This window comes from Diorhabda sublineata, chromosome 3 (assembly GCF_026230105.1).
Source record: "Diorhabda sublineata isolate icDioSubl1.1 chromosome 3, icDioSubl1.1, whole genome shotgun sequence".
Taxonomy (NCBI): Eukaryota; Metazoa; Arthropoda; class Insecta; order Coleoptera; family Chrysomelidae; genus Diorhabda; species Diorhabda sublineata.
In genome coordinates this window covers 36,524,217-36,734,487 of record NC_079476.1, presented here as the reverse complement: position 1 = coordinate 36,734,487, position 210,271 = coordinate 36,524,217, and the positions used below count along the sequence as shown (strand labels likewise).

Genomic DNA, 210,271 nt, shown 5'->3' with positions numbered 1-210,271 from the left:
TGTTATTTAATGGAAAAGCAACAACTGTGTACTGAAGTTTAGTATTTCATACGTATTGGGCTCTTTTGGAGAATTTTTCGATTCTCTGAAGCCTCAAAGAGCTAGAGCGAGTGTAACCAAAGCAATTAGGACCGGCGCAGCTTCCTCAGTTTTAATAATAGAACTAATATATCAGAAAAAAAATATTAATATTCTGTTAGGTTAAATAGTCAACATCGATTTGGGTTAGAACAATTGACAGACCTAGTTTGATGTCTGATGAAGTTGTTGATGTCAACGTTTGCTTCATTGAATAAAGCAAAGCATTTAACAAAGTCAAGCAGATACAATATTGGAGCGGGAAAGAAATATCAACGTGGGGTAATAAAAAGCTGCATATTGTCCACTTTAATCTTCAAACCTTACACAGAACAAGCCATAAAAAGAGCTTTAGAAAACAGTATCATTAGAATTGGCGAAAGATCGATGTGCAGATGACATAATCACATTTGCAGATAGTCTAGAAGATCTACAGATTATGTGCGCGGCAGGGTGTAGCCATCAATGTGATCTTAACTTGAGCTTAAGTAAGACAAAGTACATGATAATTAGTAAAACATATACAAATGATCAATAGAATCACTCCAAGGATATAAAAATCGATAGCAACAGATACCGCTTTAGTCAAATCATGGATGTTGACTAAAGCATAGATTAAGAAACGACAAGTATTTGAGATGTGCAGTTATAGGAAGATTTGAAGGATATAATGGATGGTTTGCCAAGTCCAAAAGACTACTAAAACAAGTGTGGAATATTTGGGGATTTGGGGTCTGGAAGTAAATTTGAGTAAAACGGAGTATATGTGTATTGGAGGAGAACAACAAAATTTAATACTTGAAGAAACACCTAAGCATGATAATTACAAAAGATGGAAGATTAGATGAAGTAGTCGCACAAATAAATAACCAAGGAAGACAAGCAATGTGTACATTTTAATAAAATTTGATAGATTCTGTGGATTAATTACGACGTCTAAAACAAATTTATTGATTTACATCAGAAACATGCTTTTGCTTGATATTTATGAGACGAACGTTTTTGGTTACCATCACCAACTATTCTCCTTCACTACTATTCCTCTCGGATTCAAATAGAACAAGTACAACAAGGTATCGGCAAGTTATTTCGCTAAAATACTGGTACAAACTCAACTTTATGTCTCGTATGTTTCAACTCTAGATTTACAAAAACATTTCAAATTCTAAATGTGTTTTAGAAATGATTGTTTGTCAAACACACTCTATAAATTTCTTCCACTTTGTTTAAATAAAATATTCTGAATATGAAACATATACCAGAGTATAAATTAGAATTATTAGAGAAAAATTGCTGGTGGATAAACAAAAATATCATCGGTCAAAATATTTATCAAAACAAACGTATAATAATGGAAAAAATATAAAATTACGTAAACATTGTAAATATGATAGTGAATTTTTATTTCGAAGTTTGTTAGGTTGAGTAGTCGCTCCGTTAATTTAATATACCTGCTCTCTTAGAATAAAATAATAATTGGGAGGTAATAACAGTGCCCTGAAGAAGATATAAATGTAGCAATACATCAAAGAGTATCTGGTTCATCAGCCGGAGCATCTTTCGTTGTTATTTATTTGGCGTTTACAAAGAAACGCTTGTTGAAATTTCGTCTTTTGATGTCTACAAATATCTAGTGGAAATAACTAGATTGTATGTACTTCAATTGTTATAAATAATGTTCGGTTGAGAGAATATCATAAACTATGATTTGATAGGTATTGAACCAGTATTTCGTAGATAGGAAACCTAAGGTAATTAAGATAATGAACTTTCTGATTTCATAAAAATTAATTGTTTATCTCTATTCCAACAAATTTTGGCATTTTCCAAATAAATGAAGTTCATTTGTAATATCTGCATTGACGCATTATCAATGTTATCACTAAATGTGACAAAATTTGGAACAGAATAATCATTTTTACATATTAAATGTTACAAGGCACCCAGTAAGTTGGCTGCACTAGATTATCGGACTAACTGCGTTGAGAATCCTCTACATTCGGATGAAGGAATATTTAAAGGTGTGCGGAGAGAAAAAATACAACAAGGCATGGCTCTAGTTATATGGCTGTAGACAGGACAAAACCTTAATAGATGAAACAAAATCCTCAGTCTGAGAGTCACAAATACTGCAGCTAGGTAAACAGGAGGTAGATTATGATAGGCTTAGTTACAGAGCTCGCGGGAGTCGCTTATCACAGACACAATTCAGAGAAGGCCACTGTTCTGTAATTGACAGGCTCTTAAGAACATACGGAGGAAAATCTTTTGACTTAATGGTAAAGCGTTGCTGGGGAGTCTCTATGATTTAAAGCTAGAGTGACTACGGCTAGCTTGCCCTTCTAATTCTTAGTATTGGTATATTAAATATTCTTTAAAATTATATTGTAGTGCTTTTTTAGTTTTTGAAGTGAATTTGGTTAAACAATGCTTTGTTTAAGTATGAATCCCTTTTATTTAGATGTTACATTTATGAAATTTAGCTGTATTCCGCCACGAAGCTTGAATTTTTAGAAAGAGGGGGCAAAAACTGAAAATTGTTAGAAAAATGGTTAACAAATTATTACTGACTCTTACTATAATCATAATTTGTTTCTTTATTGAATTGCTCCACTTATTATAAACATTTTTATCACTATAATAACTAGAAAGTGTATATAGAAATATTTTTGTTATTAGAATTGCCTCAAGGTTTTCGCCACTCTCCATATTTAGAAACCCAATTAACAAAATGATAGTAGGAGTGAGAGCAATTCGCTAAGAGACTGAAAAAGACAAAGAAACTAGTGATTTTATATTAATTACATATAGTTTGTCGTGACTAAATACATCGCTTTCAAGAAGAATCCATATTCTTGGTATAATGAAAACAAAATAGAAAAAAAATTACGTTATGTAATACAATTATTGTTAATAAATTTTTAAAATACCTGATCATTATCTGGCAGTACAAAGGGGCCGCTATTTACAGGGTCAGACTCAGACAATTTAAGAACATTCAAAAAGAAATAAAAATAAAACAATGACTCCTTTGACAGTTAAAACTGATGCAAAATGGAAAGATAATAGGAGAAATAATAACAAATTATTTTGTATCAATGATGTAAAAATGCATCTTTTTATCGACTGACAGATTCTTTAATTATTTCCATATTTAAAAAGTATCCATAATTGTTTCTGTTTAGTTTCCATTACAATTTATTTGATGTTCTCATAAATAGGATGAAAAACCTCACAGTGGATGTAGTTAAGCAATATTAGAAGGGAAAACAAATCTCTCCACAACCCTATTCATTGATCTATAAATATATCTAACAGCTGTAGTATTTTTCTCAGTATCTCCTAACTTCATTCCTTGAGTTTGCTATTCGCTGATAAATCAATTATTATTTATATTTTTTAATCAGTTAGCTCTTCATTCTACCATCGTTTTTTGGTAATTTTAAGCTAGTTAAGCTGTTATACATCAAGAAGTCGTGTGACTTCTGACACACAGATGGCGCTGCCATTGTCAAATCCAAATGACGTTTACGAAGTACCAACTATGTGTAAAATTTCATGACATTCCCATTAGTCAGAAAAAAGTGACAGTCATTTAAGTAAAGCTATTGGTGTTATTTTCCAAACAATATTAACAAAACAATTTGTGTTATTTATCATTGCTTTTTGATGAAAAAAAATAATGTACAAGCTCAGGAATGGCTTCAAAAATGTTATCCGGATTCTGCTCCATCGAAAAGAACCATTTGTTATTGGTTTGCTGAATTTAAACGTGGTCGTACAGACACCGACGATGTGTAAACGTTCTGATCGTCCAATTGAGTTGGTTACTCCAGAAAACATCAAAAGGTCAACTTGAGTAGACAGACAACCGTAATAGGTCCAGACAACATTCTAAAAACCAAAATTGCATCATGATTTGTTAATTAATTGTTGATTTTGACTGGCCTAATCTGACGTAGAAGTTATCTGATTGGATGGAACAATTGGTGTGACTTATATCTATTTTTATCCTTGATGTAAAAATGAAAGTCCACAAACTGGTTATATCTAATCGTAAATTGAAATTTCGTTAGATAGCAGAGACCGTAAAGATATCAGAAGTCAGTGTGTTTACAATTATCCATGAAAATTTGACGATGAGAAAGTGAGTGCTGCGTTTACTAACAGTCGATCAAAACCAACAACGTGTTGATGATTCAGAGCAGTGTTTGGATCGATATGTGACAATGGATGAAACATGGAATCATCACATTACTCCGGAATCAAAACGATCATAATCTGAGTGGACTACATTCGGTGAACCAAATCAGATGTTTCCAAAGGCAAAACAGTCAGCTGGAAAGGTTATGACTTCAATATTTTGCGCATGGAATATTGTTCATCGACTGTCTCCAAAGGAGAAAGATAATTAATAGCGAATACTACATAGAGTTTAAATGCAAAAAACAATGAACGGCCTCATATGTCGAAGAAGGAACTACTGTTTCACCAAGACAATGCATTAAGTCGATGGCAACGATTGTTTCGAATTCTTTCCTCATCCACCCTATAGTCCAGATCTTGCCCCCAGAGACTACTACTGGCTATTCGTTGATATCAAAAAAATTCTCGCCAGTAATAAATTCAGCTCAAATGTAGTAGCAAAGCATTTATCGATACTAATGCAGCAATTTTTAAAAAAAAATTAAATTGAACAACTTTCATACACTCCTGACGTAGCTTCCTGCGAATTTTGGCTTTCCTTCTTTCCCAATTTACAAAAATTAATATTCAATCACCAACATGTTTTCCAACAGTATTTACATTCATTGGATTTGTTTCTCGAAATTGAAAATATTTAATTTGAAAGTATTTTTTTATCATTTCCGCTTGTTCTATCGTATCGTATTAACAGCCAAAACTATGTAAAAAACACGAGAAAGTAGAATACAATATCCCGTTTATGAAACTAGAAAATTATATCAAATAACTGAAATATAAAATGAATAATTTAATTTAAAAACAGTGTAGTATCTCGCTCGGCGAGATCAAAGAATCACAGAACCTCCTATTATCTTGCTACTGTCCGGTTGACGAGCTTTCTGTACCTAAACATAGTCGCAACTTTATATTTTTATAAGGTGAATAAACAGAAAGTATTGCCAATGAAAAGATAATATTGAACGAATTAAATAAGGAGAAATTACACAACAAATTATAAAGTTTGTTCGAATACAGCAGGTGTGTTATGTATTCGTCATTTTAAATACGTATGCGTTGATGAAAACATGGAAAATTTAAGTGCATCGTCTTTTGAGAAATTACTAATATTCATCCCTTTGTGTTTAATTTATACTTAAAACCTAGTATAACATATAACGATGATTTAGACATTGATATTCTGTATTCTTGCACGCTTCTTTTATAGTTTCCCACCCAAAAACCAATAACATATCCACCCGCTTAAATTTAATACCCACTTAGTGAGTGAGGTATTAAACTTTAGTTCTGAACTTTTTTATTTCATCCGTAGAAACAAAAATAAATTAAAAACAAATTTTTTCTGGTAACCTAAAAATGCAAATGAAGAAAATACCGAGCCTGTCGAATTGTTGATCCGTTTTATTAAGTAAAATATAGGGAAGAATGATATTTCTACCCTGACGATAACGCCTTACTTAAAAGTAAAGGTAAATACGAGGGTGGTTCAAATATAAACCGGTAGTTTTGAATAAACGTGCCAAATGTCGTGAAAATGGCTGCACTGGATGCTAGACTGGTTTGTTACGAAGCGTAGAGAACAACTGGATCCGCCTAACCTCACTTTTTAGTGTATTTATACCCATGAGCAAGAAGGTTATATCATTATCTATGGTGCAACGCATCATTTATCCTTTTTTTTTGATGAAATATAATGTAAAATCCGCAGAAATAATTCGAAGTATTACCGCTTTGTAGGAAAACTCATTTTGGACAACTGTCGCAGTACTGTACGTGATATGGCTGTAAATTAGGCATCAGCCAAGGTAGTATTGAGCAATTAATTCATGAACGGTAAAATTTGAGCCAGGCTAGTTCCAAGATTTCTGAATTTTGAGTAGAAATTCACATTCACACAACTTGGGTTTGGACATACTGCAAAACCCTCCTTATAGTCCCGATTTATCGCCATGCGACTATTATTTGTTTGGTCAATTTAAATAAGCATTTGGCTGACTGGAATTCAATAAAATAGCGGAGGTTTAATCCTTCGTGCGCGAATAGTAACATAACAAGCCGAGAGAGATTTTCACGAAAGAAGCATCCGGAAATTTCTGGAGATAGACGATACAATGCACTTTAATCTAAGAATCGTTGTCGGCCAAGTGGTACTATATAAGTTTATCCAAAAGCAAACAGCCAAGATAAATGACGGTATAATTAACTATAACTCTTATAACCGCGAATATTTACTGTTTTTTATTTATACAGCCAATATAGTAGACTTCTTGGGCCTCGTCATCAGAAGGAATCGTTAAACCTGATGATCTGGCTGAAGACTATGAGTAAAAATTATCAAATTATTGTATTGCCATCTGTCCTTAACAATTATGCAACATTTTAATACATCTAATCATACAAGATGGGTAAAAAACGAGGCCATGTTATATGCTACCCAGGTAACACTAATAATAATCATCATGGTAAGATTTTATGAATATATTGAATTGTCATTGGTCTTTAATACCATAAGTATGCGATTAAATCAATTCGATGTTTTGAAATGGGGTAAAATCAAGTGCAAACATTCCGTTACACACACACATACAAACTCACATACAAGCAGCGGTAAAGAAATGGAAATGACTCGAAAGCAAAAATTAATGTTTCTATTTTTGTTCATTGCCTGAGAAGTTAAATTTTTGTAATTACCAAATCATTGAAAATACGATAGTGAATACAAGATGTCCATCTTTACCGAACAAGAAGAATTGACTAACAATTCCGTGGTAGTAAGGATACAGAAGTAAAATTGTCAGATAACGAAACTTTTTTATGATGATATATAACCAAATATTATTTATCAAACATAATTTTGTATTATTAAAATTATTATATTTAAAAATTTAAAACTGACGATAGTGTATAAATATAATTTGCGAATTGCCCCCGTAATATGAAATAATCAAGAGTTCTCTTGGCCAAAACAGGAGGAAAGAGCAAAGCAAATCCAAAGATCAAATCACCAGCAGCCTTCGTTAACCTGTAATTGAGAAGTTTTACGGTCCGACAAGGGGCGCTGTACGCGGCAGGAGGAGCATGTCGTTACTTGCGCTCTCATTACGATTGTGGCGCGCCGTTTGATCTTGCAATTAGTGCGACACGGTCGTGGCAGAGGCCCTTATTACACCAAGATACAAAGTAGTGCCGCTGACGACGATATAAAGGCATATACGCAACAGAAAGCGGCCTCTCTCTACCGGTTCACCGCAGGTACTTCCGTTCTACCTTCTACCTCTTCTTCTGCTTATTATTATCCGCGATGTTGACAAACTTACTTAGACGATTAAGCGTATTAGAAGTAGAATCATAACTTGGGACTGTTATTTCCATTATATGTATAAATAATTAATTAATGTGTATTTTTCAACTCAGTTTTCAGGTCAAAGTGTTTGGTTTGGTTTGTTTTGTTTTACGCAGGTTCAGTTGATTGTATTTTATATCAATGGTGAAAAGGAACTCTGTTCTTTAGTAATTATCCTATTCTAAATGCAGTCCGTTTCGAAAACAGATGACATTCTGGCTTCCCAGTTCCTCAACCTTTTAGTCTGTTTATTTTTTTAATTCACTCGTTGCAGAAAATATCCATGTAAAAAAATCTTAAATCAAGATATATGCTAAAGAATAAATAGATTTGTGTTTATGACCTACAAAGAAAAAATTGAACGACTGTTGATTTAAAAGCCAGAAAAAATTCTTGTTGTATAATAAAATGTACATAGTGCTAACGACAATTCGTCGTCAGAGGAACTAATCCAAAAAGACATTGAGGAGAGCTCGCAATCATCGCTTGACACGTAATTGACGCTTCATCCGCCCTACGGCTCCGAATTGGCACTCAATGATTACAAAGATAAGTTGCGTGGACTCCAATTTTTATTGCCCGAAGAAGCTAATGAGATGTTCATATTTTAGAACTATAATCATCTAAGTGGACAAAGTTCTTTGAAGGGTAGGTCGATCACCTGTTAACCCGTTAAAGTATAGATATAGAAAGAAGACTCGTATTGTGGAAAACAATGAAAATATCAACCTCTTTATATTAGCTTGATCTGTGTTTGTCTTTGTATCTATCTATGTAATATAATTTTTGTGCACGGTGAGTTTCACCAACTTAAAAACATTGAAGTAACCAGAAACTTTATATACCAATGATATTAGTATAATTTTATAAATGTTTCGTGGGTTCCTGATTAGGATCAAGATCAAGAAAGGGATTATGAATCATTAAAAGATGAACAGAATTTTTGAACAGGAGACATTTTAAGGTCAATCAAACAAAAAATTGAAAGTACACTGCAATAATTTTGTAGTGGAAACAAACTATAAAATAGAAGTATCCACCATATTGCAGCCCATAGTGACCAAACGGTACTATATTCATAAATGCGATGCCTGCGAAATCAATGTAGGATGCTGAAATATGATCTTGAACATAAATTGTTCAATATATGTGTCTTACCGTAGCTTCATCCTGTATCAGGAAGATTTTAGGATCATTTCTATAGACAATAGATTGAAAATTAAGTTATAGTTCTTCGGGTCCTCATCTCAATTATTCATAGGTTAATGTTTGTTATAGTTGATTCAGATTTTGCTTCTGCGTCGTAAATCTGAACAGTTTTTTATACCTATTGTATATTCTCGGCTTGCACGCCGTATTTAGGATGTTTTTTCAATATAAGATAACTTAGATGTCCTGATTTGTTGACATGTTTCCTAACTTCATCTCCTTGGAGCCTAGTACTTGTCATATTACGCATGTTGGGAATGAAATGACTTAGTCAATGGTATTGTTTCCTACTACTAGTTTGCATGGCTAGGGTTTCTTCACTATTGTCATCAATTTAGTCGTTTTGGTGTAAATAAACTTGTTCAGTTTTGAAACCTGTTTGTTAAAAGCTTGTAATATTCATTGGAGGTTGTTTTCTTATTCTGGAATAAGTACTGCTTCATCGACAAAGCTTAGCATACTCATCAATTGACGCTGTGTCTGGGTGAACTTATGTATATTTGGTGGTCTTAATAGTTCTTATATTTTTTTTTATTTTTCTCACCTGTGTTACCGATCTGCAAGATCGATAAGATTTCTGTTGTTACTGTTTTATGGATATTATTGACTTCATTTCGTCTATGTTCTATCCTCCATCTTGGTTAAGAATTTTCTTGGCCCACAGCTCTTTTGTTGCCTCTTTTACAGGTTACTTTGAACATTTGTATATGTTTTTTGGGGGGTTCACTTTGTCATGTTCTTTAAATGAGATTTCTTTTTATATTTACAAATATCTGGAATTGTTCATTGTTAGTTTTGTTTCGTTCTTGCCACCTATAATATCTTTTAACAACATCCAAATACAATTTTGTGATTCGTACATATTAACCTGCATGCCATGTCCAAACTTTTGTCACAATTATTTTCATTTTCTCTCTCAAAAATACGATACGGTTCTCTATTGTTAAAGTTTGCGGATGTGGATATTGGGGTGTGTTCTGTCTGTTGTTTTAGATCTGTCCGTTTACGATTTAATGGTATCTCTGTTTATTTCTTGTATGGTGTTATGATCCCACTTCTACAGCTTAGTATTAGGGTAATTTTTTTCTCAAAGCTTGTCTTTTTCAATGCGTTATATTGAGACATGTCCCAGGTTTGGTAATTATTAAGGCACAGTTTTTCTTTGGTGATTCCGTCTCTGAACAGTCTAAGTGATTTTTTCCAGTACTATGTATAGAGGTGGGAGATTTAGAATCGCTTCTAGCGCAGCAAGCAAGCCAGTCTTTGTATTTTTGAGAGATTGGTATTCAGATTAGATCTAGTGCCCCAAACCACTGCCCCAAATTATGTGATGATTGGTGTCACAATAGCCGCAGTAGGATCTTTGGGCTACAACCCCCATTACTCCCTACGAAATATCTGCATCTCTGCATTCTCGAATCTCCTTGCCTATTCCTATTATTTTAGAATTTCAGCGACTTTTTAATACAAAGGTGTGCATTATCCCATGTTTTATTAATAAAATTTATAATCAAAAATTATATTAACAAATTTTGTATGTAGAATCAATAATTTGATTGTGTTAGTTTCAAGTTTCATTTCGATATTTCTATCCAATTATATTGGTAGTTATGTAACGTATAAAAACTTTGTTCTTCTTCAATCGAGTCCAATCCTGCTTGTCAATGATAAAATAAGAAGAAGAAAGAGAGAGAAGTAGAGTTTAGCTTGTTGTTGCTTTTTCACCTCATTAATAACGGCGTGTCGGAACAAAGTGACCATCATAATCTGGCACAAAATTTTACGCCTGGCAAAAATGCGCGTAGCATGCGCCTATGTCCACCGACCGAGTAGTCGAGCCTTTGTCGGCTTTCAATAATAATTATTTAACGGAAGAGTAGTATATAGTATGTTATAGTAAAATACGGAACGGATACTAGTGAGAGAGAGGCCAACAAGATTTGTGGTACTACAGAAACGTTGCCAAGTTTTACGCCGAATAAAACATTTTAAATTCAATAACGCGTTTACTTTTTTGAAAAATCGAATTAACAGGTTAAAATTGAAATAATACAGAAGAGGAAGAAACTTATAGATATAAGTAAACAATTTATTTTACGCACAATTAGCTAAAGTAAAGTAATTAGTCCTAGAAGACTTCCTGAACTACGGTTGTCAATTAATAGCCTTAGTCTTTGAGAGTGTATTGGCCATTTTGGAGCCACGGCAATCAACAGACCCTTGAAGGATGTAGGACAGTTGGGCGCCTCCCGAAGATTAGCGGGGCATACCTATCTACCTTCTTTCTTTTTCCACTTTGCACATTATATTGAAGACATTGTTAATGTCATTATGTACAGATGAACAGAGAAGTCCGTCGATTGGTGAGGATAAATTGTTGTTTTGAAGTTTAAAAGTGAATATAATTTTTTTAAATTTAATTCATTTTATCCTTTTCGTTATTATGGAAAATTCAAAATGGATTAAAACGTGAGGTAATGGACGACTTAGTAGAACGACGTACGAAAATTATTAATCGCTGACTTATGAAAAGTGTCCTATGGGATTAAGGCCATTTAAAGTTAGAAGTAACTGTCACGCTGACATGTCCATTTGATAATAGTTATTAATGAATTTCCTAATTTGAACAGCGCTTGAATGTTGAAATAAGAAGGAAAAAAAGCTGGAGCTAAATAATAAAATTGTGAACTGCTTGCAAATAAACAAACATATGAATTTCAAGTAGATAAGTCAAAAAAAAGTCAAGAAAAGAAGAAGTATACAATGTTTGGAAGCTAGAAGTGTGAACATTAATGATAATAAATGTGGAAGAGAACATAATGAAGAAATAAATACTATAGAAAATATTTGCTTATTACTTTTAATACTAATAATATAACCTTCGATTCATTGGTGAAGATTCATAGACTTTTTTATTGCTATTGGTTGGCAATTTTGATAGAGGCCCTCTTCCATAAGTTGAGAATTGCTAGTTATTGTAAATAAGTATAATAAACGACAAGTTTTTTTCCCAGAAGTGTCTCTATTCCTGTTTCATAATTTTTAAGTTCGCATTCACTCAAAAATTGAACCCATATTCTCAATAGTTTACGTTTTCTCTTTAATTTAGATTTCATATCTTCATATTCTCGAGTCGAAACTCTTGAAATAATAAAACTGTTTAAAAATCAAAAATTTCAAAGGACAAACGTTTGTTTTTGTAAGACTGCGTTCATAATTGGAATTTGTATTATTTCCCAAATTTTTTTTCATTCTAACTATTAATGTTAAATGGAAAACATTTTTGGAGGTCAAATATTTGAATGGAGGAAATTTCTGATAGCGATATCTAAGTAGAAATGATTTATAGTTTAATTAAAATTTGTGTAATTTTGCTTGATGAAAAATATACCAAATAAATGTAATTTTAAATGATATCTACTTTGGTTTGTGAACTAGCAATAGAAAAATGATCCGTAAGAGAAATGTTTAGGTGAAAATTATTCTATTTTTGGACTTAGTGTACATTTTCGTATTAATAAAAATAGTGATAGTTGGAAATGCGGCGAGTACGACAACACCGCATATAAATCAAGGTAGGTGCGTGCCAATGCTCCTTTTTGAACGTAGCCGACCGACGGCGGTAAGATCAAAGCGAAATGAACTTTTCCCACACGCACCACCCCCTAAACAAATCGGCGACCGAAAATCATGTAAAGAAACAAGCGTATAACCATAAGCGTAGCTCGAGGATATCAACAATAAGTTCAATGGTTTACAAAGAAAATGGAAATTAGTTAAAGCGTTCCGTTTTTTAAAAGTGTGATCAAAGGATAAGGAACACAAGTGTCCAATGGCGTACCTTACAGTATGAAACATTTTTTTGATTCAAAATAAAAGCTGAATATTTTCAAGTTTTGTCTACAGTAGTAGACTGAATGACTGAATTGTATAGAACAATTGAGAAAAATAACAGAAAAGAAAATGAAGAATCAAAGCGGAGATGTATTTAAATTGAAATAAAATTGGATACAATAAACTATGAGCATATAATTGTCAGATCCGAAGAATAAAACTTTACTTACAGAAAAGAAAACATTCCCTTTTCCTTACATGTTTTCTTGTCTTTCTTGTCTTCAATTGCCTTCACCTTTATGCCTTTTTCCTAAATTATTTAATAGTTTTTCTCTTTTCCACTAAGTCCATTTCCGCCTTTTCCCCGGTGTCCTTTTAAATTGAGTCTTATTATTGCTTCCTCATGTATTACTCTCTTACTCAGTCATTTTCCTCTCACTTCTATTTTCTTCTTCATCTTCAGCTGCTTGGTACTGATACCGCATTATATTTTACCATTCTCACATTCACATCGCTATTCTTGTGTTCAATTATTATTTTATTCACTATATGAACAATTTCTGGAATCCTTACATGTTTAATCGTTAAGACCACGTTATAGTCTCCATATTTATATGTCCAATGGTTATATTGAGGTATCCAAATTATCTTTTCATGATTTTATCCGTGTTGTCTATGACAAGCCTAAACAGCAATAATTTGTTTTCTTCTTTATACCTCCGTCCATTCTGCATTCCTCTGGTGATTCCTTATACTATTTTATTTTTGCTTCGTTTTCTTCTAATAACGACGAAATCAAATGTTAATGTGAAAGAAGCTGGATAAAGTTAGAATAAGGATAAATTGGCCAAAATACAATAAAAGTTACTTCCATTGAAGTAATTTATGATAGAAAAGTAATTTAAGATAGAAAAAAAATATAAGTAAGAAGATATGGTTGAATAAAAAGGATGGAGAATTCCATAGAATCAATGAAAATGCTAATAGTTGAAGCTGGGAGCTAGAAGAATGAAGAAAAAACCGTTTCCAACGAACTAGTTGCGGAAAATTCAGTTCAACGACAGAAGTCACTTAATAATTGGAAATGACACTTTAATATAATTGACCTACGCCCCTGAAAACGCGATTTCATAGCGGCTTTTTCAACAGATCTCGCATGAATAGAATTTTATGTTCTATGGATGTGTTGTAAATAACAAGAAAAGAATATGCAATATTCCCTAACAGGTGAGAATATCGTGCAGGTAGTCCATAAACAGGTGGATGCGTAGTACTCCTAAGAAAGACGACGTATAAGGAAAGGAAAAGGGACAACGAGGTTCGATAGTAACGAACAGATGATATTAGAAGTATATTCATATTTTCAAATTTAATAAAAAGACAAAACATGTAAGTTGAATTAAATTCTTTAAAATTACTGTTTTTGTAGTTATTTCAAAGTTCAAATCATAATTGGAAGCAAAATCGAAGCTTTCTCAATGTCAGAAATGACGGGGTAAAACTGTTTCCCTTTTAGTACATTTCTCTATTTTCGGGAAAAGTCAGAAGTCACACGGTGGTGAATCAGGTGAGAAAAGGTGATTGGAGTCCTCGTATATGATAAAAAAGATCTTTCAAACTGAAGTAATACCATTTTATGAATGTTTCGTTTAAAATAATAGATTTATTTCCATGTATTCAATGGAATAAAAAAATAGTTTTGTGAAAATCATATTTCAAAATCAATTTTGTGTCTCGTTTAAAAGTTAAAACCTATTCAGAAAGTTGACATTGCTTACTTTAAACTTTTCTTCCAAATACTCGAGAAAATATTTCTAAAAGTTCACCCCATCAGATTCCGTGAGCTATGGCAAGCCGAATAAAATTTATTGTAACAGAGTTGAAATTTCATCAACCAACTTTTGGTAACTCACTTCGCTGTTACTGGAAATATCTTTGTTGATTTTCATTATCATAAAATGGTACTTTAAAGACTTTTTTGTGTTAATCGACGATATTACATGACACAACTCCGGGAGCTGGCACATTTTTTGTGCCAAGTTTAGAAGATGATTGTTGAATGTTTACATACGGATACGGTCTGGATCGATATGTTTACTGTTGAAGTCAGCGTTTCATATATCCAACTGTACGATGATCCAACTTCTTTGGATGAAATTTTTGCCGCCTATATTGATTCTAAAAATTTTTAATTTTTTAATCTAACTTTATATACTGAGCACACTGTTTACTATTACCACCACACTGCACGTTTTCATAACCATATCATCATCTTCTGAGACAGAACTGTTCACCTGGTTGTGTGGTAGTTATAGTAAACAGTGTGTTCAGTTGGAATTTACCAATGTTCAGTCAGTCAGGAATTTTAGTTTAGTACTAATTTTATTTTTATAGAAGCATCAATCATATATAGTATGATAGAATACCATGAAAACATTGGAAACATAAATTTCATAGGATTGGGCTTATGATTCAATTAGTCGTCTGCATACAACAAACCGCAAGGGGCTGCAGGTTAAGTGACGCAACATTTGTCGTTGGATTTTGACTAAATACTGTTTATTGATGGAAAAGGAGGATACTAAATAAGAAAAGATATGGTTATTGTTATGCAGATTGCTTCAAACGAGACCAAAAAACCAGCGATAGTGCTGAGCGGTCTGATAGCTGGAGCAGCAGAGTTAATATTTTGGATGTGTCATTGAGAAATGGATGCTGCGCTTATTTATAGCTGACAACAACGACGCATCGACGATTCAAAGCGCTATTTTAAGATGAGTAAACAGAATTTTTGCACCTGTGTGTGATAATAGATGAAACATCACTTCATTACTGCAGTCCTGAATCAAAAAGATTGTTAGCTGAATGGAGAAACGGCAATATCAGGAAAAATCAACTTGCAAGGTTATATATCTGTACTTTAGGAAGTGGCGTGTTGTTTTATACATGGACTATCTTCATAAAAGTAAAACTATAAACAGTGGATTTAATATAGCGTTGGGTACAGAAATAATGAAGAAACTTTCCAAATGCAGAAAGAAGCAAATCCTTTTATATAAAAATAATTGATACTAGTTATATTGCACGTTCAGTTACTTAACTATGTAGCCTATTCTCCAGATCTCCAGAAGAGTTTAAAGAAATATGTGATTACCGAGGCTAGAATCTATTTTGGAAACAAATAAAAAATCTAAATTTTCAGTAAAAGGCGTTTTCATTGGATAGGTAAGGTACTTTAGTGATGTTATTATTTTCGAATTAATTTTTAGCAAAAATACTGACGTTATAACCTTCTACTCAACTTTACCGACAAAACTACAAAAAGCTTCGTTTTCAGAAATATTTTTAACAAAAATTTTATTTACATATTTATCTATCAAACATAGTTGGTTTGTCTAAGGGGTTAACATTATTTTCCGCTAAATAGGGTAAAAATAACCCTCTTCAAGTTCTGAGAATTGTCGGCGAATGGAAGAACTCAAACAGTTTTGTACAAATAAAAGAACCTGTTGACATTAAGGTGATTATTTACCGCAAGAGCTGTCATAAATCGCTTAAGAAGGTACTACGTTTGTGACTAAGAGGTTGACGTATTATTTTATTTCGAATAATCTTTTACTAGATGCGGATTTTGAATTAGCTATCTGACCTCAATAATAATAATACATTGAAAAATTAATGACCAGAGCAACCTCATATCAATTTTTAATCGGTTAATACGTATTTTTTAATCAGAATTTCATAACAAACTTCGTTAATTGGTACTTGATAAATTTACGAAGAACAAAATCGATTCGTGTTTGAAATATAAGTTATTGTCTCTAGATTAATTCTAAGAGTCTTTTCTAATATTTTGGATGAGATAGGAATCAAACTCGAACGCCTATAAAATATTATATCTTTAATTGGTTTACTAGGTTTGTGGATTAAGATGATCTGGTTCATTTTCCATGGGATTGAAAAATAACACAACCTCAAAAATATACTCTAAATGCCAACGGCACGTTGGGGTAGTTCGAGGAAACTTTTGGTATTTGTTAAGTCATCCTTTGGTAATTTATCAACTTTTGATTGTTTCCAGGTCTTGCTTTCTAGATATTTTTGTTTCACTTCTTCTTCGTGACCATCTATTGTTGAAGATTCTGACTGAAAGATCTTTTCCAGGTAGTCAGCGAAATTATTCCCGTTTTATTAAGTCTTTTCTAATCCAGACATCTAAAGAGTAGATATGGGTGATTTATTAATTGCCGACGGTTGACATTTTTCGTTGCTTTTCAACTATTGCAATCATGTTCATTGATCATATCCTATAGTCACCTCAATATATTATTCGGTAGAGTTATTACAAAGTTAGAATCAAAGATACTTTATGATGTATAAAGGAAGGCACATGAGAGCTATTCAACATTTCTCGGAGAAACTCAAGAAGGATTCATATGATGTAGATAAACTAAATATCTGACAAGAATGGATCTAATATAAGCCTTTGTACAAAATCCTGATAAATAAATATCTTCAACCACCACTTGCTCGACCTTAATAATACCCATTAAGTACGGCAGTGATCAATATTCACTGCTATCAGATGCTTCCTTGATTTGAATCGGTTCATGAGCTTATCAAGTAAAACACTACTAAATATTTATAATTTAATACTGTGCAAATAAAAAAAAATTAAAAAAGTTAATCTCCTTAGACCAGATTCGAACCCAGGACCTCCAGTTTGAACGCACGGAGCTGTTAGCTGTTTCTAAATCTACAATGATTTTTGGAATGATTTATTAAATGAAATAGCTTTTGAAACAAAATAAATGTGGCTCAAAACTGTCAACATTATTGGGTATTTAGATTTTTCTTTAAAACATAGAAATTAAAGAAGCTGCTGAAGTTGTTCCATCAAATTTATTGCTGGAAAAGTCAAGGAAAGTATATAATATGGCGTATAAATTTTTGAGCTGGTAACGGAGATTATCAATAATAATAACTATTATTATAATTTTCGATAACTATGTACTATGATATATTGTATGAAATATTTGTTGAAATAAAATAATACTGTTTCTAAAAATGTAATAAAATTTTCCAACAAAAAAAATATTTAGTAGTCGTGGATAAAGTATATTATTTTACTCGCGTATAATGATTTATTATTCCCTCGGTGAGTTTACCTCGGGAATAATAACCTCCATTATACACTAGTGAATAATATTAATTAATATTAATTGTTAATACTATTAACAATCGTGGGAGCTGCTTCCTCTAATATAAAGAAAGTCACAAGTAAAAATGCATAAATACATCGATACCCTTGATTTCTAATAAGTATAATTCTGTTTTATATACGCATGTTTGACTTAAAATTTAGGAAACATCCCTTGAAATTTTGAAAATCATAAAGACGAGCATGATTTCGATTTCTGTGGCCTTTGAATTCGACTGTGGATTCTGATAAAGTCCATTTCTTGGAGTAGAGAAAAAATAATAAAATATTTTATCATTCATACGAAATATCGAAAGTCGAAACTCGAAAAATGAGTTGTATTTGAATGAGTTTAATGTCGTTTCTTATGTTTTTGCATATGAGAACCGCGAAAAAAATAATTAAAAAATTCTATAACGTTGAAATTTGAAAGATTAAATGATCAAAAATTTAAATATTAACCTAACCTAACGTAACTAACTAGACCACACCGTCCCTAGAAGGTTAATCGTCGCATAGTTGTCCAACACAACCCATGATTTAGGACTTGCAAGTTTACCTCCTCGTGGTGCATCGGGGTAGCTCTACAAAACTACCAAAATTCGAATTCAACAACTAAAAAGTCTAAAAGCACTTTAATAATAAAAAAAAATGAATAAAAATCAATTTTTTTTACTTTCAAACGACTTCCAAATCATTACAATTTTTGACCTTTCGTCCTCTCATATATTAAGTTGTGAGCGTTATAAAATGTCTTTATTATTTTTCCATAATCTGAGGTATGGGCCATGGAAATCGTAATCTCCTCTAAAGACTGAAGGATCGGTATGTTGATATACAAAAAATTAGAATAGTACCAGACTATATACCTCCCACCATTGCGATTTCAAAACACACACACTCTACTATAACGTTCTTACCAAAAAAAAATTTGCAAACTTTCCAAAAAGACATTTTACATTTCCCCCGTATTCAAAATAAACCTCAGAAAGTGTCTCTTACTACTTTATTGTTATCAGTCGTCGGGTCGGTAGTCCACAGTAGCAATGAGTTACTTGTTCATATGCGTTATGGTATTTACCAAACGCTTATATGTCCGATAAACGATTTACAAGTAGCAGTGTAAACTTGTCAGAGCACCACTACTTTATGCTTGTGAATTGTATAGGGTGATTTCCAGCATATATTCATCGTGAATATAATGAAATTATGAGTACATTTTAATAAATAAAATGTATAATTTAAAAACAATGATTTCTGCTGCCATTATCATAACATAACTTTATTATACGAAGTTTGTTTTTCATTCAACCTCTGATCGCTCCGTGCAAACACTACGCGGGTAGGTAAAAGCGGGCATACTCTGTAGCCGACTGCGAAGCTCTCGCACTACACACTCCGCCATTGTTAGCATTCAGGCGTCAGTAGGCGTTGTGCTACAGCCACGTAAACATATCCGCCGATATTGACGCTCCTGCCAAGTGTGAATTGTGAAGTTTGATTCGATGTCTACAGGCCGAAGGCACTAGAGCTGCAGAAATCCATCGGAGAATGAAGAAGAACGCAAATATGTCCTTTTAGATGATCTGGTTCAACGAGTTGACAGAATGGTTAAAGAAAATCGCAGATACGGAATTTCCAGAAGTTTCCAGATCTGTTCATTGGCGGCAACTTATTTTGTAGAGGGTATTGAAAAGCTTGTCCACAGATATGACAAATGTCTCAATCTCTTCGATGTTCCTATCAAAAAGTAACCGTGGTAACAATCTTTTGGTAATAAAATTATTGTTTTGTAAGATTTGTAGCCTATCGGAGGTTGAAAAGAAAACATATTTATCCAAATTTGGTTCATGAGAAATATTTTCTCCTTCTGATTCTCTGATTTATATGAGTAAACTTGTATTAATTACAAAAATAACAGATTTATCAGGATATTTTCATTCTGGTTATATATGATATTCGTAATAAAATGATAAATGTTTTTTTTTATATTCATGAATTTAATGTTGGCAAATTTCCTGAACGTCATCTTACAAAAAGTAACTGACGCGTGCGGAGATAAAAAAATATTATTGTTAGATTCAGTGACTTTCCATTTTATCTTGAGATTATTTCAAATTATGATTGCTATAAATATTCTTCTGAAGAAGACAGTCGAAATACAACCGATTCAATCTAATTCCTGTGGTGAATCAATCCATATTTCCCTTCCTCCCACTCTTTTGATGTGTCTTTACCTCGTTAACTATTGCTCTCAATTTTTTTTTCTCCCAACTTCCTATCGTCTTCCGCTAAATATCATTTTCCACTTGTTATTTCTAATCAGATTTTATCATATTTTAGCTGTGCTATATGTGGTTTCCACTATCTCATCTTATTCACTCATGCACTGTTATTCTTTATAAGTTTATGCCCATACTAACTAATTATTTGGAATTTTAAACAATTCTAATAACATACTTAGTGGTATAAGTCATTAATAGTTAATTTTATAAACATTTTTTCCATTCTTTTCTAATCTAGTTGCTCTTTTAGTATTACAGCTACAACCTCATTCCAAGGATCTCTTCTGTGCGTTCCTTATCAATTTTCTTAAGATGTTATTCGTCGTCATACTGCATTCTGATTGATTTCATCAATATTTTGTATGGTTCTTGTAATTTTCCCGTTCACTCCTCTTTCGGCCAATATTTTCCATACCTTCTTTTTAGGTATTCCTTTCTTATATTGCATTTTTGTCATCTATTTTATAGTACATACGTCCTATATGTTTCTCCCCATTCGAAATGTCTTTTCACGATTCTATTCCCTGATATTTTTTCCATAATTTCCATTGCTGTGTTAATAAACAATATTCCTCATCAGTAATTGCAGCCTGCAAGAAACATTTCATCTTTTGGTCATATTTGTATGTTCCTTTAGTTTTACCTATTCTTCACTAATTTTGTTTGTGCTAATTTGCACTTTTACTCCTGTTGGTTCTGTGTCATTATTGATTACAATAAATGATAACTGAAAATAAGTTGCCACTAGACCAAAACTGTGTCTCAATTGAAGTACGCCGGGTAGTATGACCCTGTAATTTGTTGCCACATGCATCTTTATTCTTTGTGATTTAAGAGCTCTCAAAAGTGCCGCTGCTTATTTATCAAACAAATTGTTCAGATTATCATAAAGGGATTAAACGTTGATGGTGTGTAATAAAGATACGTGAGCGTATTGAAAGAGTACACGGTAATTCAAATATAACAACAGTTGAATCATAAAAAGATGCCGTGTACGAAATTAATAAAGGAAAATCAAATAATATTTAACTAATCAAACAAAGCTTTCAAGAAATTCAGTGAAACTTAAATAAAGAGCTTGTTTACATTTATGCAAACGATAAATTATGCAAATATTAATGGTAAAATAACGTCAAGTGACACTAAGAAATTAGTGAAGCGAAGATACATTTTAACATCAACATCTTTGGAAAAAAATAGTTTCGAAGACGGAGACAAGTTCTGATATGAGTTCCAGTGGAAGACAATCACCTGGACCTAACTTCAGAGGGTAATACCTTTAAGTATGTATTGGTAGGCCCATACTGGGTACGTCGAAACAGGGTAGGACAGGAGCACCAGTCATACAGTGAAGCACCGCGTGCCGTTCGCTTCGTTCAGAAACAAATAGACATCAGGCTTATTGCTAGCTATTCATTTCAAGTTTTATCCACGTATAAGAATCCAGTTGTAGATTAGTACCCGAACACCAACGAAAGGACAAAAATTTTAGAACTAAAAACTGCGTTTTTTAAAGCTTCCGATGCTCGGTGAATATCCTTTCACCATAGAACGTATGGAGGAAAGTATCTATAGACGATGCCATTTTATTATTTATTTATATTTAAAATTCACAAAGTCCTCCAAAAAACATCCAAAACACGTAAGGAATTATTCCAAACGAAGATATAATGCAAAAATCATCTCTAATGAAGTTAGTTATCGACACAGAGACGACATTCACCCTAAGCGCGCGCCCAGCGATCAGGTGGTGCGTGGTACTTGCAGATATGTCAACCTCTATTTATAAATCATTTCGTTGACCGAAACTGTTTTCAGAATCAAAAATTGTGCAATAGACAGCACGAGATCATATAGTTGGGTTAGTTGGTGATTAAGAACCGTTCCATGTTCTTTAAAAAGCTAATACTAAGTGTTTAAACCTCGTACGTGTGAGTGTTGGGCATTCACCGATGATGGACTGCAGTTTCTTCTTCCGAATCGTACGTGATACCTATAGAAAGGAGATGGCATCCTAGATGACCTTTTCCAGTTAAAAGATCAGTCAGTAATCGAATTTCGCGTCTGTTTAAGTTCAATTAATCAATTGATTAATAAGATCGGAAGAAGGATCATCTATGTGTACTTTAGTTTGTCTCAAGCCAGGTGTTTCCATCCATCTCCTGTCTTGTGTGACATGTAATAGCTACACTTTTGGATATCCGTAAAATGTGTACTGGGCCAGTTGGTGGTTTTGCCGATCCAAATCTGGCGAATGAGTAAAACTAGCTACTAGAAGATCTGTCTCTAATCGAAAATATCTAGGTTATGACTGACCGCATGATATTGTATTTGCAGCATCCTCTACAGATTTAATCATTGCTTTCTCAAGAAGTTGAGTTAGCTTGAAATGGAAGAAATCCTGAGAAGGTATCATGGTTACAAAATATATTATTGGGTTAGGTTGTATAATAAAACTGTCCAGTAGAAGAATTAAAGTTAAATAGATACTTCTTGAACATATCTCGAATATCTGTTCCTCTAAGATGTATCAAATAATTTCAAGTAATAGTAAATAAGTAAAAATAACTGTTTTCATTTAAAACATCCAATTATATTCAACGATGCAAAGTTGTTTTAAAATAATAACGGTTATCTAGTTATCGCATAATTTGATAAATATTTTGTTTTTAGATTTGCATCTTATTATCTATAATAATTACCGAGAAATTAGCGTGTTGTCAATGAAACTAAGGAAAAATTTATAATTATAACTTTTCCTTTCTATTTAATTATACACATTTAGTAATTCTTTTCTAGCTAGAGGGCTGTTTAACTAATATTTTTCATATATACCTACTCTTGAAAATAGTAAGCCTCAATACAAATCAACAATCTTAAATAATGTTATAAAAACAACATATTTTTTGTGTACATTTTTCAATAAGACAATAATAAGATTCTTAAATTAAATAAGAAAAAAATTCTGTCCTACCTGCGCAAATATACGCATGTTTGTCACTAATGCCAAAACACACCTGACGAAGTTTCACAATTTCTTCGATCTCACTGTCGCGTTTCGTCTTGATATCTGTACTCACGTTTCGACTACCTCATGCTCGAAAGCCGGTCTCCAACTAATTCAAAAATACAAAACGGCCTCTGCATCTACTGAAGTTGCGACTCCATCACCGATCTGAAATATACCCATGCCCCACCACCCTTGACGAGGGGGTGCGCCCAGTAGGATTGTGGATTCATACCCCCTGTAGAGGGGCTTTATTGTCGATTATTAGTATTTGTAAATATTGAAAATGAACAATATTTCATAAAAACAACCAAGTACATAAATCATACATTTAATAGATGACATTTCTCATAAAAAATGATTTGTTGTACAATATTATTATTATAATAATTAATTATAGAACAGTGTTTATATAGAAAAAGGTCAAGTGAATTATTTTTAGACGATTTCTGTCAATTTGTTGCAATAAACCTGGATTTTTTCTTTACATTTATATCTAATCAATTCACAAAAGTTTTCTAAATGTTTTAAATCCATCAATAAGCGTGCTTTCCTCAGAGTCCAAAGAAGAATAAGAATTATTTCTAAATAAATACTAAAAACAATCTAATAACCCATAAAAATTTAACTATTTTTGTTATTCTTCTACTTTAAGAAAGTTTGTATAAATGACAAATTCGCTGCTGACAAAAAGATATACATTGAGTAATATATATATACTAGTACCTCTTTACCTGGGCTATGTAATTTATTATGCCATAATCATTATAGGTTTAACCCCCAAAAACTACTAGAAGTAAACATAGTTTTGGTTTATTTCAGTCTCTTGTCATGTATTAAAAGTATTTTTTTTGTTGGCGCCAGTCGCTGTTTGAATTCTGTTTATTGTACATACACACACGCATGTGTCCCGTTAGGCATTCACCCCCAGACGAAGAGGACGGATGGATACTAAAAAGGATATTTCACCTCTCATCACTCACATAGGTCCTCAATGTATTTTACATCACGTCTCCAGCGCATAGTCTTCTTCCTATTCTCCTAGTTATCTTGGAGATTCTAGGAGGTCTGCTTTTGTCACGAACAGTTAGCTACGGTGGTTATAGACCCTTGTCATTTCGGTTGTTCGTAATACTTGTTGCTTTGGTTATAACCATTTTTCACAGAAAATCTCTAATGATTAGAGATTCCCAAAGTGGTCGATATTGACCCCTTGTGGTCAATATCAATTTCCAAGGGATCGACATAAACGAAAACTGTTTTTGGGGGTCGACGACGTCTAAAAATCGGCTCGTATTAACTAACCCGAGTTCTTATTTAAGGAGAAGTTCAACCAAGGCTATCAGACATTCTGGTTGCAACGCAACATTAAAACACAGTATCCTACATTGTGGAACATTGCTGAAAAATACCTTATCCATACCTTTCCACCAACTTACCTCGTCGAAAAAGGTTTTAGTGTGGTTACAAACATTTTGACCCAACAAAATCAACGAACGTGGTGATTTAATGCTGCAACTCACCAATATTGAACCGAATTTAGTTAGATTGATAGAAAGTCACCAGATTCATCCATCGCACTGAATTTTTCATTTTTTTATCTTCACTTTGCGATTTAAATTTCTACTCAAGTATTCTTACGTAACTTGTATTAATAATTATCAATTACACTTGATATTTACTGAGTTTTATTGTATTTAATTTGATAAATTTTAATGACTAAATATTGTCAACTCACTTAACCAACCGCAAAGTTTCTTAATTGGTAATTCTTCTGGGTAAATAATTAAAAAATTCTATATCTATTTTTTTTTCTTGTAAGTAATGTAATTGTAAAGTAATTACGGGGGTCTGAGATATCAGTTCAGTTATGAAAAGGGGTCTGTTGCCTAAAATGGTTTGGCAATCCCTGCTCTAATCGAACGAGATATTTCCTACCCGTGTCGGAGGGTGGGTTGATTCGAATTCATAATCGGTTTTAGGTTTCTTAAATAATTTTTTGTTTCTTACTTTTATTTCACTAACCTAATTTAAGATATCGATCCAACTGTCTCCTCTGTATTTCCTAGTATACTATTTCCTACAATTCCTCGTTTGGATTTGTTTTAAGCTTCTCTAATAGATTTTCTGCCTTGGCGTATTTATAAAGGTCTTGGTAAACGTGTGTTCCAGAAATATATCATATACACTAATGGAAATCTATTTGAGTAATAAAGAATAGTATGTTTCAATATATGAAAGTCGTTTCTAAAATAGTTATTGACTATGGAGTGCATCAGGAAACAGTTTATAAACGCCACATTTTGTGAAGGATACGGATACAGTGATTGAGTGACTTAAAAGAATAAATAGAAAGAAAGAGATTTTACTATAAACATTTTCTGTTGTCTTTCAGTTCCATGTCTGTCTACCAATTCTTCTAGATAAATAAGAGTCCAAAAAAAAATTAGAATATTATTTACAAATAACATCCAAAAATTTTTAAAAAATATAAAGCAGTCGGATAATTGGACGACGTGATATGTAATAAAAACAAACGCATTTTTTTCAAATTCTGAACAGTGTACCAGACATATTCTTTGTATCTCGTTCGATTTTTTCCTAGTAAAACACAAATACCATAAACCCAAATACATTTTTCACAAAAATTAAAATATTCTAGGCATCTACACTAATAAATATTCTTTCTTATATAGTACCATGGTCTACCCAATATTCCCAAATTTCTCATTGGTCTCCCATCAATAGTTTTTTACATTTCAATGAATTCGTTTATTATCCAGTCAGTCAGTTATATTATGCCCTTTTATATAGTATTTAGAAATATTTTGTGTGCAAATATATATTCAATTAAACTTATATATGGTAATATTCTCACCTCCCTATGCAATTCCATCACTATTTTTGTTAGATAGCCAAGAGAAACTTCATTTTCTCAAAAAACAAAATATATTTCATTCGACACTCAGATTCTTCTTTAACTTTAAAAGCTTTCAACGGTAAAATGGTACATCTCCGGCTTTATATGCCGCTCGACCAATAGACTGTGCTTAACCTTAAAATTCACTGTTTTAGTACGCTGATTACTCCAAAGGCTTTGCATGAATCTATACGGACCACTGTTTCCCTATATAATCCCCACATCAAAATATGCTATGGGAAATGGGAAAATTGTGGGAATTCTCTTCGAAACGTGTTTTTCTTATGTTATAAAGCTTTTTTATATTAATTAATGGTTTGTTGCGCTTGGAAGTGATCATTCCAAATCTTCAGATTTCTTCATAAAAATTGTACGAAAAGCACAAACAGATAGGCTATTAAGACCAATAACCAATGCACTAAAAATAGTTTTCCATAGTCTCCTGATCGTATTACCATCTTGTATGAACAGACCTTGAAATTTTTTTTAAATACTTAGTTATAAACTTTTGATTGTATATTATGAAGAAATCTTTATGTATTTCACATGTAATAGTAGGTAGGTTGGTCAATGATCTGCTTCTGCGCCATCTCTGGGCTCATTAGTTGTACAAACTTACATGGAAACAATAGTTTACTCTCTAGTTTTGGCGACATATTTCAAATTGTTTTTTGATAATCTCTTTCGTCCAGTTAGAATTCAAGTTGTCTCAACTAACACAATTGTGGAATGGAAATATATCTTTCTAGGTAAATGGAGGGATGGCGACCTCACTCTTCACTAATCCCATAACTTTACCATCTTGTTTTAAACACAAAGGGCTGAAATGTTTTGGATACGTTCTAAAATTTTCTATTAGGTTGCTCATAAACCGGCCTTGGTTAATCAAACAGTCATAAATAGAAAGAGCAAACCTAAAATAAGTACAATTTTAAATAATTAACCAAATAACCTATATATATAATACAATATATAGATAATGCAGGTTAGTAAATATTTACATCCTTACGATTAGTTGTCTTCTAACTACAATTCGACATTAAACTTTTTCAAATCCATTTTAGATATCAAAATGACTCTCTGTGCCCTAACGTCAAATCTATAAACTGTGTTATTAGGTATTAGTTGTGCTAATGTACCGAGAGAGCGCATCACGTTCCATTTTCTCCTCCAGCACCAGTCAGTTTCCATCCCGCGATGCCATGTTGTCGAAACGTCGAGAAAAGACAACAGACGACACCCGAATAGCCCAAAAATTGTAGGACGCTGAAGCCTTACATAATTCAAAAATTTTTTACATTTCAGTTTGTTTAAGCTGGTTTTTCCGTTTTTTTTTCCAACTATCTTTTTTTTTAATGGACAGTTCTCTATAGGTTAATGAGCCTCAATTATTCAACATACCGAATGGTGTTTCGTTATCGTGCAAGAAAATTGTGGGAATACCATTTTTTGTCGGCTATTTTGAACGAAATTGAAACAAACATCTCTTAACTGACCTTAATGATCGAGTATTTTTTCATATATACCGTTCTAATGATATAATGTCGTCTTTAGTATTTATTAAATCCTCACACTTATATTTTAATCTAGGTACATACTCGTAAAAGTAAAATTTTGATAGAATATCAGTGAATAATAAACCAGCTTTTCTTTATAATGAAATTCAACAGAAATTGATTACATAGAACGTTACATGAAAATCATTTCTATTTTGAAATTCTAGCATTATTTCTCTTATTACAGATGATTCTGTAGATCCATAGATATTTAGTTTTATCAAAAAAGAATAAAGAGGTTTAATAGATGTTGAAAATTCACTTGAATTTATTCTTCGGCCATTCCTGTGCTGTATTAAAACAGCGGGAAAAGTTAAAAAGCTGAGACTCATGTATGTGGTTATTTTATAGACTAAAAAAGCAGTAATTCACCCTTAATGTCTTCTTAATTTTGCCCGTTCCATAGGAATGTTCGTTTGTTTTTTAGCATATGAATTATAATGAGCCTTATATTTATGATTATGTGTGCTTACTGCTATTATCAGATTGGAATTGTTTCATAAATCTGAGAAGTTGCCTTTACGAAGTAATCGAATACTAACTAGATTTTTTTACTCCTTTTATACGAGGGCTCTTCTCTTTTTATTCGGCATTTGCCATAAACGTTAGCATTAAAACTGTTTAGTTATGGAGTTATCTTAATCTTCATGATCATTTGATTATATGACTGCTCAAAACCACCAGAGGATCTTTAAATTACTATCAGATTGAAAAAATATATGGAATTATAGGTTAGAATTACAAATCTGAAAGTAGTGGCACTGGTTTTTACCTGAGCGAACGGTATTGGGAACCTAAGGAAGAATCTGCCGAGAGCAGATCGCTTGTACTGCGAACCCCTGTCACAACCACACGCAGAGACACAAAGAATCATGGAGCGTTTACTGGAACAGCGATATGCGATCATATTTTGTGTGAAGCTTGGTAAAACGGTCAAAGAAACTAGCGACATAATAAACGAGTGATGCTGCATAGCTAGATCGGGTATTTTTGAGTGACACAAAGTAGGTAAATAAAGATTTGAAGACGACGACCGCTCTGGACGCACGATCGAAAATGTGTCGCGAGTGAGAAATGTATTGAATAGTGATCGTACGATTAGTAAAATCAGATATATTGAGCATTCCTCAAACCCATTGATATCGTACCAGAAGACTTAATCATAAGGAAAGTGTGCGCAAAGTTGTTGCCGTTGATAAACGAGAAGGTCGATAAAAATAGCAGGGTTATCTTCAGGCCAAAATAAATCAATAAACATGCATTTCGACTCAATAAAACACACGTACCATTAGAATAAAACAACATAATAATATAATAATCCTTATATCTATATAATATCTATATAGATAGAGATAGACACACACGAGCAGTTACAGTGAACATAATACAGTGTGAGCATTATCAAGAGGGTAAATTGAAAATATACCAGTGATTTGATGATATGGTTTTCCCTGATTAGAGGCGCTCGCCCTTCTACAACACTTGGCGACTATTCAATCACCACAAAGCGATCTGCAAGGATCTTTTTGGTCTCACCAGACTCTTTTCTATCCACGAGATTAAAATCGATGCTCAAGGAGAAGCATGACGCCCCCAGACCGGACGCAGGAGCTGAACAGCACGGTCTAGGCGTTCCGGAAAAATCATTGGCAGCTGCGTGTAGATGCTACTTTGAAAAATTTGAATTGTACTATTTTCTTGACTAAACATTTAAAAAAAATGGGTCAAACTACTCCTCCTCTATAAGGAAACAGATCACTTCACAAACAGTGATAAAATTGCTTGATTCTGATACAATAACCTAGCATGAAATTGTGATGTGCGCTCTAAATAGATATTCATTATTAAGGTCACAGTTATAAAGGCGAATTAAATAATGGACCAGAACCCTCCTGCATCATTGCAAAATCATTTACGATAAAAAATCAACCAAAATTGTTATGAGTCTCTTAACAAGATATTGTAAGATATATAAGCATATAAAATTCAGTGATAAGGAATTATGGAAGTTCAGTTTCTAGGAGTATACTCAACTTGGTCAACGTTAATTGCAGGCGGAGATTCTGGCCCGGTAACTCTTTAAAAAACCATAAATTCTTCCCTGAAATTGTATAAAATTGGTGCGAACAATGTATATCGACTTGAATTTTCTTTGTGTCTGTTTCTCAGAAATAATAAAATTTAAACAGTCCACTAGAAAATGTTAAACAACTTCACATTTTTAAGGCGACTCAACAATTAAAGTTTATATAATCTTTCAACGATTTCTTTGTAATTTTAATTTACCTATTCATTTGTAAAGTCGCGAAGTTTCCCGGTGTGTTATTAAAGTAGAAGCTTTACGGTCACAAATGAGAAAAAATAAAAATTATAGGATAAAAAAACAGATCAATTAACGAGAATACATTGTAGACATTTCTGATATAATAATATTGAGAATGCAATTTTAAATTTTCAATCTGCTTTTCTTGCATATTAATAATTTTCAGAGCTAACACTTCTCAGTAATTTTAGAATCAAATTTAGAAGCATCGTTTCCTTTCCATTATCTAATTCATGCTCCTAGAGAACAAGCAAAACTCGATTAGTTGCTCACGAGTTTCTCTATTTCCCAATAAATTAGACCGATATTGTTCTGTTCTATCAAACTTGCCATTGTGATGTGAAAACAATAATTTCCTTCATCCCTTAGGATAACCTTAGACTAATCCTTGAAATTCGAAATTATAAATCCGCATCTAATATCACATAGATAATTTCTAGTGTTTCTCAAACAAGTAATTTTTTACTTGTTAATGAAATTGGAATATTGATCGATATAAACTCGTATCATATCAATTATATCAATCAAAACACACGTACCAATAGAATATAACAACATAATAATATAATAATCCTTGTATCTATGTAACATTAATATTTGTATAAATATAACATAATATAGTGTAAGCATTATTAAGTTCCAGAATTCGGATTTATAGTTCCATATCAATTACTTGTTAGTGTAATTGGAATATTGATCGACATAAACAACTTGTATCATATCAATTATATCAATAAATAGATAATCTACTCTACACCATCCTTATTAATTTATTATTTTATTTATATTATATTTTTTCTTTCGAAAAATCAATAAATTATTCTGCAGAAAATAAACAAATTTATAATTAATTAACAAACAAAATAGATCCTGAACAAAATGAAGAATACCTTCTCTTACCATATATATTAAGTACAAGGTCCTTCTCTGTCAAATTATTTACATATTAATAAATATGCCATCAATCACGGGCGTATCCAGGATTTAGTATTGGGAAGGGTTCGGTTTCAAGTAAATAAAAAAACAAAAATATACTTACATGAAATTCAATATCTATATATAATCATCGGAAAAATTCGACATGGGCTCAGCAGCCGTCCAGAAACTTCCACAAAGCTCTGCTCATTTCGACCGAGGAGCGTGGCGGATAATCGAGAAACAACGCAAAATAGTTCGGCTACTCGACTAGAGATGGCTTTATTGTGCGAAACGTCCACTAGTTCGGCTGCAACTACATCTGCCTTTCTTCAAAAGATGGCCCTAGACGCTACTATATATATTCAAATGTAATAATTTAACTCTCTTAACTCCTCGTATATTTTCGGTATATTAGGTAATATTTCGCTTATTTCGGGGAAGGAGTGGTTTGAACCACCAAAATCTTCCCCTTGGCTACGCCCGTGCCATAAATATAAGAAAAAATATAAAACTGGACGAACACACCTGAAAATTTTAAAAAGAATAAACATTTAATGATAAAAATTCAAAAATCTATGGGATAGATTTACAAGAAAAAGAGATTTATTAGAAATGGTTTTCATACATAGAAACGATTAAATCTTATTCATTTCAATTGCAAAGTGTGAATAATTTGAATAAGGGTTGCTTCTTTTTCGTCATGTGATGCTGAAACATTTTTTTAAGGTTAGAAAAGATTCTATTTGGATATTCATCCGGTTGATATAACTATTTATTGTCAAATTATATTTTGAACTTAAGGGAAAACATCAAAAATATTGTCTATTGAAAGAAAAACTATTCTTAATTAAATGTTTTCCTATTCAATAGCATTGCAATCATAATCTTATTCTGTACTTCACGAAAAATTTAGTGAAAACTGTAAACAAGCACAGTATTTGCTTTGCTGATTCTATTTCCCTTATGAGCAACCAAAATAGTTTTTATTGGTGGGATGAAAATTCGTTTCTTCTGGAAGATCATACAACGCATTCTTATCCAATTCAAGTTGGAGGTCCACGGCGCTGCTTTCTTCTGATTAAATAGTGGGTAAATGGAAGAGTTCTGGCAAATGGATTGGTAGAAAAGGAGAATTAGAATAGACATCACGACTGCTTTCAGAATTTTCCATTGGGGGGCCTTCTTTAATCGTTTCATAAAACACAGCTTCGAGAATTTCAGAAAAACTAGTTTTGAGATAGAATTATAACAAATTTTTATAATTGGAATTGGGTTTATTGTTTTTCATAATATTGAGCCAATTGTCGAAGCATTTTCCCATTCCGATTGAGGTACCTTTAAAATAAGTGATTTGAACGTATCAATCGCTTCTTCAGGTGTAGAAAAATGTTGATCTCGTAATTAATTTTTGATTTGCTGGAATAAGAAGATATAATTGGGTGCCAAAGAAGGACTTCTACGGTGGATGACCCATCAATATCAATTCGATGCTGTGACTGTTCAAAAACGTTTTTGTTTGAATTAATTGAGGTGTGAGAGGTCGCATTGTCGTGGTAGAGAACGATTCGTCTTCTGCGATTGGTTTCCCTGATTTTTTCGAACACTTTTGGCAAACAAATGCTAGTGTACCATTCAGAATTGAGCGTTCTTTGTTGCCATTGCTGGAATGGTAGCGACATTTGCAGTTATTCCGAAGAAACACGCAACCATTCACTTTGAAGTGCTTCTTGCACGAACAGCTTACGCACAGTATCGATTTTTTTGGCACAACAGTTGATTTTGGACGACGAAAATTCTTGTTCGAAGTGCCAGCACGATTTAATTCTGAAAACCAGCTAAGCACAATGGCTTCAGATGGTGCTCCATCACCAAAAGTCGAAGTGAGTTGATCGGCTCTGTTGCTATAGTCCACGTCGAAATTCATAGAAAATTTTCACGATTTAATCCCATTTTTGACCAAGATGAATGTTCCTATAAACAATTCAAAAATCACTCATATGACGTATCACGTTATGAGTATGTTCACCATTAAAAATCTCAAACTTTATTATGTGAATATGTCAGATTAGACATATTCACATCAGCACTAATATATCTCAAAACTTAAGTAGCAGCCATCGTATAAGAAGAAAAATTGCCAGATTGTGGTACACTGACAAAGTGTAGAAAAAAATTCCAAAAGGTTAGAGCCTATGAGTTACACTATCTTTGTATAACAGCGGCAAAAGAAGAAATTGTGAATACTACCGATAACACTATCAAGTACACAAGCGAAAATAATGATTAGAATGAAGGAGAAAAGGATAAAAAACAAGTACGTAGTCACCTTAAGGGAATCGCAATGTGGCTTAAGAAGTGGAAGTATAATAAACTACTTACTATTAACGATTGAACAATCAAATGAGAAATTAGTGAATAAAGATAAGAAAATGAATTTATGCTTTATTCATTTGGAGAAAGCCTTGATCAAATAAGGATAATTTTAAAATATTTAAAAACCGTGATATAGATTTAACGACAATAGCAATGATAAAAACAATGTAGAAAAATGTGATACAAGCAAATTATGAAGAATCGAGGAAATTTACCACAAATTTAGTGTTAATCAATTATGTGTACCAAGTCCATTCTCACTATTAATAGACAAATCGTTGAAAAAAAGAGAGACAGTCAGCTGAAAAAATTCAATATATGGACTTGGAGGAACTTGGAACTAACATAAATTGATATTTGCTGAGGATTTGGTATCATTATTAAGTAATGTAATATTAAAAAGTATAAAAAATATAGAACAAGAAATAAAACATATCGAAAAAAACTGAAGATGAAACAAGTTAGAGATAAAATATATGAAACACACATAAAATAGAACGCTCAATTTCGAAATAGTAGGTAAAAATTATAGAGAAAGAGCAACACAATAACCTAGACTGATGTGATGTGAGGAAACAACGGAAACAGAGGGAAAAAATAAATTGGGTATACCTAAATAAAAGATCAAACACAAAAAGGCATGGAGAAAGAGGTATACCCCTCAATTAACCAACAATACACTTTACAGTGAGATAAAAAATAATGTATAATTATCTGCATATTATTTACGATCAATTTTTGCACTGTAAATCTTTAATGGATTAACATTCAAATTATTAAATTAGTACTTGGATTTTTTCATTCTCTGTCAAGTGAAATACTTTTTTGTTTGATATTGGCTGCTTATTTTGATATACAAATATTTATAATAGGGTCAAATAGTAGGATAAGTGAGGCATTAAATGTGAGACTATTTTCCAATTGTAGTATGACGAGAATAATAAAAATACTTAAAAAATGTCTATTACACGGCACTGTTCGGGTTATCCAGTAATTTAAAATCATCTAAATTCTCAAGATAGTCAAGTGTTACCGACGATGTTGCCGGCTAGAAGATATTTCAAGTTGATCTATATATTATTTGGAAATAAAATTGAATTATATATATTTTCTGGATAGATATAGAGATAGGGATAGAGAATAAAATAAAACTATCGTTGTAATGTTTCTAAAATTATTTTTTAAAAATATATACTTATCTTTATTTCCGAGATTCGTTAATTATTAAATAAAAAGTTGATTGGAATTGCTAATTCGAATAGATTTTTCAGCATCCTCAAGTGTTTTTAAAACTTATTATATAGAGTATAATTTGCTCTTGGATAGCTTTCTATTTCATTATTTCCTTCGTGACCCTCAGTACATTCGGATCTTCTTATCTTGAGTCAGGATTTTTCTCTATTCTATTTTCTTTTTGTGTTCATTTTATGCTTTTTTCGTTTAACAAAGAAGCGTTATCTTTAATTTCTCTCCAAGACTCCGCGCTTTCACGTACTATGTCTTCTCTATCTACCTGTTTTCTTATTATATATTTTTTGTAATTTTGTTCTAAGACTATTCTCAGTATTTTTCTTTAAATTATTCTCAGTTTTTCTTCGACTTTCTGTGGTAGTATGATTATTTCAACTGCTTGAATTATTTTTGGCCTTGTAAATTTTTATTTTAGTAGTATAGCTGAGATTTTCATCTTTTAATATAGGCTGGTTTTACTAGGATAGTTAAATACCTTCTTTGATCTTCTAATTTATGTCTATACTTCGTTTTTCATGTCTATCATTACTCCCAGATATTTGAGAAGTTCAGAAGTATATTTTCTTGTTTTTAATTTCAGTCTCAATTTCTATGTCTAGTCTTGCACCACTCAACATATATTTTGTTCAATTCTCTGGTTTCTAATTCCTTATTTATCTTTACTAGTGCCTTTTCCAAAGTTTCCTCTTGTATTGCTTCCAGCAGTACGTCGTCCACATATCCTGTTTGTTTGTTAATGTTTGCACCACTGCTTCTAGTACCTGTTTGAATAGTACCGTTATCTGACTCCTCTTTCTAGGCTAACAATTTCCGTATCTCATTCATTTCTTGTAATTTCCAATATTGAATTCGTGTCATTTTTGCATGATTAATTCTGGGATATTCTTTCTCCTCATTTCTCTTAGTAGGCAATTTATTTTATTGCTTTCGAAAGCTTGTCATTGAAAAGTAAATAGTTTATGAATCATATTTGTTTCAAAAGACATTACAAGTGTGTTACTAGTAAATAATTTTTAAACTAAAGATACAGTGGCTGAACACCTATTGCAGGCCTGTGCTAAATACAAACATTCTAAATTCTCATCCAACCTTTTCTCATTTCTTTTTTCTCCGCACATTTTTTCGTTTTCATATAATGATCCTGTTAGTCTCATCATTATTTTTAAGCCACTCAGATCTGGGTCGTTCTTGAATTCTTCTACCTCCTGGCTCCCCCAGAAGTACCGATCCATTTAATGCTTCGTTTTAATTCATTTATTGTGATCAACTTTTATAGACTCTTGAATTTTTCTTACTACAGTTAGTTCCTACTTTTTTCTTTTTGTTTTTATCATCGTCTTTGCCCTATACATTATTACAGATTATATCGTTGTTTTGTGGATATCAAATTTACTTGTCATAGTTTCATTTTAGCTGCCAATACTTCTTCGTCCCTTTCTCCATTCCTGCAGTGATAAAATTTGATAGAACGTCTTCAGAACTGTTCAACGGAACGTTAATTATCAGTTGGAATACTGTCTATAATAAAAAAAGTATCATGCAAAAAATTAAACCCATAACTCTCGTTCAAAAAGTTAATGTTAATTTCTTGTGTCAAGCTGCAAATTAGTAAAATGTTGGTAACCCCTCAAATTTTCCTGTTGCTTCCAATGACCATTATTTTATTTTTAAGAAAATGAATATGGTAAGTAACGAAAAACCAATAATAGTGCGCCTCTGTAGATTAGGGAGGCCCTAAGGCACAGCTGCGGTGACGGCACCCTTTGAAGTCCATCGCGTTGCGCCTGCCTCATATTGTTTCCGGCTGCCACCGCCACAACCAAAGCCGCAGCCACACAGCCGCGAAGGAGGTCCTCGTTTAATGTAAACATCGGAGATCTTTTGATGTCCGCCGATTAGGAGAAACGATCGTAAAATATTTTTCAAATCAGATCTGACATTGGTGTCAAATTGTTTTTACTTATTTTCCTAAAATATTAATTTGATCAATATTAAGTGGGAGGAAAATGCCATCTGTCATTTGCTGTAAGTTATTCAGATCAAAACTGTATTATTTACAATATAACAAAGTAAAATGGAGACTGATATATTTAACTGAACTCAAATTGGAAAGAGCTCATTATAGTTAATTGTATAATGAATAGTAATGTCTATATAACTTTCTACAATTTACATGAACAAAACATAATTAAAAAATTTTCGATTGAATAAACATAAAATTAATTAGAGCTAACCAAATGGTGGGAGAACTGCGCTGTGTCCATGTCTAAAAGAGAAAGTATTCGGAAAAAAAATGCAAATTGTATTAGCAAGTCTTGTGTTTATGAGGACTAAGGAAAGAATTAAGTAAACACGTTCTGCTTACAAAAGTAACAGATATGAACAATGATATCAAAGCTTATTTGGTGGTTTACAATGTTATTTTATTATCTGGATGTGTAGCTATTTGTCATGAATAACATAAATAATATGTACATAAGTTAAATATTGATTCGTATCAATGAATAGTGCAAAAATCGCTTATTCAATGTCACCAACATCAACTTCCTCTTAAAAGTTCAAAGATTGATGCTGTTGTACTAATAACTACTCTAAGACCATGGTTTTATTGTCACCAGTCACATTATTCAAGATCCTTCTGAAATTGCATTTACATCTATAGATATTTGCAGTATACATGCAGGTTATTTCTGCTTTGTATTGGGGAAAGTATTGAGAGGTGGTTCAACTAATTTTTAATCAGTGAATTTCCAAAACGTTACAATCGCTGAGTATTTATAGATTTATCCCGCTTAATACCGTCATGCTCAGAAGATCGATTATTTTCTACTTTAATAATTATACTGATGATGATGATGCACTGATGTTTTTCCATATTGGTCCAGTTTTATCTGAAGATGATGTGGTATCACAGCCTCTTAAAGCATGGAAAAACTTATGTTTTCAAGAATGGACTTTTCGTGTTTGAAAACATTCGTACAATTCAATAATATTCGCCAACAATTTCGAATAAATCACAATTTAACACTTCTTTAATACATGCAGTCAAAATATCAAAATCCGAAACCAAATATTTGATTTTGGCTTTATCACAATAAATCACTTGTTCTATCTCTTCTGTATAGAACTTCGAACTGTTTCCAAAGTTTTTGCTACTACTATACTCTTATCGTTTAGGTAATCGTCTAATATAATTATGACATTCTGTCTTAAATTTGTTGCTGTTAGATATTTACTTGGTCTAAACATTAGGGCTAACTGTAAAGACTTCCATAAAAGATTAAAAATTCTCACTCTTTCTTTTTTATTTATCTTTGATTTCGTTTGCCTAATTCGAAAGCAGGCTTAACCAATTCTAGAAAGGGCTATCCACTTAGTTAAGTGCTCAATATTTTACAATGCCAAAAAGTGAACAATCACTTGCCAATTGGAATCAAATCGATATCATATTTTCTCGAATTCCGAAATAATTTGAGGGCATTTTTTCTGGAGAGTGCCTTCTACTTTGTAAACGACTTCTATTCTAATAATATTTAATTCCGAGCATACTGCATACTGGTTTAATTTTTGCTATGGACTTATATATTGATTAATGCCTATTACTATCATCTATAATTTCGTTACTCTCTATATTGAAATTTTATTTTATTTGTATTTTTATTTTGTTATTTTTATGTTTGTTTTTTACTTTTTACAAGCTTTTATTTACAAATTGTAACAATTTTTTGACAATAAAGCGTTTTTCTCTCTTTCTATAAATGTACCCCACACGAGATAAAAGAAAATGGTAAAAAACGAGGCTGCAGTAGTGTAGAACAAGAAAGTAATGGAAAAGTATTACTATAAATGTTCTTCGGAGGGATCAGAGACGTAGCGAAAAACATACATAATATCAGAAAATGTAATTAGTTATCTAATTTCTATTTGTACCTCGTATATATTCAAGAGAACGATTCCAATACAATTCTGTTAATATTCTTCGCTCTTCCACACGCCTCTGAGTCTTTTCCCATTGCCGCTGATTGTCCATCACAAACACAAAGCGTGAATTGCCCTAGATCTTTTTAGTCGATGCCGAAGAAGAAGCAAAAGGCTGCTGGCCGCTATGATTTTTCACCACGTGGTTAGCGGCTTCTTTGATCTTTACAAGATTAGCTGCATGAGTGCATTTATATCGACGAAGTGCATTTCAAGTACGTTATACAATCGATGCACCGGTGTTTACTAAATAGCCGACGTTAAATAAGTCGCGTTGGGTAGCAATACTGATGATCCGCATATGGCACTTGAAATAGGAAGGGAATAAACTTTCGTTTCATTATTATGAATGAAAAAATGGTGGAAAATTTTATGATAAGCTTAAACAAATATTTGAAAGTCGTTATGATGTAGTGAAACAACTCTAAATGAAATATAACAAGGTGACAAAAAATGTAAACATTGAGCAACACACTTTTAGATCTAGAAAGCGCTATCGTGCAGGATCTTTTTACCTATCCAGGCAAATCCTTCGTTACGGCATTTTTTCTGTTTTTCTGAAACTGCCATAGAAAAAACAACATGTTCTAAATTTGTGGAGTAGAAACGTTGAATGTGGTTTAGATTAGGTTGGTACGGAGAACCACGAACTAAATTATTTATCTGCAGCTCTGAGTTTCATTGTATTACCCTTTATTTTCCACATTTTGAAATCTTAATTAAATGCCTAACCATTCTCCCTATTATATGTTTTCCTACAGTAGGTAAAAGGAATAGAACAAATAAGAAAATTCTTTAGATCTATCAGCCTCAAAGAGTTAATGTTTAAAACAATTGGGAATGTGAAAACTTTATCAGAATAAATTTGTTCATTTACATCAACATTCTTACTGAGCATCACATCATTTCGAATAGAATTAAAAAGATAGTGCACAAATTCTGATGACCTTTTCAGTTAAGTGTTAAGTTTTCTACTTTTTCTATTATTGATTCTGCTCCTTATTAGAGACATCTACAGTTTCTTCATCTATCATTTAGATCGTTTCTTCTTCTCCGTCAAACATGTTGTAATTGTTGACCGTTGAAGCTTCCTATTTCTGGAGTCTTGGGCAAACAATATAATATCCAGTGATCACTACAATGGTCTTCTGGATTGAGCGTTTCAGAAATTTATTCTTTTTTCTTTATTGATTCTTGTCTAAATTTCTCTGGATATCGCGGAATCACTTCTGTTTAATAGCATATCTTGATGTATGGCTCTGATTTCTGTGTCTTGAACATTTCAGCTCTTTTCCTGGCAGTCTTCTCGATTGCGTGGATGAAAAAATTTCAAACAAAATTTTTACTTTCAACTGAATAGAAATGTATATTACGTTTGTTACAAAACTAACCATAATGACCATAACCTTCGATTCTAAAACAATTTTGGTATGTATAATTCTGAAAATCTATTTTATGAAACCTAAAATCGATATAAACAGAAAATTCATTGTAATGCTCCAATTGCAAAAAGCTTTTTCTGTCCCAAAATACGGTCCAGATGAATTTTCGAGGCAACAAGATTTACCTAGGCTTAACTTTCGATGGGGACGAAGTACGCCTTCTTTCAATTGATTGCTGTTTAGTTTCTGGTGTGTCATAAGGTACACAAATCTCATCGTCAGTGACTATTCTAGAAATAAAATTTGTGGAAATTCCATAGCAAGGGCACTCATTCTTAATTTAGGGTTTTGCTAAAGCTTCTCTTCCATTGCGTGAACCGATTCATCAGTAGTTAAAAACGGACGTCCACATCAATCTTAGGTCCTTCATTGAACTATCTGATCCATCTTCTTATTGTTGACTCACTCATAGTATCTTGTTTGTAAGCCTCGCAGACCTGATTTGACAAGCCGCGACATTTGACATCATAAAGAAGCTTTTCAGCAGCAGTGATCTGAAAATGGCATACATGTTTACTGGTTGCGCCAAAGTAACTGCAGCTGACAGAAATAGAAAGAGATCTTACAATGTCGATAAACCTCGTATTAATATTTTAAATTTTTAATACATTAGTGTTGATTTGAAAATGAAATTTTCGTATACATTTATTTATCATATCTTAAACAAGTAAAACTAGAGTGGACGATTGACCTACCTACAAGATTTGTACGTTTCAATTCAAATTTTTTTCACATTATTGTCATTGCCAAAGCAACAGATTTTATAAATTTCTATGTACTTAGTAATTCCCTCAACTCTGTGAGGTCGCTGAGTATAAATAAAAATAAAAAAAGATTAACCTACCCATAATTTAGTCCCATATCGACAATACTCCTTTTATTTTGCACAGGTATAAAAGTGTCCCGCCGAAATTTATATGTCAATCGATCATCGGCCTTACATTTTCCTCGCCAATCAATTATATGGAGTCGGCTTCCTTTCATTTCCACCTGGTGTTATAAACAGAACTATATAACCATAGAAGTAAACCAGTGGGAAAACAAGAGGGATCCAAAAAATAATACGAAAAGAAAATGGAACATAGAAAGGAAATTGTAAATTAAAATTAATTTTTTATGATGAAATAGAATATGAATAATGCAATAGAAGAAGAACTGAGACAGGAACATGAGAAAGAAGCCTACAGAAATGATGAGAAGGATAAAACAATGGACACCTCTATGGCCAAGGGACAGAGTCAGGACAATCAGTATTCCAGAAATAGTAGATTGGAAAGCAAAATGCAGAAACAGACAAAATGGAGAAAGGTGACAAAAGAACCCACGACCTATAAAAAAATGTAACAAAAAGAACAATCCATCCCAAAAAAGGGTTTTGTAGGTGCACAAAGCGCTAGCCATAATCCAAGAGATTGAACTGCATAATAATGAATGAAATAAATATAGGTAATATAAAAATCAGAAAGCCGAAAAGAATTGATTGTAGGTTAAGAAATAAGATGGCAGGATGGACTAAAAACAAAAGGAAGATCAGAATTCTCGTACAGAACACTTTAGAGCGAATAGAAAATTAAAAAGTTCAGGATAATTGAGATGGTATTGAATATAATTAGAATAAACAAATAAAATTAACCCAACCTCAATGAGGCATAGTAAAAAGAATAATTAAAACTGTATATTTTTAATACAAGCAAAAACGTTTTTTTTTTCCAAGAAATTTGATGAAAATTCGTTAATGTAACCTGTCAATTTTTTAAATAACAAACTACGACGAACGAAATCTAGCATCCAGTAGATTATTGGGCCAATCAAGTTAGTGAAGATATAACCTAACCTAGCCTTGTGAACAAACCTTGTATAATACAGTTTTTGTTAAATTTATAAATCACAAGTTGAATGCTAAATGTATTTCTTCCTGAATATCCTTGTAAATGAAACGAAAAGTTTCTATCGGAGTATCCAAAAATTTTATGAAAACTATGATAGTAGAGTTTATTTGAACGCCACTGACAGCTTCAAGCCGAAAAACCAACGACAATGAATGATCGCTTAGGTCCTTTCCACTGAGTTTGATCGGTTTTTTAGATCTGTCAAAGTCAACAAGGAATTCTAGACTGGTGACATCAGGGACTTGGTGACGAGTGCTTTAGATGAATAGCTCGATTAGAAAGATATTCTTATCTACAGGGGGTTATAATTTTGGATATTACGATTTTCTTTGCTGGTTTATATTCATTAGGAATATGAAAAAAAATCAATCATGAATCTTTCTACAAATTTAAAAATTGATAAATTATTATTAAGTAAATAATAGTTATAAAAATGTTGTGCATTGAATTCTGTCGGGAGATAATGAATCTAATTATACAAAGTAATTAGTAGAGTTTTGTATTGTCGCTTTTCATTCATGTTCATTGACCCAAAAAACATAGATAGTGAGAAAATCGAATCACTAATGCAAAACTTTTCTCTGAACCCCAATATGGTCCAGCCCATAGTAGTTGTAGTTGATTCCAGACAAATTTTTGAACTCCACTTTTAAAAATAGGTGAGTACTTACAAGGTGTTTGTAGGCTACACAGAGAGTTTGTGGTAATTTGTAGTGCTGTTTGTACATATTCTATTTTAACAGTGCTCAGCACGTTGGGGTCCAAAGGGCACTAGGGTGATGATTACATCGTGAGCTAGACACGCATCTGCATAATGTGTATTGCACCTATGCTGGATTTTTCTCTTAACTCCTTTTAACAAAACGTGGGCACCAATGATAAATAATTTCCCATACAAATTTTTTGATGAGCGACAGTCACAAGTAAAAACTTGCAGAAACTTTAGGCTATAAAAAATACATTGAAGAAGAATATATTACAAGAAAGCAAATTATATATAAATTGCAATATTAATAATGAATGTTGAAGAAGAAATCAGAGATAGTAAATAAGAACTAGCTGGTAACAAAATTCGATATATCATGTTGTCAATCTTGACATTTAAAAAAATTGAAAATGACTGTTATGTCCTCCAAAAACAGATGTGGAGATTCATCAGAACTCAGAGAAAAGAAGCAAGTGAATATATTAAATCAAACCACATAACAAAGGAAAGTTGGGTCCAATATATTGAAGAATTGAATAAAACAGAAGATACAGGAAGCATATTGGACATTCTAGAAATCACAATTGACGAAATAGCTGAAATAGAAGAAAGAGTTATAGAAACCGCATTAATGAAACTTAAGAACAAAAAAAGTCTAGGCCCAGGCAGGCGGCATTCCAAATCAACTTCTTAAATATGACAGGCAAGCCTGAAACAGCTGGTAACAGCTATAACTCGCAAAATCCTATTACATCAAAAAAGTCCGGATGAATGGCGTCTAAGTACCACAATTTTACTGTTCAAAAAGGAGTCAAAAAGATACCCGCAAAGTATCGAAGCATAAACCTTCTAAATACAACCTTGAAGCTAGTAACAAAGATCATGACAAACAAAATAAATAACTCACCATATTGAGCAATGAACAGCAAGAATTCAGATCAGGAAGATATTGTACAGATGCGATATTTGTCCTGCGACAAATAACTGAAAAATCCATCGAGTATAACAAACCGGCGTTCATGTGTTTTATAGACGTGGAAAAGGCGTTTGACCGAATACAACTGGGGGACGTGGTACACCTTCTATACAACAAGAAAATCCCATATAACATCATAAAAACCATCGAAAACCGAGAAACAAAATACAGGCCAAAATCAATGGCATAACTACCGAAGAAATTCCTGTAAACAATGGTATTCGACAAGGAGATACTCTTAGCCCCATTTTGTTCAACATAGTGAAGGACGAAGTAATAAAACGCACTCGTAACCTGAAAGGGCATAAAATGGGGAACAAAGACGTCAAGATCCTATACCATACCGATGATGCTATTCTGAATGCAAAAAAAGAATGATTACTATTCAAATTTAGCACAACGGCAAAAAGTTTAAAAATGAAGATATCTGCAGGAAAAACAAAATGCATGACCACCTCAAAAACACCTATCAGATGCATACTGGTTGTAGATGATGTAATTATACAACAAGAGATAAATATTAAGATTTAAATATCTAGGCATAGAAATATCAGGATACGGTGATATCGAAGCGGAGGTAAGAAACCAAGCAGCAAAAATAGCACGAACCTCAGCTTACCTGAACGATACAATCTTCCGAAACAAATATATCGAAATTGAGACCAAATCATACACAATCAGAATTGTTATTTTACATAAACACACAATATTTCTCGTATTTAGTCATTTCATTTGCATGGTACAACAAAAATTCCATCTGTGTTTAATCATTTTCAAGTTTCAGCAATTTTTAAATTTGTTAATGTTGTTTATATCCTTGTTATATGCATTGTATTTTTTCTCAAAAATGTTGTTTGGTTAGCAAGAAAACCTAGAATTAGTACAGGTAGCAGCGTCCACTGATATTTTGTGCAATTCAAATTCAAAGTGTAACCAATAAATAGGGAAAGAAAACTAAGAAGAAGACTACAATATTATAATAAAATTGAATCCGGTTTTTATTGTCTAGGTGCTGGAACGCGAGCGTCGAACATAAAAATTGGCCATGTTACAGCACGAACTCGGCGCGAGCTTAAGCGTGAGCGTCGGCGTTTGTAGTTGAAAGCGAAGGACGGCGTCAAAGCAATCGCGATCGTGAAAGGGTATAAAATGACCTTAATAATTTGCACTGCATGGTTAGTTTAAATTTATGTACAAATTATTCGAAATTTCCCCAAATTTTTTTTTCTAAGAAATAATAAAAATAACGTGGCACTTATTTTGTTTGCGGATTAAAAAATTGTTGAATTCTCTTTCCAACTATTCGAATTTTTGAGAATAGTGGAATGCACATGTCCATTTAGAAACACAGTAAGAATGTTGATAATTTCGTTATTCTCCGAAGAATTTTGGAAAAATTATTCAAATGACCTCCTCCATTTTAGATAGTGCACCGTTTGGCGTTGCCGACACAACAAAAAGAAACCGTTCAATTTATTGTTAAGTTGTTTACATTTTGTGAAATATCAAGCAACTTAACAATTTACACATTTACAGAGAAGGATTTAGGTAGAAAGTGATGTGACTGAGACTGTATATAAGGGATTATTTACCTGTTTTGTTGAAATGACAAAAGAACATAAACTGTAATATTATTTGTTTGAGATTTTAAGGTGCCTAGTAGTTGTTATTGTCAAAATCATTGAGGGGTTTTATGAGACGTTCTGATTTTTTGTTTCAGTACCTAAAATAGATATTACTGCTACTCATCAATGACTTATTGCTTTTTAAACTTACAACAATATTATCTAAAATCACCCATCCGTTTGTATGAGAACGGTATATTCATGTAACCTACAATACAGACTCATTTTTAAATTATACTGAAATTTACAAACAACAAAAATAAAAATATATTCAAATGTAATACTTTGTAATACAACTGATAAAAATACTAAATAAAGCTTAAGTAGGTGGTGGTATGAAATAATTAATTCTAACTAAAATATAGGTATATATATTCGTCATTATTTTCTGTTGTTGCAGTTTCTTGATCCTCGCTCGCTTATTGATCGCTTTGCTCCTTCCATCCATGTTGTCCTTGGTCTTCCTCTTTTTCGGTTTTCTGTTGATATCAACCTCATTACTTTCTTTGGTAATATTGCTTGTCATTCTGTGAACATGCCCGTACCATACCAATTTTTTTCTCTGTATACATGTTATAACTGTCTCTATTACTTAATTCTCTTATTAGTCACTATTTCCAATCTTGATGCTCTTCTTACTGCGTCTATTCCTGTAGCTTCTATTTTCTATTTCATTATTTCTCTTAGTCGCTACATCTTTTATCCATATTTTTCTTTGTTTGCATATCTCTCCATAGAATTCCTTCAAGTGTTTTTATTACCCTTTTTGCTTCATTTATTTTCGATTTTATCCCGGTATATAGATTCTGTATGGCTTTTACATGGTTCATAGTTATTTCTTAGAGTACTTCCTCTAGTTTCGTAATAAGTACTACGTTATCATAAGCTTTTTGCAAGTCAATGAACAGTATATGTGTTGCCTTATTCCTTTCTAGTTTCTTGTTTATGACTTGTTTTAGGCAGAACACATTATCTGTGCGAGATCTTCCCCCATGAAAGCCACATTTTTCCTCCACTCCTTGGTGTTCATATTCCGTCGTTTTTATTATTTTTCCATAGATTCTACTTATGATATTAGTTACAGATAAGCCTCTATATTTGTCTATTTTGTGAATTGATGTTATTAAGGCCATTTCCCACTCTTCTGGTTGGCGCATTTTGTACGCAGATGAACTAGAGAAGAATATCGGGCTGGTCCTGCCGATCTGCCCTATTTTTAGATGTTTAATTGCATTTTTACTACATTTTGATCTAAATTTTTTTTTAATCACCCACGATTTGAACTTCCGAGCCCATCCTCTGTTTCTAGGGTATAGTTATACTAAAAAACTGCTGCAAATGGCCACCATTATTTAGTATATGGTGTTCGGAATTTGAATTATTTGAAATACTGTTTCAATCTTGTTTTTAATAATGTTATTATTACCAAAGTGAATTTTTTCTTCTAGAAACAACCAAAAACGTGTCTAACGCTGTTAAATTCCAACCATCTATGTACCATGGAATGAATTTACTATGTCTAGAGATACAATTAAAAAATCCCGAACTTCTAAAAATCTTACAATTTTATTATATTATGCCACAGCAACCGTTAACACACTTTCTTTATTTGAGTTTATTTGAATGCTGCTATCAATGTAATCAAGAAGCTCCTTCAACTATTATAATTACACATCGTCTTCAGTCTTATTTCTAGGTTGGTGTTGTGGAGCTGGATCGCCTCCATGTTAAGAGCTGCTGCTCGTGATTCTTCTTAAATTTAGTAGATTCTTGCCTTAGAGTATCTATCTCCAGATTCCGATGAAGATTATTTCAAAAGTACCAGGATGAATCAACGATGTTACTTAGCACTTTACCTTGAAATTTGGGTATTGCCTTTGCTGGCACATCCCCGTAGTTGAATTCCGTAGGTCCATACCGGTTTCTGGATTTGTCCACATACAAGTAGTTTATTAAAAAATCGACAGAGTCTTACAACCAACCAATACATTCTTTTGAATCTAATACCTAGATCTTCTCGTTTCTTTTATATGTTAGGTTTCCAGAATAACTTCGCACCTAGTGTCAGTTCCATATATTTTGTTTATTAGCATATGGTACCTGTTCATCGTCTATCTTAATTGTTACATGTTGTTCCTTTTTATTTATGAAATTGACTTGTAGCGATTTTTCCTTTAAGCTTATCCTCCATTCTTTTATTCAATAATTAATCTTATTATTGATGTCTGTGTGGGTTGCTTCTTCGTGGAAACCGCCTGTAGTCAAAATGTCTTTCGCAAAAGTAGTTATAGTTTGGTTTTATAATTGAGGAATGTATATAGTGTATAAGAGGTAAAGAACTGGCCCAAGAGCACTACCTTGAGGTACACCCACGTTGATTTCCTTCTGTTCTGTTATATAGAGCTCTAATAGTTTTGCATATTGGTTAGGCATGAGTTTGTTCAGTTTGTATTTGTGCCAAACCTAATTAATATGAAATACCGTGTGATGTGAAAGGTTTTGATTCAATGTCATTTCAAACTTAATTATTGTTTTGACAATGAGATAGCGATATTGCCGAATAATGAGTATTGGTTGTAATAAAACCAAAAGAATTTCATCTGTCGTCGTGTAGAATTTCTCAAACTGTTAGGAAATGTTTGAGATCCACTTATTTTAATTATATTGTTATGATTTCTAATTCAATTATGTAGCATAATTCGTGGAAAAATAATAATTATTCAGTGTAAATATAAAGGATTATTGCTTTATATTGTCCGCCTATGGTTTATGACAGTTCCATAGTTGCTTACCTAGAAATGGGATGCGAATATAATGGAAACGAAAACTAAAACAATTAACACTTCCAAGTTATGAAAATTGCAATAATACCACGAAGATATAAAGTTTTAAAAGGCAAACTTGATTATTTATTTATTTATACGTAATATTTATGACATTTGTAGTAAAACGAAGAAAAAAATTCAAACACTAGTCAATGACGGTTTCAGTGAGACAATAATTAAAATCTAGTGATTAATAATTGGCAATATCATACCAAAATTATGGTTAAAAGAACCGCATTTAACAATAATCAAACTAAAAGGTAGAAAAACAATTCTTGGCGTAAGAAGCGAAGGGTGATTTGTGTGACATTTTTAAACTCCCATGATTTTTTCGATCACTGAAGATTAATCACCGAGTAGGACTTCCCTCTCCATTATTTCTTTTTCCTCCCATTTTCTTATTAAGCTCGAAATGGCTGTCTTTCTACTGTAAAATGGACGGCAGGGCTTCTCGAAGAATCTATTGTCTACGAGGGTGGTCCCAGAAGTACCTGACTTGACCTAGAGATGGTGGTAGTTGCTTGAGTAATACCACTGTATTAGAAAGTACACAATCTATTCATTATATGTTTTCAATGAATTTGTAAACAAACAACTTTCGGCTTCGTAAAAAATGAATCGTAATTCTCTATCTGCCCCACCGACTGTTGTATCGGTGTAAAATTGAAGCATGCTGCAAATTTTTTATTGGTTAGACTTTTTTGTTATGTGCGTTACTTAATTTAGTCATTCGCGGACTATCTGTCGTGTGCGTTCGACCTAAATTGAGAAAACTTCTTTACATCTGTTTTCTTTTATTTGAAAAGTTTCTAACATTTAACAGAAAAACTGTTTTCGTAAAAGGAAGATGTACATAAAGTTTTCTCAGTTGGAATCAACAGCTTCTGTGAACTTCCGAAAATATAACTTATACTGAAGTATAAAAAAAAATAAATTCACAGCTGTAGCAAATGTGTGAACGAATATCTACATCGTATCATATTTTTTTCCTCCATTTTTTTGACCACTTTCTATTGCTCTTCTATCTTTCTCGCCATCTTTTTTTCATTGATTTTCGAAGAATTTTATCTTTTTTTTTAATTCCTAAGCGAAAATACTAGTCTAACCGTTTGTTTGACTAACAATCGTTATAATGATCGTACTTTTCTCTAGAAAAAGAAAATAAAAAGCTTAAACTCACTCGGTATACATGTAGAATTTGAATTTTGAAGCTTTTTTGTGGCTTATTACGTTCCTGCAAATTCCAAAGGCGATTAAATGCCGACACCAAAAAGTTGCTGAAAAATGGTAACGACGACGAAAGTTAATCGTTTTCGGTAGCTACTAATGGACCGCTTATCTCCTTCTATTCTCTTTAAATACTTTTAGAGATAAGATAAGTAATTATTTTTTTGAATCCTGTCCAGCGAGACTTTATACTATGAGTTTTGCAATAATGTTTGACCGCTTTGATCTTACCGCTACCTCGCTCTCTCTTTCTCTGACCTTTTATTATTTCTTGATTAGATGTTTTATACATCATGTAGTTGTTGTTTTTTAAATTGTGTTTCTGATCGTTCAAACGTATTTCTAAACAAGTTTTTCTTTCGATTTATTATAGTTCGTACATTAGCGAACGATGTTAAAATTAACACAAATAACTAGGGACTAAAAAAACTAAAATTTCTACGACAAAATATTATTAGTAGCAATGTTTATTTGCGACAAGTTTGGTGTGGAAGGAAAGACATATTTTGTACATATTAATTATGTGTATAAACTTTTCCGCAGCTTTCCATTTCACGATGTCATGATGTGATATTTCCCTTGAGAATATCCAATCATTTAGTTATTGTGACGGGTTATAAGAAGCCCCAATTTGATTTTATAACATTATTAATTTGAGACCAGGGATTCTTAAGCATAACCAAAGAGCCTTTTAATAACCGTTACATTTTTTAGAAGTAAACGAAAGTTTTTTTCCACATAGAAAATAACCTTGAGTTCAAAGAATTGCTTCGTCTTTGGTTGGAATAATTTAAGATACATTGTTGCCGAATCAGATGTTTTGCTACTAAAAGTGAGATGCTCCAGATTGAGTTTTAGTCTCCTGACCTTGTTAAATTTATAATTTTATTTTTTGAACAAATAATAGACACAGACAAAATAATATTGTAGTCCATTTTCTCTTTATTTCTAGATATTCTCTTATCAATCCATTCCTTTCTTCCAATGAGTCATTTGTTGTTCTTATGAATGTTTATTTTCAATTTATATTTGTTCCTCATGATATATCTAGGTCTATCCTTTCTCATTTGTATCTAGTATATAACTTTTAGTCTTTATTCCCTTTCAAACAATTCGATTAATGTTCATAATCACTTGTTCATTCTTCGTTTTCTAATACGTCTTCAAGAGTTTTTTTGGCTAGAACAGCATCTGACAGGAGTACGGAGAACAGTTCATGAGCTCTTGGACTCATATAGTAAATGCAATAATTAGTAACAAGTCTCAAGAAACTTTATACAAAATTTCAACTTGCTGCTCCGATCCAATTTATACATACAGGTGGAACGACCATTCAATCATATTGCTTTGACAAATGTCTCAAATTGATTTTCGCGCTGTTATAAAATTGTTGACTAAAGAATGATTAACACCAACACAAAATGAACAAATAAAAATTGGTTCAAGCTGATTCACTGGGGATGAGAATCATTAGAAGATGACACACCTGCAGGAGGTAACTACTACATAAAACAATAAATCAATTGAAGAAGTTGTTCTAAGTGACCGGTGCCTAATAACAAAAGAAAATACAGCGCTGACCGTCATTTACAAAACATTTGTTCTAAGAATACTACGTGAGTATTTAAATATGAAAAAAATTGAGCAAGTTGGCGCAGTCCAAAAGCAGCGATGGAGTAGAATGTTGTGAGCCATTTTTAGAGCTTTGTCGCGAGGACCAAGAAACTGTAATCCGATCAATTTTAACGGGTGATGAAACTATGATACGACATTCAAAAGAGATTCCAAGCAGTTCTCAAAAAAAGGTCATGATAAGCACCAGAAAAGTGAAGGAACTGCGAGAGTATCCTTTAGATTGACTTCAAAGAATCAATTACAACCGTGAACGAAGTATATAACGTAGTTGCGTCCAAAAATTATCAAAAAAAAAGTGGCAAAATCAGCCGAGGTGTGTGCAAGCTTCATGACAATGCTCAAGTCCACACTGCTTCGTTTTCCTTGGCTACTGTATAACAATGTGGCTTCAACGACATTGAACAGCCACCATATTGCCCTGATATGGCATCATACTTATGTAGCATGTGGCATATAATCTTCAGTCAAATATTCTGAAAAGTATGTGGTAATGAAGGGAGAATATATTGAAAAACAGTCACAGTTGTTTTTAATTTATGGTCGTTCTTTTTATGCTAGGCTAAGAACTAAGATTTACTTAGTTAGAAGTAAGATTTACTGGGGATTTACCAAAAATTAGTCTATTTTTCGTAAATTAGTGTTCTGAAAATTTGCTTGCATGGGTTTTCCAAAATGCTCGTTTCAGCTAAAATCATATTCGATAACTTCGATATTTTAAACGGAATGCTTTAGTTTTTATAAAATTTTTGGAATCTACGCAGAATTTCAATGTAACTTTATATGAGGCATAGTATGCCTAAAGTCCACCATTTTTTAATTATTTCACATTTTCGAAATTTTTGGACACATACAGCCCTCAACTAAAAAAATTATATTTCTAAGTTTAAGTGAGTCAGCTCTAATATTTTTGGGATTTGGATAAATAACACTTACAGATTTCAGAATCTGTAAAAACCTTGACAAAAATTTATATAGGGTGTTCAAAAAATGGTACCGAATTTCGCTATCTAAAAACTTAATTTTTTCAAATGCAACCCCCATTTTTCTCTTTACCATTGGATTCTACGCTTTAGATTAAGGGGATTTCGTTAGTGAATTCATGTATCTCGAATTAACGGTTTTTGTAGAAACTTAAAAAAACTGAAATCTTCATGGTTTTCAATTGTCGGTTGTCTGGAGCGACCAAAAAAAAAGCTAACGCTTAAACGTTAAGCTGTTGTCATTGTTTGTTTGTTTGTCTTTTTTTTGGAATTTCGGAAAACCCATGTAAGCTAATTTTCAGAACACTAGTCCTAGTACTTTCCCATATACATATCGATTCAGCTCGTCGTGAAGGACCCTTGTATATACTAGTGCTTTCTCATCCTACTGAACTTAAATTTATGAAAAAATAATACCAATAATTCATATTTTGTATTAAATGACATCTACTAAACAGTAAATTCAAAAGAATCCATAGTTCGGGTCACTATAACCTATAAAAACTAAGATTGTGATTTTCTTCTTTTTCCTACATGTGGCAAAGGTAATAAATTAGAGTCTTGCTAGAGCATCAAAGCTCGAAATATGATAGAAACATGGTGCTGGAACGAACCTATAGTGAAAAACTGCTTTCGGCTACTTAAAAACGCGTATATGCCTCAAATACAAAGCAAGTCAAATCGTTCACTAAAGGCTTCATGATCTCTTATGATTTTTCGATACTTATTGACTAGTTGACTATTGAATACAAATAATCTTCACAAAAAGAATAGTCATTCTTATAACAAGTACACATAACAAACTTATACAGTATCTTTTACAGTTTGCGTTAATTAATATGGGTCGAGTTTTAGATCTAGTCGACCCTCAAAATCAGTTTCCGTTTATGCCGACCTTTGGAAAACGGATTTCGAACCCATGGTCGATATCGGCTACTTTGAGGTTTTTGTTAGACGACATATCAAAATTCCTTTAAGAAGTGATTCATTCTAGTTCACAAATACTTCCCACAGCATACCCACTTTTGAACAAACAAAAAACCGCAATATATTCAACCAAAGTGTCACCCTTAATTAATCTCTATCAATTATTTCAGCATAACCAACAATCAATCATTATAAATAGAGGTACTGTAGTAAACGGCTAATAATACTTTTATATTTGCCATGATTCAAAACCAGACCGAGTACTTAGGTCGTAAATATAGAAAATCACGATTTTTAAAAATGGATCTTCAGAATAAATCATTAAAAACATACAAACGTTGTAATAATTCATATTCACGTCAAACTTTGGCCTCCGGATACCGACCTATCTCTGCGGTGTACTCTGCTCACAATATTTATATTGGTACTCTGTTTCGGCATATGAGAAATGGGCTTTTCAGTGAAGTGACATATGTCATGAGAAGGCAAAGAGGTACCGCAGACCGCCAACCGCGGTACCCTCTTACTGGCGACTGCTATCACTTGGAATCATTCGAGTACGGCTGATAATCATCTGGTTTCTATATTGAGGGGATGTCGGTCGTGGTAGTAATGAAAGGTATCATACTATTTTGAATGAGTCAGCTTTTGTGAATGATAAAAACATATTATTCGAGTCATATTCGGAATAACAAAAAACAGGTGATAAGTGAGTATAATTAATAGGTAGATAACCGATTCTTGAAATTTATTTCTTTATATTTAAAGCTAACATTCAAAGTAATGTATTGATTGCAGAAATGTTGTATCATTTAGATAATGAAGAGTTAGTTCCAACATACTTCTATGTTATTTAAACACTAAACACTAAAATTTTGGAAACAATATATTTATTTCTCAATTCCATACACTTTTCTCAGCGATATTCAATAAGTTCGATATCCTTTTTATAACTAGAATCGTCAAGCTCCTCAAAATAGCTATTAACTGCCGACATCACCTCTTCATTGACCACCGAACCATTTTTCCATTTTTTCAAGCCTAGGAACAGAGGAACAGTCCAAAGAGGCTGAATATGGCTTCATTGATTCTGGCCATTGCATAACGGATGTTACATAACACTTTCATCTTAGCTAAATGCTTTATTTCTTCGTTCAAATATTACAATAAGTTTGTATAGTACCCGCCGTTACTAGTTTTTCCTTTTTTCAAGATAGTCAATTGGAATTATACCACGCGCATCTCAAAAAACCGACTGCATGACCTTACCTGCAGAGGGAACGGTCTATGCCTTCTTTGGACCCGATTCTTTCTTTTCAGTCCATTGTTTTGATTGTTTTTTTGTTTCGGGTGTGAAGTGATAAAGCCACGTTCCATCCATAGCTATGAAACATTGCCAAACACTCGATTGATTGATTCATGACGCCGTTTTTGTTCCATTGTGAGTAAACCCGGCACCCATCTTGTACAGAGCTTTCTCATGTCTAAATTTTCAGTTAGTTTGCGATGTACCGCACTTTTGAAATGTCTACAATCTCAGCTAGCTCGTGCACATTCAGAAGACGATCATCCAGTTCTTCTTTGTGGATTTTCTTCAACTTATCTGGAGTCGTCACCTCATTTGGTCGACCACTGCGATGCTGGTCTTCGCAGATCGTACGGCCTCGTTTAACTCTTATATTTTACTGTTGATAATGAATATAGACAATACCATAACTATTGGAAAGTAAAATTAAAAGATAAAATAACTAATAGTGTTGAAAAAATCAAAACTAAAGGCATTAATGAAATATAGATCGTTTATGAGGATGGAATTGTAGCATTTCGAACAATTACTTGAGAATCAGCTCTTAAAATTTTCAATACAGATACTATTTTGAGACCTGCGGTTCTATAAAACAAGGCAGATTAGAAATAAGTGTTAGAGTCAATTTTCACTTTCCACAAGCATATTTATTTAATCTGTGTACGTAAAATAGGAAGACCTGTTATAAAATTGATGTTTTACTGGAATGAAATGACATTGAACTTTAATCAAAATGAAGAAAGAACTTTCTGAGAAGGAACATCTTAACTGAAAAGAATTCAATATAAAATAGTACGAATTATTGTGGCAAGATCTAATAATTGTCTTTAATGGATGACTCTAGAAACGGTGTAATTGATGATGATGAAAAAAGCAATTTTTTCCTGTATTACCTAAACCTGAAGGAGATATGCGTTGAATAGCCTTTTGTGCCTGAAGATCTATCTTTTCGGATAACTTCTATTTACATTACTACTCTAAAATGCTTTGAAGTAGGCCTCATCCTCCTCATTAGCTCTAATAACTTCGTCTAAATTATTTAGATGCTTCACGGAATCATACTGGTTTCATTTTTCCTGATGGCTTGAGGGAATCCACTTCCTCTTCACCCACTTCAGATGCCCACTATCTTCTTCATGAGGCAAGCAAAAACATTTCACCCCACGTAAATCATATATGCCGTTTCATTAAATCACATATCGGTTCAAGCACCTGTTCATTTTGCAAGCAAATTATGGATCTACAAAGGCTTCTACACAATGTATTGCTTTCTTTAATTGATCATTATCAATGTAACCAAGTATGTAATCAAGAAAATTATTCGTACCACATTATTACCAAAGAGAATTATTTATAAGTCGGTCATAATGAAATAGAGAAGCAAATGTCTTAAAATGTCTTAAATATATTATATTTAAATTAATGCATGAAGATCCTGTTCCATCTGCTATAACTATGAAACAATTCTTCGAAATTTCCATCGTGTCGGTTAGATTTACGTTACCTTAAATCTCAAACAAGAGTTGTCGATTAAGAGACTTTGATGTAGGAGCGGGTAAACTGCCCCGGTGTTTGGCAATTAATCAGCAGGTGATTATTGTGTCCAATGGGTGACACCCACGTTGTTGCTTGTTAGTCAAATTACTCGGAAACTTCGAAAAGAAATGAGAATATAACAAATATTCCATAAAAGTTACAGGGTGTTTCAGGCTGGTGAATTATAAGGATATAATTTTTTTTGTTACACAGAGACCAAAGTTTATTAGCAACAAAGACAACCTAGATGAAATAACTGTTGTTTTGGTATAGAGAATAAACATTTTTGATGAAATCTATTCACTATTATAATTTATATACAATACACTCATTTGTTTAAAAATGGAACGTAATAATAATTATTTTGCTCAACGTTGTCCAAGAAGAGCAATTTTTTTTATTTTGTTCAGGCGGAACTGAGTACAAGTATGTATTTTCAAAAATATATTATTTATAGGTTACTTAAGGGTGACTTCAAACTATTCATCATATTCAACAAGTGTTTCAATTGAGAAACAGAAACAATTACATTTCTTACTTTATCCAATTCCTTTGGTTCTAATTACAAATTATCGTTGTTCAGTGAATTCAAATTATAAATCCCCTGCCTGTTTGTGGGCCCAGATAAAATCTGTCATTCTTATTATAATCAGACAATTTCATTTAATAATAGGTCACTAATAACCAAAAAACTTGTATATATCTCACCCTGTAGTACCATTGTGTGAAGTATATTTTATTATAAGTTCTGAGAAGCTTCTTCGAACATTTCGAGTCATCCTTGTGACACATTTAAGTGCTATTGTATCGTGTTTCAATATTTGGTCATTTCTTTTATAAATTTTGATCATAAAAAGTATAAATTATTTCTAGTTTTTTTTATTCAGACACCCAAGTTGAATAATGTAAAATCCCAACAAAAAATATTCACAATATCTTGTGAATATTGGATTATCGAAAAAAGGTACTGTTAATTTGGAATTTATTTAAAAAGGTTCCTTGTCAATGTTAGTTACAATTTTTTCGTTACGCATGCGAAGCAATAATAAGGCGATGATACAGTTCTATGGTATTGTGGCTAATATTTTCATAAAACTGTAACTTTTCGGGTAAATTAAAAACATGAATTACGCTTATATTTTGAAATCTATGTTCAGGAACATTAAACAAGGTGAATGATCATCTTCAATTCATTCATCATCGTTTCTTTACCAATTATATATTCTATAGCTTTCTGCCAATTTACTTACGTAGTTTTTTATTATGATTGCAATTAGAGTTCAAATTTTTCATTGTGACGAACTACATGTACTTTGATTTATGCCTAGGAACCTCGATCCGATTCAATTCGCAGTAATTTCTCTTTAAAACTTACCGTTGATATATGAAGCTTGAAATATAGGTCATCATCCAAAACTATGACGACATTGAAAGGTATCAATCCAGAATTTCATAATTCATCAATAATAAGTCTATTTCTTTTTGGATATCATCGTCGCTCTAGGTTATAACTCCACTTCTTTCATAGTCGACCTCTAGCCTGTGTTCCAATTCGAAATTTACCCCTTGCTAGTTTCACCAGTTTTTCATTAGACTTATTTGTTGGTTCCATAATTTCTTAAGCTGTGAAACCCATTTATTAATATGATCTACGTTCGATATTTTTCTCTGGTTGTTTTTAGCTTTGTTGTCGATGTACAGGTCATTATGATAGTTTCTTTTGTAAATTCGTGCTATGGTTTATTGTCCTAGATATTTGCATCGTCATACTATGTTCTAAACATACCCCGTGTCCATATTTGGTTTGAATTCTTCTTTTTTTACCACGTTATGTCAATTTCAATATATTCATTTATTCGTTTTAATTTTTGATAACTCTGACACAGCAGTTTCAAACAAACCACTATGTACACAACCTTTATCATCCTCAACATTGATTATAAATAATTAAACGACGAACTTTCCCTGTTGAATTTTGTCCTTTATTCTTTCTACCAACTTCCTAATGTAAGTATTCCTTTCAATTATAAAAAATCGTTAGTTGCTGAACCCTATTGCTATTGCTGTCATTTATGTGAATTTGCTAAATGAAAGGACTATACTTTAAGAGAAAGTGCTTTCCCCCACATTTATTTTCTTCATTCTAAATTTATTTATTCAACTTATAGTTATCAGGAAAGACAAATTATACCAAACATTTCTTATATTATCCAACAGACAGTAATATCTTGATATTCATAAAAAGCCATTACAAAATTTGTTAAATGACTTATTGAATTTATTTGCAAATTTGTGAGTTGAATGGACGCACTAGATAAAGTAATAAAAATAGAAAGTAAATCATCATAAAAAATTAAGTTTGCAAGAATTTGAAGGGTATATGGATTTTGTACCCTTAAATAATTGTTGACATTGTAATTTACGGCATACAGACATCGGTATTTTACAAAGATTCGACGTAATTTTCGAATAGACCCGTGTACAATCAATTTTCCATGCAAACTGTAAATAATCCATCTCTGTCAGAGTCGAAACTATCAAAGGACAGAGGACAGATATTTGCCACCCACGCCCTACTCAGCGGGGTACTATACCGGAACCTGTTATCTCACTTAGGGCTCAGTACCGATAAGTATACTAACCAGAAAATCATTGAAAGTCAACTCACCTTTAGTCTGGCGGTTTCTTTTGCCAACGGTTTAACGAGCCTTTTATTGATAAGGTACCGGTCGACGTTATTTAAAATGTTGAAGTGACTAGCGAACCCTACTGACTGATTTTGGGATCACTCTAGAATTTTTTTTACGTTTAGACTAAGCTTTTCTTATTATCTATTCTAAAATCTAAAGACTTTTGTCAAAACAAACATAACAAGCGGCTTTATCTGTGGCAGTAAAATATCACATTATTTCTTTTAATAAATATTTAAGCAGTTTTTAAAACATGAATTTTCCTTCGGGCTTTCCGATTCTTTACACACTTCTTTACTTGTGATATCTTTCTTAGGTATTTCTTATCATTTATTCTTGTTAAAGGAGTGAATCACTTCAATTTTTGTTTTTATAGAGTCTATATTACTGATTTTATTCCCCTTTCTTCTTTTATTATTTCGTTTCTAATTGTGTCTGTTTTATAATTTTTTTATTCCCTTCAGATACTTCATCCCCACATATTATCTAGCTTCCACATTGTATGTGGGTTTAATAGGGTTTGTCTATTGCTTTGCAGAACCAGCTATAAAATCCGCGGCTTTAGATTCATCATTTATTTGTATATTGAAATACTTCTCATCATGCCGTTAAGTATTGCGTTTTGATTTATTTTTTAAGATGAATCAATCCTCCCCCTTTTGCAATCCACTGAGGTTTATGGATATTCTCATTACCTTACGATTTCTCTCTGTTATTTATATCTATGTTCCTTGTACCTTCTTCTATATACTTTTCTCCAATTCATTTTCGATGGTTTTCTCATCATTTCATGTCCTATCTATTATAATTTTCGCGCCTTTACGAATCTTATAATTGTTCTCTAATTCTCTTTTATTTTTACATCTTACTCTTCCATATTTTCATTTTTTTGTTACTTAATTTTGAAAACTTTCTATTTTTTCAAGTGTGAAGTAGGCTGGAGTTGACTTTTGTTCAGCTTGTCTATATGTTTTATTATTTTTTTTTTCACTATTTGTAATATCGTTTTCCCATGCTAAAATTTGTGATTGATTCACTATTATATTTTTGTTGTGGAAAACCAAACTTCTCCTAGTTAACTATGTGAATGCTTTAAACACTTTGGAAATCGTAATAAAGTTAAGATAGCTTGGAAAATGGGGCAAGAGGGTAAAGAAAAAGTAGAGGAACTGTCATCACAAGCTGCGCCAATACAATTCGTTAGATCAAAGAATATGTATCTATAATTGATGAAGCGGTCAAAGAAGTAGGTTTTATCAATCAAAGAAAGAGCACATTCTATTTAATTGAACCAGTAATGGTGCTAGATTTGATATTTATGCTGATATCCTCCATAAATAGAATGAGACTCGAAAACGTAATCTGGATTTAGAGGACCCCAATAGATCAATAAAAGTGCCAGTGAAACAGGAATAGATCAGTCATCATCATTTAAAAATTTAGTCAATTTGTTCTCAGATGCAAGTATGAAAATGTATGACTTATTTGTAAGAAGAAATAATAAAGATCGGACATTTTAGAAACGTTTTATTCTTAAACAGATCTTCAAAATACTCGACCTTTATTGAGAAAATTTTAAAAAAATACAAAGAATTTATTCAAGTTATTGCTTTTTCTGAAACTTTCTGTCATTTTTGAGATTGATTTACAAATCAAAACTCAATAAAGAGCCTCCAATTTGAAACCCATCATGAGGTCTTCTACTATGACAATAAAAACCTGCGGGTGTGTTCAAAGAACTTAGTGACTTTACCGACAAAGTAGCCATTGTCGTATATTATCTTGGAGGACATTTATTTATGAAGAAATGGTTTTATTCGAGCAAATGTCCACTTTAACAAACATATTCTTATTAACTAGGCCCACCTACACTATTATTTTTTGTCCAGGTCCGGCATCTACTGATACGTGCTCAATATTAAATTACTTTTTGTTTTTTATTCATTTTTCAAAATTTATTGAATAATTCAAATTTTTCGAAAGCTTACTTCGAAAAACAGACTCCAAAGATTACAATAGATATTTTTTAAATGTATTAATATATGGTTTCCAATAAAACAATGGAAAATAAAATAAAAAATATGAAACTTCCAACTTCAATATGTTCAAGACACAAAAAAGTCAAAAATATTTCTAAATATCAGAGTCTTGAAAGCCAATTCAAAAAACAAGTATCAGAACAATATAAAATGATTGAAAAATACGAAATTTATCAAATATTATATTTAGACAAACATGCTAATTTTCAAAGCAACTAAATAGGTACATTATATGAAGTTGCCGGAAAAGATTGTAGAACAAGTATAATAGAAACCAGACAGTAAGCAGATCTAAATAACCCAGACCAATAGTCTAACAAGAAGTCTTTCAAACAAGTATTTAAGGGCCTAGTACGCTACCCTTTGGCACCTCTGTTGCTATAGTAAAAAGTTCGGACTTATTTCTCATTAACTTTTATTTGAAAAGCTCTGTTGTATAAGTAGCCGGAATCCTACTAGGTAGAAGTTTGAGGGAAGAGTTCTTTTAATTTTGTATTGCAGTCATTGATGCCACATTCTGTCAAAAGCAGCCTGCTGGATGTCAAGGAGAACTATGAAGGTAGGTATTCAGTTATTCTACGTAGGTGTAATTTCTCAAAGAGTTTGGACATTGTTGGTAGCAGGATTACTGGACGGTAAGATGACACGTTGGTTGGGTTTTTGCCTTGCTTGCCAATCGATATGATTCGTGAAACTTTATCTGATTTTGGCCAGTATCCGTGTCCAATACATCATGACGTCCCGATAAGTTATGCTTTTTAAGCAACAGTTGTCTTGATATCTGCATTCGTAGCAGAAGCATGTATTGAAGATTGTTTGAATAACAGAATTAAGATTTCTATCAAAATGTTAAATTGCCTTAAATTCTTTCAAAAAAATTAAAATATCTGATAAAACTCTGGAATCAACTCTTCAAGAAATATCTAACGTTTCTGATCAGAAGCAGCATGGAACTTTTTCGGAAATTTATTTAATTGTTCAAATTTTATTATCAATTATTATTCTAATAAATGTAATTGCTTCATGATGAATAATTGATTATTAATTGTTAACAATGAAAAAGTAAAATTTCATGTTTATTTTGTGCACTATTTGGCAGTATTAAACAAGTTATTTTCTACAAAATAACTTATTATTTACTAGAAATGAAGTTTTGTTTTATTTTAATTTCATTACAGTAAATTATTATCGGTATATGATGATCATTTTAATAAATTCTGTCCAAATTCAACTGCCCATTTGGTCCAAAAGACTTGACACTTGAATTTAAACATCCTAATAAGTAGAGGAAGTGCGACACCCGCAGCGAGAACCAAGAAGACGCCGCCCACGTTGTCCAGACCCATTTTGGTGGCGGCCGCGTCGGCGGACAGTTTGTCTTTTTGTTGACAAAAGGGTATGTCAAGCTTGTTTATGAACCATATAATTTATCGTGTCGAAGCTGCGGCTACCGCGTTTTGAAATAAATAAGAAAATAAGTTTCTTTGAATAATGGGATTTTTAAAGGTATTATACGAGGTCTGTATATCTTGTTTTTATGAAATGATCGAGAAATTATAGAAATACTATATTTCCTATACGAAAGTAGTGGAAATTTCTAAAATTCTGATTTTATTCAACAGAATATTCATCTCCACCACTCCTCTAATTGCTTTTTTTAGTACGATAAGTCTTTTCTACAATGGCATCATCTATTTCATGGAGCATTCTCTTGAAGTCTGCAAAGAACTAGTAAGCAAATAGAACTACATCTGGAGAATCCACCTGCTGGTCATACAATTGCAGGTGTAACTCGTTCAGTTTGACCATAGTTTTTTGCTGGTTGGTGTTTGGTCACAGAGCAATCGCACTGGACATATCGAATGCTCTTGACAGGTTTTAGCATGACAACCTTCTAAATAAATTAAAATTGTCGTCCTCACTAATCGACTGGTTTAGCAGCTTTCACAGAGACCGATACAACTTGGTCGCCATCGATGGACACAACTCAGAAACGTTGAGGTCAACACTGGTGTTCCTCAAGGATGCATTTTGTCACCTAAGCTCTTTTTCCTGTAAATCAACGATCTACTAGTCATAACTGTAAGTTCACTCTATAGCTTGACCGACGATAGCACATCGTTGTTCAAATCAACCGTTCCAGTAGATTCGGTTAACACCCAAATTTCTAGGTAACAACAGATCACCCCTATCAATTCCGATCTAGAAAATATTCCGGAGTGGGTTGGAAGCAATCTGATGGAGTTTATTGCAGCAAAGACTCAAGCTGCTATTTTTACAAAAAAGGTGGCACCGCAGTTCAGAATTTGGTCCTATCTGGACATGGGTGATGAGGCTGGAAGCAATATGGCCTGGCATAGTCACAGCTTGTAATCATCTACAATGTCCAGATTACCGTGAAAATTCTCGACTTAATACAGAAAAGAGCAGTTCGACTTGTAGGCCATCCAGAGTTGATCAGACTTGGACAACTGAGACCATAGAAAAAACGTCGCAGACCTGACACCGATACTACCACGGCAAATGTTGTTTTTGCAAGATCTACTCGACAGGCAGATGTAGCTCATGAGCACCAAGTTCACCTGCAGACGCCCAGACCTTCAATTTATCGGAACTCATTTCTTTGGAGAAGTGCAAGACTATGGAATCAGCTATCAAGGAACGACTTTCTCGGACACTTCAACCTACAGAACTTCAAGTTCAATATCCACAGGCATTACACACGCCACTAGAACTACTCGAGTGTGCTTTTTACATAAAAAAACATTTCCTCTGATTAATCTAAAATCAACTGCACTTCTTTTAACGATCTGTAGAGATCCATATGTGTCAGTTTTGTTTTTTGGATATACTATTGATATTATTTGTATAACCTTCGAGTCAGATATCGATTTTAAAACCTGGTAGACGAGTAAAACTGTTGGATTGAGATACGTGGACCTGTAGTAATGTATAATTCATGTAAATCCTATGGATTTTTTCTTCCGCGTAATCTAATCGAACCTTTCTAATTGGTGTAAAAAAGTACGTTATATTTTAGATTAACCTCGTATATCCTTAAAACATCCCTGACCTATAATTTTTAGTTAGGAGAAGATAAACATTTTGATTTATATACTCGAAATAAAGTCGGTATTTATATTCTCTCAATCGAGGACTGGTTGATCGGTTGAGCGGCATGGAATAACCGTAGTGTAGGTAAAAGAATATAATACGATGCGGTACTGACGGAATTCAAAAAGTTCCTTTAGATATAAATTATGGCCACCATAAAAAAGTTAATTTAATCTTTTCGGTGTCTGATTATAACATATATGGTCCCTTTCAGTTTTCTAAACGCTTCGCCATAATCGATCCTGAGTATCTATACGACTTTATAATGAAGTAATTATTTTACTGTACGTTGTTCAGAAAAAATACAAACTACCTATTTACAAATTTGTAATAAAAACAATTACTTTGAATGATACTTTTAGTACGAAAATTTGTTGAAAAAACTCATTAGTTAATGGCATTGTTTGGAAACGGTCCCTCATCCGATTTTATCGGCTAATCTAAGCCAAAATCAAAGTCTCACGTGGGGGAAATTAAAAAAAAAAAAAACTTGTTCGAATTTAAAAGAGTGGTAACTATCGTATTATGAAGAACTATGGTTCTTCATTGATGGAATTGAAATAAAAACAAGAGTTATTATAATAATTGTCTTTTGTATCGGAGTCCTCTCTTCATCTTCTTCTCTTTTGTTATTTCCCTCTCGTATTTTCTATTTATTCATGACAAACATTGACTTCTTCTCATTTTCGATCAATCATGGGGACGGTATTGAAGTTTTTAATCGTTCAGAACATCATGACACCTCCAGTTTCCATACAAAAAAAGGTATGTCTCATGTGAAGAACTGGGACTTATCTCTGGAATGCTGGTTGCTGCCCTCAACTAAATTCCAAGTTATTGGAGTTCAATGGGTCATTTGTGGTGGTCAAACTCCAAGCTGACAGCAAAGAAAGAACGAGTAGGTAGAACGGATTTTTATAAAAGGGAGATTATGATCTAAGATATGAAAAACTCAAATTAAATATAATTGGAGTTTTGTGAGGATATTAGAAAAACTTTACCACCGAATAAAGAAAATAGTATCACACCGATTTACTAAATTTACTTTGATTTTACACTTTAGTTGTAGAATGTAGATATATAGAGGACGTTTTAGAATAGATAACGAGATTTGATTAAATGTGGGAGTCGAAAACAAATTAAATTCTTCCAAAAAATTGAACATATGAAGCTTTGTTCGTGGCTCAAATTCCGAATCATTTTAGGACCAATCGTATTTAAAATTGTCGTTCGCGAGTCGATGAGCTCTCTTCCCTAAACTGATTCAAATTTGATCCGCGAGCAAAGCTATTGTTATTGTGTACTGGGCCACAATACGTTAATAAAGGAATATTCTAAATATTTGAAGACAAAACTTAACAAGTCGAATGGTATGTTACGAAGAAAGATGTTTCCGTCCATTGGTTACCTTCTAGATTAAAACTCACTAAAAATACCTCTTGTGGGAAGATTATAGTTTGTTTAGAAAAATTACTTCGACTCAATCTTAAACATAAACAGACTATAGAATCGATTTTCTAATAAAAAAATAATCTGATATATCTCAGGTTGATAATTTTAATTTCGTAATATTTCAAATTTTATCACCATGTATTATTTAAACAGAACCATAAAATTAATCGTCATCTCATCTTTCTTTCTAAATTCATAAACTATGTTCAATACCGAGTTATGGGTCTTAAAACAAAACTTCATTATTAAGTTTTAGAGCAGTTTCTGAATTTCCGAAGATAGGCAATAATACGGGATGTTTATTACTCATAAATTGTTTTTTGTGATGGACTATTTTATCCAAACTGCTGCAGCTTTTAGGAGCAAACAAAGATACAGTGACGTACTTTTCTCTTAGGTATTGCAACAACGCAATATTTATAAATTGTACGAATTTCTATTAATAATTGAAGTAAAATTACTTTTTGCACGATTGACTTGAGTAAGCTGGTGTGTACGTGACGAAAGCTTTACGAAAAGAGTTAATGAAGGAGTATAAGGTTAATTGATTGATCATGCGCAATAAGAAAATTGCGTTTCAACCGTATCAAGTTCAAGTAATAAAGTTTTACGTCCCATCAACAAATTGAACTTGTTTAGTACCAGTTCGAGACGAATAAATTTTGGAACATATATATGATATTTTCGCATCCATAGATGGACAAATGTCGGTAAACTTTCTACAAATGTTCAATAACCTAAATGAATCTACGACAAAACATGGAAGAAGAATCGATGTAGCTTTCTCTACATATATTTGTAACTTTTATTCGAGAACCTAGCACAAATCGTATATTATACATATGTACACATACAGAATTATTATAAAGTAATACTTTGGATTCATGAAACATTAATTTTTGAAAATAACGACGCGACATGAAAAAAACTGAGAGAATTGATTAACTAACTCTAGCAGGCGCAATATGATTCGTCATCTGAATGGACACAATTCATCTAAGTACATTTCTTATTGTGGTTTCCTTAACCAAAAAAGAGAGGATAGAAGTTGTAATCACTGTAGGTTACATTTCATTTAACGAGAACAGGAATAAGCGACGATGCAAATTTTTATACTTTGCTATCAATAGAACACAACGCAACAGAAATTGCCTTGGAATAAAATATTAGTCAGTCGTTTGTAGTAAAGTTTTGAAGAGATAAAAACTGTACCCATACAAAGTTCCACTTGTTCACGAACTCTTTAGAAAGGAATTTTGTGAAATATTCATGAGGCATTGTGATGAAAATCCAAATTATCTTAATAACATAGTATATTAAGACGTTTTGTTCAAGTGGTACAATAAATCTACATAATTCTACCTACTGGCCTTGGAAAAACCCCCACTGGATTCGATCAAAACACACCCAGCGCCCCGAAAAAATGATATTTGGGTAGGGAAATTTATTGGTCCATATTTCTTTTATGGGAAACAGCTGAGCGATATTTGAAACAACTTTGTAAGGCTGTGCTTCTAATTGCGTCATTTCCAGATCCAAATAATAAGGAAAACTTTAACTAATTATTTACAAATGATTGGACTTCCAATTATTCTTGAGTTTTTCTAATGTTAATATTATCAAATCGAGTGCACGTCACGTGTTGCTTTCGGGAACGCAATCTTGGTCTGAACCTTCTGTATCACATTCCTCAAACCATCTTAGTACGGGATGGGTCTCCCCACCATAGGAAGGTATTAAGCAGCGCCTACCGCCTGATCAACAAGTACGAAAGTTATCACAGTATCATACTTTCTTAGAGTCCCAGGGACTCCGCAACGCTTTATACTTATATACTTTCAATTGCTGGAAGCACAGGAAGCAGAATGTTTGCAAAATTTAAACGGGAACCATGAAAAATACTCAAAATTTGGAAGAACAGGAATAGGCGACGATCCAAAGTTAGATGTTGTAATCAGAAGACAACACTCCCGCAATTGCAAAGGAAATTACCTAACAACAAAATGTTAGTCAGTCTTTTGCAGTAAAAAAGAAAAACTTCTCCAGTACAAAGTTCAACGACCTCTAAGGAGATTATCCAAAGATACGTTCGGAATTTTGCGAAATCTTTTTGAAGCATTGTGATGAAAATCCAAAATTTCTTTATAGTGTAGTATTTGCAGTTCAAGTGGTACAATAAATCGACACTATTGTCACTAATGGACTAGAGAAAATTTCCACTGGATTCAGCGTACCCAAGAAATTAATGTGTGGGTAGGAATCGACAGTGGATTCTAAATCTGCTGCCCCACCTTTGTAGGTTTTTTATTGAAATTGATCCTTCAACATCAGGTAGGTTCCCAGAATTTATAGGAACAAAGTTAGAATATTTTTAACTTTTTAAAAACTAATATTCATTCAGAAGAGACTAGAAATGAAGACGATTCATCAATAAAAACAGATTAATTACTATATACGACTATAACAGTTTGTGATAAAGGTTCAACTTTACCTTCTTCTTAATAATTGACGCCAAGAACAAGCTGCATCCTTTGAAAGAGTTTTATCTCATAATATTATTACATTTAGAATCAGAAGGTCGAATGTATACTAAACATAAACTGAATAGCCAATAATTGAAACTTATATTAATAATAATACTAATTTGCAAACTATTAAATTCCTTTTGTGTCATATTCTTAAGCAGCAATAATAAACAATTATAGTGACTATGGACTTGTTGGATATTTATGTTCATTTTCCAACAATTGATGTCCTCAATTATGTATTAAACATTCATCAAATATTAGTAATTATTTTGGAAAAACTCAAGTCGAAAAGGTCTATCAATTTATAATTTATGTCACTTTAATACCGTGTCAAGAAACGCTCATCAATTACAGGTAAAAATCGTTAACAATAAATCTTCGCAGATCATAAAGTTTTTTTCTGGAGTTGACAGCGCCACTGCCGTAGTAGAGGTTGAAGAAACGGTTACTGTGATGTCTACTTGACAACTCATTGTAGTAATTTTATTGTTTATGTTTTAGTAAGTCAGTATAATGAACACCGCGCTATACTATACAGGAGAACCGGAAAGTGATGACACTTTCTGGAATAAATTAATTTTAGCAACTTCTTATTTTTAATCACCTTCGTCATCAACATTTTGCCAACTAATATGCAAATTTTTCAATTCTAGACCGATAGAAATTTATTGGTTTTTGAGTAAAATATCTCGAGATGACATTTTAGACATGATTCACATTTACAAAATTATTTGCTACTGAGGAATGTAGAAATAAATGGACATCTAAGGCAGCGACCTGGGGCTAACGTAAGAATATAAAAAATATTGAAAATCTATATCATAAACTTGATTTTGTTGAGTCAAAAATCACAATTATCTCATGAAAATTCCTATTCTGTCATATATATGCATAGTCTTGTTAGTTAATGACAACAATCGCTGATCTAACATTGTAGATTGAAGTACTTGCATTATTTATTTTCTTTAAAACTCACAACGACATTTCTGCTTCACAATTTGCTATAGATATCGTAACGAGTAATCGGTAGGACATACAGGTGGCCGGAAGATTGACGTCAACAAAAAAACAGGTCCCTCGTTTCATGGGGTATTCGAATCACCCCCATGTATGTTCTCCGATTTTTCACGGTTTTCAATTTTCATCATGAATTTTTACTTTTGAGAATTTTGACCATCTTAAAAATAATCTACAAAAAAAGTATAAGACTTTTCTGTTATTTTTGTGTAACTAAATCGTCATGAATAGTACTATTATACGCAAAATAACCAGCTTCGTAACTTTGATAAAAGTTATGGAAATGTTGGTCTCAAGAAAAAAGCGTTAACTTGTGGTCTGGGATCCTCAATGGTGAACTAATTGGTCCATTTGAATTGCCGTCCAGACTTAATGATTCTGAAAACTGAGAGTTGTTGAGTGCACTTTTTAAGCCTACTAAGAAACCATGAAGTAGCCTGTTTAGATAATTCAATATATGTGAATTTTTCTCTTGAGACCAACATTTCCAAAATTTTTATCAAAGTTACGAATCTGGTTATTTCACGTATAATATTACCAGAAAAGTCTAATACTTATTTTTAAGATGGTCAAGTCGAAAATTCTCAAAACCTTATAAAAAATTCATAGCTTGAAAACCGTGACAAATCGCAGAACATACATTGGGGTGATTTGAATACCCCATGACACGAAATACCTGTTTTTTCTGACGTCAATCTTCCGGCTACCCGTATATACATTCGGAAAAGTTTCGATCATGATCAACGATCTTATTAAGCATTTTTTATAGTATTAATGAATGCGGAGCCATTACCTCCTCGGGGCCTGAGACTTCAGCCTATCTGGACCCTCTCTAAATCCGCAGCTGATCCGAAACCAATTCTTGTATGCTAAAGATTGGATTACTATAACAAATTTTTCACCATAAAGATCTACACCCAGAAACACAAATTGAATAGTAATATTGAACTATTGCCACTTCCGTGCTTGTACGTTATAGAAACCTTAACACGAACTTTCTGTTGATTTTTCTCAGTTTATAATAAAAAACAAATTGTTGATTGATTGATTCGTTGAACAAAAATTTGGTTAGGTTAGGTTAGGATGGATTTACATTTTGTGAATCTAAGTTTGGTTGTAAATGCCCATCTCTATATTTCGAATGTGTAAAAGCATCCGGCGGAATAGCTCTTTGCATACGAAACAATTGGACCCCCACTGATCGACAACTGCGTGTATGGTAAGTTTTCAATAGTACCGACCGACGTTTAATGGGTTCTTTGTTGTATCATAGATAGGCCATGATGCTTTAATGTCTTTCTCATGATTGGTCAATAAATTTTACGCTGCGCAGTTAACTATACAAATAAATAATCGGAAAAATGACAAAACCGAAATTGGAATTTGTGTAAAAAAACAGAAATAAATTTTCGGTTTATTTTCACCAATCTGTCGTCGTTTGTCGATTAAATGATTTATCGTAATAATATAATATAATAATATAAATATTCTTAGTGTGTTCCATGGCCTCATAAAGTAAATGCGTTCGTAAAAATCTTCATGCACGTGTCAGTCAGTGACAAGTCTCAAAAAGCTATTGAGTTTCGCGCTGTGATTTTTGACTAAAGAAGGATTAATACCAACACAAATAAAAAACAGAATGGAAGCTGTTTACGGTAGATTCTTTCCAACATTCCTATTATATTGAAATTGGTTTAGCTGAAGACGAGAATCATCAGAAGATGACTCAAGAGCCTATGGGCGGGAGGTCCTGTGGTGGTGAATACTTCAAAAAAACAATTAAATTAGTGGAAGAAATTGTTCTAAGTAATCGGCGCCTGAAAACTGAAGAAATTGCAGCGCAGACCGGCATTTCCAAAACAAATGTTCTGACATTATGATGACATTATATAAATATGCATTAGAGCATGGTAAATGTCTTGAATTCTCATTGCTATGCAAGAACAGCATCAAGTAGAATGTTGCAAGCAATTTTAGAGCTTTGTTGTGAGGACCAAGATAGTATAAACTGATTAATTATAACGGGTGCTGAAACTATAGTCTTCTACTATGATACGGATATCCATAAGAGATTCCATGTGGCAAAGAAAGAAGAGCCCGTGCAAAAAAAGGAAAGGTCACGAAAAGCACCAAACAAATGATGGCTACAATATTTTGGGGCTGTGACGATATCCTTCCGATTGACTTCAATACATTAAATACAACTTACTAAGGTAATTGCGCCATAAAATGATCGAATAAAGGCGCGTCAAAATCAGCCGAGGTGTACGCTTGCTTATTGACAACATTCCAGTCCACACTGCTTCGTATACCAACGAAATTGAACAGCCGCCATATAGCCCTGATCTGGATCCGTCCGACTAGTTTCTGTTCACAAAACTGTAGACCGAGTTAAGGAGTAAAAGATTTAATAGTTACGATGAAATTATGATGTACGAACATTTTGACTCTAAAAGTGAATCATATTTTCATAGTGGCATAGAAGCTTCAGTCAAACTAACTACGTATTTGCTGAAAATATATATTCAAAAAAAGTTAAATATTTTTTCAATTAAAAATCGGACAATGTCTTGCTTCAAAGTAAAGGATTAAACAAAATGGAGGCTGATTGATACATATTAACATCAATACAGACATATGTAGGTATACTCGATATTTTTGGAAGTAACCTCGTATATGTGTATATTTTTGTGAAGGATTTGATCGTATTTGGTCTCCACATTCACCTAGTAATCACCCAGAAAAAGATTCGAATACTCTCTAACTTCGTCTCACTTATTACCAATTCAAATATCTTTTCCCATTTTTTTAGAGGTACAATAAACAATACAATCTTTTCGGTCTTATTAACTACCATCTCAGTGTATCTGCATCCCGTTTTTTTAGGTAAATACAGCCTTAGAATTGTGGTAATATTTCGGTTTCTATGATGATGCTTACGTGCTAAGAATACGACAAATTACACGTAGATTTCCAGAATACTAAGCGAGTCGCGGCAATAAATTTCACGAATACAGTCTTATCCCATATAAATTCACCGAAAAAAAAAATCGTCTGGGAATAAAAACGTTATATTTAGTGGTAACAAGAGACAGAAACTATTTATAAACGAGATCATTAAATGCTCTTGTCATCGATAAGAAGATTATCGTCTTTATGTCTTTATAGATATTTTAGTATTTAGAAGATTACTTAAACGGATAATCCAAGTTTTCCAACTCATATTTTCATTCCACAATGCAAATTACCCTGTTAAGATGGAATTTTCTCATAAAATTTGTTGTTTTGATTTGTCTATTGATGACGTGATGGAGTATTTCAGTGAACGTGAAAATGTAAGCCCTCCATACTACTGGAAAAATCATTTCGTTATTTATCAGACGCTGTTACTACATTCTCTCCTATAGCCAAGCAGCCTTGAAAGCACTGAAAGCTATTTGATTGCAAACAAACTCTAAAAGTACTAGATAACTGAAGGAAAGTAACCTTAATGTAACCACCAGGTTACCAAGGTATACCAAACAATGAGATAGCAGATAGCGTTGCCAAAAAGGAGACAACGTCTTTATATTTTGGATTAAAGTCCTACTGTGGTCTCATGAGATGCTACATGACAAAGTGAAGAATCAAGTGAAGTCTCAATGGAGAAACACTCAATGCCTACTACAATCCAAGTGACAATATTAGCTAAAAAGTATGAGGAACTTGTCATGTGATGTCCAAAAACCACATTAAACTGGTTGTCCATCCTGTCCTAAATAGCAACTTAAAACGATAAGCATGGAAAACGACAAATGCAAATTCTACTAGCAAGCCATAGAGATTGCAGAAAATCTGCTCTGCAAATATCCTGTACATTCATCAAAAGGCTTAGGTACCTTGGGAAGTGAGATATAGGCTAATACCTTGGGAAATGAGACATGTTAACCACAGAAAAATAGCCGGTTTCGGACAGAATTTATGTATTTGGAAAGCAGAACAATAAGATGCAGAGTCTTGTACAAAATATCTTCTAGGTACTAGTGCAGAGTGACTGGAAAGCAAAACAACTTCCAAACAATCTAAAACGAGTATTTTATTTTTTTTTTTTTTTCGTGGTAGAAAATCAGTTCAAAATAACAGGCGAGGTGAAAGTTTGATGCTTCGATCTGATTTGATTTTATTTTGGTATTCCTGTTGAAGGTGATCTATTGATTGATATAATCAAGCAAATTGTCAATGTCAAGTCATATTTTGATGAATAAAATTCAAATTTTCATTGGTTCCATTCCTATCACCACGAAAAACATATAAAAGGATCTAAGAAGTAAAATGTATGAATAGTTAGGCGTTTGGTTACGTATCAAATGAAAATTGATTGAAACGAATTTTAACAAACAAACAAAATGCAAATAAAAATATTACTTAATAAAATGATAACCATAATTTGTCATTCGGAAGAAAACCACTACAGAAACGATATCAAAAATGAATTAATATACGGTGTGTCCTCCCCTGTTCTTTAATTGTATCCATTGGGAAATTGTTCCGTTCGTTGTGAGCTCCTCGAAACAATACATCAGGCATCAGGAAAGGAGTTTGCTGTTTTATAACTGGTGGGCTGATGCTTAAGCCCCAATTTGTTCCAGTCATATCCACGGCGATCGTATGGCAATGAAAAGCTCATTAGATTAATTGGAAAATCATTACTCATTACTGTAGAATATATGCAGTTCAATTGATTAAAATTCCTTGTAATTTTCAACTTATTATATTCGTCTTGGTTATTTTTATAAATTGTTCAAAAACGTTTTGTTGGTAGGAAAATTGATGCATTTGATTATAAAATTATTTTCCTCTCCGATTTCAAAACAATCTACGTCTATGAAATTTTTATTAAAAAAGTGGACAATCTACGTCTATGGAATTAAAAAAACTGGAATTTAAATAAAACAAAACAATTAAATAGGAACAATTATCATTTATGTGAGTTTTGTTATACGTAGTTTGCGATAAATACAAGTTTCCAAGATAAACAGTGAGTTTACAGTTATTTCACTATTTACTTTATTTTTTGTGAGTGAACCCCGGAATCTCGCAACACAATTTTGTTTTTAATTTTTACTGAACATTCAATTGTAATTAAAAAAATTCATTTTAGCTGCAATATACCATTGAAAAATGCACTAAAACGCATAAACAAATATTTTTTGCACAATACGCCCCAGACTTTATTTTGAGCATTTTAGATTTGATATTCAATATATATATATCATATGCTTAGAATGAATTTTGAAGATGAACTGGTTCGATCATTCCATCAGTAAAATTGTGCAACTTCCACATCCACTTTTCTTTGATTGTATGATTTCCTGTTTTTGCTCAGTTTTCAGGATTTACATTATTTACAGCGTTTTTTTAAACTTGTCACTCTATTTGTGTCTATACCAGCTTATACCCACCATTCCAAAATTTTCTGCAATTTCATATTTTTATCCAATTTTCATTCATTAGAATTCTTATTCAAGAGTGATATAGAACGGACTAGAAATGTACTTTTCAAAGAAATTTTATATAAAATCAAAAACTCTTTTCAGATTATTAGTTAACTGTTGACTTTTCAAATTTGTTCTTATTTTATGGTGATGACTTACTAAATTATTTTGAATTTGTTTACCACTGTAGAATGGCTGCAGAACCAAAATCAGTTCAGGAAAAACCTGAGCCCGTTCCTCCATTAACAGTGAGTCCTTACATGACACTCATCGACGACGACAAGAACACAATTTTACACTACGCGGCAGCACGGGGAAAAGACGAAGAATTTAAGAAATGTATTAAATTTGAAGAGCTCAATATGGAAAATTATCTAGGTTGGACACCATTGATGATGGCGTGCCGAAATAAACAAGTCAAAACTGTCAAACTTCTGTTACAGCTTGGAGGCGATGTGACTAGGATAAATAAATTTGGTTTGTTGACATATTTTATCTTAGATATAAATAATATAAAAAAAAATGTAGAAATTTTCAAATAATGAGAACTATTAATGTTATTAATTTTTCGAATGAAGTCAAAGACGTGTTCTTTGCAGTACTTCTTTATGATGTCAGCTGTAAGTGAAAAAGCTGCTTGTGAATTCCGATTTTTTATTAGTTTTATCAATTTAAAAAAAGTTAAACGAAGTGACATCTATCGGCAACTGTTTGAGGTTTATTGACAAAAATACGCCAGTATTTGATTATTGACCTGCTTCACGCAATCGTAGCAGAAGTTACTGAAAAGCTTAAATTTCGAAAACTTTGTTCACGATGAGTACCTGAAATTGTCGCTCAGCAACACAAAAAACAACAGATGGTCAGTGCACTTAAGTTTTTTTTTACACGCGCTAAATGAAGAAGGAGATAATTTTCTTTCTCGGATAGTCATAGGGGATTAATTTTAGCACAGAAACTAAATGGCAACCAATGGAATTTAGGTACACTTCGTCGCCAAAAAAAGTTAAGCATAAGCAAATCTTGATACCTCGAAAATTCTTGCGCCCAGTTTTTGGTACAAAAAGGGTAAGGCCAAACAATCAATGCGCATGTTTACTGCGAGACCATTAAGAAATTGTGGTGCGAAAAACAGAACAAGTGCCGAGGATTACTTCAAAAGATCTTGTTTTTAAGGATCGTCAAGGGATCTGCTTGAATTGAAAAGGACGAAGAAAATTGAAATTTTGAGTACGAATTTCGGGATTATTCTCAAAATGTTGTCAAGAATGTTATCACCACTATAAAATTCAGTCAATATATTTTTAAAGTTGATTATATTTCAGGTATGTCTGTCCTGCATATAAGTATTTCTGGAGGAAGTTTGGAAATAGTTAAAATGATTATGGAACATCTTTTAACAGGAGGTATTTCAAAAAGATTGATGCAGCTCAATTTCTCGCCGTTATCAATGGCAATTCTATTCCGAAATAATGATATTCTATCATATTTGATACAAGAAAAATTCAACTTGAATGCCAAAACTCTATATACAGGTTAGTGAAATGTGTTAAATTCTATTATTCCAATTGGAGATTTTCTTTTATTAAACGACTCGAATATTTCACATTCCCAATAAATCCTTTGAATATCATCTATATCCAGGCTGCTCAGATCCAGGCTCGCGAAGGAATCTTAAGTGGCCCGCGCAAGTGTGGTTTAAAAATACGCATCAAATTCAAAAATCCCGCGGCGCACGTTATTGATCCAGTAGTACGCTGCATAAATTACATAGTGCAAAAGCTCTTAACAGCCGTCAATTCAGGCTATTATTTGAAGAAGAAATCAGAGAATATGGAGAGTTACAACTGTATTGCTCTGTGCAATAGCTTTCAAGGGGCAGCATGTTGAAACATTTCATCAACTTGCGAGTACAGGTGTCGCAATTTTTAGAGCAGATAGGGGCTTTACCATTCGAAGTTGACTATTGAAGAATACATCCTGGTTTAGTGATCTTGCATTCAAAACAAAATTGATTCTCTTTTCAATTAGCTCTCTTCCCCACACTTAAACATTACAAAGAGGAGCCCAATATTGTTTCTGTTAATTACTCTAAATACCAATCTAAAATTAAATGCTTATCACAGTCATTTGAGAGCAGATTACAAGATTTCGAGAGTAAAAACAAAATGTACAAATTTTTATAAATCCTTTCGTAATAAGTTTGGCTGAAATAGTTACTTATCCTGCCAATATTCAATTAGAACTTGTTGAACTGCAAAATCATGGTACCTTTTTGCTAACAAATTGTCTTAGAAAGCACAAAATTCTTCCGAAGATTTTTGGAAATTGGTACCAAAAGGAGAATTTCCAGCAATAACTGACCCTGCGTTACAGTTTTTAAGTAGTTTTAGATTAACATATGTATACAAAAATATTTTTTCAGATCTTAATTATGTAAAAAATAAATACAGTACATTCTTAACTGAGCAATATATTTGTGACTTGTTGTTGTTATTGTCAAAGTCGGATTTATCGCCAAACATAAATTATAACACAAACAATGGCAGAAATCACATTTTGATTGCATAAACAAATTTTATTTCTTTACTTGCATTTTAGAATAAGATACAAAATTTGTTCCTAATAAACAATAATTCAATTTTATTTTTTTAATAATTAAGTTTTTATTGCGCTTGTCCTGGGAGTAACTGAAACAGGAAATGTAAGTGGCCCGTGCCGAATGCACCGTTTGGCCCCCCGACTCTTCAAAAGGTTGAGCAGCCTTGATCTATATGAAATACTATTTCTTAAGACTTAGTTTTTAGTTGATTTAGATGTAATAAGAATTTCAGTACTAAAAAATATGTATATAACCATAGATAAATAAATATATTTGATTAGGTTTTCCAATTTTCAGGCATTACTCCTTTAATGTTCGCTTCTTCAATGGAAGACAATGAAGCATTTGCGTTGTTGTTAAAAAACAAAGCGGATACTACCATAAAAAATTATCTAAACGAAACGGCCAACGATATCAGAAAAGCAAGACAGCGAAAAAAAGAGCAACCGAAGAAACTTACTCCAGCTGAACTAATCTCGAGAAGTCCCCACATGGCACCTGCGCAATGTTTTATCACGCCACAACCGTCCATGTTGAATCTTGCACCATCTTCCTTTGTTTGCATAAGAAAAGCTTCTCCCAGTCCAACAGTATACGTAGCTACTCCTAATATTTCTCCTGTAACTCCGTTTAATGTTCCCCAGATGTTCTTTCCGCCAAGTTTTACTCCCAATCATTTCGTATCTTACAGTCCTCTACCTATGACGAATATTTTCGCGAATGCTAATGATTTTTTGAATATGAATATTAATCAGGATCAAGCCGAATTGGTGTTATCACCCAATCTCCAATAAAATCTATTCGTATGTTGATAAGTTTTAATTTTAACGTTATTATTTATTATAGCATACCATAAGTACGCGGCGGTTTCGCTACTAAATGGAATCAGGTCTTTAAAAACTGTTCTCAAACATTTGAAATCATATATTGAAATTAAGGTTTGTGATTTAAATATGAACAACATTTAGTAGAGAAATACCCAAGTGGTAATTTTAAGTTTTCACATTAATTTGACTTTATATAATTTGTTGAAGTTTATTTTTTATCAATCCATTTAATTATTTACGAAATTCTAATAAAAATTATATATATTATATTAAATTGGAGAATAGAATGAAAAATGTTATATCTGTGAATCACGAATATGCCCTATATATTATTCAGTGACATGGGAGCCCGAAAACCAAATAAAAACCATATTATTCAGTTTAGATTCATCATAAATTGGATGGAAGTCAAGTAAGAAGATGAGTTTGAGCTTGATGAAATTAGTTTTTCTGTCTAAATACGTGCATTATTTTCCTAATCAGAGTATATCGAGGAAAGGAATCAGATGAGGTTCCAATATCCATATTCTGCATTCCACTGAGCTGTTATTGCCCTTGTTGATGGAAAACGATTTCTTGGAGCTAATAACTTTAAGAAACCATCTTAGTTCTTTATTCTACTCTCTATTTCCCCTTTGATCTTCTTGAGACTATGCCAGTTAAATCTGATAAAACAACATCCACAATAAATAATTATTGTAGCAATTTCTTGGAATGACAGCCCAACAATTCGATTCGTTCAGCACTCACATCAAATGCTTAATTGTATGAGAATAGGAATGTTCAACTGATGAATTCTAATCTCGCATAAAAACTCATGATAATCATTTTACGTGGAATATTTTTAAAATAATGTCTACTTGGTTTTCTGGTTTTTATGTCACTATATGTCTTTAGTTTTTGTTCGTCGTGGACATTAATTAGAGAAAAAATATATTATCATACCAATGTGAATGAAGAATATTACTTTTACTGTCAAAACTAACTATGTAGATTCATGTGAACACGCCAGTCTTGTTCCGTAAAATCACTGAACCATTTATGCTGTCGTTTCTTTTGATAATATCGAAATATTCTAAAATTATTAATCTAAATATTCAATACGAACTTGTCTCAGTGAAGTTGGGTATGTTTTTAAAGGAATTCCCAAAACATAAGGGAAGCCGGAAACTTTTTTTGAGATCATTGTAAAACACTTGATTTCTGGTTTTAATTACACGTCTCCTACTACCACAAACAGATCTAGCTTCATCATCCGAAAAAATGTTGTTCTATAGGTTTGGAGACCATATTGTAGTTTCTTTTGGATCTGCTAAACTATTTTACTTTGACCTTTTTAAAGGAAATTTCGTCAAAAACAGTTTTACAACATACCAAGTCCAATGCAATTGAGTTGAAATTACAAAATTGGTTCTCTAAGCATTATTATTTGTTTTACAAAGTCTATATTTACTTCATCTAAGCCAATAAACGTAAGTTTTCTCCTACATCACTTTGTTAACACGAACTATTTTATAAAGATAACTATTTCAATATAAAAAACATTCAAAGTTAGAAGTTAATTAATTAATAAATAGATGGAGTGGAGCCAAATTGACTAAGACAGAATCCGTATTTTATAATGAAATCGTTACTCAATTTTTATACTGGCGATAAAAAATTAAATTTTATCTGTTTATTTTTATAACGTATTTGATTAGAAAGATTTGTCATATTTTATTTTTACGAAGAATTTTTATTGAAATATATTTTTGAAGTATCTAAGTGTTTTATATACAATATATTGTTTTATAACATCACTGTCCTTGTCTGAATCCTACTCTATACTATACTCAAAAACTGACAATATTTGATGGAAAATTTTTGGTGCCACTTAAACATTTGAAAATGTTTTATAACGTTACCTTCGGTTGTTTAGTAGTTTGAAGATTTAATAGCCATTTTAAGGCTAAATAAGCCATACGACATCCTCCTAATAACTAGTCCAAAAGAAGCGACTGCTACCGCAATTTTAGATCAGGCACGAACGGTGGCCAAAATCAATGGCACGAGAAATTTCTTTCTAGTTCCGTAAGCGACATCCACGAAAAAAACGGCATTTGTTTTTTATTCAAATAGCTTGATATGTTATCAATTTATAATATCTTCATTATTGGCATTATTTTAGGTAATTATACACTTTCACGGTCACCTGGTTTTTTGGCTCTAGAAAATCGAAAAATGGATGGATTTTAATGATCTTGGTCTCAAAATGTTCCATTTTACGCCGGATTTATAAAAAAAATTAGTAGAAATAGCTGGAATGAAAAATTTCTCATAGTTTTACTGTTTTAAATCGTAAAAAAAACGGTTTTGCAAAATAATCCTTTACAAGAAATTATCTCATTATTAGATAAAGTTCTTAATTTATGTAGAATACAAAAAAATATATAACAATTTTAAAAAAATCCAAAAAGGATGATTTTTTCAGTTTTTATAGCTTAAAATGAAATCGATGAAAAACAATCAATTTTCGTGAATAGTTTCGTACTATATTCCTCAATGTTAATAGTTTGCATTTAAAGTCATGAAACTATAAAAAATATTTATTTTTTTTAATTTTCATATTTTTTTTATAAATCCGCCGTAAAATGGAACATTTTGAGACCAAGATCATTAAAATCCATCCAATTTTCGATTTTCTAGAGCCAAAAAACCAGGTGACCGCGAAAGTGTATAATTACCTTTTTTTTAATAGAATACATTTTAGGCTGTAAAATACCGAAAAATTAACTTTTTTGAAATTTTTTTTTCAAAATATTCATTTTTTTATGTAAATTGCGAAAAAAAATATACGAACTTGATTCCACGACGTCAGAAACAGTTACGAAGGATTATATGTAGAAAGTCATTTTTTTGCATTTAAAGTCATGAAACTGTAAAAAATATTTATTTTTTTCAATTTTCGTATTTTTTTTATAAATCCGCCGTAAAATGGAACATTTTGAGACCAAGATCATTAAAATCCATCCATTTTTCGATTTTCTAGAGCCAAAAAACCAGGTGACCGCGAAAGTGTATAATTACCTTTTTTTTAATAGAATACATTTTAGGCTGTAAAATACCGAAAAATTAACTTTTTTGAAATTTTTTTTTCAAAATATTCATTTTTTTATGTAAATTGCGAAAAAAAATATACGAACTTGATTCCACGACGTCAGAAACAGTTACGAAGGATTATATGTAGAAAGTCATTTTTTTGCATTTAAAGTCATGAAACTGTAAAAAATATTTATTTTTTTCAATTTTCGTATTTTTTTTATAAATCCGCCGTAAAATGGAACATTTTGAGACCAAGATCATTAAAATCCATCCATTTTTCGATTTTCTAGAGCCAAAAAACCAGGTGACCGCGAAAGTGTATAATTACCTTTTTTTTAATAGAATACATTTTAGGCTGTAAAATACCGAAAAATTAACTTTTTTGAAATTTTTTTTTCAAAATATTCATTTTTTTATGTAAATTGCGAAAAAAAATATACGAACTTGATTCCACGACGTCAGAAACAGTTACGAAGGATTATATGTAGAAAGTCATTTTTTTGCATTTAAAGTCATGAAACTGTAAAAAATATTTATTTTTTTTAATTTTCGTATTTTTTTTATAAATCCGCCGTAAAATGGAACATTTTGAGACCAAGATCATTAAAATCCATCCAATTTTCGATTTTCTAGAGCCAAAAAACCAGGTGACTGCGAAAGTGTATAATTACCCTTTTTTTAATAGAATACATTTTAGGCTGTAAAATACCGAAAAATTAACTTTTTTGAAATTTTTTTTTTCAAAATATTCATTTTTTTATGTAAATTGCGAAAAAAAATATACGAACTTGATTCCACGACGTCAGAAACAGTTACGAAGGATTATATGTAGAAAGTCATTTTTTTGCATTTAAAGTCATGAAAATGTAAAAAATATTTATTTTTTTTAATTTTCGTATTTTTTTTATAAATCCGCCGTAAAATGGATCATTAAAATCCATCCATTTTTCGATTTTCTAGAGCCAAAAAACCAGGTGACTGCGAAAGTGTATAATTACCTTATTCTATGAATGAAATCTTAAATTCGGTATTATCTGAACCATAAAGGTAATATTCAATATAGAGCGGAAGTTAATATTAAAGATAGAGCGGCATTTAAATGGAATTGTAAAATTGGCAAAGAAAGAAAAAGCATTGGCTTACGAATCTCTATTCCTCTTTACTCGCTCCTGATAGGTATTTTATGTATATTAAGATAGATCGGCAGCTAATATTGAAGATAGGGCGACAATTAATCTCTAAGATAGAGCGAAAAGTAAGTGTTGTAAGTATTGTTGAAAAACAAAGAAATGGCATTCCATTCTCTTTTTGTTAATTATTTAGTTTAGGTTGCATATCCCCGATTTCCTTGAAATTTTAGTATTTAATACAGTTTTTTATGCTGAAAAAGAAGATGTATATATGTTGGGCGCGGAAAACATTTCTTCACGTAGTTTTTATGGTTTGAACATTGGAAAATGTACACTATCTTGAATAATTGATATTTTGCAAATACTTTATGTTGGAGGGGGGCTTTGTTAAAATTTTAGACTATCCTTTAACACACACCTCCCGCCCCAAATCCTCTCCAACATTATTTACATGTAAAAATAATCTTTCTATTGGATACATTCGTGATATTTCTTCAATAAATTCTACAATTCTATTTGATTAATAATGTATTTTAAATAGAAATTCCCCAAAATACTGACGATGATGAGATTTAGTTTTTTCACAACGAGCTATGTTATCACGAATATCGCTCAATATTTTGAGAATGAATCCAACCTAACCTTATCTAACCTATCCTAACCTGACTAAATTTTCAGCCTCGAATTTTCTCCACAACATATTAAATTTTGAAGGAAATCGGGTGTATGCAACCTAAACTAAATAATTACCCTCTTTTTCCGTCTACTCGCCCCTGAGAGGTGTTTTATACATAGAATGAATATTAAAGATCCAATCGAAATAGAGTATATAGAGTGTTAGTCCGATGTTCTCAATTTAATAGCAGTTCGAGCCTACTTGAAAAAACTTCCATAGCATTTTTAATAATATTAATTGTATGATTCGAATAAACTCGACATTGTGTTGAACCAAGTTAAAACATTTTTAAAATCGATAATAGAACAAAATATTGATACATGATTATGAACTGACACATTCATCTCTAATTATAATGATTTTTGAATCTTATAAGTTGTTACGTTGCCCATCTGTTCCCGTTGAAAAATGATCTCTATTCATCTAATCAAATTCTCATTATTTTCTGTTTTCCAGTTTTCAATGAAACTCCCAATAGCGTTTAAATTTGGTTTTGGTTTTGTTTCACCACCAATCTGGATTCTTTAAACAAATCATTATAACGTAGTTAACCTCCGCATCATGCCGCAGCTTTTTTTCTCCATCTTTCCTTTACGTTCGGATATTTAATAGGAAAGATAATATCTCATTAATCATTTAAGCAACGTCACTAGATGAAAAGGACGTGTTTTCTGTTATTAATTACCTACGAGAAAATCATTACTCGTCGCTCATTTATATGAATGTTAATTTTATATACGTTAAGCTCTTTTATTCCCAGGGACAGTAAATATTTTGATATCAGCCAACTGTTAACGGGTTAATTTTCGGGTGCCAAACTCTAAATAGTTCTCGTAATGCATCTATAAGAGATGTTTTTTGAGATACGCTACTGGTGGCATTTTTATTTAGATTTCACGTTATGACTACAAGGATGGTCCCAGAACTAACTAGCCTCACCTAGAGATAGCGGTAGTTTCTTGAAAAATACTACTGTATAAGAAAGTACACAATCTATACAGCATATGTTTCAAGTTTGAAGACTCCACGTTGCTTAATATTTGTTTGGTAGCCATCAATAGTGAACGTCTTAGGTAGTCGACCAAATGTGGTGACGACTCCAAAAATGTTTAAGAAAATCCACAAAGCAGTGCTGGATGATCGTCGACTGAAAGACTTGAGATAGTAGACATAGTACAAATTTCAAAAGGTGTAGTACATCCTATATTATTGAAAATTTGGAGATGAGAAAGCTCTGCACAAGATGGGTGCCGCCAATGGAACAAAAACAGCGTCGTGAAGATGTTTCCATCGACTGTTTGGCAATGTTTTGTAGAAATAAAGCCGAATTTTTACGTTGTTTTGAATCCATGAATGGAATGTGTGTCCATCCCCAAAAAACAATGGACTGTAAAGGGAGAAACGGCTCCAAAGAAAGCAAAGATCGTTGTATATGCGGGCAAAGTTAAGGCGTCGGTTTTTTGGGATGCGTGTAGGATAATTTTCATTTACTAACTTGAAAATGAAAAACTTTCAACGGCAATGCGAACTTATTTGAGAGAAGAAATCGGCAAAAACGGCCGTATTTGAATAAGAAAAAAGTTATAAGAGATAAAAGAAATTTTCTGAGCACTACATATAAAAAGCAATGGTAAAAAGATATCAGAATAAGTTTATAACTATAATTCACTTCATGTTTTACGTTTAAAAGACAATGGGACGTTTTTCAATATGCACTGAGATTCTATTAAACTTTTCAAATTGAGTGATAGGTCGTCACAAATTAATTTCTTTGAAAATCAGAATTTGATAATAAAACAAAAGCGACTACTGAGCCAAAATAAGTAAATAACGGATTATGAAAAATCAGGGCTAAGGAAAAGTCATGGAATATCTCCTAAGCGCGAAATTAATTTGTTAAAAATATTCTTTTAACCACGGACAAGATCTCGATAGATGTTTGATAGGTTACACCATGTTACAGCTGCCCAAAATAGTAAAACTGTGGTTTGAAAAAAAATTGTTGCATTTTGACATATTCTTATCAATTACTGAATCTTCACGCGTTTTTTAAAAATATAACGTATGCCCTCTGAGGATATTTCTGCCCTAACTGTCTCTATTGGAGAAAGAAACACTTTTTTAATGTCTTCATATGTACTTAAACATAGTTCTACAGATAAAACTTTCATTCTCCAGTTATTTATCATGAAAAAGATAAAGTTTCCATCGTATCGTTCTGAATATATTTTTTTATAAGGATTCTGTTTTTGGAGGGTTGAATTCATCCGCCGTGATTCAACAACTAAACTCAAATTTAATATAAATAGCTCCATTCGAGCAAATTTAATATAAACGGGGCAAAGGATCCCATCATGTATAAAGGACTTTATACATTCCCTTTTATTTTCGTTTTTTTTTTTTCATTTCACCCCCCGAACTATTACGTAATAGTAGTTCTTTCATCTTCTTCGGGATTTTGGAGTAATATATGCTGCTTATAAACTGAAAAGGAAGGCGAATTTATGACTCCAGTGACTATATTCAAAATATTGATACTTCTTCATGGAATTTGGTATCTATACAATAATTAAAAAAATATTATAGAATATAATTATTTCCATATCTACGATTTGATAATACAGTAAATTTTCATATTTTTTATGAATAGTTTTCTCTCAGGACGATAATTTGGTTGCCTTCATGAAAACTTTTTCGTAAAATTACTATTTAGTTATCTTTCTTTTCTCGTATATTTTTTTTCTTCTCAATCTAAGTTTATTCAACAGCTAGAGTTCCAAAACTACATCTTTAATTTATTTAATCTACAAAAAAATCTCGGTTCTTGTCCGTGAACGGTATCAGAGCCACAACGGTAATTTAATCATCAACCTGTAGATAAGACTCGCGTAGGTAGGATGATAAGAGCTTGTCGGTGTCTTTGAAACAGCAGCGCAAACGCTATAGAAGGAAGCTAGCATGGCATCGGATGGCACAAGTGGTCAGAAATCATGAAATCATAAACTATGGCCGCTTTGCCGACACAGACATACTATTCCGCCAACGGCATCATGCCATACCTTGTTGGCACGCGCTTCTCGGAATATGTAGTCTTTGATGTGTCGTCTTACCGACTACGGAGATGATATCTCGTTAATGCGACGCATAGGCGTCGATATCGATTACATTGTTTGAATAAATCGAGTAAAATCGAATTACTTTTTATAAAAAAAGTTTATAAGAGTTTTCTTTCAGACGCATAGGTTTATTATTTTCATTACATTCTTATTTTGAGTTTAACATTTTTGATGGGTTTCCTGCTGTTTCATTTTCTTTTGCTATTCTTTTTTCTATTCCCTCTTTTCGTCCTTTATTTCATAAAGTGACTTGAAATGTTCTCTCATTAGGTTAATTGAATTTTTTGTCAGATCTTGTACAAATTGAATTCTGTTGTAATAGAGCTTTTTCTTTCCTTCCTTTTTTTGATCATTCCTCATTTTTTTTTAATTTTCAAAGATGTAATATATTTATACAGCGTTAGAAATAGCATCAGATACTTTTAGGTTTCTTTATACATTGAAAAACACAAAAGAATCGAGCGTTCAATATCATTTTTAACGACTGGAAGCAAAACGAAAAATGTATATAAAAATAACCGACATTATTTTTCAGCACAATCATCATGTCAAACGTCATGTCTCTAAACAACAAAATGCTACATAGTATAAAAACAATTTTTACGGATATAATGGTTTACTAGAAGTACGTTAAAATAGTGACAACACTACAGCTTCATTTGATCTTGGCATATTTTGAACTTAACAATACAATAGGGCACATAATCGTTTCAAAAATTAAGGACTATAATATTTGAAAATGTAGTTTATATGGTAATGGGTTGTATCCATGAAAATTATAAAGCTCATAATATCTCAAAGGTAAAAAATTGAATTACCTAGAATTTAATTGACATTTTCGCAGACTTTTCGATTAGTGGTTGTCAAACATTCGATCGCGAGCCACCGGTGGCTCGCGGCGTAATTTTGGGTAGCTCGCGGTGACTCTCAGTGGATTGGCAACACTGAGTGTCTGGGAGCGCTGCATCCGATTAGTCATTGACGGAGTTATACGTTTTTGTTTCACAGACTGTTGTTGTGTTTAATTCTCGTGAACATGTTGAAGCTCTTTCCTTGTTTGTTTTTACTGTGGCTAGCTCAAGCAAAAAGCCGAAAACCGATCACTATTATGCAAAGTGGGAAACCGATTACTTTTTACGCAAGTTTAAGGTGTGTGTTTACTTTGTAATGTATCACTGTTGGAAAGAAAGAAAATGTTGAGCGTCATTTCAAGACAGTTCACAGTGGAATTAAGGAAGATTATTCGCTGAATTCAGCTCTGAGAAGAGAGAAAGTGATGCAGTTAAAATCTCAGCTAAATGCACAACAGTCAACTTTTTTTAAAACACTAGACAAAAACAAAACAGCTACCGAAGCGTCATTCCGGGTTTCCAAGTTCATCGTTCGTTCAACATAGGAAACCGTAGGAAGATGGTGAGTTGATTAAAACTGAATTTTTAGAAGCTGGAGATACATTATTTGATAACTTCAAAAACAAAGCTGAGATCATGTCTGCTATTTAGTCTGTTCAGCTTTCTGTTAATTTAGTTATGCGAGGAGTTGAAGAAGGTTGTGTCGCTTACTGGGCATACAACTGGAAATGATATATTTTTAGCAGTTGAAAAGCTCATTGAATCTGAAAACATTCGTGTGTAGGAGTTGTAGGTCCTAGCTACGGATGGTAGGCGTGGAGAAAGGATTTATTGCCTTATGTCGTAAAGACAGTGACATATCAAATTTTTTGTCTTACAATGTCATAAAAACAGTTGTCAAAATAGTAAATAAAATAAGAGCTCATGCACTTCAAAGACGACTGTTCAGAGAACTAATTGAAGAGTTAGATTTGTTGCTTCATACAGAATTTCTTTGGCTCAGTAGAGTTATGCAACGTTTCAAAGAGTTGCTACCTGCACTGGTGAAGTTCTTGAAAGATCGGGGTGAGCATCTGACGGAACTGGAAGATCTCACATGGTTACAAGTTTTTTCTTTTCTTACTGATGTAACTGAAAAGTTGAATGGCTTAAGCTTGCAGCTTCAAGGCAAATATGATAACATCGGTGGAATGATTTCAAATATAACATCATTTTTAAAATCCTCCACAACACCCCAATAATAACCAAGAATATTTGGAAATTCTTTCAAACTTAAGAAAACAATTTAATCAACGATTCTAAGATTGTAAAAGCATATTGATTGTGGCACAATTCGTCAACTCTTTCTTTGTATAGATCGATGCCGAAGATTTTTCAGCTTGTGTTGTAAAACATTTTGGTGGAGGTCAGACTGCCGTTGAAATAGAAGTTGTTGATTTTCAGAATGACTTGTATCTAAAATCCCTCTCTACCACTGAAAATGCCTGGCCTCTACTCCCCAAAGAAAAGCATCCAATCGTGGTTCAAGTTGCATTGAGATTGAAAACTATGTTCATTTCTACCTACTTGTGTGAATCATATTTTTCAAGTATGAAATTCATCAAAAACAAATATAGAAACAGACTGAACATTTGGACAACTGCAACAGAATGGCGGCTACAACATACCTTCCAAACTTCAAGAAACTACTTGATGGCCAAAAAGAGTTCCTAATGGCTCAATATTTCTAGATAGCTCACTAAAAGGTTTATAAATGCTCACTAGCTCAACAGTTTGACGACGGTCTAAACAATCGACTTTGCTTGAAAATTGAATTCAGAAAAGTGAACTTTGTAATAACTGTCAAAATCATTAAAAGATATCGTTTGGAAATTAACTTGTTAATAGTATACAGGCGTTCCGATACTTTATGCCCAAAATTCTGATATTAGTAGATGACATGAAAATAATGATTTGACATACAAAAAATTTACTTATTCAACAGCTCTTCTCTAAGTTATAAGCATTTGAAGCTGCGAAATCAGAATTTATATTTAAGTATATAGAAATGTTCTTTGAGTCACTTTTAACTTGTTTCAAAAAATACTTTATTTACAATAAACCACTTATAATATCTACAGATAATAATTTAACAGACAAATCAATACTTCAACAATGAATAACAACCAAAAAATGAATGAATTCGTGTTTATTGCATTGAACTTATATTTATTTGATCCGAGTTTTGGGATCCGTTGACCATGTGAATATTATTTATTGCTCTTTGAAATCCGCTGATCGTGTGACTGTGTCGGGGACCTTTCACATTTCTATATTTTCTAAATTATTCATTCGAACATCATGACTTTTTAATGGGGGATTAACGTATTTCCATACAATGTGTACAGCATAAATAATTATACACTACCATCTGAAGGCCAGGGGCAGCTCATGCCCAAAAGTTAAGATTCCGTAACTTTTACAGGGACAACCTGTACAATCTAAAGATAGCAAAAATGCATTTTTCAATCGATTCTTCAACAAAAAGGTACTCGTTTAACTCGATAAAATTTATTGTTTAGGAGATATGTAGATTTTTAGATCGTACATGCCAAGAAAACCGTTCACCATAAAAAGACATTGTGAAGAAAATTGTCATAAATTGTAATTATTTATTGAAAATACATATTTATTGAAACACAATCACACATTTCTAATTAAACTGCATACTATCGAACATCGTAAACTTATCTAGTCTACGGAGGATATTTCTGTGAACTAGATTCGATTTAATGAGGCACCTAACCTAACCACATTAAACGAATTTTCTCGAATATCAATCCTTTTCCTTTCTGAAACCAGTCATAACTAAAAGAAAAGATTATAATAAAATAACTCTTTACAGTATTTACTTCAAAACTCTACTTTTATTTAACGCTTAGAAACTTTTAAGAAAAACTGAAACTTATGAAGCACAATCTCCGCGAGAAGGTTAAGAGCTTTCAACTTTTTATTTTTCGGGTTTTCTTTGTAGATTCTCGCATTGTCAGATGTGTGTAATAGCCGTCGCGACGCGTTTATCGCCTCTTTCTTACTCCTTTCCTCCAAAATCATGCTATAAAAAAGGATATTTATAAATTGGTTCTGTCAGAAATGATCACGAATATGCAGAGGTGGCATGAGTGGTCTTTCCAAGCATCAAAACGATTCCTACTGTTTTTTTTTATCACTCACTATTGAATAATACATCATATATCATCTATAATGAGCTCAGGAGCTCAGTTTTGGTTTAAAAACCAATCATTTGAAAACTATGTTTTCTTTCACCAAGACAAAAGAATTGTAATGGAAAAACTTTTAGAAAATTGGTACAGTGTGTAAATAAGAGCAATAGAGCTGATATTAACAATAAAATCGTTGAAGTTTATAGTGAAGAAACAATAGTAGATAACATGGGACGAAATTATGTCATTCTTTGAAATCTCGTAAACATACACAAGGTAAATGAATAATTCAAAATGATCTATGGAAAATAAATGTGCGTTAAGGGACTGAACTGTCGTAATGTACAGAAAACGGCAAGAAAACGACTTCATCATTTCATTCCCCCAAAAGCAAAAAAGTAAATTTGGAGTAGAAATACTCTGGATCATCAACGAAGAAATTTGAAGTTACACATTGAACCAAAAAAATTAGGTCAACCATATTTTGGGATTAACGTGATGTTATTCTCGTCGATTATCTGAATAGTTGTTATACCATCAAAACAGTTTGTTATTATTCCACTTTGATGGGGATTATTGAAGCCATCCTACGAAATAAAGGGCTAATTTTCTGGCATGAGGATACTAGAACTAAAGCAACGCAGGAAGTATTGCGACAGTCCAAATTTGGCACCTACAGCCTTCTCATTCGGACATCATTTCGTAAACTTTCTAATATTTTCTTGTAAAATCAAAAAACCATTACTAATTGCCCAAGGTTCGACTTTGATTGATGAGATTTAGTACGGTGAGGATAGTCACTCATTTTCCATTGAAAATTCTGAACTTATGTCTCCAGGTTATAGAATTTTGACATTTTAAGATCTGTTTTGACACCTTTTTCCAATAGAAACCAAACTTAATGTTAATAATTATTCAATATTCATGTTAAACCATCCAGCTTACGAACCTAGGAACCAGGAGAGCTGAAGATTCACCAAGACCAACAATGAAGAACAATAAAGGTCTGTGAAGTAATGATAAATTTTCTTTCGCATTACAATACCGTTGCAAGCAATTAAACTTGTGGACCAATCTAATTATATAAACTGGTACGCCACAAAATGTTTACCTGCAGTTCTTGAAGCAGTGAATACTCGCATCCACCTTATTCGCCTGATTTGGCCGATTATGATTTCTGGTTACTCTTCAACCTAAAGAAACATCGTCCACGTTTCATGACGGAGGATAAGGTAGTCAAAAAATTAATTATTGATTGAATACTGATTTCAAACTTATAAGTTATAGAATATTCGCTTACAAAAGTGCGTTGAAGTAGCTGGTGATTGCCTTGGACGTAAATAAAATAATTTTCTATTCTTCATTGAATCTGCGTTAATTAATAGCGAACAACTTTGTCCCCATTTGTCTCCTTCAAGATTTATTATCGAATTTAATTACATGACTGTAGTTTCCCGTAAAGTTTTACGGCTTAAGGGTGAAGTAATATGTGAACAGAAACTTATAATTGAAAAGCAACAGTCATGTAAACCGTGGCAACCTTTACTCGACTTTCCTCCGTGGTACAAGCTCCTTAAGGAAACACTGACCTTTATACAGCATCTGCTGCCGTATAGTCACGAAAGGCAATTACGTCCGTACGTAAAGACCAAGATAAACACTGCGTTAATTTCATGTCCACTCGAATGCTTCTAGGATATCTCTTAGGACGCCTGCCACCCATCTGGAAAAGAGCGCCGACGCCAACGACGAGATAATATCCAGAATCCAGAATCCAGGCTGCAGTGAGGGTTGCGCACCGTCGGGAGAAACTACTAACAATCGACATTTTCACTTTTATAGTCATATCGGGTTTGTGATTGATGCCTAGGAACATATCTACTCAAAATTGCAGGTGGGTGTGAGTCTTATATCTTCAGTGTATTTCTTACATAATAAAACTATTTAAAACTTTTATCAAATATACGCATTTAATTCGTATAATTATTAATTTTGTCAGAGCAAAATAAATGAAACTAGAAAGAACGGTAATGAACCAATTTTAGCAAAAGTCTTTCATATCTTAACGCTTTTTATTAACAAATGAAAACATTTACAAATTTTGTTGATGGAAATAAGCATGCTACTTACAAATATTCCTTCAACAATCATAAATAATTAACTAAACTCATAAAATGAGAATTATTCAACAATAATTGAAAACTTAACTTTAAATGTAAATAACAATGTAAAAATAAATATTCATAAACATACTGAGTGAGCCAGATAAAAGAAATAAGTTAGATGCAACTATTTTTCGCATAGATACGTGATAGAAAACTCCAGGGACTGTAAAATTTCTCGTAAATTAGAAAATATTTTCAACAGTCTTCTTTTGGTTACTTTAGTAATAAAATTGTTTACGGCTTGTCTCTAGGGTGAATTACACTTTGAATACTAATCTGCCACACTCGGTACAGCTATGGACATTGATTTTCCATCTAATTATAGGGATCCGCGGCTAAAGTTTGAGATAGTTCTTATTATTACTTATTTTTTGCTTCCGTAATTATGAGTTTCTCAATTGAATTTCTAAATGAAGTTCAGACATATGAGAATGATAAATAAGTATGTTATTTATATAGTTTTCACGGGATTTTATAACATTTGTTGCTGTGCTATATCATAGAAATTAATTGATCGACAATATATATTCAAAATACATCCTTATAGTTCAAAACCTGAAACTAGCAATATAAATATCGAGTTGGATACCACGACCTTTATAACGTAACCAAATTTACGTATAAAGAAAAAGGTCGAGACGCTGGAAATACCCTATACTATCCAACTAAATATAATCGCAGGTGTCTAATTTGTTTCCCAGCTTTGACTATACTAATATCCCGAAAATAGACATCTGATTTTAGCCCCTTTCCACAATATTTGTACGTATCTTCATACTCAGGCAGATGAATAGATAGGAAAGGCTACCGAGATCGCAAGATCTCAAATTCTTTGAACGTTTCTAATAGAAAACCGACAACTTGAAGTAATAATAAGGAATAAGTGTCAATCAATTTGTCTGCAAGTCCTTAGAATTAAAAATATACTTGAAAATGTGATTGAGATCAGATTAAAAAACTTATCTACAGAAAGCTGGATTGCTGCAGCACGCGGATATGATATTGCTTATTACCAAATTGTTCACCCTAATATTTTAACTGCTCCGATTCTTCAGCAAAAGGTCTTTTAGCAGTAGAGATATTTGTTTCTATTATTGAGGTATAGTCAGTGAACTGCAGTGGAAAGGGATGATTTTCTATCCATATTATAGACTCAAATAAATTAGGGTTATCTTCTTTGCAACTAATGGTTCCTATGAACAAACATATTGATTATAATGATATGACTTATATCGGTGGTTTTTCATTATGCAACATTTCCAATCCTTGAATTTCAAAACATTTCAAGTTTATGTGAAACTTCTTCTAATTAATTTTCAGTATTTTATTAAACTATTGTGATCATATTGTGATGTTTTCAAATAAACGTCTTACCGTTAAATAATCAAAATATCGATATCGTGATTTCTATTTTCAAAAATTACAATTCTTCCTAGAATTCCAAAACTTTAGAAATAAAATAGATGAATATGTTCATGATCTTCCATACATCAATAACCCAACAACCAAATTTCGAATTGTGTTTCCAGTTTACTCGATTTTTTTTTTAATTTTACTTTCATTTCTTATAACTTTTGTACATTTATAATATTATTTGTATTCTTATTAGTTACAAAAATAATAGTTTTTTTTACTACATACAAAACTTATTCTATTAATCCTTATTGTTTTTTTAACATCTAAAAAGTGTTAAGCCTCTGAACTGGATGTAATATCCTCCAAAATTTACATACTGCCAGACTGTTAAGGCAAAGCGGTGAATCAATCGTAGTAATGATTTATTGCTAGACACTCTCCTGGTAGCTGAACACTGTTGTAGGTAAATCTGAAGCTAATAGGTTTGCAAACAATTGAACTAGAAGAAAAGAGGCTTCTACTAAAGGAATTTCTTGAAAATTCTATTGACATGAGAATCAAAGTCAAATATCGAGATATATGGTCTAACAGAAGTGATTGCACGATATCCAGAGCGACTTGACCAAGGATAAATGAAGAGAAAGCAGAAAAGATAATGTCGAGATTATCCGTAGCAACCTAACCTAAATATTTTATGTTAATATCAAGTTTCTTTCTGGATTTATCATTATGAAAAAATCATCAAACTTTAAGTATAATATGGCGTAGCAAGGTGTGGCTGGCTCTTATCCAGATCCTTGCAATTAAGAGGACTTTGAGAGATCCTGTTGAATGCGAACCAACCCATCACCATACATGTATTTCCAATTAATTTGATTATTTCTACGCTTAAAAAAGAACGACACGAATTTGAAAGCGTTTTAGTTTGAGGTACCTCAATAAAATCTTTTGAACTATATTAAAAAACCGCGATTTAGGAACGAAACAAAAAGGTCCTAGTTGATGGGACTTCGCCCACGTTTGAATTATTCCATGGTACATCGCTGCTCCTAAACTGCTCCGAAATTATTTTTTGTTATATTCTGAACTTATTTTTTTCTGAACTTTATGAACTCATTATGGTTTTTATATATTGGCTGATTTTGATGCCAAAAGAAAACAAAATATTTTATAGAAGACATTCATTCTCAATGACAAGTGCAAATTAGTTTCTATCAATATTCTCTGAGCTACGACTCGAGATGAAAATAAATAGTAGAACTAGAATTGATAAATATACAAGGAAAATATGTTCAAGTCAATGACTTACAATTACGGGTTTTGACCTTATATTAAAAAGATGATAAAACAAAATAAATAAATAAAATTTTTCTCTATAAATACTGTAAAGCAAAATAATTATAAGTTATTTAAAAAATAAAGGGTGTCTAAATTATTTTGGAAGTGCCGTGTTAATATTGAAAAGAAGCGGAAATACCCTTTTCTACAATTGACCAATTACAATAATGTAAGTGATCCCATAATTCACAAAAGCATTGAAATATGTTTCAATAAATCATCCAAATGGAAATCGTGAAATATATACGTCGAAAGATGTCTTGAATTACCAGAAATTCGTCTTATAGAATTGTGAAACAATTGAATGTCTAACCGTCGTCGTATAACCAAATGTGAATATCGGGAATGAGGAAGATCCTTTTCGAGAGCATATACACGAATCTATACCTGTAGGTATCGCTGAAAATTTATAGCCCAATATAGTTTGGAAGGAGTTGCGGTATATGTGTTCTGTTTCAATAAAATTTGATTTAGGACTTTTACGGCTAATAATGTTGAATGTACTGTCCTAATTTAAAGTCAAATGAACTTATAGCATATATAGTCGTACTAGCTTTGATATTGATTGATATTATATTTAGAAAAAAACGTTACCATGTCATCTCTGTCCTCTATCGAAGCTGTCCTCGTTAATGGACCTTCCAGTTATAAAGTTATAAAGTTAATTAGATCCTGTATTCGTCATTTTAAGCAAGTCTTTGATTTCCTCTGAAACGGTAGTATTCTGTGATATAAGCAGTGAAATGCAGCATTCTTTTATTCAAATGCAAATATTTGTTAGAAATTCCAGTATTCAAGTGCAGAGAAGTTTTCCAGCTCTGGAAAATACCCACAACTGTTACTCTTTCATATCCTTCCTACTTCAGAAACTATTTGTGAATGAATTTTCCCATGCCACAAGCTTCGTGACAGTAAGTTTTTTAATCATACCTCTGTTTTCCTCAATTTCCGAATATTGGGAAGCCAAAAGGTATCTTGAAATTCTTTTTTATGTTATTGAATTTCCATTGCAATTTCAGCTCAATTTTGAATTGATGACCTGCTTTGATAGGAGCCTAGCTACGACGTATTTCTAAGATATTCTTTCCAGACTAATTTCCTCATTTTCTCAATGGTATTTCTACCTGAAAGTTACTAGTGATGATAAGCATAGCACCAGCTCCAAATATTTTACCACCATCACGATTCTTGGTGTTTCTCCATCTATATTTCCCTTGAAAGTTGGAGTTAAAGATAACCTATTCCCAATGCTACTACTTTGAAATGTAGCAAAAGTTTTACAACATTCCAGACTCACTTTCATGGACATATAGAGTTGCTTGAAGCTAATTTTTAGGAATTATACAGACTTTTATTTGAAATACAGTTGTAACTTTTGCTTCTAATGGACGATTGTATGTAAAAGAAACAACATTTTTTTTATTAACATACTTTGAGAAAAAACCCACATTATTTTTTATAATTCTGATGGTCAATGATCAACGTGGAGGTACACGTGACGGACAGGATTCTTGAACAAGGTTTTCTAAATCTGCGATGCTGGTAATTGGATAGCACCAGGATGAGTTGCTTTACCTGATTTTGTAGAGCACACCATACTTATTTGATGCCGTAAATACACAGTAAATTTATTCTCTTCAGAAGAAGAGCTGCTATAAAGCCAATAACAGCTGAGCTGTTGTGCTGAGGTCTTTTTGCTGAAATGCAAAAGTCCTACATGAAATGATGAACGATGGCTACAAAGTCAGGTGTTTCATCAATCGGGTACCTACAAGTCTCATTTCTCTGTGAAACTAGGCTCAGCAAAATCACCAGAGCTCATTTTTGGTGTAGCTATTACAGTCCGCTCGCAAGAGAGTATCTAAGGAGTAAATAATCGATTTATTCCATCCTAACATTGACATAAAATATACTAAACTAATAAAAAATATTCTATATGTCTAATTGTCTAATGTCTAACACCGAATTTCAAATTTAATAACGAAAAGCTTGTGTTCCGTATTTTATAAATTTTTTTATTCGATATTCTATAAACATTTGGGGTGCGCCCATGTAGTTTTGCCGATTGATATTCAGAACAAGTTTCTCCTTCAACTTTTTCAGTGTCTCCGACACGTGAAATATCAGAAATTGACCCTATTGTGAATTCTTAGTAGGCAATATTCAAAGTTCACAATTCAATTGAGAGTTTTCAAAAATGTGAATTACCCAAATCTTGAAATAAAAAATTTGGAACAATTTAACCCGAAATTTATTATATGTTTTTGCATGGTTTTTTAAATAACAATGAAAACCAATCAGAATTAAAAACCCATTTTCTTTCACATTATTCTCATTTCTATTTATATTTTATCTATAATTAACTAAAGGCTTTTCCTATTTCCGCCATATATATTGTTTTTAATCTTGTTGATGTTATGCTTATCGGCTCTTTTATCGGAAATATACATGCTCTTCCCTGGAGTAAATACGCAGTTAGTATTTAATTAACAATGCTCGACCTCATTACTTTTTAGTACCTTCGGATATTTTTCAGTATATCATACTGAGTTACATTATTGTTACACTCAGAAGAAATAATTTCTTGATCTCGAAAGTGGAGGATCAGGTCGATAATCCAATTATTCAGCCGAAACGTCCTACAAAACGTCAAGATAGACACTTGAGGCAACTACTCCTGCAAGAATATACCATATTTATATCGAATTGTTTGTAAAGGCACTGATCTCGTTACATAGTGTCTATTGTTAAGATAGTTAAATTTAATCATTCTAAAAATTGTTTTCAAAATACACTTTTCAACGCGAGCGGCTTTGTTTGAACGGGGACTGTTCCATTTTATAGTTACGTATCCCGGTGTGCCCGAAATGAATTCTGGGATGCCAAATTGTCCCTTTTTCTGAAACCGAACGAAAATTTGAGTAATCGACGCGACTATAGCCGAGAGTGGCGAAGACGTCATCGCTCGCGCTTTGTTTACTAAATGTTTGACAGATTTTTCGTTCGTCCACTTCTCAATATTTATTTCGTTGTTGTTTGATGCTTATTTTGCTTATTTTGTTTTGGAACCATAAGTTAAAATGCCAAAACGCAAGTGTACGTTCAATGTTAACTTACAAGCAAAATAACAGCATTTGAAGTCTGAAAAATATAAAAATGCCGATTGCGCCGCTGCTTCGAGTTCTTCGATGTTAACCTTTTTCAAGAAATCGGACACACCACCAACTTTAAATTATCTGGATATCGCCGCGGCAGAAGATGTCTGGTCTTATCACACAAAACAGGAAAACCACAGTTTTCGCTCTAATGATTCTGCGTCGAAATTGATTCAATCATGTTTTGATCCCAACAGCGATGAAAAGATTAAAAGAAGATCTAGATAAGTCCAATACTAAACGATGCTTCAAACCACGGTAACAAAAAAATATACCCTATTCTAGTAAGCCTTTTTCATCCGTGTACAAGTAAAAATTTTAGATCTCCAAGACCAACCAGGTGAGACTCCTGACATCATTGGCAATTATTTAAACCAAGTACTGACAGATAATAATTTGACAGTAAAAGTCATGGCATTTTGCGGAGACATTGCCAACGTTAATGTCGGAGACGCGGCTAACAATGTGTTAACGAAATTACAATCATCTCTGAAAAAACCATTGATAGGTTTTGGATGTGAAGCCCATGTAATTCACAATGCAATAAAATAAACTGCAGACAGGCTACACTTAGATTACGGAAGCATCATTGTGAAGATAAATTCATTTTTTTATATATACACGATTCGAGTTGAACTTCTAAAGGAGTTTTGCGCCGAAACTGAACCGGAATATCAACAAATACTCGACTATAGTAAAACCAGATGACTTGCTCTTATGCCTGCCTTGGAAAGGGTTTTGAAAATTTATTAGCCATTAAAAAACTACTTTTTGAGCATTGAAAAATGTCCCCTGTTACTAAAAAATTTTTTTGAAGATCCCACATCCGAATTGTGGTTTTATTTTTTACACGGTCAGTCAGTAAGTTTTCATCATGCTGTATTGAAACCTGAAGGTCAGACATTATCAGCAAAAGATATCAAAGATATCAATCAATTAAAAGACAATTTGACTCAGAAACAGTCCTATCAGTTTCATCCATTTATGGTCCGTCAATTAATAGTGAAATCGAAAGTTAATGTTACTGACATAGATGAAGAATTTGTGAAAAGAGCGGCTTCAGAATTTTATGGAACAAGCCATGAATATCTGGAGAAGTGGACCTGCGTTATTACCAAAGAAATGGAAATAGTTTATTGGGCAGATTTAAAAAAGGTATTGGATTTATTGATTGAAAAGGAATATATTGGCTTTAATAAAGATGAAGTTTTTGACGAATTTGTAACTACATTATATCGCAGAAAGTAACTGAATGGATTAATCTAAATGTTTCCACGGAAACTCGTTGGGTTGAAGTATTCAAACACTTTCAAGCCAACAATCTTCAGCATGAAAATTTTTCTATTTCAGTTGAATATATTTTATGTTTGCCTGCTATGAATGCTCCAGAAGAAAGAGTATTTACTATGATGAACAAATTGTGGCCATCTGAGAAAACCCAGTTACAACTTTCAGTTCTAAAGGCTATGTTGATAATTGAGGTAAATATAAAAACAACATGCCAAGAGTTTTATTCTTACTTAAAAACGTCAGCAGCTACATTAAAGCAAATTTGTTCCTCTGATAAATATAATTAAACATTTCGGGTATATATTTTTTAATTTGTAACTTTTGAATTAACCGAATTTTTCTGAATAAATAACTTTAATAAAGTATTTTTTTCATTTACTACCTGTTTATTAATCTAAATAAACCAAAGTTCCGTTTTGAGTCAAAAAATAAATGGCCACGTTACCTTTTGGCACTGTCGCTAAAGTTGGAGCTGATGCAAAGAATGAGCTTGAGGCTTGTAGATGAATCTACCGTTGAAAGGCATTTAGGAAGGATTGTTAAAGTAATGTTCTGAAGAGCTATTTGTTTAATCGTACGAAACAGTATGACTAGTAGGTTTTATGTTGGTTTATATTATGTATTCACGGAATTCTTGAAACAAAAGCAGAAGTGTATTTTCATTTTCAGGATAATTCTAAACAAAGTCTCTTTTTGTTGGCCGAAGACATGCATTCTCGGATAGAGTATTAGATTTATGACTTCTCTCGCTTTACCTCTTATTCTAAACACCGATCTAAAGCTGTTTAACAAATTATTTCGGGTTAGAGCTTCCTCTTTCTTTCGGCGCTCGTTCTCACCACTTTATTTCTCTCGCTTAAATCGCTGTCAGGTGTAGGTCAGCAATTTTGGTGCGTAGAACTTCTTGAATGTATTGAGGAACTAGATTCCAGTGGTTCTCTTTTCTTAAAATCTTCACCACAATAATGTCTGCTGATATCTGACAGATGTACGACACCAATTCCTCACTGTTCATCATTTACAGTAGAAAACGTGCGTATTGTAACGCAATTGGGGCATTCGGACGAATCCCTCTTGCTCATCATGTGCAAGAAGCGCGCAAAATAATTACCTTCGCTATCAAGCGTTTCTATCCAAGGTGGCACGCGTAGTTTCAATCGCTTTGTCTATCTTTCTCTTTGATTTTGCTCCTAAGAGTTTTGCCATCTTTCTATTTATCGAGTCCTTTCTTCTGGTGCCTTGTACCAGTATCACCTTGGCTTTTCCCAAGTATATCAAATTTTTTCCAAATTTCACTGAAATAACTGCCTCAATCTCCATTACGGCTGGCTTTGAGACCGTCCGCTAAGCTGAAACGACTCTTATCTGCACGTTTGCTAGTCTTTTTTATATTTGGCTGTCCGTCTCTTCAAATTCGATGACTCCTCGTATTCAATATTGCCCACAAAGTATAAATACTTCAGAAGATGTAGTCTATTTACATGTTTGAGTAACCGTGAATACCGTTACGGATTATTGTGAACAGATAATTGTATTCTCAAGATTGATCGATAAGAACGTTACTTTGAAGAAACTTTATTTGATCAATTCAAATTCTAATTGAACTATTCATTAATCTAATTCAAGCACAAATAAAAGTAGATTCGAATAGTTGGAAAATGGAGATGCTTTCAAAATATCGCCGTAATTAATTTTGTAGCTCCATTGAAATTTTAACAAAAGTTATAATCGATTCAACAAAATCGTCATGTTTTTGTTCATTAATATGTGATCATTTTATGTAAATACATTAACAACGTCAAAGCATGCCATACGAATATAATTTTGATAAAAACATAGTATATTCCCAACATACATCGATGTAGATAATTGATTTACAGTACGGTAATTTCAATATGAATTCGAAATTTATAATAGAAACATAATCAACAGAACGCTGAAATCTACCGTTTCACGATGTCTAATTAGCGACATTGCACTTGATATATAGAAATATTTCCCACTTGACAATTTTGGAATAAGACTTCGTGGCTCATTTTCAATATTCGAGATCCTTTCTCGGATCCTAAAGAAATTTCGTATCCAGTGTGTGAGATACTGATCTAATTCGATCTGTAGCAAGTAGCGGAGATATACAAACTTGCATTTTGGACGTTTTTCCAATCCACATCCATTCCTATCCAAGCTGGATTGATTCGAGAAGATCCGTAGGATAGTTGACAGCCCTTCCAATCTGCATTTATTTCGATTCAGGCTAGATTGATGTGATAAACTGACCATGGTCAGCCCAGCCCTTAAAAGTAGTATTTATCTAGAAAATTGTCGGGTTAATTTTGGTTTGGTTCGGTTAGATTAGTTTTGGTGAAATTAGGTTATGTCAGGCTAGATAAAGTAAGGTTAGGTTAGGTTTGTGCATTCGAATGCCTACCCCCGTCTTATCCGTTGTTTCCTTTCGCTTTTTACCGATAACTAAGTAATGGAAACGCGAGTTTGATAGAAGATTGTGCGATTTAAAGACAGTTCAACTAGAAACAAAGGGCCTATTTCATATTGTCCGCTCCATAGTTTATTAAATAGGAATCAAATCTTTTCCTGTTGGCTTTATTTTTCGCGTAAAATGGGGGTGGAATTTTTTGTATATAAGTAGGAACTTGAAACATTGAAAACATTGAATTATCAACTACAAACAGGAAGAGTAGAGGTAATAGAAACACAAAAGAAGGAGTGAATAGAGAGGATGGAAAACAGAACTAAATGAGTAGAGAGGAAATAGAAGATGCAACACTCAAATAATGATAATGAGTATGCCAAGGACCGAAAGTGTTACTTTGTTGGACGAGTCTGAAAATTGCGAGACGAGCGAAACGAGGCGAGCAGCAGACGAGTCCAACAAAGTAGTTGTATTTCAGTTTTTAATCCGCGCCGTACACAACATTTTTTAGACGACGCATAAGATCCAAAACTTTTTCAATTAAACTGAAGAAAGAAAATAAATAGTAGAGACAATTATAAACATTTTATTTATAATTTTTTCTGGTGACACCACTTCAAAAAGAGCTCGTACTGTTTTTCGTACCTTGCACGAGATTTATCCGGCAACAAATTGAGAACGGCCGCATTGCTTTCTTCAGGTGGCGTGGATTCGAGTAACTCTTCATCGCTGATGTTTTCTTTTTCATCATTATTTATTGTTATTCATTAATTTAGACAAAACTTCGGATAAAACAAATAATTTAAGGTTATGCAAAATCATCGAAGTGAAACTGTCAACTGTCAACATTGATGTGGTTAAAGTCACATTTAAGTTAAAGTTGTCTACTCCAGAGCGTCCCGAAAGTGTTTTGCAGTACGGAACTGTCACTTTCACTACATGGAACACTCGAAACGCAACTTTCGGTATGTAAACGAATACAGAACGAAGAACTTTCAAATGGCGTCGTCTAAAAAAGGAAATTGGAAAATATATAGACAGAAAGAATATTGAGAGACTGGAGACTAGAGGAAATGTGATAATTATAGAGCCATATGTATAGTATATACTACTAGACACTAACTAGATTATATTGGGACATAGAGATATTGATGTGAAAATGAAAATGAAGAATCACAAAACCAGTACTAACATATACAAGTGAAAATTTTATATTTAGAAAGTTTGATGCCAAAATAAACACAATCTAAATAAAATATGAAAGAGGAATTAAGTGAGATAAATGTAGAAATGAAGAAATAAGAATAATTAACAATACAAGAGCCAATAATAAGAAACCTAAAAACACCTCTAAACGTCGTTGGAATCAATTAAAATGGATTGAATAAATTAGGAAGATAAGAGATAAAAAAAATTGAAATGAATTATCAGTAAGTGTATCTGAAGATGATATTGTGATTATCGAAACGTGCATTAGGCAGAATTATTGTGAGTTATGGTGTTTTTAGTATGAATATTACCAATCACTCCAGAAATTCCAGCTTACTTATTTTCATTCCTTTCAATCGGGCAGAATTGTTCAAATGCTGAACGTATAGACAATAATTGATGAATTATTTACTAAAATCTCATTTTGTGTTTAAACTTTAGATGCCGTTCTCATAATATTTTACATAAAAGATCATTAGAAAACATTGGAATACGCAAAGAAAGTCTCAGGTGATGATAAACACAATATACTGTTATTTCGGCGAATCCAATTATTTACTTTGATATAACAATAATTTGTAGTAATCTAATACGAAGCTACAGTCTTGTTTCTTTTCAAACTTGTTATTTATTAAACTAATGAAGGAAACGACATACTATTTCGTACTAAACGATAGCCCATTAGGCAATGCTTTGCTTCCACTTAATCTAGGGCCTTACCAGAGTTTGATGCCATTAGTGTTCAATTTTGTATTCCAAAGATTAACTTCATTACTCGGTTTGACCGGCAGCAAAGGCAAACTAAGGGAATAAATAAATAGGTCGGCTGTTATCGATAAAATGGTGGGAGCACATTAAACTAGCGCTCTCGCCAAATGTTCAATAGCCTATAAAACTAAAGTAATTCACTTCTTATTTAGATATTTTCATATATAAGCTAGGAACTTAAAGTGAGATTACATACATTAAAGTCACTACAAATAACGTTATTTTATATATCACTGGAATATCACTGGAATGTAGAATGAGAAGAGCGAAATTACTGAAGAAAAAAAATATACGCAATAATAACAAATAACAAGAATGATAACTAAGCAATAACTGAATTATAAAATGTGCTAGTAGACTACGAATAAGAAATCAATGAAATACAAACTAAATATATGGAATTCAATAAAAAGGCTTACAACAAGCCACAAAAAAAAGTTGAAGAAGGGATAGAGGGAAGTTTTTTACAAGAATTTAGTATATACAGTATAAACAAAATAAAAGTTGACAGTTGTTAAGCTACTATACATTATGAAGCAGCCCAACCATTATCAAGTTTGCTTGAAGTGTTAGAAAAGTGGCTTTTTCATGTATGTATCTATTGGGGTATCATATACACTACGACCCAATTGTGTCCCCCTTTCTTGCTGCAATATTAGGAACCATTATTTGCTAAGTCTATCATCTTTGGGGCTTCAGCTAACACCTCTTAGTATTCATAGCTTATTCTTAATTAGGTAGATACATTCAGCAAATCTCCTCTCGTTATAATTTCTCAGGAGAGTCTTTGCCTGTCTCAACTCAATTTTCTATTGTTCTGTAACTGATACCACAAAGAGATTCAGGTCTAATGAAAGGCTTGTCTACCCCCGCTTCAGCGATCGGCTATTTCATTTCCGTTCACTCCGGTCTGTCCCTTAATCCATGCCAGAATAACTTTATTATTCTTGTCTAGCTCGTTTAATTTTTCTAACGAGTTTGAGTTTTATAATATTGAAGCTATTGGCTGCTTGGCTATCGGACAGCATCAATGTCTGCTTGAAAATGCTTGGTGTGTTGCCCAGGCAGTGTTTGGTTCTGGGTCCGTACACTCCTATATCAGTTCTGTCGTCTGCTGCTGCTGCTATTTCACTTCCACGGCTTTTTCAAAATTTTCGATGCATTATCCTGAGGCAAATCTCATGTTGGGTCATTATTTAGGGACGGTTTTTCTTTGATGATTCCATCTTTTAACATTCTAAGTGATGTTTTATATGCGACGCTTCCCCGTACTACGTAAAGAGATCAGAGATTTATAATCACTTCTAGTGGAGCTGTTGGGCAAAGATTGTATGGCTCAGGTCTTTGTACCTTTGAGAAATTGTTTCGCGTGATATTAAGAGTAGCTCTTGTACCCCAAACCACTGCCCAATATGTGATGATAGGTCTCATAATTGTCGTAAACATCTACAGTAAGCTTCAGTGATTATTTCCTTTTCGTGTTTGCCCGTCTAGCTTGATGGGATTGAGGTTGAGTAATTGAGTAAAGGAAATAGGGTAGGTCTTACTCGGGTTGACATTCAGCCTCACCAATCTACATCAATTTCTGTATAGGGGAGTTCTCTTTAAACTATATCACAGATTGTATTCTCAAACCATCCTCTTGCGTAGATGATTATGCTTTCCCATGGATCTGATATCAATTTTATAATCGTTTCATGTAATAATTTTGATTTAGTATCTGACATGAATTTCTGACATTAATAAAGTGTTATATTTTGAGTTTTAGTAACCACAATGGAGGCAAAAGATCGGGGTACAGTAAATTTGGAGGAGGAAACCTTTTGTTAAATAGGAATCCTGGACGTGTAAATTATTAGCCACGTACTTATCGCTTATTCTCACTGGATTATATAGAAATTGTTCCTGATTTGGCTTTTCCAGTGATATTGTTGAGTCAATTACAATAGTTGTTGATACTTTTCGAAATTCAACTGCAGTTATATCGTTTTTTATCTACTCTATTTTTATAACTTCCTTTCTATTCGATCGAGTTGCAAGGAATAGGCAGATTGCGCCGCCTTAAAATCAGCCGGAAAGTAAGATACGTTACGTGGAGTAGACAGATTGAGATCACGCAACCGGATCACTTCCTACATTAATCAACGAGTAACCGCTCAGCCCATTTTCTGGATAATGACTTCAAAGGGGAAGCGCAAACAATGATTACTCGGAATTATGATGAGTCTTTCATATAATGAATTTTCTGCCTAACTTCTTCAGAGATATGACCTCTAGAGTGTCGTAGAAAAAAGTAGCTCGAAATTATGTTTACTAATCACATATATGTAAAAATCAAAGTAATAAACAATTACCATGAGCGAAATATAAAGTTTGACATAAAAATTTCATCGGAAGATAGATAGATTGATAAAAAAAACATGATACATAAAAGCATAAGACTTAATTTGGTTGAATACATAATAAGAGAAAAATTAACAAACACAATTGAAAAATTAGAGGAATGAGAAGAGAATGCTCACTGAGGAAAATTTCCAAAAATGACTTGCCAAACGATATGGGAAACGCAGACTGAAGAATTTATTAAGGTAATGGATATAAATAAAAAAGTATAATCACTTAAAATGCAACTGAATTCTAAAGAGTTATAATCACGTACATCAAAATTAGATGATGTAATAATGGAATGAAAAGTATTACCAATTACTATGAGCAAAATATTGCGATACTAAAATGTAGTAGAAACTGAAGTAGAAGTAGTTGAAATAGTCAATATGATTGAAAAATTTTTATACGTAGCTTCAAGGAATATATAAGAGGATTTTCTTTTTGGACAAAAAAAATGTTTTTTGGGATAAAAAACCTACTGGTTTTGCGTTGACCTCTTCATCAAGTTTTTCATTCTGTATCTAGGTATCGAAAGATATATAAAAGAAGAAGTGACGCTCAGATTTATAATAACGAAAGAAAGATGAAGATAAAATATTATTTAAAGCAGACTAAGTAAAAATCACGAGAAAAACCACATACCTACAAACAGATTTCATCGTGGGAAAGCAAACAAACATATCTTGGAGGGAAAAAAGCATAGAAAGTTGGAAATTATTAAAGCAATAACGTCAAAATAAAGAGACAGTTTTAATATTTCCTATAACATTGAAAAAATACCACTGCTGAAATAACGAGAAAAATTTAGGGAATCTGAACACATAAACAACATAATTGTATCAACTTTATCAGTTAGAATATCTGCGAAGGAAATAGAGGAATAAAATATATATGATTACCTTGCAAAGTTATTCCAAACGTACATTATTACTAGCGGAATGTATAGAGTCGTTCCTCGCCTCAAATCAAAAGAACGGTACCAAGGAGGATTGTGGAAATTAAAGACAAATTGAAATAATGGCACCAATAACAAAATCATACGACAAAGTATTTAAAATCAGAATAAAACTAGAATTCTCTGATAACAAAGCTAAGGTACAAGCTCATCAATTATACAAAAAGCTTCCAGCTATTTTATCTCACGAGAACTCCTGAGAAAAATTAAGCTATGGGAAGCCCTATAAACACGTTTAAACAAGATTTTGAAAGAGCGTAATGGCTTATAAGACTTTAAAATATTATTAGAAAAAACTGAATTGAACTCAACTCAGCAATAATATTTACACTCTAAACTTTCCAGTAATACTAGAACGGAATCGACAAAAATATTTGGAGAATTACCACAGGCTGATTGAGATTATAAACAACAACTAGAAATGCCAGAAATTGTAGTTGTGAATCATGCAATTGAGGATTATGAAAAAATAGAGTAACTAAAATGGTTTGGTCATGTTCGAACGGAAGTGTATCTAAACACAAATTCTTCTTTAGAAACTAGCGAGAAGACGAAACAGAAGAAGGCCATGGAAAAGCCGGCTTGAGCGGATATATAAAAAAATAAGATAGTTGGAACTACAAGAATTTTTCTGGTTGGATAGAAACTGTGTATCAAAAGACGTCGTAAAACCGTTTCTAGTAGTATTCATCCTTTTTTTAATTCAATGATTTCTCTCCTTTTCAATTTTCAATTATAAATCATACAGCTCATTATTAGCCTTTTTTTTTCACTAGGTGTTAATTGAACTTCTTTATCCTCACAATTTTTAATTAACATCTATTTTTATTTGAATAAACGTTTTCTCACTTTTCATAGATACTAACTACATATCTACTGTGAACAAATATTGTAGATAACAGTTACCTTTACATATACTAAAACGTCGAAATTGAAAGATCCAAGTAAATCCCTTCTAGCTACTGACAATTTGGTGCAGTAATTACGATCTTACTTCAGGTTAACACCTCAAAACGGCCCGGTGAAGAGACAAATTGCCCAGTATTGTCTTAAATAAACACCGTAGAGAAGAGCGGCAGGATCACAAAACCTCCTCGCTATTCATCACTTCGGACGCGACAATGTAGGTCCTCATTAAAGCGAGATAAGGCACGAATTCAACTCGCGTTAGTTTTCATTTATCCGCAACTGAATTTGCTGCTGTAATATTTCCAAGTTTAGGCAAACATGTAGTTTGGTTAATGCATTATTAGTTCAAGTGAGTGCCTCTGTCGCATTGTCTGTACCATGGAATCATAAAGTTTCGCTGGAATTTATCATTCTCTATTTTGACATGATGTTTTTCAGCTTACAATGCAATATAATTCTAGATTAATATTAAGTGCATAAAGGCCATCAAATATTATCGATAAAGAATTAAAATATGTTACAATTTATCAATAATCTGTTAAAAATAATAAAAGTTGTTGCAGGTTATAAACAACGTATACGTTTTTGTACTTAATGTTATTAGTATTATTAATATCTTCATCAGGCTGGCCACAAATATATAGAACAAACTATGGGTACTGTGCAAATTAAAGACGAGCAATTGCTAAAGTGGTTTGATGCCCAATAGATCAATTACTGATGCAATACACATGCTAAAGCAGGTTTTTGATACAATCAAAAGAAATACTTGTGAATCCCACCAAAGTTAATGAATCTAATAAAAATGAAAATGGAAAACTCAAATGCTTGACTGAGAACACAATAATGTAATAAATAAAGTGATGGGACAAGATGACGCAACATTCTTTATCTTCACTCTCGATTATGTAACAAAAAAATAAATTGAAAAAACAATGACAATAAGAAATAAAGGAGATAGCGTGGGTGGATGATATAGCTACGGCAGCAAAGAATAAAAATGTAATGAAAGAAGAATGAATAATTTAATCTAAAAATTAATGCTGAGGAGACAAAGTGTGAGAAATATGGTATGAGACATAGTGAAGATTGGAAAAAGTGAGTTTGAAGTGATAGAACAGAAAAAGTTAGATAAATAAACAGCAAATAGAGTACCTGGAGCAAATATAAAAACATTGAATAGCCAAGAAATATAAATTTATAAAAAACTTACAATATATAAAACAATAATAAAACACATCATGACTTTTGCTGCAGAAAAGTATAAAATATAAAACAAAAAAAGAAGAAAAATGATGGAAAGTCGGAAAGAAAAGTCATGCGTACTATTATGGGGCCGAAAAAGAAAATGAGTTACATGAGGATGGCCACAGAAGTACCCGACAAAGGGAACAAAAAAATTTTGGGAAAAAAATATATTTATTTTCCAACGTAGTCTCCTTTCAGCTCCCAGCGATGTTCGATAAGTTCGATACCCTATTTATAATAAGAATCGTCAAGCTTCTCAAAATAGTCATTAACTGCCGACATCACCATCTCATGGTTGGACAATCTTTGACCACACAGCCATTTTTCCAAGTTTAAAAACAACGGAAAATAAACCGAGAGGGCAAAATCTGACAAATAAGGTGCATGAAGTAGCAATTCAAACTTCAATTCATTAATTTTGATAATTGCAATAACGGATGTGGGAGCTGGTGCATTGTCTTGTTAAAACAACACTCTTTTCTTTGCCAAATGCGGCTGTTTTTGCTTGATTTCTTCACTCAAACGTTCGCATTATCCTCGCCGTTGATAATTTTTTCTTTTTCAAAATAGTTACTGAAAATTATCCCACACGCATCCCAAAAACCAAAGCGCACATCTTTCTCATGTCCAAATTTCCTGTTAATATGAGACGTACCGCACTTTTTAAAATGCCTAGTATGTCTGTTAGCTCGCGCACTTTCAGTCGAAGATCATCAAGTACCGCTTTGTAGATTTTCTTCAACATTTCTGGAGTCGTCATCACATTTGGTCGATCACTGCGATGCAGCAGTCTTACTCAGAGTAGGATCTGGTTCTGCTTTTTTATTGGTAGGATTATGGCCTATGACCAAATTAGACAAAAGGTCTCGAAAATGATATTCAAGTACCAAGAGAATCTAAACATTTCAATCCAAATCACTTTGTATATGAAGTAAAGCCCCTTGGTACCAAATAATCCATAACATTTCACTAATCAAGACTATTTATTTAATACTCTGTACATATAGTAGATGGTGAAAGTGCTGTGTATCAATAAAAAAAATTCTTCTTTCAGTAATAACTCACAATTGCTATTAATTTTCAGATGATCCAGTAGGTGATGGAAAGCACAATGCAACTACTGTTCTTCATATTTTTATTTGAGCTGATAACTTGCTTACCAGAAACTATACCTATTGGTAAGTATAAATTGTTATTGAACAAGCCGAAGTTCAAAAGTGATTGCTCCTCCTGGCAATTTTATTGTTGCAACTTTTTGATTAAAAATATCTCGACAGTTGTATATGTCTCAAAATATTAACTCCTTTCTTTCAAACTAGTTTTACGTTCATTTATAACAAAAACGTTACAAAAGTTACATTCTTCGAAATTTACTGAAATGAATCGTTGAAACTTTTATTGAATTAATTTTACGTAAAAATAAACAAATCTTTCAGATTCAATCAATGTTTATGATAATTTCATAAATAAATTATACAACGTAAACTAAACTATCAGAAGTTATCACATTAAATAAATATATTTAGTGGTACCTTAGAGAAATTCTTTTTCATCTCTGTGGAGCAGCTAAATGTTATCTCAAGGTTTACATTCCAGATCTTATTGTTAGTTTATGGTGGAGTATTTTATGCAGCCGTTGAATATGCTCTAAACAACAATTGTTAATATGAAATATTTTATTACGGTAATCAAATATTCAGAAAGAGATAAGAAGTAGATGGTTGGATGTTCCGAAATAAAAGTTCCTTCAACTTTGGAAACAGAAAATAGTCTCCAAGTGCCAAATCTGGTCTATAAGCAACAAATCCTCCATTTCTTTAACAGTATGATTTAACATAACCGTTCTGTTTAAGCCTTCGCCTTATGAAAGTGAGACAATAACGGTCCACTTTGATGGTCCAGGCGTACACCGGGTAAGAAAACACCACATGCTTCTCATAATAGGGTTCCAACAATTTTATCGGTTAAGGGTGCAGCCCTAAATTCGTTTGATGTCAATCGAGAGTGGTTACACTTGCAAGGACGAAATGATGCAGCCAGGATGATTCCTTGAAGAAAAAATCAACCATAGATCAGTCCCAGCTTTGACTAGATTTCATGCAAAATTATATGAATGATCTATTTATCCTACTCCTTCCAGAATGTGGAATGACTCTGACTGTCAAAGATGTTCATCTTCTATTTCATACACTCTCAAGTGTAATGCTCTGGAGTTTTGTTCTCTACTTAACAGACTTTGTACTTTGCATCCTTTGCTAAAGCTGGTGTCTATTGAGACGACAATGTCCCGAAAATACTCCTGGTAGTATTTATAAATTGCTTTTATGTGGATACTTTCAATAAATATCTCTTAGTTTAATGTTTATGTAGAGTTACCAGTATTGATTTCTGTCGTTAAAGAACTTTGCCGCCCGCTTCCAGCATATTTCGATTTTTAACATATTGTGTTCTTCATTGAAAAGATAGACATGCTCACGCTTTATGATGTATCGTTATTTCTTTTAAACAACGAATTAATTATAAATGTCAAACCTGTCGAAATCCTTTATACTTCCTCCTTTTATATCTATCCACTCTGCTGAACTGTTTGCCATTATAGAAGCACTCAAGGAATTTCAGAAGATTGAATCCAAGAATATCTTTATCCTCAAAGCTCACTAACGACAATTTGTCAGCAATATTCCAACCATCCTCTTGCCATTCATATTTAGAACGAGCTACTCACTTGGCGAAACAGCAATATAAATGTTAATTTCATATAGGTTCCATCTCACACCGGATTAGCAAAAGATGCGTACAACAACGAGGAATCAATAAAGAGTAACTATATAGTACATACCGATTTCAAAGCATTCTTTTAAAAGAAAATGGCAAGAAAAAGCAAATCATAACCAACACGAACCTTACGAAACCCTCAAAAAATATTACGACTATAACTCCATAATTTGAAGAGATCAAGCGACGCTTTCCCGCCTAAGAATCGGATTACCTATTAGCGGAAAATCACAAACCAACTTGCGAGTTATGAAATAGTGAGTTAACAGTGAAACACCTCCTAATGAACTCTTTAAAATATGACAAAGAACGAAAAATGAATCAACTACCATATTCAGTGGAGAAGCTATTTCAAGAAGACCCAAAGAAACTTATGAACCTAACCTAACCTGAAATACTTCAAACTAAATAGTTAAATCTAGATCGAATGTATCAAACCTTAATTACTCGCTAATAACCCTGCGTTATAAGTTATAAAGTCATAAATTGAATAATTTTCAAACAGATTCTAAACGTTTTGCCACTTTCAGCCTCGCACAAAATGTTTGTCAAGTCGCGTCGACTGTCTGTAATCTTCGGAAACACTATTCTTCATATGTATTTTCAAATGTGCCTTTTAATATTATCATGATCATTCCTGGTATTGATATGTGAGAATTACGGAATAAAACTTGTTATTAACTAGTTTACAGCACGTGATCTCTATTTGCTCCAATGCTCCCAAGAGATTGAGCAAGTAGTTAGAAAACTTTATTATAGTTTAACAAATGCACTAAGTTGTCGAACGTCTGCAAGGTAAATACAAAGTTTGAAATAGTACCTTGTCTAGAAGTCGAAAGAAGATTAATTATGCCAAATATGCCAAGTTTGTGCTAGTTGCTATAGGTTGATAACGAAAATTTAAGCTGTAGTAAATCACTTGATCAATTCATATTAGGTTTTAAGTTAATCGTGATTTATTTTGAAATTCCGTAATAATCAGGACCTTCTCTATACTCTACGAGTGTATAATTTCAAAATTGCAGGGCTTAGAAATGTAGCAGGGTATCACTTTCCTTATTTAGGAACTCAAATGTCCTAATAATCACTAATATACTAATAAATTATCATTTTTTCATAATATTATATTTCTGAAAATGTGTTCATTTGCTTTATTATAAAATTCTTGCTTCTAACTATATAGAGTTGCAGTTTTTGGAGCCTCTTAAGCAAAATAGATAATCATAGTAAATTCTAAAGGGAAGTTGAGTCTTAAAATTCCCGACAATGAGGTTATCATTTGACTATTAAAATAAATAATGACAAGTTTGAATTAATATGTGACAAAACTCTGATGTTGAAGTCAATACACGAGGTCTGGCTATTAAATAACGAGACTGGTTACGGAGAAGGGTTTTATTATAAAATTTATTCTAAATTTCCTTCCCTCGCCACACACCTTTCCATGCGTTTTTTCCATTGATCCAAGTAATCCTGGAAGTCTTCTTTGGTGATGGTCTTTCGGAGCTCTGCCGTTTTTTGCTTTACCGCTTCCATCGACTCAAATAGGATCCGTTTCAAAGATTTTATTTTCGGAAACAACAAAAATCGCACGATGCCAAATCTAGTGAACACGGCAGGTGTTCAGATTTTTTGGCACCAACTTCGAACAGATTTTTTTCATGTGTAATTCCTCGTGTAAAATTTTTCTAACCGTTTCTTTATCGGCGTTTACAGCCTTGGCAATCATCCGGATACTTAATCGACGATCTGCACGCACAATTTGGTTGATTTTGGTCCCTGTTTTCGGAGTTCAAACAGTCACAAGGCGACCTGGGCGCTGAATATCTTCAGTGCTCTCTCGGCCCTCACTAAAGCGCTTACACCACTCAAAAACACGCACACGAGATAGGGAATTGTCTTCGTAGACCTCTTGCAGCAATTTTACCAGAAATTTGAGATTGAAACGCTGCTCCTGTTTTTCGTCACACAGGGTTTTCGGCCCGAGAAAAAAACAAGTTCGTTTCAAACCGCTACTGCACAAATACTATAATAGTGACGAAAACGTGCTTTGGGACGTACATAGACAAGATATCTAGATACTCAACGCACTACTCGATTTTTATCCCACCCGTCTAGGGCGCCCTCTAGCCGCGCAGTTTCGTTATTTAATAGCCAGACCTCGTAGTCCAGTTCTTTTCATTAAAATCTCCACGTGCGCAATATTTGACTTGACTCTAAAACTTTTATTCATTATGTTTGCAATTCCGATCTACCAATTTAACTTTCTCCCGAAAACTCTCAACTCCCTATTCCCCTTGGACTTGTTTCAACACTCGCAATTGTTTTTACATCTTAAAATCCAATACGGTGATATTAAAATGAAATCGAAAACTTTTACTTTCTTCAAGGCTCTTCTCACGGTTGTTATTCAAGCTTAATACCGAACATAAATCTTAAAACTTTTTTTAAATTGATTTATAACGTATGGGATATGCATTCACTGTGAGATTAAAGCCTAAAATTGCATAAAGATGTACGAGGTGTACTTATTAAGTAACGAGCTACACAAAAAGTAGGCTTGCGTCAAAGGTTAGTCAGCTATTTAGCTTGAAGCTCGATCTTTCCAATATGATTTCCAACGTCTCTGTAGACAAGCCATGGCCTTCGTTGGTACAAGTGCTGTTTGTTTGTTTTGGCGTACAAATGATAACAACGGATTGTTGTATATGGTAATGAAGTTTGCCGCATCCACGTATTAGAGGTTTAAACGTTTGGAATGATTCACAGTTTTTCACAGCTCAAGTACCAGCTCTGCAAATAAAGGCAGTGGCGTGGATTGATAGTAGTGATTAATCTAGAACCATGAAAGATTAGATAAACATGAACTTGTTATCCTTTTTCGAAGAAGCTGCTGAAGCTAGCAAAACATGTATTTATTACTTTTAAAATGATTTCAACTCCAGCTTTTATTGAATAAATTCATGTTACTTCCCCATCCATTATCTTATATGTTGTCCAGAATTAATTAACTTCTCTTGATACCGATTCTTCCCCAAGTTTGTATAGATTCAGTGAATTTCTCCTTCTTCATCCATGATCAGATCTGCTGTCGAAATCATTGTCCTTTCTCATTCATTATCACATCTGCTGCGAAATCATAAATTCTTTTTCGAAAGGATGTATTCAGACCATCTGAAATTAGTACCAATAATTAATTGAATGCAAACAATTGGCGTTTCTTACATATTGTCTGCAAATTGCCAATCAAATCTGACTAACCTACAACATTAAGATATTTGATAACATTTATCTAACTCAATCTCTACTAACTGACTAAATAAAACATTATAACGATCACCAATAATTTTACTTAATGTTACATTTGATTATTCTTCGCTAAGCTCCAATTTATTGTGTATAGTGATATTTGAGATCAAATCAAAGCATGAAGACTTATACAAATGTTTCTATTTGTTGTTTTATTTATGGAATTCAAATATAATTAGGTATCTCCATCTATATAAAATTTCATAAATCTGTGCAGTTTATTTTTACCCACTTCATTCAATAATAAAGCAAAAACCAGTATCTTATTTTCTTTATAAAGAGCTGAACATTATATAAGATGGAATTCCCATTTACTTTTAGCTGTGCTATAAAGTGGAAATATCATAAAAATGATACCTCCATTTATATTTTCTATAAAAATACTTGGACAGGACCTCCGTTTTGTAAAGATTATTTATCCTGTTTATCCCATTCTGTCGAACTTAAGAAATTACGTCGATTACTTTGATTCGACTTGTTGACAATTCTAAACTTTAGGTCGGTAATAAATTGCATAGGAAATTTTAAATTTAGCTGTTCGTTTTCTACTTCTATCGACAAGAAATTTCAAGTTAATTTAGAAATTTATCAATGAAGAAGCTTTCATTTCTGATGTAAGACAAGACAAATTTCATGAGAATAAATATTTATATGTACTGAATATGTACAATGTTGACCACGAGAATATTAACGAATGTTAACGAAATAACTCATTAAACATAAGCCGAAACCTCTCTCCCTTTCTTACCATTATCAAAATTTACCAAACTCCAAAAATTTGGTGCAGCCGTTCAATATTTTCAAGCACAATTAAGCAATTCTGAATTCAGGCTCTGAAGAAAACAAATTTCAATCAATAATTACAAATATATCTATTTAGTTCAGAATTTAGGACAGTTTAGAAATAACTTTTGAATAGGAATATATTTTATATAAAAATTGTAATTTTTTTTTGTTTTTATTTACACTATTTCTATATTAATAAACACTTTATCTTACGTTCTTAACTTATTTACATACTTTAAAATACACTTAACTTATAATAATTTACTTATAAATATCACTTAAATGAATTCTGCGATTAATTCTACTAATTAGTTCTTTTCACTACGACTATTTATTCTAAAACAAACTAACTGCGTTCACACAAATCATTTATATTCCTAAATAAAATTCTACAAGGCTCTAGAAATTATTTAAAAGAAATATGGTAAATAGACCGCCTGCTACTGAAAAAAAAATGATTTATGAATTTATGAATTTATGAAAGACGCCGCTCAGAAAACGGGGCGCGAATTCGCCAAATTTTTACAAAAAGATAGTAGCTGGACATGCCCGGCCTAGGGATCCATTTTGCGAACTACCTCGACATACCGTGGCTTATAAAATGAAAAAATATGGATCTACCAGGCACTTGGGAAAAGAAAACGTTCAGGGCAGTCTCGAAAAACAACAACCGCTAAGCATAAATGAATTGTATTGATCAGTAAACGTGATCAACGTCTCCCAGGCCCAAAAAAAGCAGCTCAGATCAATGAATCTAGGGATCTGCTTTTGAGTACTTCTACAGTGAAAAAAAGAGAGAAGTTGGCTTTTTGTGGATAGCAGTGAAGAAACCTCAAAAGACTTCAAAATAAAATGTTAGATCCATAACACGTCGGTGTTGCGGTGACGGTTTGGAGATGTTTTGAACGTAATGCAACTAGAGACCTGGTGAAAATTAAAGGAATTTGGAAGAAAGAAAGCCATGAAAGATATTAAAGGAGAATGTAGTACGTTCTGGTCATCCAGCATGACAAAGATTCCAAGCATTCTTCGAAGTTATGCTAAGAGTATTTGAAAGAGCTGGAAAGGAGGAATCAAATAAACGACGATTATTTGTTGAAAATTTTGCACCGAAATAATAAAAGCTACATTGATGTAGCAAAAAATTTAAATATAAAACAATTACAGGTTGTAGTTTCATCATTTGTATATTATTATATTATATAGGTCTAGATAAAGTTTGAGATTTAATATATGTCGATGAATTCTCATTAGAAAATCAATTCTGTAAATCTGATCATAATATTTATACAAACTATCAAATTACATATCACATATTTATCAAAAATAATGTCGTCTCTCACAACACTGTTATTAGTTCATGAATAATAATTAAGTCCCGCAGATACGTACTTTATTTTTGTACAGTTTTCCTCTTGCTTTTATGCAGTAACGCAAAAGCCGAAGCTCTATTCGTATCCTAATTCATATTTGATTGTTTACATTTGTTGCAGGTGGCCTTTTCCATCCTGCTGACGATAAACAGGAAATTGCATTTCGATACGCCGTAGAGAAAATCAATAACGATCGCTCTATCCTACCGAGATCAAAGCTCAGTGCACAAATCGAAAAAATACCCCCGCAGGATAGTTTCCACGCTTCAAAAAAAGGTGATTTCAATGAATTTTGTAATATAGAATGCGTGAATGGAATACAAAATATTAATTACATGTATTTCGCTGTTGTATACATTTTGACTCTTTATACACATATTTTTTATGCTGTTTTAGGGGGTCATACCATATACTTTTTTCTCCGTGCCTTTCTATCTTTCGTTTGATCTTTTATTCCTTCCCGTTTGAACATTGCTGCTTTCTACATTTTTTCAATCCATAGTTTTCTTCGTCTTCTTCTATAATTTTTTTATATTGTCTTTATACCCATTTTGTTTTTTGCTTTATTTTATTACTATTATTACTCAATTTGTTATAACTAGAAACCCTCTAATTTTTATATTAACTTCTTCGGTTGTACGTTCTTCACTTGTCATATCTTATTTTTCCTCTTTATCTCCTATTTTTCTGTATTGTGATCTCTGTCCATCACTTTCCCCATTTTCAATTTTCCCTTATTTGTCTATTACTAGTATTTTTATCCGCATGTTCTGATTTTTATGTCATCAACTTTTTTTGTTCTTGGTTCCAGTTCTACACACATCCTTTTATGGTTTCTTCTTCAATATATTTGTTTACATTATAGCAAAAGTTTTTATCTCTTCACACATGAAACTTTAACTACAAAAATTATTAATACAACCACCGGAATTTCCACGTGAAAATGAAGATTTTTCGCACAATTACTGGATGTTAAATCTTTTACATTTAATACAGGTGTCCCACGTCGAGCCTGTAAACACCCTGTATATTAATACATTTTTGAAATCTAAGTAAAATTTTAGCATCATTTCGTCTTAAAACTTTTTTGAAAAATGCATACTTTTTGAGTTTTTTGTAAAAAAATTGACCGTTGTAGGCCCTTATAAATTGTTTTTTAACGAGAATACCATTAAATATATGGAAATGGTTTTGTTAAAAAATACAATTTTACAGACCTTGATAGACCTCCGAGATAAAGAAAAATACTTTTTTATTTCTTAGTGTTTGTATCAACGGGCCAAAATAAAATTTAGACCACATCTGCATCTATAAAAATTTACAGAAAACATTCAATATCTGGATAACTTACATGAATTTTCTTATTTTTTACCCCTGAATGCATTAAAATAGAAAAACCGGATCTATTTAAAAAATGAAGAAATTTGATATTTATGAAGTTAAAGTTTGAACACTTTTTATTCACACCCTGTATGAAATAAAAAACTTTTCAACATATATTCAATAATATCTGACCTTGTTAAAAGCAAACGAATAGAAACCATTTTCATATCTTTAAGGGTATCCTAGTAAAAAAATAATTTATAAGGGTCTGCAAAGGTCAATTTTAAAAAAAAAATTAATAACTCAAAAATTAAGCATTTTTAGAAAAAAGTTCTCAGGCAAAATCATACTAAAATTTTACGTACATTTCAAAAATGTATTAATATACAGGGTATTATATTCAAAATAACAAAGTTGCAGTCGACTTTCGGTAGAGTTGGCCATCTTTGAAAAATTTTCATGATTTTACTATAAGTATTTTGCCATATACAGATAGTTTCAACTCGTCGTGGGACACCCTGTATATCATATGTTCAAGATTAATTGAAGTTTTGAGGCTGATTTAATTTATTTAACTAGTATATAGAGTAGTATATCAGTCTCCACATTCAAGAAATCCTAATAACAACGTGTTTAACAAAGTTTTCAAAAAATTGTAATCGGTAATTTGGAACGTTCCTCCTCACTCACCCAGTCTAAGTTAATCATTAATAAAGCCCATAAAATAATAAAACCTTAAGACAGGTTGTTGTAGCATGAAACTTAATTTTCTACTCTGACACTTCTCTTCGTTTGATGTTGAATTATTTCCTTCCGATATGAATAATTATACATCTTGAACAGCACAGTCAATATATCGATTATATCCTGTAGTCTGTACGTAGTATTATAAAAATAATCAAATAACTATTCAAAACAAATTTCTCTTTAACTATCTTCGGGATGATGTATGGAATAAACTACAAATAGTACAGAAAGTAACTATTTTTGGAACTATTTTTTTATCCGTTTCATGATTTGTTTTCAAGTCTTATGTTTCATGGTTGATGTAACTAAGAATTTGATATTAATATTTAGAAGATCGCATAAATACAAATAATTATACGAGAGCTGATATCTTTGCTACGTCTTCAAGATTCAAAAATACAGTTAAGATGAACTTGCCTGCTAAAGGTGGCATCTTAAATTTTCTCATCAGCGGTGAACCTCGTCATTTCCACTCTCCACTTTGCATTTTGATTTTAACATCATAGGGATGGATCCCTGGATCATCCATTGTAACTAATACTTCAAAAATGTCTTTTCCATTTTGCTTTTATGCATCTGTTAACGTTTGAAGTAGTAAATGGACAGTTTACTTTCTCATATTGAGTTTAGCTGTAAATATATTATGTACCACATGGTATAAGCAACTACTATCTTCAAATATTTGTTTATATTGCAATAAGATAAGAGGTTCAACTAAGTGCAACAAGAAAAATTGATTTCATACACGTAGACAAAAATTGAAAAACTTGCAGCTGAAGTTTGAATAAAATTTTAAAATTTTTTGACCAGCTGACCCGGCAGACTTCGTACTGCCTCAATCGATAAATGAAAGATCTAACTTTTGTATAAAATAAACTTTGTTCTAATAAATTCTTTCTTTAATAGAACAAATTAAAAAATGCTCGGTATGAATGAAGTTTCATTATTATTTTCGATTAATTATACATGATGTTGGCTATTTCAATTTGATATTGACAGACACACACACACAGTTATGATACAATCTGTTAATCAATTTTAAGCTTTCTGATAAACTATTTTCATTGTTTTGTTTGTCCATGCGCGAAACAGTGAAACTCCAAGTTGATTTCGCAACCTTCCAACGACTGGACTTGCGATTTATTTATGGTCATCGCAAAGGCCAGACGTACCGAAAATTGTAAACGTTTAAAATCGAATGGTAAATCCGTTGGAGACATCGGTATATATCCTTTGTATTTTTCCTTTATGATTGTTGCCTCAATGACGTTATTCACCACCTTTTTCACAGTCATTGGTCCATTGCACAGTCGAGGTTGATTAATATAGCAGCATGATGACAACTGATCCTACTTTTAGCTGAAAATTGTGAGGTGGTAAACCAGGCAATTCCGTAGGATAGTTGACTACGTTATCCTGGTTTATTGAACTGGTGCGTTATATCTGGGAAAACAATCAGAATAAGCTCCTCTTTTAAGTCTGTGATGTGTCAGAAATCTGTGGGTAATGTGATGAATCCACTGCGACTTTATTATTGCCAATGTCTAACAACAACAACAACAGTAAAGTGTTGCTATCACAAAAGAAGACCACATAACTTGACATATCACTATCACAAAGGAAGTAAAGAAACTTCTCGCGCACGTTACGGTAATCACTAAGATAGAGGGATGCACTCTTTGTCTGAGCTATCGATCGACATAGACGATGGATCGACATGTTAGTTGGCTGTCAAATGTCAAATATTATAGCTGCGTTCAGAAATATAATTAGTAACAAAACTTAAGATTCATCAATCGACATACAGTTGGCTTTCAAATGTCAAATATCATGGTTGCGTTCTGAAATTTTATTTGTGACAAAACTTAAGATTCATCAATCGACATACAGTTGGCTTTCAAATGTCAAATATCATGGTTGCGTTCTGAAATTTTATTTGTGACAAAACTTAAGATTCATCAATCGACATACAGTTGGCTTTCAAATGTCAAATATCATGGTTGCGTTCTGAAATTTTATTTGTGACAAAACTTAAGATTCATCAATCGACATACAGTTGGCTTTCAAATGTCAAATATCATGGTTGCGTTCTGAAATTTTATTTGTGACAAAACTTAAGATTCATCAATCAACATATAGTTGATTGTCAAATGTCAAATATCATGGTTGCGTTCTGAAATTTTATTTGTGAAAAAACTTAAGATTCATCAATCAACATATAGTTGATTGTCAAATGTCAAATATTATGGTTGCGTTCTGAAATTTTATTTGTGACAAAACTTAAGATTCATCAATCGACATATAGTTGATTGTCAAATGTCAAATATTATGGTTGCGTTCAGAAATTTTATGTCATCGAGGAAAAACAAAATTTCTGTTTTCATTTCATTCGGATCATTTTTATATTTATTCATCAAAATTAGCCAAATCGGTCGAATTTTCGCGAGACTAACAAACAAATTTATGTATATATTTGGCTAATTTTGGTCTTGAATTATTATATATAAAACAATTTTTTGTGTATGTATTTTCTTCGTATTTTTCAAATACCCAGTCAAATTCAGAGATGATCTAAATTCAGAGTTGAAAGCCTGATTTTTACCAATGTTTATCAACCTAGTTTTTGTCATAGATCCTCATCTAAAGTTAAACGTAGTTAGTTTAAACTGATGTAGTTCATGAGATTGAAACCCTTACTCAACGGGGTAGTTCATGAATATATGCTGCGAAAACTGCTTAAGCAGGAAATAAACATTTCAGACAGTATCAAGATAGCTTTGCGTGCAAATTTTCTAAAAAAATTAATATAACCTTGATTACTTAATCAGACTTCCAAGCTCTTTCCCCGTGATGAACAGATTGAGACTAACTACACATCATTTTCTACGGAGCACACAGAAAAATAAAAGGAGTCTTCCGCCATATTAAGTTGGTCAATGTATAATTCTATGCAATCTAATATGCGATAAAAAATTGAGGACGTCATTTGAGATAATATTTTTCAATGCGAAAATAGATAAAACACCACCATATTTCATATAATAGATAAATATAAAATCACCCTTTACTAACAATAAATCCATACGTTTAAAAAGCGTTGAATGCAGGGGAAATACACAGAAATTTTCAATGTTTGCTCACAGTTTACGATAGCTTTTCATTTATAGGATATTCGAGAACCCTGCACGTACAATTTTATGATGTAGAAATGTCTGCAATTGGAATGCTCGGAACAGATTGTGGCACATATTATAGATTGGTAATTTCATAGTTTTAACGATGCAGATTGAAGCATTGCATCGTATTTGAAATAAAAACATTGTTTTTAAAACATGCTCGGCTGATAAAAATGTTTAATTATAATGCATGCTGAAGCGATTAAGGAATGGGATATGCAAATATGACGGATTATATAAAAATAGCACAAAGCTTCTATGTTATTATAAAAAATATGATGAATTTTAGAGTCGAAATGTTCCTACATCGACAGTTTAATTTCATCGTCGCCATTAAATCTTCTGCCTCTTAAGCCGGCCTCCATTTTTGCGAAGAAAAAATAATCGGGCGGGACCATATCAGGGCTATATTGTGGGTGTTCAATTTCTGTAAGGACACATTCGTGTCATAATGGCCTTGCAAACCAAAGCATTGTGGACTGGAGCATTATTATGAAGCAAGCATACACTTTTCGATCATTTTTAAAAGCAACTGCCTTAGTAATCAGATTAATATGCCGTGTTCACGATGGTATTTGATTCCTTAAAGTTAATCGAAAGAATATCCTTGCAGTTCCAACAAATCGTAGCCATCACTTTTTGTGACCTTTGTTTGTTTTGGTACAGAATCTCCTTTCCGATGCCAATCTATCTTTTGGATGTCGGATCATATTAGAAAACCGTAGTTTCAATACCCATTGAAATTAATCGAATTACACTTACTTGGTCCTCGCGGCAAAACTCTTGGAAGTTTAAGTAAACCACAAAGTGTAATCGTAAAATTACAACGGGCATTTCTTGATAGAAGCTCCTCGCGAGCAATTGTGGTATAACGAATTTAAAAGAGAGAGTCTTAAGGTATTTTCTTTACTGACGTTGGCAGTTTATAAAAATGTGTGTACTAACTGAAGAAGATGATGAAGTTTATCGAAATTCCGCGGAAGTATGAGTAATAAAATACTTGCATTTAGAAAGGAAGAAAGATGCTATATATTATTCGCAAAATATCTAATGGAAGATGAAACTAAATTTCATCAATACTTTAGTATTTAAAGACATAATAAGAAGTTCTTCTAAACAATAAAAAGCATCCACATGTTTCCATATATTCACATGATGTGCTTCTGAGCCTGTACCTTGTTTGTCTTTGTTTCTTTTTCGAAAAATATGTAACTTTCGAACTCCTCCATCGTGTTTTCACAGTAAAGATTTTCTGGTTTGTCTACCATTTCTTCTTTTACCACATATTCCAACTATTTTTGCAATGTCATCCAAGTGTTGTCCTAATACAGATTTTGTGTTATGTCGGGTTGATTGGACTTGTTAAGATTTGCTGCTAAAGGTAATTTAATCGCTATGGATAGACCATAACTTTATGATAAAAAAAATCTAAAATGTACGTATCAAGCGTTTGAGGCAATTAAATATATAAATTAATGTATTAATCAGACATTATTGGAAATAAAAGTTTGAAATAACCGTGACTACAAAGAAAATATGTATGTTAAATGAAAATACAGATAATGAGCGAACGTGACACCAACTTAGTACCAGCAATTATCGAACTCCCTTGGATCTCCTAAAGATCACTATTTAAAATCTTCAAGTAAAATTTCTAGAAGCTTTTAAAGAGATTGAAGCGAAACGTCGAGTTAAAAATCTCCTTGCTCTGCCTGAAGATGATCATCAAGAGAACCCGAACATGGATAAATACTGGTTGGACAAAAGGCAATTACCAGATGGTCAATTGAAGCGGGAAGTCTTGAGTATCTGGTGGAATTATAGGGGTTTAATGTACTTCGAAATCTTTCCACATAGCTAAGCCGAGGTATATGTATGCTCCTACTCCATCCAGCATTTTTTCCAGACCTTGCACTATTAGATTACTATTTATTCAGATCAATGGTTTGAGGAAGGATCTAAAGGAGATGTTGAAAAGGCAGGGCGACAATATTTTGTATCTAAGCCCAATGAATGGTTTCACCAATGTCTCCAAGAGCTTGCTCTACGTTGGGTTTGAAACCATAGAATACGAATATTAAGTCTTTCATTTTAATGAGTACGAAGTGAATATTGGAAGCTGGCATTATTCATGAGACGCCCTCTAAATAATGTAATCGCACCTGTGCAATTGGCCATAGAAACCCAGCAGTTTTCTGTTTATGTAAACATTGTTAAAAGTGTTAATAGTTTAATGAAGTTATCAAAAAATTTATATAAAAAATTGTTACTTCTAAAACGGCTAAAAGGAATTGAGGAAAAATCTAATTTTGTCGTGGAATTACAACTAAACTGAGCTAAGAAATATGAGACTATCTTTAGAGAACAGATTTGAATATTTCTTACCCATTTTCTTTGTGATTCTGTTTTCATTCATTTTCTCATTACCAAGACGTTATGGGGAAAAAACCTTGATATTTTGTCAATTTCAATGTTTATAATTTAAAAATTAATCGTTTGAAAATTCTATTACATTATAATAATATTACATAACGAGTTTGGAACGTAATACATTTCGCACTAGTTACTGTTTTGCACGAGCCACGTAGCGAGTGCGAAATACACTTTCAACGAGTTAAGTACACTATTTTTCCTACGACAACGTAAAAAATTCTTCAAAAAAACGTATTTTTTAAATAAGAAAGTCAATTAAACAATATCGCACATGTGTTGAAAAGTTTATAAACGTGTGCTGAAAAGTTGGAAAGTCTCACAAAAAAATATTTTTTATTTTGTAATAATAGAGATGAAAAAAATGATTATGAAACATTTTATAACTAAAGAACAAGAAAAGAACCAATAGAACAATAAATGTTTTTGCTTTTATCTTACCTGTTAGTAAACTCAAAACAGTCATGAAGAATATTTTCCTTCACTACGAAGAATAAATTTTCATTGAACTAATTTATACATTACTGAGTAATTTTAACGTCAAAATTATCTTGCAGACACTAATATGTATTTGAACACAAATCACAACAAACTTTTAATTTTTATTGAAAACACTATTATAACCTCAAAAAATCATATTTTCTTATATTCTTATATCATATCTTCAGTCTTCTTAAATTTGGCCTTTTGCCTATCGGCACCCAGCCAGATTCATATTGTATTCGTGTATTTCCTCTATCGTTCGAGACCATATATAACATAAGAAAGAGAAGCATTTCAATATACGTATGTTTTGTTATTTTTTAGTACATGTGTGAAATAAGCTACTTGGTGGTCGTAGGAAAAATGTTTTCCGTTCATTTATCCAAATTAGCCAAAATGGAGTGAAACCTCTCTAGAAATTAAAAGTTAGTTAATCAGGGGATTGTGAATTCCGTGTGTAATCCGTACCAGATTAGTCCGTTGCGAAATTTGGGCAGAATTCCAAATTATTACGGGTATAATTATCATCAGAGAAGGTGTTAGCTATATACCTGAGATATAACTTTTGGGGTTAAAGGGATTTCAACCACAAACTTTTCAATACGTTCAACGGAAAAAGTTATTTAGTTTAGATTTACCTTCAGGATTATCTGGGGATATAATCGTTAATAAAAAAAGGGACCTACGGTTAAATTAATGATAAAACAACATTAGAAATGAGATGGTTAAAATACTTTTTTACTTATTCTTTTTTTCGTAAGACAAAAATATACAGAATGAGTGATTTCTCATCGGTAATACTAGTAATCTATAAACCAGTATTTGAAATAACCATATACGAGGAGTGCTACTTAAGTTTTCAGATAGACAAATTGAAACGAATATGTATAATTGGATATGGTTTTCATATTTTTCAAAATATTTCCACTAAGACTCTTGCGTGGGTTTGAGCCAATTAACGTTTTTTCTATTCCGATTGCGGTACCTCCAAAACATGTGATTTGAACGCATCAACCGCTTCTTTAAGTGTTGAAAAACGTTGACATCGCGTATAAAAAGAAATGATTAGGTACCAAAGAAGGAATGGTACGGCGGTTGAATCTTCGATTGGATTATTTGACTATTCAAAAACGTTTTTGGTCGAAGTACTGGGTAAGAACTCGTATTGTCGTGGTGGAGGATGATTCGTTTTCTGCCACACGTTGTTCTAATGGAACGGTGGTGGCATGTCTTATTGTTTCGAAGAAACAGACGACAATTTGCTTCATATGCAAACAAATTTTGTTGGATTTGGCTAATCTTGGAAGACCCAAACAGTTAATTGGTCGACAATTTTGGACGACCTTCACGAAATTCATCCAATAACGAAGTGCGTTTCAATTCGGAAAACCAATGAAGCACGGTGGTTAGGTTCTGAGTACGTTCACCATCGAAAATGTCAAATTTTATGTTATTAGCAATGTCAGATTTCACATATTCAAATCAGTTTTGCCATATTTCAAAACTTAACCCTCGTCGCAAACTTTAAGAATACCACAACACTTTTTATTCAATAAACGAATATTGGTAATTACTCTCGAATATAATACTATTACAAATTATAAAGGAATTCTTTAAGGCTTCACATAGGGTTAGAGAGGGCGTTTAAATATTTCGTAAACACTATAGGTGGCTGGAGGGTATTTACTTTGCTTATTATTGTTGATAGGAGGGGTTGGAGGGTTTAGATGGTGATTAAATCGGCAACAATTAACTACTTTTTACTTATATGACAACCCACATATTGTCTACGCTTGAAACCGAAACGCATTTTCGGGGATTTCCACAAATAATTTACGTTTAGGTTTAGGTACTCGCTTAGAACCAAATAGGGTTTCGGTAGGATTGACAATTTAACATGTTTTAAGCAAAGCAAAGGAAATTAATGTTAGAAAATTCAAGAAATGCCAAAAAATTACAAAAAAGTGTGGCATTCGCAAGGCAAAGTCCGACCAGGAAGTTGATATTAATTAAAGAACAATTGCATGCGGCGACTAGGAATAAATTCAATCTACTATAAAAATGTCTGCTTGTCATGCTGATGAATTGATGAGCATTATTTAAAATGTGAAACACCAAGATGATGAATGACTCGATGAGAACAACGTCAACATTCACAACACTGAGTAGCAAACATCCAATGTCATCGAAAACTTACAATTATGTATTTAGGTGTAATTGTCTGAAGACTACTAATTACAGTTAATATGTAAACTAGAAATTTGAGAAAAGTTTGTTTGGTTCGTAATATCACTTAAGATTATAATATACTAGATTTTACCCGCGGCTTCGCTCTTATCGAATCCATTAAATAAGTTATAACTTTATTTTATTGCTTGGTTAGTATTATCGATTTTTAAAGTTTCAAAACACGCTTTATTGAAATACAATAACAAATGTTAAAATATATTTTCCTGTAACAAAAATAAATAGTTTGGAATTCTAACAATTAAAAAGATAAAATGCTGAGTATTAATCTAGAATATTTTCGTAGACTATATTACAAATATGGGTAAATTCCGGGCATTAAATACATGTTAACACGCTACATATAGTTAGCCAAGAGAGAAGCATGGCTTTTCTAAATGCACTCCTGCTACCTGTAATGTGCCTTGTTTATAGTAACAGCAAAGCTAAGCTTGACCGGAAACTAAACTCATTTAAATTGAAAGGAAAGATCAGTTGGAATAATGGGAATCCCAGGTATGATAACACTTTCTCCCTTGCCGACACTTGTTAAAGTAGTAGCACCAAGTATATTCTGCCCCAATTTTGTTATACGAAGCCTTGTTCCATTGCATAGCCGAGGATCATCTAGATTGCGCATCAGCATTACTGGTACTGACAGTTCAAGGGAAATTAAAAACTTGACTATGAAGTACTTAGTTCAGTATCCATAATTGTATCCATCGACAAATATTCCCCCATTTCTCCTTGCACATCTTTTAAAATGTCGGTGTTAATCTTATTAACCACTTCATTTCTTGGTGCTAAGGCCCGTGACGAATTTTTAGATAATGTAGATTTACGCTTCCGAGGCATTTTTTGAACATACGCTTTCAGTGACAGTCACTGAAGGTACCATTGTAACTAAAACTCAAAAATTTATAGATTAAATATCAGAAATCATTATAATAGAAAAGAACGGATTCTGTAGCTATATTAGAACCTGAGATATAGATCTTTGAATGTAGAAAAATTGTCAAAAACCTACAAAAATCCATAACTCCTCCACATTGAATGTCCGCGCCTAGCTCCTATCCAACTCAACCGATTTAAGTGTTCAAAAACTCAAAAGAAAGAAGGTGTTTCATCGAGTGTTCTTAAACCAAAACGAACTCTGTACCTATATTAGAACCTGAGATATAGATCTTTGAATGTAGAAAAATTGCCAAAAACCTACAAAAATCCATTACTCCACATTGAATGTCCGCGCCTAGCTCCTATCCAACTCAATCCATTTAAGTGTTCAAAAACTCAAAAGAAAGAAGGTGTTTCAGCAAGTGTTCTTAAATCAAAACGAACTCTGTACCTATATTAGAACCTGAGATATAGATCTTTGAATGTAGAAAAATTGCCAAAAACCTACAAAAATCCATAACTCCACATTGAATGTCCGCGCCTAGCTCCTGTCCAACTCAACCGATTTACGTGTTCAAAAACTCAAAAGAAAGAGGGTGTTTCAGCGAGTGTTCTTAAACCAAAACGAAGTCTCTATCTTGAATAGAACCTGAGATATTGAGGATAGAACGTGTGTATGTGAAAAACTCCCATAAGTAATGTACAGGGGGAAATCGCATTTGAGTATAACTTGAGAATGGTGAAAATTAAATGAAATCCGATGGTTGATGGCTGATCTGTGCATCAATACGTTTCATTTAAGAAAAAATTAAGCAAATCGGTTGGGTAGAACGCCTGAACGGACACGGAATGGAAATCATCAATTTTTTTAATATATAAGATTGACTTGACCGTCGATAATATAGTTTTTAGGGTTTGAACTTCATTACTGTATGTTAGATGGAGCTGAATTAGCAAAATGTTGATATTTGTTGACAAAATTCTTTCTTATTTTCGTAAAAAATATTTTTTATATAAAAAGTATACTATGTTACTTCTAGTACCTCCCAGATTATGTGTACAAAGTTTCATGCTGATTCGACAAGTAGTTTTTGCGTGAAAGCGTAACAAACATCCACGCTTTCATATTTATAATAATAAATAACAATAAACTTATTGATTTATTTAAATAAATATTATTATGAGCGTTAAAGTCATCTATCCTAAGCTTATTTTATTATTTATAGAATTATATCTGCTGCTTATGAATGAAAAAAACAGAATACATTAAAAAATTCATAAATTTTACAATTTGTTCATATTTGACATACATTTAAAAAAAAACGTCAAACTATATCATGGATTTTTTTCCATATTGCTGCCAGATTTATATCAGTCTTTGACATTTTTGTTTCCGGTATTCTTTCTAAGTGTACCAGGTCTCAATGTCTTGTTGATTTTATAATTATTTTAATTTCTTGTTCATCATACAGATTCTTAATTTCCTGATACGACCTTTTTCTCATTATGTCTTTCTCATTCTTTCCTCCTAATTAATTTAGTTTCCACGCTTTGCTTTAATAAAGAACTGTTTTTTGGGATACGTTCTTAGATATCTGGTTTATTTTTTGCGTATGAAATTCTAATCGAGGATTTATCTTTCTTTCATTTTATTCAGTATTTTGGGCTGCGTCATTTACATGAATTTTTATTTTCTCCTTGTTGACCAATGAAAGCCCTGTCTTCACCAACAGTTTGTAGTGTTCCTGTAGTATTTATTTCGCTTCTTCGTACCATCCATTCCAGTATTATGTTAAACAACGTAATAGATAAAGGATTTTCCTGTCTTAGTCCTATATTTGTTAGAAAGCTATCGGATGTTTTCCGTTCAATTTTTGTTTGAATGTTTTCGAGTGTCATTTTCGTGAGCTGTATCAGTTTAATTGGTACTTGATGAACTTTCAGTATTTTGTGAAGATTTTCTCTTGTTTGTATGTCAAAGTTTGGAAGTTGTATTCATAATTCATTCTCTGTGAACGAGATTCAATATATATGGTCTGTTACTGATCTTCTAGTTCCAAATCCGCACAAACAGACACAACAGACACAACTAGACACCACGCCATCATTTTGTACAATGCGTCCAAAAGTGCAACTTCGCGGGTAATTCCTTTTTTGTATCTTGGCACTATTATCGCAGTATCCCATGCCTTTGGTATTATTTCATTTTCCTATATTTGTTGCGAATAAATTTCGGAGAATTTGCCGATTTTTTGGTTTTGAATGATATCTACTACTTCTTCCTTAGTTGGTTCTGGTATAATTTCTTCCTTTTGCGTTTTATGAGTGTGATTTTATATGTTTCTTCTTTATCATTTTCTGTATTTAACATTTTCTCGTCTTCATCATCACGTCAAAAAGTTATCGCGTTTGGAAATGAGATACTATCGATGATATAGTTTTCAACATATTTATATTGTGATGGAAGTGATGAGACATCCAAGCACCACTCATAACTTAATGTAGTGGAAACTCTAAAACATGGTAGGTGGCTCCATCTATTATTGGGTAGCTACGAACTATGCTCTAGATATTGTAAAGAGATCTTGTCTGACACTAGACACTATAGAAATATACTACAATGTTCTAGAATCATTGAAAGACCATATATAAAACAAAATCCCTCAATTTATCACTCGATACTCACGAATCGACACGAAAATCATCGAAAGCTAGAAGTTTATAAGATCTCTTGGAAGCATCTGATAAAAATTACTCGTACGTTTCCTCTTGTCATTTAGTAAATTAGGAATGAATCAAATTGCACTTCGTTCTATTTTGTTTTATTCAAATTACCTCTACAGTCGAATTAATCTTAAATAGAGAAATAGGCCGACAATGCTTCAGGTTTCAAATCGTTATTTCCTTTTAGGACGTCGAAATTTGACTAGAAAATTGTAAACGCGACACGTCGTGTCGTCTCCTTTGTCTGTTCCCCGGAAATGAGTTTTAAGTTCATTCGAAATGGTGCAAGCATCCGGCGGCGTCGCCAGGAACTTTGTGCTCAACTGTCATAACTTAATTGCATCAACCAGAATCTCAAGGGTAGAACTACATTTTCGCTTTGCTGCTCTTCATCTAATAAATGTCTTAATTAATATGGCAAAAGAGAAATTGATTTGAATATTTATGTCAAAGCGTTACAATAATGAAATGACTATGTGAAATTTGAATATCTTGTATATTATGAAAACGACAAGAGTATTAACACCTGAGATCTTTCAAAAACGATTGGAAATGCTGAGCAGCCCTTTTTCCAGCAGTTCTCTTTTATTAATTTTGATTGATTTTTATTTGCTACCAGTCGGAATACATAAATATTTGACAATTTACTTAAGTTCCAACAATTATTTGACTTTTATTTATTTCTGTGATATTATATACATTTTTTCATCTAAATCTGGTAATAATATTCCACATTCACGTTCGAAATGAAACCGAATCGTAAAATTCGAACTGAGAAAGAACCACGGAAGAAATCGCTCGGGGAAACACTAAAACATTCAAATTAGTTGTGCTTTAAACTACATTATGTTTTCCAGAGAGGAAAAAGGAATGTAATGTGGTTGAGAACTTCATGAAAAGTCATTTGTTTTTCGTGTTTGGTACTAAATTAAACAGTTAATTACTGTTATAGCGCTATGAAATGAAATGAAAAAAGAAAACAAGATTTATATCAGTAATATTTTCACCTAGATGTGAACCATAAACAGAAAATTTACTTTTTCCCTACTGGCATTTAAACTTAATGTTATTGACTTTTTCTGACGTAGAATACTTGTTCATTATTATCCAAAGTAGAAAAATTTGGAGCCTACTTGATGAGAAATAGATTTCAATCCATTGGACGAAAGTCATACCCTATTTCAGAACACAACTTTATAACCGTGCAATTTTGTCTATTTTCGCACTTTCGAGCATCTGAGACGTTCCTTTGTGGTTTAAATTTGTAGATTTGTTTCGTGCATGAAGCCTAGTTTTAAGACTAAAATCTTAAGAGTTAATTTAGATACATAGAGCCATTGACAGGGTGTGCAACAAAAGCGGCATCTGATGTTTGCATAAAATCATACTTGGCAATAGTATGACATATGTAAGATCCGTATAAACAATAATAATCTTAAAAAAATAATTCAAAAATTGAAATGCATTAAAAAACATATGAATATCTGAAAGAATTTAGTGACCTGTGAGGTTAATCAGTGAATTATAAAAAGTGTTACGTCACAAAATATAAAAATTGTTAAAATAGTTGATTATTTGATAATCTGAAATAAAAAATAAAAATTAACGAAAGTTAGATTGTATTGGCTTACGATTCCCTATATTTTGAATATTGTGATTTTAAGTTTTATTACTTTTTAAAGATATTTGATATTGATAAGAACAAACTATTGATTATTTTATACAATCGATATATTTTAATAAAATACAAGTAATATTTACATGATACTCCATTTAACTCAAAATAAAGTAAAATAAGAAAAATTTAAGTTTGATATACACAATTTCTTGAAATTTCAGTAATTCTATGTGCTCTATCTTTATTAGAAATAATTGGAGGTTGCCAAACGTAACAAACATGTCAACAACTAAGTGAAATAAATTCAAAGTAAATTTATCTATGATAGAATTAAGACCGCTTGACATGTTGCAAGGCTATGCAATATTTCTTGATCAAAAGCATACGCAAATGAAGTTCAACTGATTGTTTCATGCACTTGCAGCTTTATCGGTGGGGTTCATTGCGTGCCATTTGCAATTCCAGTGAGAAATAAGCTTTTAATCTGCTGATATCACGTTTTATTTTCCTAGGAATTTTCTCCACCATTCTCAACTGATGTTTGTATGAATTTTGTCTAATTCTATAGCTAAACTCTTGTTTCCTGTTGTTCTATTTATCCAGGTATAGCCCACCATCGTTTGGAGGCTCTTTTCTGTCTACTAGACTCCAACAGCAAGGCAGTATCAGATATACGAGAAGGTCCCAGAAGAACCAGGTCCAACAAAGAAAACACAAAATCACCTCCTCATTGTTAAGAAATTTTTGATCGCCGAGAAATTTTTTCTAGTCTGGAAACCTTGTTTCGATAGTTGCTTTATTCCATCCATGGTTATGAAACATTGCCAAACACTCGATGGAAACATCTTCACGACGCTGTTTTTGTGAGCAAACGCGGCACCCATCTTACGCATAGCTTCCTCGTCTGCAAATTTTCAATCAATAAACGATGTACTACACTCTTTGAAATGCTTATCATGTCTTTGTAGGTCGTACGACCTCGTTTAAAGTCTGCTACCCAATATTTTACTGTTGATAACGAAGAAGTAGTCTCACCCAGAGTTGAATCTAGTTCAGTTTTTATAATTGTTGGACAAAATGCCTTTCAAACAGAAGTATTGTTAACAATAACAATTTTTTCCGTGTTTACAAATTTGAAATTTGAAAACTTTCACTATTGATGGCTGCTAAACAAATATTAAACAACGTGGCGTCTTCAAACTTGAAACATATGTTGTATCTAATACAGTGGTATTTTTCAAGCCACTACCACCCTCTCTAGATCAGGCCAGACAATCCTCGTAATTATTGCTGATGATGCACTTTTCCTTGTTCACTTTAACTAGTTTTGTTATTTTCAAGTTTAAACCGTCCACAAAGTAATAAATAAAATTTGAGGCTAATAAATTGTTTACTTTAACTTATGGAATTTTGGTTAATAGCAACCCTGATAGCAAGAGACTTGAATAGAGTCTAGCGGAACCTGTCTTTGAAATATTTTGATCTTTACGTTGTCTTGCATCATGTCAAGCGGCCATAAAGGCATAATTGCTGCATGATTCTTTCAACGGGAATTCGTACTCGGGCAACTTGATAAGTTTATTCAGTATATTCTTTTGGTAACTCAATCTTTTTTTCAAAAAATGGTGGCATAACAAGCTTCACTTTCTGTCCGCTTTGATCAAAAGTTGCCTTTGTTTCAAAAAATCCTTTATCAGCTGAAACAAATTAACCTTCTTTCTTTATCAATTAATCTTAATACTATAATTTGTTAACCACTTTTGTCCTCCAGTAACCTTAGATTTCAGCAAATAATTTATCCTGGAGTAATCCAATCAAAATAATTCAATCAATTTTTTATAATAGTGTAATGTTTTTATCATTCGTTTAAACTATTTCTATTCGAGGGGTGAATGTCTTAACACTGTGTTACGTACTTATTTTATTTAAACATTTACACTAGACTTGACTACCAACTTACAAATTTATTTAAATTTAGTGGTTAAACCCACTAGAATTGGTCATTTTTAGTAATCTTGGCCATCACCAAAAAATCATAAACTGATGTTTGTGCTTTACATTTGATAGAAGTGATTTGATTGAAAAAAATATTGAAATACAAATTTAATCTACTGACAAAATAATGTTTGTAAAAATATATTGCCGGTAATGGAAAAACTGCTGGTTCAGCCAACTTTAAAATAAACAAAAAAGCAAACAAAGAACAACAAAAAATCCAAAAAAAAACAGAAAAACTTAATATACCTCTAAACTTGGAAGGAACTGTTTTTTTAGGATGGAGCTCTCTTCTTCTACAAACCCAGGCTGGTCGTTAGTTTTTTTTCAGCCTGAGGCAGTGCAACCGCAAACCTATCAACACAACCCCAGCCCTGCAGAGGAGCAGCTCCTATATCAGGACCAAATCTAATGAAGCTTCCTCACCATAAACAATTTTGTCTTCCCACCCAAAATATACCCAACAAATTTCTCTCTCTCTCTCTCTATTAGACAATTTGTAGACTTAGGATACAAGCTTCAAGAAAATAGAGCAAAAGAATTGAATAAAAAATTGGCTGTTTATCACTTTGTGTTTGGAATGTTTTGGATAGCAATTTGATTTGAAACTAAATTCAAATCTTATTCTCTAAAAAATAACATTCTTATATTATTTCTAACCAATATTTTTCTCTTTCGTCTGTAACGAATTTTTTTCGAATTTTCGATTTTCAGTGTGTCACTTACTTCGCAACGGAGTAGCGGCAATTTTTGGTCCACAATCTGCTCATACTGCTAGTCACGTACAGTCGATATGCGATACAATGGAAATTCCACATCTGGAGACTCGTTGGGACTACAGACTCCGCAGGGAAAGTTGCTTAGTTAATCTTTATCCGCATCCTACCACTCTTTCAAAGGTAAAGTGCCTATTTTACATTTTAAAAGTTACTTTTATATAGGAGATACACCGAATTCTTGATTTATTGTATCACGCAAAATGCTTTTACGTTGATTTGTACAGTTTGAACTAGTGACAGATTAAGCAAACGCGAGGCTCGTAGCAAATTATTTTGAAGGACTCCTGATACCATGGTTTCATAAGTATAAGTGGTAAAAACAAATTTAATACTCAATACGTTTATTTGCAATCTTTAAGTAACCGTATTGTGGGAAATTGATAGTTTAGTAAATTAATACAGGCCTGTAACTCTTTCTATTCGAGGGGTGAACTAATAAGCACTGTCTCTTAATTTATTAACAAACTATACAATACACTTAACTTATAGTAATTTATTTATAAATATCACTTTAACAATTTCTGCGATCACTTTTACTAATTCGTTCTTTTCGCTACGACTATTAATTTAAAACTGAACTAACTGCGCTTCATAAACTTATTTATACGCCACAACTAGAATTCCACGAAGTTCTAGAGCAAAAAAAAATAAATAGACTTTCCTAGAAATTATTTAATACTGTAATAAACCGCTTTTTATAATAAAAAGTTCATCAAAGGCGCGTCCGCCATTTATAAAGGCGCCACGCTAATTCGACGAATTTTAAAATTCCATTGAAGCTGAGTAGGGCCGGTCTAAGGACCCATTTCGCGAGCTTATTCGTGACAGGCTCTGACAAGTAGATACAGAAAGCCAGAGTTAAGATTTTCTGGCAATTTAGAATGATTTTAATAACAAATTAACAATTGGAAACTGGTGACAAAGCACAAATATGTTTTACAATATATATTTAAGTTTATCTTGAAAAGCGCCAAACTGTACATTATAAAACAAACAAAACGAATGAAAACAAGATTCTGCCTCTCTTGTATATACATTCTAATCCAACTTTGGATCCTTTACTACCTGTGTAATTTTCAGAATTCAGGAAAAACCGTCTTGTCTCTTTTCGTTTTCTCATTTTAAACTAAGAAAACGCATTTTCTCTTCCGTACGCTTTAAAATAACATAATAATTCAAGTTTTCCCTTGGCGCAGTTAAGTCTCTGAGGAAATTAGAAATTTTATCCAAGAAAATACTCCACCTTATACATATTATAGTTTTTTAACAATTATTATACTCTTTAATCTGGGATTATTTATATTTTAAAATACTTGGAACACTTCTTTTTCTCGTTGATTCTCGTTAAATAAGACACCAAATAATCTATTTCATTAGGTATGTTTATTAGCTTATAACAAGTAAGATTATACGCGAGAGAGTCAGTTACTGTGATAGTAATAACATACTGTTTGGTTTTCTTAACGTTTATGACCTTTATTAAAATACCTGAACGTCGATTATGCCCAAAATTATTCAAGTGAGAACAGCTCAACTGGTGTTCCATTAGAGAAACTGTTCTCAATGCGAGGCTCAAGCTCTGATTCACACTCACTTGTTTTTCTCGATTTCCTTCACTACTTTCTTAGTACCTATCTCTACCTTTTCTTTTTAAAAACTATTTTTATATCATAATTTGGTTTTTTCAGTAAACCACACCATATTTTCACTAGTTTTCGATCACTTCATCCACACTCTTCCATGATGCAATATCCACAAACTATTAGTTGTCAGATTAATCTATCTCCGCAGCAGTGGACGCTTAGTTTAACAGAGAACATAGCGTGCAGACTCTGCTATGTGGATGACGACACTTCTATCCACATTCAATCGCAAAAGTCTACGGAACTCCATATTATTACACCTGGGGATGTAGAAATAGAAAAATAGTTATTTGTATGCTAAGGTCTGAAATCCAACAAAGTAGTATTTCAGGTGTACAGAGGCATACAAAACATTTTTTAGACGACACATAAAATCCAAAACTTTTTCAATTACACTGAGTAAAGAAAATAAATAATAGAAAATTATAAACATTTTATTCATAATTTTTTTTCTGTTGACACCACTTCATAAAGAGCTCGTACTGTTTTTCGTACCTTGCACGAGATTTATCCGGCAACAAATTAAGAACGGCCGCATTGCTTTCTGCAGGTGGCGTGGATTCGAGTAACTCTTCATCGCTGATGTTTTCTTTTTCATTATCATTCATTGTTATTCATTAATTTAGACAAAACTTTGGATAAAACAAATAATTTCAGAAAATTGAAAATTTAAGGTTATGCAAAATTATCGAAGTGAAACTGTCAACTGTCAATATTGAAGTGGCTAGAGTTGTCTACTCCAAAGCGTCCCGAAAGTGTATTACAGTACTGAACTGTCACTTTCACTACATAGAACACTCAAAACAGAACTTTCAAATGGCGTCGTCTAAAAAAGATTTTTGGTGGCTAGATCCATCCCACATCTCACCAGCTTTCTGAAAAGATAGGAATAATTAGATTAGCTATAAACACCGAGCATCCCTATGCCGCAGCAAGAAAAGGGAACATAATAGATTCTTTGGATCGAGCATTTCTACATATATATTTTTCTCATCACTAGAACAATTCTCAGAAGAGGGCATATTATAAAACACCCGCGTGAAAGTCCTGCGATTACCACATTTTCCAACAAAATAATGATGAATGGTACAGAATTTCAAGTTTATAGCTTTACTGAAACTTCATAAGAAACAAAACTCAATTTTAGTCTTTAGTTTTATCTCGGAAACGGTTGTGCTGAGGAAATTTTGTTATAGGAAAGACCCATCTTAATTTTATACGAGCAAACACCTTCTGAATTTTGTCGCATGAATTTAGAAAAGTCCTGTATATAATATATAATCTATGCCTAAATATATCAATCTTATTTTTCTAATTAATAAAAACCACACTAAAATATTAAATTAAACAAAAAAAAAGTTGTTTTCATTTTTTTGTGATGTGTTGTTTCCAGTTAGGTTTTTGGTCTAGATGGTACTTGAAAACAAAGTCCTTATCTACAAATTTGTCATCAAGCCTATATGGACATATGGAATAGAGCTGTGGGGTTCCGCTTCCAAATCTAATACAAATATTATTCAGAGATCCCAATCTTCCAAGCTTCCTACCGGCAGATATTCTGGTTTTGACATAATCATATTCAAACCCCATTTTGCATATTCGTCGTCCAACTTTCTTTCAGCATATTATCTGCAGCGTCGTCGGAGAAAACTTGTTAAGCATTCCCATTCTCGCAATTTTAGTTCTCCAACTACTCAGAGCCTCCTGAATGTATGTTTTAAATATTTTCTCAAACCTTACGAATACGAAAATGGTTTTGATAGGGTATTTTCCAACTTGACTACACCTTTGGACTTTCTGTATATGTTCTGAATAGCTCGAATATTAATTTTTTCACTGCTACGCCCTTCTATAGTCGGGCCAGTGAAACTTCCCGGCTTTGCCCCATTTTAGTAAGTCTAGACGAATGTTCTGTGTCTGCGGACAATCCCTAAAGTCGAACGCAAGATTTTCATCATCTGACTGCTGTAACTGATTAAAATAGTTCCATAAACGCATTTTAATGGAATTTAGAAATTATCTAGAAAGTAATACTAGCGGTGAAAAGGTTTTAACATTTCTGAGGTCACATATCAAAAAGCGTTCTCAACGGCACCATGTCGTAGACCTTTTCGAGATCCACTAGGTTACCATATTTCTGGCTTCGCGTTTCTCTAGTATTCCCATCCTTCTATTTCAATTACATTTTCTGGAATTCCGTTTTTCAAAACTTTGCCGTACAACCTATTGCATTCGTTATACTAATGTCACGATAATTGCCACTCGTCTTCTTATCTCCTTGTATATTAATGTAATATACGCCAAATTCCTGTCCTCTGGAATAAAATTTTATCGGGAATAAGCTCCAGCCTTGAATAGTCCAATAATAAGTTGATAGATGTGTGAATTTCAACAAAGTTAAGGAATCTAATTGTTTCTGGGAATTTGAATAGAATCCCGTCTCATTACTTACTATTTGATAGGAATTTATAGTTGAGAGCATCATTGGAGTGTACTTTTCCGAAAATGAAGTGGTAAATAATAATGTGAACGACATATGGGTTTAGAAAAACTTTCACACGACCTGAACGTTTCTCTGGACGTTACTCTCTTTTTCTTTCAGTGAGTATCGGTCTTCTCTACTCTACGCTCTCTCACGTGTAAAAAAACATTTGTGTCCTCTGTTGAAAGACGTGTGCATTGGAGAGATCAAAATTTATATGACGAGGGTAGATATAAGATATGAAACATCATTAAAGAAACTACTAGATATTACCTTGGTTTCATTAACAAGTTGTATATGAAGTTTCGAAATTCAATCATGAAATTTCAACGCTCGGCTGAGAGAGTTTCGAACAGTCTCGGCTACGGATGGAAATAAACTAAGTCGTGGATTTTCAATTAAATCACAGGTAGACCTATTTAAATACGATAACGGTCAGAAAAAGCTGAAATTTTCGGCTAACTTTACCTTACATAGTGTTCATTCAATGTAGGACTAACCCACAAAGAGCAAATATTCCAAATTCCACTAAAATTATAATATATATATGTGCTAGTTGCAGCTGCTGGAAATTATTTAATCCAGAAGGATGCGCTTATTTTCGTAGAGCAACTAGCACAGATTGTTTTAAATTTCTATTATGTAATAAGACTCAATTTATATTGCGAAAAGTACCATATTGTAAAACTTAGAAAAACGCAACAATTATGATGAAAAGTTTCGTTTCTTCGGCAAGTAAGTTCTATTCCATAAGACGAGACCAAAGACTGTACCTTTGAGAACCTCAAATCACTTCTAAACTATCAAAACCTTTAAAACAATTAAATGTGATTTGCCGGAACTGGAACCAAGCGTGATTGTGGATTCGGTCTCAGAACAATATTTATATAAATTGCAAATTTGCATATTCGATCTTACGCTTTTCTTCTTTAAAACAATCTTCAGTCTGTGTCATACGAAACAACATCATCAAATTATAAAATTATTCCGAAATTTTTACGAGTGTTAATAAAGTTTGAGATCTCAGTACTTAACAAGAAGCAAAAGCGACGCCTACAGATGTCTTTTTTTAAACACTTGTCTATACACACAATTTTTGTATAACTACTAAAAAAAAGTATCAGTCACCCTTTTCTAATCAAGTTTCTAGGGGTTATATCTACTCCCTAGTAGAGATTGACGAGATTTTATTGAAAAGCAATCTACAAACTGTCTCTTAAATATAAATGTGGTAGTAGCTTCGTCAAAGAGGCGATTTATAAAGCATGATACGTTTTAAAATTAAACCTTGTATATAATCAAATCGTAGATGTGTCTAGGAGTATTTATTTTCAACTTCCGATAGGCTATAAATAAAAGACAAGTTTATATAGAACAATAATTTTACTACCAAAAGATTGATACACTTCCGATTCCTTTTCGATATAGTCACCTAAGAGATTTAGACATTTGTCATAACTGTGGACAAGCTTTTCAATATCCTCTTCCAAGAAAGATGCTGCTAATCTAGCCTAATCGTTCAGTTGCTATAGAGTACAAAACAGACCTTGAAACTTCTGGAAATTCCATAGACAAAGCAGTAATGATAATTCTGCGATTTTCTCTAATAATTCTGTCAACTCGTTGAACCAGGTCATTGGAAACGAAAAATTTGCGTTCTTGACGTACTTCATCATGCACATCATTACGGTCATCTTTAAACTTTCGACACCATTCACGCACAACACCATCACTAATGAAGTTTTTCCCATACACACTCCAGCACTATGGCCTTCAGCCTGTAGAAAACGAATCACATTTCGCAATTCACTCTTGGCGAGTATCAATAATTTTGGACATGTTTACGTGGCTGTAGCACAACGCCGACTGACGCCTGAGTATCAACAATAGCGGAGTGTGTAGTGCGATCGGAGGTTGAAAAAAACGGCCTTCGTATTAAAATCAATAATTTTCTCAACTTTTCTGTTGTTGTTGTTTTTAATTTCTGACGTATTAAAAATTGTTTCAGGCATACGTTGATCTAGTGAAAGCATGGGGTTGGAAATCATTTACGATAATCTACGAGAACAACGAAGGACTCGTTCGTCTACAAGAATTACTCAAAGCTCATGGACCTTATGAGTTTCCTATAACTGTGCGCCAATTGGGGGAAGCTTCGGACTATAGGTGATGAAAATATAAATTTTGCAATACTATAAAATGATAAAAACATTGAATTACACTCTCAATTTATTTGTTGATCAAAAATTCACAATATTCAATTTCTCCATTCGCAGCGTAGAGAAAATTTCTTTTTTTAATATTTAATCAGCACAAAAAGTTGTATGACACAAACGCAATCAACAACCTACTTCTTCTTTCTTCCATAATAGGTAAAACGTCTTCGATATCATTCGTCAACCTCACCCTAGATTGTCATTCCACCTCTTTCGTGGTAGACCTCTACTCCGTGCTCCAAATAAGATTTATCACTTGCTATTTTTACCATTCTATCGTCTGTCATTCGACTTATATGTTGGTTACATTGTTTTATATCCAGTAATACCAATTCGTTAATGTTATCACATAATCGTCAGAAGTTTTTTCTTTTTATAGATCCGCCTAGAAGTTTGTATCTCTGTGGTTTTCAAGAGTAGTTTCGTTTTTGATGCTTCTGTTGTATTGGTCATCATAGGTCTGCCGCTTTGTAAATTCCTGCCTTGGTTTCTTGTCTCAGGTGTTTGTTCGGCCTTACATACGCATTACACTGTTTTTCTGTGATATTAAACATATTAAATAATCTTTAAAAATCATCTGTTTCGGCACATATCGTGGCGTCATCGGCACATCACAGGATTTTGATTTCTCTGTCACCTATACCATTACCTTTGCCAAGCCGCACCTTTTTATGACTTCATCCTTTATTATGTGAACATATGGAGGGTGTGGAGGAAAGGAAAACCATATTGGTTTCCAAAAGAGCGCCACAAACTATTAGAGTATTTTTCATCTAATCCCCAATACCCTCCATACGCGAACAGCTAAACCGGCACATATCTTGAGGACTCGTCAAAAACTAAGTTTGAGTGACAAGTATTAATGCATCCTCTGTATATCCTTGGCTTTGTAATGTCTCTACAAAATTCTCTTAAGGGTGTTAAACTGACTTCAGAAGATGCTTCTTGGAATTACTGGGTGAGGTTTTGTCAAAATTGTGGTTTTACTAGAAGTGGCAAAAGATCATCGATCAGAACGACACAGATATAGTTAAATTTTATATTAACGAGTCCACATTGAAAAACGTTTTTTCAAATCCAATATTACAACATTATTTACTTGATTTGCTTAGAAAATCGCTTTGTACGTAAACTGGAAGTGCCAGTTTGAGATTTCAATTAACCAGAATTGTTTATTTCTACAAAAATATTTCACATTCGTTGTACCTTCTTCCATAAGAAAATTAAAACTTCTATTTATATTGGATAACATTAATCACTTTTGTAATAACTTATTTGTCTTCCAAATAAGGAATTTCAAAATTATACGCACTTCATAATAATATTTAGATGTTTATGTAAATATTACACCACGTTCCACCTAATTTTCGTTGGGAATTGTATACAGCAGATATATCACCTCTCATTATAGCTTTTCATCAATATTTTACTCAAATTAAATCTAGTTTTTTATTAGCATCCACATGAAATTGTTGATAAATGTATATGTTATCGGCCAAACCAGAATTTGTCTAAAGTTCGATAGGATAAACCAGTTTAACCTAGGCCAAACTAGTTAATGCTGATATAAATACGCACACTCTAAAATAAACTAGAGCCTAGTCTAAACATAGTATATCTAGAAAGTAGAAATGAAAGGATAAACTGAATAACATACTCCGTAATAGTAAAAATAATCATTTTTATTGAAACAATAATGATTCGTCGTTGAAAGCTATGGATAATTGTTAATACAATCATACTATAACAAATAATAAATGCTTCTCTAATATAATTTTTAAAATTGTTATTTATTTTTACACGGTGTGCTTTGGCGGTACTTAGAATTGCAGAGTATCTTGCACTGGCATCTGTTTGTGGAACAGTTTTTGTTGCAGCTGCATCCACAAAACAAAACCTTGGCCTAAAACAACTGAATGTTTCGTAGCCGCAGTTCTTAACGATATTTTAGAGCCTTCGCTTACATCTGCTACCTCTAAAAATTTTGATTGCAAATGTCGAATTCTGATCTGAAGTTTGACCTGAAGTCGGGTTTGGTAACATATACACATTCAAACAATTTTCCAACTGAAAACGAAATTAATCGGATTGCCAGAGCTCAACTTTGAAATAACCCACAGCTGATTTATGGATGACATTTTATCCTAACGAGGGTCAGTTTTAATTTACTGGGGTACAAAATGTTACAAGAACTTCTAGAAATAAACAGCTAAATTCATTGTTTCCCAAAAAAAAAGTTTTAATTCAACCTCGCTAACGTGAATAATAGGATCAATGGAGATGGCTAACTCTGAAAAAAAGGAAACAAATTCATTTATATTGTGAAAACATCGACACAATGTTTCATTCTCTATTATACAATGAGGTGGAAAATATTTTGTATCGCATGTTCAAACTGAAAAATTGATACTATAGATACGAGATATTGCAGTGAAAAAATTGTCTCAAATCCTTACTGGAGAAAAAACTAGATCGAGTAGGGTATAATTTTCGACCAGAAGTTAATATTTAATACTCCACATCATGAAAAAATTCGAGAAAATGCTACAATTTCATCTATCCACTTCCTGTTTGGTTTTTCCATACTTCTGTTTTTTCACATACATTGCATACTTTATATCCAACTAAGTGTTTAAGCATATACAGGGTGAAATGCTTCCTAATGTGAGTAATCCTTTGAATTATCGCTCTCAACTAAGCTTAGATATCTTTGGATATCATTTCAAACACTTATTGTGATGATGAAGACGTGTATATATACTGTAGTAAACTTGATAGTTTTCCATTGTTTCATTCCTGTCCTTTATTTATAATATTTTTTGGTATTGCAATTTAACCTCAACAGTATCAAACAGCAATGATAAAATGTCATTTTTGACACAAAAATCACAGCCAACTCACAATTGTTTTGTACAGAAAAATCAAAATATCTCAAAAACTAATAATTTACGGCATAGGACAGTTTGTTAAAAAATGAGTATGTTGGTATTACTTTTCGATACTTACATAAAATACAGGGGGATTCATTTGAAGAAAACCGAGATAATAAAGTATTAGTATTTTGTTTCACACTGTATCATATTCAATGAATATTCATTCTTTAATTTCTCTTGCATTGTACAGGGTATTGAACTTGTTATGATTTGTTTGGAAAATTGGATTATTGGATTCGGGAAGTCAAACTTATTCCAAATGTACAATCAAATTTAGGGTGTTTCAATTAGAAAAATTTAACTTTGATATGGCACAGAATATCCTGTAAGATTATAAATAATTTTGTAATAAGAAGAATAATAAATTTTTAAATTGATATCTTAAAGGACAAAGGAGTTTATTTTCCACTATATTGATCAACCACTCTGTCAAATCATCATATATCACGCTAAGGACTTTTGTTGTGGGTTTGTACAATTTTATGTACTGAAAACAGTTCAAACTTCTTCCTCGTTTGACTTGATGTATGTTTCCATTCTAGTACGTTCATAGTTTTCATTTAAGTCTCCAATTCTGTCAAAAACTTTGTAACGACTACTCATACTTTCAGTTAAACTATTTGACTCTAGTGTTTTTATACGAACAGTTTCATACTAGAGTAAAATTACTAGAGTAAACTGTAAACTTAGGAGTTCTGATGAATATTATTTTTTTTTTGATAATTTAGTACATTAGGCGAAGATGTAGAATATTTTTTCAAAAAAAACATTGTCTTACAGTATGAGATATTTTGAATGTCCTTAATAGTAAGTTGACGACTTTTAAACGTAATCGGAGGAAAAATGAAATGCCATTTAGTTATAAACCTAAACTGAAGTTTTGTTCTTATTTTTGAGACACTCGTTGGTTTGTTTTTGAATAGAATAGGGACAATTTCATGTAGGATATGTATAATTTCAGAAATTGTCCTGATTTAGGAATACTTTTCCTCTACCTACTTTCAAACGTAATCGGAGAAAAAATGAAAAGCCATTTAGTTATAACCGAAACCCTTTCTCCGAAACTGAAGTTTTGTTCACACTCGTTGGTTTGTTTTTGAATAGAATAGGGATATTTTTATGTAGGATAGGGTTAATTTCTGAAATTGCCATGATATAGGAGAACTTTTCCTCTGGGCTTTGGAAAAAAGATGGCTCTTCAAACCAAACCCAAACGGCATTTGTAGAGTGAAGTTGAGTGGTTGTTGTAGAGCGGGAAAACCGCTGAAAACCTGTAACATCGACGATCGACGAGGTGGGATTTGTAAATAAATATTCACCTGATAGTGTTCATTAGTTAGAAAATCTAATTAGAGAAAAGCACGGAATAATGAAGGGCTCTTAATTCTTTAATTGTTGTAGTAAACGATGGAATAACTGAGTATATATAATTTTGTTAACCTATTTCATGATGTTGCAACAACAATGTTATACTGATGGGACTAAAATGTCCAAACTTTGATTAACTTAACTACAATTCATACGAATTTATAGAGGAGTAAATATTTATTATTATGTTTATTATATTAAGTGTATCGTTCGATATTTTCATTCCTTTTTAAAAATTTTAAATGTGATTGAAAGAAAATTTCTTGTATTCGAGAGTGTTCAATTAATACGAATGCTGTTGGTGAAGACGGTTTTACAATTAGGGAACTTAAACTATGCTTACCCTAGTACATAAAGCCTTTAATATACATTATTAACAGTTCTATTTTGTAAAGTGTTTTCCTGATATTCAAAAGAAAGCTATTCTCATTTCTTTTCCTGAAAATACATAGCCAAAAGCAAAAGACTTAAAACTTATAAGCATATTACCAGTGGTATCAAAAATCCTAGAAAGAGACGTATACAACCCAGCCCGGCGAGTTCGTCTATTCGTCTAGCTTTATATCTGACAATCAATCAATTTTTTGAAAATTTGTATGTTTCATATCGATATTTGTGCATACGTAATTCCTATAATGGTTGAGCTAGCGACTCGTTGATTTTTTTCCAGTTGAAACTTACCTCACATATGATTTCCTCAGAATTTCAATTCAATCCAACCATTAGTTTGGTAGATATGATTTTTTGAAAATTACTATGTTTCATTTCGATATTTATGCATACGTGATTCCTATAATGGTTGAGCTAGCGACTCGTTGATTTTTTTTCAGTTGAAACTTACCTCACATATAATTTCCTCAGAATTTCAATTCAATCCAACCATTAGTTTGGTAGATATGATTTTTTGAAAATTTGTATGTTTCATATCGATATTTGTGCATACGTAATTCCTATAATGGTTGAGCTAGCGACTCGTTGATTTTTTTCCAGTTGAAACTTACCTCACATATGATTTCCTCAGAATTTCAATTCAATCCAACCATTAGTTTGGTAGATATGATTTTTTGAAAATTACTATGTTTCATTTCGATATTTATGCATACGTGATTCCTATAATGGTTGAGCTAGCGACTCGTTGATTTTTTTCCAGTTGAAACTTACCTCACATATGATTTCCTCAGAATTTCAATTCAATCCAACCATTAGTTTGGTAGATATGATTTTTTGAAAATTACTATGTTTCATTTCGATATTTATGCATACGTGATTCCTATAATGGTTGAGCTAGCGACTCGTTGATTTTTTTTCAGTTGAAACTTACCTCACATATGATTTCCTCAGAATTTCAATTCAATCCAACCATTAATTTGGTAGATATAATTTTTTGAAAATTTGTATGTTTCATTATCGATATTTGTGCATACGTGATTCCTATAATGGTTGAGCTAGCGACTCGTTGATTTTTTTTCAGTTGAAACTTACCTCACATATAATTTCCTCAGAATTTCAATTCAATCCAACCATTAGTTTGGTAGATATGATTTTTTGAAAATTTCTATGTTTCATATCGATATTTGTGCATACGTAATTCCTTTAATGGTTGAGCTAGCGACTCGTTGATTTTTTTCCAGTTAAACTGAAGTTGAAGTCTGGTTAAATTGGTAAATGAAATAAGATCTAGAGAAAATCTAGGATAGGCTACCTGCTTGTCGTTACTTGAATTGCCAAAATTAAATTATTTTTGCTTTTCTAACCTTGCTATCGACTTTTTCAGATCATATATATCAATTAAAAATAATGAGGTGGTAAATGTATTTGCTACTGAAACCGGGAGTGCACCATGGTTCTATTTTAGGTCCTTTATTATTTTCTTCATATGTAGCAGATATAAAATCCTGTTTAAACAATTCCAATATACTATAGTATGCAGAAGATTCACAATGAAGTTTTTTCTGTACTCTATGCTCTTATATATAATATATAAAATAGGTTCCACGAAAACCTTCCCTGGATAATATTATTACGTATTTCAAATAAATATTTGATAAAAATACGATGAATTTAATCAACTTCAACACAATAATATCTAGTTTTTCATATTTCATATTATTTTGTAAAAATAATGAAAATCTTGACACATTACATTTGATCATACTTTATAATTGTTTTACTAATGATATAAATATTTCATACTTCATAAAACTATCTGAAGTAAATGTTTGGTTACAAATTGCACTTGATCTAAGATTAAATGTTAAAGCATCGGGAAGTTTCAGACGGTACATAATCAAATATTAATTTTCAATTTCGTCGATCTCTCTCATATCCATCAAACGTTGTTAGAACACCATATTATCATCATCAACGTGATTATTAAACCATCAGTGACCTATTTCCATACATACAAACCATTACCTAACTCTCGGCTATACAGCAGCGCAACCAAATTGAGATGATTAAAAATATATACAACATACAGCACGATCTGCAAAGGGATGATTACATAATCTGATGATAATTAGTGACTGTTATATGTCAAAATGAAGTATTATCAAAACACTAAAAGGTTTACAAACACACTATTCAACTACTGTATTAAAAGGAGTTACAACCTATCGTAATTTTTTAAAAACGATCTTGTACAGAGTGTTACAGCATAACTTTTTTAAAAACTTGTATGAATCAGGAAGCTTGAATTTGATTTTTACAATGTAAATACATACCCGAAGCTTTGTTTTACATAGTTTTCAAAAGCTCTTTCAAGCAGAGCAGACGTATACAATTATTTTTTGAATTTTGAAGCAGGCTGGCATATTGGATCCAAATTCAAATCATATAACCTCGGTTGAAAAAAATGCCTATAATATGTTTACATACTAGCCCAAATTCAGTGGCACTGTCACTTCATTTTCTCCTAAGAACCAAGGACTAAGGTCAGGAAATTGCACGCCATCCTGTGACTTTGGATGGAGTTCTTTAGGATTGGTGTCGCTTTTTTTTTATTCACAAGCCCACATTACTATATAAACAATCGCATCTTCAGGAACGACACCCAGAAGACGTATAAACCAGCCAACCTGGGTACAAGGTACCTCACAGGTCATTGCCTCCTTAATATTCGTATTCATCAACCTTGAATATCCCCAGGATGTATATATTCAATTTAATAACGAGACTCCGGTGGACGACGTAGATGTTGGCTACCCTGGATACCAGATACCTCGTAGACCGTTTCTATCATGATATTTGTGTTTAGCGATCTCGAAAGTTCCCGAGCAGTAAAATTAAGTTGATTTTTCATTTTTTAACCATTCGAAATGCATTTTTCTTCTGTACAAATACACTTATCATTTCTTATTATATAATTTTTATTATCAAAGCTTTCTAAGGTTTGCCCGAATCGAATGCACTTTGTCTGATTCGTCTTACTGCTCAGACATTCCAAAGTTTTTAGCTTTATTTTTCCTACCCCGTCTTTTTATACGTTATTAACCATAATTTCTTCTTCTGGTATATTTCGTTGTTAAATTATGACCACGTATTTAGTCTTCTTGGGATTAATCATTATATAAATTACGGTCATGTTAAACGATAAGAATTACAATTCTTATCATGTGTTTCACAAATACCTTTACCAAAGATTCTATTACATAAAGTCGTCATTCCAAAATATTATCTGCACTGAAATAATAAAGAATGAAATAAAATAAAACTGGACCCTTGTACGGAAATATTGTCGTCCATAAATCAGGGTGTAGTTAAGTCTGCTTGCGGTGGTGGAATATAACCCCGTTGATTTACGTTTTTCAGGCCTTTACTGAAACAAATAAAGAACTCTGCTGAATCCCACATAGTGCTGGATTGCTCGACTCAAAGGATTTACGACGTCCTGAAGCAGGCGCAACAGATCGGGATGATGAGCGACTACCACAGTTATCTTATCACGTCTCTGGTGAGTATTCCATCGCTTTTCGGCTTTAAGTTAATGCTCGTGTAACTGTGTTTATGAGGGACTCGGGATGGTCTAACGTTAGGTAAAAGTAACTAACTATGAATTATGATAGATAACTGAATATTCCAAATTTTCGTTATACGAGGAAGCTTTACAATTGAATCATTTAAATTGAGACCAAAGTTGATAATATTGTTGATAATTCGTACTGAAAAGAAATTTATATTGTAAAAATATGTCTATGAAGGCAGGGCTGGCTTCAAAATAAACTACAGAAAAAAACGAAAGTTAATAGACAAATAACCGACGGACATAGTTTAGGTCAATCAGTGATCGAAGATGAATTGATGAATCCCATAGATGAAAATATTCGTTAATAACTTCAAAAATAACTTTAGACTTTGCCAAAAACATTTCTGACAAGTTGAGACCTCACAAATTGTCGCGTTTTAATCTCTCAATCGATATCATAAATAAGTTGATTAATTTTTGGAGATTGTCACAAGGAACGAGACCGATTTCTAAGAGAGCCTCAGAGTCAAGGCCAAGCAAACAATATTTATACTTGAGGTTATAATATCAGTATTTTGGAATGAATATGGAGTCTTTGCGACAAGAAACAACCATAAGTGTAGCCTCAGTAGTATTCTGACGTTTTGTTGCTGTATAACAATGCATGACCTCATCTTCTGGATAGGCCACCTACAGTCCAGACTTCGCGCCGATAAAATTTCACTTATTTCACTATCTCGGCTTTTTATCTCACAAGGAATCAGACGTGGTCTTCTCACAGAACCTCAAAGTATGAACGTCTATGAATAGAATGGCGTTACACAACATCTACAGTCTAAACAGGTTATATCTATACTCGACGTTATGCAAACCATGTTTTGGAATGAACATGGAGTCTTCTTTATCGAGTTTATGCACTGTGGGACAAGAATAGATGTAAACGCTCTCTGTCCTACTGTAAACAAATTTAGATATGCAATATAGGGGTCTGCTGAAGTGAAGAAGCATAGAAACACAAAGTCAAAATCTAATCAGATACTTTGAATAGAAAAAGATTAACCACGTGGATCGTGGATTTCCCACAGAATCTCAGAGTCTGAATGTCAATGAATATAATGCCGTCACACACCATCTCCAGTCAAAGCCAAGGCCGAGCAAGCATCCCCACACGCAAGGCTATGGCAAACGTGTTATGGGATGAACAAGGGGTATTTTTATCAAATTTAAGCAGCAATAGACAGCAATAAATGCAGAGGTCAGACTCTATTCTGCCATTTACACTCAAATTCACTATCTTAAAGAGTTTTTCAGCTTTGTGACAGATGATGAGGTAACAGAAGCAGTTCAAGACTGAGTATCTTCAGAGTCAGGTAAACGGAAGTTTCTAAAAAGTTATGGAAAATGCTTAGACAAATATGGAAACTGCTATCCAGTCCAGACTTGGCGTCAATCAATTTTCACATATTCCATTATCTAAAAAAGTTTCTCGGGTCCGCCTCAGATAATGAGGTGACAGAAGCAGTTCTAGTTTGGTTATCCTCTTACTCGGGCAAGCAAAAGCTTGTAAAACGTTTTGACAAATGTGAAAACTGTATAGAAGTATAGAAAAACATTTGGAGGATTGGAAAAGTACAGTTTATTGTCAGAATTTATAATATTTTATATGTGAACGGACTCTGGTTTTCCTATATCGAAAAAAATGTAAATATCATCGTTATTCACACTATATTCTATATATATGCAGTAATATTTCTTTAAAAGGTTCAAGTGTTTTCTAAGGATGCAAATCATATTCGTATATGTTTGAAAGATAAACAAATTACAATATTATCTCGTTTTTTCTTTTGAAAACAAAAATAAGCCGTTGTGTACAAAACGCAATAACTTAAATCTGTCACATAACAAAGTAGATTAAATCAAACCGCCTTTCATCTCATGCAAATCCTCCTAAAATATATTCATTTCAAGATAGTATATTCAATTGTATTGTGTATGAGATGATTACCATTTGTATGTCTAAAGCGTCGATTAAATACATATTTTCTTTTCAATCATCCCAATTGTCTTAAATAATGTAGTGATTAATTAAAACAACAATAACTATACAATTATATAAAGCTTAATTGCGCATTCTGTATAAAAATTATCAGTATGCTTCATTATTGACGCCTTTAATTTTGGTTATGAACTGAAAATTTTTTGTAACAATTTTCATGTCATTTAAACTCCTGTTGGTGTATGGAAGTCCACGTTGAGGCGTCAATTATTCTTTCAATACATTCTACTCGACACCATTTTCTACATTAATGATTTTTTTCTTGTAATAAATTTTCATAGCAGTGTTTGCTTAAAAAGATTTAAAAGAAAAATTATTTCTATACAATGTGTAACGGATGTAACATAGTTTGAAAAGATAAAAAGGTGTCGGTTCAACATAACTTTGCTCATAAAATAAGTTTCAACGAGAACGAAGGCAGTTGGGATATCCTTATATACAGCAACAATTAAACAGGCTATGTCAACTTTATCTGATTTGAAAGCTTTTTGGCTTTTGGTATATTTATAAGATGGATGAACGGTGACATTTTTTTAAATTTTTTCTCATAACCATATGAACATCAATTAGGGCTACAATCTAAAAATATTTCCAGCCTAAAGGATATTCCAAAAGTAGTTTAATAATCAAGGATACAATATTTATTATCCTGATTTTATAAACTTTCTATTTCTAACCATTTTGATGTTCGATCAAGGCGCCTTTTGACAATTCTGTCCTACTTAATAAATTTTATGTACCTTCTGAAATATAACAATCATCATCATTCAATTCATCTGAATCTACTACTGGACACAAGCCTCCCGTAATTAAATCCATCTGAGTCAATTCTGTGCGGTATTCATATAGTTAGATTGCATTCCCTTAATATAGTTGGTCCCCTACTCTGGTGTGCAACTTGACGTCGAGGTCTCCACTCCAAAATCTTTTTGGCGTCCATCCTCAAGCCTAGCTACAGGCCAGCCCGGCTCCACTTTGTAATTCAAATTTATGATAATATAATGGAAAAACCAACTCAATCTATCAAATATTAAAATAGTTAAACAGATAAATTACAAAGGTTGCTCGGGTTGAGCGCATTTTTCTGTAATACAGAGTGTAACCCTAAACTCAAATGATAGTTTAACATCTCTTAAAATGTCAGATGTAACTGCAGCAAATACGTTTCTAATCCGAATTTCTATTCACGATATTAGTCGGTGTAGTACTAAAACAATACCTTTCACGTTTTCCACTAAAAAAAAATCTATATTAACCTCCTCTTCTTATCCATCTATTTGGAAATTTTCTATTTAGATATTCCATTGCAGCTAATTGAAAATGCACCGTCTAACTGCAACCACTTCTTCGCTCTATTTTGAAAAGAAATATGCCAATAGATCTGGCTCATTTCAGGGTTGTAATGTTGTAATATTGTTTCAGGACCTGCATGGTGTGAATTTAGAAGAATTTAAATACGGCGGAACTAATATTACAGCATTCAGATTGGTTGATCCAGATGGTCCGGAAGTTCATAAAATTATACGAGATTGGAATGCGGGAATCGATATAAAAAACCGAAAAGGTGAACCACCACCGTTGTATAGGGTAAGTATTTTATAGTGATTAAATAGGAAAGATGCCAGTTGAATGATGAATCGGACAAAAGTTTACAGTACTCAAAAAAAAAGAGATCAATAACACAAACAAAGTTAAAACAACAAAGTAATTACTATTCTGAATAATGCTTATAAAATAATGTCAATTATAAGACAGAGACGATTGGCAAAAGCAAAACAAATAGTAGTGTTATGCGCAAGGTAAATCCACAATTGATGCGATGCATACAATTAACCAAATCTTTAGAAAAAACACATGAAAACCAAATTAATATGTTTATATGGTGTTTCTAGATTTAGATTTGATTCTATAAATAAGAAACATACGGTTCCAAAACCAAAGACCAAAATATAAAAACAAAACTGAAAAGACTTATTGCAATGCCTATGATCAGATCAAAATCTGTACTGTGTAATAACCAGCAAAGGAAAAACTGAAGAGTTCACAATTAATGAGCTAACGCAAGAGCATATATTGAGAACTGTGAATAAAAGAAAAAAAAAGGGACAAGGAATTAGGTTAATAATAAATAAAAATAAAACAAGATATGGAAGTAATTGAGAAAGAGAAAAAATAAAAATAAAAGATTGTACTTTTGAAAGAGTACAAAACTATGATGAACAGCATTGGGGAAAGACGACCAGAAATGGAATAAAAAATTATAGCAGCTAATAGAGCATAACGTGCAAATAAGATGTTAAAAAGTAAAATATCAACCAAGAAGACCAAAATGAATATTTACAAAACAATGATAAGAACAATACTATTTTCCTGTGAATAAACAATTAAAACAAGAGAAGAAAATCGGAAATATTAAAGCCGATTAACATTAATGAAAATGAGGATAAATAGCGTGTGATTTATGGAATAAAAGATTCAGTTAAAAGAATAGAATCACCAATCATGAAATGGTTTGGACATTGGTGGAGAATAAGCGCAGTTCCAGTGGGATTACAGTGCTACAATGGGATCCAGGATTTAAAGGTGGAAAGGGAAGGTGCATATTAAAGAAATTGAAAGAAACGGAGAAGGAATGCAGTACAATGAAAGAAATGACCAATGGAATATAATTAACGACCCTATTAAGGATTTGTAGCCATACGACGCGCCAATTTGGGAGCGAATCCTCATTGGCACTTGAGAGATGCGCAGAACGAGTCGAAGAACACACCTTGTAGTCCTTACATCATGAATAATACTTATGTTAACGTGGGTATTATCAAAAAAAGTTATTAATAAAAATTGGAAGTAACGATTTAAGTTCACTTTTTAGTAATAGATTCCCGTGGATGATTTCTATTACAATTAGTTTAAAAAGCACAAAATACCCGTCAACATTTATTTACAAATAATTCATGTGTTTATATTTAGATTTTAATGTAAAAGTGCTCAAATCTTTTAAATACCCTGTATAATTCAGTGAAACTCTGTTGTTTTTTAGCCGTTGATTTGGGTTCTTTGTTGAGAAATGAAAAGTCCAAGGTTGACAAAATGTTCATTTTATTGAACAGAGTTTCAAAAGGTACCTTTTGAATTGTTTCACAATACTTGTTTCGATTAACAAAACTCTTGCTAAACAATCGTCGGATTGTTGCTCGATACTTAACAGTTCTTGAGATTACAAATTGGAGCACGTTTGCCTGTCGCCATTTCATTTCGTTTTTTTTTTACTGTCACTTGAACATATCAAAAGGTGCTTATCGCCTGCCAACTTAACTAAATTAAAAATTAACATGAGCATGGTTACTAACTTTGACTTTATATAAAACAAAATAGTTTGAGGTAAGGATAGGGTCAAGGTTAGGATAGATCGGGTTAGTTGTCAATTTGATCTATTGGAAAACTAATTATAGTTAGTTTCCTTTAGAAAATACAAAGAAATATCTTTTTGTACCAATTGTATCTAGTTTAATCGGTTTTTCTTAAACGGGCGTAAGTCCATGAAAGTAAACTTTCGGGAAACTAAAAAAAACTGTTTAAATCAAAATATTTCACTTGAAACATTTTTTAAAAAATGTCAACATGTAAGGAAATTCTATTTACAGCAATATTCAAAATTTCACACTTGTATATTTATCCATAATTTAGTTATGTTGGTCTAAAAATGTGGAAATGTGGTCATTTTGAAAAAATCATGTTCCAAGGAAATAAAAACCATTAAATTTCAAGTAAAAACTGTTATTTTTATTGTAAGGCAATGTTTACAATTTACTAAAAAGATAGTAAAATTATTTAACTGAGTTTAAAAGAAAAAAAAATTGAAGATATAGATTTGAGGCTATTTTTCTGATTTATTGGTCATCATTGGTTTCTTCAACCTCGAAATCGCTAGTACGGGACTTTCCAATAGGGACAATGATCCAAATCGGCCAATTCCCAAGAGTTGAGCATCGCCAAGACGACTTTATGGCGAATTTTGCATAAGGATCTTACTTTACAATCATAAAAGATCAGGCTCACCCAAGAATTGAAGCCGGTGGACCATTCGAAGCGACGTACGTTCTCCGATTGGGCTCTGGAAAAGATGCGGTATTGGGGCGGGTGAAAATCCACATAAGATTAATGAAAAACCCCTTCATCCACAAAAAATAACTGTTTAGTGCGTTACAATCGATTTATTGAGGCAGAAGTTTGATGAGCGTGTTATCTCAAGAAATGGACCAGTCGATTGGCCGCCTAGTTCGTGCGATTTAACACCTCTAGATTTTTTTCATTGGGGCTACGTCAAGTCATTGGTCTATGCTAATAAGCCGACAACGTTGGATGAGTTCAAAGCCAACATTGAACGCGAAATAGCAGCCGTTTCGGCCGAACTGTTTGGAAAATTGTGTCCAACGTATTAACCGCTGCAAACGTACACGCGGTGGCCATATGAGCAAAGTCGAGTTCTATTCATAAATGTTTTGAATGTACTTCAACCCGATAATGAAGTTTTTGAAATATCTCAAATGGTTTTCATTTTATTTTGAAAAAAAGTTGTCAAGTCCTTATTGGAAAACCCTTTAATCTCTTGAGTTGACCAGTCACAACTTTCTTCGGAAAATCCCCGATGCTCGTTTGGAATGTAGGCTCTCAGTATTTTAATATCTTCAATCTTTGCAGTTTTTATTGGCACTCGATCTTGGTAAGCGTTAACCGAAAGTGGGGAGAGAGTATCTGCTTTTGTCTTAGCCAGTAAAAATTTGTGATGAATAATATCATTTATTGTAGGGTAGACTTTAACACATCCTTTTCACTTTGTTTCATAATCGAACATAAAGAAAGTACTAATCTGAAAGTACATTTTATCATTCTTATACGTGTTTATTCCTTTTATTTCTTGTGATATACAATATTTTTTGTACAACCTATTTTGCCATTTCTTGGGTCATGTTTCTTTAAAGCCTATCTTTTGGACTTTTGAAATAAATCAAAAAATTAAAATGCTGATTTGACCTATTTCCACAGCTCTTTTAACAAAAAGCAATGTATTCTGATATTTTAACTACAAAACCCCCAAAAACCTGTAAATCGCTTAAAAAACGAATCAGTTCTAGTTGCAGTAAAATTATGTCGTAATATGTATCAACGTAAACTTCTTTCTTGGCATTGCTTCCACAACATTCGTTTAATTAAACCGTACAAAGACACGTTTTTGTGAGAGGAAATTCATATTCCCGTACATACTAACTTACACCATTCTGTAGTACCTGTGTATATACACGTGTAATTTTATTTCCGCAAACGGTGTCACATGAAATATAATAATTTCCTTCTATTTTATCAAATGTTTACAACGTGACCAAAAATGTTGGTTGAATACTGGATGGTTTATAAAAAAACTACCAAAACATTAAATTAATTTGAGTTAGAAATACTGAAACCATTTGATTTGAAAACAATATTATTATCATCTTTAATATCATTATTGTATGTTTCACTATTGACTATTCTCAACCAAGAAAGAAATATTTCATACAATATGAAAATTAATAATGTAATAATCTGTGAATAACTTTATGTTTTCAATTTATTTTCAAATGAACATCAAGCCAAATTTATCAATATTATAATAATTGTTCAAGTTGTGAAGGAACGGAAAAAAGAAAACTGATTTTGAATTATTTTATTATAATATAGAGAAAAATTTGTATGGAATTAGTTAAAAGATATTGAAATAATATTTTTATTGTGATTATATTTTCCAGTCCTCAAAACAGACTTGCTAAAACACCTATATAACCACTGAATGACAAATAAAACTTAAAAATTAAAAAAAATCAATCGGGAAAACGCGTTAACACAATTTTATTTTTATGTAAAAACAGCACAAGATTGTAAGCCATTTCACACTATTACCGAGTGGAGATGCCTCTGGGTATTAATATTGAGCATCTGTAGGTTGTAGTGCTCGGGAAAGACGTGCCTTAGTAGCCTCAGGCTTGCACGTCTCCAGAGAAAAGAGATGAATTCAAGTTCTGGGCGTCTGCAGTGCGAACTCGGAGCCACGTCTGCCTGGATACATGATATAAAATCACCCAAATCGTTTATCAGATTACTTTAAATGATATTTCGATTTTTTTCTGTAGGTTGTAGTTCTCGGAAAAGATGTGCCTTGCTGATTCCACAGAATTGTACTCCTCCAAAGAAATGAGTCACGTCTGCTTGTCGAGTAGGTTTTACAAAAACTGCTCTAAGCTGGATTATGTTAGACAGCTTGACAGATATTATTAACAACGACAAATTGCTAATTTTATCGTACATTTTTTAAAAAAATATCCATAGCTATTGTCCCCGCTGTGCCTTTTGTATAATTTGGTTCAGGAAAACAACATCTGCCTTTTCTGGAAAAACAAGTATATATTTCATCTGAGATATAATTCTTGGTATTCAATTAAATTGTATTTAGAATATATAATAAAGCACCAATTACTTCTTTCCGAATTTAATAAGAAGGACGTAACCAATATTCATATTTTCTAGATTGGGAACGTCAAACTCTACTTCTTCCTCCGGCATCTTATCATCAACATCACTTAATCTTAGCAACTGATTCTCACTGGAATCAGAATTTGACAATGACTTTGTCCTTTCTACGCTTTTCAGTTTCTCAAAAATTATGTGCCTTTTTTAACTGCTTTGCTTTCTGCTTCATCTCATTTTGTTCTTCTTCTGTTTATAAAACTTGTAGTCGATATTTTTCTAGCATATTATAAACCCTGGATATTCTTCGTTACTTAGATTTCTTTCCATTGAAAAACTTTTTAGGATATGTCCCTGAAAGAAAGAGATTCGTTGGATAAATTAGTAGGATAAGGAGAATTTTTAAAAGGAGGAGGGTTTTTTGGAATGAGCCCTGATATAGGCATTTTTTTCCTCGCAGAGCCAGGGATATGGCCGTAGGGATCCTGGAGATTACGTATTATCATTAGTTTAGAAGCCTAACAAGCTATTGGCTGGAAATACTGAAACATAAGGTGGAATAACATTTAAAGACGTTTTGGGAGATATAGATATTCATATGATGATAAAGAAGAAACGATTATTGAATCATGCTCGTGCATTTATGTGCCTATTGTTTCCTTGTGCCCCACTTCTAACTACGTACAACAAAAAAAATCAAAATAACCTAACACTAAGAAGAATTTTTATTAAGTTTTAATGTTCTTATTTTCATTTTTGCTGCAAGGATATCCAGGATAACACCACCTTTGTTAAGGTAAGTCCCTTTAATATGTACTAAAGTGCAATTCGTAGTAATCACCTAATATTGTGTCTGGAAGAGGAAATTAAATTAAACCGAACGGTTACGATTGATGATAAGTTTAGAAAATGTATATTTTGGTTTTTTTCAATCCAGCAAACAAATAGTTCATGAAAAACTATGTCGAACAAAACCGTTATTTAGAGAGGTTGGTTTAACTAATAATAGTAACAAGAAGACTGGAAAGAAACTACCCCACAGACTTTCAAAATGATGAGGAATTTTCGTTCGAGAAGATTTCGTTGTAATTTAATCCAATACTAGCTTTTACCCGCGGCTTCGTTCGCATCGAATCCATTAAATAAGTATCAGAAATCATTATAATAGAGAAATAGAGAAAGAACGAACTCTGTAGCTATAATAGAACCTGAGATATAGATTTTTGAATGTAGAAAAATTGCCAAAAACCTACAAAAATCCATAACTCCACATTGAATGTCCGCGCCAGCTCATCTCCAACTCAACCGATTTAAGTGTTCAAAAACTCAAAAGAAAGAGGGTGTTTCAATGAGTGTTCATAAACCAAAACGAATTCTCTATCTTGAACAGAACCTGAGATATTGAGGGTAGAACGTGTGTATGTGAAAAACTCCCATAAGTAATGTACAGGGGAAAATCATATTTGAGTATAACTTGAGAATGGTGAAAATTAGATGAAATCCGATGGTTGATGGCTGATCTGTGCATCAATACCTTTCATTGAAAAAAAAAATTAATCAAATCGGTTGGGTAGAACGCCTGAACGGACTCGGAATGGAAATCATCAATTTTTTTAATATATAAGATATAAAATTCTCGTTTGGCGGTGTTTGTAATTGAACTCCTCCGAAACGGCTTGAACAATTCTCATGGAATTTTGTGTGCATATCAGGTAAATCAGAGAATCGAACAACATCTAGTTTCATCCCCCTAAATGTTAAGGATAGTCCACCCCTAATTTTTTTTCAATTTTTTAGATAAATTTTTTTATTTGTTAATTAAAAACTTTAATTTTTTTGGCAAGATCAACCCCCATTTTTCCATAGCGATTTTTTTTAAGGAACACCAGTTGATGCGTGCCCCGGTTTATTCAAATCAAATAGTTTGAGTCGTGTATGTACAGTCAATCCAAGGCAGACTTAGTGCTTTTATCTGCGACTGTTGTTGATTGATGTCACCGGACCATTGTCATTTCAAAATATACGAAAGGTAGATGGACAACAGTATCCAATGTATAAAGATGCATGCCTTGCTAGAAGAAGACAATCATTGTCATGCTTGCTGAAGCAGCATTAAACTGGACATGAATACAAATAAGTCTACTATTTGCTATATACTAACTACATGTTTCCCGGCCCGAGCACAAATCTTGTGGTATAATCACAAAGATTCAATGACTGTACAATGAAGCATTGATTGCTATCGAGGATCACTGAATCGAAGTGCACCTGATTTATTCATCACAGATATGAATCGTGAATTACAGTACGATACTGTAGAAATGGTAGACATTGTTAGTCGCACTGTTCCAGTACTAAATGATGTCCAAAAATTTATTCACGACCGCCTTAAGCTGGCAGTTGCGGCAGGACAAGGAGGATTCTTTTTTGGATGCACCAGGTGGAACTGACCAAACGTTCCTTATTTCGTTACTTTTTGACGAGATACGATCAAAAAATGGCATCGCATTGGCCGTTGCATCTTCTGGCATTGCAGCAACTTTATTAGATGGAGGTAGAACAGCTCATTCAACATTTAAGCTGCCATTGGACATTCGAAGGAATTCAAACGCAGTATGCAACATAAAAAACAATCGTGTATGGCTGTAACAATGTAAAATTATTATCTGGGATAAATGCATTATGGCATATTGGACATTAAATGATATAAAAAACAACGATAAACTATTTGGCTTGCTTAAAATCATCGTGACTGTTGAAGTACAACTGACGGTGAACATGCGCGTTCAAATGCTTCAGGATCCATCCGCCGAAACTTCTAACAACTGTTGGGTATTGGCGAAGGAAAAGTTGTTGTTCATGAAAATACTGGATGATGCATAAAATTACGGACTTTTGCATAATTATCGACTCGCAAAATACTCTTATCGATAACATATTTCCCGATGTACACACACAATATGAAAATCATAAGTGGCTGGCTGAAAGAGCGATTTTCGCAGCAAAAAATGTGGAAGTCAATGGGTTAAATTTAAAGATACAACAGTTGTTGCCTGGGGATTTGGTGTCATACAAATCTATCGATGCAGTTTGCGATACCAACGAAAGTGTGAATTATCCAATTGAGTTTTTAAATTCATTGGATTTGCCAGGCATGTGGCGTGCCACCACACCATTTACAATTGAAGGTTGGATCTCCGATCTTCCTGCTTCGTAACTTGAACCCACCACGGCTGTGTAATGGCACACGATTATTCATTAAAGGATTAATGAAAAACTGCCATGATTCCTACAGATGTGCCAATTGAATTCAAACGCACTCAATTTCCAATTACATTGGCATTCGCTTGGGAAGACCATCCAGTTTGTTTGTGTTGGCTAAAAACGAATTTTCATTATCTACAACGTTTCAAGTACGTCCGTACATACTTACAGTAAGTTAGTTATTTGTATTTAACCAAAAAAATATTTCGTAGATATAATTTATATTGCAGAACAACGTTTGCAGGGTCAGCTAGTAATCCTATATTTTTCTAAACTGTGCCAAAAAGCTCGTAGTTTTTGACTGAAAAACATGACATTGTGAGTTTGCAACCACATGATTCATACATTATTTTCATAATAAATGTTAGAATTTACACCTTGAATACCAAAGAAATGTTTAGAGGAATGAGAAAAACTTTTATCACCTCTTAGTAATTGTGAAACGCTAGTTTGACGACTCCATACAACTTATATGTAAACTAGATTATCTAATATCGACTTCTTGGTTTAAACTAGGTATTCATATATCTTCATCGATTGTCCCATTCTTGTTGCGTTCTAATGATTCGACAAGATCGCGATTCTTTTATCAAATAAGTTTAAAATCTACACAATACTCCACTGTTTTCTTACAACGTTGCACTCAAAATATTATATTTCGCGACGTCTTCATTATGTTCAAATGGAACCCCTCTGACAATCGACAAAGTTTGTGTAATCTTTCTTATCTTCACAGAACTTTGTATAATGTGACTTGAGAATTTTAAGCTTCACTTCTTAATAATCGTAAACCACGTCGACATGATAAAAACTTTGAGATCAGCTGGCAATTAAAATTAAATAAATGTTTTGTTATAATATAAGTATATAAAGGTAGTCACGCACGCATCGAACGGTTCGGTTTTCACGAGTGTGATTAAAAACATTGATTTAAATGGTTTTCGAATCATCCGTACGGAGTGTCAACTTAAGAAAACTGCTAGTCTTGCGGAAATATTGAAAAAATCTGGTATCATCATCAATCAGATCAGGTAATTATGTGTTATACTCCATACTCCTGTCTCTGATTGATTTGATGAACCCAAATTGGGGGCTTTTTGGCCAGCTCAAGCTCTTTCTCTTCATCTTCTGCCAGCAAGCAAATCAAAAACCAAACGCACGAGTCTTTCTCAGCGAAAGTACGCCACTCAAACTTACGACTGGCGAGAGACCTCGGAATCGGTAATTTGTGGAGCTTACAAACCTTCGCAGCCGTCGAAATAAATCCGATCCGTTCGTTGCGAACGCTCCGTCCGATGACGACAAGTGTGTGACTACCTTAAAGAGTACCTATTCGCAAAACTGATGTACCAGAACGAATTTTAACCTTGTAATAACGGTGCGCACGACAAAAATATTCTTAGTATCTCATCTTTCCCTAATATTAAACAAAATTCCCAATATCAGTTTTAAAAATATGGAATATTAACATTTACGAAAATTAAGAGCTTGGATATTCTAGAAAGATTTTCACATAAATTTCTAATTTGAAAAGCAAATAAATTTATTTCTTTGTGTAGTGGATATTTACTATTTATTACATGAATTATACAAACTATATCCTATTCAATTCAATCCTACTCAATATCTAGCATACAATACCAGTCAAAAGTTTTTGCCCATCGTATAGTTTGGGTGATACACAACATATATAGATAAGAATAAAGTAATAAGGAAACTACAGTTTTGTTTTGATTATTTCGGTGCCTATTTTGTGTTTTCTGTAACAATAATTATCGTCCAATCAAAAAATGTAAAATAGAAGAATGACTTCCTTATCCAATTTATCCCACAATAACTCAATCGGTTTGAGGTCGGGCGACTGTAACGGCTAAATCGTTACTTCCAGTACGTTCTTCCTTTGTAATTCTTTCCAAATATTCTTTGTACAACTTCGAAGAAGGCTTGGTATCGGGCGCTGGCCAGAACGTACTACATTTTCTCTTAATATTTTTATTGCCTTTTTTTCTTCATAATCCCTTTAATTTTTACCAGATCCCCAAATCATAACAAAGTCTCTACCGGGATTAACACATGGATATAACATCCGTCCTTCTTCTGACTCTTCTCTTAAGCCCAAAAACCACAAACTTTAACTCATCACTACATAAAACTCTCTCTAACTTTTCATGTGTACAATTTTTATTCACTGTAACCTCTTAATTTTATTTTGACGTCTTAAAAGATGTTTTCTTCCTGCCACCCTGCCAACAATGTCAGCTCCTCTCTAACTTCTTTCCAGTGTAAAAGTACTCAAAGGCAAATCCCTAGATTCATTGATCTGAGCTGCTATCCCTGAGTCCGTGAGTCGTCGATCACATTTACTAATCTATACAATACGTTTTCTATCGACAAAATTCCTGGTGGATGCATATTTTTTCACATTGTATTCCACGGTACATCGTAGAATTTTTAATTCGGTGGCAACGATACGGTTGGTTTTTCCTAGACTGTGAAGATTAATGCACGACTACCCATTTTAAAACCTACAAGTTTGAATTTGCGAGAACGAAAACAATTTGTATACGAAAAAATAACTTGGTCCAAGAGGTATAAATCACAGCACGTTCTTGAGTCTCACAACTAGGACTAAACTACAATCATAAACACATAAAAAATAATTCAGCGTCTAAGAATAAGTTTTAACTTGTCCCACGGACACTATTATTTTTGATTTATAAGGCACCGTTTCGACTTTCGACGTGTATTATTTTGAAATTCATTAAATAGATTATGGGGTGGGTGAAAACTTTTGACTGGTAGTGTAAGTCGAGACAATGGCGAACCTGTATCACGTAGATCTGCGTAGTTATAAGTTATAACTCGTTTCATTAAGTCTTCTTAATTGTCTGGTCGATTAACGTAGACCATCCTTTTGAAATGTACTAACAGGAAAAAATCAAGGGAGTAAGATCAAGTGACTTATGTGACCACTACATTGATCCACGTCTTCCAGTTTCCATTTCTATTAAACTGGTTATCCAGAACTCTTCGGCTATTAAGACCACAATATGGTATTTGACTTCTTATTCTAAAAATGTAATTTTGTGCATTAGTTCATCGTAACTTTTTATAATAAATTGCATTGTAGAAAATAAATTTTGCATACGAACTTAATGCGTAATACCTAAATAAAGGCAAGTAAATAATCTGTAGCTCTACAAATTATGTTCTTGATAGATGAATGATGCAAACAATGAATCTAATTACTCATAAGTAATATTAAGTACTTCTTTTTTCTACTTTTGGCGAGCGATATCTTTCTCAAGATAGATTTTGTCTCTCATCTTCCACAAACACCTATTGTTGCCCACAAAACTTATCAATTTACCGTTATCCATATTGAAATGATCAAATTCAAGTCACGAAAACAATCAAAACAGATACAAGACAGACGAAAGAATCAAATTTGTTTTATCGCTTAAATAGTTCTGATGACGTTGTATATATTCCGACGTGGTGGTCTCTGCTCCGGAAACGCTTCCATCAGAAAAAGGCACTTTTATGGGTTGATTCTAGCTATCAAATGTCTTCATTTTATATTTCATTGGTCTCCAGATTTAGTACTCTGGAGCTTAGTAGTCTCGAAGACTTTGAGGAGCAGATAGAGCCCGGTTCAATAAATCTCAAGTCTTATAAAGGGTTCATCCTCCCTATTGTTTGCTATTTCTTCTTCCTTTACTTCGATGTATACCGAAACTCATTATAGAATAACTCCTATACTCTAACGAATTCGCAAGAACACATTTTCGTTCCCATAATTAAGAACTACTGAAATGCAAACGCTGAAATTAATAGCAGGACACATATTATTGGACCTCAAGAGAAATGATGAAGTCATAACATGTGACATTCAGGATGTAGTGAGATGGGCAACAAATCGACGAAGGGAATAGAGAAACCATGTGGACAGAATGTCAGATGACCGGTTGGCAAAGATTGCAAAGGAAGAAAAACCGAATACATCTAGACCACCAGGACGACCACCTACAAGATGGTATGAAAGCTGGTCTTCATCATCCCAGCTGCAGCTAGGCAACAATTGATGCAAACACAGTACTAAGTCTTAACGAATGATGAAGAAGAAGAAAAGACATTTTCGTCCAAAGCATCCAAAGTGGAATTTAAATTCTCTAACATTCCAATCATTTTTAGAAAGGATTTGGCGATCGATTTGAGACAACTTATAGTTTGTAAAGATGTTTAGCATAAGTTCAATTATTTTGTCTTGATTTTACAAACTTGCTTTATATATAAAATAATTTGTGGAATCTACAACAGTTTAAAATTTTTAAATTGAATTCATTTTAAAATGTTTCAAATAGATTTTATTTTTAATTAGTGCTTTGCTCGAATAAACAGTTTGAATTTTATTTGGGATCTGGATAGCGGTCGTTGAAATCCAGAAGTATTCTGTCGACATAAAGTGGGGAGAAAATTTAATTGAAATCCTCTACGGTTCAATTCGAAGCGGAACATTCATTGTAGGAAATATTGAATACTGAAAATTAGCGTACGAGTTCCATTTTAGAGGCGTCGTGAAAACCATCGGGATTTTGAACAAAAAAAATTTGATGTAGAAAGTATAATCTAAACTTCAGTCTGTCTCAAATGGATTGCGGGTTGGACGTAAACATATTGAAAAGATCTAATTCCTAACATATTTTTTGAATTTCCGTCTTTCTCTGTAAAAATGTGAACAAAATAAAGAATTAAATCGCTTAATCTGGAGAAATTCATGAACGATTTACATTTCTAATTGAGTTATTCAGAAAATTCCGTATTTTTGTTCCTTTACCTCGCACTTTCTATCTTTGATATCAAAACGGATGATTTACTATAACTAAAACAAAAATTGCCCTTCTACTTTTGTGATAAGTCAATATATCAAATGAAAGATTATATATATTATATCTGTAACTGGAGTTGCTGCAATTGGTTAATGCCAAACGACATTCAAATAAATGTGTGGATATCTTCAAACGTAATCCAAGTGATTGTTTCGATCGATATATCTCTGACAAAGAAATTTGGCTAATCCATTATCCCCAGACACAAAGATAGTCAAAACAAAGTACTTCATCCGAGAAATATGCTTCCAAGCAAACAAAAACGGTTTTTTCGGTTAATAAAGTTATGGTTTCAGTATTTTGGAATTTGAATATTTTTTAAAAAAACAAATTTGGTTCCATCACGCCAATGCGCCGACCTATACATCCGGTGTTGTTGCAAAAGAATTGCCATATAATTTATTGCCTCTCTCGCCGTATTCAACTTATCTGGCTCCCTCCAATTATTTTCTATTTCCAAACTTATTAGTGAAAAGCGATTTCCGACAGATGGAAAGAGGCGTGTGTTTTACGAAAATTCCGAAAAAAATTTAAACTTACTGGACTAAGTGTGTAAAGGTGAAGTTTATTGGGCAAAGTCGTTATTCTATCAAACCGTCTCATAAAAAGAAGTAAATTTTTAATTCATTTACAGACGTACAATTGATTTCCCATGAAAATTTTGTTACTTTTGCAACCATACCATTTCTTAAAAACTTTTGAACACACTACAGAATATACACCTGAATATCTGCAAGTTGTTGAAATAAATTAGAAGGCTGCTACTTATGTTTTGGAATATGGTAACACTGATGACATTTTTAATGAAGAACTTACTTAGAAACGCGTTATTATACAAGTGCTATTTGAATTGTTTACAGATACTTGAAACATTCATTGGTCAAAAAATAGAAGTAAGACATTTTCGTGCAATAATTTTCGACGTGGATTAAACTAACAGTGACTTACCGTGAGATTAAGACATTGACTGTGAAAAAGATTTGTTCGCGTTGGATACAAACAAAAGCACGAAGCAAATGGTCGTCTGTTTTTTCGAAATAACTAGACGTATCACCACCATTTTAATAGAACAACGTAGAACGATAAATTCTGGAAGGTACATCAGCATTTGTTTGCCAGAAGTGTTCCAAAAATTCAGAGAAACCAATCATTCTCACGAAAAAGCGAGCTCTCACGTATCAAGTCAAACAACAACATTTTTGTACAGTCAAAACATCGAACTGATGGGTACAGTCCTTGTTTGGCAGCCAATGATTTCTTCTTATTCTCGAAAATCAAAAATAAATTGCGAGGTCAACGTTTTTCTACACCTGGACGCGTTCAAATCAGATGTTTTGGAGATACCTCAATCGGAATGGAAAAAATTCGACAATTGCTTCAAACGCATGCAAAATTTAAATGATCTTAATGGAGAATATTTTGAATAAATATTTTGATAGCCGTATCCAATTATAAATATTTGTCTATCACAAAACTTAAGTAACAACCCTCGTATTAATGATCAGAGAAAAGTTTGTGTAATAGAGATATTGGGGTTTCCATTAAAATTTTCTGCCACGTTCATAGAACTGTTCTTGGGAAATTTTTGTCCCGATTCCGTGATTATCTGTGACATAAAAAGGAAATAATCAAAAAATCACAGACTGAGGATGAAAATGTTGCGCAGGAACAGTTGTGCCCTCGGAAACTTCCTGCCAACATTTTATCTGATAATTTTGAACCAAATATCATATTTGATTTAGTTGGCAGGAATCAGAAAATCACGGATAATCGATGATGGCAACCCTCTTGTCAAAAAAATATTGATTATCAAATCGATATTAAGCTGCTATCGTTCTAGGATGAAAATCCCTCCCGGTGTACAAGCAGTGTGATAATTATATCATAATTATGTAAATGTGCGTGACATAAAATGAAATAAATTCGGTAAATGTCTCAGTATGATATTAGAAGTTAAATGAAGATAAATTTGAACTTTACACTTTCATCCTCGGATTTATAGGCTCTTACTAACATCCTAACCACGTACCTATTTATCATGCATGACGTTAGACGTGTGGATGTATTGAAATATCGATTTCAAATTCATTTTAACAAAAATTGAGAACCGCGTTACGCTTTGCGTTCAATCATAATATTCCGTTTTTTCAATAAAATATAATATTTTTATGTTTCTGAATCTTCTTGATTTTAGGTCTCTACTGTTTCAAAATTAGTTTTTTTTTAATTCTTTATCAAAATATGATTTTGACACTGACAATTTGCTTATTTATATTGTTCAGTAGATCACCTTCAACATGAATATCAAAATAAGAATAAAATCAAACTTTTAATTTTTTCTAGTTCTTACATCTCAAATATATAGCAGTAGTCAATTAAATTATTTAAGTTTTTAGTTTTATTAGAATTTACTTACTCACTCTCTTTCGAGGATTAGATTCCGTTTCAAGGATTTTTGATTCTTTATAATTGAATTTATGTTTTTTTGATATTTCAAGGTTCTTTAATGCAGTTTAATTTTTTTTATCGTATCGATGACCTTTTAGTCTAATTTCTAAATACTGAGATGCCTGCCCTATATATTAGTACAAGGCACTTGATATATAATATATTACTTCTTTTGGTTTTTAGTGTTTTAGATTTAAAAATATAATATAGACTGAAATTTGAAGTAGCGTTCCAAAAGTGCACGAAATGTAACTAATTTGAAATAATATTATTTCATCCACTTCGTGAGGAACAAACTTTCTATGTACATATGTTACAGCTGGAACCCGTTTTTAATTTATTCTAATTTCCTCTAGGGAAAACTAGTTTTCACAAACCTTTTCCGTTAAAACTAGTTTTTACTTGTCGAAACTAGTGTTGACTAGTATTTTCGGCGCTAAAACTACTTTTTCAAATTTATTAATTCAACGTGTTTCATCTGATTTAAAAAAATTATCAGTTAAAATTAGTTTTCATAGGGGATTCTACCAATGAAAAATAGTGTTTCCCGTTAAAAAAATGATTGCTCCAAATCTATATTCTATTAAAACACTAAAAAGTCGGAATTATCAATATTAAAAAAAATTGAGCACGTGAAATATAATAAAAATATTATTCTACTTGCTTGGCAAGTTTAAACTGTCGTGGCATTGTGATTAATTGCATGAACAGCAGTTATTCTATTAGTTTTTTAATTCTCTGTACTGTTTTCTTTATTTATTAAATGTTGTCTTCCTTTTCCCCACAATTTTTATTATTATTTTGCCTATCATCAATCCATCCAACAGTTCATTGACTCTTGTCCATTAATTATGGAAGTTCATGCAGTGGAACACAGTGTGTTCACAATACAAGCAGCTCTCGTTCTCACTTTCACCTATACATTTCAGGTATACTCCAAAACTCCCGTGGCCTATGAGGAACTGAGTTTTTTATTAATAATTCATCCTTCTAAAGACACATCTATACCCAAGTACTTCATACATCTGACTGATACTATTTAAGCGTCGCCGATCTCGAACCTCACGCGCACTCTTCCAAAGTCTTCTTCTGAAGATTTGACATAAGTATTAGGGAATCTAAGAAATTGTCAAAATCATCCGATGCCCATTTAAAAATACTAAATATCATACGCTTTTGTGAGATTTGTGAAATTATTTGTTCGCTTTTAGTCTTATTCACAGTTTTATTGTGAAATTGCTTCTTGAAGAGTGCCACTAAAAGAAGTGCCAAATTTCTCCCTAGAAACGTGACTTTTCTACCATGCAGTGTTTTGCTTAGTGTAAGCAAGCGGTAAATAAAGTCTGAAACACAAATATATTGAAAACTTGTGGAAAATGACCAGGATTCTAACTAGAGCTTTTTTCACCTATCGAAAAAGAGTTAACTCCACCTGAGGCTGAGTCGCCTGTCCTTGTACCTTTTAGCTGCCATTAGGTTATCATTTTAGGTTTACTCATGTTTGATAAACTTGAACGCAACAGTAGAAATTAATGTGTAAAGAACTCAAAATGAGGAATAAATTTTCTACTCAAATGTAAATTGGTAATGGAAGGAAAGTATGGTATGAGTGTTTACACCAACACTCACAATTACACTGTCTAACACGCGTTTCGATAACCAAATTATCGTCTTCATAGACTGAAGGTGAACTAAACCCTAAAGACTTGACTTGACCTGTTTTATACTAAATTTTTTCCCACCAATAAACCTTCTCCAGCGGTAAAAGCCTCCTTGGCAGGATTTTTCACATTTATTCCTTAACTACTAAACTATAGAGTGGGCAGTAAGGAGTTGTCTCTTTGTCCCTATTTAAGCTACTCTTATATTTATTAATTTCAAAGCTTTCAAAAGCATCCAACAATTTATTATTGGATACATTATACATTTCACATTATTAATATTTATGTCATGATTATGACTGGCAATATTTGATTTTCCGGTCCATCCATATTTCAAATGAGCTATGTGCTCTTTAAACCGGACATTAACGGATCTTTTAGTCTGCCCAATATACTTCTCGACACAATATCCACACCTGATTTCATATATTCATATATACCACTCTATACCACTAAAGAGTAGTATATATCTTCAGCCTCTGAAGACGATAACTTGGTTATCGAAACGCGCGACAGACAGTGAAATTGTGAGTGTTGGTGTAAACACTGTATTGAATATGAATATCACCACAACAGTTCCATAAATTCCAACTTAGTCCCAATGAAAAGAAAGAAGTTAATTCTAGTTTTGACTAGTATAAACAAGTTTTAACGTAAGAGGTTTGTGATAACTGGTTTTTCCTAGTCGAAACTAGAATTAACTGTCAACTGTAGTACATATATGTATAGTTCGGGGTGTCATATACCCTGCGAATAAAAAATTCTCCTATTTTTCTTATGGGGCGAATGTTTAAGGTTTCTAATGAATTGATGAAATTTTTGTTATAGCAAAAACCCAACTTAATTCAATACAAGCAATCACCTGCTGAATTTTGTCGCATGAATTTAGAAACGCCCCGAATCTATGCCTTTATATCTTCATATCGGTAACGCACCTGTGGTCTGATTTAATACAGAGCGTTTTAAATTTTATCAAAATAACATTAAACAACTTTCCATTGGTGAAACAATTCGTAAGACCCATATTATTATAGATTTTAGAAGATAATCAAATCTCTTTTATTACAGGCAGAAACGGCATTAATGTACGATGCAGTCCACTTATTCGCCAAAGCATTACACGATTTGGATACTAGCCAGCAAATTGATATCAAACCGCTGAGTTGCGATGCTGTGGATTTTTGGCCTCACGGATACAGCCTCATCAATTATATGAAAGTGGTAAGCTGAAGTATATTATGAGTAAATCGAAATATTCTCCACATTCATGTACCGATTTAATTTCTATACGGTGTTTATCAGGGCAATAGGGTGAAGTGTTCTAATTTTTACACTACACTCATGAAATATGCTACAGGTATATGTGAATATTGAATTTAATTCTGAATATATAAATATACAGCAAATATTTCTCCTCTTGATAAATACTTTCTTATTTATTTATCCTATTTCTGTCGATGGGTGAATTTATATACACTGTCTTTTACGTACTTAATTCATTTAAACACTTACACTGGATTTAACTAACTAAAACTCGTTTATATACCCAAAACGAATGTTTCAAACATTCTAGAATATAAACAAACTAATAAATAAAAAGACCTTCCTTGAAATTAGTTCAAGGAAAAAACATACACAACTCACCGGTGTATAAAAAGCATATCAAACTCGACGCGATTTCGCCAAATTTTAGAATTCCATTATAAGTAATATGGTTTTTATGTGTTATGTGGTTACTCAAAGGAACAGTTAATTTATGATGTCTGTTTTGTCACCTATACTAGTTGAAAATATGTTTGACTGTCTATCACTTACGATATAGTGATGCCATACAATGAAAAATCACTACTGCAGACAGATATTTCCTGTAATGTGTTTATTTCTTCACGGAATGATTACTATCATCAAAATTTTTCTTGTTTCTATTTTCCTCTATATTAATATTGTTAAGTAATGGTACGTAGGAGGCAATCGAACGTTACTGAAATGTTAACCTAACCTTAAAATTTTACAGAAGTTTTTTATCTGTTGGTTGATTTGAAAAGTCAATAGTTGGCTGTAATTCAGTTTCTTCTAGTAACGGAATTGATATAATTTTTTTAAATGAGTGAAAAACTCTCATTTAAGAAACAAGTGAATATGTAGTTGGTGTTAGATTTTCGTAAGGGAAACTTTAAAATATTGTTGTTATTGAAAACACGTCTTTGCTTATTGGATTTTTCCTTGAAAATGACAAAGTTTGATGAAAAATTACGAGAGTAAATAAAGTTTTAAAATCAAGTTATCTATGGTGTGCAAATAAAAAATTTCAAGGTTAGGTTAGGTTAGGTTAGGTTCGGTTAGGTTAGGTTAGGTTCATACTCAGAATGGTTTGATCACCTTAACCATAACTTAATTCCCTTGACAGTCTTAAACAGTGACCCCTGAGGAATGTAGCTTGATATGAAGGTAAATTGTCCCCAATTGCTCCTATAAGCGTTTGCTGTATGTCGGATCTTATGCCGGACATCTTGTACATATTTTTTCTCAAAATATGAAAATATATCGACGGCGAAGTTTCGACATAGTCTTCCTTGAGTAATTCCCTTTGTGATTTTGTTGATTGTCACACAAGTAACAAATACTATGGTTTGAATTGCTCTAGAATAATCCCATTTTGCGTTCCAAATTCGAATTTTCATAAGAAGTTCTAGCATATATACTCTACCCACCAAAGTTAGTTCAAACCAGTTATAACCTATAACCATAAATTTTAAAATAAAACATTTTGTTACGTCATTTTTTGAAAAATCAATATATTGATTACTTTTTCATTAATTACAGAATTGTGATATATCTTATCGAGCTCTTATTTCTTTTTGGAGTTTACTTCTTAAGAATCTATTTGCATATATAAGTGGCCCGGTATGAGAAAAATGTGAGGAGTAAAATCTATCGATGAATGACCTAGTTACGTTTTTGGTGCGCACCCTATGATGCGCAACTTTCTAATTTGTCAGTGTCGACACACTTATATTGCTGTTTTAATTATAAATATCAATAATTAATATTGTTATGGTGAAGTTTTAATGTTTATCATTGTGTTCCGATAAAGTGAACTGAAAGTATTTTCAAATAACTATGCCAGAAAGATGTGTAGATTATATTGCCGGAACATCTAACAAACACGTGGTTGCAAGGTACGTTATAATTCATGTATTATATGTAAGAGCATAAATATATATTTGAAAACAACACATAAAATTAGATAATCAACCCAATATGAATTATCAAGATTATTGACTATTGTAAAAAGTTTAATGTAAAATATTTCGTCGATTAGTTATAATAAATGTATATGAAATGAATAAATTGAATAAATATATATTTATATATGTATATTGTTTTCATTAATTAACAAATTTATCCTTTTATACAGTATCAATCTTTTTTAAGTTAAATAAACTCTTTTTGCGTCTGGTTAGACTATCGAACTTAAGGAGTAAACTCCAGTCGTGCGTCGGAGCTGACACACACAATTTTTTTTCTATGGTGAGCAAATCTTTGTTGGAAGACTTATGGTTTGGAAGACTCCTATAAACTTAGGAAATTTGCACCTAATCCTTTTTTATCAAGCTGGCCAGTATCCTACTTGATCTTGACGAACTGCATAAGGGTAAATAAATTGTGCTATTACTAGAGGAAACATCGCTAGTTTTGATTGCTTGAATAACGTCCGAAAATATGTACGACTTCGTCCTCAAAATATAGTCCATGACGGGTTTTTTATTTTATATAAAAATGGAAAATGTTTTTCTCAACCAATTGGTATCAATACTTTTGGGCGCATTCCAAAAGAAATAGCAACGTTTCTGAAGCTACCAAATCCATCACCATATACAGGTCACTGTTTTAGAAGATCATCAGCATCCCTATTTGCTGATGCTGGTGTTGATATGCACATTTTGAAGAGACATGGTGGATGGAAATCCAGTAGTGTCGCTGAAGGATATGTGGAAACATCCTTAGAAAACAAAAAAAAAAGCTACTAAAATAATGAGAGGAGAAATCGTTTCTACAAAAAATTCAATTGAAATTGAAAGCTACAATTCTTCAATTGCCTCCACGTCAGCTGCAATAAACATCACTAATTGTACAGGTGTTGTGTTTAATTATTATAATAAAGGAGGTTTAATTTTTTATTCTACTAGTGCGGTAAAGTATCTCATTACGAAACTCATATTAGTATCGTTATGTTTGATATTACATATTGGTGGTAGGTAAATGGTTTTTACCATCACTTATCAATGATAAATGGCATCTATCAAATATCTAATTTCAGGCTTTTACCTGGTTTATTTAAATGAAAACTGCGTCATGTACCAACTTGCAACGGAAAACGAAATTTTCTATAATATACTAGTGGTGCTACTAGTGGATTATCTACGATCTTCTTTAGTTTGTTACAGAAATGTCACAAGAATATACAAGAGGTTAATCGTTAAAATTGAAGGGCCATAGTCAAAGATCCAAAAAAATGTTCAGTGCTTTTCGATGATAGCTCAGCTTGGACAAAACGCAAAATTTTTGACTAGTTCATTAATCGGGGACTGTAAAATAAAATGACTCAAAGAATGCCGAAGATCCAGTATCGATAGATTTTTAGAATATTATCCCACTGCGGTCAAAATCACTGTACAAATCAAAGGACCACACTTTATGATATTATTACTTTGTTCCTCAATTTTCCAACAATTTTTTCACTCATTACAAGCAGATTTGATCATTTTAGCTTTAACACAATGGACCTTAGTTTCTACAAACTTTAATTTCGTAATGATTCGTCTTGATTTTAGGTCTCTTTTGATAACAAATCTGTTTGAAAAACAGGTAAAATGATCTTTATCAAAATAAAAATGCATTTTTACGTATATTTCTGTATATTCAACTTTGTCATCATCAGCATATAATATCTAACTCATTCCCAACCTAATTAATTGTTCCAAAAATCACGCCAAACATTTTGTTTTTTCAATAATAAGATTTTGAGAAGGAAATTACTTAATTTTTATCCATCAACCAGAGACTCTCACCATGGAACGACCGCAAAGGCATACGATTGCACTTCTAATGAACATCCAATCTCTCGTGTAAAATCGAAAAAAAAACAATTGCAGTTAAATGCAAAAAATATAGAAAGTATTTACTAATGAGTATCAAATATCGTGGAAAATACTATTAAAAAAGGAAAATTTACTCTGAACAGAGCTTCATTAACGTCATTTATTTGCACTTGTGGATATTCCATTCCGTTTGCATCGATTTAAATCATGCTTAAACTAAAAATTACCGTTAAAAATAATAAATAAAAAATTCTACCGCGAATTGACACTTTTTAATAATATAAGATACGAAACCGTCAAACTAACAACATCCATTAATATTTGTATCCATCTTGTTGGAAAATTTCCAATATTTTTCGCCTACAACGTGATCGACTTAATAACTCACCAACCGGTGTGTTTCAGTGAAATATTTTCCCGTTTTTTCTCCGTTTTCGCACCTCTTTCAATGTAAGTGATTTCCCAGGTGGAGATGAAGGGTCTGACGGGAGTCATCAAGTTCGATCATCAGGGATTCAGGACCGACTTCGTCCTGGAAATAATAGAGCTTAGCAGAGAAGGACTGAAAAAAATCGGGACGTGGAATTCCACTGAAGGTGTTAATTTTACAAGAACCTACGGGGAAGCGTACACGCAGATTGTGGAGATTATACAGAACAAAACTTTTGTTGTCACAACGTTGTTGGTAAGTTTTTTTCAATAGTTGTTATAAATAAACCAGCTGAAATGTATGAGGTATGATGAAAAAATATGCACTCATCATAACTATGCGTCCATGACTGGAAGCAAAGCAATTATCGTTCTCCTTCTTTTATTTTTGGGAAGAGACGAAAATTACAATAATGTGATATAATATTTATAATAATCGGGTAAAAATTTGTGAATCAAATGCGACTTGAAAGAAAACCATCGATTTCTTTGTCAGGTCTGATTGCATCGTTTCGCAAACATTACAGTTCACCATATTTTACATTTATATAAAAATAGTTCGTACTATTTTTGCATATTTTCATCTGTTTTCGGGAAAAAGACCGGCTTGACTATTTCCGCTTTTAAATCATTCATATGTCTTTTAAAAACTTTAAAAGTTTAATCACCAAATACAGATTTCAGTATTTCGTGAATTACTTTGTCTTCAGCTTGATATTAATGGTTATTTAAGATCCTTGTTCCATGGCAGACACTGCAATCCTCAAAGCAGATTTAGTAGCAGATTGAGAAATCGAAATTACTTCAAACTTATCACTGCTTGTTTCAAACAAACGAAGTTACGAGATATATTAGGTGGAATAGAAGAACGACTGCTACAGAATTTTATTCATCGTCCCAATGTGCTAGACATTTAGTTAAATGTGCGAGATAATAGTGAAGTTTGAAACATCCAATCTGAACAGTGAACACAGATAAGTTTATTATTAAGACATATAGAAACAAAAAAAACTTGTAATAAGACTAATATTAAGTTTTAGAAGAGGTTACTCCATGGGGTCATTCTCCACAAGTCATCCATTCATTCATATCAAATGCTCATTATGCACAGTTATTCTGAGAGTTAAAAAAAACCTTCATTCATATTTTCTTATGACACCTCGTAGTACAAAAGAATATCAAAATGCGTATTTAAAAGATTTTTCACAGAAGACTAAGAAATTTTCGCTTTTTATTGTAGCGTTTTCCGCTGGGGTTCTTTTATAATTTTTCATTCGGGATACGATTCAAATCACTGACGGTTATCGCGTTTACTAGAGCTGTATTTTCACATTTATTTGGGATTCTTGTAGTTGAAACATCTTTTTCACAACGATAGCAATTTATAAAATTGTTAGATGGAACTAAGTAAGCTAAGGCAATTCAATAGTTAAATATTGTTTACGATTTTTTATAATAAATTTGTGTTATATCATCTTGTATAAGGCTGCTTTCGATCATTCGATATATTTTCTACTATTTTCACTACTTTTTATACTACTTGTATTTGCTACAAACATTGTTACATAATGAATAATATCAAAAAATGTGTTAGACCGTATATAAATTGTTTACAGATACATCTTATCAATTTACAAAGATTTTCCAGATCAGTTTAGCCCACGGCTTTTTTATAATCAACAGATTTCCCTAGAGATGTAAAGAAACTGCTGTTACAGCATCAAAACGCGGGCGTTTTGTTTATCTTTGGAAACTTTCACTTTTAGAACGATCCAAGTCAATCGATGAACCGACTTGGATTCGGGAATAAACTGAATTTAAAAATATTAATTGAAATAAATCATTCTACTCTTTTTTATGAATGATATTTCTGTCGTTTAGTTTCTTGTATTCTTTCCTTTTATATCTAACGCTTCGATTATTATCTTAATGTATTATATCACTTTATCATCGCCTATTATTCTTGGTCTACCTTCCGTTGGTCTAATCTTTTTAATATTATGATGTAATCCAGATACCGTCCTTCTGTACATTTGAAACTTTCAGATTTCATGAATTTAACTTGTTCACCCATTTCCTCGTTCCCTACTCTTCTATATTCATTCTCATCTATTTTATTTGTATTCTTATCCGCATTTTCTTCTCTATTTACTCCAAGGTATTCTTCCTCTTTCTTCGTGAGACACAGTTTTTACAATATATAGTAAAAACAGGTCTAATTGCTGCTCGATATTTTTCAACTTGGTTTTGGTACTCAAGCTCTAGTCTTCTATTAATCTATTATATTATAGTATGTTCTATTTCCAGATTTCATGCGGTATTTCATCTCTTCTGATCTATCATATCTATCAATTTACTATTTCACTTTACTAGGTATTAGAAATTTAGATTAGATTAGAAAAAACTGTCTTGGTGAACTTGGTGCACTATAGTGCTTAATTTTCTAAATTATACATTCGAATGTAATGATTTTTTTATGGTTGATTACGTTTGTCTTTGTAGTGTGGTTGACGGAATAATTAATTCTAAACTAGTATTTGAAGGCCAGGGGTGGCTCGTGCCCAATGGTTCTACAGGGTCACCGTAAAAATAGCAAAAAGCAATTTTTCAATCGATTTTTCAATACTCTTTGAAATTTAAATATAGAAAAATTTAGTTGGTTAGCCCACAACTTATCAAATAAAAACAAAAAAAGACTAAAATACTATAAATGTTCGAAGTGGGCTCCTTCGGAGGATATTCCGTGGAAAAACATTCCAATATTCTGCCTTATAGCGTCACAATTGAAGTTTATTCTATCGATCATCTCGTTCTTTATGATTATCGATGTTGCATATACCAAACTACCAAGATATCCCCAAAAAAATGAATCCATTGTATTTAATTCATGGGAACGTGGTGGCCATGCAATTGGACCTCCCGACCAAACTACCTATTAGGAAAAATGTTATTAAGTTGATTTTTCACATCATTTAGGAAGTGGGGTGTGGCTCTATCGTGCATGAATCACATGTCTCCGCGAATGTTTAGAGGAATATCACCTAACATAGATGGGAAATCATTCGTTCCATGTAGTGAAAGTGATAGTTCCGTACCGCAAAACACTTTCAGGACGCTCTGGAGTAGACAACTTTAACTTCCTTAAATGGGACTCTAGCCACTTCAATATTGACAGTTGACAGTTTCACTTCGATGACACAAACACATCTACAGAGATTCCATCAACATCTAGTAGAGGTATACATATTCCACCTACATCCAATCCAATAAATATTAATAATTGTCCTGGATATATAATCAACATTACTTTTTACGAATAATTAATAACTTAATATTGATATTGCAAATATCCTTCATTTTCAAAAGATAAAATGTTTATATTTTTCTATTATTCATTTTCTTTCCTCAGTGTGAATTTTGGATCTTATGCGTCGTCTAAAAAATGTTGTGTACGCCGTTGCTGAAATACTGGCACTTTCAGTCCTTGGCATACAAATAACTATTGCAGAAATGACTAGTTCACTTCTAAAATTCTACAGTCGGGTATAATTCTGTCCAGAAAGCACTCAGTATACAACCTTCTGGTTTCTGTTACCACAAACCAAACCATACATCAAATGCATGTCAGCATATTCACTAAAGGCAAATTCTACCATATTGAAACTTTAAATACGACGTGATTATTATTGATAACAGGTTTTGAAAAAATTGACAAATTAAGTCGATTGCAATTTTTAATTGAATATCACATAGTAGCTTATTAGACAATAGCCTACTAGATGAAAAATAGTTATTAGTCTCTTTCAAGTTTTTCCTTATGCCAATAAAATGATCTTCGATAGTATGTAGTACGAATCTTTATTTATTTATTCATTAGTCCTCCAAGAAATGTTTGAATGTGTTCTAATACCTCCTGTAAGTATTTTCAATAAATAATTACGATTTATGATAATTTTTTTCAGAAATTCTCTTTAGGGCATGTACAACAATCTACATATCTCCTAAACCATAAATTTTATCGAGTTTTGTTAAGAAATCGAATGAAAAATGCATTTTTGCTATCTTTAGATTGTACAGGCTGTCCCTGTAAAAGTTACGGATTATTAATCATTGTTAATCAATCGTTCCTGATTCCGCAACTTTAAAAAACTATAACTCAGAAACGATGAGTCGTATGTCACAGCATTATTTTCACGTCATCTATTGACTTCCGAATTTTTTGTGTTAAGTACTGGAATGCTACGCGTTGTTCATAAATATGCTGCTATACAATATTCTTCGTAAATATTGTTTGCTAATAATAAATTACATGGGAATTTAGTATGTATCTAATCTCTCGAAAAATACGAAAAATCCCTAGTCTCACGATTAGGCAAATCTCCATTTTGGAAAATTATATTTCTATAGCGTACAACTCATTGAAAGGGTTAACAATATTTCCAAATGACTGTTTAGATAAAAGCTTGATATAATTCCCGGGAAAATTACGAATGATATTTGCATAACAACATTTTAGGGAGTTTATAATTGTCCTTTGTATTTCCAGAAAGTTTGCTCTTTCATCTCGAAACGGTATACTAATTGGAAAAGGGATTTTAACTTTTTTCCGCATCGCTGATGCACACTCGTTTGATTACATTCTATAGAAATTTATACGCGCCGGAATTTCAAGTATATTTGATGGTTTCATTGCTAGGGCACTTGAAAATTTATTTATAATTGACTTTCTGCTCTTAGACTTGTTTATATAAAAAGGAAACACTCATTTCGATTGAAACATATTTTTTTTAGTACTGATGAATGCACTATCAATTCTGTGACTATCCAAAGAACTTTCTTACTTTTAAATAAACAAGAAAGGATTATTGGAAAAAGAAGATGAATTTTACACAAACAAAACGCATTTCTTCTTTTACTTACTACACATTTGATATTATCTTACCGGATATTTCCTGTAGTGTATTAAATGAAATATATTTCTCGAAATTCCTCCATATTTCATTTCATTTATCATAGACAGATTCCCCAGGATAAGGGGTTAAAATACTCACTATAATTTAGACATTTTGTTAAGTGGAGAAGAAGCAGCAGTAGAAGGAAGCTATTCTTCGCGCATGAGCAATAAATCCGAGAAGAACATGGCAGATTTTGATGGAGAAGATTCCGTTTGCGAAAATGAGCTTGCCAGATCAGAACATGCTGGTATGGATTTGCACGAGTTCGATCATCCTCCAGAAAAATCTGCAGATTTAAGATTATCAGCTTGTTTTAAAGTTGATAATGTTTGTCATCCTGGAAATACGTTGCCTTGGGATGTACTACAGGACGACAAGATCTGTCAATCGATATCTTTCCTGAATACTTATACGTCAGAAAGGCATGGACACTCAGTGTTCAGCGCATAACTAAAACACTAAAAAGCGTCGTAAATAATAGAGGGTGTCACATAAATACTGACGCTTTCCATTGTTTGGTTGATAATTATTAAAAAAAAAGTTTCAATATTGATAATGAGTTTAGCCCATCATATTCTATTGTTTTAAACCAACGTCCAGCAACCTATTTGAGACCTTGGTAAAATCTAATTTTGGGCTTAGATGCAAAAACTGCAGTTTCAATCCTTTGGATTGCAAATTTTTTCCACGCAAGAATTTCGCTCTGGATCTGAATAAATCTGACGGAACAAGGTCCGGACTATTTGGTAGAGAGTCAATACCACCAAGTTCTTTGATCTCATTCGCAGTATATGGTTGAGTTTTCGATTACATGAATGTCCACTATATACATCGGCGATGATGGCTCGATCACCTGGAAATAGAACTTTCCTAATTCCACCAGATATACAACAATACTTTCCGCTCGAATCTATCTATCATTGTTTTTGTTAATTATCATTTGTTCAACAACTGCTTTTCCATTTTCGAGTTGTTCAAATAAATCCATTTAGGTGCATTACAACTCGTGATGATTTTTAATTCGTTGAAATAAATATGCGCCAACTCGAAACGGGGACATTTCAGGTAGTCCGAGTACATAATACAACTTGTGAGTTTCGTCTGGAATTTAATACCACTTTCTAAAATTGCAAACTCCAAAAATTAAAACGTAGAATTCCTAAGCCATTAGAATTTTCATATTAGGTAGATACTAAACAATTTACAATGTTTATGATATATCAAATATCAATGCACACTTGCAATTGATTAGGTTAAGTTAGGTTAGGTTATGTAAGCTTAGGTTAGGTTAGGTTAGACTAGTCAAATAAAATAACAGAAGATTAATTACTCTTATAGATACAAAATGTAATATTTTTCATTGTGTTTTGTTGTGTTTAGAATGTAAGATATTTTTCACTAAAATACAATGTAAATATATGTACTGCGTCGTCAAAAAGCCAAGAGAAGAGCCCTTTTGGTGAAATCAAAATCAGTAAGGAAGCTCTGCATTAGTACTTCTGAAATCTATTGATAAGTTATGTGATAATTCATATTTATTTTTACAGATAGGATAGATTAAATAATCAAATAAAAGTTTAAACATCTTGAACACCAAATTTTTTGTACATACCAACATGTTATTGTTGATTTTATACAGTGTGACGTCAAGTAAATTTATTTTATACAATCTCTATTGAGAATTGAGAAACTTATAATTGATTTTAATACCATTTAAAACAACCATCGATGTATAAAGATATTTCATCCTTAGTACATTGGAACGATTGGTAGTTCTACTTCGATAAATTCAATTGTGTGTTTCATAAATTCCTATCGAGCTGAAAATCAGTAGAATTGTTTAAAATACAATTGAACATATAATTTGAATGTTCCTTATCATTTCCGTGTACGGAAAAAATTTTATTCAAGGTCAAAGGTTAAGTTTTTCGCAATTTTCAGCAAAACGGTAAGTTTTACCATAAAAATACTTCAGACAAAAATTGTAGATCATAAAATTATCTACAAAAAATATATCAATACTTTTTTTCCTACAAGCCACTGTTTCTGAAATATAATGATTCAAAAAGTTATAAAAGTTTTCGTATTTAATGGTTTCACCAATATATTTTCGGCAGAAAACTTTTCTTACAACATTGAAATGAACCGCGACTTGTTGCGAGTATTTGGAAGAAATTTCTGTTGACTAGTTGGAACTGTCAGTTCATCAAATAAATTATCAATTGACGAAGATGTTGCTAAAGTTCGACGATGTTATTTGGTATTTCTCGTACAATCATTGTAGCCATTAAATGCGACAGTATATCCTTTCACAACTTTTTCATTTTCAATCATTATATCTCAGAAACGGTGGCTCGTAAGAAAAAAAGTATCGATAAGTTTTTTGTAAATAATTTTATGATCTATTTTTGTCTGAAGTATTTTTATGATAAAACTAACCGTTTTGTTGATAATCACGAAAAACTCATTTTTTTGGCCTTTGACTTTTGAATTAAATTTTTCGACTATTATCCTTATTCACTGTTCACTCTTATCTTATTATTTATATAATGTAGTGACCAGAATTACCAAAATTAGGAGATTGGATATTGAACTAAACACAACTACCTCATTCTAATACATTTTGATTGGATGTTTTCCCACGGACAACTTTTCCATACATTGAAATTAGTGATTATTAGTTGACATTAATTTTTGTTGTTTTGAATCTTCGATGATTTATCAAGAAAATTCAAGAGAAAAGAGAAAAAATTATGTCAATTTAAACGCCCCGCTTAATTTCAGAGTGCTCCTTACGTTATGCTGAAAGAAACGAGTGAAAAACTGTCAGGCAATGCACAATTCGAAGGATACGCAGTCGACTTAATCCACGAGATATCTCGAGTTTTAGGATTCAATTACACAATTCGACTAGTGCCAGACGGTAGATACGGATCTCTGAATAGGGAAACCAAAGAATGGGACGGTCTCATCAGAGAATTGTTAGATCAGAAAGCGGATTTGGCTATAGCCGATCTCACGATTACTTACGACAGGTGAGCGATGGTAAAACATTAATGAAAATTTAATTTCAGAGTAATTTACGAGGGTTAATTACAAATTAGTTAAATTGAAATGTAGTCTTTATATAGAAAACCAATCGGGTAATTTTTTTGCTTCACTTTGACGCAGATAAATTGTTGTCTAATATGTATTCTTAAATAATGTTAAATAATAACTGCAAAACCACATAAATTAACCATATTGTAAACCATTTCTTAATAAAAAATACAATATTCCTTTCATGCTTCAAATATGCGAGCAGAGAGCAAGCAGTGGATTTCACAATGCCTTTCATGAACCTGGGTATTAGCATTCTCTACAGGAAACCGATCAAGCAATCTCCCAATTTATTTTCTTTTTTATCGCCGCTATCGCTCGATGTTTGGATTTATATGGCGACAGCGTATCTCGGAGTGTCTGTCTTACTGTTTATTTTAGCAAGGTAAATAACATATTCTTCCTTATATGAGTATTTTCCAAAAAAATTATTTTCAAGAGTAACCGTTCAGCAATCGATTAAAAATTATATAAATTTGTACGATTTATTCAATTTGCATAACAAATCAATATCAAGTATTAACAACAAGAACTTTCGCGTCAATGTTATTTATTCTAGTCAAATATTTGCCATCTGGTGAAGGGGTGTTAACTTTAACTTCCAATTATCATATCCATTACAAAAACTTAAAATATCCACTACGAAGTTTCAGTTCTTCCAATATCAATTACAGAAGACACTCATACAAAAATAAGAAATGAAAAATAATGTTTACTCCCCGTATAAAATTCGGTAAACATTTAACAAACCGTCAGTCCACGTGGACTCATCATCTCCACTGTTTACCTTTCAAAACATCGAATCGTAAACATAAATGTATTTCTGTTGGCCGAAGCCGTCGGTACACAATTTATTCCTGCTAGAAAGCCTGCGCTAGACATTGATGAAATTCATTTAATTCATAAATTTCTTTAAATAAATAGAAATATGGAGTTTAGACCATGGTCGAATGAACACAATGAAATTGCACAGTGTAGTAAGAATAAAGAATACAATTATATCAGTTTAGAAACATTGCGTCAAGTTTTGTCAGAATTTGGTTCAAAACACAAGAAACTGAATATACGGATGACAATAACCATCAAGGATCGTTCCATGGCGACAAGATTATTTGCGTCAGTCTCCAGAACTTCGTCAAAAGGTTGTAGAACTCGTGAAGAAACATCTACCAGCAGACCGCCAAGAGCTTTGGAAAAACTGTGTTGAACATGTTATCAAAGAAGAAGATGAGTATGAAATAATAAATTTATAAAATGAGTTATCTACTCCTATGGTAGATCAAACAAAATCGTCGACAAGGGTTTTTATAATCTGCAATTGATTTGGGAGGACTACAAATGAAGTTGGAAATGCATGTTTGATGGACTCGGGCATCTTCGCGTGGATCTCTGTCTCTCGGAGTACGAGCAATTGAAAATTTGTTTTGAATCACACATAATTCTAACGAAAATGGTGATAAAGAAAATGGTGGATGATTGCAACGTCTAGAAATAGAACTAAGCAAACTGAAGTCAGCCAAGTAGTGTTCAAACTTTCTCTCACTTCGAGTCCTTTGACATTTGGCTTTCGCTCATAAACCGAAAGTGATCAAAAGATCAAAAGTCGAGCGGAGCCTAGGCGAGGCTACAAGAAACGAGATGAAATCTCTCTTTAGACTATCTTAGTCGATTAACATTGATCAACTTCGCTTAATTGCTAACATCTAATTCTCTAATCTAATATAGAATGAACGAATACATTTATGGATTTGAGTTTTTGTATATTGAGGCCTTTATACATACCTTATATGGGATGGGAGCTCACTAAGCCCAAATAGGTGGACGGCGACTAGCGCTCAGGTAAGACGGGTATCGATTTTTAACTGTAAATCTATTTGATCACGTCTGCTTTTCGAAATTTGAAAATATTTCATTATCATTATCGGAAAATAAAAATAGCAGACCATTAACGCGCAGTCAACTTTGTTTCCGGGTAATTTTTAAATTGCTAAAAACAATAAAATTTTGTAAGTATTTAACCAGATCTGCGATTGATAAGAGGCATATTTTTTAATCAAGTACCGTTTTGGAATTAAAAAAAGATTTGCAAAAATATCGCAATAATTTTATTTTCACATGAAAGCCTGTACCTTAATCTTGAAGACGCTGACCGTCCAGGTGTTTCTTCAAATACAGGAACAAATGATAGTCGCTGGGCGCCAGATCAGGGCTGTAGGGAGGATGATCTAGAGTTTCTCATTGAAAAGATTTGATGAGATCTTTGGTCCGATTAGCCACATGTGGACGGGCATTGTCATACGCTGCACTGATTATCTCATTACGAGGCCGAAACTCCACTAGCAATACTCATTATTTGTCCCAAAAAACTGTGCACATGATTTTCCGGACAGAAATTGTTTGCTTAAACTTCACTTTTTTGGGTGATGATGAATGTCGCTATTCCATGGATTGTTTTCTTTCTTCTTCTTCACAGATCTCACGATGAATATTGATCGGTTTTACGCCTATAGCACTAAGAAATCGTATAACAGCCCGTAGATCACAATCGGCGGAACTCACGATTATCGGAGGCATCTTAAACACTCAGTAAACAACGTACACAATGAAGAATCAGACTGTAATGGCGTCAGTGCGTAGACAAGAGATGTAGGTAACCAGCGCGCATGTGCGGAATGCCGACCTTGGGGTTGCGGCGGCGGAATCGCAAAACGGTACTTACTTAAAAAATATGTCTCGTATATCTTATTTTTTTAATCTCAAAAACTTCTATCGATCATAGCAGACGTCTACATTGCGTACATAAATCAACAAATAATTTCGATTTATTAACAGTTTTCGAGATATTCGAAAAGACAAAAAATTTGTAGTAGATTTCATCCGAATCATTTGGTTACCATTACTGAAACTAGTTCATACTCAATTTTCAAGTTGTTATATCGAAAATTAATTGTTGTATCATCAAAATTCCATTCTTGTATTGACAAAATGATTATTATTGTTACAATCTGGTTAATTACTTACGAATTACCATATATATACTTCTAGTTTTCGTATAAACACTACCAAAATTGGGAGAATTTACCTAATGTCAATTGAACCTTATCTCTCCGATTTTAACAAGTTTATTTAGGAATCGTAACCTAAACTCATTCATCGGAAAGAGATCTATTCAGATTCAGTCCTCAGTTACATTGTTTCTTGGTACATACATGGGTGAACGAAAAGAATGGAAAGTAAGGTTTTATTGAGAACCCCCTGTTGAGTAAATCGTCTACAAATGTTCAAAAATTTTCTTCTTTGATTCATTACGATATTTTAATTTTGGGTAAAATTACTTTAAATGGTCATGAGAAAGCTGTGCGCAAGATGGGTGCCGTGAAGATGTTTCCATCGAGTTTTTGGCAAAGAAAAGAATGCAAAGACGGTTACATCTCCAGACAATGTCATGGCGTCAGTTTTTTGAAATGCGCGTTGGATAATGTTCATTAACTAACTTGAAAAATGAAAAACTATCAACGACGAGTATCACGCGAACTAATTTCAAAGTTTTAGCGAAGAAATCAAGAAAAAAACGACCGCATTTGGCTAAGAAGAAAATTTTGTTTTATCCAGACAATGCACCAGCTCACAATATTAATGAATTAAAGTTTGAATTGCTACCTCATGAACCCTATTCGTCAGATTTAGTCCCCTCGGATTATTTTCTGTTGTAATATCGACAGCTAAGACTATTTTGAGAAGCTTGACGATTCTTATTATAAAAAGGCTCTCGAACTTATTGAACATCGCTGTGTTAAGCTGAAAGGAGTTTACGTTGAGAAAATAAATAAATTTTTGTGTTGCGCCAGGTACCTCTGGGATCATCCTAGTGAGATATGACTTAAGAAAAAATTTAAATATAGGAAAAATGTTCCTCTACCGCTCTGAACTTAAGGGATCGTTTCTTTTGGAGTGATGCTCGCCTAGTGTACGTGTCCGATATTGCGCGTGGAATTGAATTTGAAATTAAAAGAGGATTAAATAGAATAAAACAAAATAGCTCGAGTGTGTAAGGGCTGGTACAGCTGCGGTTATATTAGTCCCTGCCGTCGACCATTTAGCCCAACAACGAGTTCACCAAGTTATAGAAGAACCGCAGAAAACCTGTATCACCGGCGGAAAAATTACGATTAAAAGCATTTATTTTCGTTAAACAATATTTATTGCATATATCGGTCAACGGTCTTCTCATATTCAGCATATCATTATAATTTGTTGAGGCAGATCTTACCAAATCTGCCCATTTCTACCCAAACAGTTTCAATTGAGTTTAGGTTTAAAGAATTTGCTGGACAATCCATTGCATTCACGACAATTGTGAAATTTCTTTACACAATGGTCCTCGTGAAGGCAAACATGATCGTGCATGAGCAAAAGTTTTTCGATCAAAAGAACGTCTAGCGCTACATACTCTTATAGGGTATGTTAAATACATCCATGAGCATTCAACGCAACATATATCGATATCAGACGGCTCAATTTTTATTCATTTCTGTCTTTCATTCAGCATCTTTCATTAAGAATGAATCGTCTAGGCATTAAATGAATCAAAAGTGATAAATACATTTATTAGTAAACTCGCACTCCGAATTAACGAAAAATGAAACGTATGAACACGAATAGAACGTTCACTCGAGTTCGTTTGACGACATATTCGAGGAAATGAGCGAATAAAGTTCATTTTGTGTGTGTTTTTTGTGAGCGAGGAATAAAAAAAAAGAGAATATTCACTTGAGTGATCATTCATCCGAATGAACTAAAAAGTCAACCGTCTGATATCACCTTTAGTAAAGCTATTAGTTCCTCCAAACAATTTTCCGTGGGCGTGTTTACTTCTTTAGGTTTTTTATGTTGATGATACACGTGTTCCTAAGAATCGACCACCACCAAACACTTGTAGGTAGTCTGACGAAGTTGATTCTGGTCAATCAATGAGATTGGTATAGATTTATTTCGTTTTTAATCCAGCCTCTTTCGGTTTTCTTCTAATGGTTCTATAACTCGTTCGTGCTTTCAGGTTTGTTAACTACATGTAGCGCTGTTTTGCATCTATTCCGTAAAAACTGCAACACCATATACTTGTCATCTACCCTTACAATATCCATATCTCCCTCATTTTTAAAATATCGATACGGCAGATTGGTTAGATGGGTAAAATGAACCATTTTAAGTGATGTAATTTATCTCAACATCAAGATTTTCGTTAAAGCTCACCCCTGTAAACCATTTATTACACAGTATGTTCTGTATAGTTTCATTCTCCTCTTGTATATAATAAAAAACGAAGTAACTGAAGATGGCATCTTGAAATGTCTATTTCCAAATCATCAAGTTATAATTGGAACGTAAACACTGTCGTAAACAATCTACTGTGTGTTTTCTGTAACAGTTTACTTTCCATCTCTTTCGTTCATCCGTGTATAAAACAAAAAACAGAGTAACTGAGAACAGTTCTCTTTCCAAAGCATGAGGTGACAAAGGTTCCCAAAATCGTGCAAGACAAAATGAGTTACAGACTTCGTTGAGATTTTGTCCGTTCTACAAATTTTGTCGCTACGCTAATTTATAATACTTTTTATGTTTTTAAATCAAATCGTACTTCTAATGAAACTTTATATAGATTCACCCCGTACGAATGGCAAAACCCGCATCCTTGTAATCCGAATCCAGATCACTTGGAGAATCAGTTTACGTTGTTCAACTGCATGTGGTTCGCCATCGGTTCCCTGATGCAACAAGGATGCGATTTTCTACCCAAGTAAGCATATTTTGTCTATTTATTCTTACGAAACTGTTCTATGGTTGCAGGTTCAGTCCGTACGAATGGGACAACCCGCATCCATGTGACAGTGTACCGGTTGTACTAGAAAACCAATTCACTTTGTTGAATTCGTTGTGGTTTACCGTCGGTACTCTCATGCAACAGGGCTCAGACATTGCACCAAAGTAAGTTTTAGAATTCAAAAAAAAAAACGGAATAATGTGGCCGTAGAAGTGAAACAATTGGCAATGATTAGTCGATGTTGTGCAATTAATCATGTATTTATCAACTAATTCAAAAAATTATGCGCTACTAAATTATTGACCAAAATATAATTTTACAAACTTACAAAAATCTTAGTATCGATTTTTTAATAATATGGCAACTTAGTAATGTCACTAGTCTTAATGTAGTGACATTCTTTCCTTCATTTTACTTCGTAGTTTCTTCGAAAGTAAATCCGCAACATCGTGACATAGTTTTGATTTTAATATTGAGGTTTAAATCTTTTTCAAACATTAAACCCTCGCTAAAATGTTTTTTTTGTTCTATTTTGAATACAAAACTCACTTTAGTCACAATAATGAAATGAAATAAACACTATAATTTCCACTAGAAAATGAATATAATATAATAATAAACTTATAACCGGTGCCGTCAGATGGTGTGCGGCTGTTTACCCGTAAACAGTATTATACTGTGTATCTCCGGGCAACAAAAACCGAAAGTAAGTAGATGACGTTAAAATAATGTTGTGACAAAAAAATTTCCTCATACGACCCCTCATTTCTGAGTTACAGGTATTTAAAATTGCGAAATCGGAACTTGAATATCAAATTATATTTTCTAGCTTATACATTCAAACATTTTGAATTTTTAATGAATGATTACGTACGTCCTTGTAGTGTGAGGGTCGAAGTAAATAATTCTACACTACTATCTGAAGGCCAGTGGCCAAGGGTAACTTTTACAGGGACAACATTTACAATTTATGGATAGCAAAAATTAATTTAACAAACTCGATAAAATCTATTGTTTAGGAGATATGTAGATTTTTGGATCGTTACACATGCCAAGGAAACCGTTCGCCATAAAGAGACATTCTGAAGAAAATTATCATAAATTTTAATTATTTTTTGAAAATACTTACAGGAGGTGTTAAAACACAATCAAATATTTCTCGGAGAACTAATATATAAATAAATAAACATTTGTATTATCGAAGATCATATTATTGGCATAAGAAAAAACTTAGAAAAGATCAATAATTACTTTTCATCAAGTAGGCTACTGTGGAATACGTAATACTCAATTAAAAATTGAAAGCGACTTAATTTGTTATGTGATATTCCTCTAAACATTCGCAGAGACATGGGGTTTATGTAGGATGGAATATATTAATAAATTTCAGTTTTAATGTAAAATTATTTTCTGGATAAAATAAATGATTTTTCATGTACAAGCATTAGTCCAGTTAAGTGTTATACTGCTGAATATATAAATAAAAAACAAATCAAATGAGGTATTAGAGATTTTCATCGGAATTAAGTTGATGAAATGATTAATTCGATCTCTAATTTAGTCGCGCTCTGTATTTTTTTTATATTATGTGATCCATTAACTCGAGCCACCCCTTTAAATGTTTTATGTATACAATTTCTTAAAGTCGAAAGAATCCAAAGCTATACGGATCCACGATATTTTCTGGCTGGAAATATATTTTTAAATCAAATATGATTCATCGACTTTTTTTTATTATTGAAAGAAACGGATTATGCCAGCGATTTCATAAGCATACGAAAGAGCTCTTACGAAATCACTTCAGAATATATTTTAAGAAGTCTACTAGTCATGAATATATTAAATTTCCCGTTATTATAGCAAGAAAAATTTGAATTTTGAAATTTGAAATGAAACGAAATATAAATTAATAGGAAAAAGATGTTATCTTTTTCTATCATTGTGTACCTATCTCTGAAGACGATAACTTGGTTATAGAAACGCGCTTCAAATAGTGTACGTAGAAATCACAAACATGCTTTATTATTAGACCCCTTGCACCCAATCTAGAGTACTCCGTTATGCCAATGAGACTACGCACCATCTTGCTGAAAAACTGTAGTTTTCTAGTTCTTCTTCTTCTAGCCGAGGTAAGATCCACTTTAACAAAATAAAAAGAAACAATAAGTTCTTTCACTGCCAAATTTTGGCACACAAAAAAATCAATTTGCATTTGTACCATCACGTGAAGCTTTTCTTAGTCACAGACATGCACAATATGATTTCTACATCTACCAAAGTGAAATGTCGATTCATCTCTAAAGAGGGCATGATTCAGAAAATTATTTTCATTGATTAGTATGAAATTTCGACAAATAAATAGACATGTGATCCATGGCTTTGGATCCTGTAACAACTTTGAACAATAAGGACGGAGTTGTAAGTCTCTTCAAACCTGAAGCCGCTGAATTGATTACATTGGGATAAGAGTGAAAGATCTTATTATCGCTCTGCCGTATTTATGTTCACTGGTGCCTGTTGTTGTTATTTTGTTTGAAGTCCAGTTAAAAAATAAAATATCATTAACATTATCAAGCATTAAGGCCCCACTAATTATTTTAAAACGTGACAAAGGTAATATGCATTATCAAAATCATAAACCAAAGTCTTTCCAAGAAATTTTATCAGCATTTTTCGCAATGAATAATTTTTCTACCTATTTTGAAGAAGCTTATCAAATAATAACCCAAAAAAGTAGATAAGATGAAATTGGTTTCTCTCACTTCACTCGAGGAAATCGCCTTATCGCCTCGTACAGAACTATTTTCTCTCTTTTCAGGGCAGTTTCCACTAGAATGGTAGCTGGGATGTGGTGGTTTTTCACTTTAATTATGATATCTTCGTACACGGCCAACTTGGCAGCGTTTCTCACTGTGGAGAGAATGGATTCGCCCATCGAGACGGCCGAGGATTTAGCCAAACAAACGAAAATCAAATACGGGGCCCTTAGAGGCGGTTCGACGGCGGCTTTCTTCCGGGTAAGTGCACAAATTGTAAATACAGGACGTTATTACGAGGAATTCGATAATATTCAAACACGTAAACTTTCAGTTTTTAGTGTGAACACGCTATACGTGTTTTTATCTACCTATATCAATTTATATATTTATTATTGTGACCAATTGATAGTTTCTATAAGTTAAAAAATGAATTATAATAACTGGGTGTAGTTACTAAAAAAAAGATAATCCCTGGAAGGATGATTACCGACAAAGCTTCGTTTGCGGCCTTGTCCTTTTCAAAGTTATAACGATTTTTACTTAATATCTCCGAAAATATAGATTTTAGAGAAAAAAGTTTCACGTAAATAATGAAGCTCATAAAAAGTTCTACAAATAAGGTTATATAATTTTTTTACGTAAACATGTTCCTTTGGTTGTTATGACCCAAAATTTGTTCCGAGAAATGTCTACTGTATTGAATATTTTAAATGCAAGGTGACATGGCGCGGTCGTCACACATTTTTGTATTAATATGACATTTTAAATTCGTATCTCGTAAGTAATATTTATAATCTTTGGTTATTATTAAAGGAAAATTTGACAAACACTCAGCTAGAACAGTACTTTAAGGGCTGAAATAATAACAAATCTAAGCCCACAATCTATTCAGATATAATATTATTGTGAATAATAATGAAACCGTTTTAATAAATGATATTCCGTAACTTTTTAATTGTAATCTTCGATTTAATCTTTAAATACGGTCCTTTAATAACCGGAACGTGACTTTAAAATGAAGCTTTCAGTTATAATCTTGTTTGAAAGTCATTAAGAGCGTTTGTCATAAAAAACGATGGTAGATATGATTATTAAACCTAACTTTGAGACTTTTGGAGTTTCATACTTTTTTCATTGGTTCTGATCGCTGCAGAGCTTTTTAAATAGTACGAAAAAATATTTTATTGAAGAAATTACTTCTAAAACTTCAATATAATCAGAGTTTGAAAAACTACATTGAATACATTTTAAAATGAATTAATGTTTTATTCGCCTTCATATAAATGCGGATTATGAATTTAATGTAGACATAGGATACAACAGACTGAGAAATCTAAACGAACTAAATTTACATTCAGAAAGTTGAAGAAAACAAATAAACAAACGGACTAATGTATTCTACAAAACATAATACAGAAGTTGAATAGGTAATGAAATGAAGCAATACCGAGTGCAGATAAATATACAAAAATCAGAAATAAAAACAGAGATGAAAATATCAAACAAACCAGAAAAAATACAAGATATGTAAAAGTAGAGCGTTAACAAGATCAAAGTATCAATGGGCAATTGTAAGACCTTAATGAAGATATTTATATTGGGCTCTAACCAACAAATTGAGGCAGAAAATAACACGTAGAGTACAAACATTACAAAAAATAACAGGAAGATGAAATAAGAATCGACACTAATGAAACATAGTGAGTGTGGTGCAAAAATCGAACAACACTTGAGATGATTTGGACTAATAGTGATAATGAAGGCGGACAGAACTCTAAAGACAAAAAAAAGAGAAGAGGCGGAACCAAGAGAAAATGGAATACAGAAATAGCAAACAATTGAGAACAGGAAGCAATTGATAGAACCAAATGAAGAATAAATATCACCTGTACATGCCCACTGCATCAAATTGATATTTGAATTAATCAAATCCAGTCAAAATGGAATGGCTACTGTTATACTTTGTTGAAGAAGGAACTGCAAGTTGCCCAGTCGATCAGTGACGTAAGAATAATAATTTGATTCAATTTCATCCAAAAATTAATATTATTTATTCTAGATGTGTCATAATATTAGCAGATACGAAAATAATCGCAACCATTTGGTATTCAAAATGAACTGGAAACAATTAAAAAAGTTCATAGATTAGTTAACAAAATCGGTAGAAACTACAGACTTCATAGACATATCCCAAGCCTTTGATAAGGTATGACACAACGACTTAGAAGTGGAACTAGAGAAGCTTCCTACTATCAATTGCTTAGATCATATTTGATAGATAGACTCTTCTTCATGAAACATGGGTGTAAATGTAACAACCTATTTTATTTAATTCTCTACAGTGTTCCGAGTGAAGTATTCTCCAATCGATATTATACCTTGTATATTTCGAACCTACCAACAACAAGAACCACAACGATGGCATGATCTGCCGATGTTGATGTTTTTACCATCTTCATAAGCACATAACTAAATGCGACAGCATCATATTCACACTTTCGCGACAATTTCAGTTTTTTCTAAGCTTGTACGAGGACAGTCCCAGCACTTTTTCCAGCGATGTTCAATAGGTTCGATACTCTTTTTATGATAAGAATCGTGAAACTCCTCCAAGTAGCCATTACCTGCCAATATTGACGGAAAAACTTGGACCAACGAGCCATTTTTCATGTCTGGGAACAGATAATCATCCGAGGGGACTTAATCTGGCGAATAGAGTGCATGAGGTGGCAATTCAAATTTTAATTTATTAATTTTGGCCGTTGCAATAACGGATGTTGGAGCTGGTGTGTTGTCTTGATGAAACAACTCTTTATTCTGAGCCAAATACAGCTTTATTTCTGTGAAATCTTGCCGAATACTTGATGGAAACATCTTCAAGACTCCTCCATTGTTGTTCCATTGTGAGCAAACGCGGCACCCAACTTGCGCACAGCTTTCTCATCTCCAAATTTTTAATATTATACGATGTACTACACCTTTTGAAATGCCTATTATGTCCGCTATCTCAATAATTTTCAGTCGACGATCATCCAGTAACGCTTTGTGGACTTTCTTCAACATTTCTGGAGTCGTCACTTCATTTGGTAGACTACTGCAATGCTGGTCTTCGCAAGTCGTATGGCCTCGCTTAAACTCTGCTTTCCAATATTTTACTGTTTATAACGAAGGAGCAGTCTCGCCCAAAGTAGAATCTAGTTCAGCTTCAATATTGGTCAGGCTAATGCCATTCAAATAAAAGTATAGTAACACATAACAATGACCAATTTTTTCCATGTTTCCAAATTCACTGAAAACGTTCACTATTGATGGTTGTCAAACAACGTGGCGTCCTCAAACTTGAAACATATACTGAATAGCTTGTATACTTTCTGATACAGTGGTTTTTTTCAAGCAACTACCGCCATCTCTAAGTCAGGCCAGGTACTTCTGGGACCATTCTCATTCAAAGCACCTGATTGTTATTTATTATTCGAGTTTCATGAAACGGCACCATGTGAATGCATAAAAAGATAATTTCTTGTCTTTTCGGTGCAAAATCAATAGAAAACTCATTTAATAAACTCAAGAACAAAGAACGGAAACTTTTTTTGTGAAGTCACTGTGTATATTTTCAAGACTCGATAATTCAACTATTCTCCTTCCGCTTAGTGGAAAAACCGAGAGAAAGATAAGACGAAAATTCAAACGGAAATAATCTTAGTAAACTACAAAAGACGCAAGAAAACAAACGAAAATTACAATGTAACTCCTAGTGGTATTGTATAGACGTTTTCGTCTTTTTCTTTCGAGAGAAACAGCAAAAAGTACTCAACGAGTATAACAGGAGCTTTTCCTTTTAGACAGCAAAGTGAAAACTCTAAAGAAAGCGGATGGATTCTTTTAAAAAACGTTTATCGCATTGTTCAGCAAAAAACGTCGACTAAAAGAAACGTGTTGATCTTAAAAATCATCAACAAACAGATACTTTTTATAATTTATTGGTTCGCTAATAAAATTACTCACAAAAAAGTATTTTCGATTGCTTTAAAACATTATCTTTTTGTCGATTGATAAGATAACAGCAAATTTGAATTCTTTTCAGGATTCCAATTTCTCAACGTATCAACGTATGTGGGCGTTTATGGAATCTCAACGTCCGCCCGTATTTACATCGAGCAATCAAGAAGGGGTGGAACAAGTGATTAAGAGCAGAGGTAGTTACGCTTTCCTTATGGAATCAACTTCTATTGAATACGTCATCGAGAGAAATTGCGAATTGACACAAGTCGGTGGGTTGCTCGATTCTAAGGGATACGGTATAGCTACACCACCCAGTGAGTTTCTCTTTTTCTAATTTTTAAATATATTATTTCACTTTTTCTATTTATCCCACTCAGTTTATTCCAAGTTGGTTATCATCTATTATACAGGCTGTCCCTCGACGAGTTAAAACTATCTGTATATGGCGAAATTCTTATAGTAAAATCATGAAAATTTTTACGTTCGGGTTTTCGGATACGATCTTTTCAACTAAAAGATTTTCAAAGATGGCCGGTTCTACCGGAAGTCCACCGTACATTTTTAAAAACTACATAAAATTTTTTTATATTTATCCAAAAACTTTTTTTTATAAATTATTTTTTTATGAAAATACCCTTAAAGATATGAAAATGGTTTCTGTTCGGTTGCTTCAAGCAAGGTCAGGCGTATTTGAATCTATTTTGAAAAATTTTTCATTTTATACAGGGTGTGTATAAAAAGTGTTCAAAGTTTAACTTCATAAATATCAAATTTCCTAATTTTTTTAAATAGAAGGACCCGGTTTTTTCTATTTTAATGCATTCAGAGGTAAAAAATAAGACAAATTCAAGTATATTTCCGTATACCTAAATCTTATCGTTATCCAGATATTAAATGTTTTCTGTAAATTTTTAGAGATAAAAATGCAGATCAATAACTGGTTTAATTTGATTGAGTATTGCTTCAAATTGTTGAGGATTCTTGTAACAACTTTGTCACATTCAACATTTATTAAAAGGAAATTTACATAATCTTCGTTATTAAATTGAAAACGAGCCATTTTAACGAAAGTATCAACAATTGACTAATGATAGTTAAATAATTGTCATTTATTTCAAAGTATACATAAAAAATTAGAACTTGTTAAAAAATACAATAATAATTTAAAAACTCAAATATCTCGGAAACGACTAAAAGTTGGAATAGGATAAGTAAATACAATTTGATTTGTTTTTTTTTACAGACCTTGACAAGATAAAAAAATACTTTTTTATTTCTTAGTGCTTGTATCAACGGATCAAAATAAAATTTAGACCACACCTGCATCTCTAAAAATTTACAGAAAACATTTAATATCTGGATAACGGTAAGGTTTAGGTTGCCCTATTTTTTACCCCTCAATACTTTGAATTAGAAAAAATCGGGTGGTTCTACTGAAAAAAAAGGAAAAATTTGATATTCAAAAGTTAAACTTTGAACAGTTTTTATACGTATCCTGTATAAAATGAAAAATTTTTCAATATAGATTCAAATACGTGTGACCTTGTTAAAAGCAACCGAATAGAAACCATTTTCATATCTTTAAGGGTATCCTCGTAAAAAAATAATTTATAAGGGTCTGCAACGGTCAAATTTTTTACAAAAAAAATAATTACTCCAAAAGTATTAATTTTTTGAAAAAAGTTTTTAGATAAAAATATACTAAAATTTCACGTAAATTTCAAAAATGTATTAATATACGGGGTATTCCATTTAAAATAACAAAGTTACAGTTACATCTACAAAATATTTTAGTTAAAAAGACCTTATCCAAAAACCCAAGCGTAGAAAGTATTTTGCCATATACAGATAGTTATAACTCGTCGTGGGACACCCTGTATATTGTTTTTAGTCGTTAATTTTGTTATTTATAATTAACGAAGAATTGGTCAAAATAAGGCAGCCATGATTATTTCATTAATTTTATTTGGAAAGTTTCCACGAAGATAACCAACCCAAACGAATCCAACAGATAATTGAAAAAATCAGATAACTAGAAACTTTAGACGTTGAAATTCAAAACAAATTATTTTCTGATATTTATGTAGTAGGTGATCTTTTAATTCGTATATCTTTTTATTTATTTCTGGTTTATACTACCAATTCATTACACTATCTTCTGTCTGTCTTCTGCCTTCTTTCTCTATTCATCTGGAGCTTTATCTTGTTTGGCAAGTTTGTTTTTTTAATATACAATGGACATATGAGGTACCGCCTATAATTAATATTGACTGCTTTTAGGAAAACATCAACTCTGCTCAAATAGCATCACGATACTTCAGATTTCAAACTATCATTATATGGTGGAAACAATTCATTACACATCTTCTTTCTGTGTTTTGCTTTCGTTCCCTATTCCTCTAGAGTTTTATCTCCTTTGGCAAGATCGGTAATATTGGGTTGCTGTTTATTATATACAATGAACATGTGAAAGATGAAGATGAAATATAATTATTATTACCTACGTTTAAGAAAATATAATAAACTCTGCCTCAAATAGTACCACCTTAAATTATGAACTATATTTACCACTATATGTTTAAAACAAATTCTGTTTTTACATTCATGTGGCGGATAATTCACATATCTAGTTGTCAATTGCATAATTATGGAGGGTTTCCGAGTTATAGGCATTCAAATTTTCGAAATCACAACTTATATTTATGTATATCTTCTAAGTTATACATTCGAACATTATGAATTTGTGTTTGACGGAATAAATGATTTTACACTTCTATATGAAAGCCAGGGGCGACTCATTCCTAATAATTAATAATCCGTAACTTTTACAGGGACAACCTGTACTCTCTTCAAAAAGACAAAGTTTGCATACATAGGTTAAGTAGAACTGGACTTAGAGGCGTTTTTTCATAATAAAGTTCCCGCTTGCCCCCATCTCTTATTTGAAAAGATAGACTAAAACTTGTGGAATCAAATATACGCTGAATTTCTCCAAAAATACGATAATCATAGTTTAAATGCATCTTAATAAGGCAAAATTTGTAAATTATTCATTTTATAATTTTTAATATTTAATTACGCCTTCTAGCGGTAGACCTACAACTCTGTAAATAAATTCCAGGTTTTTCTCGAGGTCACTTTTGTTATAAATTTTTTTTCCCGAAGCTGTACTATAAACGGTTCCCGAGATATGATCGAGAGCCATTCTTATTGGGACACCCGGTACATGGCCAAGGAAACCGTTCGCCATAAAGAGACATTCTGAAAAAAATTATCATAAATTGTATTTATTTATTGAAAATAATTACAGGAGGTATTAAAACACATTCAAACATTTCATTTTACTGGCATAAGGAAAAACTTGAAAGAAACTAATAACTATTTTTCATCTAGTAGGCTATTGTCTAATAAGCTACTATGTGATATTCAATTGAAAATTGCAATCGACTTAATTTGTTGATGTTAGTGTGATGTCAAATTTTCAAAACCTGTCATCAATAATTTTCACGTCGTATTTAAGTTTCAATATGGCAGATGGTAATACCCTGTAGGTATTTTCAATAAATAATTACAATCCATGATCAATGTTTCTTTACAGCGAACGGTTTTCTTGACCTAAACCATAAATTTTACCGAGTTAAACAAACTTTTTGTTGAAAAATTTATAAAATGTACTCATATATAAATTCCGATTTCGCTACTTTAAATGCCTATAATTCAGAAACGAGAGATGGTATGAAATTTTTTTTATGTCACAGCATTATTTTCAAGTCATCTACTCACTCACAAATTTTTGGCATTAAGTCCTGGAATACTCTACATTTTTAAAAACGCCAAAATTATATTGAAATGTCAAAATGATAGTCCCATTTTTAACTTCCTCTCTTCATATCTTTTAGATCATCAGTATATGACTTAAACCTCTATTTTCACTTGTTCGTTTTTCAAAATTTAATAAAAAAATGTTTTTCATAGATTCGCCGTTCAGAACTCCCATCAGTGGCGCCATCCTCAAACTACAAGAAGAGGGAAAACTACACATATTAAAAACAAGATGGTGGAAGGAAAAAAGAGGAGGTGGTAGATGCCGAGTAAGTATCAATTTACTAGTATGATACTTTCTAAATACATTGATCATCAATCCTTTACTACAAACACACACAACACAAATGGAATATGGGACTGAGTGATACCGTACTCAAAGGTCGTTCATCTACCTTTTTGTATGTGTATAGATTTGGGGTCTCGTATACACTGTGACCCAAAGGTCCCCTTTTCTTGCTGCATCTACCTACTATATCAAATATTCTGCAGTAAAACATAAAAAATGTAATTTATTTTATCATACAAAATCATCGAAGTGAAACTGTCAACTGTCAACATTGAAGTCATATTTAATGAAATTAAAGTTGCCTACTCTGGAGTAGGCGTCCAGCAGTACGGAACTGTCACTTTCACTACATGGAACACTCAAAACGCAACTTTCGCTATGTAAATGAATACAGAACGAACAATTTTCAGATGGCGTCGTCTAAAAAATAATTTCTCTATTTTGTTGACGTGTAAGCACCATTAAAATGGCAAAAGGAGTTGAGAATATGAAAATCGAATGCGTGTGTAATTATAAATTTATTGATATCGCTGGAATTTATATTTCCCTTTAACTTCCAGGACGAAACAACGAAAACTAGTAGTACAGCTAACGAACTGGGACTAGCGAACGTGGGTGGAGTTTTTGTTGTACTGATGGGTGGAATGGGAGTAGCTTGTGTCATCGCCGTGTGCGAATTTGTATGGAAATCCCGGAAAGTAGCAGTCGAGGAACGGGTGAGCAGCATTCTACACGACACGTAGCTATAAAAGATGAGAAAAAATTGTTATTGTTTTTTTTGTTTATGAATATATGGCTATTGAGTTTCAGATATTATTATTAATTTAAAAATTATGACAAATATATTGAGCTATTTTTTATATAGAATTATGTAAATGTGTCACATCTCTGGTTGGGTATTAAAAATTGATTTGTTTTTCTTCTAAGCAGTTCTTTATTTCTTCTTTAAATTCAACGTCAAAAACCACTCCCAGATCTATTTATGTTACATATATGGTTGTTGTTCTTCTTGGATTCTCTCTGCTACCTCTCTTGTGAGTAGGAAAAACTGTCCTACAGTCAACAATTAATCTTTATTATTTGCATATCTGCCACATTTTTGAAATAAAAACTTCTGAAAATGGTTTGGTTTATTGAGATTAACTTAACACCTAATTTAAAAGTCAGGTGGTTGACTGTATACTACACTGTAGATACCCTGAACGAGTTCGATTTTGCACCGTAAACCGACCTTTAAATAAGTACAACGCTTAGGTGACCTCAGTGAAAGTTGCAGAAATTTTGTTCCTGGTCATTTCGTACGTGTACGCACATCGAACCACGTAATCAATTAGTAATCATCTAACTACCTACCACATAGAAGCTCCCAAAATTAAATATCCACTAGAAAAATTACAGTAAAATGTGTCGAATAATTTACTTGGAAAGCGCGGAAACAAAGTACCGCTCCCCACAACATCTCAGAACAATCTGAATAGTAACAGCCACAATACACACACAACAACCACAACCTTTAGATAGTCAACTCGAGTTTCCGTTTCAGCGCCATCTCTTGGTTAATTAGCATTACTGAACGTACATAGAAACGACAGTTTCCTTTCTGCTTTTGGCGGCAAATTTCAAACTTTAAATTCAAATATTGCGTCTAGTTATTTCTCGAAACAATTCAATGGAGTCGTATCATTCAAAATGATCGTGATCGTCTTGAATGATACAGCTACGAATACATTGAATTGTTTCGAGACATAACTAGACGAAAGTTGTTCTGCTACCCACAACATCTCAGGACAATTTGAATGGTAACAGCCACAGATTAACCGCATCCTTTAGATAGTCAAGTCGAATTTCCGTTTCAGCGCCATCTCTTGGTTAATTAGCAGTACAAACGTACATGGAAATGACAGTTTCCTTTCTGCTTTTGGCGGCATATTTCAAATTTTGAAATCAAATATTGCGTCTAGTTATTTCTCAAAACAATTCAAAGGAGTTGTATCAATCAAAACTATAACGATCGACTTGAATGATACAAATCCATTTATTTATTTCAAAAAATAACTGGACGAAAGTTGTTCTGCTACCCACAACATCTCAGGACAATTTGAATGGTAACAGCCACAGATCAACCGCATCCTTTAGATAGTCAACTCGAGTTTCCGTTTCAGTGCCATCTCTTGGTTAATTAGCGGTACTAAACGTACATGGAAACGACAGTTTCCTTTCTGCTTTTGGCGGCATATTTCAAATTTTGAAATCAAATATTGCGTCTAGTTATTTCTCGAAACAATTCAAAGGAGTTGTATCAATCAAAACTATAACGATCGACTTGAATGATACAAATCCAATTATTTATTTCAAAAAATAACTGGACGAAAGTTGTTCTGCTACCCACAACATCTCAGGACAATTTGAATGGTAACAGCCATAGATCAACCGCATCCTTTAGATAGTGAACTCGAGTTTCCGTTTCAGCGCCATCTCTTGGTTAATTAGCAGTACTAAACGTACATGGAAATGACAGTTTCCTTTATGCTTTTGGCGGCAAATTTCAAACTTTAAATTCAAATATTGCGTCTAGTTATTTCTCGAAACAATTCAGTGGAGTCGTATCATTCAAAATGATCGTGATCGTCTTGAATGATACAGCTACGAATACATTGAATTGTTTCGAGACATAACTAGACGAAAGTTGTTCTGCTACTCACAACATCTCAGGACAATTTAAATGGTAACAGCCAGAGATCAACCGCATCCTTTAGATAGTCAACTCGAGTTTCCGTTTCAGCGCCATCTCTTGGTTAATTAGCAGTACTAAACGTACATGGAAATGACAGTTTCCTTTATGCTTTTGGCGGCAAATTTCAAACTTTAAATTCAAATATTGCGTCTAGTTATTTCTCGAAACAATTCAATGGAGTTGTATCAATCAAAACGATTTCGATCGTCTTGAATGATACAAATCCATTTATTTATTTCAAAAAATAACTGGACGAAAGTTGTTCTGCTACTCACAACATCTCAGGACAATTTAAATGGTAACAGCCACAGATCAACCGCATCCTTTAAATAGTCAACTCGAGTTTCCGTTTCAGCGCCATCTCTTGGTTAATTAGCAGTACTAAACGTACATGGAAATGACAGTTTCCTTTATGCTTTTGGCGGCAAATTTCAAACTTTAAATTCAAATATTGCGTCTAGTTATTTCTCGAAACAATTCAATGGAGTTGTATCAATCAAAACGATTACGATCGTCTTAAATGATACAAATCCATTTAATTATTTCAAAAAATAACTGGATGAAAGTTATTCTGCTCCCAACACCATCTCAGAACAAACTTAATGGTAAAGACTAAAGAAGAAGAACAAATATCAAATGATTCACTTTGCGCCTTGATTAACTGTGGGACAGTTTGCCCTATATTTATGTTATCGTTTGTTTTTCTGTCCAGGTGCAATGATTCTTGCTCTTTTTTGACTTCTGCTCCACATAGAAGAAGAGCAAGCAGTTTTTCTGTTTGAAATTAACATGATTTCAAAAAATAATAACGAGTAGATTTCTTAAAATTTACCGGATCACATTTAACAAGATATTGACGTTAGGGAAACCTAAATATCTTCCCAATTCTTATTAACCTCAAAAAAATTTGATTAGTGAATTTCGTGCTCTATTGCTCAATATATCTGTGTTGAATTATATCTCAAATTCTGTCTAAATAACAATGTTTCATCTCACCTGAAAAGTATAGGCTCAAATCGGTAGATATACTCTAATAAGAATAAAATTACCAAAAATTATTAATCAATTGTGTAAATAAAGGTGAATATGTTTAGATATTGAAAAAATTCATACCATAAGCCCATACCGAATGGCTGAAACTCATTCATAGAGAAACTTGATGATATAACTTTTTAAAATTTGCAGAGTTACATATGAAATCTATATAATTCATTCATTGCAACCTATGAATTCAAATCATCTACAAATTATATGAATTTAATCTTCGATCCTTAAAGATGATTTACTACGTCATGAATAGCATCAGAAGTTCATAATCAGTATCTGGGTATGCACATACATCGTTAATTCACATATAAATTGGCCCCAAAAAAATATTTGATTCATTAAGTCATTATTGCGGTCCCATTGACTGTGACAGATTATATCACCAGGACACGATGAGAATGATGAAAGTCTCGAAATAGATTGAGATCGGGAGCCGATAAATCCAAAGCTATGATACCAAAGAAGACATCAAGTGTGGAGAAGATCATCATATGGAACACATGATCTAGTGTTTCTTATGTCAGTAGCAATTCCAATGAATGTGCGAATTTGTTTATTTTTTCAATTCTGACACGATAATAATAATTTTTACCAAGGGATGTAAGGGGTTGTATAGAAAAATTTATGCTGCTTCGTCCAAAACTACCTCTCGTATATAATTAACACACATGCAAAATATTGTTTTCAAATCTTATAAATTATAACTTTGAGATAAATGATTTCCTTCAACTTAGCCAACAAAAAATAATTGAATCAAACACTTTCCTGGAGCTAATTTTGCCTACTTCTCATATACTGAGTACTGAATGTACCCAAGTATTTCTGTAAACAACCATATATTAAATGATTGTGCCAATTGATAATTCATGACGTAGTAATCTGAAGCATCACTTCAAAAATGTAACTAGAGCTTCCGGACTATAGATACGAAAGCCTTTTCTTTTTTCAACCTCCGATTGAAAGAGATTGAGAAATTCGTCATTTCTGTGAACAACCTTTTCAATATCCTCTTCAAAGAAAGTTTCCGACAATGAGCAGACCTTGAAAGTTCTGAAAATTCCGTAGACAAAGCAGTAATGATGAATCTGCGGTTTTCTTTAATCATTTTGTCAACTCGTTGAACCAGGTCATCTGAAACGAGAGATTTGAGTCCTTGGCCCCTCTTGGATGCATTTCTACAGCTCTACGGCCTTCAGCCTGTAGAAAACGAATCACACTTCGCAATTCACTCTTGGCGAGCATCGATAATTGTGGACATGTTTACGTGCCTGTAGCACAACGCCGACTGACACCTGAATGTCAACAATAGCGTGCTTGGCGTCTGCACGGAGCAATCGGAGGTTGATAAAATAACGGCCCTTGTACATATGTTTTGTTTTCTTAAATACACAACACAAGGGGCTTTGAAGACAATTATGTGGTCGATTCATTTAACTCTGTGTAAACAAAATAAAAATTAACATGAATATAAACATTTTTATAAATAAATTGTATATATAGTAATAGGTATATAGAGGCCTCTTAGCATTTGTACTGACTCAATATAAATGTTTTAATAACGAATTTACTGACAATATCAGAAATAAAATCAGTCGTATTGTCACAATCATAAAAATTTCCACCTAAGGCCTTGTGCAACATCTTTTTGGCGGGATAATATTTTTGCTGTGAGGATTTTTTCGTTGTCTTTTTAGTTACGGAGGCGTAAGGGACAATTTAATTTAATTTATTAATCGAATTTTGAAGGGTGGTCAAATGAAAAAGTACAAAAAGTCGCAACAACTCCGGAATATCACCCTGTGACTTCCATCTGTTTGGACTTCTAAAAAACATTGTAAAGGGAAGCGGTTCAGCTCGGACGACGAACTGAGAGACACATTAGAGGAAACTTCAATTATTCCGACAGATGATTCAAACCACGACATTTATATATAAGCTTTCCATTTTTGGAAAACGTTCGATAGAATAAAACATGAGGTTGTTGAAGGTGTCTTGGTTAATGGAAAACTTGTCAACAATATACGCAACGTTGTTTATATTATTTTAGTAGCCACCCCGAACTAGAAAACCTCATAGACCGTCTTGTTATATCATACCATTATTACGAATTAAAGCTTAATATAAAGAAGACTAAATGTATGATTAAAACTAAACAACAAAATGTATCTTGATCTGCATAGTTAAAAAATCAACGTCAATGGTTTGGTTAATATAAAACCGAAGCGGTGATAGTCAAATATGACTACATGGAAGTCAACGATCGATAAAGGTCACGGAACGCGAAGAAGAGAATACAGCGTCGTTTCGTACCTTTCCATTTGTACACCCTTGCATATTAGTCTTAAAGTCGGGTTGTCACTACGCGAAACTGTTTCGCGAAAATGTCTTCGGTCGAATGGACGAAACGTTTCGGATTCCAGGCGAAAATAGCATAAGCCGTCAGTTGTGCAGCCTGATCCATTTTTCGCGCGAAACACAGTCCACGTACACACTGTGAACAATACGAAAGGCGCGATCGAAAACCGACTGGCGTTGGACTGTGAACGATATGGAAGGCGCGATCGAAAACCGACTGGCGTTGGACTGTGAACAATACGGAAAGCGCGATCGAAAACCGACTGGCGTTGGACTGTGAACAATATGGAAGGCGCGATCAAAAACCGATTGGCGTTGGACTGTGAACAATACGGAAGGCGCGATCAAAAACCGATTGGCGTTGGACTGTGAACAATACGGAAAGCGCGATTGAAAACCGACTGGCGTTGGACTGTGAACAATATGGAAGGCGCGATCGAAAACCGACTGGCGTTGGACTGTGAACAATATGGAAGGCGCGATCGAAAACCGATTGGCGTTGGACTGTGAACGATATGGAAGGCGCAATCGAAAACCGATTGGCGTTGGCTCACTTCGAAACATACTAGCGAAACAAGTTTCGGGATGAGTACGAAGACGAGACTCGTTTCGCGAAGTGACAACCCGGCTTAATAGTCTACGTATGTTAAAATTAATCTCTCGTACTATAAAAATGATCAAAATTGGATTGGATAACGTTCTTTAGTTATAATTTATGATGTTACACTTGGTCTACATAACTCTAATGGCATAGAATAAAAAATCTATAGGGTAATTGTTAATAATATTGAATTTTTGTACACAATGATACATAGACTTAAGTAGGTACTATCTAAGATTCCTTTTAATATTGTTTGCGCATTCTTAATATGGATAAAATAGGAAGTAAGTATTTTTTTATTTATTATGGTGTTGCTAATTCTTGTAGTTGTATACATATAGATAGATAGGAAACGTTCCACATCGATTGTAACGCTTTTCTTTACCACCGGCGCCCTCTAGTTGTCACGAGTAATCGCTCTACATCATATTATTATCGACTGAGTCGCAGCCACTTCGCCCATAATATATTGATGGTAGTCAGAGCGGGCTTTCATCGGTAGTTCAAAAAAAGTCACTTTGTATACCCCTGGAACTGACGTTACAGTAGCAATACAATGACTTTTGTCAAAAATACAACTATAAAATCGATGTTGAATTAAATTTTCCATGAGCCACGTTTTCACTCGACGCTCGACCTGAGCGTTTCAGCTATAACTTTCACCTAGAACTCCTTAGTACAACAAGGATTTAAAAGAAATTTCACTCTATATGGCCTCAATTATAAAATTACCGATCAGTATCAAGTTTTCGGTTTCGAAATAATTACATGAAATAGCTACAGTAAATATCTTATTTGAAGTATTAACATCATTTTGCATTGAAAATCGGATATTGCGGTGTACGTATACAAAATGTTTTCTCGTATCATTTTGTTGTGTTAAATTTCTCTCAAAATTTTATTTTTCATATCTAGATCTCTGTTATAGCCAATAGTAATGACTTTTGATTCGGACGCTAAATTTAAATTATGGAATTGAATTGCTCCGTGAACTTATTAAAAATTAGTTTTAGAAACGCCGATTTTTTAATAATTACAAATGTCATTTTTCCGAATCATTCAAAAAATCTCAAAGTTATCCACCACCTTCTTCTAATTCAAAGGCGTGCTTTTTAACCGCGGCATCTTGCTAAACCTTTATTAAGGTCGTTTCATATGGATCAAAACAACATAAAATGAAGCGCAGAATATCTGATACTGAGGAAGCGCAGATAAAGCTGATGGGCCAAACTTTATCCGTTTGGTGCCGTTTTTGTTGCATACAAATTACAAATCTAAGAAGATATCTATTTATTTTTGGATTAACCAAATGTCAGTTTAACCTAACTGATCTAACCTTGATGATTTCTAGTTTTTTTGTAGCTGAATAGTGAAGAGTTAGTCACAGCTAAGATTAATTGGCAAGAACCGTGCGTAGTAACAAACAACATGCAATATTTTGCAATAAATTGCATGTCATTTGTCTTGCTACACGACAAGCGTCCATCTCTTCTTAAATTCTAAGAAAATTCGCTGATATTTTTTTAGTATTAGATAGGAGTGTTGCCTGTTAATTTTTAATTGTTTCATAATCGCACATTCTCAATTATCGTATAAATACAAGAAATCTTCAATCAATATTTTGTCTTGATGTTGGTTTTTCCCTTACATTTACTAATGGACAATATTCGTCATGAAAATTTGCTTTTATTACCTTGTAAAATGAAATTTATATACTATTTTTTTATCATTTCAGTCCTCTTTGTGTAAAGACATGGCAGTAGAATTTCGACGAGCAGTTTGTTGCCAAAATAGTACAAAATCCGTCAAAAAGAAAAGATCATGCAGTCCACCAATTATGGACGATGGATTGTATCACCCTTCAGGATCTTACACATCATACGGATTTATCAGTAAAGATATAATAAATTAAACTCGTTTCCCAAGTACATGTAAATACATTTTTCGAAGTGTCTTTGATAAATTAATTAAAATTAAGAATATATACAGATTCCAAAATAGATTCTCAAAAGTTAATATGGTTTCTAAACTGTGTATTGTTTAAATTTTGATATGAATGATTATTGTGGTTTTTTCAGAAATTTTCTCAAAAACTTGTTACTTTTGTATCATAGAGAAATGAGTATAAACTGTAACCAAAACCTTAACGAAATAATAAAATAATTGATAAAAAAACATTAAGAAATGTCCCTAACCATTGAGAATCCATTAATGGAGCATTCCACTAAGCGTTCACGGTGCCTGAAATACTCTTTTTGGCTTTCCACATAGCGACTACGACCGTTGCAGTCACAGCTAGAATGTCACTCATGACGTCATAATTAACATTCAACACGCGTGAAATGCACCTTAAATGTATTTAAGTCAACACTGTCCTATCAATAGACATTTGACATCTGTCAAAATTCGAACTTCGTTTAGTTTGTTTGAGAAGCATCTAAAGAAAAAATGTGAAAAATAATTTCACATGCTCATTAAATAACCATTATTTTTAATGGACAAAACTGCTACTTGAACCAAAACTAAACTTGATAAACACTGTTAAAGCAATCAATTTCAATGGTGCAAAAGTGGTTTACTGAATTTCGTTGTGACAGAACAAACACAGAAGATGCTAAATGTTCTGAAC

At 32.7% G+C, this 210,271-nt stretch overlaps 2 protein-coding genes across 3 annotated transcripts; both read left to right on the top strand.

Annotated features, from left to right (window-relative positions):
- Window positions 1–73,316: 73,316 nt before the first annotated feature.
- Window positions 73,317–79,068, top strand: LOC130441260 (26S proteasome non-ATPase regulatory subunit 10-like). The gene is made up of 4 exons (XM_056774849.1): window positions 73,317–73,409; window positions 74,057–74,343; window positions 75,192–75,401; window positions 76,766–79,068. The coding sequence occupies exons 2-4, from the start codon at window positions 74,058–74,060 to the stop codon at window positions 77,260–77,262; spliced, it is 993 nt and encodes a 330-aa protein (XP_056630827.1). The 5' UTR covers window positions 73,317–73,409; window position 74,057; the 3' UTR covers window positions 77,263–79,068.
- Window positions 79,069–91,135: 12,067 nt separating this feature from the next.
- LOC130441509 (glutamate receptor ionotropic, kainate 2) lies at window positions 91,136–202,577 on the top strand. Of its 2 annotated transcripts, none has more exons than XM_056775225.1 (17): window positions 91,136–91,246; window positions 109,649–109,742; window positions 116,928–117,083; window positions 135,138–135,322; window positions 141,336–141,493; window positions 149,655–149,796; window positions 153,287–153,451; window positions 159,132–159,161; window positions 171,696–171,848; window positions 176,196–176,414; window positions 183,898–184,148; window positions 184,418–184,597; window positions 190,060–190,197; window positions 192,852–193,050; window positions 196,877–197,108; window positions 200,770–200,885; window positions 201,466–202,577. In XM_056775225.1, exons 2-17 carry the CDS (start codon window positions 109,664–109,666, stop codon window positions 201,646–201,648), a joined length of 2,586 nt encoding a protein of 861 aa, XP_056631203.1. In that variant the 5' UTR covers window positions 91,136–91,246; window positions 109,649–109,663; the 3' UTR covers window positions 201,649–202,577. The 2 variants fall into 2 exon arrangements, with proteins under 2 accessions (XP_056631203.1, XP_056631205.1); XM_056775227.1 differs by lacking the exon at window positions 190,060–190,197 and adding an exon at window positions 189,872–190,009.
- The last annotated feature ends 7,694 nt before the right edge of the window (window positions 202,578–210,271 follow it).

Coding starts and splice junctions, on each gene's coding strand:
- LOC130441260 (XM_056774849.1), top strand. CDS start 74,058: ATGGCTGCAGAACCAAAATCAGTTCAGGAAAAACCTGAGCCCGTTCCT. Junction 74,344..75,191: donor GACTAGGATAAATAAATTTG/GTTTGTTGACAT, acceptor ATTATATTTCAG/GTATGTCTGTCCTGCATATA. Junction 75,402..76,765: donor TGCCAAAACTCTATATACAG/GTTAGTGAAATG, acceptor TCCAATTTTCAG/GCATTACTCCTTTAATGTTC.
- LOC130441509 (XM_056775225.1), top strand. CDS start 109,664: ATGGAAAGCACAATGCAACTACTGTTCTTCATATTTTTATTTGAGCTG. Junction 153,452..159,131: donor AACCACCACCGTTGTATAGG/GTAAGTATTTTA, acceptor TTTTGCTGCAAG/GATATCCAGGATAACACCAC. Junction 184,149..184,417: donor CTCACGATTACTTACGACAG/GTGAGCGATGGT, acceptor ATATGCGAGCAG/AGAGCAAGCAGTGGATTTCA.